The 288,358-nt window shown below is 37.1% G+C and overlaps 1 protein-coding gene across 2 annotated transcripts; it reads left to right on the forward strand.

The window, feature by feature from the left end:
* Window positions 1-31,639: 31,639 nt before the first annotated feature.
* On the forward strand, window positions 31,640-235,901 carry Prr16 (proline rich 16). 2 transcript variants are annotated; one of them, XM_006987472.4, is made up of 2 exons: window positions 31,640-32,073; window positions 218,874-235,901. In XM_006987472.4, the coding sequence occupies exons 1-2, from the start codon at window positions 31,915-31,917 to the stop codon at window positions 219,630-219,632; spliced, it is 918 nt and encodes a 305-aa protein (XP_006987534.1). In that variant the 5' UTR covers window positions 31,640-31,914; the 3' UTR covers window positions 219,633-235,901. The 2 variants fall into 2 exon arrangements, with proteins under 2 accessions (XP_006987534.1, XP_076411357.1); XM_076555242.1 differs by lacking the exon at window positions 31,640-32,073 and adding an exon at window positions 170,822-170,842.
* The last annotated feature ends 52,457 nt before the right edge of the window (window positions 235,902-288,358 follow it).

The raw sequence follows: 288,358 nt of genomic DNA on the forward strand, positions 1-288,358 counted from the left end.
GGAACCCAGTCAAAGGCTACAGTGGCAAATGTGGTTCAAGGATGAGCCTAAAAAACATAGAAAAACAATGGAGGATAAAGGAATACAAGCCTTCCAGGATCAGCTTATTGGAGAAGGCCAATATGCTTCAGTACAAACACAATGTTTATATGATGTCCAAACCCTAATTCTATGCTGAATGGCAGCCTTGAATGCATGGGACAGAGTTGAGGAACCAGGAAAAAAAAACTGAGTCATTTATAAAGGTTATACAAGGCCCAAAAGAATCTTTCACAAAGACTGGCTTCAGCAGTAAAGAGAATGGTCCTGGATTCAGAATCTAGTCAGGTAATAATCGAATCTTTGGCCTTTGAGAATTTAAATGCAGCATGCAAAAGAATAATCAGGCTGTTAAAGGCAAGATCTGCACCTTTGGAAGATTGGATTAGAGACATGGTTAATGTTGAGGCTCATGACCATGATAAGTGGGTAGGAGAAGCAATTTCAAAAGGTTTGAGCAATGTTAGATATTTTGGATGTGGAAAGCAAGGATATTTGAAAAGGGACTGTAAATATGTCATCCCTAGAAACAATGTTTCTTCAAGAAACAATGACAACAGAATGCCCCTTCCTTCTGGAGTATGCAGAAGGTGTGGTAAGGGAAAACAATGTAGATCAACAAGGGACAGGCAAGGTAATCCTTTGCCTCAGTCTTCGGGAAACTCCTAGAGGGGTCTCATGCAGGCCCCCATAGCTAATCCTGTTCAAGCCTTTCCTGCAATCATAGAAAACCCTACTCAGAGCAATTAAATAACCAAATGGCTATTGGAATAAATCATACTGGTCGGGACGATGAAACAGACAGAATAGAAAATTTAGGAGAAACCATAAAGAAAAAATTTTGGCAAACTTCTATTGATGAACAAAGACCAAAATTAGCAATAAAAATAAATGTTGTTTTGTTGTCTGGTCTGGTAGACACAGGTGTGGACGTTACCATAATTGCACCAGAATTTTGGCATCCAGCTTGGCCATTTCAGGAGTTAAAAGTTCAACTGTTAGGAATTGGGACATTATCTCAAGTGAAACACAGTGCAAGATGGCTCGAATGTATTGGTCCAGAAGGACAGAGAGGAAAATTAAAACCATATGTGGCTAAAATAGCAATGAACCTGTGGGGTCAAGACTTGTTGCAACAATGGAATACGCAGATTCCAATCTCAAAAACAAATCATAAACTAGCACATGTTTCTGAGAGAAATATTAGAAGATATTATTCTAATGAGTGGTCACCAGCCATCTATATTATACAAGAACAGGGCACAACAACTGATGATCTTCCAAAGACACCAACAGCTCTACCTTTAAAATGCTTAACAGACAATCCTGTATGGGGTCAGCAATGGCCTTTAACAACAGAGAAACTCCAGGCTTTAGAAGAGCTGGTAGAAGAACAGTTAAATGCTCAACATATTGAAGATTCAAACAGCCCTTGGAATTCTCCTATATTTGTTATTAAAAAGAAATCTGGTAAATGGAGAATGGTAACAGACATTAGAGCAATTAACAATGTAATTCAGCATATGGGCTCTCTACAATCTGGGATTCCTTTGTCTACTCTGTTACCAAAAGGATGGCCTCTCACAGGTATTGATTTAAAAGACTGTTTCTTTTCAATACTCTTACAAGAAAAAGACAGAGAAAAATTTGCTTTCACAGTGCCTACTTATAATAATTCTCAACTGGTTGAAAGATTTCAATGGAGGGTCCTCCCACAGGGAATGTTGAATAGCCCAACTCTGTGCCAATATTTTGTAAAACAGCCATTGGAAGTGATACATAAAAAATTTCCTAAATCTATAATTTATCATTATATGGATGATATTTTACTAGCTGACTCAAATGCAGATACTTTAGAAAGAATGTTTGAAGAAGTAAAGAAAATTTTGCCTTGCTGGGGATTACAAATTGCTCCTGAAAAGATACAAAGAGGAGATTCTATTAATTATTTAGGATATAAAATAGAGATACAAAAAATTAGACCACAAAAGGTGCAAATTAGGAGAGATAGACTACAAACTCTTAGTGACTTTCAAAGATTATTTGGAAACATTTCCCATCCAAACTGTTGTTGGGGTAAAAAATGATGAACTGAATAATTTGTTCAATACTTTAAAAGGTGACAAGGACTTAAATAGTCCAAGAGAATTATCACCCGAAGCTGAGAAAGAATTGTCCTTGGTAGAAAAGAAAGTACATGAAGAGCATGTGGATCGCATTGATCCAAAGCTGGTTTGCATTTTGGTTATTTTACTTTCTAGGCATTCTCCTACAGGAATATTAATGCAGAGGGAAGATATTATATCGGAATGGATATTTTTTACCAAATAAACCAAATAAAAAATTAAAAACTTTTGTGGAAAAAAGTTTCTGACTTGATTTGGAAAGGAAAATTGAGAGTTTGTCAATTAGCAGGAATAGACCCAGCAGAAATTGTCATACCTTTAACTAAGGAGGACATTGAAAAATTATGGACAGAAAGTGAACCTTGGCAAAGAACTTGCAGTAATTTTTTTGGAGAAATTAACAGCAAATATCCCAAAAGTGATAGAATTGTGCTTATAAAGAGAGATGATTAGATCTTACCTCGAATTGTACAGGAAAAACCCATATATGGAGTTTGTACCTTTTATACAGATGCCCACAAACAAGGAAAGGCAGGTTAAAAATCAGAAAATTTAAGTAAAGTGGTTCAAAGTCCGTATAATTCAGTTCAAAAATCAGAATTGTATGCTATTCTGTTGGTATTAATGGATTTTTCAGAACCTCTCAACATAGTAACTGACTTTCAGTATACTGAAAGAGTGGTATTACATATTGAGACTACAGAATTTATCCCTGATGCTTCAACATTAACTTCACTATTTATTCAATTACAAGATACAATCAGGAAAAGGAGTCATTCTTTATATATAACTCACATTCGATCCCATACTGGTCTGCCAGGCCCTCTAGCACAAGGCAATGATGAGGCTGATAAATTATTGATAGGAAATGTGCTGGAGGCCTCAGAGTTTCATAAAAAACATCATGTCAATAGTAAAGTTTTAAAAAAGGATTTTTCCATAACCTGGCAACAAGCCAAAGAAATAGTAAAGAAATGTCCAACTTGTTCCTTCTACAGTCAAATGCCATTACCAGCAGGATGTACCCAAAAGGGTACTTAGAGGAATAAAAGCTGGCAGATGGACGTGTCTGACTTTGCAGAATTTGGAAAATTGAAATATGTACACCATACCATCGATACTTATTCAGGATTTCAATGGGCAACTGCTTTGAGTTCTGAAAAAGCTGACTCTGTAATCATTCATTTGCTAGAAGTTATGGCCATCATGGGTATACCTGCAAAAATCAAAACTGACAATGCTCCATCATATGTCTTTGTTAAAATGAAACAGTTTTTTACTTATTACAATATAAAGCATATTACAGGCATACCACATAATCCTATAGGTCAAGCAGTTATAGAAAGATCAAACAGAACTCTAAAGGATATGCTACACAGAAAGGGGTAACAAAACCCCCCAGAAATAAACTGCATAATGCTCTAATAACTTTGAATTTTCTCAATGCCAATGAGAAAGGAACAACAGCTGCAGAGAGACATTGGATAATAGAAAAAAACTATGGAATTAAATCAGCCTATATACTTTAAGGATGTGCTGATCTCAGAATGAAATCCAGGATATGTGTTACATTGGGGACAAGGTTTTGCTTTTGTTTCTACAGAAGAAGATAAGCTGTGGGTACCATCAAAATTGATAAAGGTTCGATTTGAACAAGAGAGGCCTCTTATTTAAAGGAAGTGATAATTCACCAACCAGCATGAACATCCAATTTAAACTAACTTATACCAGTAACACATGCCTTTTCATTTAATCAGATAATAACTTGCCAAAAAGGAACATCCCCAAAATTAGTCTTGGGAAAAGGTTTTTGTTTTTGTCTTTTAGGAGAATGAAGGTTAAGGAATATGAAAACACTAGACAAATGAGACAACTGAAGAAAAGGGACAAATCATCTATCCCAGGAAACAGAGTGAAATGGCATATGAGTATATCAACTAAAAAATTTTATGTCTTCCTAAATGTTTGTTTCTGCTCTTCTCTAAAGTTTTAACACTATTGTCTTCTAATAGTCCCAGTTCAAATAAAATTTAAAGCTGACTTTGGCGTTGGAGAATGGATCTCTCCTTCTTTAAACTCAAGCATGTTGTTAAAAGGAAAATGCAAACTCCCTGTATCATGACAGAAAAAAAAGAGCCATCTTCTACTATGGGACAGGAGAAAAACCAAACTAATTAAGGGACTATTCAATTACTAATCTCAACTCTTTGATTCTATTCTGATTCTTTAAACTTTTCTTAAAGTATGAATTTTATATCAAAATTTACAAGATTATATATATATATATATACATATTAAACTTTGTTAAGATATGAATGGTCATATAGAGTACTAACTAATTCTAGAGAAAAGGCTTCAATTAGCTGCATATATATGACTTTGTGTTCGAGTCTCTTATCAGATTTTGCAGGAAATCACAGCCAGGCCTAACATCAACTGAAGTCTCCAGGAAGAAGATGGGGCCCCACAACAACAACAATTCCATGTGGACAATAATAATATCACTAAGCTGACAAATATCATCTACAGATCAGCTTTGAATTACAAAGTGCTCAGAGCAATTTTGAGAGGGCTAGCTGAGATGGTCCAGTCTCAAAGACTACTTGAATTAGGACTTGAGATAAACTCTGAACTTTGGCATTATACACAGACTGGATAACGAAGGATATAGTTACCTTTCCTAGAATCTGACAATTAACCTAAATTTTTCTTTTCAGGATAAAGATACATTTGCCTATACCCAGCAGGAAGCAATTTTAAGAATACGATGTCTACATTCTCCAAAACGTGGTGTGGGGCGGGTGTTTTTTTGGTCTTTTAATGGGTTTTGGGTCTGGGATAATTTTCATTGTTTGGGGGGTTGGTTACAAGTTGTTGTCAAGGTTAAGGAAAAGGGCTAAGCAATGGAGATTAGATTTAAGGTTTTTTTTAAAAAAAAGAAAGAAAAAGAAAATTACTAGTATTAAATTCTTTACATAAGATTGGATTGTTTTATATTATATACAAATTATATATATTGAAATTGATATTGTTAGAAAATGATATATGTATATTTCTCATTGTACTTATACCACTCATTTAACAAATAATGCAGTTTTCTGATCCTTGAATGTTATTATTGCCAACTATTAGGACAAAAAGAAATGAAAGTTAGTAGTTAAACATTACAATAGAACTTGTAGTCATATTAGGTATGTTTTCAAGATTGAGCAGATATGTTTTTACATAGACAGGTCATCTTCAAATCCTTCAGAGATCTACAGAATATGACATTTAAAATGTTTTAATAACTTAGAAAATTTTTCTTTTTGTTATGACTATGAGACGTGTTGGCTCCTGGCAGTACCAATCGACTTCAGAGAGAATATGAGCATTGAAGAAACTGCATATGGAGTTAACTTTCATTGTGGCAAAAGTTAGCCACTGGACAACAAAGTATCCTTGAATCAACTGCTGACAGACAGGACATGAAACAAAGGACTACCGATTCTTGCCAAAACAAGTGTTGTTATGGTTTTATCAAAAGGTAGCTTCTGAAGCCAGGACAATATGGTACCATCCCTGAAGTGGCCTTCACAATCCAGAAAAGGTACAGTGCCCTTTTCTTCGAAGGCAGCTGAACAGGCAGTGGGCCGATGGCTTCTGATGTGCAATGGAACCGCAGCTGAAACAGTTATTCTTGAAGAGTAACTAAGCTCATGCCTTTCAATAGTAGACTGGCATTTAATAAATAGAGGGATGTGGAGAAGAATGGGATGCTGAGATGAAGCCATATATACACAGCCAAGAAGAATGGACAGCTGAATTCAAAAACCGTCAACAATATCCAGAATTTAAAATCCTGAATCATGACATGACACTAGTAGAATTCAGGTGTTTCTGGTACATGGACTGCTCTCACCCAATGTAAGGTTGAACTGTTGACCTTATGTACATGCTACTTCACAAATGAGTCTGTCAGATACACTAAGCCTATAGGCTAAAGATGATGCCCCAACACTGTGGAGAAACCAACCTCAGGTGACTGTCCAGGCAGCTAGCTGTTTCTGTCAACTCACAAATTTTTTGGAAGTTGCTTGCATTCACTTCCTGTTTTTATTTTTTTAGGTAATATTATTTCCTTCTTGGGTCTCTGAGGAAGTTGAAGATTAGTTATTTAGAGTTGAAGATTAGTTAATTATAGTTGAACACTAGTTAGGATCAAAAGTGAAGGTACATTTTGGACTTACCAAAATAGGATAGATAATGGAATTATTTTCTCTGAATTTGTCAAATACAAATGGACTAGACATTGTTTAGGTATTTATTACTTGTGTATATTGTATATAGTTATTGTGCTTTTGTATATAGTTTTTCTTATGTTAGTTATAACCTTTTTCCTTTTTCCTTTTTACTAAAATAGAAAAGGGGAAATATGGCTATATTTATTTGTACTGAATTGTGATTTTATTTGTATGTTAATAAATAAAGTTGCCTGGGGGTCAGAGATAATAGTAAGTCATAGCAGAGCTGGGCATTCGTGGTGCATGCCTTTAATCCCAGCACTTGATAGGCAGAGCTAGGTAGGTCTCTGTGTGGTCAAGGATACAGCCAGCATTGGATACACACACTGTTAATCTCAATACCAACCATAGAATACTTGAAGGTCTGTACAGACAGGTAGTGACAAGGCAGTCATGTGGTTGGGTTTACAACCAATGAGAAGGCAGAACAGAAAGTCTATATAAAGACAAACACACAGGATGTAGGTCTCTCTTGGCTGAAGAGGCTAGCTGCAGCAGACAGGTAAGGCTCTTAGCTCTGATCTCTTGGCTTTCTTCTTTGCATTGGTTTTGTGTTTCTTATTTAATAAGACGTTGGTTACATCTACAACTATCCTGTGGTATAACTTGACAAAAGGAGAAAAAAATAAATAAAAGGTATATATTAAAAAAAACTAAAGTATCAAATGCAATATTTACAAATTAAATTGTTACCCATCCTACACAGAAGCAAATAGATAATTCCTAAACTGATGAAATTCAGGAAAAACAGTAGAAGCTGATTAATTATAAATGCAGAGACAAATATTATGAGCAAAACTAGGGAAATTGTGGCTGTTATCTTTAGCAAGTAAAACTAAACATTGAAAATATGACGGATTATTTTTTTTCTAAATGTAAGTCATTGAGAACTAGTTGTTCAATTGCTTTGTTTTACCTGTATATACTTTGAGGTAGGAAGAAGAAACCATAGGCATGCTCCGTGGAGCTGGGTGGTTGGACACCATTACAATGAGCAAATATATGGTGTGGTATGGGGGGGGGAGAGAGAGAGAGAGAGAGAGAGAGAGAGAGAGAGAGAGAGAGAGAGAGAGAGAGAGAGAGAGACAGAATAGTTCATGACCTGTGGAGAGAGGCTGATCTGAAGAGGTGAAGATGGTAAAGAATGAGTTAATGTGGGGGGCCTGTTTGCCACCTGGGGCCAATGTGAAGTCTAGACCTGTGGTACTGCCAAGGGACAGGGTCAGTGTTGATATCCATGGTGCTGTTACCATTGAAGGCAAAGTGGATGACCAGGATCTGGACCCTTACCTGGGGCCATGCTAGTGCCCAAGGGCCTGCAGCTGGAAAGATCCAATCTGATCGCCTATGCTGCCACCCAGGGCCATGGTAACATCCAGCCCTGGGATGCTGGCAAGGGCCATGTCTGAGTCCATGGTCCTACTGGGGACTGTGTTGATGTCTACTAAAGGCCACCCAGATGCCCAGGTATTGGGCCACCACCTGTAGCTGTGTTGGGGGCCAAGAGATGTGACACAGTTGGGACCGTGCTGATCTGAGTGGCCTGTCCTGCCACCAGTGGCTGTGGAGTTGACATGGCCCGATCAACCAGGGTCTACAGTCATGTCAGTGGCTCCTGTTACACTGAAGGTTGTGCAGATGCCCAGGGTATGGTCAACATCTGAGGCCATGTTGGAATCCAAGAGTCATGCTGCCACAGGTACCACACAGATCTGAGCGCCCAGTGCTGCTACCAGGGTTCAAGATGAAATCTATGCCAGATCTCTGGCTGGGAGGCATGTCTAGGTCTGTGGCCCTACTGTAGCCAGGGTCTATGTTGAGGTCAATGGCTCCTGTTACCATCAAAGATCATGCCCAGGATATGAACCAACACTAGGGGCCATGTTGGAGTCTGTGGACCACCCTGCTTATGTGAGAGGTTTATGCTGCCACCTGAGACCATGTGACATCTGGGCCCAATCTGCTGCTGCTGGCCATATCTGGGTCCATGGTCCTGCCATAGCTTGGGTCCGTGTTGACGTCTGTTACCTGTGTTACCACAGCAGCCCATGGGAACTATGTGTTGAACCTTGTGTTGAAAAATGTGTTGTACCACCTGTTGAGTACAAGGGTCATGCTGAGCTGGTCCCATCCATCACCACCAAGAAGAGCCTACCCCCTCCCACCGGAGGGCTGCCCCTGCCCCTTACTGGCCCTGGGATAATGGACCCTGATGACCCACACATGGGTGAGCTGATCCTCCCCAGAATAGGAGAGCCAGGCCCCCACTCTTGGGTAAGCTAGCCCCATGGGCAGTAGAGCTGATTCTGTCCCTTACCTGAGGAGGTATGATGCTAGTGGCCTGGACTGACCAACTTAGCTACCACCCAGACATACATCCAGGGCTTTGGGTTGGCACTCCCCAACACCTGCCCCATCTATGACCTGTTGGAGCTTTTGAAGGGTCTGGTTCTATGGAAGAGTAGCTATAGGATCTCTATGACACAGAGCAACAGGAGGATGTCTGAGAGGAGTTTTGGTGATGGTCCAGTTTTGATGGTGTATCAGAAGTCAGAGGCCTTGAGCCAGACCAACCACATGTTACACATTGAAAGCTGTTTGGACAAGCGGTTATCCCGCATGATACACAACAGCTCCCATGCCCCGAAGATGAATGAAGCAGTGACAAAGGCAGGAAAGACAGAAGAATGAAGTGTTTTTGTTGTTTCTTTTTCTAATTAATATTCTTATTTTTATTTTTATTTAAGTTTTATTATTTCTCTTTTAGTTTTCCTTTGTGGGCGAATGCTGCAAGAGTGAATGGTGGATAAGGAGGGGCTGGGAAATGGGTGGGACTGGGGTGCATGATGTGAAATTTAAAAAAAATCAAAAAAATATGTTTAATTTTTTTTTTAAAGAAAGAACTCCAGTACCAGGAATGAGTTACTTCTTTTTGAGTTGTTAGCCAATGGGGTCACATAGACCTTCATGCATTTCAGGTTATTGCCAATAATTTTGAGTACTCTGTACAATTTGATGCTATGATCCGGTTACTGAAGATACCCCATACTCAAATACTCAAGTCACAGAGCATTGAGAAATCAAGCAGGTAGAGTAAAATAGATGAAGATCTGCAGTTTTCATTCCTACTAGCAGACTTTCACAGTATTCATTGTTGCTAGGCATACTGTCACAGGAGAAACCTTTAATTTCATCAAGATATGAACCATATAAGCTACAATAATTACCATGCTGGCAAGATATGCCCATTTGTACAATTGTGGCATGAATAATAATAGTGATAATAATATCACTGTTGATAGTGATCAACCACTTTCTTATTGGATAGAAGGCTGGTTTGCATGAGATAGAACCCATACCTAGAACTGTTAGAGACACCAGAACCTGTGACTACATAGGTCATAGGTCCTGGGGGAGAAGCCAATACTATTGTTTTGCTGAATGGACATAATATTAAAATGACTCCTAATGACTTATTGCTATGCCAGTAGACCAGAGCATCTTTCATCCCTCATCAGAGAAGCTTCTCCTTATAGTAAATGGCACAGAGATCTTCAATTAATCAATGTGCAGAGAATGAGACTATGCTATGGTCAGCCCTAAATGGGACATACATATCATACCCTTCCCCACAAGACCCAGGATCTTATGAGAAGAGATGGGGAAAGGTTGTAAGAGCCAGAAGTGGTGGATAACATCAAGGGAATATTGTTTCTCCAGACACAACAGGACACCTGCACATATGAAATCATGGTGATCATGACAACATGTACAAAACCTGTTCAAGTTCCATCGAGGCAAATATCACAGCATAGAGTGGGAAGCTGGGCATACAGTCTTACCATTAACTGAAGATCTATTGATATTTGATAGCCACAGGGAGACTGAATCTATTTCTTTAGTGGTGTGACCCCTGCTAGGGAGACCACACATCAGGCAGGCCCCAACTCCAAGAGTAGCTGTGTAACACAAATTGGACTCAACATGGAAACAAAACAAAAAGAAGAAATCTCAAAGTTGGGTGGCAAGAGAGATGGTAGTGATGAGTAGACTTGGGAGAGGGGTGTGGATATGTTCAAAATGCATTGTATGAAATTCTCAAGGAATTAGTAAAAATGTTGTTAAAATGTTTATGCACTTGCTTGTTGCTCTTAAAGCCACTTCTATGGAATTACACTCTTGCTTGTTCATGCTTGTCATTTCCTGACATTTTCTTTCCAGAAATGGTTCTTCTTTAATGAGCTTTGATTTTATGTTAACAACACCACATCTCAGACATTTAGGTATCTTTTCTTTAAAGTGAATATAATGCTGCCTGGCTTTCAAAAATATACTCACAGAGTGATTCACGTATTTTTTAATGTGAAAGGCTTGTTTGTGAAGGCCTGCTGTTGTAATATTTAATCAAAGGTGATCAAACACACCCTATGCTTATGCATCTATAAAATATTTCCTGAATACCAGTTGGGTGTGCTGTTCGAAATTGTGGGAATTTTGACCAGACCAAAGATCTTGACAGACATATTTTCTGGCAATAGACATATATAAAAAGCAAATCAAATTGCAAAATAATGTCAGGAAATAATAAGCACTATTAAAAAGTAAATCAAATCAAGGCTAGAAAGTGATATTAGCTGTCACATGTAGAGTCCAACTATTCCATTTCCCCCCATCAAAACAGCAAGCTATTTAGCAGTCTCAAAATTTTAAAATTCAAATATTATATGTATTCAAATATAGAGGAAAAAAACCCTAGCAACTCATTTGGACCTTGTGTTGTCAAGGGTATATGTCCAAAGCAATGCTTAGATCTAATAATCTTTAAAGATTACTTCTCTGCTTTTAATCTCAAGAGTATCTGAATATGTGAGACAAACTAATAGACTCTTTGATTACTTCCATTTCTGTTTTTCTATGACATGATGATACACTCTCTATATATGAATGGTAATTAAGAGAAAGTGAGGAAAAGAATAAAGTTCTTACACATCTTAGCAATTTCTACTGGAGCTAAATTATTGTAGATGTCAGAATTTGTTATTTAAAAAGGGTGGAAAAATAAAATGTGACATAAATTACATAGAAGAACTAAATCCCAAGATGTTTTTATGCATTAATATCCCTAGAGGATAGATATTTGAATATTCACTGCAAATCACAACCAGCAAGAATCTATGAATTGCCTTACACTATCCATGAATGCAATTATAATTAAAGTATATACTCTAGACTCACAGAGTTTGCATCATGATAAAAAATAAATAAATAAAACTATGGAAATAACCATGGAACATTTGTGTCCCTTGACATCATTCTAGGGTTAGTGTTAGGATGAAGTTTACCCCATAGCTGCTCATTCAATTGCTTTTGTCCCAATTAAAATACTGTAGAAATTAAGAGGCAAGTATTGTTTCTTGGATGACGCCTACTACCTTATCTTGCTCCTGGTTGCTCTATCATCTCTAACAGAGCTCACAATCTGCTTCTCTAAGTGTGTGGCTGTGGGTGGAGTGAAGGAAATACTATCTCATGAAAGTATCTCATTGTCTTCGGCAGGAAGTTGGCTGTAGAGAAACTGTGAAAAAAGTTGGCCAAATGTGTTCACCAGGCTAAAAGTTGTCAGGCTTGAGTCAACGATCCAGCTCTCTCTGAGTACACAGTCTCCTCAAGGGTTCAGTCTATGTTGGCAAAGAATTATTAATTCATAATAGAATATGGGTCTGTGGCTTGGCTTTGCCTCACTGAAAAAACAAGACTGAGAATGAGCCAATGTAATTTCAGAGATAGTGTAGCTCTACATTACTTAAGAGGTGACATACAAGTGGAGGACATAGAGGAATTATTGTGTAGGGTATTGCCATGGTGTTTATATTAAATGAAAAAAAACAGAAATAGATCAAAGAATGAAGAATGGCAGACAAGAAGTAGATAAAGATGAAATAAATTATCATTATGAATAAAGAACACAACATCTCATAGTAAAAGTGACTAACAAACTTTCTGTAAGAATGGCAATGTCTTATATAATTTTCTAAAATAATAGCTATTATTATGATGATTTGGGTAGTTGAAACATGACTACAGAAACCAAGAAATTGAATTTTAAAACTTGTTAAGTTTTATCTAATTTTAATCTAACCACATTTATCCAATGGCTGTTGTGGATATTACCTTAACTAGGCAAAGATGTGTCACATTTGTTTATGCTGTATTTGTTTAATGATATAAAGATGTGTTGCTTTGCCTGCCTAAGGCACCTGGTTAGTCTAATGCAAAGTTGAACAGCCTATAGCTAGACAGTAGATGAAGAGACAGGGCTGGTGGGCAGAGAGAATAACTAGGAGGAGGAATCTAGGTTTTGGGGAGAAGAAAAGAGAAAAGAATGAGGGAGAAAAAGAGTGAGATGCCCTGAGACAGCCAGACAGACACAGAGTAGGACATACAGAATGAAAAAGGGGTGAAAAGCCTTAAGTTAAAACATAGATGAAGAGAAACAGGTTAATTTAAGTTATAAGAGCTGGTGGAACAAGCGAAAACTAAGGCTGAGCATTCATAACTAATAGGTCTCTGTGTCATGATTTGGGAGCTAGTTGGTGGCCCAAAAGAAAGCCTGCTCCAAATGAAATGGCTACCATCTTACACATTACTGTCCTACAGATTTGGGAAGACATAGATGGAAATCAGTGCATGGCTAAGCCTACAGCTGAAGTGCTCTGTAGGATAGCACTGGATGCCTTCCCACTTGCCTTTGTATCCTTCTCTTTATTATCTATACTACTTCTCTACAGGTCCAATAGGCCAAAGGCTGAACAGAGCTGGTTAGGCTTGCGAAGCAGGTATTGGACATGCCATTGGAATTTAGGTGCTTGTTAATTAAGTACTACTCATAAATATGTACCCTTTTTGTCTTTATAGGTATATGGTTTTCTGTCAGAGTGTCCTAAATAATTTTATATGGAACATCACTTCCACATATAGGGAACCTTCAGTGTTGCCAAGATTCTCGCAGATGATCTAGTAGGTAAAAAATACACATTCAAAACACATAATTAATATATTTGACTTTTCCCCCTATGCTGACATTGGCACCAATTTTATAGAAACACTCCTAATCTAAAGAGTGATAACACACTAAACAAATTTTAATTGGATTCTCCATTATCAAGCACTTAAGCTTTAAAAATATCCAATTTTATTGGAAAATATTTTAATGAGGCAATAAATTACTAATTTTATTGAAATTAAAATAGCACAATAATAACTATTCAAATGAAAACTAGATTTAATATAAAAATAATAGATAAGAAAACTAATTGTATTAAATCTCAATTGACACCACATTACTAAAGATGAAATTTTAGTTTTGATATCAATTTAAACTTTGAAAAGCCTATTTTTTTTCACAGTTAAAATATGAGTGATGGTTTGGCTAGAGACTACTTTACATTATGTAATGAAGTATATAAAATTTTGAAAGGTTGACAAAAGTCAATGAAAAATATTTCCCAAACAACTAAGGCCCAATGATTCATGAGTAAAATACCCAAACAGGTTCCTGGAGTTTAATGGCACACAGCAGTGCACGGCCTGATACAGCTCCAGAATGCACAGCACAGCTCACTTGCAAGAATCTGCAGCGTGTCAGAAATACTATTTTCAATTACATGAAAAGGTTATTGAAGTAATTTTCCCTTGTTCAATTGTAAATCTGTGTGAGGTGAAATTCCAAATGGCAGCAGGACAGCACGGCCGCGGCTGTAGTGCAGAGTGCATCAAGAAACCAATGGTGTTAAGATGTCAAAGAGATTTGAACAACTCTAAAGCAATACACTTTTCAAACTCTGCTTACTGGACTTTTCAATAGGCGTATCTTTCTGTAAAAACGGGTATTTTTTGTTGGCATGTAATTATTTCTGAATGAATGAATTAAATATTTTATAAGTTTGTGCCTTAGTTGATATTTGTATTATACATACCATATTATAATCCACACGAACAAAGGCTCTTAAATAACAAGTATCTCCTTCCATACAAGGCTAGAGGAAGATCACAGAAGAGGGGCCCGAGAGGCTCTAAGGGTCCAAGGTTTGGAAGTATGACTGGAAAATACTATCTTCTGGACATGATAGGGCCAGTGCACTCATGAACTCGCAGCAGCTGGGGGTGCCTGAACAAGACCAAGTTGGTAAATATTCCAGCATAGACAGAGGCTGAGCTCAGGAGGCCCTGCCTCTAGCTGAGGACCTATTGGCAGTTGCTGGCTATTGAAGGAGGAAGAATGGCTTTTCTTCTGGGGTCAAACCCATGGTAGGTTGCTCATGATTCATGGATGGCCTGACACTGCTGCTCATCTTAGCAACTTCAATTTAACTCAGTGAGTTCACTGGGTTAAAAAGAAAGAATAAGAGGGCACGAATTTGGGAGGAGGATATGTGTGGAGGTCTGAGAGGAGTTGGAAGGGCATAGAGAGACAATCATACTCTAAACACATTGTTTATGTGTATCAGATTATCACGAAATAAAAATGAATGAATTTTAATAGGAAAGAATGGTAGAAAGTGAAGGAAAGAAGAATATTAGCCATACTTTAAGAATACTTAAGAAGAAAAGCTAAAGTGAAAGGATTGGTCATAGATAAGTGAGACTGTATTTTCTTTTTTACAACATTGAGTGTATTAGTGTTGCTATAAACAACACAGATGAAATGAAAACTAAGAGATACAAAGCCATGGTCCAAATTTGGTCTGCCCAAAATTCATACTGAAATCCTAGCCCCAGGGTGATGAGGATATTGGGAAGTGATTAAGTCATGAGGACCCTATTTCATGAGTAGGATTAGTGTTCTTATAAAAGAGACCTAAGAGAGACTCCTGACTCCTTCCATCATGTAAGCTAGAATGTGCCATATGAAGCAGAAGTCAGCCTTCACTAAATCTGTCAGCACCGGATCTTTGACTCCTTGGAAATAAAATTCTATGGTTTATAAAGCATATATTTGTTTGGCCTAAATAGCTCCAGATGAGATATAGTATTAAAAGATGTAATCCTCCACCATTAAAGAGGAAACCTATAAGAGAGAGTGAAGAGAAGGGGAACTTGAGATCCCGGGCACCATAGTCCTTGGGCCCTGCAATGAAACAGAGACAAGTTGAAAGGCTTTGCTGTGTAGCAGTAAAGGAATGGCCATGGTTAGGTAGTTCAGAACATTATCAGCACTTCCCTGTACTTGTTCTGTCTTTCTCCATAATGTAGAACAGAGCAACTTGCTCAGACTGTCAACTTCAGAGCTAGCAGAAAGATAGTGAGCAGCTTTGGCACACAAGGGACTCTTGGGGGTACTGAGGGGGAGGTTTATTTGTTTGCTTTACTTGGCATATTTAATTGTCTAGTTAATATAAAGCAAATTACACTAATAACTTACTCTGGCAAATAATTGCTATGTGTTATAATCTTTGATGTCTGGCAAATGTCTAACTTAATTAAGCAACTTTACTAATTATAAGTGCAGACATAATTCTTTTATGAAGGACAAGGAGACCTTGGGGTAAAATATACCTTCTGCCCTAACCATAGAAAAAAGTCAAAGGTGGCATCATGGGACTCCTTTCATCAGCAGTTGTCCTTGTATCAGTTCTTTTTCTCACACTGCAGTGATAGATGCTTCACAAAACTAGCATATAGAAAGAAGGCTTCATTTTGGCTCTTGGTTTGAGTAGGTATGGTCCATAATGCTGAGGGGTCATGCTGGCTGTGGAGGCTTAGTCCACGGTGCCAGTTGGGTAGCAGAAATGAGAATGTCAATGCTCATTTTTCTATCTCCTTCTTCCTGGTTACTCACATCCATGGTGGAGCTCCCTCTTCTGTGACACCCTATTGGAAATGTCCTCAAAGACATGCCCAGGGGTGTTCATCTTATGTGATTCCATATCCAGTCAGATTAACAAAGAAAATTAGCTACCACAAGCCTCAAAGAGCATTGATGATGGCAGAAGAGTTAATGTAAAACCTCTTAATAAATTTGATGGTACAAAGGCATTGATGTATTTCTTTTGGTTTTCTGTTTTGTATTTTGCACGTCCAATTGTTTAGTTTGTGTGTGTGTGTGTGTGTGTGTGTGTGTGTGTGTGTGATTATGCATGGTGTGGTGGAGCATATCTATAATCCCACCCCTTGATAGACAGAGGCAGGAAGATAAGAAGTTAAAAAAACAAAAGGTTATTCTTAAGTTCTGGGCTATCTTAGGATACATGTAACCTTGTTTTATGAAATAATAATTTAAAAATGATAACTAAAGAGATGGTGTACCCCCACTACTGGAAGTTTCTAATTTATCTTCCAATGAGCCCTTGACTACTTCAATGAGTTTTCTTTGATTTCCCAAGACTTGTTGAATGCCTTTTCACTGTAATCCCATACCATGAACAATAGGGGGCACTTAAAAAGAGTTGTGGGGTGATCCCACCCATTACCAGTGTATCAGGAATCAGACTCAGATTGTCTGGTTAGGAAGCAAGAAAATGTACTATCTTAGTCAGCTATTCAGCCTCATTTTTTGCTTGTTTTAAAGTGAAGCTAATGCTTAATTTTCAGCTTGTTTCTCAAAATATTGTTGCCTCAGAGAATTCTAAGTGAGCATAAAATAGGGATACCTGCATCCATCTTTATTGCAGTACTATTTATAGCAACCGGGTCATGAAGTCAGACCAGATACCAATTAAAAAATGAATAGACAAAGAAAATATGCCATTAGGTATAAGTCATATCTTGTTGAGTCATTGGCCAAAGTGGTCCTATAGAACCCTCCAAGCAGCAAGGCTATTTTGCCAAGGCTATTTGTTACTATCTATAAATTAATCTATAACATTGATTTCTTAATGCTCTATCACTGAAGACATAACTTATTTATGTCATCAAATATGAAGAAATCGAGCTGGTCCTCATATAGGTACTTTCACCCTACTGACTCGCATTCATGGTGCTTGAAGGGACATTTCAGGCTACTGGATGAGCAAAGTAATCATTAATATCACCTAGGTAAAAATTCAATAACCTGCAATAGTGATTTATCTGCAAGACATACTGGTTAAAAAATAAGTGGGATAAACATTGTGGGAATAACCAACAACTTTTTGATTGTATTTAGAGCCCACTCCATGGGATGGAACTGTTACATGACTAAAGTGGCAAAGAACCCAAGATAGGGTAGGTAAGAGGCATAGAAAAATTCCTAGTACTATCAGTCTGCTAAAGGAACATAGCAATAACATTATTCCTAATGACATATTGCTATATCCATAGATCAGAGCATCATCCAACCCTATCAGAGCAGCTTCTTCTTGCAGGAGATGGGAATTAACAAAAGGATCCTCAACAGGACAATGTGCAGATGGTAGAGACCTGGGAACACTCAGCCCTTAGGGGGATGTCTTGGTCAAATCCATCATCTCAAGGCTCAAGGATCTATGCAGAAAAGTCAGAAAGACTGTAAGAGCCAGAGGTGCTGCAGGACTCCAAGGAAACTTCTCCAGAAAACAGAACTTATTCACAAATGAACTCATAGAGACTATGACAGCACACACAAGGCTTATACAGGTTTAAACACTGACAAAATTCCAGCACTGAGAAGGGGAAGCAGGCATAAGTCCCCATTTTTAACCAAAAAAGATATTTGCAAGTTATATCTGCTGGAAAAGGGATAAGGGAACATTTTCTCCAGTAGAATATCACTGAGGTACTCTAGAACAATCCCCTTGCCCCTAAGTAGTTGGCCACTAGAAAATGGACTATGTGGCTTGTTTTGTTTATTTGTTTTGAAATGGGATTTTTGTTTATTTTGATATTTTTGATCTTATAATAAATCTTATTGATTTTCTTTTTTAAAGTTTATTTTGATTTTGTTCCCCTTCTTGTTTTTCCTGTTTGGTTTGTTTGTTTATTTGCTTTTTGAGAGGCAGAAAGAACATGAAATTGGATGGACAGGGAAATAGGGTCTGTGAGTTGAGGTTAAAAAAAAATATGACCAAATATATTATAAGAAAAAATTAAACAAAAATTAAAGAAAGAAAACATTCCATTTATACACTGCATAGCTTTATTCAGTCATGAAGAAGAATGCAGTTTTGTCATGATCAGGAAAACAGATGGAACTGAAGCCCCGTCATCTTTTAACTGAACTGACTTAGACTCAGATACACAAATACTGTGTTTTCTCTCACACAGAGAACTAATTTTTAAAGAAAGGCTGCAATCAAGCACACTTTTTCACACATGCAGGACTAATTTTTTTAATGTTGCAATGAAACAAGTCATTTTATATAAGAAATGTGCAAATAATAGAAAAGAAGTAAAATTACATAATTTAGCAGTTGTGATTCTGAGTAACTGGAAACAGGATGTTAAAAGGATGTTTTCTTCCCTCATGTTCCTAAGCATGGTTTTAACTATAGCCCAACAGCAGAATGGAAAAACGTGACATATAAATATAGTAGAATATCATTTTTTAAAATTGCTGACCTGGCCTAGGAACTAGAGTGCTTGCCTAGAATGTACTAAGGCCAGGGTTTAAATTAACACTACTTCACAAATCTAGTTGGTGACATATGCTTATAGTCCCAGTACTCAGTAGATAGAGGCAAGAGGATCACAAGTTTACCAAAGGTCATCCTGGCTACATGGTAAGTCTGGGATACATGAGACTCAACTAATCTTCCAGTTAGCTGTTGACTCCTCCAGCGAGGTTTTCTTGATTTCTCAAAAGTTCCTGAATGCCTTTCTATTTTGGGCTCCATACCATGTTATGCCAAGAACTGCTTCAGAATATGTCAAAAGCGGGAGATATAAGTAATTACTTGTTTGCCTGCATTTCTTAGACAACAGTTTTTGGAAGATAAAGAAATGCATGTATATTTTTATTGTCATTTCCAGACACAGGACCTGGAATAAGCCATGCAACTAGTAAATGTTTCTGATGAAATTAAACACATGTACAAATAATAAACGAAACAGTGGTAGATTTAGTTTCAGACGGTTGTTCCATGTTGCATAAGGGGACAGACTGACACACAGTGGAAAGATCAAGGACTTACAGTTACAGTACAATCCAAGCAGCTCTTTACTATGTGGCACCAGGAGGTTTTGATATAAAGATTGTGGGACAGTTAAGAAATTTATGGTCCTTTATATCCTGTCACTCATAGCAAGCTCGTTGCTTAGATATATGAAATCTTTCATATCACCTTCATCATCACTAGGAAAATAAAAGCTTAGTAGCCCAAACATATATTGGGCCACAGTGAACTCTCATAAGTATTTCTTTGAATATTTTTTAAAATTATATTTAAAAATATGGACCTAATTCTATCTTAGAAACTTTCAGAGATTACAGCTAATTTGAAATGATGCTTTTGAATACAGAATACATTGAATAGATTCATTATTCAAAGATTATAAAAGAATTGCATAATAGAGGAATTCTCCATTATTTCCACATGACCCAGCAACAGAACTCTGCATGCTTATGGCAGGCACTGGAGGATCTTACAGATAATTTGTAAAATGAGAGCTTGACTTAAGTAGAGTGTATTTTCTGTTATCTGATCTCATGGCATTAGGTAATTTCTCCTTTATCGAATCGTACAGAGAATTTTTTTACATAATATATGTGTTGTAAACAAGAGTATAATTTCTAAAATGGGTGAAGAAAATGCATGAATCCTATGAGTACACCATTTTAACCTCAGAAAAAAAACTTTATACAAGGATGATATGTAGAGAAACGTTGATGCAAGAGAGTTAGACAACTGAGGTTTAGGTTACACACAATACTTATCCACTCTCTTTCTGTCAATGACTTTGTTCTACTAAAGGGAATGCCCGCTGGGTGTTGTTACATCCAAAGGAGAGAAATTAAAATCTTTTTATCTCAAAATAAGTATACTGTGTCAGTATTAAGTCCCTACATGCTCAAAAGAAATTCCCCACAAACTATGAGAATGAGTTTCTTCATATGTTCAGTAGTGAATAATGTGTGTCAGATCTACAGACTGAAGAGAAACATGATAAGCATTCTAGCATACAGTGTATGTCAGGCAACCACAAATGCAAAGTATAGAATGGCAAAAAAAAAAATGTTTGCTTTTCCATAATTGGGAAGCATTTATAATTTCTGGAATATAAAAATATATGATCATAATATATCCTTTGTTTCCTGATACCAACTTTGGGCCATCAGAGAAACATTCCAGACCCTTATTTATATAATTTTTTCATTGTTGAAGAGCTCAAGAGAAAAAGAAAGGAAAACTGTGTCAATTACATAAATATGGAGAGGTTCCAAAGTGTAAACTGTGTCGCTAGAATGAAAACATTATTTTTGAAGAGTTATTAACAGCAAAGAAAAATTGAAATATTGTGGTTTTATTTGCAATAATTGTGGTATGGATATCCAGGGAAGGAAGCAAAACAAAAACAAACACAGGCTTTGGTTTTTTTTTTCCTACTGGTGCAAACTCCTAAGAGAAAGTAATACCAAAAAAAAAATGTGAATGATTTGAATTTACCTTGCTCAGACTACTCTGTGGTGGACTTTAAAATTTCTGGATACTTGTTGCAAGTTCATTAAGTAAATGACTGGTGGAATATTTGGAGCATTATAGGTGGGAAGTTGCTTGGAAATTAAATAAATGGTGTTCAAGACATCGAGATCAAAAGAAGGGCATCACTTATCCCAGTTAGATACATGATATTCATCAAATAGATCACCCCACCCACCCACCCCCACACATACACCTTTCTTCAGAATAGTTAAGCTATTCTGGGCATAGTATTCTATCAGCATTGGGATTAATTTCAGAACTGTGCAACCAGGCACAAAATCATTTTGTTCCCTTTTCCTCTCTGTACTTAGAGATAAATGTAGCACCCAATTGAGAGGATGTTTGTAATTATGAAATGAAACAATGCTTATAAAATGCTGTCAAAAAAAAACAAACAAACAGTAACTTGAAGCTGGGCATGATGGCGCAAGCCTTTAATCCCAGCACTCAGAAGGTGGGGGCAGGTGGATCTCTGAGTTCAAGGCCAGCTTGGTCTTACAATGAGAGTTCCAGGACAGTCAGGGCCACAGAGATTTCAGGATAATGGCTCCTATCTCAGTCTTGAGCAATACTTCCTGATTTTTCCAACAAACACTAGTTAGTCATCTGAATTGGAGTTATGTTGTATTTGTGTGGGACCTAGAGGAGGAAACAGTACTCATTCCCATATTGTAGTGGTATTTTCCTCATGATTCATTGTGATGTCATTATACTGCCATGGTATCATTCCAAAATTCTTCCCTGAGAGTTTTCTTAGCCATAATAGTGACCCAGCATCAAACTGATGATTATAATTACTAATATGTTTAGATTAAAAAAAAAAATCTTATGAGCCGGGCGGTGGTGTTGCACGCCTTTAATCCCAGCACTCGGGAGGCAGAGCCAGGTCTACAGAGCGAGATCCAGGAAAGGCGCAAAGCTACACAGAGAAACCCTGTCTCAAAAAAAAACAAAAAAAAAAAAAATCTCATAACTGAGTCTTCACTCCATTTTGAATATACAGAGGTTCAAGAGGGACTGTGCTCCTTGGCCAGGCCCTTTCTCTGTTGAGATATGAAGAAGGCTGTTGGTGACCATTTTTTGACTATTAATAATCCAAAACGAGCACCAAAAGGCAGTGTTCATCTAAATACTTTGCACATAGCTGACATTCATGAATTACCACTGTGATGCACTGATTAAAAGTTACAACTCTGAAAAATGTCAGGTATGAATGTCCAGATGATCATGCTAAACATATCAAATGCTCATCAATGAATCAGCAACATGTGTACATATGATGAATAATATCAGTAGTTATCCGAAAGAGAGAGGTAGAGCAGAACTACATTATTATGAAGATGTTATTTGACTGGCATAATGAACTCTAAGGAAATAAGTCTTACAGCTATGAGCAAACAGTATTTTAGTTAGAGGCCATGAGGAACCACAAGAAGAAGAGGAGAGTAGGGCAGCCATCACCGATGCTGGCTGCTGAACTGTCTGTTTTAGAGGTGAGCAGGTTTCCAATTTGATGGCAGCTGCTTAGCATCATTAATACAGTGAAGAGAGAAATGGAGATGCTCCATAAAATTAACCATTGACTTAAAGTAAAAGAAAACTTGGGGTCCCCTTACAAGCTGTGTTTGTGGATTCTTCTCTGCTACAACTTGTAGTAAGCAAGGTGGTTTCTGAGAGGCAAGACTTATTGGCAAAGTGCTTCATATGAATGTTTGTGGGAGATTAAATCCATAGCCTTGCCAAGTATCTCATGCCAAACCAGAACCATATTAAAGGAAATATGCTAGGGCAAATAAATATTTCTCCTCGAGTCCTGGTTTCCTAAAGCAGTCTGGGAGCAGAGAAGCAAAAGAACTCACGGCGTTTGTAAAGTGAATTTTCTGTACACAGATCACTGCACATGATAGCAGACAGTGTGTATAGATTTATCGATTCAAATTTCTGTTCTGATGACTTTTCTACAATTTCTGTTCACCAACTCTTACTGGGTTCTTGCTGTCCTAGATGCAGAATGTGAAAACAGAATAAATTTCAGTAATAAGTTTCCCGAAATCCTTATTTTGGTCTTATAACTCTATTGTTATTTTACAATATTAACTGAAAAAAATTTAAATTATGTGTTATTTGGATGTCAAAATGATAACATTAGATTAATTTTATAATTTTCAACTTGTATTAGAGTTTGGTGAAATGCTACATATTACAATATTTCTTATGCTTAAAAACATTTATGTTTTCAGGCAAATAAGAGATAGCATATGTCATTACTAGAATTGGCAATGTATAACTTATTGATGTTAATCTAGTCACTATAACCAACATAGAATCAGGAGGAAATGGAAGCCCATGCCATATTACTAAGGGGTTTGTTCCAGTGTGCTTTTCATAGTGCCCTACTATCAGTTCCCTTGATCGAAAGTCACCAAGGTGACCTATGGAGGAGAAGCCCATGATTGGTGATATGCCAGTTTACTATAAACTGTGGTTCCTAGTCCTGTGATATTCTATGGAACAGTCCGGAAGTTTCAGGAAATCTGCCGACAAAGTGTCAAATGTGGCACAAAGTACATGATGAAAATCTTTCTCTTTTGTTTTCTTGATTGTATGAATGTATCAGAGTTTTTAAGCATCTCCAGATGGACATTTGAACAATGGCTTTTCATTCTTTCATAAAATATTGGCATGCCCCTATGGCAGGAAAACATTCACTGTCAAGTATGTCCTGTATAAAACCATCTCAAACCCTTGAGGCTCCAGACATGCTCTTCAGAAATCATGAAATAGCCGGCGTCTTTGAAATTTCTTGAATAGTTCTGAGTCTGAAGTTAAAAATGGGGAATTTTCTTTTATTTTCCTTTTATAATTCAGACCAGTTAGCAGCATCCCAGTGGTCTTTTCATGCTCCAAATATCCTCCAGAATTATAGATATAAGATCAGTTGCCAGGTAGCTAAAAGTAAATAAATTATATTGTTCGTGTTTGTAGTCTGAGGGAGAAGACACAACGTTTTGAAGCACTCAAAAAGTCAGGACTTTATGTGGTTATGCTGAGAAGAATCTGAGATGATGGTGTAACATTAGAAAATGATGTGGAAAATAGTAGGGATTTAAAAAAAAGAAACACAGCATGAATGAATGAATGAAGAACAGAATTTGATATACAAAAGTACTACAGAAATTGCTGTCTCTACCTCTAGGATAAAACCCTCCTAGGTTTGGTAATTTAAGCTTAAAGAATCAATCCTTTGAAAAAGCAAAACACAAGGAGGAACATGCAGAAGCAACTCTGGAATAGTCTTTACCAGGGTGCGCTTCAGGAAGGTTCTTAGAAAGTCCTCTTCATGATGAGTAAAAGAAAGAAAGGGAAAGAGATGGGAAGGAAGAAGGAAGCCACAAGACAAAGGAGGGACAAAGAGGAGGGGGGGCAGGGGGAGGAAGAGGAGAGAAGGAAGGAAACTGAAAAAGCATGAAGAGGATTCTACAGTCTAATAAAATAAGGTTAGAAACTAAAACTAAATAGATAAAAAATTTCAGACTTTATTTTCCTTGTATTTGAATTTATGATTACATGAGGATGGTGTGTAGGTTGTAGATTCCCCCCTCCTCCAAAAAAAATTGATCACTGAAATGGCTGAAATATACTTGGAAAAAAATGCTGCTATAGACTGATTCTTTTTAAAGAAGTTTTTTAAGAGATCAAACAATTCTGGAAGGTCACCAAATCCTGGAATAATACAGGTCCTTGGTTACAGAGAGCATCTATAAAAACAAATACAAAAACATATAATACTGGTGAGTATATATCCAATTATTCATAGGCTATAAAAATTTTCACAAAAATATCTCTTTTGATTCTCAATACACCTTTACAAAATAAGTATCACCTCTACATGCACAAATAAAGCCATAAATGCCGGTGGAGTTGAGGCTTTTAAGATCACATAATTAGTGGCAGAGTTTCCATTTCAACTGGGAAATTCTTCCACTCCACCTCTCCTGCTGATGTATCGTACATCGATCATAAGTGGAAAGGAAACTCTCTTTTAGTTTTTTAAAAATGAAAAAAATGAAGAAGAATTTTTCTTGGACAGATATGGCATATCTCCAATAGGATGTTTTGGTTTTCAAGGGAACAGAACCACTCTTTAGGGGGATTTTTAAATCTTGAGAATTTATGGCATGAAATGATGTTTATCAAGCCAGGGGTACTACATACCAACTGTTTGTGGGATAGGCTTATACTACTTTCAAATGTAATTTCAATTGACAGTTTAACAAGTGTTAAACATAGAGAAATTATGGTGTGGTAGGACTCTGTACAAGTATACACTCACTAAATTTTATAAAACTTTAACAAAATGCTCACTAAAGTAGGTGATAGTCATTTTGATAGGAATCTACTATGGTATACAGACATTGCCTTGCTGATCAGGTAAGCTTCCCTCCTCTTCATCTTGGTTCTTCACACAACTATATTGATTGTGAGTCACAAACTCCAGATGTCCCCATTTACATATACACCATATACTAGCTGACCTTCAAGCCTTACCTGTGACTTGGAGAGATGCCACCATTTTAATGTAATTCTAAACTTCTGGGGTGAGCCACATCTGATTTGGGTAGTTTCAGTTAACATAAAAAAAAAAAATAGATCGTTCACAGAGTATGTAGCTTTAAACACTATAAAGCTGTGTTTGTTTTCACAAATTGAGAGACTAGAACAATCAAGATCAAGGTGTCAACGATTTGGTTTATTACCTGCCTTAGGGACAGATGACTTATATCTGGTTAAAAGACTCTGATACTTAAGGAGAGGAACCTCCAGGTATTTGCTAAAATTATCCAGGTATTTTGAAGACTAAGTGAGATAAATGATTGTCTTGGCAAAGGAGGGTATACAAGAATTTGCTAAATTGTTATAGAATTCCTTGCTGAAGCTGAATCACTTTCCAGGAAGGGAGCTATCTGGGTGTTTAGAGCCACATCTGAGGAATACCACACAGGCTCCAATATGAGAGTGCTTGTGTACTGAAACTCCTAGGTGCAGCCATCACATATTCAAACAATTTGAGAGGTAAACTGATGAGCACTGAGAAGTCATGTGTATTTCCTATGGTTTCAGGATGAATGGGAAGTGCTGGAAATTTGAGTGAAAGGGAGTAATCAGGCAAGGCTGTGCTTGTGGGGAGGTCTTGATATCTTGATATCTCTGGACCCTACTCTGAGATTAAACAGGTAAGAGACTTGGAGGCATGAGCAAATAGAATGTCAAAACGAAGATGTTCAAAGTTAGCTTGGTGAAACTAACACACACACAAAGTCTTTAAAATGCCAATCCATAAGTGTGAGATGTGCCCTACAGGCTATCTGGTGAATACATACTGGGTTTGTTTTCTTGGTGATATGTTTCCTGCATAATGAATCGTTATACAACCTTAATGTTGCTTCTGATCCAAACAGGATGACCACTAATTCATGTGGTATCTTTCTCTGTGTGAAATTTGAAAACAGTGTTGCTTTTTAGAAACCTGTTACTTCATCTATCAGAAAATTAGTATATACAGACTTTAAAAAAAATTAAAAACTCATTTTACTGCCATCTACTGGAAAAGCATGTCATACAAATGAATGACGTGGCGAGAAATAGTCTTAGTAGCCCTAAGCTTTTTGGCTCTAATCCTACCTAAAGAAAATTTTCTCTCTTCTCCTCCCCTCTCCTCCCCTCCTATCTATTCTTCTCTTTCAGCATATGTGTGTGTGTGTGTGTGTGTGTGTGTGTGTGTGTGTGTGTGTATGTATGTATACACAGTTAGAAATGTGGGTATAAAGAAATAGTTGGGAGTGTGCGTGTGTCTGGATTGAACCCAGGGCCTTTTGCCTATGAAGTAAGTCCTCTTCCACTGAGCCATATATCTCCAGCCTGAAGAAAGTTTGATCTTCACCATTAATTTTTTTTAGCTGAGTAAAATTCAGTTTCTGTCCTATAAAATGTTGCCCCACTAACAAACACTAGGCATTATTATAGACTATTTTGCTATAACCAAATATAGTATTTTAAACAAAAAACTCTGGTTTTCACAATAATGAGGGCTGGAAATCAAAAATAAAGTTTCTGGAGGATGTGGTCTCTATTGAGGGTGTGCTTAAATGGGGTCTTGTAAAAGTAGCTTCAAATTATTGTGTGCGGTGCGGGATGCAGTGCTCTTGGGCACCTTTACAAATGTTCTAATGCCATTCATGAAGATTACTCCCTCCTCACCTGATCACTCTCAATGGCCCCATTTTCTAATACTATCTCCTTGTTGGCTAAGATTTCAACTAATGAGCTGGAGTGGTGTGGGGGCAAGAATACACAGACTCTAACAGAGATCCAATAAAATGACTTGACTGACCACTTAAGAAAGTGAGCAGGAAGAGATAGTTGGAGACATTTTCACTTTGTATTAGACTCATATATGAAATTATCTATTTGTTTCTATGGGAGCAGTTTCTTACCAAATGTAGTGAATGTTTGCTTCTCAGAATGGATTCTTGTCCAGAATAAAAATTTCGTTGAGTTGAATTAATTTTAAAGCACACAGAAAAACACCCTTACTTAGTCATTTCATTGTCAAACATTTATGCAGAAGCTACTTTTCAATAGTTCTGTTTACTGACTATAGTACATGGAATGCTTTCAAACTAATATAGCATAGCAATGCTTAGCCCCTGTGCCAAAACAATTGATAAATAAAAAGGAGCCATTAGTTGTGTATGCTGGCACACACCTTTAATCTCAGAACTAGGGAGGTACAGGAAGGTGTATCTATGTGAGTTTGAAGCCATATCTATATGAGTTCTGGGATACCCAGGGCTACACCCAAGAAGTATAAGTTTCAGGGATTTATATATACATATGAAAATTAGAGATACCCTTTAACCTACCCCTAAAGTTTTAGTTTTCTCACCTATAATATAAATAGATAAATTATAATTATAGCTGATCTATAAGACAGTGCAGTTAAAAGTAGCTTAAATTTTAATATTTCCAACAAAGGTTTCCAAAGTGTGGCCACCTACTGGCCTACAAGTATGTTCAAATGAAATTCCCAGACCTACCTCCAGAACGATTGAATCAGACACTGTGGGAATTAAGTTCACAAACCTGTGTCTATGGCAAATTGTTATGTACGTTAGAGTTTGATAATCACTGCTTGGAAATAAATAATGCATTTCATATCAATGTATTCATACATGTATCACCAATGTTGTTTTCTCTCTTAACTTCCACCTCCTCTAAAATTTCCTCCTCCCATCTCTTAATGAAAAGGATTTTGATGAAGATAAAACTTTTTTTTTATGCTTCATGTCTTCAGATATTCTTCATGGATACATGGGATCTTGCAAACAAAATAAGCTCATGCCAAGGAAATGGTTATCCATTTAGAGTAATTTTTAAGGTCTGTAGAGTTTTCTTAGTGGTTAGTGAGCTTGCTGTTTTTATGGAGGAGTTCAGTTTCTAGTATCACATAACCATGAGTAAATCCAGTTCCAGGGATCGGACACTGTTTTATGACCTCTATGGTCATTGTACACATGTGGTCCACTTACATGTAGACAAAACATCCGTACACATAAAATAGAAAAAACAATTTTTTTTTCCAAGACAGGGTTTCTCTGTGTAGCTTTGTGCCTTTCTTGGATCTCGCTCTGTAGACCAGGCTGGCCTAGAACTCACAGAGATCCACCTGCCTCTGCCTCCCAAGTGCTGGGATTAAAGGTGTATGGGCTGGAGAGATAGCTCAGCCTTTAAAGGCTAGGCTCACAACAAAAAAAAAATATTTTAAATAGTAATATTTGTGAATTTTTTTTGAGAATCATTGCATAGTAGAGTAGTAAATTAATAGCATCAATACAAGCTCACAGGTTAATAAGTAGGGGAAGCATTTTGCTGCCATTTTGTGCTTATTGTGAGTTAAAAGAAGTTGGTACAGGATTTTCTCCTAAAGGCTAATCTCTAGAGATCAGTTGTAATGGGTTAAAATGACAAACCCATGTTATAGATTTGTAACCTTAGAAACAAGCACCAGGTGATATCCCATATTTATCCTGTTCTTTTTGCTACAGATCATAAAAAAATGAGAAATTATATATATATATACACATACATGCATATATAATTCTGGGCACAAAGCGACTTCATCAACTGAGAGAGACTCCTATCTGGTTTTAAATTTGTTAGCCTCTCTAGGTTTATAATGTGGTCTGGGGTATGTTCTCATGTACAGTTAGCACTAGTTTGTAAGCACATTTATAGAAATATTAATCAGAAATCTTATGAGGTTTCACTTGTGCTTTTGGTTCAAACATCATGCACCCTTGCTGTCTGAGGGAACCTAAGATGAGTTAAAGCATGACATATTTCAACAAGGAGATCCAAATGGAGAACAAATGGATTTGATTATAGCTGTATGTTCTTCTTCTGTCTGTGCCCCCTAATATTTCAATTCCTTTTATAAAACTTCCTTCAGGAAAGCCGTTTTTGGACAGGCTTTTCGCAATCCTTAGTGACTGGGAGATTGAAGTAAATGTAGATACCACTCCCTCAGGAGTCCTTCCAGATCTCTCAACTCGGGTCTGGAAGCCAGTTCGGGCCTTTCATTTTCAGTTGCTGCATTTTATATCTTGATACAGACAGGGTCATTATTTGAGGAAAGATGTGATGGGGAATTCAAGGATGTGCTCCTGAGTGACAGTGATTTGATTCTGAGCTACAGCCGCTTGACTCAGCAATAGCAGTGGACGTGACTATGGCAGATTGGGGCTGTTCGCGTTCAGTCTCTAGGGAATGATCCCACATGGCCTAACATTTACATGTATTTTTGAGAGAAACATTTCATCATGAATAGAAAAATCACATCTTCTCCTATTCTCCACTATCCTTCTCTAAGGTCATTGTCTTTTGAGTTATTGGCCTTCCTGAGTCACTACCAAGACTCAAAAATTCAAGTCTAGTGGTCATTGCTTTCTCTTTTTTTCCTCACCTTAGTTTCTATCATCTCTAACATCTATTTTCTTCAGATATGAAATTGGAAGAACATGGGTGACTTGGACTTTCCAGGGGTAGTGTTTGTAAAACAGATGCAACTAGTTTTACTGTTAGGGCTTCCTAAAGAATCCAAAGAGACAAGAGAAGATGGGGGTGGGTGAACTCAGCTACATTCTCTCCCTAGGCAGCTCCCCAGGGTAGGTAACACCTCCAAATGCTCTCCCATCTCGTTTGCAAACTAGTTCTTTCCCTGTTCCATCATTTTGTTTCTGATACTGTTAAGTGCTTCCCACCTTTCTTTGGTGTCCTTTGTTTAATGATTTCCCATTGGTTTGATACCATTTGGTCATGTCTATGCTTTTATGTGTTCTCTTTTTCCTCCCATCACAGACAGCTATGCAGAGGAACTGTTCACCTGAAGACTGGTTATTAGGAGGAGCCCAGGAAGTGGGAAGAGGGGAGCTATCAGGTTTTCCTCATGCTTAGAGGCGCATGCATTCTGGTTCTGCATACCTGAAGTGTGAGAAGCAAAAGCTGGAGCCCTGGCTAAGGCAGGACCAAGATGAGAAGCCTGTAAAAGGAATGTTCCTGGAGGGGGTGTGAACTAGGAGAGGCAAACTAGAGCCAGCCTGCCAGGTCAGTAGCTAACAGTCCATGAGTTTGCTACTAAGGAAATTAAGATTGGAGCTAATGAGATGGCAGCCACCTCCTGAGAGGGAGCTGGAGGCGTCCTATTAATTCTCTTTTCCAGGTACCTTCGCCTAAACAATCTTAAAGTTGTTTCCTATTTGTTTAAAAAGCACAAGACCCAGAAGACAAAGGCATTTATAGAAGAGAAGTTGGAGGAAAACTCTTATTACACTCTCCCTGGAAATGTTCTTCACCAAAAACATATCCTAGGTCACGGAAAGAAGATAGAAGGGAAAAAAAAAAAAAGATTCTGCATAGATAAGAAATGCAGCCAAGATGACTCAGACAGTCTCAGGGGGAATTCTGGTGAGAGGGCATTGATAAATCTGCTATTGGCTCCGTAGACTCAGCATTGTTAGTCTACCTCTTACAAGCACATGAGTCGATTTTGAGAATTCCAGGTGTTGAGCAGTCCTAACTTGTGTCCATTTATCCCCCCACCTCCACCCCACCCCACCCCCTGCCCGGTTGCAGAAGTCTCTTCAACTCGCAGGTCATCAGGAGAGTGATTGGAAGTCTCTGGCTATAGCTTGGTCCTGGATAAACATGTAGGGTCACTTTATAGCCTGGGACTCCAGCTTCTAATTGCACTGTGGTCCCTTACGAACCGAGCCAGGTCTTTGCGGGAGGGCGAAGCTGAAGGAGCCTTGGCTGGCTTGGAAGAAGACAGGCAGCCTCTTCGCTGCAGGCTGCGGTGATAGGGACATTTCGGAATGAGGATGTGAGGGGTGGGACAGCTCGCGAACTTGTCCCCCGGCACCATGACGCCAAGGAGGTCTGGGAGAGACCCTAGTGGGATGTTCCCCCCGGGGCGGTGCAGCTGACATCCCCCGGCGGCGGCGCCGCGCGGCCCCTCTCTCCACCCGCGAGTGTGCGCGCGAGCGGCGGCAGGCGGCGGCGGGAGGAGGCGCAGGCGCGCTGCTCGCCCGTCTGCAGCCCCGCGCCGAGCGCCTCGTCTCGGGGAGTTGATGGCAGCACCACAGTGCGGCCGCCCGGCCGAGCGCACCGCGCAGCCACCCGCCGCTGCCCCCCGAGCGGCCGATATGTGGGGGGACTGGGGTGGGAGCGGCCGGAGCAGCGCCAGGGACCCGGGCGCGCAGCAGCCTCTGCTCGCTCGCCTGTCCTGACCTGACTCGCTAGTTCCCCCACCGAAGAATGTCAGCCAAGTCCAAGGGGAACCCCTCCTCGTCCTCTGCAGCCGAGGGACCTCCGGCAGCCTCCAAAACCAAGGTGAAGGAGCAGATCAAGATCATAGTGGAGGATCTGGAATTAGTCCTGGGCGACCTGAAGGACGTGGCCAAAGAACTTAAGGAGGTGAGAGGGGCTGGGGTGGGGAGGGAGTGGGGCGACCCGCGCCCTTCGGGTGGGTTCCGGTCCCCCTCTTCGCTTGGGACCGTGGCATTTCCAAACTCCTAGCAACTACAGAGGGATGCCTGCAGACCGACTTTCTTGGCTCTGGCTACTCGTGAGAAGAGTTGTGGCACTTTCCATCTCTCTCTTTTTTAATCAGACAGAAATCAACTAGTGTTTTAATCGATGGTCTCAGTAGGATGGTGGGAGGGATGGAGGCAAACTACTGTCTACACGGGACTGCGGGTGGTGTCAGGGGAAGGGGTTAACTGGGGGTGTGTCATCAGAGAAGACGTGAGCACCGGCTGGCCGGAGCCAGTATGATGCTCTTTGCCTGCCCGGCTGCTCCCCTTCGAGTCCTTTGGCAAGTCCCCTCCTGGCCTGGCAGCTTCTGGAAGCTGAGCTGAAGGGGGTGTCTTCTGGGCCCTGGGCCAGGCCAGGGAGGGCACTGGGAGGGGAAAGCTCAGCTCTGGCTCCCCTCTCCTCTTCCCAAGCCCCACCAAAAAGAAGGCGACCCTGGATGCTGCCAGGAGAATCCTGCTTTGGGGAAGGAGCTATGTCTGGGACTTTCTCACTTTCGCAATTCCTGAAGCATCTCCTGCCCCCTTTTCCAAAATGTTTCCAGCAACTCTGGGCCTTCGCGCGCCACCCCGGGTGTCGCCATTCTTCACTTCCTTCCTTTCATTCTGTCATCGCTTGGCATTGAACCTGAGCAGCAGGGCTTACAGAGGAGTGTGTATGTGTGTGTGCGGCGCGCGTGCCTTGTGGTCTCGCCACTTGCATCCTGGGGTTTTTAGAACTGGGATTGTTTTCCCCCTCCCCCGCCAGTATTCTACCCCCTCTATACTCCGCCCCTCCCTATCCGGGTGAACTGGATTGGAAGAGGTGAGGTGTCGGGTTGAGGCTGCGTAACTCAGGCAGCCTAAGCGGCCCAGGGCCCTAGTGAGGGCCAGTGGGCAGGAGGTGGGTCTCCTTGTCAACCTGGCTTCCTCTTGTGGCTGGGGGAGCTATTGGCGATGCCCACAGCGCTGTCGCACTACGGAGTGGGGCTGCTGGTGCAGTTCTTGGTGAGGGAGTCTAGCAGTTCGAGCTGCAACAAGACAAACTTCTTAGGTGGTGGTTGTGGTGGTCTCCATGGAAAGATAAGGGGAGGGGCAATCATAGCCTAAATCCGAAGTCTAATTCCGTTTCCGAAGCCGAGTAGGGGGAAATTGGGGGCTGTTTGGATGATTGGCCTCTGGAAATTATCCTCCTGTCTTTTCCAGCCCAAATGTGAAGAGTCTTCCAGGGATTGATTACCTCTATGAACAAAACCCCGAGTTTCTAACCAAATTCACAGCCTGTTGAGAGGATCCATTCCTGGCCAGAGTTTGTTTTGCCGATGATGAATTCATTCCTGTAGGTTTCTCTGCAAAAGGAACACAATCACTGCTAACAAGGTCCTGATAGTGGTGGTAGGCACTGACAGGTCAGGAAACTTGTTTGTGTTTGCAGGATTTTCCTAGGCTTGTTTCACAACTGGTTGGCAGCTGGAGAGGCTGTGCGCCGAAATCCAAGGCTGAAGATGTTTGTTTCTTTGTTATCCTTTTACTAGCCATGTTTGGCAGATTGTTTTCATTTACAGCATTATCGTGGTTTTAAAAATGAATAATTTAGAAGAGCTCCTCATGGCACACCCCTGCTTTGCATTTTTATTTTTTTAAAAAAAGGTAGTGGATGTAGAAAACCAATAGCGCTGAAGGGTATAGCTTGTTTTGTTTACAGGGAGAGACTACGAGGAAAGGTGGCCAGCTAACATTTTGCTTCTGTGGGTCATAGTAATGTGTCAGGACACTCACTCTTTTGGACAGAGTAAACCAGAAGCTACTACTCATGACCTTGGTTCTTTGCTTTATTATTATTATTATTATTATTATTATTATTATTATTATTATTAAGGCATTTGAAGGCCAAGATAATATACAGGAAAATGTTTAACCTCTCTCTGGTTTGTGGCTAGAATTAGAGATGTTGGTCTTCCCATGTATTCATTTTAAAAAGTATACATATTTAAAAGGACAAAAATCGGTACTTCACAAAGGGACAGAAATGCAGACCTGATACAGCTTGAGAAAATATCTTCATTTGATGCCTTGCAAGGTTTTATTCACTAAGCAAGGCCTAGTTGTGTAAATATCTCAGCACAAAGCTAAAATACATGAGCGATACATGATGTGATTGATTACCAGCTAACTTTGCTGTGGACAATCATCATCCTAGGCTTGAATGTGGGAGTGTATATGCTAAAGCTAAATATCAAAAGTGGCTATTTATAGAAGAAGAATGGGAGTATTTCCAGCACCAAATATTTATAGGGCATGTTTAACCTATGACATCTTGCGGTTGTTCAGCTTTGATCTGTCTGGATAATGCAGCATACATGACTAAGTATGTCTTTCATGAAGCTTTAAAGAAGCACATCACTGAAAACTTTGGTAAACTCTGCAAAGCTTATTTATACATATATACGTTATTATATAGTACACATAAATTATTATAGTATTATACTATTGCTATACATAATATAAATTATTATATTCAAAATTCAAATTCTTTTATGCATAACACTATGCTTTTAAACCATATTATATTTTGATATGAATTTACAGTGAACTTTTATTAACTTGGAATGGAAACTAAAGTAATAACATAATTTTGACTGAATCACTGTCAATTTCATTTTCATTACAACTTAAAGTTGAAGCATTCTGCCTTTTATCTTTGTACAAACCTCAGCAATAACACTGAATTTTGTTTGATTACTTTAATATTTTTGAAATTAAAGTATAATTACATCATTTTCCCCATTCCCTTTCTTCCCTCCAATCCTATTTGACCCCTCCTTTTCTCTCTTACAGATTCTCTCTTACAGATTGATTATTTTAATAGTAGCTTTTTGAATTCTGATAGGCAGGGTAGATTTGATCACCATACTAGCTGTTTGAAACACTTAATAATTAGTAAGAAAACTCCAGTGTGTTCACTAAGAGGAGTACTTGTTATATCTTTTTCTGATTTGTTGTTTAGTTATAATAATTTAATCAGTTATAATTGCATTGAGTGTTATAAAGAGACAGGATTTCTAGAAAACCCAGAGACTGTTTTATTCATTCTCAAAATTGAGTAAAACCTCAAAACAACTTTAGGATTTCAGAAATATTATGAATCATTTATCTTTCTGTGCTATAATAAAAAAACCCTAAAATATAGCTCTCTATATGTGTTCATTCAGCACCTACAGTAGAACTTTGATTGTTGCTAAAATGAATAACTTTTGTTCATGCTCAAAATTTTACTTATGATGTGTTTATTGTGTTATTAAACATCAGTACTCTTAAAAAGTCATTAATGCTTTTAACTGGCTGCTCTGACTGTTGCTGTAAAGTAGAAATTGAAGCTAAGAGTACTAATTAGTACATGTTCATTTATAAATCTGTACTGGTTATGTACTCAGTAGTATGGTATTCTGTTAGCAAAGAACATGAAATTTTTTTTTTTTTTTTTTTTTTTTGGTTTTTCGAGACAGGGTTTCTCTGTGTAGCTTTGCGCCTTTCCTGGAGCTCACTTGGTAGCCCAGGCTGGCCTCGAACTCACAGAGATCCGCCTGGCTCTGCCTCCCGAGTGCTGGGATTAAAGGCGTGCGCCACCAACGCCCGGCTAAGAACATGAAATTTAAGAAGAGAACAAGATAAGAACTTTAAGAAACTTATAGTTATCCAGGTTTTCATGGTGGACATAAATGGATTGGTTCACAAGAGATCACATATTCATATTGTAAGTACATATGTGAGACCTCCATGAAGAATAAAAGTTTTATAGAAATATAAACTCAAAATATGAATCTTCCTTTGCAATATGGATAAGATTTGAAGAGTTAAAAAAGAAAAGACATTAACAAAATTTATCGTTGGAATATGTGATTTAATCTATGTTGTGTTTTCTATAAATTGAAGAAAGTGTTTGTTAAACTCTAAGATTAAGGAATAAAATTAAGCACAACTGGTATAGCAGATGTTAGTGTTCAATTTTTTACTAAGAAATGTGGAAACAAATCCGCTTTTTAAAATATTTTTTAAATAATTCAAAATGCTGGTAATAATCTGAGTGTTCCTTTCTAAAGATGGGACTTGTGAAATACTTTACATTAAATGTTTGTTTGCTGGAATCTCCAATAAAGAGCCTTAACTGCTTTAGCTGAGTTATCTTTTTGTTCAGACTATTTATAGCCTTGAACTTTCCTTATAGCATCTCAGTACTTTAAATCTTGTCATAGTAGTATTTTATGAATGGAACAAACTTTAACATGCAATATATAAAACTTAGGTTTATAACAAGTAAGAGGGGCAGTTGTGAGTAGGTGTCATGGAGGCAAAATAAGATCCATTCTGTTAGTGAACTAGAATCACCTCATGGCTGGATTCCACAGGTAGGCAGGTGAATCTGTGAATGGAAAGTACCCATGAGTTTTCCTATAATTTCATAGACAAAAGAGAGGAACAACTTAAGTTAACCTTAGAAAACTTGGAAAGTCGACATTGATTAAAAACAGAATTAACAATTACTTGTTAGGTATTCTTGCCTTGTAATGTTTTCTGTTTTAAAAATTATTATGTTATTAATTTGAGTGTATGAGTGTTTTGCCTGTATGTACATGTGTGCACTATGGAGGCCAGCAGAGGGCATAACATCCCCTGGACCTGGAGTTAAAGAAGGTTGTGAGCTAACGTGGGTGCTGGGAATTGAAGCTTTTTAACTTTTTAACAGAGCCATCTCTGGACCCCTCTTAATGATCTATCCTACTGACTTATTCACTTGAAATTCTGTAGTTGATTGCTCTGAGAAATCCTACAGTATTTTTAGTTAATGAATCCATGCATATAAAATGCATTCTTAGAACAAATTATAGAGAATGATCTCTGTAGTATGTTCTAAGTTCTAAAATTATGAATGAATGGAAGTCAACAGTGCATCGCTCTATCTCTACTACTCTATAGCCTACCTTACCCAAACTGAGATGTATTTACTAAACATTAACATGCATTAATTACCTTTTCTCTTCTTAAATATGGTGCCTTAGAAGGCTACTGAGAAGGATGCTTCTGTGAGCATAAGATAACTAATATCCACCCCTACCCCTCATCCTCTCTCTTTTAATGAATTGAATCATTTAACACAAAGAATTAGCTGGTAAGAAACTCAAGCAGCCTTAAAGTAATAACGTGCTTCAGGCAGTAGTGACATGACAGATAATGAAATCAGTGTAATAGATTTCATTGTTACCTGGATAGTGTTCTTCCACCTTGCTGCTCTGAGGATTTCAGATTTTTGAGTCTAGGTGTTAGGAAAAGAGAAAGGAATATGAATCAGAGCGAAGCATATTTTCCCAAACAAAACAGATGACATGATCTGCTTATGGAGCTACTTACTGGCAACTTTTGAGAATTGATAAAAATCACAACAGACTGATGATTATATTCTGACAGAAAGCCTGGTAATTGATCAAGCTGCCAATGTAAAACTAATGCACAATTATGATACTACATTTTAAAGAACACTTTTTTTTCTGATTGCAGAAATTTATGTGATCTTATAAATCATCCGGAAAGATGCTTTAAATAAGAAAATAAAAAATAATATTAATAGAAATAGATAATGCTGGACATTTTGTTATATTTATCTTTAGTCTTTTGCTGTGGATATTTTGATGAGGCTGAAGTAAGAGAAATATGAATTATATACAATACTATTGTCTGTTTTCGTTGATAACACTAGAGTATAACTATTACATGATAGCTGTAGGATAAGTGATAATTCTGATAACGTTACATATACAACTTATTTCTAATGTTTTGTGGCCATTAAGTATCATTAGAAACCGCAAGTTTGGCAACAAACAAGGCTAAAGAAGAGTATTCTATTGCACCAGGTTGTCCTCTAAATACTCTTTAAAATTCTAACCCATCTAGTTCTCATAACCGTCATTTCTCATTTTACAGATAAGGAAACTAAGGTGATATGGGTCAAGTTCCTTGCTCAAAGCCATTTGTGCGAACACGAGGCTTAAAAATCATGTTTGTGTTGGGGACTAGACATTTCACTGTTCTGGCCTATGGTTTCATTTCAAATATTTTGACTTTGTATTTTTTTTTAGTTGAAAGTGGAAGTTTTGAAGTCTTCAGTTCATATTAAACTACCATCCAGAGATGCTTCTTTTTTTGTTTTATTTTTCATTTTGTTTTATTGCCAGCAGCAGAATATATACAGATGCTTTTTCAGATTCATAGTGATACTAATAAAGTACATAATCTTTAACTCTTGCTGTGTGGATTAATATCTTTTTGGTAACACTCCTTTTCTTTTTTTTCAAAGAGTGTGAAATGCATTTACATTTTGGTACCAGGATTGAAGCAACCATTAATAGTGAAGAAATTAGATTCTTCAGTTTTCATTTTTCAAATAAATAGGTGCTTCAGTAAATCATTAATGTTATGCAGCTTTTCAATATCAAGGCTTAGAAAGTAAGATGAAAAGTCAGTAAGAGTGATTCTAATGTCTCATGTTATGTATGAATTATACATATAATTATACATATATAAGCATAATTTGTATACAATATAAGACAATAGAAGAACTTTTATTGGCTTTTCCTTATATTTTCTAAGCAATAATATTGAAAAGCTGTATAAGATTCACTATACACACACGCAAACACACAAACACACACATTATTTTTCAGTGCTGGGTTTTGAACCCAGGGCTTATACTTGCTAGTTATGCACTATACCACTTTGCTACAGCCCCGGTCCTATACAGGTATTTCCAATGAAGAAAAAATAATTCAGGAAGTTATCATCTTTTGTTATCATATTGCATTCAAAGAAAGGGCCTATCATGATGATTGACATTTGACAATAATTTTGCTTTTTGCACTAATTGATAAGTTAGAGAATTTGTTGAATTCTTAGCCAGGTAAAAAAGCAGTAAACTGATTGATGCTGCCTTGTGTATTTTTATGTTCTTAGTCATGAGCCATTTCCTTTCCATGACATAAGAAACGTACAAGAAGTAGCCTTAAGTGTGTTTCCTTTCTGGTATGACATGAGCAAACTGTTTTCATCACATTGAAAGGTCATTAGGAAAAATTGCTCTAAATTAAGATTTCCTGTATAATCTAGAAGGCTCAAGTCAGCGATGTCATCTCTAAACAAGAGCCAGAAACTAATATTTACTGAAATGAAAACAATAAAGCCATGTCTAATTAATGCCCAAATCAGAAAACACTCACAAGATGGCCTGTCAACTTACAACAAATGTTGCCGAATATTGCATGAGTTAGTCTGTGTATTTATTTATTTATTGTCTGAAGATGGAAAGTTAGGAGATCTCAAAGTAATTAAACTCCCAGATTCCACTTTCAGCTAAGAAATAGGAATAATGGAAGCACAGAACATTTGCTTATGATCCTTGCCACTCCTCCTGAACTGTGCAAGTGTTACTCAGGTACTGTTTGAGTACTTTCTTATGTGTAGAATAATTGAAATGACTCAAGTTCTGTTATTATGGTGTTTTACACAGCATAAGTAGATTATCCACTATGGATAACATATGCTTATCAGAAACAAGCAAATTTGATGATTCCTAACAGGTTATTATTACTTTTTCTCTAACAAAATAACAAAGGTTAACAGATACACTGCTGTGTAAGCTTCCTTTTCCCCAACATTTTATCTTATCACAAGATTTAAAATCACATTGTATATAGCAGAAAAATGCCAGGTTCAAACACTGACCAAGTCGATTATCTTAAATGTCAGTGATTCTTAATCTTTGCTACATATAATACTATGAACAAATGTTTAAAATCGGGGATATTTTTCCTGGAGCAAAACTCACGCTATTGTAAGTGTGTGCACACATTCTGAGAGCTTTTGGTGAGTGAGGAGAACTCAAATAAAGGGACAAAACAGTCACTGACTGTACTCACACATTTCCAGTCTGTAATTTGAGCTCTGTCTCTCAAGTTTTCAATACTAAAAGTCTGTATCTATGGAAATGGAAAAAAAAAATCAACATACAAAATGGCTGAAGTCAGATGGTGTGCTGGTGAGCTTTTGTTAACTTGACACAAACTAGAGACAGATGGGAAAAGGGAACCTGGGCTGAGAACCTGTCACACCGGTCTCTGTCTGTGCCTGTGGGCATTTTCTTGATTTCCGATTGATGGAGGAAGTTCTAGCTCACTGTGGTTGGTGCCACCCCTGGGAAGGTGGTCCTGGGTTGTATAAATAGGTAGTGGAATGTGAACCTGGAAGCAAGCCAGTAAACAGCTTTCCTTCATGGCCTCTGCTTCAGTTCCTGCTCTGGGTTCCCGCTTTCAATTCCTGCCCTACCTTCCTCCAGTGACAGTTTATGACCCATGCGTTTTTAAGATGAAATAAACCCTTTCCTCCCCGAGTTGTTTTTGGCCTGTGTTTTATCAGAACAATTGGAATGCAGACTAGGACGGTTGGCTTTATTCCGCGGAGCACATTAGTAGTGGGTCAGAAATTCACTAATTTTAGAAGATTTTGTGTGTGTATGTGTGTAAAGCCACTGCTCTCCAAAATTGTCAAATTCACACTTGATTGATGTCTGGCTCATTTTTTTCTTACAAAGTATAACACAGCAGAGCATTTTACAACAAGATAAAATATTTTTAGACCTCATTTTTAAGAATAACCTTTTCTTAAAACTTTCCCCAGGGCAGCATCTATCTTTGTTGTTATTAGTTTTCTCCGCAATGTGTATCTGTGGATTATAAAACATATATTGAATCTCTGACATGTGTAAGGTTTTGTTCCGAAGGCCCTGAAAGATACATGCATGAGTAAACTCAAGGATGTACTCTTAGAGAATGTTACTTCTGGGAAGAAGAGCTTCAGTTCTTTAAAGTTAAAACAGGGGCCTATGCAGGGACACTTTGCTCAGCCTGGGAAGAGGGGACTGGACCTGCCTGGACTGAATCTACCAGGTTGAGCTGAATCCCCAGAGGAGTCCCTTGCCCTGGAGGAGATGGGAATGGGGGTGGGCTGGGGGGAGGGCGGGAGGAGGGAGGACAGAGGAATCCATGTCTGATATGTAATATTAAATTAAATAAAAAAAAAAACAGTAAAGAAAGTTCAAAGGCCATGCTAAATTATACAGTGACCACAAAACACGAGACAAATCCATCTTAGTCTTTTTATTGGTTTCTGTGTTAATGCATTTAAAACTTCTCTAAATAATATCTGCAGTAACTCTTGCATTATGTTGTGGTTTCTGACGTGAGGGTAAACTTTTGAAACTCGTAAACACAAATGTTCATGTGATATCTTAAATCATATTAGATTATGGTAAAATTTCTACCAGTTACTAACACTGGAACTTACTTTTATAAAACAATTCTCCCAATTAGAATTTCTGTTGTCAAGGAATGATTGCATTACAATAATCAATTATCATTAATCACATTATAAATAATTAGTTATTATTTATGTTTACACAGATTGGCATGGGCTTTCTTTAGATACATTGTATTTACATTTTTAGTTCTATTGTATAAGGCATGTAAACAATTTTAAGCAAATTACTGAAAAAATGAATTTTCTAATCATGATAATTCCTCAAGATACATAGAATGCAGAGTGTGCTGGATAAAAGATAGGATGGCATACAAAGAAGTGGTACATGTCGGGGGAAAACATGTGTCAGTCACTACTAGAACTGCATAAAATGACCATGAACAAAAATAATCCCATTTGGTACCAGTGTGAGCAGATAAAATCTACCAAAGAACTGAGCAAGCATCCTCTCTCTCTCTCTCTCTCTCTCTCTCTCTCTCTCTCTCTCTCTCTCTCTCTCTCTCTCTCTCTCTCTCTCTCTCTCTCTCTCTCTCTCTCTCTCTCTCTCTCTCCTGTGTAGCTTTGGAACCCTTCCTCAAACTCGGTAGACCAGGCTGGCCTCCAAATCAAAGACATCTACCTGCCTCTGCCTTCCCAGTGCTGAGTTTAAAGGCTGGTACTACCACCGCCTAGCATGCATTTTCTCATTTTTAATACAATGGTTTTTTTTTTTTTTTTGGAGGGGTGGAGGTGGGACACTTACTAAGCAGATCAAACACATCCTTGAACTCTATGTTCTTGTCTCTGCTTCCTAAAGGCTGGGATATAATGGGCATGGGTCACCACCATTCCTGGTTTAATGCACATCCAAAGTCTCACTCTTATTTGACAGGGAACTTGAGGAGCCAATATTAAAGAATATCTAGTAAAGATATTAAGGTCTAAAAGCCAATCATTCACTTGAGTGTTAGACTGTTCTTGCTAGTTTACTCAATGAAATTACTAATCTTCCCGTGTTTCTCTTATATCATCACACTGTTTTTTAACAGACTGCTAGAGGATTTCTCTCAAAATAAAACTGAAATAAAATATAATAAAGCTCTTTTTTATATAGTTCCATGAATACTGCCATACCATTTCTTAGCTTTCCTTTACAATAAACTTGAACCAGGGGGCTGTGCATGTTAACAGCTTTTTCTTCTTACTTTTTCTTAAACCCATTCCAACCAGGTCTCTTTCCATCACTCTAGCAAAGACATCTCTCCCTAGGTTGGCAATGGCCCAATTATTTAATCTAAAGTTCAATTTTCAGTGCTAGCATTCTGTAATCTATTAAGGGCTATTTTACATATTAGTAGCACTTGAAGTCTTTGTTAATATTTCTTCCGTGTGTTTGAAGAGTGCTGTATTTTTTTTTTTTTTTTTTTTTTTTTTGGTTTTTCGAGACAGGGTTTCTCTGTGTAGCTTTGCGCCTTTCCTGGAACTCACTTGGTAGCCCAGGCTGGCCTGGAACTCACAGAGATCCACCTGGCTCTGCCTCCCGAATGTTGGGATTAAAGGCATGAGCCACCACCGCCCGGCCGAGTGCTGTATTTTTTCAAGCTACTAAATTTCCCCCTTTCTGGTATCTACATTTACTCTTCCTTAGAGATGTCTGAACTTAAATTAATATATTTTGTTTGTAATTTGCATTTTTTCCTTGGCATTTTTATTTACTCTGTGAATAAATTCCATTGATAGATTCTCCAACTCTTAAATTTGTCTAACTAGTCCTTTCTTTCTTCCTTCCTTCCTTCCTTCCTTCCTTCCTTCCTTCCTTCCTTCTTTCCCTCCCTCCCTCCCTCCCTCACTCCCTCCTTTCTTTGTTTCTTTCTTTGTTTCTTTGTTTCTTTCTTTCTTTGTTTCTTTCTTTCTTTGTTTCTTTCTTTCTTTCTTTCTTTCTTCTAGATTTTACCTGCCTAGTCTGCTGATATTCTTCCTCCTCCTAGACATTAGCCCCTGTCACCTTTCTAATGCCAGTTGGAGTTGTCTTTCAACTGGATTTGGGGGGCATTATCAATTATCTCCAAGCCACATGAAATCATGATTGAATCTGTGTTCAAAGTTTGTCCAGGTCTTAACTTCTCCACTTCCTGCAGCCTGCACCTACCAACATACTGTCTCACTTGGGTTAGTACAATACTAACAATGCCCCTGCTCTCCTTTCCCTAACCATTTTTGTCCCCTATAACTTATCTAACCTCCTTTCTTACTAATTTCTTATTGGTTCTCTTTGCTTCAACAGCAGTAATCTTGCTATTTCTCGAGTGGATGTGATAGGCACATACAAGCTGTCTTCAACTGTTCTCTTTGAGAACCATTCTGTTGTTTTACTGTGTGTGTGTGTGTGTGTGTGTGTGTGTGTGTGTGTGTGTGTGTGCAGTCTTGTGTATACCTGTGGTTCTCAACCTGAGGGATATGTGAGAGGTCTGGAGGAAGGAAAGGAAAGGGAAAAATGTTGTAATTACATTATTATCTCAAAAAGTCATGTACAAATATCAACAAATACTTGAATTTATTTCTAACTCTAAATTTATCCTCCTAAACCTGTCCTCTTAAGGTTCAAAACCATCACCATTTACTTTCCACTACTGTGCTACACTTTCTGAGAATGAACATATATAATACACATATAATATAATATGTATATTATATTATATACAATATTATATATGCTTATATATAAAATATAATATTGTCTATCATATATAATAAATACATTTTGTAAGGATTCTTTGTTTTTCTTATCTATTACATGTAAGTTAGTTGAATGAGATCTTGTTTTCCCTTCTTTGATTTCACAATTGAGCAACATTTTATCCTTTGAAATGCTCAAAGGTTTTTTGGTAATGCTATCATGCTGAACAATGATTACATGCCAGAATTCTAAGTTAAACAAGTCAAAGCAAACAAAACCTTATCAAATCGTCACCCCTCTCATCCTTTCCCCTTTGGTTCTTAAGCTGTTCCTCCCATTTTGAAATTCTCAACACATTCTTTCTGTATAAACCATAAATTTGGTTTGGAATACCTTGGTTTCTCTGTCAGAAGAAAAAATTCTAGGTATGATTTGAGAAGGCTCATTTTCTTTGTAATACAGAGAAGTCACTTTATAAATTTAAAACATTTAGCAAGTTATCTCCAATCAATTATAACTCTATTTTTTCCTAGTAGAATATGTAAATTGAAATGGAGAGAGAGTATATTTACTTTTTGAATAAAATAACATTTACGTTTGTTTCCCGTCTTTGAATATTGTTCATCTTCTTTTCATTAACTTTGTCAAATTTTAAACTGACTGGAAAAAAACATTTAAAAAAAGACGTTGGATTTTGTTTAAATGAGTTTTAGCACTCCGTTTGAGAATCAAGCATAAACAACTTAGTGAGACCTAAAGCATGAGATACCAAGGGAGTACAGCAGGCCTAGGTTCAGCTTCCCATTTCTTTCTCTTCTACACTCCCTCTAGTGTTCAAAAATATGGACACTTACAATTAGTCTATTGTCATCATAGTACAAATGGTTATGTGGAAATAGTGTTTTCTTCCTAATAGTGTTTTGTTTTCCTAGGTAATGTTGCCCCGATCCTAACCTCTCAGAACTCACCGTCTCCCCTTCCCTAAGGCTGCTTGCCAACAGGTCTGGCTTTCCCATGCCCATGCTTACAATCTGTGCACTTCTGTCAGGGAACATGCCTGGGTTTCTGACTTTACATTTTCCCTCCATTAGTATACCTACAGTCAAGGTTTTAATTTTGCAACTTGAAAGGTCTCACTAAGTTGCTCATGCTTGATTCTCAAATGGAGTGTTAAAAAATGATTTAAGCAAGGCCCAATGATCAGTTAGTTATCTTTTTACTATTTGCTATATGAATTGAATATGGATATGAAAACATTAATGATGTAGTTTTGCTATAATATTATTGAAATGCCATTTAAATACATTCCTTTCAAACTCCCTTAAGAAACAATCTCTAGGAGAAGAAAGTTAAAAGGAAAAATGGATGGTTATTCAATATAAACCATTAATAATTACAAAACATGTCAAAGAGATTATTTTCAATCATGGAACTTAGCTGCTATTTGTTGATTTTTAAAAATTTGGGCCTAGTATTTAAATATGTTCTCTATATTAACTGGAAATATTACAGATATTTGTTTAATATCCTATAGTTTTTAAGCAATTTTAATGATTGCTATCATATTTTAATTTCTCATTATTAGATGAAGTTAAAACATATATGAAGAGAGCATTCAACACTTCTCCTCTCCTTCTGACATCTGGGCATGACATGACTTTTGTATTTTTAAGATCACAGCATCCATGATTACCCACATAAGGTCCCCAAGTCTGGGTCTGCCATACTCTGTCATGAAGCAGGAAAGAGCTCATGAGGTCTCATCCTTCCCTGAAGATTTGTAGGTACTTCATGTTTGCTGAGGGAAAGAGGGACATTTTTTTTTCAGTAGCATAGTTACTGCGAAAGTATCCATGATCCTGTAGAGAAATCCTCTTTGTACACCTGTAAGCAAACCTAAGGAAAATCATTTGGTTCATTAACGAAAACCAGAGAGACAGGGTTTCTCTGTGTAGCTTTGCGCCTTTCCTGGATCTCGCTCTGTAGACCTGGCTCTGCCTCCCGAGAGTGCTGGGATTAAAGGCATGTGCCACCACCGCTGGACCTGAAGGGAGGGTCTTTAGGGAAAGGATGAGGACCAGCTGGAATTGAAGGGGGTGAAGAAAGTGAAAAGAGGTGAATAAGATCAAATAACATTACATATGTGGACATTTGTCATAATAAGAAACCAAAGGGAGAAAATAGAATAAAATTATGTTCAGAGCTACTGCTTCAAATTTCTATTCACTGTTCAGTGTATTATAAAGATTGATACATTTTAAAATAGAACTCAGAACTCAACATGCACTCTTTAACAGTCTTCCAAATTTATTTTGGGTGCTTAATCCTTGTTCATAACGGGTTACACTGTGTACCCTTGCAGAAACAAATTTTTAATACTGAGAATAATGCAATGCAGTGTGTGCATTTTTTGATTGTTTCATGAGTCACAAATGCTTGAGAGTTTACCATCTGCTTCCTGAAGTTACTAATACTCACAAGTCAATAAATTATATTACCAACTGCCTCTTAGCTTACCTGAGCCATGTAGCTCACTGAAAGCTGACATCTTAGCATGTTCCTGGAGAGGTAGAAGGTTTTCAAGAAACTGCCCAAGTAAATCTTCATTCATAGCATGTTTCTTTTGCCAAGATACCAAGAAAGAAGTCCTAAGTTGTGCATAAACAATTTAGTATTACTTAATAGCATTAGCTTCAATAGTGTTCAATCTAGCTTTCAGAGATCTGAAATGTTTCTAGCTCTGCTAATGTTCTTATTGGATTATGATAATGTGTCTTATTTTTCCCTAAAGACTGGAGAAGAAAAAGATTTAATGTAAAAGTGCTGGCATCTGATCAGAGTTGCAGAGAGAAAAGAAAAACAGACCAAGCATTACCATTGAATGGCTGGGGAGAGAGAGAGAGAGAGAGAGAGAGAGAGAGAGAGAGAGAGAGAGAGAGAGAGAGAGAGAGAGAGAGACAGAGAGAGAGAGAGAGAGAGAGAGAGAGAGAGAGAGAGAGAGAAAGAGGGAGGGAGGGAGGGAGGGAGGGAGGGAGGGAGGAGGAGAGAGAGAGAGAGAGAGAGAGAGAGAGATTGATTCAACCCAGGGTTTCCTTGAACTCACTTTAAATCTTGTAATTCTAATCTGCCAAATGCTAGAATTACAGACGTTTGCTGCCATATCCCACAGCTAGTTTGTGCAATGTTTAGGCTAGAACTCAGGAATTAGGCCAGCACTCTGCCACTGAGTTTTATCCCCTGAATGGAGACTATATTAAAAAGCTTACTTTGTATGTAATATTATGACATTATTACTATAATAGTGAAACTGAAAGAAGTCCATTATCTACTAGATTAATATATGGGGATACTTTTCTTAAACGTTAAGAAAAAAAAATGAGCAGGGCGGTGGTGGCACACGCCTTTAATCCCAGCACTCGGGAGGCAGAGCCAGGCGGATCTCTGTGAGTTCGAGGCCAGCCTGGGCTACCAAGTGAGCTCCAGGAAAGGTGCAAAGCTACGCAGAGAAACCCTGTCTCGAAAAACCAAAAAAATAAAAATAAAAAATAAAGAAAAAATGAATCAATTCATTATTTCTTAGCCAGAATTCTTGATCTCCTTTGTAGTGATATTTTATGTCATCTTGTAGTAACAACAGATGTAAAAAGTTTGTAGATCCAAAAGCTATCCTTTAAAACACGTCGTCTAGTAACCGTCATGTCACCATTAATCCAAAATACTCTTATAATGATAAAATACACCACAGTACTTTGACTGATGTAGTTTTCTTTGATGTTTATTTTCAGATTAATTATACTGACCTAACCTACATTTTAAAGTGTATTATTATTATTGTATATCAGCTTCCAGTGGTGTGCATACTTTGGATGGTTTTGGATACTCTGGGAGACTGAACCTAGCTAGAGGAAGTAGGCCAGTGCAGACAGATTCTCTGGGGTATATTATCTCTCCCCCTCCCCCTGCTGATTTCATTGCTTCCTCTCTGGGAAACTGGGAGAATAGCCTTTACCACAGGCTCTGGCTGAGAAGAGTTTCTGCTCCAGGCTATGGAACAAGCCAGAACTGGGTGAAATGGTAGCTAAAAGGAATCCTGTTTCCTGAAGTTGTTTCTGTTGGAGATTCGTCGTCATCGCAATGAGAAAATTAACACATATACCACTGCAGATAACTGCTTCCTTGATGAGCAGGAAAGGGGTCTAGCACACACAGGGTATTGTGACTTCTAGAAGACCCTGCAAGAGCCTCTGATTTGAAAAGTAAAGAGAAAATAAAGATGAGTTACATTAAAAGTTACTGTAAATTACAGAAAGCATATTATAGTTACCAGTATAGGCAGAATGTCATACATCCACACAGGTAAAATAATTTTAAAATAAGTTGTTTCTGTGAATTTAAGACAAGTTTCCTATAACATGCTCTCTTTACAGTGTCATACAGAGAGAATTTAGTTAATGATAAAAAAGTTGATTTTAGCACTTATAAAACTGAGTGAAGTTTATTTAAAATTTCAAGAATAGTATCAGTTACAAAATATACAAAATTAATTTAAAAAACAGCTCAATGATTACAGTCAAATTGATTTCCATTCCTCAAGTGAACCAAGAAATGTCCAATCTGACTTACTATCTACCTAATCTATAATTCTGATAAAAAAAAAATGGCTCCTGGTCCTTTTATTGGGTTGTTGTTACTAAGACTACCATATTTTCATCTCTATACGCAAAGTTTGACATATACACATTGTTAGCATTCAGCCCCGCCCCTTGGGGACCCGCCCAGCATCCTGACAATGCCATCTTACTAAAGTCCTCTAAGAAAACCTCTCCCCCTTCTCTCTCTCTTCCTCCCTCTCTCTTGCCAGGAGAGCCTGTGCACCTCCTCTTTCTCTCTCTCTGTTTCTCTCTCTCTTCCCTTCTCCCTTCCCCCTTTAATAATAAAGCTTTTCATGTGAGCACTATTGCATGGTGTGAGTGACTTTCAGCCATGCCCCTCGGGTCCAAACCTGCCAAGGCCTCCGCTGTGCCCTTTTTAAAATACAGCACACATTTCATAGAAAAATGGAGACACTCACACTGGTTAAATGCTACCTTAGTTCCTTTTTTTTTGTTGCTGTGATAAAATAAAATAAACCGACAAAAGCAACTTGAGGGTGCGTGGGAGGTGTGTGTATTGTTTTGCTTTGCATTACAGTCCAGGTTATAGTCACTCGAAGCAGGGAAGTCACAGCTCCAAGAGCCCCAGACAGCTCGCCACATTGCAATCTGAGTCAACAGCAGAGGGAAGAATGCTTATTCGCAGCCTCTTCCTTATGCAGTTCAGGATCCCAGCACAGAGAATGGTCCCTCCCAGGGTATGCAGATCCCTTCACCTTGGTTAACCTAATTAAGAGATTCCCACACAGGCAAATCCAAAGGCCCATCCCTCTGGTGAAAGGACATCTCATCCATTTGACAATTCAGATTCATCATTTCAATATACATATCATCCTCTGGGCATTCTCTTCCTGTGATCAGCATGTTAGCTTACAGCATTGTATACCATGCAGGAGTGTTATAAAAAAGAGTCAATGAAGTTCTGTACACATAAAATTCAAAGTTTGTTTTTTGACAAGTATAATTAGCTGATATGGAGAGAATGAGGGATTTAAATATCTGAAATTTGTACTTAAAATCTTCTATCAGCCCCATTTCTACTACTTTCCTTATGTCGGGAATTCAACTATTGCCAGAGGGTGTGGTAATTAATGTCAACACTTGGGAGCCTGAGGCAGGAGGATCTCTGTGAGTTAGAGACCAGCCTGCCATTGTATAGACTGGCAGCATGGTGCAATATGCCATAATGATATAGTACCCTCAAATCTCTATTATCTAACTCAACAATAGTTCCTTTTGTCTGATATAAAAGCACTCTCCAAAGCCACTGGGTAAGGGGCTGTGCTCTAGTGGGTCATTCTGGGGCTCCTATTCTTCTTATATTGTCGTATCAATATAATGCTTTTGAGGGGTAAATTCAAAAACTAATATCCACATGAATGTTTTAACCTTCAAGGAAAATAGATTTCCTGTACACACAGAACTGTGTTCCATAGAGAAATATAAGGGACTGAAACTTTATTTATTTATTTTTTATTTTATAATTAATTTAATTTTACATATCAGCCATAGATTCTCCTGTCCTCCCTCCTCCCACCTCCCAGCCTTCCCACCCAATCCTCCCCCCCATTCCCACCTCCTCCAAGGCAAGGTCTCCCCGGGATTCAGTTCTGCCTGGTAGATTCAGTTGAGGCAGGTCCAGTCCCCTCCTCCCTACACCAAGGCTGAGTAAAATGTCTCAGCATAGGTCCTAGGTTCCAGAAAGCCAGCTCATGCACTAAGGACAGGTCCTGGTCCCACTGCCTGAGGTCCTCCCAAACAGTTCCAGCTAATCAACTGTCTCACTTATCCAGAGGGCCTGATCCAGTTCCATGGGGGCTCCTCAGCTATTGGTTCATAGTTCATGTGTTTCCTCTAGTTTGGCTATTTGTCCCTGTGCTTTTTCCAATCATGGTCTCAGTATCTCTTGCTCATATAATCCCTCCTCTCTCTCTCACTGATTGGACTCCTGGAGCACCACTTAGGGTTTGGCCGTGGATCTCTGCATCTGCTTCCATCAGTCATCAGTTGAGATTTCTAGCATGACAGTTAGGGTGTTCAGTCATCAAATCACCAGAGTAGGTCAGCTTGGGTTTTCTCTCGACCGTTGCCAGTAGTCTATTGTGGAGGTATCTTTGTGGATTTCTGGGGACCTCTCTAACACTCTGCTTCTTCCTATTTCCATGGGGTCTTCATTTATCATGGTATCTCTTTCCTTGTTCTCCCACTCTGTTTCTGATCCAGCTGGGACCTCCCGCTCCCTTAAGCTCTCTTTCCCCCAACCCTAGCCCTCCATTGCCCCACCCCCATGTCCAGGTTGCTCATGTAGATCTCATCTATTTCTCTGTCATTGGGTGATCCCTGTGTCTTTCTTAGGGTCCCCTTTACTAGGTAGCCTCCCTGGAGTTGTGAGTTGCAGTCTGGTTATCCTTTGCTTTACATAAGTGGGTCAGGATGGCCGAGCGGTCTAGGGACTGTAGCTTTATAAACCCACAATAGAAATGAAATCTGTTGAAACCTGAAGGCTCAGTAAGATCCTACCCACAACTTTACATGATTTTAGTTTTCAATTTAATGATAATGTGATATTAACTTTATAGGATTTCACATATAAGCATACAGATACATGTGTACTTGTGTACACATGCTGAGTTTCATACATACACAGAGAATATGAAAACTCAACATATTGGTATTATTTTCCAGATGCTTGAAGATATAAGTTCTGCTCTTTGGTGGTGGTGGTGGTGGGTGTTGGAGAGATGGTTCAACAGTTAAGAGCACTTCCTGTTATCCCAGAGGACCTGAGTTCAGTTTCTAGAACGCACATCAAGTGGTTCACAACCACCTGTAACTTCAGTTGCAAGGATCTGATGCTGTCTTCTGCCTTCCTCTTCTGGGCATCTGCACACAGGTGTCTATCGTTCACTCACACAGAGCATGCACACATACATATAAATAAACCTTTTGAAAGAGTCTGCTTTTTATTTCTGAGATTCTGAGTCAGAATTACTGATTTCATAAAACACTGTCCATGATCTTCCAAATTGAATGTGTGTCAGAATGTGTCAAAGACTCACTTTTAGTGGAATCTTTTGTCTACAGTAAATCAAGGATACATCAGTTTGACTGTACTTGTCAGCAAAACCATAAATAGAAAACATAATGTGCCCTTTACTTTACAATGGCCAACATTTCTGAATGCGTCAATGCCAGCATATAGCTCAGAACACAAAGTCAGAGGCAAAAGTAGACATCTACCACTCTCTAAGCAATTCTAATCCACTTGTGCAAGAATCACACACTAAAATTATTTCATGTTTTGAGCTCCAGCATGGTCTGAGCTGGCTCAGGACATTTCCAGTCTTCTTTGTCCACAGTAGGCTATAGACACTAAATCAGAATAGGCAGCAGGATGGCTACTTGTCTCTTCCTTGAGATTTGTACTCTGGCCTGAGTGTGAAACAGAAACAAACAAACAAACAAGCAATCTTATAATAACTTTCATGAAACAAGCAAGTCCCCAAACTGTGGGGGTCCCTGAAAGTATCTAGGCAGAAAAACAAACCACACAAAGAGATACGAATGAAAACTGACTTTGTCAACCTGGATCAGACTTTGGAGAGTTTAATAACAGGCGGTTTCATTGCACCAAGAAGCTAAATTACATTGAAACTCTATTCAGAGAATATGACATTTCCTCCAAGAAGGTGGGATCTAGAGATAGGCTACCTGTTCTAGCTTAAGGGCCTAAGGATCTGGCCTGGTTTTAGTCATACAGATAGCATAGAGGTCATTTGGGCTATTAGCCATCTTTGGTCCTGGTTGTGGGAGCTTTGGGAGTCTCTGACTATAAAGGTCATTTAGATTACTAGCTACCTCGGGTCATGGTCATAGGAGCTTGAAATAGCCTGACCCATGAGATAACACAAATCACCAGGCTATTAGTCACTTCCAGTTTTCAGCTTTCTGGATGGAAAAACAGGTTTTTCATCTTTCTCATTGGATAGATAATCCTATGTGCTTAACATAGGTTTCTCTGAAGATTTATGGGTACAAGGATCTTCCTGCTATGCTCTCAACAACAAACAGGGGTGGCTTTTTGTTTGTTTGTTTGTTTGAGATAGAGTTTCTGCTGACCTGGAACTCACTCTGTAAACTAGGCTGGCTGGCCTTGAATTCCTGAGTGCTGGGATTAAAGGTGTGCACCACCACCACTGGACAAGGGTGGCTTTTAATTAAAGAAATTCCCAGTTACTTCATTTATCCAAATGAAGACACATATTCTGCTTGAAGCATGAGAGTATGACTAAGGTATTATGACTGTCTGGGGAAACACTAGAAGTTCAAAGAAACTTCCATCCCCCAGAACTGTAAACATCAAAAACATAAGGCTTCAGAAAATATCCTCTTTCCACCAGAAGTTAGAACCCAATTGCAGAATGCTCTCTTAAATTTATAGAATGAAATCTGTGATCTTGATTTTAGTTTATTTTCTTCTTCCTAAAGTGATACAGTCAGTAGGAAGCACAGTACTTGATCCTGTAAGGGGTTCTGAATTGTACCCATTACATATATTTTGTATAATTTAACTTATTTGGTGTTCAATTTAAGTAGAATTCTAAAAATTTATATATTTTATTAGTTTTATTTTTTAGAGTCGATTTAAACATATTTTCCTATTTCTTGTATAATAACTGAAATTTTACAAAAAATATTTGGAGACTTTCTCAAATTATATAGAAAAAGTAAAAAGATAAGTTAAATACTGACTATCTTTGATTTTAGGAATAAAATTAGTACAAACATGTAAAAGGGCCATCATATAAACTTTTAGCACATACACGGGTGCTATTTAAATCACAGAAAGTGCCAACATTAGATAGCCATCATCATGGTCACCTCTGGGCTTTCAACATCTGTTTGTGCTTGTTGTGGATGTGGTGGGATTCTCTTAAATGGAAACAGCTACATAGCATGCAAATAGCTCATTATGACACTTCCAGATGTTGGCATGAATTATGTCCTAGATTTTCTTTCTCATGTTTCCTGGCTAACACATTGACTATCCCGAAGTGACTTTAAAAGTATGGAAAATGTTGATGTCCCATAATGAATTTTCTTGCCAATCTGTTAACATGGTATTGACAATGTGTTACTAATGCTACACATCAGTCACCATCTCTTCTGGTTCTGTATGAACTTAGACAGGAGGTAGAGCGGGTATACACACACTCTCTTAGTGTTATTTGTGTTTTGGAACTATCGTCTTTACAGAATAATATTTATTCTCTAGATCATCAAACCTTGATAACAAACTTCATTATGTGTATTTGATGAATCTGTGAATTTAAAATGAGATCATCCCAAGTACAAAGAGTGTTACAAAATTGTAACTGGATTTGATAAATTAGTATTTGGTTTCTTTGTTCCTTTTATTTGAATTCACATATAGGAGACATTGTACATCTTTAAAATTTTTGTAACTAAAGTTTCTTGATTATGTCTTTGAAGTTGAATTAAAACACAACAGAAAAGTAGTATTTGTTGTGAAAGACTATTTTATGCCAAAGATTACATTTTCTTTGTACTTAACCAGCCTTAATAAGTTGATACTATGTGCTTTTTAAATTTAGGCTCTAAATAACTCTGAATAAATAATTATTTTAGATTCACACACATGTGTAAAGAATATGTAGAGATTTCTTTGATCTTATCTAGCCTCTATGTGGAAATATCTTTCAAATCTGCAGCAAAATATCATAATGAGGATATTGACAATGATGAAGTCAGGCTACCAAAGGTTCTCACTGTCGGTCTTTTACAGCTATCCCAAATTCCCTACAACGTCCACTCAGGCACTAACCATTAGCAATCCTTTTCTGTAAATTTTCCTGTGTAAGATAGTTACAGCTATGAAATCAAATTATGTGTACTATTTTGAACTTTTTTCATAATTACACAATTATCTGGGGATTCATCAGCATATTGTGCATAGCAACAATTTATTTCTTTTTGCTTCTGACTAGTATGTCATGGTACAGATGCCCTACCCATTGTTGGACATTCACACATTGACATCGCAGTTTGGGGCAATGATGAAAAATTAGTTTTGATGGGTGAAAAAACAAAGAGAGGATATAAATTTGAGTAATAGGGAAGTAGCATTAACTGGGATTGTATGAATACAACACCAAAATACATAGAAGAACTCATTTAAAAAGGAAGTGATATACTTCAAAATACTTGGAGACGATTTTGATGGAATTACACAAGTTTCACTAGATGCTGACCATCTTCTTTGCCTAGGAAGACAAGCTGACTTGACAATGTTAAAATAGAGTCCCCTACTTGAAACTGAGTGTGAAAAGAAGAATAAATTTTTGGAAAGACTGTAGTTTATGACATGGTTATGAAAAACTCATCATTTACTATTTTTTTACCTTCTTCTGAGGATTTTTTTTATTAAAACACATCTCTTTATGATATAAAGAAGTGTTAAATGAAAATTCTGTTTCCATGTATTGACATACCTCCATTCACCTCCACGTTGAAGAATTGGATTTTATGTGATCCAGTGACTCATCACAAAGAGAAAGAAGTGATTAATTTATGTCCCTACTGTCACTGGAGCGGAGAGGATGAGCTCCAGTACTCTGGGAATGACATGTCTTAGTGACTCACTGTGAACCTATGCAGCAATACCACTGGAGGGAAACTTGTCAGTGTGTATCAGGAGCTTTCTCTATCCTTGGGGTCAGCAATTCTATTTCAAGGAGTTAGCCTAAAAGAATAGATAAGTACAGAACCACAGCAATATACTGCCAATTCTATAACATTCCTAAAATAATTTCATGTTCTACTCTTATTTCATTTTTAATTCTAATATTTCATTATATGATTTTTATATTAGAAAAAGGAATTGAGTCTCAATTGGTGAATAATTATAGCAGATATTATTCTCAAAAATGTATTTTTAAAAGGGAATTATTTTTCTCATTTTTATTAGTTCTTTCAGAATTTTTTATATTATATTTTGGTCATATTTACCCATTCCCTACTCCTCCCATATCCATTTCCTTTTCCCTACCCACCCAACTTTGTCTTCTCTCTTTTTTAAATCCATCAAATTCAGGTTGTACTGCCTGTAGATTCTTGGGTGTGTGGTCTTCACTGAAGCATTGTTAATATGGAAAGTTTTAGTTCACTTAAACCACATTTAATAAATAGTTCAGGGATAAATATTTGTATTGTCTCTGTTTCTCTTCAGGGGAAATACCTTTAACTCTTCCTGTGGCTATGACAGAAAAGTTTTCAGATATAGAAAACAGAAATTGTGATACAAGGACAAATAAGGAGGAAGAGGCTGTGCATGCTTAAAATACAGCCCAGCCTGGGTATGAACCTTTGTTTAGATCCAGCTCTGACACTAACCCTAAGTGAGTCTTGTTCCTTGTGGTAACAGTTTCCTTTTAAATATTTGGAGTAGGTGATGCTCCTTTTATTTTTTAGGTCACACAGTTCTACACCAGCAATTACAGATACATCCTAATAAAATAAGGAATAAACTTGAAGTTAATACAGCTGTGTTTAAAAGAACAAGTAGTTTGTCTGTTGCTTTATTTGCTGGTCTTAGGAACTGAAGGGATATCTCTGACCAATCTAAACTTTCTCATCTTTATCAGTGAGATCATTATATTGCAAACTGAGAACATGTTCATTCATTTAAGAAATAGTTTTGGGAGTTGAGAATCTTATGCTATACATTAAATCATATGGCATACTAGCTGGGGCATTGAGTTGAAAATATCGTTATCCCAGTTAATCTTGGCTACAAGACACTACATTTCACCATTGAGAGTTCTATGAGCCCATTAAGACATAAAGTATTGTATTACTTTTAGCCCAGAGTGCCTACATTTTATTTTGGATAAAAGGAAGAAAAAGAAGAGAAGATACAGAAAAACATTTCCTTAAATGTAACTTAGAAAGATTTCCTGTTTTAAAAATCATGTTTTAGACTTCAACTTGCATGAAATTCTGTCCTTTCACATGCTCTCACTTAAAGAGGGTTGGGCAAACGTGTTCTCTCCCAAAGTGTGTGGGGCCTAATTGAAAGGAATAGATGCAGAATCATCCCAGGGAAGGTCTGCAACCCAGTGGCTATCCCGATGTACATTAAGAGAGAAGTCAATGGCCTTTTAGAGCCCATTCCCGATGCCTTACTCAGCAGTGATGCAGTGGGGAGGAGCTTGGTCTGTCTCCAACTTGATAGGGCAATCTGTGTTGACTACCTAAGGGAGGCTTTACCCGCTATGAGGAGGGGATGGGGGTACGATGGGTAGTGGTATTGGGCAGAGAGGTTGTAGCTTCTCATGAGTCTGTTTTCCCTCCTCCCCCTTGCACTGTAATTGGATCAAATGATTTGTCATATCATCTCAAGTTCTCATCAGCTGTCACTGGAAGCATCTTATTCTACATTCAACTGTGGCAGAAATAAAGCCAAAGGCATGTAAGAACTTTGAATCTCTACCAGGTGCTCTTGAAGCATGGATGGAGTTAGTACATTTCTAAATAATCATGGAGGTCTATCTATGCTTACTCACTTACATTGGGGCTGCTTGCTTTGAAGAAGGCTGTCTTGCACTCTGATGATATATTTAAAAGAAATGGTTTATTCTGTTTTTTAGATGTATTTCCAATTTAAACGAAAGCAGTCTACCACCCTTCATAGGTTTGATATGGATAACAAACATTCAATTCAAAACAGGCAGAGCACATCATTTCTATGAGAAAATGTGCTTTGCCAGAGGATGCCAGGTGGGAATCAAAGGAGACAGCCAAGCCAGTCTTTACTACACAGATGACCAGCTCTCTTCAACAGCTATTTCCTCTGAAGCCAAGATCCCGAAGGGCCTGGCAGCACTGTAACACGTTCACACCCTGTGTTAATTGTTTAAGTGCCAGGGAATCACACACTCTGAGATAACCTGCACCATCAAAATAACAATTTCCAAGGCTAAATTCACAAATATATAGGTGGGCTGCGTGGTGGTGGCAGTGGCGCACACCTTTAATCCCAACACTTGGGAGGCAGAAGCAGGTGGACCTCTGTGAGTTTGAGACCAGCCTGGGCTACAGAGTGAGTCCTAGGACAGGCTCCAAAGCTACACAGAGAAACCTTGTCTCAAAAAACCAAAACAAAAATGACAAACCAAAACCAAACAAATAAAACAAATATATAGGCATAGAAATACTTGTGTCTTCAAGAACTCCCATAAGCATGTAAATAGGTGGAGAGTTCATAAGGCAGGAAGTTCATTGTACTCTCCTCTCCCTTGTTCTTGGGAATTTTGTGATTTTTTTTCCCCCTGAACAGTTTTGGAATGTAATCTGAAAATTAAGCTGTATGTCAATCATTTCAAAAGTAATACAAAGCAGTGATTGCACATGATTAATTTTGTTCTGTCCTTTCTCTTCATTTTCTTTTCCCTTTGTCCTTTCCTGACTACTCTAAGAGATTCAAGATTATATTAATTTAATGAGGCGTTCCCTAAGTATTTCAATGGAAAAGGTTGAAGTTCAACAGGATGCTAATAGAGTTTTTTTTTTTTTCATTAAAAAAATAACTACTGGAACTACAGCTGGTAAGGGGTAAGGGTGGTACCGAGATTGTGGGAGTGACCAACCGATGACTAGTCCAGCCTGAGACCCATGCCACGAGGCCCACCCCTGATACTACCTGTAGCACCAGGACCCAGAGGCTGGGTGGCCCAGAGACCTGGGATAGAACCAAACATGACTGGAGGGGAAAATGGCAATGTGATGATGCCTAATGATATTCTTCTAGACTCATAGCTTGGTGCCTGTCCCAGTTGTCATCAGAGAGGCTTCATCTAGCAGCTTTTAGAAACACGTGCAGAGACCCACAGTCAAGCATTAGGCTGAGCCCAGGTAGTAGGAGCCAGAGGGGTCAAGGATATCACAAGAAAACCCTCAGAGTCAACTGACCTGGGCTCTTAGGAACTCACAGAGTCTGAACAAAAAACCAGGGAGCCTTCATGGGACTGACCTAGGTCCTCTGCATACATGTGACAGTTATGCAGCTTGGTCTTTTTGTGGGACTCCTAACAGTGGGAGTAGGGGCTGTCTCTGACTCTTTTACTAGCTTTTGGAATCCTACTCCTCATACTGGATTTCCTTACCCAGCCTTAATGCAAGGGGAGGTGCTTAGTCTACTGTAACTGGATGTGCCATGTTCTCTTGATATCCATGGGAGGCCTGCCTTTTTCTGGATAGAAACAACGGAGGAGGGGGAGTGGATGGATGGGGCAAAGGGGAGGTGGGGGAAGGGCTGGAAAGAGAGGAGGGAGGGGAAACCGTGGTCTGGATGTAAAGTAAATACATTTTTAAAAAAGTAGACAAACAAACAAAAACCCCTACACCCTCTGCTGTGTGTGTGTGTGTGTGTGTGTGTGTGTGTGTGTGTGTGTGTGTGTGTGATATGTGTACCACACCATGGCATGCATGTGGTGGTTGGAGAACAATTTTGTTAGTTCCATTTTTTCCTTCCACTTTTTATGGGTTCCAGGAGTCGAACTCAGGTCCCCATTATTGTAAGGCAAGGACTTACAGGCTGAATCCTCTTGAGACCCCTCCTGATAGGGTTGTAATGAAGAAGCAGTCTCTCATCCAGTTGGTCACTGAAGTACTCTAGCACATACATTGACTATGTTGAACATAGTTTTTGCCTCTGATGTATGAGTAGACCCAGGTTTGAATAGACTTCCTAAATTGTACTCCTGTATTCCACAGGTCAGGTAAATATAATTTGGGTAGCTGAAGTTGAAACTCCATAACTGTAGTCTCAAAATGTAATTTGGGGATTGTTAGTATTGATTTCATACTATATATCACTGATTCACAAAGCCTCCATACATGTACATGTATCAATTATTTTAGTGGAAAAATGTTGTAATTTTTAACTTTTATTTTTTTTACAAGAGATTGATAAAAGTAGAGTTTGAAGTAGATTAAACTTTCTGCTGGATTTCTATTTTAGCTATTTCTCAGCAATCAAAAATATAATGACTCTGCATGAATTATTTGATATATGTACTTTAAATTTATAAAATAATCTATTCTTAAATGTACTAATTCTTTTTTGAAAGTATGTGAAGAAACGTTTGTATATACTTATGTATATATACACAATGTTTGTATATATATATATATTCATACATATGTACAAAGAGAAAATTTATGTATATATACCTCTTGCATGTAAAGTATATCTGGATTTTTCATGTTGACTTGTCTATCCACATCACATCACAAAGTACTGAATGTTGCTTGACTTGAAAACCTGTAGGTATCTATTTTCCAGATAGGATACTAAATGGATTATGCGCCCTGAGATTACCATGAGTCGTTGTGTTCCAGGAGTGACTATTTTGGCTTCAGAGTGAGGTACTTGAGATAGTTAATTTTTATTGCCAACTTGGCAGGATGTAGTGAAAGCATTTCTAGGAAAGTTAAGCAGAGAAGGGAAGACCCATCCTAAACATGGTGTTACCATATTGTGTGAGGAGAGTCCATACCAAATAGAAAGGAGAAAGGAGAAACTCTGGTGAGTGCCTGAATTCTCTTCTTCCATTTTCAGGTCCTTTTGATGTGAACAAGCAGTTTCACATTCCCATTGTCAAAGCCATGAGACACTTCTATTTTCATGTTTTCCCTGTCATGATGGGTCTGCATTAAGGAACAAGCTAAAATAAATAATACCTCTTAAGTTTGTCTCATTTCAATGACGAGAAAGCTTCCCAGCACATGTATTCTCAGACCATAGAATTTTAAAATAGACTTTCTATAGGCATTAATACCCTCCAGTATTAAACTTAAGGATTCAAAGTCTAGGCACTTTTATATGAGGGTGGAGGCCTGAGATCAATGTTGGAAACTTTCTCAATTGCTCTTCCATCTTATTTTTTGGAAGCAGGGTGACACCATCAAACCTAGATCTTAGGGATATGGTTAGTTTCAGACTGTTCAGGGGATTGTCTGTTTCTTCCTTTTGGGGCTGTAGTTAAAGGAGACCAACCACACTCTCTCAGCATTTTCAAGGTTCTGGAGATCCGAACTCCTCTTGTATGCCTAGCAAGTACTTTACTCCCCAGCCCCAGTTAATTCCTTTATAAGGTCGATCTGAAGTGTTTTGGAGATCATTGGGCCATTAATTACTATGTGATGAACGAATCCGTGTAAATTTTGTCAGAAACTTTGCAAACTGTGACGCATTGGGTTTGTTCACAGAAACAACTGGAGCTGAGAGCAGAGCAGTAGTAGACACTCCTAGCTAGTCATTATTTTTATTGCTTATTTCTCTCAGTTTTTGAGATGCTAATGTGCTTGTGAAATAGCTGTATTTCTCAGCTTCTCTTACTAAAGTACGGCATAATAAGGCCAGTCCTATCTCTGTAGGAGTCACTGGTGAAGCTTCTGCGAAGGGATTAAAGGGAGCTGACGGGGCTGCACATGCCTTTCTGGAAGGTCGAGCATGGAATCTGGTGGCATCTGGAATAGACATTCATTCCAGATTTCTCAGAGTTGTTACATCATCCCTGGGTGACTTAAATTTGGCTTCCTGTTATATAAAACCCTCTGTGCTGACAGCAGTGCTATTTGGTTTGTGTGTGTGTGTGTGTGTGTGTGTGTGTGTGTGTGTGTGTGGTTTGTACAACTGAACACATTTTTAACTGTTATAATGTAAAGGAGAATGTGAAGATCCCACCTCTTCACAGCAGTCTCTGTAGCATGATGCAGTCAGTATTTTTGAGCGTCCTTTGATATGTAACAAATCTAGACAATCTCAGTTGCTTTAGAACTTAGAGCAGAGAGGAAAGGCTTCAGGCTAGTGTGAAGCCTCTCTATGCGACTGGGCTCCATCATTTGTAGAGAGAAGGCATGCATCTTCAATATACCTGAAGTGAACTTCACAAATTTCTTCTGTGTTTGTCTAATAGAGCTTAATTTGAATCATATCGCCTAGCAAGCATTTTATGCTTGACACTTAGATGTATCCTTCTCCTGTATAGGGATCATTACACATTTTTAAAGTTTCATTTAAGGGAAGACTAATTATGCTGTAATCAACCCTTCAGTATGTTAAAAAATGTTGCCATAGACAGTAGAAGTTCTAAGATTATTCTTGTCTGGATATAACTGAACATTACTGGATGTGTTTTCTGTACAGATTTAGTTGGGTTTGGGGCATAACGATGACAATTTAGTAAGTTAATCAAAATTTGTTAAATTGAGGTTACCTAGAGATGGGGCCAGCTTTCTCTAAAACAGACTAGTTTACACTGTATAGTCCTGTCTAATGTGTGTCCTTGAGACATTAAATGGTGGACTTCCAATTAGCTGGGAAAATGCAGTAGCACAGTAAATCTTTGTGCTGCACATTCACACATGGTTTGTATTTCTTGCGTTCATCTTGTAAATACTTTTTCTCACACACTTTGTAAGTGACCACAGGCCTACAGTGCTGTAATCTGACATCTGTACACCAGGTTTCCCTGCTGGTTTCTGTTGAGTTATTTTCATCCATGTATAGCACCGTTACAACCTTCTGCTTTCGATGACGTGTAAGGATCAAATGACAGACTGAGACCACCAGAAGAAAGAGGGTTAGTCATCGCTGGCTACTAACATATCCCACTTGTGTGCAGTTGCATGGTAGGGAGTCTGTGATGCTGGCTAGGCTGTGTTGTTTTATATCCAAAGTGAGACAAGAAAGAGTGAGTAACAAGTGCTTCCTCGTTGAGGATTTCTCTACCCATGATTCCTCAGTGTTAAACACAGTGGCATTTAACATTACTTAGCCAGAAGGTTTCCATTTGGAAGAGCATATCATCCATTTTAGGCTACTGATGGCTGTTGCATTTTCACTGTCTTTTGGTGCTAGAGGCACCAGGGTTTTATGCTACAGTGCTCCAGGAATAGCAGGAGGAGATTAATGTGGGCTGCAGTTTGCCAGGTGAATACCAGGCTGCTCAGTTTGTATTGTATAAATTTAATCAGAAAATTTCACTAACACAGAGCAAGTAGTTTTTATTTTGTTTTTAAAATTACCCTACAAAGTATTAGGTATCCTGACATTTTAAATACTAATTTTTAAATAACTACCCCTACCCTTGTTCACCTCCTTACCTCCAACTGACACCTCTGATTTTTCTTCCTGCTTTTTTTTTTTTTTTTTTTTTTTTTTTTTTTTTTTTTTTTTTTTTTTTTTTTTTGGTTTTTCGAGACAGGGTTTCTCTGTGTAGCTTTGCGCCTTTCCTGGAGCTCACTTGGTAGACCAGGCTGGCCTCGAACTCACAGAGATTCGCCTGGCTCTGCCTCCCAAGTGCTGGGATTAAAGGCGTGCGCCACCACCGCCCGGCTCTTCCTGCTTTTGTATAACTGGGGTCCACTTTTCTTTATCTCTCCCTCTCTTGGTTCTTATCTAGTTCTTTGAGATTTTACTCATGTTTACACCATTTCTATGTATATGTGTAAACATTATAAACTTTGATCCATATGTGAGAGAGAGCATGAAGTTTAAATTGGAATTTTGGATGCTGATAAAATTGTCTTGAGTAACTTTTAATCCTTAGTGACCTATTAGGTTTTCAAGTCACTTCTCAGGAACAGTCTTTCAGATAGACATGTTGGGTTTCAAGCATGCATAACAGATGATTTATTACTTGTCCATCACACTGTTTACTACGTGCATCTGTTTAGAGTCATGCAGCAGGTAGGCCTAACAGCCTCAAAGACATTTCAAATGGAACTAAACTATAAATGTCAACCAGTCTTTATGGTTACACAGACAGACCTGGGAAAACACCAATCACATTGCAATTGGTCTTGTAAAGACCGACCTGACTTTTGTAATTAGCTTACTCTGACTTACTGTTAGTTTCTCACCTGCAAAGATGAGAGAATGATTTGCCTCTAAAGAGATGATATTTATGAGCAAAGTATTTGTGAATGGCAGAGCCCTGTGTTCTTAGAAAGCCATTTAAATAATAAATAATACCATTCAATGTGTTATTAGGAGCTTGCTAATATATGTTAGAATACAGTTCATAATGGAAATCTGATAAATAAATAGGTCTCAACAGTTGAAACTGCTCCCCAGTGGAAATTGCTAAAATGAAAAATTACTGTCTGGCATGCTTATCATTGTACAGCAGAGCCTGCTATCTGTGGAGGTTTATTTTGCACTTCCTATCATTTGTAGAAAAGGATGGTGATGTCCCCTGGAATGCCATCTGTATCCATATATTGGATGTGAGACATGATGCGATGTTACCATTTTTTAAGAAGCAGTTTTGCACAAAACAGATGAGAGAAACAGAATGCAGTAGGTGATGATAGCACAGCGAAGTATGAAAATAATATACTCAGATGAATGAATTCGACAGTACAGTCCCCAGACTGAACCACCCAAACAATCCCAGCTTACTGCAGGTCTCAACATTGAACCAGTCAATGGTGGGTTACACTTTTCAATGATGTGGTAAGGTTGTCATGGAGGGAATGGTGGACAAAGGAAGAGGAGGCTCAGATTTTGGTTCAGGCCTGCCACGTAATGACCACGTGACCTTGATCTTCCCATACAGGAAACCTGTGGATTATCTCTTTTTAATTGCCTTATACAATAGTTATCGTGTGGTTGGGAATGGAGGACAGTGTTATGTTTTATGGTCTTGTTTTCATTTTTACTATCTTAAAACTTGACCTCCTGCATATTAATACAGACCTGTCTTGAAACATCCCATGCACAAGCTCCCAGTAACATGATAATAAGAGGATAATGGTTAAGAGGATGTACAGCTGAATCGCAAGATCCAGCATTACTAAGATGGACGGATGCTTTGGGCTAGCTGTTTTTCCCCCTGAAGTTAAAGTACTTGGGAAACCCCAGTGTGATTAGAAGCTTGCATAGCTGGCACGGAATGTTCCAGTTAAATGATGTGCATTTTCTAGATGAGAATGTGTCCAAATAAAAGTATCCCTCTCGGTAGAAACAAAGAGATGATATTCACAGCCTACTTTTGATCCCAGTTTCTGAAAATGTTCATTTTCTGATACATTTGTATATTTCTGAAATGACAGGACTTATCTTTCTTTCTGACCTATATACAGTGACATTATAATTTAATTTTCAGAAGGAAAATTTTATCTCTTTTGTTTCTAAGTCACTGGCATTTTTTAAATATATCCTTCTCTTCACTTTACTGCATGTAATAGGTTAATTTCAATATTTACGGAGCTAAGATGCAGGGCAATTTCTACTCAATCTATTTATATTGGGACTTGATATTTTAGAGGCAATCAGACTTCTCAAATTTCAGTCTCATCCTGTGGTGGGGAAAATGCTTAATTCTTTTGAAAGCCACAGAAGTGAAATACCGTCTTTTTAAAACGTGTGTTCATATTTATTTATTTACTCCCCCCTTGAGTGTGTGTACCCATATATTCGCATGCATGCTCGGAAAATTGCTATGGTGTGCATACCAGAGGATATACTTTAGAAGTGGGTCCTGCGGATTGCACTCAGGTTCTTAGACTTTGCCACAATTACATTTACCATCTCCCAGGCATAGCATCTTCCTCATGTAGTGAAGTGACAAGATGCATTTACACAGCCTGAAACCTAAAGGATTGACTCTGGACATGTCTTTCCTGACAACTTATAAACTGAGGAAACTTTCCCTTTCTTGAGGAATTCTAGGAATGAAAAGTTGGTGTTTGGGTGTGAGCAGATCCTGTCTGAACCTTCGAACTTCATTGTGGATATGCTCAGGCTTATGACTCAGTCCAGCAGTTAGGTAATGTTTTATTCAAGTAGTTAGGAACAGCAAGGGTTTGGAAAGCAGTTAACAACATTTCCCAATCATCTTTACCACCGCTATGCTGACTGAGCACTACCTGAATTTCAGGCATCTGCTGACCAGATTTGCTGGCTTCCCTGTGGTTCATAGGAGCCTGTTTCTTTTACCACATTTCCCTTTAGCTACATGGATAGCATCCATCTTCCATCTACTGCCCTTAACTTGCTTATGAGGCATAACTTTCCATTTCCCCATAGCTTTAAGCATAAGGTTTTGAGGGCTGGCTCCTGCTGATTAAATACATAAAGGATCAGAGTGGCCTGGCTATGGTTCTGCTCCTAGCTAAAAAATGCCAGCAACTTTAGCAGAGAGAGAGGAATTATGTAAAGCCAATGTATCTCATACAGAACCTCTAGGAGGGAGTCTCTGGCTGTTGGAGATGCCCTTCTGACTAGTCTTCTGGGACATTTGTAAAAGAAACAAGATGTGAATGTTACCAGGAGTTGTTTTCTGTCTGCAGAAACAGACAAACAAATGAACAAACCAAGGCATAAACACAACTTAATCTGACTGCAGAATCAAATTCTTTTCTTGTGGCAGGGACATGGCACTTAGAATGCCTGTCTCAGTCAGAAGTGCCACCTCCCATTAAAATGTGTGCCACTTGGCTTTGCTCCAAGCCCTGTCTACAAACGCCCCTTTCAGATGTGGTCACTTAATTCTTTGCCTTGTATGTCTTCAAGGACTTTCTGATGACTAGATGTCTTGTGATGGCAATTTCTCATTGCTTGTCTTTCCAACTCTCCTTCCTTTATTAGTCTCTGGACACACCCACTCCCTTCAGTTTTTCCAAGATTTCACAGGCCCAGGCCTCAAAGCTCTGCTTGAGACTCTGTCCCCAAGACTTGTGCCCAGTGTCTTCATTTCCCACACTAACGTCTGCTTCTCTCACCAACTCTACCCACCACAACATTCACTATTTCCTTCCTGTGTTCTCACTTTTCATAGTGCCTGTCATCTTTTGGCTTAACCTGTTTATTCACAGTTTTACTTAATATTCCATTTGATAATTGTAAGTTCAGAGATCACATGTTTTATATTATCACATGTCTGTCACTTCTCACCATTTTTGGTATAAAGTCAGCACCAGGATAAGTTACTGATGAATGAATGATAATGGGTGAACCTAAGCTTCCTTTTCCCCCCCAGTGGATCCTCTTCCCTGTGCAATTGTAATGATCACCATCTGGGATATTTGCACATTAAGTAAACCAAAGTGATTCATTCAATGCTGTGTCAGTTTGGGACTCTTTCTAAATGTGTTGTAAAGGAATACTAATGTATTTTCTTTAGATGCTTAAAATTTATATATGTCATGTGTTTTCTTGTTTTAATTAACAGAACATATTAGATGTTCCTTCTCATTTTCCGTGGAGGTCCCTTTCTAAACTGATGCATTTTATAAATCACTAAACCTTTGATGATATGCCATAAATTTTGCTGAAATGTAAACTGATGGATAACATAGGCCATGAAAACCTTGCACATCACCTCCATTTATATCACTTTTTATTGTACGACTCTTCCTAAGGAAAACTGAATAACATTTTTATATGAATCTTTGATAGCATCTATACATATGAGATATTGATTTAAATAATAACCATAGCATATTTCTTATCATCAGTTTTAACTTATGTTATGGAATAGAAAGGTATAATATGTGTGTATCAACTAGTATTCAGTGCCAATATCATTTATGGTTTGTTAGATTGTGTAGCTTTTGTTTCAGCCAGCAGTCTCTTTCCTGAACATTGTTTGCAATATTTATTTCTCAGATTAACATCTGTTCTATTTTCTTTATGTCCAGAATTTGGGATGAGTAAGTTCCACTTTTCGAAAATTTCTTTGCGTGGGACAGCTTCTTCTCTAGAGTGTCCCCATGCTGTAAGTTAAAAATTCCTGTAAGAAATGAAAGTAACATTTTTGATACTATACTCACGAGAGAAGTACACATACATTAGCAATTATAAGGCATTTAAATTTTTATTAAAATCTTCTTCACAACTTTAATGCCTATAGAATATTAAGTCTGCAAGCTTTCTAGGCCCCACATGGATGTTTTTCTTTTTCACAGTCAAAGACTGATCAAAATGTAAATTGTCTACCAGCTGCAAATCTTGACAACTGTATTGGTGGGAATGAGTGGTATTCCAAGGATTGTGGGATGTTTTGCATCATAAACTAATGCTAACTCCTCTGTGGCAAGAGAAGCTGGTGGCTTGAGAACCTGCTGCTTTATTTCCTGTTTTAGCAATTTCCATATGGCTCCTGTGGTACCTACCAGTGGGCATTGCCAGGCAGGGCAACTGCATTGCCTGTGGCATTTGGAACATCCTGCTGTGTCTGTATCCCAACCAAGAACAATTTCTATTGTTAGCAAGCTCTGAGAGAAATACCCATAAGGTAAATACAGGCCAAAGAGGAGGCTACTCTGGGATTCCCCTGAATCAGAATTAAAAACTGGTGAAAAGAAATACTTGGCAATGTGAGCTCATACTGCTGTGTTGGAATCGTCAGGGGGGTGTGTGTGTGGGGGGGGGCAATGTAATGACGGAGAACCTAGTGGAGCATATTTGCTTGTCACAAATCCTTTTGAAAACCAAGTCTTCCTCATTGTAACATGAATTTTAATGTTTCGTTTGTTTTATTATGCAACCAGTACACAATGCAATGTATAACCCTTCCAAATATTATGGTCAGACAAATACATAACTGGCCTGACCGCACGCTAAACAGCAGGCCTCTGTCCTTTGCTGGCCCTCATCCCCACTCACTGTAACTTCAACTATGCTAAAGGCTTTTCCTGCATTCTTCCAGACACATCAAGAACCTACTTCAGGTACATAAGTGGATTCCCATAAAATATATAATTGCCTTTAAAAGAGGCATGAATAAAATAAAGTAAGATTTGGCAATAGAAAAAAATGTCTCCATACAAAATTCAGGATTAAAAAAAAATAGTTAGTCTTTCTATCAAAAACTTGCTAGGATATTCAGATTTCTGTCTCACAAGAAAAGTACTCCAGGAGGCCCACTGTTAACACTCCACTGAGTATTCCCAAGCAAATTGCTGCTTTCTGTCTCAGTCATTCTATACTAGTGTCTATAGAGAGAAACTTCTGTGGAAGCCTGACTGACTGGACTCTATTGAAAAGTGGGTGATTTGGATTTTAGTCTCAGTCATTGTTCTTGGTGTGACATTTCGACTTCCCTCTTCCAGGATAGCAACAAGGAATCCCTGGCCTCTAAAGCACTGAGATTGTGAACCATGTTTTAGTGTGCTTGCAAGTTGAAGGAATTTTTCTGGTTGGTAGAAAGTTATGTCTCATAATAGTGAGTGATGGATTTTCAGTTCAACTGCCTGACTTCAAAACACCTTTCAGGTATGTAAGGGCCATAAGAAGTTCTGTATCTTGTGTGCAGCAGCCTTATTTTTCAAGTTTTAAAATTTTATACAGAACAGGGGTGAGGATTCATATTTCATAGGCAGCTTAAGGGTTAAATGAGAATCTATTTATGAAGCATCCAGACAAGTAAATGGTTAGTGTATGGAAATTTTATTAAGTTTGAAGTTATATCATCATGCATGATTTTCATGACTGCAGTGATCTTAGTAAAATGGTGTGCTCAACTTTAATAATTATTTATTTAATTACAGAGTACATACGTATCATCAAAAATAGGATGACTGTAAGACTGTTGATTCATTAGAACTCTGGGGCCCTTGAAATAGAATTATTTGTACAGAAAGGAGACCATGATGGGTCTTCCATATGAGAGTCACAAACAGCATTGACACTGATTTTACTAAAAGGTATCTTGACCCCATCACTCTTAGAGAGCTCATTCGCTCTGTAGAGCAAGAGAACTGTGAACTAAAACCACTTCCTCATTATACTCTTTCTATACAGGTTGCTAGTTGGGTCTGGTGTTTGCCCAGACAAAATAAAACTTTTTTTTTCTTCCTGGAGAAGTGGCCTTTTGGTACATTTTGCATAAAAACTGAATTTCTAGTTTTTTTTCTTCAGTATAGCTTATGAAGTTTGTTAATTTTGCCTAGTGAGTATGAACAGAGGCAATGAGGACCATTTTTATATTATGTTATGAAATAATAAAAGTTACTTTGTCTTTTTATCTTATTTAATGGCTGGGTTGTAGATGAGATAGCTGTGTTAGAAGAGCCATCATGGAATATGAGGCAGAAGTCAATTATGGATGTTTCTGCAATGATCATGAAGAAGTAAGACTATCTGACACCAAGCAGTAGTATGTGTTATAGACCATTCATTTCTGGACTCTCATCCATTGTCGTGTTTAAGGAATTATGGTTATTGTTTGTTAGTTAAGTCTATGTATTCACTAATGCATAGTAGTACTTTTGCTGTTCATTTAAACTTTTATTGATTCTTTGTGGATTACACATCATGCATTCCAATCCCACATATCTCCCCTATGTCTTTGCATCTGCCTTGTGCCCTTATAACCCCTCGTCAAATTAAAACCAAATTTAAAAGAAAAATAAAAAACAAACAAACAAGAAGGAGGAGGGAGAGGAAGAAGAGGAGGAGGAGGGGGAGGAGGAATAGGAAGAAAAAGAGGAGGTGGAGGAGGAGAAGAAGGAAAAGAAAGAGGAGGAAGAGGAGGAGGAGAGAAGAAGAAGAAGAAGAAGAAGAAGAAGAAGAAGAAGAAGAAGAAGAAGAAGAAGAAGAAGAAGAAGAAGAAATAGAAGAAGAAGAAGAAGAAATAGAAGAAGAAAAATCTTGCCATAGAAGCTGTAGTATGGCCCATTGAGAAACACAGTTTATCCTTTAGTCCATTCATGTTTACTTTCAAGTACTCATTGCCACAAGTCGTGGTTCTGTCTCAAGGACTCTAGCTTCCAATAAGGGGCTGTCATTGAGGTGCCTCATGGATATCCTATTGTTCTGTGTCATGGAGAGCCTGCTGTTTTAGATCTGTAGGTTCATCCTCTTTACATGCTCCTGCAGTTCATAGATTGGGTAGTTATGGTAACTCAACTCAGAGCCCTGATTCTCAGCATGGGTGGTAGCTAAGTTGGTCAGTTCTCTAGCTTTCTCTCATCACTACCCAGATGAGCTTTCCAAAACTGCCTAAGCTAGGCTACCTTACCCAATGCAACCTATTGAAAAGAGTAGGTCAGATCTCCTGCTCTCTGGCCCTCAGATCTGGTCCCCCTCACTCATATTTCCAGGGCCAGTTCTACTGATTATTCTAAGCAAGGTGCAAGGCTCTCTTCCATTTGCTGTAGGGGAAATAAGAGGGAGGAACAGGGTCACATCTCATGGATGGCGACCTGCCACCCTGACAGCAGGCTCTGCTCTAGTGTGTTGCCCAGGAGGACTTCAGGGCCCACTCTCCTGTGTGCTATAGCAGTTTTAACTCCAAAGAGGGAATAGTCACTATTCATTCCCTCTCAGAATACAGGACATGGGGGATTTAGTGAGAATCTTGACCCCAGGACTTGAGGTCAAATAATAGGAGCATGCTCCTCAGGAGAAAGATTCATATTCATTCAATAAACTATTAAATTAGTATCTACTTGGTGAGAGAATGTTGCTTGTGGGATTGGGGAATATGGAAAGACTGTGTGGTATGTAGTAGAAGTACATAATCAGAAAGAGGATAACAGTTTCTTAGCAATGAATTGATTGGAACTTGTCATAAACAATAGCAGAGACATAGAGTATGAAAGAAGTGCCAATTTCATAATGTGTTAAATTGTTTCTTTTATGTACATTTGAATCATAGAATGAAGCTTGAAAAGTATTCCTGTTTTTTTTTTTTTTTCATTCAATCATGATTTCACAGGATGGGGTGGTAAAAAGACACCATTGTTTATTGTGACATTATCTCCAGTAAATGTTAATTATGTTTCTCTCATTGTTAACTTCGGTCTTTTAGAAACTTACCACAGTTCTCAAATAAAATATACCTTGCACTAGCAGGGAAATGGTAACAGTGTTCCAAACTCTGACATATATTTTCAGAGGGGAAAAATGTAAGATACTTTGCTGATTTCTTAAGATTTTAGGTTAAGAAAAACGCACACTAGTAAGAGCCCTCTCTGAAAAATAATAATTTGTACTGATTTTTTTTCTTGTTTTTAAACAGTTGGTTATGACACTTTCAGTTTTCTTTCCTATTTTGAAGGGGCTTAGCTTTTTAAATCTGTTCTTCCACACTTGCTAGTAAAGACATAGGGACAAAAGGGTTTGCTCCGTGACTCACTGTGTCACACTACAGCTTCCATGATAGACTTTTCCTTTTTCCTCTTAAATTTTATTTTATTTTTTTGGGTGGGGGGAATTGCAAGGGCAGAGAGCACATACCAAGGGACAGAGAAAAGAATGGGGATCAAGATGCATGATGTGAAAGACAAAGAATAAGTAAAAAGAAAGTTTAAAACAAATAAATTTGTTCTTCTATACATCTATCTTTGAATTAATTAAACAAACATTTAACTGTTCTTTTCTGAATCTTCTCTACTTACTATCGGTCCTGAAAATTATTGTTCTGAAAATTTTTATTAGAATTTCTCCCACAGAATTCAATTCCATTTCTGAAATGATAGATGAGTCAGTTCAAAGGGAAGCAAGGCAAAGGGACTTGCTGGGTAGATGCCTTCTTTACTTTAGAAGGGTCCAGGCTGGCACGCACATAACACCTGGAGCTCATGCTACTCTTGCCTGATGTAGCGCATCAACATCTCTTTGAGTTCAGATGAAGGTTTTGTCTTTGCATTTTATTCTTGTCAACTGAGGATCTTATTCGTTTTTCAAATATATGCCACAGTGAAAATCACATGCCTAGTATCAAAAACAGTCATGAAGATTGTCTGTTGAAAATTTTGAGGATCTTGTTCATGTGGACTTTTGGTTTTCCCTACCAAATATGTTAAATACAGTGTTCATCTGACACATTTAATTCTTTGATATTGAACCGTGGAAAACATTGCTTCGTCTTTCCTGTTACGGAAATTCTGTCACCGGTTCACTAGCCAATTGAGAGCAATGTTTTTGGGCCAAGAGGCAGGGTTTTCATTGGGAATGGACTTGACCAAGAGAAAAGGCAGAGTGAGGAATGTGTGGGCCTTCTGGAGCAAAGAAACAAGCATTGGTGAGTGTGGGCGGTGGCTTGTGATATGGCTCACGTCCCCCTTTTGTTCTTTAATATTCGTGCACAGGATTTTGCATTTTAATAAACCATAAAGGAATTTCTAACACTTTCCTTTGATTCTCATATCATCATGGTTCTTTTGTTTTTTCTTTTGAACATGGTAACTTGTTTACAAATGAATTTGACACTTGTGTGTCTTACAAGAATGGTGTTAAATCATTTAATGCTAAATAACATTTAATGCTACTATCAACAAATACGGTTTATTCTTATACTATTGTGATGATTTGACATGTAAATTCCAACAGTTTTCATTAAAATTCCTTAGCATATTGCAATTCTACTTTTATTTTCAACTAAAATATATTTTTCCCCAGGGCTTATAACTCCACTCTGGTTCTTACATTCAACGATTTTTTTCATGCTTGACTTTATACATTTGTTAAATTAGTAGAACATCTGTTTTCTGGTGGAAGTCACCTTCTGTCAATATTTTCAGAGCAACTGCATATATATATATACATATATATATACATTTTATACATATTGATTATACAATCATATTTATTTAGACTTATACATATTTAACTCAATCTGTACCACAAAAATTTTCTATAATGTCAAAGATACACTGTAATAAAAGTGGTGTGCAAAACAAAATTATATTTAACTATGTGGAAATAATAAGTGAAAACCAAGGGGAATAATATTAATATAGAGTAATACAAAAGTGGTGTGAAAATACAGGGCCTCATCATCTGTTTCAGCATATTAAATCATCTAGTCTTCAGCTTCACCATACTGTGTTCTCTTTTCAGCCTTAACAGTTAAGCTGTGCTGTGCATGCAGACCTTAGTACTTCAGTTCTATTGTGTCTAGTCACAACACTAATAAACTAAGTACAAATTACAACTCTAATGTTGTTTTGATTCTCTTCTTCCTCTTCTTCAATTTATGTCCTCTTTTCAAATTCTTCCTGGAACATGGCAGATTCTAAACAAGCCCAAGCATATATTAATTGTAAGTTTCATGTCAGGATGATAGCTTAAAGAACCACAATATATAGGTAATATTGACTTAATAGTATCAATCTCCTGTAGTGGCAACACTCATCCTGGTGGTTTTATAGCAGTAGGTAGGAAACTTTTGAAGTGTTGTAAAGGCCAGTGTCTTAGCAAATTCACTCCTAGAAATAATTATTGATTCCTGCATATGAGTCTATGCACACAAAGTTGTTATAGTACATGTCAATACTAGGAAGTCATGAATGCACTTTTTAACAGAAGACCATACTGAGAACTCACCAGTTCAAGTGGCCAAGTTGGTGCAATTAGATATTAAACATGTTTGTCTTTTTTAAATGAGGCAATGAAAGACTTACTAGGCAACGATGATCCTTGCCCTCTGATTCGACAATTTTAAGAATCATTTTTGGGGCAGGTATTTTCCTATTCAATAAAATAATAGAGGAAACTAGATTTGAAGTGAAATCTGATTCAGTCTATCCTTGGCTTGGAAAAGAAGCCTAGCAACAAGGATTTATGCAATATAAAAAAAAAAAAATGACTCCTGTCTTGTAGGGAAAGTCATCCCTAGCACAATGTGTGAAGGTTGTACTGTTATGTAACTCTCAGGGAGTTTGTGCTTCAGGTTAATAAAGGTCTCACTGCATGTTAACCCTCTTTTCATTGCTATGAGCCTTAGAGGCATTTTTTCCTATTCATTCACCAGGTCCCATCTGATCTATCCTTCCTGATGTGAATACAAACAGAAGATCCCTTTTCCTTCAACACTTTAAGATGTGTATATTTTGAAGAAACATTTGTATATTTAATTATAGCTGTGTACTATTTCCCCGTTCTTTGTGCCATTTTCATTCCATGTAACAAACCACCATAATAATACTCACTATTTCACTTCCATTGTCACTTATCAGTAATATGATATAATTACTATGTTCCTTTTTGTCCCTGCCTAATTGACAGTCAACCTAATCACTGCCACCTGTATCAACCTTGTTTTCTACTAGAGACTTATTATCATAAAATACAGATACAGTATCTGGAAGTGCAATTGTTGGTTAAACCTTAAAACTTTTGAACAAACAGTAATATTAACAATGTAACAAGTGAAAGAATATATATATAATTATTTATTATTTGCCAAAAGTTTCCAGGCAGTCACAATGTTTATTTATATTTTTGGTGAGTTTGTGGTAGCAGAATTACCTTAACTATTTTAGATCCTTGAAGAGATTCAATAAATTGTGATTTGATTGGCCACTTGGGACCATTTCTCACATAGCATTCTGCTCTAGATTGTTTCACAATGTGGGCTTGGGGGCTTTCGAATCACAGAAACATGAAATTGAAAGAAACACAGGCAACATCAGAGTAAAAGCAACAACCCTCCCAAAAATTACTAAGTGAAGTCAATGTCGCACGTGAGTTAACGGCTGAGGTGCTTGGAGTGTAGGTGTGCCTATTGTGAAAGTGAGACCTTTCTTGATGCATTCATTTATTTGTCTTATAATCAGTATAGATGATGCTTTGATAGATGTTTCCTCAGTTAAAGCCTATTTAAGCTAGTACCTAAGTAAAAGATGCAACAAACAATCACAGCTTCCATTCTAAACCGCCACCGACCCAGGCTCCTCTGAACCAGTTCTCTAATTTGAGATCTGAGAGTGACTCAGCCTGCTTTGGTCTTTGCCCGTGTATAGAGATCCATGCTGGACTTTGCAATTCAAACAAGATCACGGTACTAGAAGTTCCAATTAGCACTGGGACACAGCTATTGCTACAGTCCTAAATCCCCATGCCAGAAAGGCTACTTGTGCAATTCCCAATGGGAAATCAAAGAACAGGGTGAACTACAGTGAAGACTTGCTACAGTGAAGATGGAGACAGTTGAGTTCCAAGGAACACAGGCTGAACAGCAAGGGATACAGTGCATCATTGTGATTAAGATCAAGCTCACCTGTGCCAGGCACACACCAGTCTGCTTTTCCATCTTTTCAAAAGAGTGATGCCTTTCACACAGGGTGTTTGCAATGCATAAAAACCAATACCAAAAAAACGCATTCAGTGCCAGCAATGAATACTACTATTAATTTTAAAATGGCAACACCTATTTTAAAAAGAAAAAGAAGTTAAGGGAGTTACCATGTTTTGCATATAATCAATAGCACATAGAATAATATGGGAAAACATAATGTGAAACTCAGACTTCTTGCTCTCATTTAAATGCTGTGTAAATGTTCCTTTGTTCTTCATGATAGCTCATCTCAATCTGAGTAATCCCTTATTCCTTGGCTATTTTTGTTTTCTTTTATTATGATAAGCACCCCTGAATAACAAAGGCCACTAAATGGCACCCAATATGGGGCTGTCCTGACCACGGACCAGGTGGGACACAGAAAAACTTTAACAATAGCTAAACCTGTGTGTGTGTGTGTGTGTGTGTGTGTGTGTGTGTGTGTGTGTGTGTGCATGTACCTGTAAAAGCCAGAAATGTTTTTGTAGATAGGATTTCTTAGTGAACCTGGAGTTCACTGACAGCTATACTAGTTACCAAAGCTTCAGTCACACTTTGTCCTTCATGTGTCAAGTTAGCCTGCTTAAGTCCAAGAAATCCTTCTTTCCCCTCCTATCCCAGCACTGGGATTACAGACATGTATGGTAATGATGCTTTTTATATAGGTACTGGAATTGGATAAAGGATCTTACACATGTATATCATGCATTTTACTAACTGAATTATATCCCCAGCCTCCAAAACTTCATATAAAGTTCCATAGTAACTATTCTAGGATATAAGGGCTGGAAAGAGAATCAAGGATAAAATGCGGATACTTATATAACAATAACACATTTCCACACATTTTATTGATGAATTTAAAATAATGGCATTCAAGTTTTCACAAAACAAATGTACAGAAGAGACTAATTAAGAAGCGTGTTTTTGTTTATAGGATTGAAGAAGAGGGTAATTTTCTCCCTAATTGTGGCTCAAGTTAGTTTTACCTTTCATCAAATTGATTGCTAATGTTCTCTTCTGCAAATATTCTTAGTTTGCATGCTGAAGTCATTGCAGACCTGATTTGGTATGGGGCTGTATATCTCAGTAGACTCAAGGGAACTTTAGTCATGAAGGTAAATGCTTCACTGAAGCAGTATCTAACCATATTTGAGTGGGTGGATGATTTGAGACCATACTGTGGACCTCTAGTTTCTGAAGGAAGGCTCTAAAATTCATAATTAAGTTTCATTTGTCTTTTCAGACATTTCATGTTTACAAAGTGGTTAGGAAGGGTTGACAAATTCTTCTTATGGATGCATTTACAGATGGTAGCCATTTTAGCAGAAAGAAGAAAGCCAATTTAAGGCAGCAATGAAGGATACTTATCTAATCTCTACTCTTAGAAGAGAACATGGAAGAGAAATGGACAATTTGAAAGAAATTGACCCCTTGCTTTCTGTTTGTTGTATGAAAACACTGTGAAGAGGGGAAGCAAAATCCATAGACAGTCACACACGCCCTTGTGTAAATAATAAAGTTTGCAATGACATTCTTTAGTAAATATTGCTATGGATTAAGGTCAGCACGAACAGGTGTGCAGAAATCTCAGTAGTGTTAGGGTAGCTTACTTCTCCTGGCATGCCATGAAGGATGTTCTGTGAGCACCTAAAAGAGAAAGTGTGTCTTCCCTCCTGGTGCTGCTGCTGCTGCTGCTGCTGCTGCTGCTGCTGCTGCTGGAAATTCTAAATCCTGGATCAAAATGGGGGAGTTAATATAAAGAGAGAGAGAGAATCAAAATGAATCTTCATAGGAACAAAAATACTTGAAGGATATTTTTATTACATTTTTAAGTTGAGATTTTCTTAATTTTTATTTTATGTTTATGAGTGTTTTGCCTGAATGCACACCTACACATCCTGTGTTTGCAGTACTCATGTGGTCCAGAAGAGGGCACTGAATCATCTAGAACTGGATTTACAGATGGTTGTGAGCCATATGTTAGTGCTGGAAACTGAAGTTTGCTTCTCTGGAAGAATAGGTGCTCTTACCTGCTGAGCCATTTCTTCATCTCCCACTTGAAGTTCGTAGACTGAGCTGGTATCCTTAGAGGAAGGTAACAGAGAGAAACCATTGAAGAGTTAGTTCAAGCATAATAGACTCAACATTTGGATAAACTGATGGCTACACACTTGTAGAAATCAGGACACTGACCAGCTGTGTCAACTTTGCCTATTCAAGGGGAGAGATATGAAAAGAGGAGGATGAAGAAAAGTAGTACCTCAGGGGAATTACAGACCTGTAAGTCAGTTATGAAGTTGAGCTCAGAGAATCCATGAGAATTTTTAGCAGAACTCCAGACCTCGGTGCAGAATGGGTAAATATAGAAGCCTACTTGTAGAAAAAAGAAGAGATGACAGAGGCAGCAGATCCATAGGTGATGCAGAGATTGGTGTGAGCATAGGCTGGACCAAGTGCTTTCCACCGAAGTAGGAAAGTAAAAAAGATACTGGGAAGTAGGCTGAGGTGTTTCGGCTCTATTGCGTTCATTATACTGAATTCAGATTGGTATACTCATAAAGAGTACATGAGAAGGAGCAGTATAAGTTTCCCAAATTCCTAGAACATCTTAATATTGTTCACAGTGAAGCTAAAAAGATGAAGTCTGTGGAAAGAGACAAATTATTTGGTTGATACCAACATTAAAGAGAAAATAATGTGCTTTGCAGCACTTTTGACAGGTAAATTTTGGGGATTTAATTTTTCTTTCCTCTTTAGGAAATAAATTTCATTTCAACTCAACAAACTTCAATTCTTAGTGAATATTAAAGCAGTGCATGCCATTAATGAGCATCAAAGCAATCCATATTCATTATCATTGATTTTCTCTTTTAGTATATGCTGAGAACCCAGTAAGTGCTATGTAACTATGTTTTAAGAATGAACTTGACATGAATTCTTGAAAGAATGGTTGGAGGAGTTGTATTAATTACGGCATAATGGTTACTGCTAACAAAGAGGGAGATGAAATCACTGCAAAAACATAGAGAAGACTTTTGTTTTCCTTTATGAATGTGTAACAATGCTTTATTCACCACACAGGTTGCTCTTCAGACAACGTACCTAATAAAATGTATGATAGGGACTTACTTTTTAAAGTTGTCTATATCTAACCCCAAATTCAGTGTTTCATCTGTAAAGTCATGAGCACAATAAATAATCTTCTGGATTATATAAACCATTGCTGTGGCATTTGTCTGTTTGAATTAGGTACAGAATTTCCTGCTTGGGTTTTATGTATCACAGAATATATCAGATTTTAGCTCTATGGACTGCTCCCACTCAAATCAGTTTGATGAGGGGTAAAACAGGACAGAACATATACATTTCTTAAACATCATTGTGAATAATACAGAAAGGATTAGGTAAGGATAAATTTAGTGATTATGAATATCAGAATACCAGGAGAAGATATTTTAACCCCTTTGTATTGAATCTTACTAAAATAGAATAATTGTCAAAAGATCTAGTTACCATGGTGACACATCTTTTAAGAGCAGGTAACTAAAATCACTCAATTGTAATACCAGAAAATATTGAATACAATTTAACTGATTTTTCTTTTTTCTTTTATCATTAACCTTTTTTTAATTATATAAAAGTAGTATAAAATTAAGTTGTAGGTGCTAGAATGAAATTAGAGGGTAAGACTGCATTATGAACCATTCATTACAGTTTGAGAGAAGTGTTCTTTTATGTAAAATTATTGCTTTGTTATTGTATAAAATGCTAACGCAATCAGACTGTTTAAGAACTAACACAGTTACTATGGAAAAATGTTCCCTCTAAGCATGCTAATACAAACACACATATATACACATACTGATACAAATTCACATGTACACACACACAAACACATATTCACATATAAAAATGTATGCAGTCATGTATGCACACATACATACACACTACATAGAAATATACACATAAATACACACATACAGATAGTCACACAGACATATAAACACATATACACAGATGTATACATTCACACAGTGCACACATAGATATAAACACAGGTATACATGTGTATACTCACCCGTACTAATACACACATGTATACCAATACACACATAAACACACATATATAAACATATACATACAAACAAATATAAATATACACATATACATGCAGTTTCCACATATTTACACACAAACACTTATGCACACATACACTTATATACATATATACACATTCATTCACACATAGAAACACATCCACATACATACACACACAAATGTTACATACACAGTTATGCCTTCACAAAATCACACACATACATACAGAGGCACACAAGTACAATAATAAGAACATACATATATACAAACACATAAGTTCACACATATACACACTTACACATGCACACACATACATACTTATACATATAAATATACACTGACGCACACACAGTCTCACACACACACTGAAACACTGAATGTTTTTCTATATACAACTTGTTTTGTAACATCCTATGTTGGATCTTGCAGTGGTCTGAATGAGAAGGACCCTCATAGGCCTTCATGAATGCTTGGCCCCCAGTTGGTGGAACTATTCAGGAAAGATTAGGAGGTTTAATCTTGTTGCAGGAGGCATGTCACTGAGATGTGCTGTGAGGTTAAAGGGTTGTAGATTTAGGAAGGTCGAGAAGCACTGCTTTTGTAAGAGGTGGGGGTAGAGCTGGTAGAATCTTCTTTAGAACTATAGTCACATCCATTCATGAAGAACATTCCTTAGCACAGCAGAAGCGAGAAGCAGAAAGAAACACACATGTACTGAAAAGTAAAAGCTGTGCTCTGACAGCCTTCACTGTCCTCCAGATCTAACATTCTGTCCTTGATTCCTTTTCTCTGCACTCAATTGCATTGGCTAAGAACTACTGTGTAGACCAGTTGGCCTCAAACTCATAGAGATCCAACACCTCTACCTCCCAAGTACTGGGAGTATTCTTAGATTTTTAAGAGCACTTGAGAAAGCCTGATTGATGTATCAACTGTGGCATGACCATTAATGTCATCTTTGTTAAGCTCACTTTGGTGAGACTTTATGAGTGTAGATTCTGATGTTTCAAGGGGACACAACATCACAGCAAACTTCCTGATGATGCAAATATGAAGACATCTCTTCTCTCCACAGTAATACATATTTGGAACTTGTTTGTTTCAGAAAATTGTAGTTCTTTGAGGATTATTATTAACTTTCTTCATAGGTCATTAATGTCTGCTGGTATAGAGAGGATGTCAGTCTTACATAGGTAAATTAAGGAGAGTCATGCATATGGGAGATATGTAACAAAGTCATTCAGAATCAATCACAGGTATGGATGTGTGTGCATATACATGTGTGTAACTTGTATCTACCATGTATCTATATATACCATCTTTCTATCTGTGTATCTATGAGTGTGCCCTATATATATTATTTGATTTATTATTTGTGGTAAATCTGGGGCAGTGCAGATCAACATACAGGACTATGTGACTGTTATATGGAAGCCAGAATGTTTTCAGTGATTCTCCCACACTGTTTCATTTCTAGTTTTGAGGTTAGCATTTTCTTGAGAAATATAAACCAAATTACCCATTAGATTGTGCATCCCACCCATGAGAACTAATGACAAGCAATTAAATAGTATATTCTGCCATAGGAGCCTTGAGGTTGTAAATTATTGCTTAAGGGTGTTTTGACAACTTATTTGTTTCCTAGGATTCATGAACCAAGTTATTTTTTATATTCATGGTTCTTTCTAAAAACATTTAGCCTTTGGTTAAAATTGTGATTCCAGACATAGAGTGTATATTCCAGAATAACAGCACACAGCTAATGTTCCAGGCTAAGCTGCACTTCAGGGAATAAATGTGTTCATCAACTGAAAAGTTTTCCTCTGTGAAGTCCTGGACAATTCAATTTATACACACCTGATATTTATTTCCTTCTTTGTTTTTTCTTTATGAGTTTTTCTTTTTCTTTTTTAAAATTTTGGTGTTGCTAACTATTCCCAGCTCCTTGTACATGCTAGACAAACATGGTCCCACTGAGCTATGTTCTCCAGCCCTGTCTTGTTTTGTTTAGTTTGTTTTTAAAACAGGTCTCATTCTGTAATGCAGCTTGATTTTGCATGAACTCTAAGAAATCTACCTGTTGGCTTTCCCTTGATCTTCCTTGAACATGCAAGAAAGGGTACTTTCTCCCTTTTCTGAATGTTCTTTTTGATCACAGATTAAGAATACGTTCTATGACATCCTAGGACAACTGCTGGAATCATGCCATTGACCTTTCTTTACTAGTTTTCCTGTGTTTTTCTTTAATAGTGGAATAGTCCTTGGACATGGCAATGGCCACAAGTTAGCCTGTTTTAAGGCTTAAAAGTGATGTTACTTAGGTTAGAGAAGTTTTTGAAAGAAAAAAAGTAGATTTTTTTCTCCAAGTTAAATTGGTGTCATTTTTTTTAACAGTGAATTGATAGGGTATTCTCATGTCATCTATATCAACAGTTTCTTAATTATGTTAATAAACTCTTAATTTTGGAATAGCTCTATAGTTATAGAAAATTGACAAAGATACCGCAGAAAATTCATGTCTATGTAGTCACTACTACTGGGTTAGTGTTTTGGCATATTTCATTATTTGACACATTGGAAAATATTTAAAAAAATCATTAACAAAGTGACAACCAATGTCAATTGTTTAATATTTACTGAAATGAATGGTTCTTTGTACATGTGCCTGTTGCTCTGCCAATCTTCCTCTTCTGCTCTGTGATCCAATTTAAGAAGTGGCATTCAATTAGTCCCCAGATTTCCCATGCATGAACACAACAGAATAAAAACATGGAATGATAATGATTACCTGAAAGACTGTTGGAAGATGTCATTGAGAACATCACTGATGAGAAGAGGTACATAGTTCATATGCACCCACTGCAGTGTCTGCACCTACTGTTGAAAAGCCCTCTGTTTGGAGGTACATCCATCTTTGCTTATTCACATTATCTCTTGCCTTTGTGTAGATGGCAAGTCTGTTTATATCACTTGCACTTATTATTTATGGATTCAAGATTAGAGATAATTTAGATGATCGTAAGGAGTAATTATACAACCTCAAAGTTTAATTGCTGTGTTTTTACTTATAAATTATGCACTCATTCTTTTAAAAGGAGAGTAAAACTTTTCATAGCATTATTACCTTTTCTATCTATTAGCAATTACTCATTTGATTCTAATATATCTCAAACTTATTTTCATTAAAAATTTGTGGACTGAAATATAACCCACTTTTCTTTTAGCTGCATAGATTCACCTTGTTTGAAAGTCTTAAAAAATTGACTGTTTCCTATATAGCAAAAAAAATTCTGCTGGAAAAAAATTTAAATATGTCAATGCTATTAAAACTTGATCAAAATTACTCTAAGTATGTTTAAGATCTACTCTTACATTCAATGCTGTGTAGCACTGGTGACAGTCATAAGAAAACTATTCTTTTTCTGAATGAAAAAGTTTCATGAGTCTGCTGTTGACTTTTACTTAAGGACTGTTGGATCAAAGTACATCAGGAGCATGCTTCTCTTTCTGTTCACTTAGAAGTCATTCATTTACTCTCAAATATTGCCACGTGAACAGGATGTTTCTATGTTAGAGTTTACCTTTGTAGTAATCGATTTATAGCAGGATATATTCTTTCAGTTCAATATGCTTCTGGCAAGTGTTATCTATATTTACAAGATAAAATGTCAGCGAGAGTAGAGAAGTGATTAAAAGAACATTGTTTTTTTATCAACACTGTCTACAAGACAGAGTTTCCTGGCTTGAGTGTGGCTTTGCACTGAGTGGATTGTTTTGTGTTTTTTAGAATACATGACCAACAGCAACAATGCATGATTAAAAGGCTATCAGTATGAGGGTGAGCAGAACTGAATTCTACATTATGCTAACTGTGAGAATTTTAGCTTTACATGTGCTCTCTGTGGGTTTCAGTTGCCTTGAATGTGACATGAGAAGTTGAGTCAAGAACTTTTATTGGAGAGAGACTACAGAGTGTATTGCTTTACAGACTGATGACTTGGATTATTATTATTATTATTATTATCATCATTATTTGTCACTGTCATGTATAGTTTCTAGTCTGTGCCTGTCAAACTGTGAAGATATCTGGGATAATTAATTGATGGGTTTCTGTAATACTTTCTGGCTATTGTGGAAGCAAAGATCTAGATCATAGGTGACAGGTTCAGATGTCTGGAGTTTTGTGTCAACTACAGAAATGAGCGAAGAAAGAGAAACCTGGTGCCCCAGCCAGGATGTGCCCTTTTTGAGGAGACACCTGTTGACTCCACAGATAAATGTTAGATCTTCTGACCTTTAAGAGAAAGCTGTATAAACAGTTTTTTGTATGAACTCTCTAATCTTTAAATGTTAGCAACTAATACAATTTCAAGAAAGCCCCATTGTAGATTAAATTAAAGATTCAGTAGTTTGGAACTCATTCACTGGACACTGGTTTGGACTTCTGCTTCCTTTCAGTGGTTTTCAAATTTTTTTCCCTATAGCAGCAATAATAATGCATTCCACATCATAATCTTGTATGCCCATGCTTCTGTGTGTTTTTTTCTGTGAAACAACAATTTTCTAAGGCAGTGTATGTCATGCATCTAAGTTTCTATTTAATGCTATATAGAGGATTTTGTTGATGCCAAGCACAACTTCCATCTCAAAGGCAATAAGAAATAGTTTATTCTGACCCAAATGTGAGTGGCAACAATACAGCACCTGGATTCAGGTTACTCCAAATAACATGTTCTAATATGGAAGTAGCTTCATGAACGTTTTATAGTGATGTAACAAAAGGAAGTTGTAAACCAAGCATTTCCTAAATATGTCAGTGGGTCTACAGGTTACTAAGCTAGCATGAAATGGGAAAAAATCTACTACATATGTCTCAGACGCTACCTGCACTTAGTTTTTGAGTTAGTAGGAGTGATTGGTCTGCTAGGAATACATCCAAAAATGAATTTTACCTCATATGTCAGACACAGAGGTAGGCAATGAATGACTATGGGGACTAAAGATAGCCCAAGGTAATTTGATTCTGGATTTGCAACATGGGATTATTTCATTCTCTGTGTTCCATCAATTCATTTGATTATACAGCATTTCATCTCTTCTCATCACAAAGTTCTATTAGTCAGCTTTGCAAAATCTAACATAGATACAGTGTTTTGGGCACAGATCTGTTCATAGTTCCCCTGTTGGCCAAACGTCACATTTTGTACACACACGAGCTAAATATTTTAAGTTTGATGGTGCTGGAAAGGCTCATTCCTAGGGTCAGAGAAAGAGGAAGTTTGGGTAGGCAGAAAAGCATCTTTAGGAAAGAATAATAGTGTTAAAGGCATTAAGAAAGTCTCCCCAGATCCTATCCATATCTCTGGTCCAGTCTAGATGTGATGTTTTCTGTTTCTGCCCATGCATCTTGTTATAACATCTACACACTACTTACAGTAGGCACTATATCATAAGTTCAAATAATCAAGAATACATAATACTCTCAAAAGCAGATGAAGGAAACAGGCATTTTAACCCACAAAAATTACACTATTTAAGCAAACTAACTATATATAGTTTCTCCCTGTGTCTAGTTATTTATATTTTGTGAACTATTTTATTTGATGTTTGGTCTATGTGAGATGGTGTATTACTTGTTTTTCATACTTGAGTACTGAATGTATATTATTTTTGCCCTCCTTTATCCTTTCCAAATTCATGACCTCTTCTTTAATTACTATTCTGTCTGTCTTACACACACACACACACACGCACACACACACACACACACATATATATATATATATACCCACTGAGTCAATTAACCATTATTTTTATTCTAGGTAATTTTTTGACTACATTGATTTTATAACCATAACCCAATACAAGGTTTGGCTGGCTTTAAATTTAAAAAAGTTTGAACTTTTATGTCCAGATCACTGCTACTTAGTTTTATCTGGTATTTTTATTTGTCTTATTATTTGGATATTATACCAAATTACAGTATAGAGAAGGAAAAGGATAGCCACATTACAGAGAAAATCAGACAATGTAATATAGTGTTATTTAAAATAACAATACAGTGTTATTTAAAAATCCTTCCCTCCAAATTGTTCTCTCTCCACGATTCAAACAGTAGTGGCAGACACAGAATCAATAGGCCAAACTGATTAGAAGTTAGGTTTCCACAAATTTTGTGGGTGTAATAATAATCATAAAGAGAAATGGAATTGTGGAAGGAATGACTCCATGACGTTGTCATCTGCTTCTCATTGGTGAGGTTTGAGTGTTGTTTAGCAGTCTTCCCAATTCTGGCTAAATACAATAAAGGGCGCCTTAGACTGATTTTTAGGAGTTTTTAATTTTTATTGAAGATTTACTTTTGTCCATACTTATGTGTGTCTTTATAAGGCTATGTTCACATGAATGCAAACAGGAAGCAAAGAGAGATGTTCACCAGAATGCTGGGGTTCATCTTGCTTTCTCATTTTCATGCAGCCTGAGACCCCAGCCCCTGTAGTGGTGCCACACATATTCAGTGTGTCTTGTCACATCAAACCTAATCTGGATAATTCCTCACAGGCATGCCCAGAAGCTTGTCTCTTAGAGATTCATGATCCTGTCCATTTGATAAGCAATGCTAATCATCAAAATTGCACAAAATAATTTAGCTCTGTATTTTCAAGATCTCAGTCCCTTATAGTCATGAATTTCTAATTAGTCCAGCAGTCTCTTAGAATCCTTAGCAGATGTGTGGCCTTTTCTAAGAAAATTATCTATTCTATTCTGCATTATTTTGTATTTAATATTAAATTTCTTTCAAAAGTACTCATATAGTTATTAAATAATTTTACAGATCACCAGTGTATTATCCTGCTCATTACTCCTATGAAAAAAAACTAGATAGTAGTATTTTTGAACATGAATGGGACTGGGGATGTAATTATAATAATTTCAAAAATATAAATAATTATTATAAAATTACATATGAAACATGTTTGGGAATTTCTGCCTAGAAACCAGACTTCCAAAATATTTTACAGGCAACTTCTTCAGCTCAGAATCTTAAGGAACTTTTCATATATACTATGAACACATTGCTTGTTGAGTTGTGGGTAAAGTCTCTGCCTCTAGACCTGACCTGCCATCAGCCAGCAGAGTAGAGATGGTTTTGACCCTGTATCCATGACAACATAATAAGCAGAATAATACAGTGGTGGTTAGGCTTACAGTAATGGTAGCAGACTGCTGTTACTACTGCTTAATAGAAGAGAGGCAGTACCAGGCAATATTCATTTGAGAATCTGTCTATCTCTACTTTCCCCTGCCTTTCAACTCCACATGGTCTTGGAAGATAATGTTGTATAAAGGATGAGAGGGTTAATTAAAGTCAGGATATAATGATACACTTTCCATGAGGTCACTAGTAGGTAGGGTTTTTCAGTGACACAACTGTGGTTGGGTCACTGATGCTCCCATGACTATCCACTCACTCATGACCCTGCAATCAAGCACAACAAACTCATTTGCTTACCGAGGTGGACTTGTACAGAACCTATTTCTTTGACCTATCATTGGTACCCTATGTGAGTTAAGTGAACATTTACTCATATCTTCCCAGGAAGTAATAAATAAATACAATATATGGAATTGTGAATTCTATGTAATCCAGATAACCAGCAAGCTTAGAAGTCATAGTTCTAAGAGGGAACACAGAACTGAAGGAAAGACACAGGAAAGCATATGTATATGCATATGAGCATAAAACTGAGCATGACATTCCTTTTCAATAAAGGACATCCTTTTATTCCCTTTAGTCAGCACAAGCAGCTTGTGCAGGTGCTTATTCATAGGCTCTGTGGAGATAAGCATCCCAATTTCCAAGTTGTAAGTTGTTATCTGGCAAATAAATGTGGATTTATATTTTATCAGAAATTAAATGTGGAATTGATTAATGTTCTCTGCTCATTTTAAATGTTTCAAGCTCATTTTAAATGTTTCTTTCAGATTAATATATTTATTGTTGACAAGTCCGTGTATGGTGATAGCTTTCAAATGTCACAAAACCTCAAAGAGCCAACTCATGCAATGAGCACAGGACCCAGTACCACTGCCTAGATGCCTCCCAAACAGATCAAGCCAATCAACTGTCTCACCAATTCCGAGGGCCTGATCCAGTTGGGGGCCCCTCAGCCTTTGGTTCATAGTTTATGTGTTTCCATTCGTTTGGCTATTTGTCCCTGTGCTTTATCCAACCTTGGTTTCAACAATTCTTGCTCATATAAACCCTCCTCTTTCTCGCTAATTAGACTCCCAGAGCTCCACCCGGGGCCTAGCCGTGGATCTCTGCATCCAGATCCCTCAGTCCTTGGATGGGGTTTCTGGCACGACTATTAGGGTGTTTGGCCATCCCATCACCAGAGTAGGTCAGTTCCGGCTGTCTCTCGACCATTGCCAGCAGTCTATTGTGGGGGTATCTTTGTGGATTTCTGTGGGCCTCTCTAGCACTTTGTTTCTTCCTTTTCTCATGTGGTCTTCATTTACCATGGTCTCCTATTCCTTGTTCTCCCTCTCTGTTCTTGATCCAGCTGGGATCTCCCACTCCCACAGGTTCTCTTTCCCTCGACCCTCGCCCTTCAAACCTGGGGCTTATGCAGGGATGCTTGGCTCAGTCTGGGAGGAGGGGACTGGACCTGCCTAGACTGAGTCTACCAGGTTGATCTCAGTCCTTGGGGGAGGCTTTGTCCTGGATAAGGTGGGAGTGGGGGGTGGGCTGGGGGGAAGGGGAGAGGGGAGAACAAGGGAATCCGTGGCTGATATGTAGAACTGAAAGGTATTGTAAAATAAAATAAAAGGAAAAATAAATAAATAAATAAATAAATAAATAAATAAATAAATAAATAAATAAAGTGATTGCCATCCAAAAAAATTACATCTACTGTATAGCAATTCCAATACTGGGCATGTATCAAAAATAAATGAAATCAGTGTGTCAGGAACATCTCCCATGCTCACTGAGAACTATTCCTAATAGTGAAGATACAGGTTCAAACGATGGTATGTACAGCAACAAATGAATTGATAAAAAAAAATTGGTGTAGAATACTATTTTGCTTTTAAAATGAGGAAAATTCTGTCACTTGTAACAGCATGGATGAAAGGGGGCACACTGAGAGAAGTCAATCAGGCAGAGAAAGATAAATACTGCATGAAGTCATTGAAGTCATGTATATGTAGAACCTAAAATAAAAATGAAATAATAAAAGCAGGATGTTGGATGGTGTTTCTGGGGAGGTGAAGGTGGGGAAATGTGGAAATTTCAATCCAAGCACACAAAATTCTCTTAGAAGGAATGCATTAAAAGACGCCTTTACCAGCAAAAAAAAAAAAAAAAAAAAAAAAAAAAAAAAAAAAAAAAGACTTGAAAACCTCACATTAAACCTTTTATACTTCATGTACTTTACTCTTAGGTGAAAATAATGGCAAAGGAAAATTATTAAACTTTTGTAAGAAGAAAGATACCATTTACCATCCAAAATTGAATGTTTCATACAATGCTGCATGGTGTATTTTATAGTTTTATTGGTATACTTATAATAAGATCCTAATATTATATATTTTCTTAATGAGTTATTGAATACAAATACCATATTATTTGTGGTGGTATGAATAGGGATGGTTCCCACTGGCTTATATATCTGAATGCTTGGTCATTAGTGAGTATCTCAATTTGATAGGGATTAAGAGGTGTGGCCTTGTTGGAGTAGGTATGGTCTTGTTGAAAGGTTGTGATGTATGTCACTAGAGGTGGGCTTTGAGGTTTCAGACACTCAGGCCAGGCCCAGTGTCATTCTCTTTCTGCTGCCAGTGGATCCAGATGTAGCATTCTCAAGCTACTTCTCTAGCACCGTGTCTGCCTGCATACTGTTATGCTTCCTGACATGATGATAATGGACTAAACTTCTGGACTGTAAGCAAGCCCCAATCAAATGTTTTCCTTTATAAGAGTTTCTGCAGTCATGATGGTGTATCTTCACATCAGTAGAGCACTAAGACTAAGTATTTAACCGAAAACAAATCATTTGAATCCATTAAAAAATAGAGTTAGGAAGACACTGGCTAGCCACATATTTCACCTCACGTTTTATACCTGCTTTCAGATAAGCCTGTTTCCCAATTCTAACTCAAGTTGAAGGAATACACCAAAGTAAGCTATGGTCTTCCCAATTTCTTTTACATAAATTTACCATATACCTTTTGGCTCTAAATTTCTTTGATTTTGACTGTACAGTTAGATAAAGATATGGCCTTTAGTAGTAAAGTAGACATGTACCAGATTTATTGAGCCCTCACCATGCAAAATACTTTTCATATATTACTTTATTAATTCTCAGAGCACTTGTTTGAGAGTGTTTTATCATTTCCATTTTATGAGTGTAGAAGCTGGAGTTAATAACAATTTTGCACAGTTGGTGGTAGAGCCCATGCTTTAAACCACTGAGATATTATATCTCTGTATTTAGCTAAACTGACATTTACGTGCAAGCTAGTAATCAAATCATCAGAGTTCTTTGAGTATGGAGGGGTGCTTTTACATAAGAATTGGTTAATGTTCAGTTACTGCACATCAGTAAAGATGTATATCTTGTGCTGTGAAATAAGGAAATGTTTCTATGAAGTATAAAAGATGGTTGTTGGCCCAGACCACCCCACTACCAGCCACAATTTCTCATAAGACCATCAACGTGTTTTCTATGATTCATTAGCAAAATGATTATTGCCTTATACTTTGGGAATAGAGCTATTGGAACAATCTGTGATCAGTGAATAGGTTTGCATCATCCTTGAGCAGCAGATTTTAATTTTGATGCCTCATATTGTCTTGTGTGATGAGTCAAAAGCACTTAGGGAGGGTTTAGCTAGAGTTCTCTGTCCTTGAGAGAGGTAAGAATGGACTTTGGAAAGAAAATATCTCACTGAAAGGCCTTAGAGCATGCATGCATGCATGCACGTGCGCGCGCACGCACACACACACACACACACACACACACACACTCACACATACAAATACATAGTGTGAACCTGTGCTGTATGCACATGTGCAGATCAGAGAAAAAGTTGCAAGCATGGGTTCAGTCCTTCTGTCATGAACCCTTATTTGTTTCAAATCTATGTCCTTTGCTACTCCAAAGAGGAGGGGGAAGCAGAGACTCAGCGTGGTAAATCACCTAGTGAAGAGCGTGTCACACAAGCATGGGGACGTGGGTTCCATCCTCAGCACTCATGTAAGTAGCCAGTTGTCATGGCTTGCCTCTGTAACCCTAGGGTGGTGGATGTAGAGATAGAAGAATCCCCGGGCTCCTCTGACCAAACAGCTAAGATTTTGGTAAGTCCCACATCCCAGTGAAAGACTTTATCAGCATACAACAAAGTGAATGGTATGTGAGGATGAATGATACCCAAAGTTGTCCCCTGACCCACACACACACTTGGAGCAGCACACACATACACACACACACACACACACACACACACACACACACACACACACACACGAATAACACACAGATAAATAGAGTGAGAGGATAATCAATTTGTAGATTATTGTAAGTCTCAGTTGCAGGGTTAGGCAGAAAGCAGAAGAATCCTTCTTCAACACTATCTCTTCATGGGCTACCTAGAGGGAAGCAGTTTGAGATTCTCACCAAACCAAGTTTAGAGAGTTGGCCTGTCCATGGGGGAGAACCAGAAGATGTGGTGATTCTTCTGTCTGTGTGTGGTGTTCATCCTGGGTCCTTAACCGATGTTCCTAGACCCATGTTTCCTTAGGAAGACAATCTATCCTGACTATGCTGCAGTTTTTATTCTCATAATGAATGCTCTTGTGTCATTTTTCACAAGAACATAAAAGTTGAAAGTGTTGTATCTGTCACAGGATATTTGAAGAGTAGAATGACAGTCACTACAGTGAATAAAGTGAGTAATTTTTGCAATTTTAAAAAATTTCCTGCTCCAAATTTTACATCCTGTCATGCTGTTAAACTCACAAACATTCAAAAGAACTCACAGATCTATCTCTGGGTCTATACAGATACAATAATACATACTGCTTCAAAGTATATGCTTATATACATATGATTTTATATATCTATGTACTCACCAAGTGGTGAGTATGGTTTTTGTCTAATTTATAGGAACTTCAATAATTGACATGTTCGATAATGTTGATGAAAAACAAACGGAATTTTTATGAGTAGATATGATGAGTTGTGACTTAGTACTATTGATGTAACCAACCGTTTTATTAAATAAGAAACACAGAAATAATGCAAAAGAGAAAAGCCGAGAGGTCAGAGCTCGGAGCCAAAATCTCACCCTTCCGCCTGCGGTGTCCCAGCTTCCCGAAAGAGCTCTATTTCCTGTCTGTTAGTCTATTTAAAGAGACAGAACAAGCCACAGCTATCTCACCTCACCAGTTCCTCAGCTGGTCCTGTTTCCTCAGACTGGAAGCTTCTGTGTCCTCATCCCAATAGCTCTCAGCTGAACTGTGTTGCTCCAAAGCCTGAAAGCTTAACCAGCCAAATGCTTCTAGTTTCTGGTCCTCATGCCCTATATATCTTTTTGCTTTCTACCACCACTCCCTGGGATTAAAGGCTGGCTTTCTGGGATTAAAGGCGTGTGCCACCACCGCCACACTCTTGCTATGGCTCTAATAGCTCTGACCCCCAGGCAACTTTATTTATTAACATACAAACAAAATCACATTTCAGTACAATTAGAATACCACCACATAGTACCTCCTCAGCCTCTCTGTGGTAAGATAAAACTATTTAAAGAGATAAAGATAATGGGTGAGGGTGTTTTGTAAGTTGAGAACCCGATTTGAAAAAACAAAACCACAAAGAATCTGCATATAGGAACTCCCAGCAGCTGTGACTGCAGGCACAAGGTCCAAACCAGATCAATGCAGACTCAATCCCAGCATGTGAGGGAAAGGGTCCTGTAGCTGTGGAGCTGCTGGCATTGATGGTTGCTGGGGTGGGACAATCAGTTTTCCTCAGGGGTCCAGTGCCTTGGAGTCTACTCACGCTCCAGTAAGTAGGTGGACCTATTCCCTTTTCACATTGACATCACTGAGTAGACTTAGTCAGTTTAAAAAAAAAATAGGAAAAAAAAAAAACAATATGTGAAACTGGGAGGGAAGAGTGGGCAGTGGGGATAAGGAAAGATTGAAAGAAAGAGGATGGATGGGCATGAGTTGATCAAAACACATCATATGAATGCATGAAATTCTTTTTTTCATTTCTTTTATAAATTTCTTTCTTTCTCTTTCTTTTTTCTTTCTCTCTTTCTCTCTCTCCCTTCCTTCCTTCCTTCCTTCCTTCCTTCCTTCCTTCCTTCCTTCCTTCCTTCCTTCCTTCCTTTCTTTCTTTACTCACATACTTATTTTACATACTGGCTACAGTTTCTCCTCTCCTCTCTTCCCAGTCTCTTCCCCCAACCCCCTTCTGCACCCCTGAATCTACTCCTCCTCCATTTCTATTCAGAAAAGGGCAGACCTCCCATTGATATTGACAAAACATGGCATATCAAGTTACAGTAATACTAAGCACCTCCCCATATATTAAGGCTGGGCAAGGTGACCCAGTATGAGGAGTAGGGTCCCAAAAGTCAGTAAAAGAGTAGGAGACAGCCCCTGCTCCCACTATTAGGAGTCCTACAAGAGGACCAAGTTACACAATTGTAACATACATGCAGAGTGTCAGTCCCATGCAGGCTCCCTGGTTGTTGGTTCAGTCTCTGAGAGTCCCTAAGAGCCCAGGTTAGTTGATTCTGAGGATTTTCATATGGTGCCCTTGACCCTTCTGGCTCCTACAATCCTTTCTCCTCCTCATTGTTTTGCTGTGGGTCTGCATTAATTTCCATTAGTAACTGATGATAAGTGGGCTAGGTACCAAACTGGTCACAGGAGATGATGACCAGTTCAGGCTGTGTATCTGGCATTGGTAGGAGTCTTAGCTGGAATTGTCTTTATAGATTCCTGGAAGATTTCCTTGTGCTGAGTTTTTACCTGACCCTGAAATGCTCTGCCTTTCCAGTAGTCTTTTTTAAGACTCTCATCCTCTGTCTCCCCACCCCCAACATGATCACCCATATTCTCATCTCCTTCCCTCAGTCCACTCACAAAGTGTTCCCCTTCCCATGGAGATCTGGGTGTCCCTCCATGAACCCTCCTTGTTATCTAGCCTCTCTGGGGCTGTGGATTGTAGCAAGGTTATCCTTTATTTTATAGCTAATATCCACTTATGAGTGAGTACATACCATGTTTGTCTTTCTTGGTCTGGGTTCACAGTCTCTGTGAGCCCCTATGAGCCCAGATTAGTTGATTCTTTAAGTTTTCTTATGGTGTCTTTGAACCCTCTGGCTCCTACAATCCTTTCTCCTTCTCTTCTGCAGGATTCCCCAAGTTCTGTCTAATGTTTGGTTGTGGGTCTGTATCTATTTCTTTTAGTTGCTGGATGAAGCCTTTCTGATGACAACTGGGATAGGCACTCATCTATGAGTATAGTAGGATATCGTTAGGCATCATTACATTCACACATTTTTTTTCCCTCCAGTCCTGTTTGCTTCAATCCTAGGCCTTTGAGTCACCAGCCTGTGGGTCCTGGTGCTCCAGACAGTCCCAGGCATGGCTTACTCTTCTGGAATGGGTTTTAGATGAATGCATGAAATTCCTAAGGAATAAAAAAATATTACAAATAAAACTGTCATAACCAATGTTGCGATTCACCTTGTTTTCCAAGCTGTGCCATCTTGTAAGCAATCAATTCTGTATTACTTATCTGGTTCAACTGGTCAAGCGTTAACATTACTTTTCAGAGGTAAATAAATTGATATTTATGGTCATTTGTTTACATTGATATTATTCTTTCATAATTTCCTGCCCAAATTTCAAACTCCTTCTAATAATTTCACAATTGTTCAACCATAAAATAATGTTTTATAAATATTGTAAATTTACCTAAATATAAATACTGTCCATGATTTGTTACTGGAAAAGGAAAATGCTGTGCTCATTTGAATCAGGATTGTCACACATTTTTTTTTTTTCAAAGAAAAACTGGTCTCAGTACAGGACGAGAGCAGATCAATCATTTAAAAAAGTCTCAGCTTTTCCTACTTGACACAGTAACTTTACTTTGAAACATCAAAATGTTATAATTAACCGCCAACACTTGTTCCATTTCTCAGATGTTGTCCTAGAGTTACCATTTATCAGTGGCACTGGAAACAGGCTGGGGCTAGGGGTGTGCTCTCTTTCCATGGATTGACTGCAGTGCAACATCACGGTGGCCTCTGGCTTGCTACTGACCAAGAGGTGACAATGGAGTTAGGGACTGACAGTGATGTAAACGGTGCATGACTGCCATGCTCTCTGCTTTGGGCTGTTTAATGCACTGGACTGAGTTTGTCCCCCAACTCCTGACTGCTGTAGACCTGCAGATCTTTACCTGTTTGGTCTGAGAAGCATGATAGCCCATTTTGTCTCTTGTCTTACATGTACACCCTCTTGTTCTCTCTGTCTCTGTCTCTGTCTCTGTCTCTGTCTGTCTGTCTCTCTCTCTCTCTCTCTCATACACACACACACACACACACACACACACACACACACACACACACACACACACACGTTTCTTTCTTTTCTATAATAAAGCCCAGTTATCTTTCTTGAGAAATCACAATGGCTTGTTTTCTACGTACCTCTAAGTCTCCTAAACTCGCATATTCTCCCTTTTGAAAAGAGAAATGTATTAGAATTGTCTCCTACATGGTTCAAGATTAGAAGCAGTTCTTTGTAGTCTATCCCATCAGCTGAGATCACAGGGTGAGCGTTAGAACCATTATTCAGCTCTGACTTTCCTTTGTACGGAAACTTTCCACTGTATTTTCACCTCTACAGGAACCGAGCATGTCTCCTTTCCTTCCTTCACATTTGCTTTCCACAGTCCTCCAGCCTGGAGCCACGCCTCTTCTGCTTCAGTCCACATTCTGTATCTGTCCTGCCCTGGCACAGCACCTTCTCCCCTTCTGTGTCCTTGTGTGTGGACCCAAGCTCTGGCCCATAGTAAATTCTCTCTTTCTTCCTCTCTATCTAGTGCGGTTGGGTCCTTACATCTTCCCCTTGCTCTGAACATCTTAGTGCAATTGTTACATTAACTGTGCTCTGAGACATGGATCTACAGTTTGCATTTCTTATACATTTGAATGCTATCATGTGCAAGGAGATTTTCAGCATATACCTTTTGATTCCTTAGAAATGAACATTAGCATTGTTGGTCTTGAGAAAACTGACACATTGTCATACAGATATAAGATGGAGACAAGTCGGGGCTAGTGGACCTATGGTGGGACCCTGTAGCTGGAAGTTTCCCTGTGTCCTGCCTGGTCCTGCAGCTGCTCAGATGCAAGTAAACACATAAAAGTGTATATTAATTATAATTGCTCAGCCATTGGGTCAGGCTTATTATTGACTAGCTCTTACACCTAAACTCAGCCCATTTCTATTAATCTATATGTCACCACATATTCTGTGGCTTTACCTGTGTGCCATTACATGCTGCTCCATGGACGGCGGGTTGGCATCTTTCCCCTCTCTTCTTTCACTATCCCCCCTGGACTTTCCCACCTGGCTCCATCCTGCCCTGCCATAGGCCAATGCAGCTTTATTTTATCAACCAATCAGAGCAACACATATTCACAGCATACAGAAAGACATCCCACAGTAGGAGCACTGATTCAATTTAAGGGAATTTCATATCATGCCATGAACATGCTAGTGATGTGTCTATAATCCCAGCATTCACAAGACAGAATTAAGAGGATCTGAAGTTGGTGGTCAGCCTGGGCTACAGAGAAGATTGCCTATCAATTAATCACGAAAGAAATAATCCAGTAAAATTTATGATGGTTCATGGCCACAAATTGTGTGATTCTAACTCTAGGTGACTAACTTGTAAGTTAATTAATTCAACATATACTCATGAGGCAACTACAGTATACAGGATTGTTGCTAGGCAACTAAGAATATATCCTAAGTAGTGCCAGTCAGCTCCCTGCCTCTTAGAAGACTCCAGAGGACTAAAACCATATAATGACTCAATGAACTATATGAATGTCTCTGTCAAGAATGCAGTTAGGATGCATAAAGGGATTTATCTAGTCAGGAACACTTTAGTGAGAACAAACTTTACTCAGAGGAAAAAAATATGAGAGGATTGAAGTTAAGTAAATAACAAGAAGAGGGACATCTGTTAGGCAGAAAACATCGATGGCACATTATCAGGAAGAAGAAGGATTTCAGGAGATATTTTATCAGACCTATTCCCACTGTAACTGCAAGCATCTTGGGGCACATGTTCCTCTACTTTTGCTTAATAACAAGTCTAAGTATGTTCTTCAAGACATTTTATGTTTGTTTCTGAGAAATAACAGTCCTGTTCACTGAGTTTGAATAATTTGCCCTAATTTTTTAGAGACTGGCAGAGTAGAAATGATTTGACTCTGGTAAAAGATAAAACAGAGTTTTGAAGTATGAGAGAAAATATGAGTGAGATAAATTCACAAGCACGGGATCTAGGGACTTCTTGGGTTTGGTGATGAGGAGAAGTGCAATCAAGGCTCAGAAAGCAGGTGTGCATTCCTTCCTGTATGAGAGCAAGGGCATTTCTGCTGCCTCTTGTGTGGAGTAGGACTGAGGGAAGTCACAAGTGCGTCCCAGCGCAGGGAAGACAAGGGTGAGGAGGATGTGTTGTCTCTCAGTCAGACAAACCTTCAGGCCTCTCCTGGGGCTATTCCTAGGGTAACTTCTCCATCTGTGAAACAGAAACAATGTAGAAAGTTGAATTACTATTGGTGTAAGTCCTAAGCATTATACCTTGAAAACAGAAAATGTTTTATTCTCTCTCTCTCTTTATTGCATCCTTCCTCATCATTGACACATTTTAATGAAATTTAGCCAATATAGGGAAGGGTAAGGGCTCAGGAAGTGCCTGATAATTTTAATCTTTCTTACCTTTTAACCCCGCTCACCACTGTTCACTTTCTTTCTTTTTCAGTTAAGATACTTGTACAACACAAATTATATAGATTGAAGGTATAAAATGCACTGTTTCAATGTACGAATACATTGTGAAATAATTGCTCCAGTTTTACTAACCTATCCATTACTTTATGCGGTTTTCTATTTTTGATTGTTAGTCATCAGACCCAGATGGGACCCAGATCCTCCCATGCTACACAGGCAATGTCCAGTTGACTTATATCCTCAGCCATATTTTCCAATTTTAGTGTGAACAGAATATGTAAGAATCATTCTTTTCAACCCATTTCAAGGACAGAATACATTAATGCTACAAACTATAGTGGCTGCTCTGAGCTAAGTTTGTAGATCTTATACAAGTGTACGGCCAACATCTCACCTCTGCCTCCAGTCTTGGTTCTTGGTAGCCCGTCTCTTTCTGTGAATTTGGTATTTAAAAATCCCACATATGAGAGCACATAGCCCATTTTTGCCGCTATCTTCCTTTGTTAACTAATTGTGAAACTACAGTTTGCATACTTAGTTTTAGATTTAGATTAATTATCTATTAAGGATGGATAATAAGAGCTCCCTCATGAAACCACTGTTCTGCTGGCACAGTGCATGGCATGTAATCAGTGCATGATAAATCACGTTCATTTTCTCTTGAATATTGCAGAAAAGTCAAGTTTAAACTTCTGCTTCCTCAAATGTCATGGTGTTCAAATCCAAGTGTTTGCTAGCAAATGACAATGATTCCTTTGATGAACATGCAAGAGTAGTAAAAGGACATCATGTTGGAGGACTTGCAGTTGATGCAGAACCAATGAGTGAATGAGTGTGGAGGCATCATCAAAGGATGTGTTGGCTCACCACAGGAAAGACACTACTGGCTTCTCTGACTTGGTAGAATATCTTCTCATGTTGGCACCATATCTTATGCATTTAAAAATATGACTGATTATGTGAATGAGAATTTACCCAGGAGCCCATCCTAGGAAGTACAGAGCATGTGAGGACTTGCTTACTCATTTAGCACCACACAAAGGTTTCCTACTGACAGTTGGAGTCTTAAACAAATGCCAGTCTCACACAACCTTTCAGATTCACGAACTCCTAGGACCTTTTGGAGACAAAAGTAATTGTCATAGTAGTAGAGAGCTATTGAATGAGAAGGTTATGTTTGTTTATTTGAGACAAGATCTTGCTAGGTGGCCAAGGCTGGTCCTGTAACTAATCAATCTCTTGCCTCCCCAGGGGTAAGATTATAGATATGTTCCACTACTCGTAGTTCATAGCAGATTGTGGGCTTTGTTTATCCCATAAAGGATCTACCATTTTAGTACAGGCTTACATGGAGCCCAGGCTGGTATCAAACTCAGGATCTAACTACCCGAGTCTCCTGATTGCTAGGCCCACATAGGCATAGCATCATGCCCAGCTACAAGGATACAGGTTTGGTATGATTTAGTGAACCTATAAGGTTTCTACTGATTAAAAAATCACTTTTTGTCTCTCAAATGTTTCTAATGGTTTCTTTAAGATAGCATGTCTAGTGATATTGATATTAATAGTAAACACTTATTTGGTTTATTGTATTACCTCAAGTCATTGCATTAGGATCTAGAGCTTATCATTAATACTATATCAAAAAATTAATCATAAATATCATAACAGTAAGGTGAGCATTTTATTTCTGGAAAGGTGTTGAAGTATAGTATAAAATCAGAAATTGTAAAGCAGTTAATGAAACATAATATTTATTTATTCTTTTATAATTCAGAATTTATTCTATTTGTATTCTATTTAAGATAGAGTACAGATAAGAAATATATTTTCTGACTGTATGGATTATTCTTAACTTGATATAAAAATTAATGTAGGTTTTGGTATTTTTAGGTAAAAATAGTTTTGGAAAATTCTTGTCATTTTGAAAACCAGTATTTTTCATGAATTACCTATTTCATAATTTGGAACAATTACTATGGAATTAATTAATATGAAATTTCCTTCTTAACTATCTAATCTTAGACAAACCTTGTATTTGTCTTTTTTTATTTATATAAAATTGTATTTAGTATTATGAAAACTTTGCATATGAAATGTGTTTTCTTTCTCTATAGAATTTCATTCTTTCCGAAGTTTCTCAGAGCTTGTTTCTTGCTGTTTTTTCAAGATGTACAGGATGTTCAGCTAGTGACATAATAATCAGAATCTGCACTAGCAGACCAGACTTCTGAGCTCCCCCATGCAGCTAACCAGTTTCCTCATCATGACTACATGCTCTCAGCTCTCCACAATCACAGTTCAGAGAACAACCCAGAAAACGCAGATAACTTCTACCACTTGTAGAAGGCCCCGAAGATTTTACTAGCTTGTTCAAAACAAATTTATCTGAGCAATAGACCTATGACTCTAAGTGGTCTGACCTTGGCTACATTCCTGTTTTCATGCCAGAGAAATTGACACATACCACAGAGTATTGAATAGCAGGTCATATCTGCATGGTATAATCATAAATTAGCATGCATGTATGTAAAGAGGTGAGTGTTCTTACAAACTTTTGCATAAACCCATTATTATATCTAGTGCCAAAAAGAACAATGATGACCAGGATATAGTGTAGATTCTCTAGGAACAGCATAATCACTCTCATGTAATGTTTTCATTGGGTTCTAGGAATAATTACATCCTTTGTACCATACATTGATATTAGAGAGGCACCTTGAGTTACACAAAGAAACCATCTCTAAATTCAGGAAAAAAGGGTCTCCTTGGAATTTTTACTTGGTTTTCAAAAGTATGGTCATTCTAAAAATTATATAACAGGTGTGATGTCATGTGTGTGTGTGTGTGTGTGTAATGTTTAATCTTAACTGTCTAGTTGATTGGATTGAAAGATGCTCATATTACTAAAGCAGAGCTTCGAGTGTGATTACAAGGGCATTTCCAGAGAGGATCAGCTAAAGAAGGGAAGACTTACCATGGAGGGGATATTGGTGGCACAATCCCATAGCTATGGGCCTGGAAAGAATAAAAGGGGATATAGGAGAAAACCAAGCCATATGGGTTTCTCTCTCTCTCTGCTTCCTGGATATCTGCAATAATAAAGTGCACCACACACTCCCTTATATGATAGCGAAACCCGGAGATCCATGAGCCGGAATCAATCCTCTCTCCCTTCAACTGATGTTTTACACAGTATAGATAACAAAAAGATTCTTAGCTGTTGTCGTTGTTGTTGCTTCCTTTCCTCTAAATTGCTTTCTTTTGCCTTTTTAAAACTTATTTTCAAATTTGATTTATTGACTGTAGGTAAACATGAGATGCTTCACAATGTATTTATGGATCATTTGATTATCACAACCTTTATATTGAACTCTTACATAAAAAACTTAGATAGTAACTTCTGAATCCATGTGTAAAAAAATGGAACTCCCTTATCCTTCAAGATAAAACAAAGCCATTTACTCAGATATACATATAACCATTGTCTTTTTTTCTTCTGCACTCTGGTTAGTATTGTTTTAATTCTCTATTTCTAATCATGTTGAAAATAACATCCTCATTGGCGTTATATCTTGGTGTAATCACTATCTAAAAAACAAGCTTACTCCTATCACATCAGTGGATAGCTTTTCATTGAATGAGGTAGCATGCAAGTAACTCTCCATCAAACCAAACAGTCATAAATGCCCTATTTTACTTGAACCAGAACAGCTTATCTAGTCACATGCTGATATTTTGTTGTGTTCTTTTAACTCCTTGTTCTTCATTTGGTTAAGTCCATAAAATGAATATAAGCTATATTTATAAATGGTTCACAAGCAAGAGAGACTAGCAGATATATTGACTTTTAGAATTCAGTTTTGAAATCAGGCTTAATGCTTTGTTAGGAAGGATCAGGTGTATGTGCAGGAGTGAGGCAGAGGACTTCGTAGGCTGTCCTTATGTCTACCCACTGTAGAAGAGCTCATTCCAATAAACTCTGCACAAGTCTGCAAGGAAGTATCTATACATAGATATGTTTTCCTGTTAGTAGCAAGATCTTGATAGATCTTGTCATCACGGGTGGACATTATGACCAAATTTAATCAAAGGGTAATTAAATAATTCAGTTTGCAAATATAAGATAGGCAATGATTTTTAAGAAAATAAAACTGTGTATTTGAGAACCATACTACTTCATTAGAAATCAAGGCAAGAATAAATGAAGGAGAATACAGAAGTTCAGAGACAGGACGAAAGGGTGATAATAAAATTGAAATTGCAGTTATCCCCAAACTTAGCGGTATTTCTCTGTTGAATAAGGAAAATAGAAGAAAGCTGTAAATACAATGATGGACACTGATTAACTGCTAAGTCTGAAGCTCAGTATTGTTTCTTTTTCATATACTACGTCACTCAGTCTTCATGCTGTAGCAACACATGTGTAGCAACACAGCTACCTGTCGAAGTGGCTTTGAAATTGCAGAATGCAAGAGCAGTACCAGGCAGAGTGCAAACACCCTCATATCCCATTCTTCACATGCTGTCCCGAAGAATGTATGTCAAAGGTGCTCTGTGTCTGGGGGATTCTAACAGTGTGTGTGTGTGGGGGGGGGGCGAGTTCTTGTCCTGTAAAGACCCTTTTGTTACAAGAGTTGATTTTGTAGTGTGAGGGAATTGATACTAAGGATTTCTGTAATTAGTTCTAGAGCATTTTATAAACACATGTATGGGTACTTATTGACTGATGCTATTTTCATTGATGAGGACAGCTGCAGTATTTGTTCCCTCACTCAAAATGAGTTTTACTCATATTCTAATTCTAAGGAGCTTTTTAATTCCAGAAGTATCACATAAGGATTATATGCAAATGGATTAACTGTTGCTGAAAATGGTTTGAGCTCACTGTGGCTCGTGTATTTGCCAGCTAGGGGCCTTTGACAGCAGCCTCCAAACAGGGAGGTTTAAGCCATGGGAATTTATTTCTTATAGTCTTGAAACAATAGATTTAAAATAATGATACATGTTTTTTTTTCCTGGTTTACAAAAGTTTACCTACTGTTGAAAACAGAGCTCTGGTTGCTTCCCCTTCCTATAAAGACAAGAAAATAAGGGAGGTGGCTCAGTGGTTAAAGGTGCTGGCTGCCAAACAGGATTACCTTAGTTCAAGCCCCATTACCTACTGACTCTCTTAAGTTGTCCTCTGACCTCAGTATGCAAGCTGTTTGTGTGTGTTTGTGTGTGTTTGTGTGTGTGTGTGTGTGTGTACTTATACATTTAAAAACCTATTTATTATAGGATCACTCTTATTACTTTATCTGAGCCCAATTTCTTCCTCCATACCTTAGTGTCAACATAAGAATTTACAGAAGATGCAAACATTCATACAGAGCAGGGCATGTATAAAATAGATAGCAAGATAGATTTATAAATAGCAGACCCATTCTGCTATATAACACTCTAACCTTCTATTGGTCTGAGTTTCTCAATTAACTTTTTCTCTGAGTCTTAGCAGAGCATTGGTTTCAAAACCATGATTCCGATCATTGTCACATTTGTTATACACTTTAGCAAAAGAAGTAGTAGTATTTTAGAAATTGTAAGATTCTGTTTCTGTGAGTAGGGAACTGTGTGCCAGCCAAGTCCTAATCCTTTGAATATATTCATCAAATTCTCACCAACACCATTCTGAGGTGATACATATTATATTGATGGGAAAGTTTAAAAGACATAAAATAGAGTTCTAGCTTAACCTCCACTCTCATCAGCTCTACAAAGGCATACACATCTTTTGAAAGAGGATCTGCCATCAGTCACTGGCATATCTTCAGGCTACCAGTGAGAACTTTTGATTTTAATTATTCTAGAATCACTTTCATTCTTTGAATTTCACACTATCATGTCAAACTTCCTAGTGGGAAGTCCTTCACATTTATAATTTCTGTGATCAGATTCTTCCTACTCAGGGCCATTATTTCTATGATTTCCAGTGTACAGCTCTTGAACTGACCAGATGTATTTTAAGGATTAAATAATGAGAGATATTTCTTTAAAAAGAACCGGGTGTAGCGTAGATACTCTATAGACTACCACTGGCTATGCTGGAGTCCAAGGCTCCTTTACCTTTCACATGCACTGTCTTTTCCATAGTCTGTACGCTTTTGTTAAATTGAGGTAAGTGGACAGAATGTGAAAGTGCTCTTCCTCTTGGCTGGCCAGGAATTTGCATTATTTGTCATGGAAACTGGGGAGCTGGCTGCATTCGAATCTCATTAAACAGACTTAGTTGACTTTCTTTGGAGAAGAACTTATAAATCTTGCACAACACTTCTGCTTCCTTACTGGGCCCTACAAGTAGCATTAAGCAATTTTAAACTCCTCCTCATCTGAGAGTTCTCCAAAGAGCTAGCACATTCAATGACTACACAAAGAAAGTCTTCAAGGATGCATATTGTAAAAGATTTTCTAATTTTATAATAGATTATCAAGTTCTCTTTATAGAATCACATGCTACCCTGAGCTATTGGTATTACTATGACATTCAGCAATATGTATGTAAGTATATTAACATTTGAGAGCTATTGTCTCTAATGATGTTTTTAAAGTAAAGATCATAAAATTCTCTCAGCTCTTGGAATCAAGAAAAAAATTGACCCTTCTGAGTTACTGATTCACAATTTTTGAGTTGAAGAAACTGTTTATTAGAAAGAATTAATTATAAGTTTGAATTCTAAATGTAAAATTCCTTTTCCTTCCTTTACTTGAGAAGTCATGTAGTTTGGATAGGAAACTTTTCCCAAAGTCTTCTGTGTGTGAACACTCAGACATCAACACATAGTGTTCTATTGGGAGGTTATAGAACCCGTAGGCATGGACTGCTTGTTGGAGGGTTGACTTTATGTGTTAGGGTCCTCAGCTACATCTGTATACCTAAGTCTATGTGGTTATAGCTGTAGATATATGTATACATCAATAACATGTGAAGGCATGTCTATGTATATCTACATTGTCCTCCTCTCTTTATATTTTATTTCACATGTATGGAATTGAAAGGAATTATATCTTTGCTTACTTTGCAAATTACTTCAAATTGTCACTACTGATACAATTAACTAAATATGCATTTATGTGATGATAAGGTATATGGGCTGGATTTCAAGAAAGCTGGGTTCAAAGAATTGACTCAAATAATTGCCATTGGTAACCTTGTGAATTTGGGCAAACCTCTGGTGCTTAGTGTATTCATTTTTTCATACAAATGAAAAGTTTAATTACATGTGGACTAAAGAATTACTTAAGTGTGAACTAAAATATGTAATTTAATCCATTAAATATTTAAAGGAAGAAATACTAATCATGTGTAAAATACATAAATGAAAAATTGGAACTATTTAGCATATCTTAAAATAATTTTTTCAAAGTTCGATTTTCTATACATGGATATGTATTCTGAAGAACTTCTGTAACTTGCACTACTTAGAACATAAAAATGCTTAGAAATTGTTTCAAACTTTGGGAGGAGCTTCTGGTGATGACATTAGAATTTCCATTGGGAATTAGAAAGCATTTTAATATTCATATGCATACATAAATATCCTTCAGATATTTTAATTCCTGATTTTTTCAATTTTTAACATATATAAAATCAAGAATTAAGTAACTATGGCTTAAAATAATCTAATCATTCAATGAAAGAGTGAAGAAAACTGAGGAGTTCTGCATTTAAAAGCCATTTTAGATAGACCATGTCCTAAAACAAACAAAAAGTGTTCAAAGTTTAAAGAATATAAGGAAATAGACTCTTTTATATAAACAAGTTTCCAATCAAAAAGAGAAAAAGTAGATTTTGTGGGATGGTAAGATTAGCATGTAACTTGTTTTTTTACATAGGAAATTTTGAAATAAATGTGGATCTATGAATATGAATTTTGCAATATATTGCTTTAATTACAGGTTAATCACACTTGTATGTAAATTCAGAAATACTTTTAACACACATCTAAATTCTTTTACCAACAGTAAATTTCCAGTAACCAATATTTATAAGGACTTTTTTAAGTTTTAAATGCATGTGATATAGATTGCATTGTCAACTGTGACAGAGTAAAATATAAAACTTTGTTATGTTCTGGAAACATAAATACACCAGGTTAGCATAAAATCCTCTAATATCTTACGTCAATAATCCACTGTTGGAAAGATTTGAGCTGTAGAGTGGCATGATGGGAGGGAAGGATTCTTGAACAGTGTGAGGCTAATGAGCCATGTATACACCCATGTTTTAGCCTTGTGCTGAGGTGCTCAGTGATTTCATGTGTCGCAAGTTAACTAGAACAAGACAACATCTTAATGTTAGAAGCTTGGATAACCCTGTTTAAAAAGCAGAAACTACTATAAACAACTACTATTAAAAAAACCCTACTACATATAACTAGTGTACATATAAACTACTATAATTACATTGACATAAAATGGCACATTTTGCATGTAAAAACCAGGCTATCAAACTAGTTCAAGTGATTAACCTTGTATAAATCTGGAGAAACATGCAGACCTAGTAATGCCAAAAAGACTGGTCCTACCATGTTTGATTTCTAGCTCATTAAAACGCAATATGGGGAAATGAGATATTAGAAATAAAGTATTATCATTGGTTAACCTTGTCTTTTTAATACTAATTTAAAATATGGTTATATAATATACATATTTATACATATACATGTATATGTGTATAAAATTATGACTGGGAGGGTACTGGGAGGGACTTTAGTAGTGGTTCTCAACCTTTCTTATGTTGCAACCCTTTAATACAGTTCCTCATGTTGTGCTGACCCTCAATCATAAAATTATTTCATTGCTATTTTGTAACTGTAATTTTGCTACTGTAATGAATTGTAAAGTAAATAACTAGTGTGTTGAATATCTGATATGTGACCCCCAAAGGGCTTATCACCCAGAGGTTGAAAACCACTACTTTAGAGCCTGTCTTTCCCACTTGTTGGCTGGAAGATTTCTAGCCAAGATTTATTTTATATTTGAAGTAAAAGTTGTACTACAACTTAGTGTTCTCTGATGCAAGAAAAGTAGACTGTTTTCTATAAAATGGCTTTGTTAATTCCACAGCATATTTCAAGACCTAGTATTTATCTTCTCAAAGCCCAATCCTGCTAAAATCTCATTCTATTTTATTGTTTTGAGCATTGGGCTTATTATACGTGCAATTAACCTTACAATTATATCATGCATGGATTTCTTTCACAGTATTTTGACATTTCAATACATTTCAAATGGTTTTCCCCCTGAATTTTGACGAGGCTCAATTGCACATCACACATGGATCATAGAGCATTCTGTTGTGTGAGGACATAGTAAGGCTGACTAGGATGTATCCCCTATTACTCATCCCAGGATGTTATAAAAACATTTGATTGCCATGTTTTGGTAACTTTTATATATTGTTTTGGAGTTTGTTTTTTAAGAAAATTGTAGAACCTTTTAGCCTTACACTATTTAATAGTATTTTTAACAGAAGACTGTGACTCATGGATGGAAATGTTTTTGACACCAATTTCAGATACGGTTATATAAATGTATGTAAAAATAAGACTGGGAGAGGCCTGGGGCATAGTGCAATAGATAAGGCATTGGCTGTGCAAGCATGAGGTCCTATGTCTGGACTGCTAGCAGCCACGTAAACAACTGCACATTGCAGAGCATGCCTGCCGACTCAGTGACAGGAATCAGAGGTTGGTGATCCAAAGACTCAGTAACAATCAGTCTGGAACAAACTCTCAGTTCCAGGTTTAGTGAGAAACTCTGTCTCACAAAATGATGTGAAGGGCAATAGAGAACGACACTTGATGTGAGCCTCCGACTTCTACACGAGGCCTTAAATATGAGGGTGGTTGCAGACTCCTATACACATCCATAAATAACACACATCCTATACAGAAATAGAATCATCTATTTTTTTTTAACAGTGATTCATTTAAAATCGTGAGTACATGCATATACTTTAGAATTTAGAAATTTCAAAAGGGTATGAACTTTGTGCTACAACTTTTCCTTGTCGAGGATCGTGCTTTTCCTTCCCCTGGGAAGTAATGACTGCCAACAGTTTCCCTGCAGTCTAGAAGTAATTCTCTATGAATTCAATCAGTGAAGCACTTTACTCTCACCTAGTCGATGTTATGCTATTTTAAGTTTCACTCTAATCTTTGTTATAGTGCTCTCAAGTTGACAAAAAAGAGTTACTTTCCTACAGGTTCCTGAAATTTTCTCAACTATTTTTTTTTCATTTTTAAGACATACTCAATTCCTGTACAGCTTCAAAGTACACAGCTTCTCTGCAGTTGGCTTTGGCCTTTCTTGTTAACCAGACGTGCTGTGCTGTACTTTCATGGTTATCACATCTTATAACCAGATATAGAAGAATAAAACTATTGTCCTAAGTCCAGTATCTCACATGTACGATTCAACCCTGAAGTGACACTCACATATCTACTAATGAACAGTTTGTCAAACTTAGATAAAATAATACATGCCCTATCCATGGAGCTGGGTTTGTGCTCTTGCTTTTTTGACCTGGGGCACAGGCTACATGACTAGAGTCCTAACAACATACCCAGCTCTTAGGACTTGTTACCTAGGGGACTAGATCTTGCCATGGTTCTTCATTTTACTTTCTTGACTATCACAGAGCTTTAATCATCACCTCTACCTCTTTGAATTACAATGCTTGCCTGGGATTGAGTTCACAGAGGACAGGCTATCAGAAATGGATCACCTTCTAGGGATCAGCCTTGTGTAATAAATGAACGATCACTTTGGTGTAAGGTCATAGTCATTGATGTCCACTCGACTTCCAATTTGACCCTTTTTGGTCATGTCTGTGAATGAGGCTGCACTGGCAGGTATATGTTTTGGTATTTTATGATGAATGTTTGAATACAACTAAGTGGATATACTTGAACACTACATTGTTTCAGTAGTTATTAATTAGTAGCCTAAACAAGAAGAACAGATGATTAGGAAATGCACTGTGATGCAATTTCTTCTTTGCATATCCTTCATCATATTAGGTCTATAAAACCAGAAAAGCTGAGGCAGATGAGCAGGCAGAGTACAACAATAGCAGAGATTAAAAATGTCAAAACATTCTCCCACGAAACTATTTTTTGTTTGATTGATCATTTTATTTATTTATTTATTTATTTATTTATTTATTTATTTATTTATTTATTTATTTATCTATTTATTTAGAAATATATGTCTCCATGTGCCACGCAGAGTTTCTAGATCAACAGGGCTGAGACAGACCCTAAAATATGTATAGTACAATCCCCCTAGATAACTAAAGCTATGGAGCTGGTGAGGATTATCTGTGCCACAGGGCAAGGAGTGAACTTTCTTTGACTTGCTATGATGAAGGATTTGTATTATTTCTGGGAAACAGCATTCCTAAAAGGCACCAAAAGGAAACCATTAGGGGAAAATGGTATTTTATGGCTTTATACAAAAACAATATAAAGATTCTACTCGTCCTCAGTTTCCTTACATTCTCTACCACCTAATCAAAGAAAAACAATTGTAAGTAAAAAGTGTTGTTCAATATTTTTGATGTTTTGTCACTATTGAATTTTTATTATATGCAGTGAAAAGATAATACAAACTGGAGAACTACACATTCTTTTGTAATGATAGGTTTCATCCAGCCTGAAACATACTTTTTAAAACGTGATTTTGTTGCTGTGTAGCAGAGGAGTTTAGACATTAACTCTCTGTTAGATGAGATTAACTTGTCAGAACCGACCATCTCAGAAGAAATTTTGTAAAATGAACTCAGCACATTTTAGGAAGACTGTCAGATATTTTTGGAATGCTGTTGTTGCGAGTTCTTGGAAAATATGATAGACTATCAAACTATCTCTGCAAGATGTAATTCCCATTTGATGCCTCAACTGGCAGAATCTTATTTTTGGCTGTAGGAGGATCACTCATTTTATTCATAGACTTTCATTTCACTTCTCACTCACATCGGAATCTTTTTTTTTTTTTTTTTACTTTTTAGTTAATAAATATTTACAGACATTTTGTCAATTTAATTAAGTGTTTCTATTGCAAACTTATAAAATACTTTTCTTAAGGCAATGTTTTGCCATGACTTCACATTCTTTTCTTTCTTTCTTTCTTTTTTTTTAAGTCAGCCTCAGAGTAGCCAGTAGCTGAAATTACAGTCACCTGCCATTGTACTGATCCAGTCACCAAACACGTTTCAAAAATCAATTATAATTTTATCTTCCATTATCATTAAAGAAATTTACTTTAAAAACACTTCAGTTTGTAGTCTAGCAATTTGCATGCGTGTCAAGATTCACAAGAATGATGGACACACTGTGAGAACATCTGGGGAGACACCCTTGCTAGGTGAGAAACCACTAGTTTAGTTCTAACAGTGACTGAAACACAAGAGCTTTATATTCCACATAGAATTTTATGTCTTAGACACAGAAACTGGAATCAGAAATTTTCCCGCTCCGTGGCATGAGCACAGACACAGTGTGTTTAGTTAATAAGTATTAAGTTAAGCAGTAGCCTGGGAAGAAATAGCAAAATAAAATCAATGGTCTCTGAACGTCTACAGATTTTACAAGGGGACAAGCATAGTACAGAACACAAGAAATTATCCACTGAAATAGCAGTCTCAAAAGAATGACAATAGCAGACTATCACTGTACAAGGAGAAGCAGAAGAGAATGGTGGGGTCGTCAGGAAGAGATGGAAAACAGGCTTGCACTGGCAGTGTGGCTAGGCCTTGGCTTGACTGAGAGTAGAAGATGTCAGGGCAGTGGGAAAGGACCTGCCTCTGAGCAGCAGGGAAGGACAAACAAAAAGAAGCAATTGGAGATTAACCCTCGGTGGTGTTGTACCTTCTTTGAGACAAGTAACAGGAATCCCCGTTGAAGAAGAACATTAGTGTGGAGTATGAAAAAGCATGACTGCGTAAGTTTTCAGGGACAATCTGGTATGATTACGCCTCCCTGAGAATTCTTGGAAAATAATGAGTTGAGAGCCTACCTAGCAGTGCAATGAGATCCCATCTCAGAAAAAACACCCCAGGAGTTAAGACATGGATTCACCTTAAGGTCGAAGGCAGACCTGGATTTTGTGCTCCTCCTCCTTGACTTTGGATACTCAGGGATTAGTTCCTTCCTAGATTATAAACCTCATAATGTTCATTATCAACCCCAAAGAAAGAACGTTTTCTGTTGTAAAAATAAAACTCTTCCCTTCAGAAGCCAAGGCATATATGTCTAAAAGTGTTCCCTACATACCTCTCTCTGATTGGTCACTGTGGAAATAGAGGATGGAATTTGTGGGAATGTCTTTTGCCACACAGTTCTATTTCTATAACCACCTAGAGTGCTTAAAATGGAGATGGAGTAATATTATCAGGGAAAAATCTCAGAATTACAATAGAAGAAAGAGAGGACACATTTCAAAGGAAGCCATCAGTGTCTCCATTAATTCCCTACCCTAAAGGATCAGAAGCCCTGTTGAAAAAGAGGCTGAAAGATTATTAAGAGCCAGAGGGGGAAGGAGGACACCATGGAAAGAAGGCCTTCTAAGCACAGGAAGACTAATTTACATGTGAACTCACAGAAGCTGTGCCAGCATGCATAGGTCGGGGCCAGATGGGGTTCCAGCACTGATCAGAGAAGTGGACACAAGCCCCTATCTCGAACTCAGAAACTATCTCTAACTGAAAACCATTCACACAAAAAAGAATAATTTTCTCCAAGGTGCTGTGGGACGGTCTGTATGTCAAATTGCTCTGATTGGTCAATAAATAAAACACTGATTGGCCAGTGGCCAGGCAGGAAGTAGGTGGGACAAGGAGAGAGGAGAATTGTGGGAAGCAGAAGGCGGAGGCGGAGAGACACTGCAGCCGCCACCATGACCAGCAGCATGTGAAGACGCCGGTAAGCCACCAGCCACATGGCAAGGTATAGATTTATGGAAATGGTTAATTTAAGCTATAAGAACAGTTAGCAAGAAGCCTGCCACGGCCATACAGTTTGTAAGCAATATAAGTCTCTGTGTTTACTTGGTTGGGTCTGAGCGGCTGTGGGACTGGCGGGTGACAAAGATTTGTCCTGACTGTTGGCAAGGCAGAAAAACTAAAGCTACACCAAGGGAGTCTCACTGGGTATGTAAACCACTCTTAAGTCAAGACAAAATTAAGTCAATGGTATTTTTGGAGGGTTTATCTATTTATTTATGTCTCATAGTGCTGTGTCTGGGCATTTTTCTTTTTTTTCTATTTTTCTTTTATTGAAAATAGATTCTTTTTTCCTTTCCTCTTTATTATTAAAAGATTTTCTATTCATTTTACATACCAACCCCAACCAACCCCAACCACAGATTTCTCTCTCCTCCCTCCTTCCTCCTCCCGCCCTCAAGTCTTCCCTCACAACCCACCTCCCATTCCCACCTCCTCCAAGGCAAGGTCTCCCATGGGGAATCAGCGAAGCCTGATACATTCAGATGAGGCAGGTACAGGTCCCTCCTCCCTGCACCAAGGCTGCACAAAGTGTCCCACCATAGGCACTTGGCTCCAAAAAACCAGCTCATGCACCAGGGATGGGTCCTGATCCCACAGCCTGTAGGCCCCCTAAATAGTTCAAGCTAAACAGCTATCTTGCCCATCCAGAGGGCCTAGTCTAGTACTATGGGATCTCTTTAGGTATTGGTCCACAGTTCATGCGTTTCCACTAGTTTGGCTGGTCATCTCTGTACATTTTCCCATCATGATCTCTATGTCCCTTGTTCATAGAATCCCTCCTCTCTCTCATCGATTGGACTCCTGGAGCTCGGCCTGGCACCTGGCTGTGGATCTCTGCATCTGCTTCCTGGGCATTTTTCTTTTCTTACTCTACAGGTCTTTTGTTTAAATATTTCGGTTTTCATTTTGTTTTTTATGGAATTTCTATGTTTGCCAATGTGTGTGTGTGTGTGTGTGTGTGTGTGTGTGTGTGTCTGTATCTATATGTGTTCTCATGCTTCATTGAGTCTTTGTTTCTTTTGCTCTTATTCATGCCTACTTGTTTTCTAATGATAGAAAGTAAGAAAGGGTGTGGATTTGGGGATAGGTGGGCAGGATTAGAACATTAGAGAGGGCAGATATCATACAAGGTTATTGCTTCTTTTAAGGATCTAGATATTAACATACATAAGAGAACAATGCATTAGAAAGTTGAGATCAGAGGACTGATGCCATTTTAAAGGATTGACAGGACTCTTGAAAAAAACAGAGGGAAGTGTGGATTCAAGGGAATCAGAGTTTACTTAATTTGCTTTAAACTCAGCCAAAACCAGGGATAATAAACAGTGTCTTAAGAGAGGATGATTTTGATTGCAGTTACTTCTGTGTAGCTGTGACAAAACATCATGACCAAGACAACCTACAGAAGAAAGAACTTATTTCGCTTACAGTTATAGCAGCTTAGTGTCCATAATGGCTGGCAGAGTGCAGCAGAAGACATGGTAAGTAGGTGGCAAAAAACAAAAAGCTAAGAGCATATGTCTTGAACTGCAAGCACAAAGCAGAGAGAGAGAGAAAAAAAACTAGAATTATGTAAGATTTTTAATCACAGCCCCAAATGACAGACTTCCTCTGGCAAGGACACACCCTCTAAATCTTCCCAAGCACTTCCACCAACTGGGGACCAAGTGTTCAATGCACAAGATTGTGGAGCATATCTCATTCAAATCCTCTTAGTCTGATTTTCTACTTTATTGGGGGAAAAATCCCTAAGATTGGTATTTAAAACAGCTATTCTATAACGTACTGTACTTTGTATTTAAAAGACATGGGAAGTGCTCTCATGTGGATAGTTCTGCTTCATGAGCAGCTAGCTAACTGAGGTCATTTGAGGATGGTTTGTCTGGAATGTCTAAGGCACCTTTACACACATACTTATAGGAACATCAAGAAGACTAGGATTTATTGAGTCCTTTTTCTTCTATGTAGTCTCACAGCCTCTCTCATGGTTTATCTATCATGGTGTTCAGAGAATTTATACAAAGACTATGACTGCAAAAGCAAGTTCATAAAGGGCCAAAGTGTTACTTTCCAGTGTTTTAAGGACTTAATCCAAAAGCTAGGTGTACATCACTTCCATTGCTTTCCATTGATCATTTCCATTGCAGACTCTTCTCAGATGCCAGTCTTCAGTCTCTCTCTCTTTCTTCCCTTTCCTCTCCCATTCACTCCGCCCTCTCTCTTACTTTATTATAATGGTATAATATAGCCTTACTAATCTCTCTCTGAAATATGAAAGAAATACTAGTTTTCCATAGGCTATTTTGTTCTTAAATGAGGGAATGAACAAAAGGCAATGTCTGCATTCTCCATAGATCTTTAAGATGCTTTGGGAATAGCTCTTACCTCACTGTTTTGGTTTGTGGCGATATATTGTGTCCCCCAAATATATTGTGCACTCCAATAAACATATCTGGGGGTCAGAGAACAGAACAGCCACTCTATTAAACATAGAGTTTAGGCAGTGGTAGCACATGCCTTTAATCATAGTATTCAGATCTCTGTGAATTCAAGGCCACACTGGGAACAGAGCCAGGTGTGGTGGACACACCTTTAATCCCAGCATTTGAGATCTCATATCTTTGCTTGGGAAGGACACACACCATTAATCTCAGGAAGTAATATGGCAGGACACAGAAAGGTATATAAGGCGTGAGGAAACAGGAACTCATGCTCTTGAGGCTGAGGAACTAGAGGCTTTTGAGCAACAGTTCAGCTGAGATCCCTTCTAGGTGAGGACTCAGAGGCTTTTAGTCTAAGGAAACAGGATCAGCTGAGAAGTTGGTGAGGTGAGGTTGGCTGTGGTTTGTTCTGCTTCTCTGATTTTTCAGAATTCACTTCAATATCTGGCTCTGGGTTTTGTTTTGTTTGTTTTTTTTAAAGACCTTTCAAGATTCATGTTACATTGGTTGTTGTTTTTAATATATGCTGCTATCACTCATGAAGTCACTTTTTACTTTGCTACTATTCAATTAATTCACTCCCCCCATTTTCATGCTTTTGAATTTTATTTTGGATGAAATAAAATTACAGTGTTTTACATAATTGCAGAGTATTTTAAAGCTTTTTATTGTTGTTCAAAATCTGTAGGATATCCATGTAGCAATAGCATACAATGTTTTTATATTTTAAGAATATAGATACTAGAACTAGATGGAAATGGACAGAGTAAAGAAAACTCAGTCATAATACAGGTTTTATGGGAAAGAAGCTTATAACACTAGTAACAATAATGGTACTCAAATGTATCATATTTGTGTTTAGTTTTAGAAAAAGACATTCATGAGGATGATATGTGTAGATATAGTTGATTTAATAGCATATCATTTAGTTTTATTTCTGACACATAAGGATTTGCGTGTTTATAGATGAAGTATAATAGCCAATCCAGGGCTTAATAATCAAACCTAAGAAATTATCATTTTCATTTTCTTGGACACTCCTTCTTTCTTGTTGTTGGTAAAACTCATCATTTGATGGGAGAACTCTTCAACAATAAATAGCTATTTGCTGTGACTTGCTTAGGTTATGAGAAGTATCTAAACTCTCGATAAATTTTAATGATTATCTTATCGGTGTGGTTTATTAAATGGACATTTGTTTGAAAAACAAGAATCAAAGGCACTGGGACTTTTTTTTCTGAGCAACAAGAGAAGTATCACAGTGATTGTGTGCAATAGGGGACGTTGTGGGGAGGACGTTCAGTGGTTACATTTTGTCTGTAAAAACCCGAGTTGCTTGTTAGATACCCAAGCAGACAGGGAAGTAGCCTATGAGCTATATGAGTGGAAAGTTCAAGAAAGTCTCTGCAGAGAGCTATTTATTTATAGATACTATTTGAGTTAATGAAACTAGATGGATTTCACTTAGGGATGAGGGGAGAGGTATAATTACTGAGCCTCTGAGAAGTTCAAATGCTGGTGATTACAGAAATGAGAAGGAGCTAATAAAGGGACTTTAAAAAGTAGGTCATGAAATAGAATAAGGGGAACAGGACGTCCAGAAATCTAACGAAATATTTGAAGGAATGGGGACCATGTAATTGGCATATTCTGTGGATTGTTAGGTAAGAACTGATAATGGAATAGCCATTTGGGGCCTGGAACCCATTGACTTTTATAGGCACAACTATGCTTCAGTAGTTTAAAAAAGGAAGCCTATGGGAAGTGTTCTCACATGAAATATGAGGAGAACATATAGAGAGAGCCAGTGTGGACAAAGTCCATGATACACTTTCCACCTTACCAGCTATTTGCCAAAGTGAAATGCCACTCTTGTGCCTTGGCTACCTCTCCAAGTATAGTTAAATAGGAGGCTTTTTCTACACCATTAGCTTAGGTGCAACTGTTGAAGTGAATACCTGTGAATTAAAAAAAACTTATCAAACAAAAGAATTGTTTCTGGTCGATAATAAGAGATTTCAAACTTTTTGTTGTCTAAATTAACAATGAAGTTGTACAATTAGGAAAATAATTGGAATATACTATTAATTTGTCAGAATTCAAATTATCTTTTAAATACTTCTTAAAGAGTAGCAGAAAAATCTTTAATATTTCCTTTCTACATTTGTACATTAACTATGCTGGTTAAAATTGAAAATAAAAATATTCATGTTAGACAAAATATAATATTTTCAAGACTTTTTTATATAAAGTGTAATTTTGAAAATTATAATAATCCCTAACTGTACTGGAAAAGCTTTAATAAATTAAACTAGATGAAGCTGAACTGCTGCTTAATGAAAAATAATAGCATAATAGAACAAAGTACATAGAAGGAAATGTGTGTGATAGGTAGATCTCTGAGAGAGACAGAGCTTATTTCTAGACTATAATAATTTAAAATCAATGATAGCACCAACTGATAAAGATAAACCACGTCAAGTGTACAAATGATATGAATAGCCAAATCACAACAGAGGACACTCAGAGGGCCACAAAACACGAGAGGCTGCTCAAGTTCATTAGTCAAAGAAGTACACAAAATTAAAATCACTTTAAATTTTATTTTATTTCTTTTTCTTTTCCACTCTCTTCTGTTCTCTATTTTAGAAATTGCCACAATGTCTCTCAAGATGGCTTGAAATTTACTATGTAGGCCAGACATATAGCTGGCCTTTAACTCACATAATCTTCCTGCCCCAGTCTCATAAGTATTAGAATTACAGTCATCGTGAGCCATCACATCTGATTTTTACAGGATTTCTACATATTCCCCAGAATGATTACAACAGGAAAACAAGTGCTATGGAATACTAGTAAGGGTAAGGAATAATTAGAACTTTCATATACTAGTGGTGAAAATGTAAATTATTTAGGTACTTTGAAAAGTGTGTTTTAGCATCTACTGAAGCACAAGGAATGTGCTGATTAAGCCCTACCTGTAGGTGTATGCCTACAAAATATTTTGTTGTTGTAATTACTGTCTGTTGCTTGAGTATTTGTTTAGGCATGTAAACACAACTCTCATCACCCACATAGTGCACAAATGTCAGACAAAAAGAGCAATTCTACCCAAGTGTAGTTTGGGGGACCAGTGAACTTGTTGGGGTTATTTAGAAGGAGCATGGGTGACTGAAAGGCAACTCAAAGCCACCATAGCATGGATGAGAACTCATGAAAGCTGTATCAATGGAGCTGCCTCCCTGGCCAGCTTGAAGGCAGCTCCCTTGTGGTTTCTCTTTCCTTACTAACTGCTGCATCTCCAACTTCAGGCAGGGCCTTGTCAATTTTGTAATAGCCATGGTTTCTTAGCCTCGTAAATTTCATTAGTTTCCTGGTCGTACTAACCTCCCTCCTTCTTTTAGGAAGTGTTGTTTTAATTTGGAGGAAATAGCTGTGTGAAAGTATGCAAATGATCATTTACAGAAGGATTATTTAAAACAGTCCAAAATGGGGAGAAACCCAGAGTAATAGCAGAATGGAAAAGTGTGATGAAAGCAATACTTCATAGCAAAGGAATAAATTCGATGCCACAATAGGAATTAATCTTAATAGTTTGCTCACTTATCAAGCAAAATAAGTCAGATATGAAAGGTAAATCAATTCATGTAAAATTGAAAGCATGTTAATGAAGCAAAAGTAGTGTATATGTTAAATCATACCTCTAAGTGTAAACCACAGGATCTTGTTCATGTAATTGCCACCTGTTGAAAGTAAATTCCTGGTAATATTTCTAGGGAAATAGAAGCAGAGAGGCCTGTGGGGGGCCTCTAGAGTTTTGTTTATAGTCTGTTTCTTAAGCTTCCTGCTCCTTTTGTGGCTGACTTCACTTTGGAATCAATTGTAAGTGTTTTATGACCTTTTGTGTATTCCTGGTATACAACAATAACAAATACTGTTGAAGGTTACAAAAATTAAGGGAAATTAAGGAAGACTGTTTGTAGATGTAACCAACAGACTTATTAAATAAGAAACACAGAGCCAATACAGAGATGAAAGACAAGAGGTCAGAGCGATAGCTAAGAGCTAAAAACCTTACCCTTCACGGTCGCTGTACCTCTCCAAAAGAGACCTACTTCCTGAGTGTCTGTCTTTTTATAGTGTTTCTGTTCTGCCTTCTCATTGGTTGTAAACCCAACCACATGACCTTCTAGTCACTGCCTGTCTGTACAGACCTCCAGGTCTTCTATGGTTGGTATTGAGATTAAAGGCGTGTGTCTCCATGCTGGCTGTATCCTTGAAGACACAGAGATCCACTTAGCTCTGCCTCCCAAGAGCTGGGATTAAAGGCGTGCACCACCATTGCCCAGCTTCTGCTAAGGCTTACTATTAGCTCTGACCCCTAGGCAACTTTATTTATTAACATACAAATCACATTTTAGTACAAATAAAATACCACCATAACTGTTTGAGACTAATATATGCCCACACTAGCTTTTCCTAGAGAAAAGATGAGTTTCTTAAATAATAAAGCCCTTTCTAGTGCTTAAGGAAAAAAAGTCCACTCTTATACACTGTTCTGTGTCAGGCCATTTATTACCCTACAAGGAGCTTTAATCATACTACTGCCTTATTTTTTCATTTTTATATGGAAAACATAAAATTATGAATGTAAAAAATAATGATAAAATAAATATTTAAAATCATTTTTTCTTATTAAGGATTTACTAAAACTTTTTTGGTAGGTACTGTGACACTTCCATATCAATTTTGCCTAGTCATACTTACTGATTAGAATAACGCATTTGCATTTTCCTCAAGGGATTTCCTTTTTTCTTCATTTATATTCTTCCATTTACTTTTTCCTTTGCTCTGGAACCACCACACTATATCATATCATGAGAAGCAAATACTTCCTTGATATTTAAGTTTGTGGGTTTGATATATAAAAGTTAAATATAAATATTGTATTTAGATAGTTAGGCATTGGTATAACAAATTTCAAATATGTTCTATTTTGTTATCATTTAGTAATCAAGGGAGGTATTTAAAAAATGTTTATTTTGTTCTGTAACCCTACACTCACATAAATAAGCAGGTCTTCTTTGAGTCCTGTTTCCAAAGATGGATTCATGGGGGCAGATAGCTGTAAAGATGGGCTTGTATCAGGTGTTTGTATTAGGAAGTTTAAAACTTACCAGAACAATTACAGTGTTAACTTGAACCACACTTCTCAGCAAGCTGCCTCTTTCCTGTCTCCTGCATCCAGGAGTGTCCTTCTGTCTGTGTTCCTTTTCCATTTAACCACCAAGACCAAATCATTACATAATGCTCACTGCCCTTTGCTGTAAGTTCCCAATAACAACCTGCTTGTGCATATGCTTGTACTTACAAAAGCAAGGTTTTGTGGAACCTAGGAAAAATGTTATTATTTTTTTTTCTCTAAGCCCCTCAATGTCACAAAGATAAGAAAAAAATACCTAAGCTACTTATATGTATCACATATAATACTACTTAAGTAGTTATAATTGGATTGGACCAATGTAGTTCTTCACTTCACCTCTGTTAAATAACTATGAATTTTTATATATTAGGTACCCTCTTAATAGCTTGATTACTTAGTTTACAAAGAAAAAATGGAATATAGTATTTTAGATTTTTTGTTATCTTATTTTATTTTTAAATATCTACTGTTCATAAAAAATTACCTTGTACATATTAATTGAGAGCTATAATATGCACTGTGTGAGGCTTAAATAAAGTATAATATTTTTTAATCTCCTTAAATGTTTATCTTTTTTTTCTGGCAAAGCTTTCAAAGTCCTTTCTTGTAGCATTTTAAAATGTAGAGTTCATTCTTATTTTTCAGAGTCATCATGTTTGATAGTAATAATCCAGAGTCTCTTGCTTCTTTTCAATATTCTGTAGAACTCATTGATTGCACAGTTCCATTTTTCCCAAGGTACTTTTTCCACCTCTTACCAACTGTTACCCTCAATTTCTTTAAAAGCAATTCTTTTTGAATTTTACATTTCAGTGAGATCACACAGAAATTATCCTCTGTGCCTAGCTTATTTAGTTAAAGAAAATGTGCAGTGTAGTGGGTAGCCATTTCAGCTTTGATCTGGAAGTTCCAACCCCTACTGAGGCTTCTGTAACTGTCACGCCTACATGGCGGGGTTGAAAGAGAACCCTGAAGACCCTAGATCCACATGCAGGGCTCTCTTGGTTCCTGGACCTTGGATGCTGGAGGTAGACTGAGCAGAGTTCTCCAGAGAACACCGCTAGACTGTGCTACACTTTTCCCAGACCCTGTAATCAATCCCTTCACTTGTAAGTTACCCCACAAAATAAACCTCCCTTTTAACTACGTGGAGTGGCCTTAATTTCACCCATAGTGTGGTTCTACCTATGTTTCTATAAATTATAGGGTTCCATGTGTTTCTATCACTGAGATCACTGAGGAGGATTGCCTGTGTATATATACCAGCTTACCTGCACATCAGTTGATGAACACTTGCACTGTTTCCATTTCTTGGCTCTTTTAAAGAGTGTTGTAATATGAACACAGGACTGAGAATTTCTCTTTAACATAATGATGTCATTTCCTTGGGTACATGCTCAGGAGTGGGATTGTTGAATGGTGAGGTAGTTCTAATTTTAATTTCTGAGATGCCTCCATATCATTCTGCATAGTGGCTTTGGTAATTTACAATCCCACCAACAGAATGTAAAACTACACTTTTCAACACATCTTTTGCATTAATTGCTGACTTTAGGCTTTTAGTTAGCTCTTCTTCAATCTCATTTGGAGTTCAACTTGCTTTTCCCTGGTTTGTGATACTGCAGTTTTTATCCTGTGATTACTGTCTCCACTGTGAAATGTCTCTATTTACATCTATTGACCACATTTAAATTAGTTTATATGCTTTCAAGTTTTGTAACTTCCTTTATATCCTGGGTATCAAATCATTGGCTGATACACACACTGCAAATATCTTCTAGTACACGGGCTGCCTTTGCATTTTTTCCTTGGCTGTGCAGAAATGTTTTCTTTTAAAGTAATCCCATTGTTCTCTTTTGACTTTACTTTCCTGTGCTTTTCAGAAGCAAAACAAATTTCAGGATCTATTGTTCCACTCTAATCTGCACAGGAGTGATCATCAGAATACGTTAATGTTCTTATGAAAATTACACATTTTCTGTAGGCTGTGCCCAAAGGTAATATGCTTTCCACTTGGCATAGTATGCATTAGCGGCAAGCTATGACTCTTTTGCACTTATGTTTAAGTACTTGACTATAACACCGTGATGTCATATTCAGTGTGGCAGTGTGACAGGGTTATGGGGTGTCTAGATACAAATACTGTCTTGAGTGTGTTTATGAGACTGTTTTGTGTGAGATTGAACAGTTGAGCTGGTAGACTGAGTAAAGCATATTGCCCATCCTAATTTCCAGGCTTTCCCTCTTTATGTTAAAATCCTTAACAGAAGAAAATGTGCGAGCTCAGGTGAGCAGGAGTGAAGGCCTGCCTGACTGTCCCACAGGACCTTTCTTTTCCTGCCGTTAGAATCAAAGGGAAACAACAGCTATTCCTGAGTCTAACGCTGTTTTATCTATTATTTATTTATTTTGTTGGAATCCAATGTTATTAATTTTCCTGGTTTTCAAGTCTTCAGAGTCGGTAGACTCACACCACCACATCTATTGTGTGCGTATGAACACAGATACATAAATATATGTGCATGCTGATAAGTTTTCACATTTCTTTTTTCTCCTAGAATTCTTATAAACCACTTTAAAAAAATACATATGTTTTTTATGTTGAGAGACTTACTTTCAGGAAATGGTTAAATGAGGGTAAATGATTACCTAATCTTGTGAGTTCACCTTAAATATGATTCACATGAAACTCACAAAACGTTTTCCAAGGATGTTCTTTGAAATTTTAACAGGGATATTGAAGCATAAAGAGTTTTGTATTTTTATCTAAATGTTGTGTTTGAAGTCTTGCTATGCCCATGTTAAGAAATCACTAACATGAAGTCTCAGTAAGGGCTATAAACTCTTTGGGAAAGAAATTTGGGATTTGGGAAAGAAAAGAAAAAGTCCTAGCGAGAGAGGGAGAGTGGTCATGGTGAGTTAGCAGTCCACTGAGGTCTAGAAGGGGAGCTGGGCAAGCTTTCATTCTCATAGGATGTAAATTGGTAGCAGGGTAGTTAGTTCAGTTTTCAGAAAATAAAATAGCAAAGAAATAATACCAATATCTTCTTCAAGCTAGATTTCACTTCCACAGGTTTCTGTGCTGTGATTATTTATTTTTTAGATTTTATAAACTTATATGAAAAGTCTTGCAAAAGCATCACACATCAAAATCAAGCAAACCCCAAATTCACATGACTCAGTGAACTTCTATACAAGTAGAATGGTAATTTGGAACAGACACTGTGGAACTTCACATTTTTAAGTTTCACATTTTTCAGTATCTAATATACCTTATACACTTATCTTTCGAGAAGCAGATATTTTTCTGATATTTGGGGAAACCCCAAGTTATGAATGCTGCTTTCCTGCAGAGCACTCTTAAAAACCTTTCACATCCGTCAGTGAAGTCTGAAAGGCTGCACAGATGTGTGCTTTGGTTAGGTAATGTGTGCTGTGCCTTCTGTCTCTGTTTACAGTGGGTCACGTGAGAAGTGGGAGATGACAAAGCACCTGTACTTTTATTACATGTGGGCTACAGGTCAGGTGTAATAGGAAGACCTTTATTTCTGTGAACTCACTTGATTTTCCTGAGAATCGGAGTTGGAGATGACATCATTATGCGAGTATTACAGACTGGAACTACGTTTACACTGTTAGAAAATGATTGAAATATCATGTAAAGCCAGTCATTTTGGACTATTTAGACCAAATCTTAATTAATGTGGTAACTTACAAGAGGAAGAAACAAAAGAGAGAAGGGATGAAGAAAACCAGAGGAGAGAATTAAGTTAACAAGTGCTTAGTATGAGGAGAGACATTGCACTAAAATACTCTGAAAAATAGCAAAAAGGTAAAAGAAAAAGAAAGTTAGTTATAACCTTTAAATCTAAAGACCCCTTCATTTTCCCTCTGTTACTATGCAGCTCATACATTCATTTTATTATAAAGCTATCCTCAGGAATTTTCTGGTACCATGATTCAGTGTAAATAATCTACTATTGTACAAAATTATACTGAGTAATTGAGTTATAATTATAGTAACATTATCTTCATTACTGGCATGTGCCTGTCATTGTGATATACAGAACAGATGGGGACACCAGTGGAGTATTTTTCTAAAATTTGGGGCAATCTTTCTCCTCTAAGTATCTATTTTACATGAAACTTGGTATTGTTTCTTCACAGTATGTGAAGAGGTGACTCGGTTCAATATTTGTCTGGTATGCTCTGGCCTCAGCTGCCAATATTACAAAACAAACAAAAAGTAGTTATAACTGTTCACCCTTTACATTACAATTCACCTCTTAAAAAGTTACCTATCCTTGTGGTGTGGTTGAGCATCCCTTGGGTATATATGCAAGAGTGGTATAGCTGGGTCTTGAGGGAGGTTGATTCCCAATTTTCTAAGAAAACGCCATATTGATTTCCAAAGTGGCTGTATAAGTTTGCCTTCCCACCAACAGTGTAGGAGTGTTCCTCTTGTTCCACATCCTCTCCAACATAAGCTGTCTTCAGTGTTTTTGATCTTAGCCATTCTCATGGGTGTAAGATGGTATCTCAGAGTCATTTTTCATTTCCCTAATGATTAAGGATGATGAGCAATTCCTTAAATGCCTTTCAGCCACCTGAGCTTCTTCTGTTAAGAATTCTCTGTTTAGCTCTATAGCCCATTTTTTAATTGGACTGTTGATTATTTTGATGTCTAATTTCTTGAGTTCTTTATATATTCTGGAGATTAGCCCTCTGTCAGATGTGGGGTTGGTGAAGATCTTTCCCCATTCTGTAGGCTGTCGATTTGTCTTATTGACCATGTCCTTTGCCCTACTGACCAGTTAGTTTCTCAGTTTCAAGAGGTCCCATTTATTGTTTCTCTCAGTGTCTGTGCTACTGGTGTTATATTTAGGAAGTGATCTCCAATGCCAATGCATTCAAGACTACTTCCTGCTTTCTCTTCTATCAGGTACAGAGTAACTGGATTTATGTTGAGGTCTTTGATCCACTTGGACTTAAGTTTTATTATTTGTAATAACCAGAACCTAAAAAAAAACCTAGATGCCCTTCAGCTGAAGAATGGAAAATAAAATGTGGTACATATACACAATGGAGTACTACTCAGCAGAGAAAAACGATGACATCATGAGGTTTGTGGGCAAATGGATGGAACTAGAAAATATCATCCTGAGTGAGGTAACCCAGACTCAGAAAGACAAACATGGTATGTACTCACTCATAAGTGGATACTAGATATAAGCAAAGGATAACCAGACTGCAACTCACAACTCCAGGGAGGCTACCTAGTAAAGAGGACCCTAAGAAAGACACAGGGATCGCCCAGCTACAGAGAAATAGATGAGATCTACATAAGCAAACTGGGGGTGAGGGGAGTAATGGAGGGCAAGAGTCGGGGAAAAGTGAGCTTAGGGGAGCAAGAGGTCCCAGCTGGATCAGGAACAGAGTGGGAGAACAAGGGAAAAGATACCATGATAAATGAAGACCCCATAGGAATAGGAAGAAGCAGAGTGTTAGAGAGGTCCCAAGGAATCCACAAAGATACCTCCACTATAGACTACTGGCAATAGTTGAGAGAGTGCCTGAGCAGACTTGGTCTGGTGATTGGATGGCCTAACACCCTGATTGTCATTATAGAACTCTCATCTAGTGTCTGATGGAAGCAAATGCAGAGATCCATGGCCAAATCCTAAGTAGAGCTCCAGGAGTCCAACTGGTGAGAGAGAGGAGAGATTGTATAAGCGAGAGATATGGAGACCATGATTGGAAAAAGCACAGGGACAAATAGCCAAACTAGCGGAAACACATGAACTGTGAACCAAAAGCTGAGGAGCCCCCATGGAACTGGACCAGGCCCTCTGGATAAGTGAGACAGTTGATTAGCTTGAACTATTTAGCAGCCCCCCAGGCAGTGGGACCAGGACCTGTCCTTGATGCATAAGCTGGCTTTTTGGAACCTAGGGCCTATGCTGAGACACTTTGCTCAGCCTTGGTGCAGGGAGGAGGGGACTGGATCTGCCTCAATTGAATCTGCCAGGCTGAACTGAATCCCGGGGAGACCTTGCCTTGGAGAAGATGGGAATGGGGGATGAATTGGGAGGAAGGCTGGGGGTGGGGGGGTGGGAGGAGGGAGGACAGGGGAATCTGTGGCTGATATGTAAAATTAAATTAATTTTAAAATAAAAATATTTATTAAAAAAAGTTTCCTGTCATTGACTTTTAAGACAAAATATCTCTATGTGATTTACTGGAGGACTGTATCGTACTAGGAGCTCAGATTACTGGGATCACTCTTTTCTTTAGCCACAGTGCGTACATTTGCCAAGTTGTTTTTCTTTTTCTTTCTTCACACTCTCCCCTGTCATTTCAAGAATGTCCTGTAATGATACTCATTAGAACCATTCTGACAGAGATTAACTTTTCACAAAGTAAGCATTATGTTTATGAACCTTTCATTTTGTATAATATCGTCACCTGCAGATTACCAAGGCTTCCATTATCCCCTCCCTTCCTGCAAATCCTCTCACGCAACTGGGTGTTAAGATCATCATCGATCTTGGCCCTCTGGAGAACAGAGACTGACAAAAGTTGCTTTGTTTTTATTCTTTCAACACCTTGAGAGGAGCTGGAGGCTGCACTTCTCTCAGGGAGGAGTTTGTTCAATGAGCTTCTGGCAGATGAAGTTCTGGTTCAGGAAATCACTTTTCCAGTTAAGCTGTTATCGCATGACCTTTCAGTTTTCCATACATTTCATCAGGATACGTTCTGTACAGGTGCTGGGAACCCATCACTTTTCCTTGCTTGATCATAAATCACAGTCATTTCTTGAATTTAATTATCTCCTTTTGCCCTTCAAATTAATCATTTACAAGTTTGTGTTCTCAATTTATCTGTGCATAATCATATATAATTGGCATTAGGTGACTGGGCACAGTGGTATGGTAGAATAAGGGACCATTTAGAGATCATCTTTACTACTTACCTTTACAATTGTAGATTTAATTCAATTTATATTATAGAGACAGTTCAGTTGATATTTTTCTTTCATTACCATGGCAACCTTACTAACAAGGTACAATTATTCCCTTTAGAGACAGTAGAACTCAAACATAGATTAAAATATAAATTCTAGCCTGGAAAGGGAGTTGAATTATATTGGCTTCAGGAGTACACTATTTGGTGGACTGGAATGGCATGTTCCAAGAAGGCTTGTGGAATGTCTGTGGACATATTTGTTGGTGAGTAGATAGATTCTGTGGATGTTAAGATGAGCCATTGGGCCTGTGTGGTGGAGCATTTGCATAGCACTCATACATCCATAGGTTCTAGGTTCAATGCTCAGCACTTAGATAAAAGAAAAAAAAAACAAGGAAGGTAGTGATAAGCTACAGGTTTAAAGAGAGATTCAAAAAGAATTATAGAGTGAGGGAACAAAACTGCATTTCAAAGAGATGAGTTCCTAACTCAAAGTATTTGAATGGAATTGAGTTTGGGTTTTATAGACCAGTGCATTTTTTAACCAAAAATAATTTACATTTCATTAAAAAGAAAAAAGAAAAACGTAAACTAAAATGAAATAACAAAACAGCAGTACCTGTGCACTACCAAATCCTGCCAGAGAGAAATAGCTGAAGACGTAAAAAAAAAATATTGCAGAAAACTTCAGAGATAACCTGGATGATTTCAACAGCAGGAATGTAAAATATTCTTTTTCAGATTATTTCACAATCTTCCATGATGGTAATATTAGCTGTAGAAATGTGAAATGAAAAGTTGATATTTTCTGCCAATAAAAAAGCATTCATAAGGTATAGGACACCTCAGACTTCTTTAATTCTAGTTGTAAATTGATGTTCCAAAGTCCAAGCAGACTTCCAGATCCATACTGGTTGTCTATTGATACCTAAAAAGTTATCCTGTAATCTGTTGGTTTAAACATAACAACAATAATCTCTTATTTCTATTATTATCATGATTTCTAGAAACTCAAATGTTAAGGGTTTAAAATTATCTGTGTTCTTATTCCATCACAAAATTGCAAGGTCTGATGTGGATCTTGGTTGAAATATCTGTGTGGAGCATCTGCAGGTAGCTTGTGCTTACCTATAATTTGATAGCTGGATTATAATAACAAGTGCCTTAAAAGAGTGAGCCGTGAAAAATCACTTGACCTTTTTACATTCTAATATCAGACTCTACTCAGCATCACTTCCTCTGCATTTTTTCTTTTTTTTTTTTTAGTAGAGACAGCTACAAAGTTCTACCCATGTGTCTTAGTGATTCTATTGCTGTGAGTAGACACCATAACCACTCTGCATCCCCAGGTCTGATGTCAAAGCCATCTCCAGCTCTCCAACTCCTATCAGCCTTTTGACCGCAATACACTTTCTTTCTCTTGGGCTGGTTCCACTGCCTGTTAGCAGCTTTCCTCAGCAGATATCCCACAACTCTGCATCTCCAACACCTTGGGTTCTCCAAGGCAATGTAGGTTTAACCTTCACCTCTCTCTAGGCCTCCATACACCACACCAAGTTTCAGGAGAAAAGACCTATGGAGCTCACTTTTCACTGTAGGATTTCTAAATGCTACATTTTAATAGGAACACTGAAGGTGAGATGCCTGGCATAAGACTCTGTGTGTGTGTGTGTGTGTGTGTGTGTGGCCTGTGTCACCATTTTTGGAAAATACAATCTGTCATTCCATCTGAGAGTTCTAAAAATTACCAAGACCTGGCCACAAGGTAGGAAGCAATGAGTCACATTAACCTCCTGGAGGTATTTTATTAAGCACATCAGGGGTTCCCACAAGGGGAGACATTATCCTGTCTCTCTTATACTGGTGAATATTTGTACTGCAAAACCTCAGGAAATTCTGATGGGTTAGATTGCCAAGTCTAAGCTTAGTTGCCTGATGCAAGAGCAGCTTCCCTAGTTAATGCATGTATCAAAATACTAGCTCCTGAGTGCTGACTACCCAGGCTGTAGGCTGTCTTTAGTTGTGTGATGCTATGAAGGCTCTCAGACACAATAGCTGTCATCATTCAGGTGACTGACCCAGGCTGCCTCAGGGATTCCCGAGATTTTCAGTCATTGCAAAGATGCCCTGACTTTTATTGATTTGTTTAATACTTACTAAATACTTGTTATGGGTCAATCACTGTGTCTTCTGATCAAAATGTAAAGATCAGCAATGATTTAGGAATCTATCTTCTAAGGAAAATAGAGGTGTACACAAGTCATTTTGTGATGCAATCGGAAATAGAAAAAAAATTAGGTACCTTTTAATGTCTCCCCCAAATAATGACATTATATTGCGAATCCATGAAAGGATTAGTCCAATGATTAGGCTAGAGTCTTCAGGATCTGATCAATTCCCAAAAAACCATAGACTGGCAACCAAACCTTACCATCCAAGTCTTTTGGGGAGATATTTCATGTCTGAATCATGCCAGAAAATTCCAGAAAATGAAAAATCAGTTGGCCTTAAAATTATTTGCTGTTCTAAAACATGAAAAATTTTTGCTCCTTCCCATTCATCTCCACCCTATGTAGGAATTATCTTTGTCCAGGGATTCCACATTGTTTAGGCTATCAGTCCTATTGTCATTTATTAGCCCTTTTGGCTATCAGATTTTCATTCATGGTATTTGTGGTAGTTTGAATGAAAACACCCCCCATGGGCTCATATATTTGATTGCCTGATTACCAGGGAATGGGTCTATTGGGAGGTGTGGCCTTGTTGGAGGAAGTGTGTCACTGAGGGTAGGCCTTCAGGTTTCAAATGCTCAAGCCAGGCCTAATGTCTCTCTTTCCACTTAACTGCTGATCTGGATATAGAACTGTCAGCAACCTCTCCAGCACCATGTCTGCCTGTATGCCTCCAGGCTTCCCACTATGATGACAATGTACTAAACCTCTGAACCTGTAAGCAAGCCCCAATTAAATGCTTTTCTTTTTACAAGAGTTGGCATGGTCGTGGTGGTTCATCACAATAATAGCAACCCTAAATAAGACAGTATTGCAAAGCTGTATTCAAGTAACCTTAATTTTACTTAATAATGGCTCCAAAGCACAAGAGTAGTCATGCTGGCAATTTTGAAATGCCAAAGGAAAAGATGTAAAATTCTTTAATTAAGTGAGCAGATGGAAGTTTTTAATTTAATAAAAAAAAGACATTACATATTCAAAGTGGTAAAAGCATACAAAAAGCATGGAAATTGCATTCATGGAATTATGAAAAGGAAAGAAAGCCATGTGCTTCTTTTACTTTTGCATCCTCAGCTGCAAAAGTTTCAGCCACAGCAAGTGATAAGCAATCAGTAAAGATAACATTACATTATTGAGTGTGTTACTATCCGTGGTATCATGAATTCCTTGTAGGTCTTGGGACCCACCCTGTAATTAGAAGCTTGGAGGTAATGTAGCATCTAGGACATAGAGGAATAGCTTATTGTTTATTCTTTAAAAGTGATACCTGAACTAAATAGAAAACTCAATGGCTTCATTTTCCTGAGTTCTGGTTTAGAGTCTGACTAAGCAAATTTTACAAGAAGACATTAACATTTATAAAACTTATGAATAGGAAAGAATTTTAGAGGTCAGGTCATTGTTATACAACCCTAGTTAAGTATGGGCTAATAAACTGGTTTATGAAGTAAAAGTATCTATACTTGAGCAACAGACTGAAGTTAATTGCTATTTTTCCTGCCTTTATTCTTGAATTCTAAAATATTTTTATGAATGCTGTTTGAATTTATTATACTGCATTTATTGCATTTTTTACATACTAGACAATACGAAATTTGATGCTTAAGCAAAGTTTTTAAATATACACCGAGCAGATTGTCTCCATTTTATAGTGGACTCTGTGGGTTTTAGGTGGCCTTTGGGTAGCGCACTGATGGAACATTTAGCAATTTCTGAAACCAGAAATATTTTTTCCTGGCTTGTGATTTCAAATATAATGTTTAAGATCAAGAAAACGGCTTGTAAAATAGTAGTATTCTGTGTCTGTCACTTGTATCGCATTCAGGGGGATCCTTTAAAGCCCAGCTTCTTAAATTGTATAGGTCAGCGCCTCACAGGGAGTCCTTAACTGGACGTGAAGGCCATGAAGAACTTGGCAATGGTAAAAAGTTCCTGGCTGCAGAGTGACCAAAAATCAATTGAGGATCAAAGGCACAATGAATTTCTGGAAGCCTGTGACTGTGTTGCATCACACAACTTCACAATAACGTTAGTTCTGAACACAGATTACATGCTCAGCTTTAAATGTGCTGCCATGCCAAGCGACATGAACTCTGCCTGAAACATCTCAACTCTGAGTATTTACTAATTGCCAAGTTCAAATAAGGTTTTCTCACATCTGCCTACTGTAATTCCTCAGCATGTAATGAATTAGTAAAACCTTTGGCTACATTATTTTAGAATATTTGATTTTTAAAGTTACTTTTTCAGTTCCTGACTCAAATTTCATAAATTATTAAATGAATTTGTTAAGGTTTAGGACAAAATTCCCAGCAATATCTCAAAAGCCCCAAACATGACTCTGCCTTTTGCCATATATATATATATATATATATACATATATATATATATATGTTTATTTTTATATGTGGTAGTTCTTTGAGAGTTTCATACAACATGTTTTGGTCATATGTACCCCTTCCCCCATCTCTTCCCAGATCTATCTCCCTCCCCACTCACCCAACTTTGTGTCTCTTTTTCTTTTCTTCTCATCAAGTCAAATTTGTGCCACCCAAATATTCTTGGATGTGTGGTCTTCTACTGGAGCATGATTGATTTACCAGGGTCTATGTTCTTATAGGAAATAGTTTCTCAGGCAACAATTGCCAGTAGCATGCCAGTTAGGAATGGGATTTTGTGCCCAACTCCCATCAGCATGCTGGAGTTTGGTCTGGCTTAGGCTTGCATAGGTTTTGTCCATACAGATGAAACCATGTGTATGTTCGTATGTGCGATTCCCAGCTGTGTCCCAAAGACACCATTTTTTTAATAGTCATCCACCACTTCTAGCTCTTCTGCTCAGTCTGTCCCCTCTTTTACAGTGATTCCTGAGCCTTGGGAGGAAGAGGTGAGACACAGACATTCCATTCAGAGCTGAGCATTCTGCAGTCTCTTATTCTCTACAACTTGACCAGTTCTTGGTCTCTGTTTTGATCACTCTCTGCTGAAAATAGAAGTTTCTCAATTGAGGGCTGAGGGCTGCATTGATCTATGGTTAAGTCAATAGGAGGCAGTTTACTACTATGGTTCTTTAGCAAAATTATAGTAGTTAAGTTCTTCACTATGGCCTACACACTGTCTAGCCAGTGGAGTCTCATCACTGGTTAATATAAAATAAAAAAAAATTGACAAACTTTGAAAACTAAATAGGTAGTCAAGATTTAATTCTTTTGTAAAATAAATAAGAACATCCATCAAATAGGCATGCAGATTTGCTTTCATCTGTTAAAATTATAAAGTTATATCAACACTAAAGAATTACTTTACATAATTTCCATATAATTTGCTATAAACAAATGCTTAATTTGTCTCTATTTTTTAAATATATATGTAGGCTTTGGTGGTTTGAATGAGAATATCTCTCATAGGTGTATATATTTGAATACTTGGTCCCCAGTTCCTGGAACTGTTTGGACAGAATTACAAGGTGTGGCCTTGCTGGAGGAGGTGTGTCACTGTGGATGTGCTTTGAGTTTCAAAAGCCCACACTCTTCATAGTTAGATCTCTTTGTTTCTGGGGTGTGTTTCAAGGTGTAAGCTCTCAACATTTGCTTCAGAACCATGCCTGCCTTCCTCTGCCATGATCCCTGCTGTAATGGTCATGGACTCTAACCTTCTGAAAATGAAGCACCCCCAAAGGCTTTCTTTTTTAGTCTTGGTGTTTTATCAGAGCGATAGAGAAATAACTGATACATAGGCTTATATAAGATTCTCTCAGACCAAAAGGGTTGCAAGCGGGAAAAGCTTACAGAGTCATTGCTGTGTGCTGTCCTGTGTCTTCTTCCCAGCCCTCCTGTGAGATGGCTGGTGCAAGGGAACAGCCAAAACTGTAGACACAGCGTGATAGCCATTCCACCCAGCAGTGACACTTTCTAACTGGACCGACTCAGCAGTTGTTTTCAGACTCTCAGAAGGACTTTTTCTCAGAAGAGTAGCTAGGAGGAGATGGAGGGCGAACTGGAAAAGCGATGCAATTCTATTTCAGTGAAAAAAAAAGTGAAAAGTCTAAAAATATATTGAAATTAAGAGTGAAAAAGATCATTTCTCACAAAAACAGCAAAGAAATTTCCCCTTCTCCATGTGCAAGGAAAGGCCCAATTGCTTAAAACCATATAAAAGGTCAACAGGCTTTGAAATACTACAGGGAAATAAAACAGATATGGGAGTCTAGCACAGCGCATGCCTTCTCTTATGAAAATGGGCACACTGCAGACCATTAAGTTTAAAGTGAGTGGAACAACAGCATTCGCCTACACCTAGCATAAGAGAATTTCATAAGAGAATTTCACTGATGTGACCAGTGAAAGAAAGTGTATCCCTGTTTGGTTAAGATTATTTAAAGTTCTAGTCTGTTTCCTTGCTCTTCCCTGTTCCTTATAGGTACATACTGTAGATTAATTTATTGTCTCCTATATTATGTATTGGATTATGAACTTCATCTATAGGAATAAATATTTGAAGTTAATATTTCAAGATAACTGTGAGTTTCAGATGCATGTAAGCACTGTACATTGATTTTTTTTTAGGATTCCTGCTGCCACCTGGCTTACTCTGTAGACAAATAATGTACAAAATACTTTTAATTGACTTATAAAATTATTTTAGTTTTAAAAATAATATGCCTAACTATTGTAAGAAATAATAGACTAGGTACTTCTGCCTTAAGAAGAATAGGTAATCTAGCCGGGCAGTGGTGGCGCACGCCTTTAATCCCAGCACTCGGGAGGCAGAGCCAGGCGGATCTCTGTGAGTTCGAGGCCAGCCTGGGCTACCAAGTGAGTTCCAGGAAAGGCGCAAAGCTACACAGAGAAACCCTGTCTCGAAAAACCAAAAAAAAAAAAAAAAAAAAAAAAAAAGAAGAATAGGTAATCAATCTATTAAGAGGAAATAGATTATAGTATAATCCTTGTTTAAACTCTAATACTAAATACCTATCTAAAATTATATTGAAATACTATATGTCTCAATTATATATTTTTGATTGTGAATTTCGGTAATTTGTACTTAAAATTCAGACAATGTACTCATCTGTTTTTCAGTCATCCTGATTTAACCCTTCCTGTTTCTTTACTTAAAATAGTAGACCAATGTCAGACATGGTGGCCTACAACTTTAATGCTAGTCCTCAGGAAGTTGAGGTAGCAAGCTGAAAAGGTCAGTGCTAACCTGGGCTACACCATGACACCCTATCTCAAACAAAACACAAAAAAACTGGGCAGAAGTAAAATTGTAATACAACCAGCATTTTTATTTTCCTCTATCTAAAATAGGATTCAAACTACTTGTATTAAAACCCAATGCTAATAAGCTTCTTTTCAATGGAGAAGAGTTCACTTCCTGGCTTAGAATATTTGTCTTCAATTTCCTCTCTCTAATGTAACTTTAAACTCCTTAACTGCTCTGATTCAGTTTTACTAGTGTGAAATAGATATAATAATAAGACCCATTTTATAGGTTTAAACGAGTAAGCATATTTTAGTAGACATTAAAAGTTAAGATCATTGACCTGATTCAAGGCTTTTTAGTATCTAATTTGGAGTTACTCTCTGAAATATATTTTCTGCCTTAAAAAAATGTGTCCTCACATTGGCAAGGAAGAGTGCCGAGTTTCTGAGAGATTCCTATTTGTAGCACAAATCCTAATTGGTCTTAATTAAAAACCTGGAGTAAATGCTGAAAGATCAGAGAAGCAGAGCAGTCAACCACTAGAGGTCTTGTCTCTACTGAATCCTCAGCCTGAAAGAGACTGAGCTCCTTTCTCCTCTCACTTTGTATTCCTTTCTCTGCCCAGTCATATCACTTCCTGTCTCAACCTCCCTAGTGCTGGGATTAAAGGTGTGAGATCCCAAGGGCTGGGATCGAATTTGTGTGCCACCACTGCCTGGCTTTGTTTCTCTTTTAGACTGGACCAATCTTGTGTATCCAAAGGTGGCCTTGAACTCACAGAGATTTGTCTGCCTCTGCTTCCAGACTGCTGGGATTAAAGGTGTGTGCCACCACTGCCTGGCCTCTATGGCTAACTAGTGGCTTAGCTCTATATTCTGATCTTCAGGCAAGTTTTATTTGTAAGATCACAAACAAAATATCACCACATTTATTGGCTCCAAACTTCTTACTTTCTCCAATGCCACTACAATTCCATACAATGCTTTCTATTTAATTTTCAGTTATCATCATCCATTTATATATTCTGTAACCCACTTCAGCCACAGGATAACCAAGGATAGGCAACACGATGCAAGTTGTGTTGTCTTCTCACAGGCATTGTCTGCAGCTGATGGAAAAGCAAATTCTCGTCTCAAGAAGATAACAAGAATAGTTTCCCATATATTTTTATAACAATATCATCCGTGCCATTTTTCTCTATTCGAAAGCATATGATTGATTTTTTAAAAAAATTTATTCCATATTTTGAGGGAGTTCCTTTTGAGTAGTGTTTGTTTTCTAGGAGGGCATTTCCATATGTTAGACTGTCTCAAGTTTCTATAACTGAGGCTAGCGTCAGTATCTATAACTGGAGAGATGGCTCAGTAATGAAGAGCACTGGCTGTGCTTCCAGAGGGCCTTGGTTTGATTCCCAGTACTCGTGTGGTGGCTCACAGCCATCTGTTACTTCAGGGGATCTGATATCCTCTTTTGGCCTCCAGGAGCACACATGATGTGCAGACATGCATGCAGCCCAAGCACCCACACAAGAATAAAAATAAACAAATAAAATGTTATTTTAAAATAAGAAATGAGACTAGAAAGTGAAGAAGGTCAAAGCAAAAAGCCAATTCCTGGCTCATGAGAGAATTCACCAAAAATTTGCTGTTATTAGTATTAATAATATTAGTATTGATATGACTATATGTATCAATTATGATTATCCATCACAGTTCTGGAATATAGTTCTGCAAAATGAAGAAAAAGCCTTGTTCTTTGTTACATGTTGTATTATTTAGATTCAATCAGCTTTCTAGACTCTTCTGATACCATTAAATAACAATACTGTTTTATAGTTTTTATAGTAACTCCTTGAATTGCAAGAATTTTCTGCAAAAAAAGTATTTACACCAACACATGTACACACACATACATACGTCCATAGATACATATATCCATACACACACATATAGCTCTTTGTGCTCTCATGCCACAGTCATTGCTTTAAGGATATACAAAGGATGTGGAAATGCTCAGTAAATTTCTTATGATAGAACAACAAATATTTGAATTTGGCTTCCCAGCACTTCCATGAAAAGCCAGGCATAGACAGTCACATATGAATGCAATGCTTGGAAGAGGGAGACAGGCTAGCTCTTGTTTAGTGCTCAGATTGTCCAACCACTTGACAAGCTTCAAATTTAGTGAAACAGTGTGTCTTAAAAATATGAACAATCACAAACAAACAAATAAGACAAACAGAAACAAAACACAGAGAGATACTAAAGTAGACACGGAATGTCAACCTCTGGTCTCTAAACACAAGCACACACAATTGCACGCACACCACATGCAGGCACACATATTTATGTGCACCTACATATGCCACACAGAAACACCCCTGCTAGCCAAAAAAGACTATAAGTAATTTTTTATAAATGCATGTACCCAAATTAAATTATGATGGAATTCCTTGAACTCTTGGTATTGTAAATGATCTGTACTGTTTTTTTCTTTTTTTTAATTATTTTTTATTAAGGAATTTTTAAAATTCATTTTACATACCAATCAAAGATCTCCCCCCTTTACCTCCTCCTGCTGCTCCCACTCCCCCACCAAACCCACCCTCATTCCCTCCTCCAACAAGGTAAGGTCTCCCATGGGGAGAAGAGCCTGATACATTCAGTTGAGGCAGGTCCAAGCCCACTCCCCTTTCATCAAGGCTGTGCAAGGTGTCCCACCATAGGTAGTGGGCTCCAAAAAAACCAGCTAATGCACCAGGGATGGATCCTGATCCTACTGCCAGAGGGTCCCTTAAGCAGATCAAGCTACTCAATTGTCTCACTTATGCAGAGGGCCTAGTCCAGTGCCATGGAACTCCACAGATGTTGGTCTATAGTTCATGAGTTCCCACTAGTTACTAATTTACAGGCAAATGGATGTAACCAGAAAATATCATCTTGAGTGAGATAACCTAGACTCAGAAGGACAAGCATGGTATGTACTCACTCATAAGAGGATACTAGTTGTAAAGCAAAGAACAACCAGGCTACAACCCATAGCTCCAGAGAAGCTAGCTAACAAAGAGGACCCTAAGAGGAATGCATGGATTGCCCTGGGAATGGGAAATATATGAGTCTCCATGAGTAAACTGGGGATGGGGGGGCGGGCAATGGAGGTTAGGGAATGGGGCATGAGAACATGACCTGTACATTATAAAGTCAAATATGAACTGGATATTTTATTCAGTTGATTTAGTAAATTCAAAAAGTTGTTCTGTCAGTTATTCTTTTGTTTTATGAGTTGCATGTGTAAAAACTTCACATTTTCCATAGTAGCATGCATTGTCAAAACATCTAGGGTATGTAAATAGCACTGATGGATGCAATTTTCACAATCATGGAAACTGTTGGATAATATCATGTTAAGAATAATTTCAAGATAGCAAACTCAGAGGTTAACAGTTTAACTAACATATGTAAAGAACTCAGGATTCCTTATTTTGAGTTGCATATATACACATTAAAATGTTTTGATTCTCTTCTGAAACTCGCTAAAACCGCAGCTTTGTTGGAGTAATTTATGCATTCACTTGCTGCAGATGAGAAGAAAGGGCAAACATTGTTGCCATAGCCTTTATTTCTCATGCAATCCAACAGCTTGAACGTTTATGCGGCATTTTGGCTGTCTATCACTTTAATCATCAAATCGTCAGAAAAGATAAACTCGCATAACCAGACATTTTATGCTGTTATAATTTTGTCATAGATGATAATGAAGGTGTCATCTCATCTCATCTTCCCATAAATTTTGCTAACAAAGTCACTTGGTTGAAGTCACTATACATTTCCACAGCATTCTCTTTCAAGTATACATTTCTGAAGGAAAAAGATTATTCTTAATGTTGTGTATAAGTACTTGTGGGTTTGGAGAACAAAATTCAAAGTATGCTTCAAGGTGAATTATTCTGATCACTGGGTTTATAAGTAAAGGCTCTTATTTGAATTGATGGAAGACTCAGCTTAGTTGTAAAGTACTGGGGGCCCAGGTAATTTCTTTCTGTTCTGCTTTCAAAGAAAAGGCATCATTTAACCCAACACCTTTCTAGAACTGTGTGAATCTTAGTAAATCAGTTTTCTTTTCATTGTGATTTTAAGAACATAGACAGAGGCAGGAAACAGTTACAGCTTCATTTTTTTTTAAATGTGTAGAATGTAGATGCTTTTTAAGTGTGTGAAAATAGAAAGAGGACTATTTGGGACAAACAAGGGAAATGGGAAATGGGGGAAAAGGGAAGATGGAACAAGAAAGGAAATGGGAAAGTAAATAACATCAAAATATATTATAAACATGTGTGAAAATATCTCAGTGGGACCTACTGATTTATAACTTAGTACATCCTAGTAACAAAATGATTTTTAAAAAGGGTTAATGGTGCTTACTGATCCTTCTTCAGAGGATCAGAGTTTTGTTCCCAGCACCCATATCTGGAGGCTCACAATGTGTGATGATTAACCTTTTTAGTGGATCCAATACCTTCTTTGGTCTCTGTGCATTCCCACAGGTAAATGCACATACACACACAAACATATGCACACACACACACACACACACACACACACACACATACACATCAATAAATAATAAATACATAAAACAACAGCATAAAGAGCAAAGATTTGGAGCCATTGGTAGAACTACACTCTTTTGCAGTAGTTTCAGAAATAATTAAAATACAACTTTTCAACACTTTTTTCCCCTCTTTTCTTTCATCACCACACTTTCTGTGGCCAGTCCTTAGAAGGATTATGCTTCAAACTTCAGTGGAAAAAATTTTGTTTCCTTATCTTACCTAATCATCCTGGTTCTCACAAACCCTTTTATTATTGAATAGGACATGTGGAAGTATTTTATTATACTGTGAAATTTTTATTATATCTCCATGTCTTACATTAATGTCTTACTTTCTTTGAAATTTTACTTTATCTTTTCTTAAGTATTCTTTTAGTCTATTTCCTTATATTTTAGTGTCAACTTTAAATTCTAACTATTCAGGCAATGTCCTATTTTTTTTTATATAAGTTGTGTGTTCTTTGAAAATTGTATACATGTTTGTAATGTCTTGTGATTGCTTTTCTCCTAATCTCTCTCACATTGCACCCATCTCTATCAACCTTCCTTTCTTCCTTCACGTTTTTTGTTTGTTTGTTTGTTTTGTTTTGTTTTGTTACTCATTGAATTTAACTAAGTCTGTCTGCACGAACAGCATTGGAGACATTGATCAGAGGCTCGTGGGCTCACCAGTATGTAGACAACTGAAGGCATGGACGCCCTTCTCAGCACCTATCAGTAGCCAATGATTCAGCAGTGCCAGTGGGGGTAGGGTTCCACAGCTCCTCTCCAACCATGTCTGAATGTTGACATTCTCTGGCAGACTCAATACATCCATCTTCCACTGCTTTGAGTTCCTGATCAGTAGAAATGAGAGGTCCTAGCAGGCCCACAGCAGGGCTAGCAATGCTACTGACATGAAAGCAGGAGGTACATACTGTTCTGAACTAACAGAAACTCGCAGGACTAGACCCTCTCCTAAGGGTCTGAGTCAGACTAAGTGAGTGTCCTGTGTTCCTCTGAGCCAGCAGCTGTCAGACGTCAGAGCAGTGGTTCTCAACCCTCCTAATCCTCCTAATGCTGTGACCCTTTAATACAGCTCCTCATGTTGTGGTGACCCCCAACCATAACATTATTATCATTGCTATTTCCTAACTGTAATTTTGCTACTGTTATGAATTGTAAATACTTTCGGAGACAGAGGTTTGTAAAGAGGGTCACCCCCCCACACACCTGTTGAGAACCACTACCTCAGAGTATCTTAGGAGCTGACCTCCCAGTCAGTCACCTGAGAATAACTGCAGTTGACAGTAAGGTATATGAGACTCTATTTCAAATAAAAAGGAAAGAAAGTTCCAGAGCAAAACAAACAAGTGGACAACGTGGGTAAAGCTCTGGTTTTAAACTGCCAGTTTCTGGGCTATGAACCAACTAACCACGAGGTGAGAGAAATAGATGGTGTGAATGGGAAAAGTTCACCAAAAAGAGCTCACATAACGATGACTATGGTGAAGAAGTCTAACGCTAATGTAGACAACAGAATCAACAACTGTCGCTAAAAAGGACACAAGAGTGGTTTTGAACATTGTGATTAAAAAAAAAAAAAACCTTAAAATATTCTTGTATTTAAAGAGATCAAGAAAGCACACTGTCTTTAGAAAGGAGTAAGAGATTGTTATAGAAAAATAAAATGTATGTGGTTAGAGAGATAGCTGAGCGGGAGAGCAGTGTTATTGTAGAAGCTTAGGGACCAGAGTTCAAGTCCCCAACATCCAAGTAAAAAGCCAAGTGTGACACTAGGCACCTGAAGCACCAGTGGGATGAGGGGACAAAGGCAGAAGGATCACTGGGGTTTCCTGGCCACGACTCTATCCGCAGGCGCAGGGAGAGACCTTGTCTCAAGGGAATCAGGGGAAGAGTGATGAAGTCACACCTTGTGTGTCCTTTTCTGGACTACATGCACATGTATATACACCATAAACATACATCGGATACTCATACAAATCATAAAACAAAAATACAATTTAGAGTGCTCTGTGTGTTTCATCCAAGCTTGGGACCAAACCCGGGAGGTGGGAGCCCCAGCATTAAGCTATTGGATTTCCAAATTCTCCAGCCCCAAGAGTTCTCATGTTTTCTGTCTTAGAATAAATCACTGGGTAATTTAAGGTGCATTAAAGAAATGAGTATTTCACCGATGCTGTTTAAGATTTAAAGGCCTGTGTTATATATAGTAACGGGGAAAGCCCAGAGGCTTGATTTTGGCAAGGGGGGTGTGCTCTGTGCTTCCCTTGTTTTGTAGCTGCTGTAATGTCAATCTTGATTTATTTTTCCTTAGGACTAGAGAGGTATTATTTTTTCTTTTAAAAATTGTTTAATAAAGTATAATGACATCATTCCTCCCCTTTCTTCTGCCTTACCCTTCTGTGTATGACACCACCCCCACCACTCCCAGCACTCACGGTCTCTTCTGCTCATCCATTGTGACATATATACATTCAGAAACACATAAATACAACCAGCTGAGTCTTTTCAGTGTTGGACCTTTTTGATAGTCTCATGTGCAAAGAGAACCATTTCATACCCACATTTACCCACTCCCCTGGCCTGTTAAGAAAAAAATTTTTTGTAGGGTTTTTCTTGCAGTGGTTTTGTCCTGGTCATTATTACCAATGAGCCTGTATGTATATTCAGTTAAATGAACTTTAGATAAAATAAGGTATGTTACAAACTGGGCTTCTCTTACATGTCCCAAAGGTCTTGTGTTTCTCTTTTTGTTGCCTGGAAACGTGCAGTGTTTCATGTTTGCAGAATTTGCCAAGACAAATGCCAAGGTTTCTCATAGCCAAAGAGGAGAATACTATTTAATATTCCCTACATGATCACCTAGTTTTCCTCATTGTTAGCTCCTCCAAAAGAACCTATGTTAGAGTAAATGTATTGTTCTTATGCAAAACAGGTTTCTTGACAGGATCCCTGGCCTACCTTTGCACTTAGACCAGATGCCTCTTACCAGTGAAAGTAGCACTGGGTTGGAATCTGTGATAAATTAATATTCAACATAGAAGGCAGAGATGAAGAATCGTTAATGAAAAATATCCAACTTATGCAAAAGACAAAACAAAACACGATGCAGTTCTGCTTCCAAAGTGACTGCTAATTGTGGAAGAGTCCAAATTTCATAATCATTTTGCATACATTTTTTAAAAAAATTACTACTTAATGATCAAATATTCAGCATTAAGTCTGGTTAATTAATTTAATTATGTCTGTTGTGCTAAGTTTTACTGACAACTCTTCTGTTATAATCTGGGTTGCTTTCAAATGAAGGTTTTGATGATTATGGGTCTCTGAACCCCTAGAGAGTCTTTCGTATCTTCTTTCCTTCTTGTCATAATGCAGGATCTGTTTTCTAGTTGACTGGTTAGCTGGGAGTGACCTACTTATTGTACTTTCTTGAGTGTAGAGTAGGCCCTTCATTCCTATTCTATTTCTCCAGAATCAAAAAGGTATTTAAAGGATGGTTTCTGCTGCTGATCTCAGCATCCTGTGAAGAAAATTAGTCCTAGAAACTCTCCATATGTGAAACAGAACTGACTTCATCCAGGAAAGATCAGGTCTTTACATAAGATTTTTTTTTTTCCATAAGGAAGGATATTCTGTCTTAAAAATTCCCCGGTTGAGATATGTTCTATTTGTTTTTCTCCTGCAGTTACAGAACACTAACCAAAATCAACATGAAGGGAGAGGGTTTATTTGGTTTATACTTCCAGGTCAAAAGTTAAGGGAAGTCAGGGCAGGAACTCAAGGCAGGAATTTAGAGACAAGAATCATGGAGAAGGACTGGAGAGATGCCCAATGTCTGAGAACACTCAGCGCTCTTTCTAAGACAGCTTTGGTTTCTGGCACTTCTATTCGGTGGCTTACAATCACTTAGAACACTAGTTGCAGGGAAACTGACACCCTCTTCTGGACGCCATGGGAAGCCACAGCCACATTAGTGTGTGTGTGTGTGTGTGTGTGTGTGTGTGTGTGTGTGTGTGTGTGTAGACTATGAAGGAATGCTTACTCTCTCTCAGACTCACTCTCACCTAGCTTCCTTGTACAGCCCAGGAGCACATGCCTAGGGATGGCAACACCCTCAGTGACTTTGTCCCTTTTGTGCCAATCAGCAACCAATACAGCTCCTTGGAGACATGGCCACAGGCAAATCTGAGCCAGGAGATCCTTGAATTGACATTGCCTCAACTGACTCATGTTGACAGCTGAAGGTACTAGGAGGAGGTATATGTGTTTCCTGCAAATTTATACAAATCAGTGGGTTGTGTATATGAAACAATTAACTTTTCAAATGTGGTTAAATAAATACGTGTAAATAAAACTTTCACTTTATCACTTCAAGTGCACAGATTAGGAATATTAATTACATTCACAGTATTGTGCAGTTGACATTAGTATTTGTTTTCACATTTTTTCATTACCCCAAATAGAAACTCTGTGGTCATTAACTAGCAAGCCTTATTCTCCATTGATTTCCTGGTAACCTCTAATCCACTTTCTTAAAAACAGAATACAGATATTCTTTATCAGATTGATTCTCTTGGCTTCCTGTTTCAAATATTAAGGATGTTTGCCAATTTTTTTTTTTTTTTTTTTTTTTTTTGGTGTTTCGAGACAGGGTTTCTCTGTGTAGCTTTGTGCCTTTCCTGGAACTCACTTGGTAGCCCAGGCTGGCCTTGAACTCACAAAAATCCACCTGCCTCTGCCTCCCGAGTGCTGGGATTAAAGGCGTGTGCCACCACCGCCCGGCGAATGTTTGCCAAATATTGAATGATAATCTCAGAAGGAAGATCTAATTCAGACAAGGCAAGACAATGAAAACTTTTATATTAGTAACCGTATCCCCCCCCCCAAAAAAAAAAAATCCCACAAAAGCTTGAGATAGTTGAGCAGTTAAGAGTATTTCCTGGGCAAGCCTGAGGCCTGTACTTGGATCCCAGCACCCATATAGTAAACTGGGCATCAAGCAGGGAGCTGACAGAAGGAATGTTAGGGCCCCAGGCTTCCAGCATGGCCAGGAAATATGAGTCCCAGGTTAGGAGAGGGAGTCTATCTCAAAAACTAGACGAAGACTGATAGAGAAAGACATCTGACCTCTTCTGGCAGAACTCGGATACCTATGCATCACCTTTGCTCACACACACATATACACACAAACACATTTACCCACACACAGATACACACAAATCCTCACAGACGTACACACACACACACACATGTTCATTGACATCCCATCCATATCTCACAAGCATGGGAGTAGACTAATGTAATTGATGTCAAGTTGTTTCCTCTCTTTTTTGCTGTATTTTATTTTATTTTGTTTTAGAGAAATTACGTATGTGTGAACATGGTGTATGTATATTCTGTAATTCCTCATGGAATTAAATGAATGGGGTACAAAATTTAAAATGATGATTTCATTAGCTGAGAAACTTTCCTCCAGCTTCCTTTCTATCACCTGAAAAAGCAATGGTTCACATTTTGTGAAAAGTCTGCACAGTGTCCATTCTGTTCCCATGGCTGCTGTTACTCTCTCACACTGTGCTCAGCTTTCCACACTCCCTGGCCTCCCTGAGATGCCCTCTGCTATGAGCCTTTGCTTTGCTCTTCTTGCCTGACATGGACAGGGACATTTAACTCCGGCAGACTGAGCAGTCCAACCCTGGTGTGGGAGGCTCCCTTCACGGGCCTGCTTTAGCACTCTGGATCACTGTGTTTCAAAGACAGGTGGAAAACTGGTTCCTTAGCACTTAATGTACTTTGGGGTAGGAAAGTTTCCTCCATTTCTATCTAGTTGATACTGATCATTGAATAAACTCTCTGACAGGTTGAGATGGCTTGGAAGTGTTCTATATGAAAGCCCCTCTCTACCTAAACACTGTGTACTTAATATGGCAGCATGAGATTTCAATTTTCAGGTAATATTACAATTAAATATACTTTAAATAATTTTCTTCAATATATATTATTATTTCATCACATTTAAAATGTGTTTTTTTAATGCTAACAAAAGCAGTTATTTAATTGCACTATTGAGTGAAGTAGGTATGTGGTATTACTTCCACAAATCCATTATTGATTATGAATGGATATTTTCCTTCACAATTGAGCTCAGAAAGGATGTAATCAGATTTTGATCCTGAAGACCCACTATGTGCATTTTACTGATGGGATCAAGTACTTAAGAAGCCACTGCAGCTGTAGTACTGTTTTTTGCAACTCTGAATCTTGTTGGGCATTGTGTATACTTCACGAAGGTCACAGGTAAGGCTTGCGCCCTCTGTTACAATTACACAACACTCTAACACAATTATGTGCCCATGCACACTTGGAGCGTGGTGAAAGTATGTCTTGCCCCCAAAGTGAAGGAAACCTAGTAAAAAAGCATTACATTTTAAAGCAATGACTATTTTTGTATTTGATCACTGGTATTCTGAACAATCATGGAATGCACAATTAAAATGGTGTCAGCCTTTTTAATGAGGAATGTGCTTTATGGTCAGACTGTACATGCCATTTGGTCATACTTAAACTGAAATTAGTTTAAAATTACACTTTACATCTTATTTTTTTCCGTTTCTTAAATAATGAATGTTAACATTTTTGTTCTTTAGTAGGGAGTGCTTTTTATTTTTAAAAATAATTTTATGTATGTTACTAAAATTCATGACTAAAATTCCATGAAAGCATTAATATAACTTGCATGTAGGTTTCTATTTTGGACAAAATAAGAAAAGCATAATCCAAGATTTCAATATGGGACTTATTTCACATTATTTCTTTATGTATATGATTTGTTTAGTCAAATTAAGTTTAAAATGACATTTATTTTGTAGCTTCCTGAGGTCGATTGATATTTCAGGGTTGATGATCGATAAATATATTTTCTTTTTCAAGTTTGGCTTGTTCATTGATGTCATCCTCCTTTGACTCAGAAATAGAAAGGGAGAAATGTTGTAATTAAATTCTAATCTCAAAAAAAATCATTTTCTTTAAGACAGTAATGACTTTTAGATGGTGGCCACTGAAAATGGTACTGAACTACTTTTTAAGTGTTTCAGGTGCATGGCTTGCTGAAGCCACTGGGCTGAGATTCCCAGAGTGCTCTGCTGATTTGCCTAATTGCATTTTAATTAAGTGTGCTTTGCCAGTAAACAGACCTCTTTTCATTCTCAGAGGTCTGTGCTATGTGGATGAGTAAGAGGTTATCTCTTTGAAGGAACAGTTCCTCCTGCCAGTGGGATACTGATTAGCATTTGAAAACAGCTTTCCTTAGCAAACATTTCCACACACATGGATTCAATTGACGGGTGTTTGTAGCTTGTGGGTTATGGGCATGTGTTTGATTCCTAGACAAATCTGATGGCTTAATACTGAGACATTGTTTTCTATAGCACAACTGTGACCCCTGAGCATGTGATGCATTTTAAACTTGTGTCATTGATCATAGAGAGACAGAATAGTGTAGTAAGCTCCATGTGGAACTTAGAGTGAGTCCTGAGAAATCCACTCAACATTCAGTCCTCACACTTCAGAATTTTCGCATCTTGCCTTTGGAAAGAAAAAGCAAACTTACTCTGGGTGGAGTTATCAAAACAGACTGTGATGTTGATTCATTCTGCAACAGCCAAAAAACGTGAATGCAAGCTTGTTAGGAATTTAGGTTGGTATTCTCCCTCCAACAAATTCAGGTTCCCTTGTTTCTGAATAACCAAGGCCAAGCATGAGTTTAGCAGACACTAGACCTCCAATAACTAGAATGCAGTCTAGTTATTCACTTGAAACCTTTTCCATCTTAGTTTGGTTGGCTTTGTCTAAGTCCTTCTAAGACATGTTCAGAGAAAGAAGGAAGGGATTGTTCAGCTTGCAGTTGGCAGGAGAGTGCTAGTGCTGAATAAGATCGCAAGTGATGGCTGAAATGGTTTGGTGGTAGTTTTTTCCACTGCACAAAGCCAGATGCCTCAGCCAAGCAGCTGAACAGAATACACAGTGTCAAAATGGAGACAAAGGAGTGGTGGTAATTATGAAGCTGGGGGATTCTGTCCATGTGCTTAAATTTTGCCCCCTGTGCTTTGTTGTGAGGAGGACCTTATGGTCACCAACTACTTCAGCCTGTTCTGCTGCTACACTCTATGCAGAGTTCTTTGTCCAGCCTTGAGTGTTGAGTTCAGAGCTTTACACTCAGGACTTTCAGAACCTCGATCAACACAGGTTCTCACGTGCACCGTCCTTCCCTGATCTTCCAACTCTACCATAGAAACAAAAGCCCTTGTTTTGGCCTCTCACACGTTCAAGCCTCTCCTGTATTAGCTCATTTTGTTTTCACTGTGACCCTGTGAAGCCAGTTCTTCCTTAGACTGACTCTTCCTGTTCCTTACTGGACCACCCACCCCTCACCACTGTATTTTTGTAAAGAATGAGAGTAACATTCCTGATCAAGAGAAGAATCCATATTCTTCTCCAGTTCCATAGACCCTTAGGACTTTATGGTTAATCTTATTTTCAAATAACTATTTTAAGGGAGAGAAGAGCAAAAGTACGCAAATTCCTTCTAACATATTAATGACAGGTTATAACGTTTTAAAAATTAATTGCTTTGTATTAGATCGTGGGTCTGTCCCCTTAAGACACCATTCATTCTAAAAGGCCAGACCCCATAGCCTGAAGAAATCAGACCACACCCCTCTATAGATGTCTCTCTAGGATGCAGAGTTAAGAAACTATGCTGTGTGGTGGCCTAACAGCTCCTGACTTATGGTAACTGGCTGTCCTAGTTAGCTTTAATTGTTCATTTGACACAGCCTAGAATCACGTAAAAAGTCAGTCTCAATTGTGGGATTGCTTGGGTTAGATTGGCCTATAGGCATGCCTGTGGGGCATTGTCTTGATTACTAACAGCTGTAGAAGGGTCCAAACCATGTGGGTAGTACCATTCGTGAGTGGATGGTGGTTCTGGGCTGTACAAGAAAGCTAGGCAGGAACATGTGAGCCAGCAAGTGGCATTCCTCCATAGTTTTTGCCCTCAAGTTCCTGCCTTGAGTTCCTGCCCTGGCTTCCCTCAATGATAGTCTGTGACCTAGAAGTGTAAGCCAAATAAATCCTCTTCTCCCCTAAGTTGCTTTTGGTCAGATTGTTTTATTATGGCAAGAGAATGAAACTAGAACACTGACTAGTTTATTGTACCTGGCTCCTCCATGCTCTTCCTTGTGTATGCTCTTTTGAACTAAATCATGGAGTGTGGAAGTTCCCATCATTTTCTGGAAGGATGCAAGAGTTAGATGTTTTCTTTAGTTGGAGTATTTCTCCAGAAGGCTCTCCTCAATCCTCTACCCCCACCACATCACTCTGTGTATGGTGGTTGTCCATCTGGTACTTTCTGTTCCAGCTACAACCAATTCTTTTTTTTTTTTTTTTTTTTGGTTTTTCGAGACAGGGTTTCTCTGCGTAGCTTTGCGCCTTTTCCTGGAGCTCACTTGGTAGCCCAGGCTGGCCTCGAACTCACAGAGATCCGCCTGGCTCTGCCTCCCGAGTGCTGGGATTAAAGGCGTGCGCCACCACCGCCCGGCCTCCAGCTACAACCAATTCTTATAATTAGTTATTAACAGATATTTCCTATAACCCCTGGGCACACAATAAATCACTAGGAGGGACTGTATGTATTTTATTTATTCCCATATTCTGTACAAGTAAAAATATTAGCACGTAGCACTAAACGAACATTTACTGACTGTACTAACAAATGGATGAAAAATGAAGTTAAAGCATTGAGGTTATTCAAATGCAAAATTTTGCTGTGCTCTACTAAATATTCAAGGATATTTTTAGTTAAATGAAATAAGTAACAACACAGGAAGTGTCAATAAGATGTGAAAATCTTTCCCTTTTTCAAGCTCCATCTCATGTTAGCTCCATTTGAGCTCCTTGAAGGTGGGGTTTGTCATAACTGTTTTGCCTTCTCAGTGCAGACCCATCATAAAGCTCCATGAGTAGTTAATGAATGAATGAGTGAATAATCAAAAATGATTTAAGTTCTTTTCCACTTTTTTCATAGCTAGCCTGAATAATTCTGTTTTTAATTAAGAAAAAAATTATTCACTTTATATAACCAATCAAAGATTCCCCCTCTTCCCTCCTCCTGCCCCTCCAGCCTCCCCCTCCCAACCTACCTCCCATTCCCTTCTACAAGAAGTTAAGGCCTCCTGTGGGGAGGTACATTTAGTAGAGGTAGGTCCAAGCCCCTCCCCCTGCCTCAAGGCTGTGTGAGATGTCCCATCATAGGTAATAGGCTCCAAAAAGCCTACTCATGCACCAGGGATTGATTCTGATCTTACTGCCAGGGGGCGCCTTATGCAGATCAAGCTACACAACTGTCTTGAGCCTGCATGGGACTGAATAATTCCTAAGTGCAACAGCTATAGCATTTGGAAAACTAAAGTGTTACCTAAGGTGTAGGGTAAGGATGAGGGTCTGTTTCCTCTATGGTCAGCAATCTGGATTGAGTACAACCTCACAGGACATGACTTCCAACAGCCCTTGGGGACTTGGAATCTTCAAAGTGTCCTCAACCAAAAGTTCACCTAGCCTCTGCTTCAATATTTAATTATTCAGATTTAGTAGTCTTTGATTCATTTGAACTGAGTGTATGATCAGCCCATTGGAACCTGAGATACCAAGTGTGAGTGTCTGAGAAATGACATTTCTATACTTTTTGAATATTGCTGCCTCCTGTTCAGAGGCCTTTGCATACCACCATGCTGAATGGAGTGTTAGTATCTTCATCATGTTTGACTGCCTGTTCTGCCTCTTCTGCTCTGGATTACTATACCTAGTGCTAGTCCTAATTTTTCTATGGGAATAATAATGGCTCAGTGTTAATTGTAAGAAAGTTTACAATGCTGGCTATAATATAGAGTAATACTTGATTGAATGATCCACACCCAGGGTTCTTATGTTTTCACTCACAGTATATGACACATGGCATTTATTTCCTTCATAGACTTGTTCCGACCTAGAAATGTGTCCCTTTTCCCCAATGTATAAATTTTCTTCCATATACCTATGCTTCATACCTACTAGACACATAACTTGATCATCATCTTCTTCTTTATATGATTTGGAAACTCTTAAGTAAATATCAATTTTTTTATAGAGTTATCTCATTTTCTTAACAGAATCTCCATAATCAACTCCCAACCCCACTCTCCATATTACCAAACAGAGAAGCAGTGCCACATGTGGGTATGATACCAGGACACCAGGAAATGCCTGGAAAGCTCTGTCCTACCTTTGACATACTTTTGGAGTTTAAATACTCCACAGCAGCATTTCCAAGAATATACAAATACAACATAACATTTCCTGCTTGCCATATATACAAAAGGTACTACTAACAAGATCTCTTTGAATATTAAAACTACTATGGAACATGAATATTATAATTAACAATCATACTAACTACCATCATGTAAGTCACTGTATATTTTGGTCTTTTTATTGTTTATATTCTATGGGAGGAGCTAACTATAATATCATGAATTTCATCAATATTTACTTAAATATTGGTCATTAAAATTGAGTGCTCATTTATACTTAAATATTGATTTGTGAAACACAGAACTTATCCTTATCAGGGCATGGTCTTTGATGCACCACATGCCATCTTTATCTTGAACAGCTGTGAGTTCCTTATGAACTGAAAGCATACACAGTCAAGGTCAACAACATTCTTTTGCTGAGGTTTTCTGTTTTCTCATCACAAGGAAGCCACTGGTGAGTATTTTTATTGGTTTCAGTATTGTCCTGTGTAAAAAAGAGTATAGACCTATTAATAAAACACTGATGCTTCTGATGCAATAATTTGAGATTGTGCTTATTGTGTGTGTTAAAATCCCTGTCTTAGTAAAATATAAAAGATGCCATGATCAGTCAGGATTTGAAGAGCAAATTTATTAGATCTAAAAGACAAATAAAAGATGTCTGGGCAATGTCAAGCATTGTAAATACGTGGGCAGATTTGCAACGACTATAACCAGTTACAGGTTTTGTCCTGCATTGTACAGCATTGATGTGGATTGAATTCCTATGAGTAATAATTTTCAGTTGGGTTTCTTTTAGACAACTTCTCTGTATTAGTGTATAATAAATATGAGAATGTAATTGATAAATGATTTTCATTTGTGAGATGATAGTAATTACACTTCAAATTTTCTTATTTATTATTAATGTGCATGTTACGTGAGTGTAAGCTTGAGCACATGTGTGCAGTAGTAGTACACATGAAGCAAGAGGACAATTCTGAGGCGTTGATCCTCTCCATCCACCAAAGGTTTCCAGCATCAAACTCTGGTCATCAGGGTTACATTGTAAGCCCTTTGACCCACAGAGCCAGCTTGGCTGCTCATTATTTGCCCTTTCTAACAGTTAGTTAGAGCTGTGTTATGAATCTAACCTTCATCTTAACATGTTCTAGTAAGTGGTAATAAGAAGAGATGCTACTTGGAATTTATCTATACTGATAGTCTTCTTTGGTGGTAAGTACAAAAAGACTTTAAAGACCAGGTAAAATAAAAATTGTATAATGATAATATGTCAAATCCTAAACATCCTAAACAAGAGAAAAGGTACAGTTAGATCTCTATCTGTATGTATTATTATTGTTAAGCAAGACCCGTGGAAACACGTTTCAAAATCAATAGTATGAATTCACCATGAAGTTTCACAACACAGCTGGTAGTAAGTTATGTCTTGAAGAGAATATGAGCAAAACTTAAGATTTTTGAATTACAAATTTTAGCACTAAAATTAATTTGCCAGTTAATATTTGGCACATCACTTGTTCAATTCAAAACCCCAAGGCCTGTTTAAACTGAGTTCTAAAAATCTGTAGGTGACTTAATGAACCCAAAAGTTTAAGACACCATTTCCATGTTGTGTTGCTTTTTTTTTTTTTCAACTTGACATAAACAATGGTCATCTGTGAAGAGGGAATCACAACAGAGAAAATGTCTCAATAAGATTGGCCTGCAGGCAAGCTTTTGAGACATTTTTCTTGATTAATGATCAATGTGGGAAGTTCCAGCCCACTGTAAGTGGTGCCATGCTTAGGCATCAGGTCCTGGGGGTTGTAAGGAAGCATTGTAGTAGGTAGCCATTCCAGCTTTGGTCTGGAAGTTCCAAACCCCATTGAGGCTTCGGTAACTATCACGCCTACAAGGTGGGGTTAAGGGAGGGCCCTGAAGACCTAAGATCAGGATGTACTGCGCTCTTTTCCTTCTTGGGACGGTGGACACTAGAGGTAGACCTAGGAGAGTTCTCCAGAGAACACCGCTGGACTGTGCTGCATCTTTCACAGAACCCACAACCTACCTATCCCTTCACTTGTAAGTTACGCCATTAAATAAATCTCCCTATTAACTATGTGGAGTGGCCTTAATAATTTCACCAATAAAGCAGGCTAAGCCAGCTATGGGGAGCAAGCCAGTAAGCAGTATTTCTCTATGGCCCCTGCTGCAGTTCCTGATTCCAACTTCCTGCCTTGGGTTCCTGTCCTGACTTCCCTTCATGATAGACTGTAAACTATAAGATGAAATGAACCCTTTTATCCTCCAGTGATTTTTGCTCATAATGTTTAGCAACAGAAAGCAAACTAGGGTATGCATATGTCTTGTCAGTTTCAAATGGCTTTTACAGAACAAACAGAACTCCCCCCCCCCAAAAAAAAGGTTGACACTTACCTTTTTCTACTGTAGTGAAGTCTTATTATCTACCATAGGACAATGTTTTTTTGTTTTTTCACACAGAAGATATTTGATTGAAGTAGGTAATATTTGAGAATGAAAAGTTGGTACCACACTGGTAAATATATTTAGAAATGACCTCAAGTAGATGGACCTACAAAAAAAAAGGTATTCAAACTCAGCATTTTGTGCAGTTTAAAGGGCCCATGTCCTTATTAAATAATAAAACAAGCCTTGAACTCAATCATGATTTTATAGTAAAAGATTCAGAACTAAATATTTAACTTTAAATTAATACAAAAGATAGATTTACTGATGACATGAAGTTGACTAGCAATATTTAACTGAATTAGAACTTGGTTAGAATTAGTGCCAACAAAATAGTACCATGTCCATTCATACTTATAGGGACTATCAATTTTGTTAAAATATATGAAATATTTGCTTTGTTGAGCCAAAGAGGGAAATCGTTGTGTAATATAGTATTAATTTTAATAATGTTGGTAGTTCCAGATGATCAAAAAAAAATCCACAGTTAAATTGAATAGCAATTATCACTCAAAATGGTTTGTTCTGCTAAGATACTAGTGAAAGTGATATAGGACTCTTCAAAGGCTTTAAAAAGCAAACAAACAAAAACCTTCAAGGGACTGATTGAATCTTTGAGACAGAAAGAATTTTCCAAGTGTCCAGTTCAAAGTACATTGTATTCTGATGTTTTAACCATGTTTTGTTAAACTAAAATTGAATAGTTTCAGCAAATCCCAAAGATGCTATAATTCTTTTATTTCATACTTAATAAATATCTACTAGGCTCTATGCTAGACATGATAAGCAAGGGTTAAGAAGACATGCTCAGTCAGATGAAGAGTATGAAAGGAAAGAGTAAGTAATTGTTTATATATAGATTTGTTCTGTTTGAGTCTGAAGCAAATCAGAGAAAAGTTGAAAGTAAATAGACTGTGTTTTATAAAATAAGAATGTCAGATAATATTACAGGGGAGCTAAACTTATTTTGGGTCAAAACTGAAATAAGTAATACTGAATGACTATCTGACTATCAAAAGGAAGGCTCAAAGAACTGGTGAACTTGGTAAATAGTGTGCTTTAGTGAAGTAAAAAGTGTGTGAGAAATGGATGCCAGAAATTTGAAATATTGCGCAATTCCACAATAAAACAGCAAATGAAATTTATCTTAAATGCATTTGTCACCAACAGTGACCTTGAATATGATAACAGTGACGAATTATGAGCTTGCTGACAGCAAGGCCAGCGGCTGCAGCAGCTAAGCAAGCAGATCAGCGCTGCGATTATGTTGCTGTTCCCGCAGATGCACAGAGTGATTGATCACCTGCAGAAAATGTGCTTATGAGGCGGGGTTGCTTAGTTTTGTTGTCAAGTCAAAACAACTATGGGAGTTACTTCAGAGAATTATTGCTCACAGCCCCCTTAATCAGCAAGCAAGGCTCCATGGTACAGGCCAGTGAATCAGCTACAATCCTTGAGGCCTAACTCACCATCCACATTTTTATTAATTTTTGCTGAATCCTGCTTGTGTCTTCTCATCCTTTAAATATAAGGGGCCCTACCCTTGTTAGTCTTCCTCTCAGGCTCCTCTTTTCTATTGCTATACTTTTACCCCACTCCTTGCTAACCTAATTTGGTGTCTTAGCTTCAGATATATGTAACAGTCTCCTAAATATCTATCTTTAGTCCCAGCCTCTGCTCTGAGCTCCTCCATGCTCACCATTAATGTTTAATGGACATCTCAAGCACATCAAAAGTAGACATTTGTGTGGACGCAGCAGCCTGTATGCCAGCACTGAAAATCTGAGGCAGCAGCATTATCACTTGAGCTGAGGAGTCGGAAGTAGCCCAGGAAACAAGTCAGATGCTCACCGAGCACCAGTTAAACAAGGAGAACTACAAGATCAATATCTTGGGCCATGGCTGCTTTCATCTTCAGACTTAAATCTCAATCATTCCATTGTCTTAAAAGCAGCTTCATCCAAAGTTCTGCATGTTCTTTTTGCTTCATCCCATTTACCTGTTCTTCACATCTCACTCTTTTACGAAGTTTTGTGACATTTGCTTTGAACTGTGCTCTGCCTTCTCCTTGTCACCACACTTATTACCCCACTCTAGACATCACATCTTCCAATTAGACTGCCTTGATGGGACTCCAGAGATATATTCTACATCCTTTCCTGCCTCTCCATGAGTGATTTTCCTAACACAAAGTGTCACTGGTGATGACTGAAATATAAAAGAATCCATGCCATGCTACCTAGGGGACGTTGATGATTCCTCTCTCTCACGAGAGCTCTGCCAGTCTCCTGACCTTGACTTATCTACATTGTGACTGCTCCACTGTGAATCTCTCTACCCACAGAAAGCACCTAGTATTTGGCTGCGCTGCTTCTGCCTAACACCCTACAACTATGCAGAACTGGCTAAGTTTCTCAAGCTCATTCCCACTGTCTAACCTTGGACTCACTGTGTACATGGCTCATTATGTGTAATCTTCAAGTCCTGTTTCAGGTGACACTTCATTCAAGAATCCTGTACTGACCACCTTATCCTAATTTCTGTAGTCGATTTGTCTCTCCTCCCATACAGAGATGCCTGGTGTAACACTACCCGAAATACTGTCTGTAACTTCTCCTTGATACTTACCTCCCTGCCAGGGAACCTTTTGACCAGATGTTTGCCTACTTCTTTGTTGTCTGTCTCCTAACAAATGCAAGCTCTGAATGAGCCCAGGCCTCATCAGTCCTTGCCATGCCTGAGACTTCAAGGTCTGTAAAAGTAAGAGTGTGGTGAGTGTGTATGAAGGGAATGAAGCAGACTCTGTAGCTTTAGATTTTCTCTTTATTCCACCTTGAGAAACTTTAGTTTAGTTACCTGGAGACAGAAAGGCTAACAACAACAACAAAAAAACCAAATATCTCATTAGTCATTCTGATATTGTCTTCTGAGAGAGAAGCATGACAAGAGAGCAATGTTTTTTTTTTAAGTCAGCACTCCATATGTTAGCAACTTCTCACTATTTAAATGTACTTTTTGCATGATTTCTTTTTTGTTCCTTAAAGCCGAGTGTCAGAATAGAATTTGATTTGCAGAAACTTAATGGTAATGCTTCTGAAGAATACAGTGTGAAGAAAACAATAAAAAAATTGGATACTGTTCACTTACTGACACAGCATACTTTGTATCTTGGGGTTAATGTGTGAATAATCCTTCATATAAAAAAGAAAGATAGTATGAGACAGTGCTGTGACTGCATAAATACTCTGCTATTTTCACCTATTTACGGATTATACCAGAATATGAAAATGTGCTGTCACTGTGTTTTTTTTTGGGGGGGGGGGGTGCAGCGAGAGGGGAAAAGGTAAAGAAACAATCACCATACTCCATGATGGAGAAAAAAAGAGGCATGAGCAGCACAAAGGTTGAGAATAGGAAGTGTCAGAACTAACAAGAACTGGTGAGGCCACTAAACTGTATCTACTGCTCCAAGATTTTTCTTTTGTAGTTTTACGGAATTGTTACCTGTGTTCCAGCCCGTTCATGTTATAGAGTCTATGTGTGCCACGATCTGATTTCCTGGGATACTGGAAACAATTTGCTGCAATATAGATTCTGTGTTGACAGTGCTTACGTTCAGAACCTAGCTTTACCTCTCATTTTCTGCATGCTTTGGGCACACCACCCAGTTTATTCTTCTGTTAACATGGATCTTGTGCTAATGTAAGAATCAAGTAAGATAATTGGGCTAACTATATTCTGTTTATTATCAGTTTTATATTTACATCTGCTTTTGTATATGATTACTTGTTATTTTTCTCATACCCCCCCCAAATATTAGCTTAGAATATGACTGTAGAGGGAAGATTAGTATAAATTGTATTTATTAATTTGTTGTAGGTTTAACAGTTATCTAGGATGGGAAAAGGTAATGGTTTGTGTGCAGAACAAACTGATCATGCTTCTACTTGCTTTATAGGAATATTTTATTTCCATTTCCAGCAGCTATTTCTACTTTGACTAAATAAGATGACAGCATGCTGTGACATTCTAAGACAGGAAGTCAGGCTGCCAGGTTTGCAGCCCAGCTCTGCTCTTAGTGACTGAGTAATGTTGGTCAAGTTACTCAGTGCCTCTGTGCCTCAGTTCCCTCGTGTGAAGGTAGAGATAGTAGATTTGACTCCATGGGAGCAATAAGAAGATTAAAGGAGTCAACTAGTTTTTAAGAATCATCCCTGGTGCATGAGCAGGCTTTTTGGAGCCCATTACCTATGATGGGACACCTCACACAGCCTTGAGGCAGGGGAAGGGGCTTGGACCTGCCTCTGCTAAATGTACCTCCTCATGAGAGGCCTTACCTTCTTGTAGGAGGGAATGGAGGGTGGGTTGGGAGGGGGAGGCTAGAGGGGCAGGAGGAGGGAAGAGGGGGATCTTTGGTATGTAAAATGAATAAAAAAATTTCTTAATAAAAGAAGAATTAAGAATATCTTCTGGTTTATAGTGCATAGTCTATACTTGTTAAGTTTATCATGTTGAAAACACATCATAGTACTTTTTCAATTTATTTTTATTTCACTTCTTCCATTGTGTGTTTAATGTCACATTCTCATGAGTATCCGATGGTAGAAATTTAATTATCATTTGTCTGTAGGGCCAATAAAATCCTGTCTTTAGGAGTCTCTTTGAGTTTCCACTCCACTAGAGGCTTCATGGTCGTAACCAGACTGGAAAGTAAACATTTTGCTCTTTCATATAAAAGTACAAGCTGCTTAAAAGCATGCGGTATCCATCAAAAAGGAATTTGCATATGCGAGTGGGAAAACAGACTCAGAAATCCAAGGGTTGTGTTCATTAGCAATACTACTCACTTCTCTCCACCATGAACTGGTACGTGACATAACAGTCACATCCTGAGACTACTGTGTTACATATGGTTTACATAATTTAACCCTCATGTCAAGCTTCTCGGGCAGTCACTGCCATTGTCTCTGCTCTACAGTAGAAGAAATCAGATAAGTTAATAGCTTGCCCAACTCAATAAAAGCCATGTTGAGTGCCCAAGGAGCACAACTTCAACCCGTATTGACTGGTCTTCAAGTCTCTCTTCTACTGGGAATTGCAGAACAGCAACAGAGCACCTAGAAAATCTAGCTTTATGTTTGCAGTGTACTGCTTCAAGCTAATCACCCTTATCCAAAATGTGTGGGAACATAAGTATTTCCAGTTTTTCAGATTTTAGAATATCTGCATAAACCTTAATAACCCAGTATTCCTAGTTCTAAAATATGAGAAAGAGATTTCACCAGAATCAAGTTTATTGAGCATTATATTGGCTCCAAAAGTTTTCAGAGTTCCAGACTAGGGATGTCCAACTTGGATCAGTTGTCTCCAGACTATAGACATGTATATATCTAAAAATCTTGGTTTTAAGTTTTCCTTAGCAGAATTATTCATCATGCCTGAAAACTGAAACAATCTAACTATCCAAAAACTGATTGTATGATTGTATGATTAAAAGGACTATAATGTATCAGTACAGTGGAAAATTATTTATTGCTACAAAGAACCAAATACTGACAGATGGAACCTAAAAATATATAAGCTAATAAAAGAAGGCAAACAAAAAGACCATATAACATTGTTATATCATTCCATCTCTGTAAAATATCCAGAAAGTAAATCTATGACATCAGAATTTATATTGTCAGTGTTTAAGACTAGAAGTTACAATGTGGTGACCATGAGAAGCCTTTTGAGGCGACATCAGCTTTCTAAAGCTGTCAATGGCTTCACCACATCCACAGACATTAGAAGTTATTTACTAGAAAAAAATTGTACATGTTTGAGTGACTTTTACCACATATATATTGTGCCTAAATAATCCTGTTAAAAGAGGCAACAAACAAACAAGCAAAACCTAGACAGGAGATTTGCTAGATTGTAAGAATGAGGATAAAGCAGATGAAAATTAAATCCAAACATTTGTACTCCACCATAAGTTTTAGACTTATCTGTCTTTTCTCTATAATTATCATTTCAAAAGGTAAAGGGCTACTTTGGGACATCTAACATAAAAATACATTAATGATGAAATAGGAAATTTTGTGCTGATGCTCTTTCCTTGGGAAACAATACCATGAATACTGAATTTTGAAAATAAATATCGGAATATCATTCAGTTTGTCTCTGTAAGTAAAATGTTTAACTGGCAAATACACTGTGTTATTAGATTCATGGACAGAAGGCCTGCATGGTATATATATATATAAATCCTAGTCTGTACCCTGAGGAAATAATTAATGCATTTCTTTAAACTCAATAACTCAATTCCATTAGGTTCTGTTCTTGATTTTCCACATAATTCTACATAGGGCAATTTATTATTTCCTTCATTTACAGACCAGGCAACAGAGATTCATGGGAATTAAGCCTAAATCATGTAGTTTTACATACTTGAGATACAGCCAGTACTTAGTTTTTCTTAACACTAGTCATATATGATTCCTCTTTGCAAGCAATTAGTTCAAGCAATAGCCATGTGCCAAGCATTACTTAATTCTGTCAGTCTGTGGGAGATATCATAGCTGTGTTCCAAAGCACTTACACTGATACCATCTTATGAGGCTCTTTTACTATCCTAAGTTGGAACTGTAAACATTTTCAAATAGGACTCAAGGTTGATGCATCCTGATAAATCTTTGATGTGCACTATCAGGCATTTTCAGCAGACTGATGGAGAAAAGGATGATCTCCCACCCATTATACCTGCTTGAAATAATGTTCCCCAATGCACTACTGTTCATTCCTTGGCTTCAAACTTTATTAAAAACAGTTAGGAGAGAATGATAGATCATGTAACCATCACACTGCCTGGCCACAGATGAAAGCTCAGGGAGCCTTATTGCTGCTTTTGTTCAGAAGGTGTCACTGGCTGCTGCTCCAGTGTGCTGTCCCAGGACGCTCTTCCCAGGAATATTATGAATCATATTGAGGCTTAAAAGTCTTAGATCCCAGGGCATTTCTTACAGGCACAAATCACTGTTCAAAAAATGAGAGATGAACCAAATCAAAGACTCACAACTTTTTAATGAAAGGAATATCACCATTTGTTTCATGTAAACCAATATATTTTACCTTTCACTTCATGATGGCTTTCTTTTTTGAATTAGAAATCAATATACTGAAGGCAAGGGAACAAAGATGGGTATCTGTTTCTAAAAGGGGTGTGCACAGGAACTGTGTAAACATTTTCCTGGTTATATTTCTTTTGTTTTTGAGACAGTTGTCTTTTAGATGTGAGGCTGGGCTGGGCAGACTTAATGTAAAGCACATGTACTGGCTAGCCTGCAGACACGTGGTAGACTTCTCACAACCCGTGCTTAACAATAGATTCTGTTTGGGTTGTGGTTCTCTGCCAAAGCTCTGCAGAGTGCTTTCAAAAGTCTGGGAAGCAATCATTTTTGGGGGTATTACTTTTCCCTCCTAAGGCTGTGAAAGGAAACAATAAAAGATTTGAACAAGAGAGATTAGATTTCCCTCTAATAAAGCAGATATTTATCCTTCATATTGCTAATGAATTTGGATGTCTTCCAAACCCTCCCTTCATAACCCTGAAGGTAAGATGTCTTCCATTTTCATACTCAGGTTCCCTTAACTTGTTTGAAGTAAACACTCGTTTACCTCCAGAATCATTCACCTGGAGAAAGTCTCAAGGGATTTCTGCAAATACATATTTCAAAGTTTCAAATCTAACTTTTTTTTTTTCAGTGTTTCTACAGGCCCTGACCAGGAAAGATCACTAGAGTGTTTCATTCTGCCCTCTGTTGTGCTGTCTTAGACTTGTTTGGGTTTGTGTGTCATAAAGTAGTCATCGAAACTATTATTGTTTTGTACTAGGGATACTTATTTAGATTTAGGGCCATGCTGTACAGTTCCTTTGCTGACCTTTCCTCCCCACGGTCTCATAGCTCGACTTCTATACTCTTAATGCACCTCTCTAGGATTATTCTGCTTGTTTTGTTTTCAGGTAGGATAAGCTAGCCGAAGGTTCCCCTTGCTGTTGTTTCAGATATATTTATATCTTCAAGTCTAGGAAGTGATTTACTACTGGGCAGAGGAAGGCAAGCAGTTGTTTCCTCTCAGCACTTCTGGTATTAATCCATTACTTTCTGGGTCCTGTCGTTCTTTTTGAGTGGCCTGATAGCAGCTGCCAACATAAATCTATCCTTTAGCAAGTCATCAGACTTTGTTCTGAAGATTTTTTTTTTCTTTTTTCTTTTCGGTCATTGGCTATTATGACTATTCAAGCTATGAGTTTTCTTTTTCTAATTCACAAGTCATTTTTTATTTTTAATCTCTAAAGATTGTCATTTTGTCTGGAATACTCTCAGCTTCCTTTCTTTAGATATGAGTTCCCATTTTCCTTCTTTTCTTTTTTTTTTAAATTTTTTTCCTTATTTTCATTTTCCCTCTCTTGTTTTCCCTCTTCCGACTTCTACGAAATGTCGTTACTTATCATTAGACTATGTGCACCTCTGTCAGGTTTAGATAGTTATCTCCTAAGACCCACATGCTAGGCTGTGGCTACTGAGAGGGTTCCTGTGTCACTGAGAGGATGAAGAATCTTTAAGAGGTGGGGCCTAGAGGAAGAAAGACGGGTCAATAGGGGTGTTTCTGAATGGGCTATTGGGACCACGGTCTCCTTATTTATTTTTGGTTACTACAAAGTGAGCAGCTTCCCCTACTTCCCCAGAGACCCCAACACAATGGAACGACAGTGCATGGACTCAAACTCCGAAAGCTGTAGATGGAAGTGAACTGCTTCCTTTTCACGTCGATGGTCCAGGCGCTTGTTATGGACTCAGAAATATGGGCAGCACAGTCCCCTAACTACCTTCCCATACTTCCCCCATCTCTGTGTTTTCCTGCTGTGTCTCCTCTTACTGGGTTCATGGTTTTCTCTTCAGATATACACCTCGGTTTATATTTAATTTGCTTGCTTTTAATTTAAATTTATGTGTAATAGCTTATTCTTTTGAAAATTAATTCTTTAGTCACTTTTAGCATGCTAATTTTGCCATTTATCTACCTGATTACCTTAATTTCTATAATAATTATTTACCCTCTGTGTGAACTCGCGGGCTCGTTAATTTATTTCCTCATGAATTTGGATCACGTTTAATGTAAAGCTTCCTTACACTTTGAATGTTTTAAATTTTCTCACTTTGCCAGGTGCTCCCACACTGTCCAACAGCTCAGTGCTACTCAAGTTGATGGTTTTCTGGTTTACACTTGCTAAGAGGTATAGGCTTTGTAATTAGAATCTTGAACTTTTTCTTAGATTAAAAAAAAAAAGATGTTACATTTACCCCACCCCACCCCATCACAGCCAGAGTACCAGAAACCTTCCCTATATACCTCTTTTCTTTCTCTTGCCTCCCATTCCCAGGGCGCAGCTGGTGCAGTCTCAGTCTTCCACGCAGGTGTCTCCACCTCCTCAGTCTCTGTACCATCTGTTTCCTTTCCGAACAAACCTAGAAACACATCTTGAAAGAGCTTTCATCTTATCTAATCTGTCTAGTCTGGTAAACATTAAGAGTCAGAAGTTTCTCATGCCCCATAGTTGTTTAGATGTTTTCTCTAAATATTCAGCACCTACCCGGTAATAAACAGATTTCCAACATTTATAATTGATTCACAACATGGACCAAGTGACAATAAAATGAGCAGAAAATAATGATGTCTCAAAGACACAAAGCTTCGGAGAGTATTTGCCAACTTTAAAAACAGACAACATCATCGTTATAGCAGTAAAATCAAATGTGTTGATAATTTAAAGCTGGTGATTTGAGGATATAGTCAGAACACTAGTTATGATTGCAACTATACAACATAGCTTAGAATAGTCCATTTCTTCAGAGATTAGCGGGAAATAGGTTGGAAAGAACATCTCTTAGCATTTGAGTATTGCTTCCTTTCTCTTCTGCTGCATCTACTTCCTCTGAGTCACTGCTGTCTTCCTAGATTTTTCTGCTTTTCAACCCATTCTGCTGCACACTTTTCAAAAGGACTCTCTTAAAAAGGGGCCCTGAGTTGGCAGTTTCATTGTTGGTTTGCTTTGAAAGATGTGTTTCTTGTCCTTGTTTGCAAAGTACCACATAAAAGCAGAGAAACTTGTTAATGTTCAGCGTGCAGTGCCAACATCTTGGTGGGAAGTTTACTGGTTTTGGTGGACACCAGAGTAACCTTTACACGTATATGGATCATTTCACCAGCATTATTAATGGGATTGACAATAGTGTGGGATTTTAAAATGCAAGATATTCTCCCAGAGGTCTCTAAGCAATGTGTGTAGGCCATTATTATTTAGAATATGTGTAACACTAATAAAATTAATAGTATTCTGAACCAGGTACTGCTTTGAATCTTCTGTGTATTTACTTACTTAACTAAAAGACATCCCTGAGATTCAATCATAGTCCACCTTATACTAAGTTTTATGAGAAGCTTCATTCCTTCTCAATGTCACCCTGAAATTTACAGCCAGGCTCTTTGTAGTATGGCTCCAAAGTCCATCTGACCATTTTTCTCTGTTTCTAACTTCTCTTCCCTTCTTTCTCCCTGACTCTCTGACTCTGATTCACCCCCTACTCTCTTTATTACATGCACACAAACTTATACATTCATGAAGACATACCCTATGTATATACACACCTCAGCATGCACACACCAATATATGCCCCAACATACACATGTGACCTTAGATGTAGCATTTATCTTAGAAATATTTTTGCACATATTTTCCTTTCTTTTTATCTGTAAAGAAGAAGAGTCAAACACTGCCATTCAGTTTATAGTAGTGGTTTGAATATAATGGATTATCTGACCAGTCTCACTCCTCAGGAAATATGTGATTTGAGAGTTTTAGAGGCTCATAGATCATAGATGAAAATAAAGTTAGGTCCCAACTATGTCATTAACTTCTAGGAGTTCTGAAATTGCTACTTTATAGTTTCTATTATCAGAAAACAACAGTTTTCACTTGAACTCCAGTATTTAGTGGTTTAATTGAGCATCTGTGCTTTTTTACTAACTCAGAACAAGGAAATAAATTTCCCATTTTTAAGCAAATTAGTTTTGGGTCTTTAGCCAAATTATACATAATGACTACTTATTAATTAATATTATGTATTTAATGATAATTTTGGATTTAAGTAATGCATTTTTATTGTCTAATATTTGCCTTTTATTTATTATAGACTTCTAAAACTCTAATTTTTGGAAAGAAATAAGAGCTTAGTTATAGTCAATTTACTAGCAAGAGGGTTAGGGAAGATGAAAATATTCCAGTAAATAGGAAACATTTCATTTCGCTTTCATGATGTTTTCATCTGTTTTATGTTTTCGGTAATTTAGCTGATTAGATGAGGCAGAGGTAACAGTCTATAGAAATCACTTATATCTACTCAAAAACTAAAGCCCCCCAAAAGATTGAGGCTTCTCAGTTTCTTTCTTGCCTTAAGACCTTCCCATCACCCTTTTACACCAGTACCACTGCATTCACTTATTTTATTTATTTATTTATTTATTTAGAGATAGGGTTTCTCTGTGTAGCCATGGCTGTCCTGGAACTCACTTTGTAGACCGCCTCCTGAGTGCTGGGATTATGCACCATCACCGCCCAGTTGCATTTACATCTTTAAACTCTATGAGGGTTTTTATGTTATGGGCATGAGTGTACTTGGAGCATGTACAGACAAGCTATATACAGAGAACTTTGACAGACACCTGTGAATGTTTCACACAGAAAACCATCCTCTATGAGTGAAACTCTAGGTAATGGAATCAAAATTAGAACATAAATTCACTGCTATTTTGTTCACAGGATATTTTCCCAATTCTTTCAAGCTTAAGTGAGGATGGATGAGTTTCTTAATCTCAAAATTAAAAAAGAAAGAAAAAGTATAGCTAACTTGCTCAGCTGCCATTATAAGGAATAGGCTATGGCAATAAAAAGGCCAGAAGGGCAAGGAAAGAGAAGAGCTCAGCAAATGAGACAGGATTAGGTCAATGGACAAAGCAAAACTTCATCTCGTTTAGGATTAGGCAAAGCCAATATCATCAGCTCTCTGGACACACATGGCATGAGGATGAGTTTATCAATTCATACAGTCGGCACTTTAGGCAATGTGAAATTCCAACTATTCAGAAACTATTCTACCTGATATGGTGGCTATAAACAACAAATGACTAAGAAACATAAATAAAAAAATAAGAGATAACAAGCTGTTAGATAAGCATCAGCAACAACTCAGACACATAGTATTATGTAGTTTCTTTAAAAATGAGAGAACAGGGGGAAAGGAACAAATGAGTTTTTTTCCCTCATTTTTCTTTAAGGTATCCATCTAGAGTAGATTAAAATTTAGCATCCTGGTAGCATAGTGACATCATCATAGGAGAGCTGAGGCAAGAAGGAACCTTAGATAGACGTTGCTATCCAAGTCTGCAAAGAAGATAACGAATATCCATTTAACTTACTCTGGATTATGTAGAACACTCTGAGCTTTCTTCTGTTTTGTCTCACATTCATTCCTTCAAAGGAAAACATCTAGTATAAGACACTGACTTTGTTTGCTTAAAGTAACATGCCTGGAACAAATTACTCATGTGAAGCTGCCCTCTATGATGCTGGAGAAATGTCATGATGAAGGTACAGGTTAGATTTTAGTCCCAGCCTCAATGTTGACATCCTTTCTGTATTGACTACATGCATTTGGGTGCCCCCGGAATTTTAATCCCAGTGCCAAAACCTTAGGCTATTTGCTCCTCAATGCTTTTCACTGTCTCCAACCTAGCACAGTTTATCTAACAGTATGGTGTACATTACATTGTCCACCTGATTCCTCAAGTCAGAAAGACAAGAGGCACCCTAACCTCCCTGGCCTCCCAAATAGAACACATAAGTATTACCAGGTCCTATCCATCTTGTTCTCTAACTTGTCTACTGTGGTGGTATTGTGTTCCCCAAAATATTGTATACTCTAATAAATTTATCTGGGGTCAGAGAACAGACAGCCACTAGATACAAAGGCTAGAAAATGGTGGCACTCACACCTTTAATCCTAGCATTCCAGAGATAGAAATCCCTCTGGATCTCTGTGAGTTCAAGGCCACATTGGAAATAGCCAAGCATGGTGACACATGCCTTTAATCCCAGAAAGCCAGCCTTTAATCCCAGGGAGCGGTGGTAGAAAGCAGAAAGATATATAAGGCATGAGGACCAGAAACTAGAAGCATTTGGCTGGTTAAGCATTTGGCTGGTTAAGCTTTCAGGCTTTGGAGCAACACAGTTCAGCTGAGATTCATTCTGGATGAGGACCCAGAGGCTTCCAGTCTGAGGAAACAGGACCAGCTGAGGAATTGGCAAGGTGAGATAGCTGTGGCTTGTTCTGTCTCTCTGATCTACCAGCATTGACCCCAATAACTGGCCTCGGGTTTGATTTTATTAATAAGAACTTTTAAGATTCCTGCTACAGTCTACTATATCTTCACTCTTTTATTCTTTATTATCTTCAAGATGCCATTATTTATCACCTGCATGATGGGGTTACAGGCCTTACAGATCATTGTCAGCCCCATCACAGAAAAAGGAGGCTTTTAAACATTTCCACCTGTGAATTTGATCCCCTCATTTCCCTATTAAAAGTTGCTAAAGGACTCCCTAGTTTTCATAATAGTGTTTTTACTAACTTAATTAATAATTCGTTTATTTTACGTTTGTGGTGTTAAGGATTTAATTTTGGGCCTCTCTCATGCAGAGCCATCTCTAGTACCCTCCCCTCTCTGCCCCAGTACTTTCATTTTGTTTAGGACAGTGCTGTGCTAAGTTGACCAGGCTGGGCTTGAACTTTGTAAGCAATCGTCCTGCCTCAACCTCCTGAAGTAGCTGGTCTCATCGCTTTCTGTGACCAGGTCTAGTTAGTGACCCCAGTGATTTTAAACTTGTTTTATGTGGAAGGAAATCTCCCACAAATGTTATTTTATGTACCATCTCAACTACACGGAGTTGACTAGAGTTGAAAAGAAGGGTTTTGTTTGTATGCCGACCAGAATGTAGGTTTTATGTGCATAAAATACAAGACCTGTAAGCCTAGGGGCTGACTGATTGGAACAACTTCCCTGTGTAGCAGTGGGCTAGTAATAAAGTCCTTTTTGGCTTGAAGAGTACCTCTGTGGTGGTCTCTTGATGGCCTTATCTTGCAGCAATACTTCACACTGCAGACATATGGGGTAGTTGCTACTTTACAACCCCCTCTCTGAGACCTACCCTAGCCAAGTCTGAACATTCATCTAGACTGGAGCCGTGAGAGTGGCAACCGATTAGCTTCTCATTGCTGAAGCCCTGGCAATATCATCTGTACTTGCCAGGTGAAGTGCTGTAGTCCTTGTCCACTGCAGGTTTCCTTCTCTGCACACTATCACTGTGTTTCTACCTTAACTTGTGGTGCATGTTGTTTTACAAATCAGTTTGAACATCCTTTTCTCTAAGATACTGACTGTAGTCAGCCATCATGCTTTCATTTTAATTTCTCCATACCTGGTGCAGTCATCCTGCCTATAGTGAGTCATTAGGAAATATTTGTCATACAAATACATGAATAGCTTACACTTATAATTAATTATTAAATTTAGAGTGAAATTCATTTCATAGATAGCCATAACATTTAAAATGTTTTATAGCATGGTATTTTTTCTTAATCACATAAGAATTCAAACATTTAGTTTATTGATAATAAAAAGATTGAAAGCAAGAAGATACATATTTTTTAAGTTTAAAATTGTCAGCTTCAAACAGCTTGAAGTCCATCATTTGAACGTATAATTTACCATTGTTTTTTTTAGCTAATTGTTAGTAAATCTGAGCTATTTGAAATGAACAAGCTGAATCTTGAGTCAACTCACAGTTTATATTCCATATAAGAGTGTACTGTGATCACCTCAACTAAACCCACAATCACCTTACCTTCAGGAAGCCATCAAGTAGCAGTACTAGGAATTAAAAATACAGAAAAAATATAAGTATGGTTAAAAAAATGAAATGCTCTGGTGGTACGGGTTTTACATAGTGCTCCTAAGTGCATGCTCATGGGGGGTGATGCCAAGATTGTGATAAATATTATAAAAAATGACTCTTCCTCTTGGTTAGGTCACAATATAACTCTTTAGGAAAGAGAATCATAGAGTATGACCTGAGTCACTATTCTTTGAGTACAAAAATTATTAAAGTTAATGCCAAATGCATGGGTAAACCTGGTAAATGCCACTGGGTATGGCATGCAAGTCTCAGATGAACTGATTATCTTTTCTATAAGAGACATCTAATGTCTTTGCCAAATAGGGCTTCAGTAAACATGAGGAACTTGGGGGTTGAGGTTTGCCTTGGAGCTAATAGATATTAAAAGATACTGAAGAGCTCCCTGGGTAGATCTAAGCCCGAGGTACTGAACATGTTTATAATCACACACACTGAGCCGGTACTTAGGTTAGCTGCTGAACTTTAATAGCCAATTTCAGGGAGGATGACTGTCATTCTTCATAAGCAAAACTAACGCAGATAGTGCCTATGAATTACTAGCTTAATTTTCAGAACAAGTTAAACAAACAATAAATATCAGTCAATATTACTATTATTTTATTTCAATGGAGAGAATATGAGCTTTATAACAAAAAATATTTGACATGATAACAGGACTACCAAGGGGGGGATAAACACAATGAAGTGGCCATGGGTGATGAAAACAAAACAAAAAAAATACAGAAATTTCAAGCATTTTTATGAAATAAATGTTCAATTTCTTTCATATACTAAATAAAAGTTCCAGTGAGATTTAATGACATACTTGATAGAAAGATGGTATAGTTTGATACAGGGAATGAAAGTAGGGTTTTTCAGACTGTCTAATAGCTAGCCATTGTCTTTCTGCCTAAGTCGACGAAAAGTCAAACCTGTTTTTCTTTCTTTCAACCTTGCCTTTTGACTAAATAGATTTCATTATCTCTTGAGATGAAGGTTGACACCCTTATCATTATTTTTAAAAAATGTACAGTCTTGTTTCTTCATTTGAACTAGCACTTAGAAAAGTATTTCCTTTCATAGAGGAATGGATGGTGCTTGCATTTCTCAGATAGAGCATTGACAGAGTGTATTTTGTACATTGAACTAATGTTGCTGCTGTATGTAGAACAGGTAGTTTATACAACAAGGTCACAAATCTCATGGTAATTTAAATAATGGGAAGTGAGAATGTTGACGGAAGACATTCTTACCCAATTTTCATTTTCAGTAGAACGATTTATATGTGCAACAACTTTCTTCATCCAGAGCCAAATGCTGAGTCAATCAAATATGTAGTCTCATTTTCATCTCAGTGAGGAGTTAGATATTTTACAGTGTCTCTGATATCTATAGTTTCTTCATTCTCAAAACTGCAGATTGCTTCTATCTAGGCAGCAGTACAGAGACAATCACAAATCCCATATTTATTACATCATTAACAATTAGCAATATGAAGTCAATTCCTTCCTTGTTTCTCTATGTCATCTTAAATGCTCAACTTTTGGATTACAGTCTCATAAGGGAAATAATTCCAACAGCAGGGGCTTTAAGCCCATTTACAACCATATTATAAATATGATAGAGACAATACTATTTTGTTTCAAGTATAAATTCAATTTTGATTTTTCCTAACTACTATTTCTTGAACATCTAGTATGAACAAAACTCATTTCAGATACTATGGAAAGAACAAATAGGGAAAAGACCTATCCTTCACCTTAGCAGTGTTTACAATTATGGCAGGAATTAAGTATCACATTTCCTGTAAGTTAGTGATTTCAGCACAAATGAACAAATTAATGCCATTTGTTTAATAAGTACTTTAGCAATATGTATGTGGCTTCTATGGATTAGTTTTCCAGCATTGTGTTATGGTTGGGTTTTGTATGCTTCCTCTAGTAACTAATTACCCATAGTACTTATAAACATGACATAGTAAATGTCAGTGACAACAGGAAAGTAAATATATATGGCATAATCATGTAGTTATGTTTCTTAATATGAAGGACAATTTACCCTGGGAACAGCACAGCTATCTTCCCTATATGTCTCATTACCCAGTGTATGTACCATAATAAATAAGACTGGTTACATGAGAAGCGATTGAGATAGAGTGCTAATCTACAATCCATGAAATGTAAAGCTGAATCAGGCTACATGTGTCTATATATTTATATATTATTATGATTATATACACACCAAAGTTTGAAAATATTATCGACCTACTAATATTGAAATATCCAAATGTTATATTTAATGATGAGAAATATAACTTTAGTCTCTTTAACCAAAGAGACTATGGATTGATGAAGAATATGTGAAAAAAGTTGTATATATTTTCCACATTACATCTAACTTCTCCATCTTAACAGTCCTCATAATTTCAAGCAATTATTTTTTTAGCTGTTGCCATTATGCTGAACTCTCACAAGCTCAGACATAGTGAGCATCTCATTCATTTATGTATCCTCTTTGTTAAAAAAAATCTAAGAATGATTGAAGAGCCTTGTAAGTTTGCAGAATCTTCACAAGAGTAGGGCATTCCATATACAGGAGTACCAATAGCAAAGTCATCTCAGGAAATCTTAGATACTTTCCTGGATGATAGGGCAAGTGTAGAAAAAAGGATTAGTATTGGGATAAGGGAACATCAGGTGAAATCTTTGTGCCAGTAATTAAGTAGAACTGAATATTGAATGTTTCAGATTGAATGGCAATATCATAAGAATACTGTTCTACTAAGAACTGCTTTATTAGTGTGTCAGAGACACTACAAGGGAAAGAACTGGCCAAAGTCTGTGTCAGCAGTTGAAAACATTATCGTGATTCAGGATTAGCCAAGGAACACAACTTGAATAAATCAATCATTACAAATATTATTGATGAGAATTATGATAACATATATAAAAATCTATTTTTTTGTGTATACATGTGAACAACTTATATGCAAATTACTTAAACATAAGTAGGAGAGGAAGGAGTAGCAACTTGAGGACTCAAAGAAACAGGATAACAGGATTGTAGGTATTAGTAGCTAGCATTAAATTCTGATTTACATTTTTCAGGAATATGGTATGTAGAGGCCATGTTGAATTAAGAAAATGCCATGGTTTTTCCAGGTGGGTAAATAATTTCAGAGCCCAGTGTCATAAAGTGGAATACTTTGTGTTGTGAATGTTATAGAATGGATAGAAGCAGTAATTAAAGTTGTATTAAGTTTTTTCTGAAATGACCTAATCATAAATAACCTTTCACCACCTCAAAAGGAATCTGAGATTAAGGAAAAAAACAGAGTAAGTACATGGCAAAAAAAAAAAAATGAGAAATTGATTGTACTAGACTTCACTGGCACATTTTACCAAGTAATTATCTAGGTGTTTCCTGATATGTGTCTTAGCTTTACTGTGTGTTTATAGACCAGAAACGTACTTTATGATGTCATAAAATTTTCCATCTTTTTTCAAGTAAAAGATAAGATATTTTAGATACAGATAAATAAGCTTAATTTTGAAGACTATTTCAAGAAGAGGAATTTTATAGAGTTACTTTGTGTTTGTTCGTATAATATAGGGATCATCAGGGAAATACTAACAACTACTTACCTAGGAATGCTTCAGAGATAGAGAGTAAATGACCTATTACATTGTATTTTGAATTTTAAACTATAATTACATCATTTCCCCCACTCCCATCCTTTCTCCAATGCCTCCTATACCGCTCCCCTTGATCTTGATCTCTTTCCATATTCATCTCCTCTCTGTCACTCAAATTGATGGTCTCTTTGTATTACACACACACACACACACACACACACACACACACACACACACACATACACACACAATATATATAAATACAACCTACTGAGCTCTTATATTGTGGCTTGTATGTATATCATTTCAGGGCTGACCACTTTGTATTGGATAATCAATTAGGGGGTTCATCCCTGGGAGAAGTATTCCCCTAACTCAGAAGTCATTAATTGTCTGTACTTCTCCATCTAGGAGAGGGACCCCATGAAATTTTCCTCTTCTGTATTAGCATGTCTTGTATAGGCAGCAATATTGTTGAGTTGTCAGGGGCTCCTGGGAATACCTTATCCTCTGGCCCTTAAGATCTTTCCACCCCATCTTCTACAATATTCCCTGAGCATTAGGCACAGGAGTTGTGCTGTAAGCATGCCCACTGGAGCTGGGATCCCCATGATCTGTTAATTTTTATATTATGGCCTGCTGTGGTTTTCTGTAATGGTTTCTGTTTATTGTAAAAAGATGATGTAAAAGGATGAGGGGTGGGTGCTATACTTATCTTCAAATCTTACAATTTTTTTTGCAGTGATGGAAATTTAACACAAGGTTCTAAATGCGTTCAGTAAACTCCCTACCATTGAGTTTAATCTACAGCCTCTATACTATTGGTCATTGAAGAGAAATGAGTTATTCATTGGCTGAAATTGGAACATCAAAGAAAATATGACTTTTAAGGATAAATGCTAAGTATATTTATTTAGCTTTCTCATATGATGAATTTTTGAGAGCTCAAGCATGTTAATACTGAATGCAAATATACACGTAGAGCTAAGAAAAGATTGATAAGCACTGAACTCGTTAGGAGGTTTTTCATTCATAATTCTGTTTTCATATAGTGTCATATTGAAAATCCAGCTATATGCTATATAAATAACAGTTGATAATTATTTACCAGCAGTTTCATGTTTGTTATCTCACTTACTCTTTGTAAAAATGCCTTTCTTTCTCATTTCTTTTATAATTCAAAGGATTATATTATTATCAAGAATTTTGTATATCTTCAGTATTTTTGATCTTAGCCATTCTGACAGGTGTGATGTGTTATCTCAGAGTCATTTTGATTTGCATTTCCCTTATGATTAAGGATTTTGAGCAATTCCTTAAATGTCTTTCAGCCATTTGAGCTTCTTCTGTTGAGAATTGTCTGTTTAGCTCCATAACCCATTTTTAAAAATTGGACTGTTGGTTATTTTGAGGTCAAATTTCTTGAGTTCTTTATTCTGGATATTCGCCCTCTGTCAGAAGTGGAGTTAGTGAAGATCTGTTCCCATTCTGTAGGCTGTCATTTTCTCTTGTTGACTGTGACCTTTGCCCTATAAAAGTTTCTCAGTTTCAAGAGGTCCCATTTATTAATTGTTTCTTTCAGTGTCTGTGCTACTGGTGTTATATTTAGGAAGTGACCTCCAGTGCCAATGCATTCAAGACTACTTCCTACTTTCTCTTCTATCAGGTACAGAGTAACTGGATTTATGTTGAGGTCTTCGATCCACTTGGACTTAAGTTTTGTGCATGGTGACAGATATGGATCTATTTGCAGCCTACTACATGTTGGCATGCAGTTATGCCAGCACCGTTTGTTGAAGATGCTTTCTTTTTTCCATTTAGAGTTATGCTGGTTGTGGTGGTGCACGTGGGTAGGATTTGCTGAAGGAGGCAGGAGGATCATGGATTTTGTATATCTATACACTAAAATGTGACCATATCTACCCCCATTTCCTCTTCCAACTCCCCCCCCATAATCTTCATAACACATTTCCTTTTCAGCTTCTTATCCTGCTCCTCCTCCTCTTCCTCCTCCTCCTCAACTTCTCCTCCTCTTTTATTTTTCTTCTCCTAACACTAAATCCTATTAGTGCTTCTCTCATACAGGAGTGAGTGTCAGGCCATCCACTGGAACATGGAAAATCTACCAGTGGCTCTATCCTTGCAAAAAGAATCACTTTCTCTCTCTTAGTAGCTACCAACTGCCAATAGATCTTCTCAAGTGGATGAAGCCTAGATGGCACCTTTCTCATTTCAGTAGAATTTTACTAACTTCATTTTGTATAGTGTCTGTTCAAGTAACCACAGTTGCCATGAACTCATGAGCGTGACAGCCATGGCATTTCCAGAAGGCAGAATCTCACAGCAGTTCTCATTCTATGATTCTTAAATTCCCTCTGTTACCCATTTCCACAATGTTCCCAGAGACTTGGCAGTATCCTAACAAAAATGTCCCATTTCAGGCTGAGAACCATTTAGGACTGCACACTCAGTCCCTTATTCTAGTGTTTTACAAGCTACGTGTCTATCCATTGACTACTGTTCAATGTTAAAAGAAGTTTCTCTGGCTGAATTAGAGAGCAGCCTACGTGTATGGGTATAGAAATAAATATTTACAAGGCAGTTTGATAACATGAGCATTCACCAGGTTTGACTGTGGGACCTATGATCTCCCCATTCCTGGACTTCTCACTGGGATAACAGTGCCAGGCATAAAACTTTTTCCTGTGGAACAGGCACCAACTCCAATCATAAAGTGGTTAGTTACTCCTCCACAGTCATTTCAGTTTTGTATCTAGCAGGTCATAAGTGTGATATGCAGGGTCCATCCCTGAGTAAGAGCACCAATGCCTCAAAGCAACTCTGTAGTATGGGATGTGACCACTTAAAATGTAATAATAATTCAAGTTTTCAATGGGATTTATTTCTAGTCTAGAAAGCAGCATAATCAAGATTAAACTCAAATTACTCTAGCATGACTATGTTCTTGTTTTTTCTATTACATTCAGAAGTTGTTCTGTGTAATCTAGAAGTGTTCCTTATGGAAGATAGTTGTTTCACAATCAATCATTGGGTATTAATTAACAAGGTGGCAGTTAATATGGCATTGGTCACTGGTAAATGTCTAAGAGCTGACTTTTAGAATAGTACTAATAGGAAGGTAGAGCCCTAGCTTACAATATTTGCCTATTTTCATGGTGCAAATACTTTCTGCAGGACTAATTTCAAGCCATTGGCTTTTGTCACCCAATGTAAATTTGAAGGAGATGTCCAAGACCTCAATACTAACACTATCAAAAATTTTATCGTAAGTTTTAGGTATGTCATCGGCAGCTTAAATAAAGTAAGGAATTAAGAAATGATGAGTCGCCGGGCGTGGTGGCGCACGCCTTTAATCCCAGCACTTGGGAGGCAGAGGCAGGCGGATCTTTGTGAGTTCGAGGCCAGCCTGGGCTACCAAGTGAGCTCCAGGAAAGGCGCAAAGCTACACAGAGAAACCCTGTCTCGTAAAAACCAAAAAAAAAAAAAAAAAAAAAAAAAAAAATTTTGCCGGGCGTTGGTGGCGCACGCCTTTAATCCCAGCACTCGGGAGGCAGAGCCAGGCGGATCTCTGTGAGTTCGAGGCCAGCCTGGGCTACCAAGTGAGCTCCAGGAAAGGCGCAAAGCTACACAGAGAAACCCTGTCTCGAAAAACCAAAAAAAAAAAAAAAAAAAAAAAAAAAAAAGAAATGATGAGTCATCTAGCCTTGTCAATGGGCAAATTGCTAAAGAGGGTAAGGCAGAATGGTTAAAAGCTCCAATCCAGCCTGGGCCACACATCACTGGTCATTGTTTTTCTGGCCTATATTCCCACAACACAGGAGGGGGAAGGCAGGAGGACTGCTGTGGATTTGAGGCCAGTGTGGGACACATGCTCAGCTCCTTTGAAATTAAAAGAAAGAAAGATATGAATTTTAAATGTTGATTAACAATTTTAGTAGGAGCAATTATGTTTGTAGAATTTAATTTTTAATAGCAGCTATAGTATTAATATCGAATTGTCAATTCCAGAAAGTTTAACCACTTGTTCCTGAGATCTAGTATGAAGGGTTTCCAGCACATGACTGGATTGGAATCAAAGATATAATTTAAGTCACCCAGGAAAAAAATTATGAAGGGAGCATTTAACACAGTTTCAGTACAGAGCTCCTCCTCTCTCAACAGTGTTAGTCTGTGCTTTAAGGTAATGGAACTTTAGCAGTATGGGGTTTTCTACAAAGGCTGCACCTCGATTCTTGTTGATTTACATTTTCCTCCAGACTTGTGGTGTATGACAGTCAGAGCAGCCTGTGTGATTCATCCTTGGCATAAAGATCAAGAGTCTTGTTGCTCCAGGGATGAATGAAGATAACAGAATATGCTTCTGATGATGACTATCATTTCCACGGCTACCGCCTGCAGAGAATTTATGAGTTAGCTAGCTTCTCATGTTTACTACAGTTCACACTAATGGAAGGCAACTCATTTTACGCATAAAGTTAACATGCTAACCATTGTCTGTGGTCATTTAGAAGGTGGTATATAACACTGAATGGCCTTGGAAAATGAGAGTGGGCTTTATATTTAAAATGTAATATATTGAAAGTATAGGATATTTCTGTTTTGCTGTCTTTAAAAATACTTTACAAAATGAATGAAAGTGATTAAGTCATATTTCATTCATTTTACACACTGGACATAGAAACATTTATTTTTTTATGAGTTAAAATAATAGTATTGACTCTCCTTTTTAAAAGGTACTATACAACACATTAAGTGATATAATCTGTTTAACTCTATGAGACAAGATGTTGTCAACCTTCCTTATTTGAGATATCACTCTTTGTATTACATCATATATGTTGGTGGATATAGTCTTGGGAAACTTGGATTGTAGACTTTGATATACTAGTTGCTGTGGGATGTTCTGTATGCTGTGAATGTGTTGCTTTGATTTGTTGATAAATCAAAAGCTGACTGGCCAGTAACCAGGCAGGAAGTATAGGAGGGGTAAATGGACAAGGAGAATTCTGGGAATAGCAGACACCAGCCGCCACCATAAGAACAACATGCCAGCAGAGCAGTAAGCCACAGTCACGTGGCAACTTATATAGATTTATAGAAATGGGTTAATTTAAGATATAAGAATTAGCTAGCAAGAGGCCTGCCATGGCCATAATTTAAAAATAATATAAGCCTGTGTGTGTTTATTTGGGTCCAAGCAGCTGCAGGACTGGTGGGTAAGAGAGATTTTCCTGACCACGAGGCAGCAGGAGCTGGGCAGGACCAAGAAAACTTAGCTATAGCTAGTGAAAAAAAAGAATTAAACCATCCAAACTCGGGCTAATCCACATTCTAACTAAGTTTTATACTTGAATTATTTCATTCTTTTTAGATTTTTTTCACTTTACTTTGTGTGGGCACAGTGTGCAACTATTTGCATGCATGTAAGTTGATAGAAATGCCAGTTTAACCAGCTGACAGCCAATTTACATCGTTTTTTTAAAAAGTCAATTTATAGTGATGTCTGTTTTCTGAATTTGCATTTTATGTGTAGATATATAATGTAATTATGACATTCTACTTTGGGGTAATATAAGCTTGCTGTTTTCCAATATCTACTACTTTCTTCTAATATTTTTATAGCAAAAAACGGGGAAATTGTATAATTTGACATTGAAGAAGCTAAGTACCAAAAGGTGGGTGAATACAGATTACCAAACATAAACCAAATTGATAATAAGTATTTTTGATATGTGTTGAGAATATTTTACCTCTATGATCTTTTCTATATAATTTTTCCTTAGTACATCTATGAGAAAAACAACTCTCAGTTGAATGACATCACATAGAATACCAGCTCTGTAATACTCAATACTCTCAAGGTTATGAAAAGCAAGAGATGTCTGAGAAATTTTAACAGCCAAGAAAATCCCTGGACACTGAAAAGTGAATACACACACACACACACACACACACACACACACACACACACACACTCACACAAACACTTTGTTATTTTGTTTTAATATATAGGTTCCTGGAGTAAAACAGAGATATTAAGGTAAAAATGAGGAAATACCTCATTTTTGTGATAACTCATAATGTAAAAAAAGTACATTAACAATACTACATAATATTGGCCCATTAATTTCATGAATGAACCATTATTATTATGAGATAGATGTGAACATCAGGAATACACAAGCTGAGAAGTATGTGATTACTTTCTACTCTTTTCTAAATAATTCAGTTAATATTAAAACATGTTATAGAATCCAATGTTTATTGGAGGACAAAAAACTATATAGACAATGAAGTAGAGATATTAGTATAAAGTGATGATTAAACATACCCGAGAAGGTCAAGTAATATATAATCCCAAAGAGTTAAGTAGAGAAATATAAGAAAATAACAACTCAACAGTGAAATGACAGGAATAAACATTATTCATTATTAACTCTCAACATTAAGAGCTTCAGTTCCTCTCTAAAAGGACACAGATTAACAGATTGAATTAGAAAACAAAATCCAACTTTCTGCTTTCTTCAAGAAACTCACCTCATAATCAAGCACAGATACCACCTTAGGGTAAAAGGAAAAAGTTATTCCAAGTAAATTCAGCAATAAAAAAAACAGGCATATCTATTCCAGAATTTGATAAAATAGACTTCAAACCAAGACAAGTCAGATTTGGAAGGGCATTTCAAATGTGTTAAAGGAAAAACACCCATCAAGAGGATACTACAATTCTAAAAATTTATAGGCTAAACACAGGGACACCTCGTTTATAAAACAAACAATATTAGATTTAAAAATCAGATTGAACCCAAGAGAGTTGTAGTAGATGATTTAAGTACTCCATTCTTACCAATAGACATGCCATAGAGACAAAAACAAAATAGAGAAACTCTTGAGCTAAATGATATAATAAATCCAATGGGCCTAATAGGCACCTACAGAACAGTCAAAACAAGCACTGAAAACTAAACTAGCATCCTTTGGAACTTTCTCTGAAATCAAATGTGTATTAGTACACAAAGTAAGTCTCAACAAGTTTGGAGAAATTTAAATAACCTCTCACATACTATCCAACTATAAATGATTAAGCTGGAGATGAGTAAGAGCAGATGACAGGATTTGTATATTTTCCTGGAAGTTACACAACACAATATCAAAGGAAAATTGGGTCAAAGGAGAAATAGAGAAAGAAATTAAAAATTCCTAGAATGGAACTGTACAAACTTTTAGCAACACTGGTGCTGAGTCTCTCTCTCATTCCTCATGAACATTCTTAACAAGTCCTTCTCACAGTAATGTGCTGCTGCTTGCTTAAGGCACATCTCCACATACTTTCCCCTCTCCTCCCTTCAGCAACAATAGCCTTTCTAAATTAAAGACATTCCAGGGTGTAAATCCTTTCTTTGATCCTTATACACTGGACAAATCAAAACTCCTACTTGAGACTATGAAGAAACATATTAAGATTCTCTTCCCTTGTCAATAAAAGAACACTGGGGTGTTACCCGGGTAACAAGCTCTTAATGATAGGTATGACATATGACTTGGGCCAAATCAATGGTAAAATGTTCTGTGTACAACTTGCAGATATGTTGGAAATGTTTTTAACCTGTCTTGTAGGACTAAGACATGAGGGAATAAGGAGATATCTGGGACAACAAACTATCAGAGCACACCCTGAACCTGCTCTGGATTCTTAATTTTGATGAACAGAAATTATGCTTCTTACTTGTTTAAGCTCCTCTTATTCTGACCACTGAATCTAACCCCATAGTTTCATTTTCATCCCCACTCAGGTCTTGGTTCTTGCATGTGAACCCAGGCAATGGACTCACTGGGTGAATAAAGCTTACTAGTGTGTTTTTACCACCTGTGTCATATGACTAACTACTTGAAATATAATAGTTGACCTAGAAATTGTTTATTAACTTGACTTATCATAACTATTACCTCAGGCAAAAAGGGAAGTTTGGAGGTATATCTTAAAGATAAAGATTACCAATATTCCATTTTCATCATTCAGCAGGGGAAACGTGGTTAGCACATGCCTTTAATCCCAGCATTTGGGAGTCAGAAGGCAGACTCAGGCAGATCTCTAAGTCTGAGGTCTGCTGGATATACACGGCAATTTCTAGGCCATCCAAGGCTGCAAAATGAGACACTGTCTCCAAAAATTATAATAACAACAATGTTATATTCAACCAAGTACATCTATTACTGAATTCCCAGGTAGTAGTAAAAGAAAGAAAGAAAGAAAGAAAGAAAGGAAGGAAGGAAGGAAGGAAGGAAGGAAGGAAGGAAGGAAGGAAGGAAAGAAGGAAGGAAGGAAGAAAGAAAAAAGTGGAGGAGAGGCATTTATTAATAACAATAACATAAATCTCAATACAAAACAAATGACTTTAAATATATAGATTTTGAAGAACACATGTGTTTCTTATCCTGTGAATATCAATCATAATATTTATCATATAATACCTGCCAGAATATTAGCCATTGGAGGGGAAAAATAATAGATAAAACTTCTGAACTCCAGCTTCCTCCCATTATATTCCTTTCTTACTATATTACCTTTGACCTGTGTAATCATGATGAGTAAATAAGGCTTAATAACAATAAATGCTGCCTTTCTATTGATTCATTGGCATTAAGTACTTATACATCACATCAAATGAGAGAGACAGACACATACACACGAGAGAGAGAGAGAGAGAGAGAGAGAGAGAGAGAGAGAGAGAGAGAGAGAGAGAGAGGAAGAGAGAGGAAGAGGGAGAAAAAGAGAGACAGAGATTGATTTATTCTGTTCACCAGGGATGGTGCTGTATACCTCTAATACCCATGTGTGGGAAGAGAAAGCAGATGAAGCAAAAACTCAATGCCATTCTTGGCTACATAATGCATGTTTGGAGGACTGAGACCAGTAATTGGTTTTCAATCTAAATCAGTCTTAGACTTTCAAATGAACATGGTTGAATGAGAAATGCAGTCATGGAAAGAAGAATGTGAATCTTTTTAAAGAGATATTCAGGTAGAGAAAATATTCTCAAAGTCCTGGTATTGATCAGTCCTAACTCCTTGTATAGATATAGCAAAACTGGTTCAGATTAATCAGAAAAGTCAATGAATCAGTACCACTCTGCCGAGGCTCCAACTAGTGCCAGGATCCCGTGTTTGCCATCTGTTTTAAAGCAGAACTGATGGGTGCCACCAGGTGTCCCACATTTCAGCTGGCACTTGGAACACAAGGCCAGACCCATAAACTTCAAATACCCTAACTGCATGGGCTTATTTTATTTTATTGTATTACTGTATGTATACAAATGACGCTTGGACCCATGATCTCGTGGTGGCAAAATACTTGACAAAAGCAGCGGAAGGAAGGAAGGAAAGAAGGAAGGAAGGAAGGAAAGAAGGAAGGAAGGAAGGAAGGAAGGAAGGAAGGAAGGAAGGAAGGAAGGAAGGAAGGAAGGGATCTTAGTTACTTTCCATGTATCTGTGATAAAATACCCCGATAAAGGCAACTTAGGTGAGAAAGGGTTTATGTTGTTGGCTCAAGGCTACTTTCCAACATGGTTGGGGTACTCCTGGTGGCAGGAGCTTGAAGGAGCTGGTCACAGTACATTAATAGTCAGGAGGCAGAGAATGTTGATCACTGGTGCTCAGATGGCCTTAAAATTTCTACTCTAACAGCCAAGCCCATTGAATTGTGCTACCCAATTTGCCATCTCAATTAGCCCAATCAAGACAACTCTTCATAACCACTCATATGTAGGCCCAGAGTTTTGGGTCCTAGCTGATTCTTTATCTTCCCAAGATGACAAGCAATATTTTTATGGATTAAATAAATTAATGGTAATTCCAAGTCACCAACAATGCATTCATATCACAATAATGAAAGAATTAAAAGCACTTTCCTTGGAAGTCATTTATACAAGAGCAAGTCCAAGTTTGAATTCTCTGCTTCATGCTCTTTGTCTTTCATCCTCTGTCTGTTGTGTGTCTGCACCTTTCCCTACTTGAAGGATCCTGTCTTGTGAATCTATCCCAGTGTCTGTAAGTGTATGTGCTCTTGTATGTCTGTCTGTTGTGTGACTATGTGTCTCTCTATGCCTGTCTGTTTGTCTGCCTGCCTTTCTCTCTCTCTCTCTCTCTCTCTCTCTCTCTCTCTCTCTCTCTCTCTCTCTCTCTCTCTCTCTCTCTCTCTCTCTCTCTGTGTATGTGTGTGTGTGTGTGTGTGTGTGTGTGTGTGTGTGTGTGTCTATATCTGTTCCTCACAAAGGGCTCTCCATATTGAACACCACAGACAGCATTACACAAGAAAGGAATGGGATACTGTCTAGAAGTCTTTGACTGTGTTTTATCAGGGATTATGTCACTGGCTCCAGCTGATCCCAACTGACCGAGACGAGAAACAGTATAACAAACGTCATTGTTTATCAGCCAATATCCAAATGTTGTTGCAGTCGGCATTTATGATGGATGCTTGTTTTACAAGATTTGTTTCAACCACTATATATGTGCTGCTTTCAGCACATGATGCACATGCATTGTACTGAGGACATAATTTAAGATTACAGTTATGCGTTAGCTTAGGCTCTAAAAGTTGATTACATAGGACACCCAGTGCAAGTCAGGCTGATGGTTACATTGCTTCTAAAAATAAGTTTAAGCAAACAGGCTGAGTGCACAGTAGGACATCAGGCCTCAGTGTTAAGTGACTTCAAGTTGTATTATAAACTCTGGCTTTAAGGTCTAGCAAAAGTAGCAGTCTCTCATAACATAAGAGATGTTTTTATCACAAGGCACAACAATATTAACCATTTTAGGAGGTTTTATTTATCTATTCATATTTATTTTCGGTCCATGGTCCATTTGAACATATAATCTGTTATGGTGGGAATGGCATGGCAACATGAACAGGAGGCAGCTGGTCACATTGCATCCACAATCAGAAAGCAAAGAGAGATGAATGGTGTGCTCAGCACGCTGTCTCCTTTTTCATCAGTCAGGAATCCCAAACCATGGAATGGCATTACTTTCATTTATGGTGGACCTTTCTACTTAAACTAATCCAATCTAGAAACTTTGTCCAGACTTGTCCAAAATTTGTCTCTTAGGTGATTCTAGGTCTTGTCAAGTTGACTGTATTGACCCTTGCAGACTCTGTTTACCACATTTTAACAAGGTTTTGTAGTGCTTTAATTTGTGCTATCCGAAATCCTGCAATTATACTACTACCAGGGATCATGGAGGAAAAAGTCAATAGAACAGCCTTATTGTGTCAGTCATTTAAATTTGTGTCTTTGCTTTCTTTGGTTTACTTGACTATCCACTTAGTGCTACAATTATCTATAGATGTAAGAAAGAAACTAACCAGTTTGTGAAACCGTTTTCTCCATCATCTCTCATGTCACATTTTAGTTTCAAAGAAGATAACTTTCTTTTAGAAAAAAATAAGGTGTAAATTGAAATACAATTGATTCTTTTTTCCTTCTTTTTTTTTTTCCTCTAGTCCTTCCCAGGTATCCTCTTTCATACCCCTCCCATGTCTCCTTCACTTAAGTCATTAACCTCTTCCCCCCCTCCTTTAGTTATTGTTCCTGTGTGTGTGTGTGTGTATGTGTGTGTGTGTGTGTGTGTGTGTGTGTGTGTGCACAAGTATATAAATACAACATACTGTCAGTGTGTAGATGGTTTTACATTATATTGGATACCAATAAAAGTACTCATCCCTGGGAAAGGCTAATTCTCCTTCATCCAGCAGTTATTAGTTGCCTGTGGTTCTTTGTTTAGAGTGGAACCCTACAAAAGATTTCGCCTTCATGTTAATAAGCCCATGAATGGGGCCATAGTTCCAGTCTTGTTTATGCAGCCATCAAAATACAAACTTTCTAGTGGTACCCATCATTTTGCAGGAAAAAAATATTAATTATATGTCAAATCCTATCATAACAAGGGGAATCATTGTAGTTATAAATAACATTTGAAACCCAGTATAATTATATGTGACTATAAATAAGCTTTACAAATGATACATTTCATTTGCCTAATTTACATATGCCTTATCAAAGCAGCTTCCTGCTAATTTTAAAATAATTTCTATATTTTTGTGTTCATAGTAAACACATATAACCAATTTAAATAGCTAGTGATTGTCCTATTATCATATGTAACTGACATTTTGTGCTAAGTTTTTTTTTTCTATGTAAAACTTTTGGGAAATTAATTCCCTTCAACCTGCATTTATTATGAGATTACTATCTATTTATAGTCCTTCTTTTTGAAGCCTTCAAGGAGAAAATGCATTCAAATGCTCTTGGTACAAATACTCGAGGTTAATAAATAATTTAACCATTTTGTTTAGCAAAGCTTTTGACTGAGAAATGCCTGCATTTATCTTTAAAGTAGCCAAATTATTTTTTTGGGACCTAGATTGTTTGACTGGAAACTGTAGAATGTGACATATTGTGCATGTAGAAATATCTTCATACAGCCACTAAATTAAGCTTTATCACTTTCCTTTCCTTAGTCTTTAGGAGGTTTAGTTACTGTTCTAATCACGGAATTGTAGATAAAAACTCAAGTGGTCCACTTATACTTAGATATTTGATGAAGAAAAATAATTAACCCCCCTCTCTTTGGGATGTGACATAAAAACTATTAAAAATAAACATCTGAGTAAGCAAACTGAATTAAGGTAGCATTGAAGTTTCTAATAAAAGACAGGTTGAGCAATAAACCTCCTTTGCCACTGAGCTGGTTCAGAGGCTGTGTGAGGTGATGGTTCAGATTGTTCCAACTTGGTGTTCAGTGACATCATCTTGTTGGTGCTGTAAACTCTTCCATGGTGGGAGTAATTATACCATGAAAATTGATAAATGACACAGTCAGAGACTTTGTTCCCTAGGGAGCTGGTTGCTGAGCATAACACAATAGCACTGTGAGAAACTAACTATTGGCTCCCAGGGTTGCATATTCATTTCTACCAAGTGAATGCTGGAGGACTCATTCCTTGAACTTGGAACTGAGCAAGTATCTTATTCACGGAAAAGGGGGGAAAACAGCAAGACCTTAAGTGGAGCTCTTCTGAAATTTTACTGAATGGTTTTCATGCAGAGAAGTGAGAGTAAAAATGTATGGTGGGACTTTGAAGCAATCAATAATAATGAGAATTATTTTTCTGTAATCATTGTCTCCACCTTTTACTTTGTGTTCTTTTGCCCACTGCATTTAATTATTGAGAACTGGATATCATTAAGGGTATAATATTTTCCCGCTGTATGGGAAAGAAATTAACATTCCATTGGATGGCCTCTCTCTCCCTACATGAAGCTGGGCATAATGGTATTCAATGATGTTTCTAGAAAGCTTTACTGCCTAGACCAATTATGTAGGTGGAGTTTTCCTGTCCCAGGAGCCACTTCCAAATTACCACACAGAGGCTTATATTAATTACAAATGCTCAGCCTATAGCTCAAGATTATTACTAATTAGCCCTTGCAACTGAATTTAACCCATTAAACTACATTTTGCCACATAGCTTGTGGCTTTAGCTGTCTTCTAGCATGTCCTGCTCCCTCTGCTGCTGGCTGGTGTCTCTCTGACTCCGCCCTTCTTCTTCTTCTTCTCATCATTCCCAGTTAGGCTTCCTGCTAAACTTCCTGCCCAGCTACCTGCCTGTCAGCTTTTTATTGACCAATAAAAGAATACATGTTCACAGTGTACAGAATTATTCCTCAGTACAACTATATGAAAACTGAATGCTGATATATTTAATTCCAACATTCTGTCTATAGTTTCAGCTCCAAGATTTACTTGTGCGTGTTTTCCCTGTAATAACATATGATTTTACAATGCAAAGGGTATTTTTCTGAGAGACCCTTGGCTGTGTATATGCATATCTCCAACAAGATACATGTGTGTCTCTTTGTCTGTCTCTGTGTGTCTCTGTGAGTAGTACATAACAACTTAAGCTGTAATTAGGCTAATATAACTTAAGCATTTCTGTAGTTGTGTATCAGCTTCCCATGAGCTTTCAAAGATCTACACCATCATGTCTCTTTTTCCACCAAGCCAATGCGTGTACAATTACTGATTGTACAAGAGGAAAAGGAAACAAATAGGAAATATACCTGAGAGATCAATTCCACTATGCCCAGAATGCAGAGGAAAATATTCAAAACAATACAGTGGTTAAATGAATTCTAATGGCTATATATATTCCAGAATGAAAATTTATATCTATACTCTTTCACATCTCACATTTATAATTAAATTGTCTAAAGGAAACTTACAAATTCAGTCAACATGAAAAAAATAAGACACTTTACTATCATACATGCACATAGAAATACAATATGCAATGATGCAAAATGATTATTACAATAGCAAATGGAACCAGTAATGTATACCACATTTATACATACATCTTCTATTTTCTAATTATTTGATAATAAGGTGACTACTTGAAAATTAGATTTTTCTTTTATTTGAGTGAAATAGTCCTGTTCATTTTTATACTAAAATTTTTTAAAAGATTTTGAAGAACATGAATTATTCTCTTTTATTTAAAATCTTGAAATGTCTGTAATCAAATAATTCCCCATATTAATCTAAAAGGGTGAATAAATTGTGATACTTGCCAGTGTCTTACATTCCTTTTTCTGATCATAATAAGTGACATAGCTCATTAATTCTTACCTTTTTCTAATAATCTCCCCTACCTCTCTTTTCTCCCTTTCATTCTGTTTTTCACTCTCGTTTTTTTTTTGTTTGTTTTGTTTTTTCTTTTTCTTTTCTTTTTTTTTTTTTTTGGTTTTTCGAGACAGGGTTTCTCTGTGTAGCTTTCCTGGAGCTCATTTGGTAGCCCAGGCTGGCCTCGAACTCACAGAGATCCGCCTGGCTCTGCCTCCCGAGTGCTGGGATTAAAGGCGTGTGCCACCAACGCCCGGCCTTTTCACTCTCTTTCTTATTCTCTCCCCCTCTCCCCTCCTCTTTCTTTCTCTTCTGTCTCACTTAAGTGAGAAGTTCTTTTACAGTTTTAGGATTTCTATTAGTTTAGTACAAAATCTTTCATGAATCATAATTTTTTAAGATACCAAAGAATTAATTGTACACATGCACACACACAGAGGAGGGACAGGGAAATAGATAGATAGATAGATAGATAGATAGATAGATAGATAGATAGATAGATAGATAGATAGAATACTCCCTCGTTACAGAAAATCAAAATCTGTAAGTGAGCCAACAGTGTGATTCCAGGACTTGATAGATTAGTTCTTCAATACCAGTGATTGTTTGATTTTATTGTCTTCATAAGTTAAATTTTACTATCTAGTAGGTTATTTTAAATAATATTTAATGGATATTAGACTGGGTTTTCTTGGTTATTTGAAGATTTCTCTCACTTGTTTCTATAGCTCATAGATAAAGGGCAATACTGAAATGTCCTAGTAATATATGTTATTTGGCAGAATATGTAGCCCATCCCACACAATATCAGTCTAAACTTTGAAGCACTGTTTTCCTTTCATCATATGGTTTGTGAATTCTAATGCTTCTTATAGACTTGGACAAGAAACTGACTTGTCTCTTATGTTCATACTCAAAACAGCAGCTTGATTGGTATACTAGTTCCTTTCCTATACTTGTGACCTAATACCTGGTGTGAAACAACAAATGGGAAGATTTATTTTGGCTCATAATTCAAGGTGCTCAAGTCCTTCATGTTATAGAAAACCTGGCAACAAGGATAAGCTTGGTGCCAGACAGAAGGAGGTTTCTTTACATCTCACAGAATCAAGAAGTACAAATGGGACACAAAGCTCATGCAAGCTACAAATTTCAAAACTCCCCTGGATATCCAGCCAGACCCAGTTGCTCAAAGGTCACACCAAAAACTGGGGACCAAGTGTTCAAATACTTCAGCTTATGGTAAAATTTTACATCAAGACCAAAGGAGACATCTATATCATATCTTCTCTACACATGGCTCAGGGGGGCAGAGAGTTGTAACAATTAGAATTTGTGGGGGACTACTAAAAAGCAGTGTCTTCTGGACATGATGGGGTCATTAAACTCCTGAACACATAGTGGCTGTAGGTATACAAAACTACACAAGATCGAGCCAGTCAAAAATCTAACGGAGATGGGAGAGGTCCTCACAAAAACCCAGCCCTAACTGAAGAGCATTGGCAATTGATGTCTTCTGCATAAGGCAACTCATTTTTCATTAAGGAAGTAGCCCTTGATAGGTTAATCCAGTGCATGATCCTACACCCTAACACTGCAAGGACTCAGTGGACTCTGAAAAGATGACATGAAATTGGGAGTGTGAAGTAGCTGGAGTTTTCCTGTAGTCCACCCAGCTCCTGCAGCCTCTAGAAACAACACAGAGATTTATATTACTTATAAACTGTATGGCCTCAACAGTCTTCTTGCTATCTAGTTCTTATATCTTAAATTAACCTATATCTATTGATCTATAAGTTGCCATGTGGCTTGTGGCTTACCAGTACTTTTACATCTTGCTTCCTCTGTGTCTGACTGGTGACTCCTGACTCTGCCTTCCTGTTCCCAGAGTTCTCCTCTATCTTTGTTCCACCTATTCTTCCTGCCTGGCTACTGACCAATCAGCACTTTATTTTTTAACCAATCAGAGCAACACATTTACAGCATATAGAGCGATATCCACAGCAGTGTGATGTGGCAGATAAAAAAAGTTTGAATAGAGTTAGATCGAGAATGGGAAGTTGATATAATCAAAATACATTGTCTGTGTGTTTGAAATTCTTAAACAAATATCTATATCTATATCTATCTATCTATATCTATATCTATATCTATCTATATCTATCTATCTATCTATCTATCTATCTATATCTATATATATATATATATATATATATATATATATAGAGAGAGAGAGAGAGAGAGAGAGAGAAACAAATGGGAAATGGGTTGGCATTCATAGGTCAAATGAGATAATGATAATAGAGGGAAGGATGTTTGAGAGTAGGCCACTGATACAGGTAACTTGATCTTTATTGGTTTATTGAGAGAGGTTCTTACTGGGTAACACAGGCTTCCTCAAACTCATGGTACTCTTGTCTCTGCCTCCTATGATAGGACTATAGATGGGTATAGCCATACCTTCCTCATTTTTTTTAAGAGATAGCAGACATCTATTTCCTCCAAACAGAGCCTCAGGGCTTCTTTCTGCATATAGGCTACCTCTAGCATTCTTATATGCTCTCCTTGTCTTAGTTTGCTTCCTCAGATTTAATGAAGCCTTGGACACAGATGGCTGTTTCATTACTAAACTCATTCTAAATTTATGAAGCTAGCATAAGGACAGTATAAATGCATTCATGTTTTACATAAAACAAGCATTTTATTAAATATATAGATGTTCCATTTCTGGTCCCCAAACAAAATTATTATAGTTATTCTTACATTTGAAATTGTGTTTCTTATAAACAGTTTGTGTTATTATCAAGATATTTCAAATAAAGTGATATCAATGGCAACACAATTTTTAACATGATTTCTGTTTCTTTGTTAGACATCACTGTGAAGAACTTTGGACCATGGTGCCCTTTCTATTTGTTTCCTTAATAGAGAAGCTTCATTTGAATAACTTCACACATTGCACACTTAAAATGTTCAAAAGTTTTACATTGTCAAGAGAGCAAATACATTCTATAGGCTTTGTTTTTTAAACATATTTAATTGTGAATGTTTTAAGCCTATAGAATTTCACAGAAAATAAAAGAGGCACGTGGTACCAGTGATCCACATTTAGCTATGTTCTCATTCAACACATTTGCCTAAGGACTTTCCTTTCCCAATTAAGTCATGCAAATTAAGCTAAGCTCTTCATCTCTTGGACCTCAGCCTGATCTCTAACTCTTTCAGTTGTTTCTCACCTCCCGCTCAATTGCTTTGAACTTTACCATTAAGATGTTCATGAAAACATACTTGCTTTTGGAGTTTGTATAATCACCATAATGTCTGAATTTATTTTAAATTATGATGTTACATTTCATTGATTAAAGGAAAATGGATTGGAAATCCTTTTCCATGTTTAATATGATCCAATACCACCCAAACATATTGTCAAGTAATTTCTCTTTCTTTTTTTTTTTTTTTTTTTTTTTTCGAGACAGGGTTTCTCTGTGTAGCTTTGCGCCTTTCCTGGAGCTCACTTGGTAGCCCAGGCTGGCCTCGAACTCACAGAGATCCGCCTGCCTCCGCCTCCCGAGTGCTGGGATTAAAGGCGTGCGCCACCAACGCCCGGCTGTAATTTCTCTTTCTTTGTGTCCTTGTCTAGAGAAATGCTCAAAAGGTTTTGTACTCTGCATGCTTTCTGTCCCTTGAGAGTGTTAGTCATCTCCGTACTTGAAGGAAGCATCAGTGTTAAAATTGTCTGAAACAATGCACCATCCAAATAATGTGTATACTTAGATTCGAATATTTCTCTCATCATAGCTTTTCCTTTCATCTTCTGGGTAAATTTAGAACTTGTTCTTTTCTTAGAACTTGCATCTCCAACATTGCTATCTCTTTTGTTTTCATACTTCATAGCATTGTTGCTGAACAGGATGTCCTTGGGTCACACTTTCTCTCAGAACTTTGTATTCACTGTTGTTTGTCCTTTGTTTTTTGATGTTGCCCTGGGAAAGGCTGAAAGGAGCCTCAGTTTTCTGTCTCATGCTTACCTCTTTCTGCTTTGATGTCTATCCTTGAAGTGTATGGTATTTCTGTGTGTCAATCATGCCCTAACAAATTTTGTTGAAGCACAATTTGTAATTTAAAGAGCCAACTGCAAGGGATTCCTTCTTTTAGAGAAATTCACTTCTTGAATGCATTTTATCCCACAGCAGTGAAATATACGCCATAAACCATAGCATATGCTTTCATGATATTATTCTGCCTAGTTTCTGTAATTTATACTAACGTTAAACCTAAGCAAGAAGTCTGCTTTGGGCATTGTGCTGAAGATTGCCTTGTATTGCCCCTTCTATTTGCAGTGTGAAGCCAAGTGGCTATGGCTATCTTGAAAGTTATTCTCCCTTGAGAGCATACTACTACAATTGAGATCCTGAATTCCCCAACCACTGATTTCAAGCATATTTCCAAGTCTTGTAGTGAACTTTTGGTATAAATTTAATTTCTCTAAACATACTGAACTGGAGCTGGAAAGATGACTCAGCAATTAGGAGCAGTAGCTTTTCTGTCAGAGGGCTCAGGTTCAATCCCCAGCACCCACATGGGGTCTTACAAACCATCTGTAACTCCAACTCCTGGTGGAATAAGATGCCTTCTTCTGGTTACTATGGGCAAGGCATACACATGGTACACAGATAGTACATACAAGCAAAATCCCACACATAAGAAAATCGATCAAATCCTGGGAGAATTGTGTTAAGTCTATGAAATGACTAACAGATGCTTGCAGAAAACATAGACAGAGCTTGAAAGGACACATGTATATTTGAATCTTTCATATTGTAGTACAGAGGTAGAGTGAGAGATAAAGGTGATGAGTAGTGGCTGAGACTTGGTGGCTAAGATTTGGTCTTTGTTCATTGACACATTCTGACATGGATTGTTGAGATGTCCACAAATTCTATGCTCAAAACTTGTGCTACATGACTTTTTTTTTTTAAATCAAGCTGTATTTTCAGGCAAGACATAGAAAATGAAGACACTTTAAATTAGCATATTAGCTTAAAATGTACTGAAAACTTCAAATGTGTCATTTACTAGGAGCCTGGGCTCTGAAAGTGTTAAGGGCAGGCATTTCTAAAATCTCTGGTTTTCCTTCTGTGGTCACAGTGATTATATCCAGCCTCCCTTTTATGTCCGTACTTGAATTTCAGATTGTGTCTATTATCTATTCTTCTGCTGGCATTTTATTTGTTAGTTTTGAAATTGGGGAATTTTTAGATTCTCTCTCTTTCTATGACTCCTCAATCCCTTTTCTGTTTTCCTTTCTTCTTGCCTTTTATATGTTATTAATATTTCTCTAGCACAAACCCCTTCAGGAATGTTTTTGCTTTTTCTTCCAAACTGAACTCTTCATCCACCCAATGCACTCTTTTCTTCATTCCTTTTCTTTTTCACTTGCTACATTCGTAGTGATTCAGTTATCTTCCCAATTGTTTTCATCCTCTATGTCTGTAAGGTGAACAGCTCTGCTATGAATGTATGGGAGCTACAGGAGTAGCTTTTATTTAGCATGTTCCTGATATATGTAAGACTGTATTCAAGGTGAAGCCAATATGAAAAGAACCTTGTTCCACATATTGCCACACTTCTATAACTTAAAAGCTTGGGGTGTGGCAGGTGGTGGAAGCATCCTTGGTAAATCAGGGAAGTGTGGTCTTCCATGTCTTACTTCAACTACACAAGGAATATAATGGACTGTGTGGTGCTATGGCTCTGTGCAGGACCCAGAAATGGTGTTTGCTACTCTACATTGTACTCTTTCACCATTGTCTCTTTTCCAGTCTACTCATTTACAGTTCATATTTCATTGTTCATACTCAACAATTTTCATGATAAATGCTCAGGCTTTGCTTTCTCACTAATGCATGCTGAAACACCCAAGAATCATTTAGTATCTGAACTGAACTGAGATAAACCTATTTTTCCTTGATAAGTTGCGATGGGATAATTGTCTTGTACACTGTAAAGGTTTGTCACTCAAATTGGTTTAATAAAACACTGTTTGGCTAGGAAGTTTAGGCAGGGTGACCAGACTATGAAGATTCTGGGAAGTGAAAGGGCAGAGTCAGGAGTCACCAGCCAGACACAGAGGAATGAATATGGGAATATTGCACTGAGAAAAGGTACCAAGCCATGTGGCTAAACATAGATAAAAATTGTGGGTTAATTTAAGTGTAAGAGCTAGTCAGTAATAAGCCTGAGCTACTTGCCAGGCATTTATAAGTAATATTAAGTCTCTGAGTCAATATTTAGGAAGTGGCTGCAGGGTATTTGGGAACAGGCAGGCAGGAGAAAAACTCCTGCCTACAATAAATGTTTTAAATCTGAGATATCCAGTAGTACTTATTTTATCTTTCTACTTCTCATATTAAAGGTAGGTCCTATTTGTGATTTTGTTTATAAGAAAAAAAATCTAGTGTACTCCATCACCCATTTCCTAAAATTTTCAACATGGCATCATCTCTTACCAGTGGAAATAATTCACGAATGTCATTGTAAAGATGGAAAGGTTAAACAGGTACAGGTTAAAAGACAAAAATAATGCCTTTGCCAGTCCCCTCCAGGGCACACTTCCTCCCATGACTTCTAGTTCTGATGGCCTGGAGAACTGTCTTTTATCATGGGCCTGAGGGATTCTAGTCCTCATCATGCTCTTTTAAATGGAGTTTGTTCTTTGGCTAGCTCTCATGCCCAAACACTTGAAGCCAAGGAAACACAGGCTGAGGAAAAGAAACTTTGATTAGAAAATCAGGCCTTCTGGCTCTTCACCATTTAACTTGACTTCTCCCTTCCAACTCTCCTGCCTCAGATGTATACATTCCTTTTGCTGCCAAAAATGCCTTCAGCCTATGTTGTTGAGGACTGGATTATTCTCTTGCTTTTAACAGTTGAGTCTGAGCTATCTCTCAGCATCTTCTCACTCTGTGCTAGGAAATTCCCTTAAACAATTATAATGGTGTCTCTCAAAAATTTACTTTTGTACTCTGTTCCAATCATGGTGATGGGCAGAAAGCTAATTTTTTGTTTACTAATGGTAATAATTAAAACAAGTTAGTTTACTTCTGAAAATGAATAATTATGTCAATTTTATCATTTATCGTATTGTTGCTTATTAAATGATTGAAAGTAATTATGCTCAGTGGTATACACTCAATGGTTTGTAAAACAGAAATGTGTCAAGAATTATACAAATTCTTAACTATCATAAATCACTCATGCCACAAGGCTGAGAAAATAGCTGCTGAGTACATCCTCCTGCATATGATGATCATGAGAGGATAAGAGAACTCTTAGAAGATAAAGTGGATGTGGCAGCCTACTTGTAATTCAAGCCCCAGAAAGCAGAGCTAGATCACCAGAGCAGGCTAGCCATATCAGGTTTGATTGAGAGACCCTGTCTCAGTGAGTAGTGTGGAGGAGTAATTGAGGATGTTGTCATCAATCTCAGACCATCACATACATAAATAAATATGCACTAAGCATGCATGTGTACATTCATGTATATGTTAGCTCACACATGTGCAAAAGTACAAATACACACATTCTCACAGCATACACACTCATTAAAAAAATAAGGAAAAGAGACACATTGGCAGTTGCCACTCACTGGATTAACTTACTGCTTGGGGGAAGACTCAGGATGAAGGGGGTATTTTGATTTTGAGTTGTAGTCAAGTATGTTTTAATGTACCAGAAGAGGACAATTCTGTGGTGACTTCACATCATGAGTCTTGTCCATTAAGCCATAGATGTCAACATGGTAGTCCCCTTGATTTACTCCCGCATGCAACTTAGTTCCGCCTGTCCTGTCACATCGTCTAAGTGTGTAGTTGTATGAAAAGTTAAACTTCAAAATAAACCTCTCTCCCTTCTCTTAAAAATCTTCCCAAAAGGACATGAAATGACCTCATCTCATGTTCTCACTGTCCAGCTGAATGCTGGGCTATCCCATCACTTCCTCACACTATATTCACACACCTCCACCTTCTATGTTTGTCAGGTCTGCTTTCTGAAGTATTAGAAAATGCTTTAGCAACTTTATACTAATTCCATGATGATAGATAGATAGATAGATAGATAGATAGATAGATAGATAGATAGATGATAGATAGATAGAGATATTGTGTAAATATTTAACTTAAGCATTCTAGAAAAAAATGCTGTTGAGTAGATATTAGCACTAATGTTTACTGTTTAACCACATTATATAATTCTCTCATGTGCACTAAGAACCATGTATCTAACTGTCCATATATTACATTTTGAAATTTAAAACATTCCCACCACTTACAATTTTGCAATATTGCATATTTTTATGATTTCCATTGCATTAATGATATTATCTTAAAAGCCATACCTGTGTATTTTCTTTCAAAGTAGACCTTATTGTTGATTTTTGAAGTGAGCCTTGTTTGAAAAGATAAAACAATATTCTTGTACTGTATGTTCACAGCATGATCATATGTTAACTAATTTAAGGAATAAATACTTTGGTAGAGCACAGTAGGTTATTTACATTGTTAGACTCTAGGGGGCTTTGACTTTTATAAATAATTGAAAGTGTGATTATAAAAAGAAGCATTTAAACAGCTGTTGAAAGTGAAAAACTGAGGACCTTCAGCAGCATTATCCTTCATAAAATGCACCGCATATATACTGCGTTGATGTCATTTGTGTGTGACGGTGGTGCTTTCTACTTTAATATATGGAAAGGGATGTGTAATGTGTTTTTAAAAATAAGGTATACTTTAGAATTTTTGGTATATTAGCTTTTCAGAAAAAGTTACAAAGCATATTTTACATTTCTCTTCCTTCATCACTTTATGTAGACCATGTGCATTTATAACCCTTTCCAACGCAGTTTTGTTAAAGCAAACCAAGGGTAGGTTGTACTATAAAAACTATGCTCTCAGGGAAAAGACGATGCATGCTGAAGCCTTTCAGGGATTTAGCCACAGAATAATAGTCATGAAAGATTAATTTTCAAAACCCTTGAGCAGATTTAAATGGCTCTTTGCTCCCTGTGATGGAGACGTTCATTGTTTTTCAAATTATGTTTAATTTATTTTTATAAACTGTATCTAGAGTCCCCTGACAGTGAAGACAGATGCCTGGAAAGCCTACTTTATGAGAGTTCACATTTGAAACTTCCTCTTTCTTTTTCATCTCATATATTCTGGTTCATTAAATTCAGCATGAAGTTATATTTTAAAATGAAACTTCCAAGTCTCCATTAAGAATGGTAGAACTTAAGCACAGAAAGAGATGTCACAATGCCTGCATGTCCTTATTAATCAAGGATAATGTTCCCAAATGCCTTCCCACTAAGCACACTTCCATCATATTCTAGTGAAAGGTATTTTCAAGTTGAGAAAGACATTCTAAAGATAAATTCTAGAGGTTCTCAAATGTTTTCACTAATGCAAGAAAAAATACAATGCACCATTCCTGATTACATCATTTTCCATTATTTTCATTGTGTTTGCTTATCCTATTTTTAATGACTAGCTTCATGGAAACCTCCAGATTCTGCAAAATACTAAGTGATCACATCACTTGTGCATACACCTTTAGTGTCATCCTGTTTATGTCTGGCAAAGGCCAGACCCTTTAGGGTGGTTTGAAGATCTTGCTAACCTCTGTGTGCTGTTATCAGCTGGTCTCTATCTTTTTGTCTTTATATGGTTCTTCATTTTCCTTCATGTTTCCTTTTATTAACTAAACATCCTCCAATATGAACATGCACATCCACACCATTCCATTCCAACTACACTCTACCACATTAGGTGAGTTTCTACTTCTGGAACTCTCATTTTCTCCTGCAAATTGTCTTCTCTCTCTCTCTCTCTCTCTCTCTCTCTCTCTCTCTCTCTCTCTCTCTCTCTCTCTCTCTCTCTCTCTCTGAGTGTGTGTGTGTAAGGAGTACATTTTAAGAAATTTCTAGTGCAAAAGGAACAGATTGAATGCAAATAGGAGTTGATTAGATCCAGAAGTTTCTTTATTGTTGATGTTTGCAGAACTCCCCCCCCGGGGGGTAATACTGATATTGATTGGCAAAATAGTGGCAACTTAGTTCATTTTTCCATTTTCACATTTATAAATGCAAAATGATAGAGACTGGTGACTGCAAGATGATGTTTACAAGTTACAGGTCCATTATGCCAAGTTATAACCTACCCTTGAACGTGATTGAAATGAGTATACACTCAGAAGAAGCAAATAGATGAATAATTTGCATTTGTCAGGCTGCTGAAGTAAAAGGATATTTCTTTTCCCACACTTTACATGAAGCAGCAGGAGAAGCTTGCTACTCATTAAAATAGCAAGAAATATTATGAAAACAGAAATGAGTTAGCTAGGGCATTTTAGATGTCAAGATCTGTGGCTGATATTTGTTGAAAAGAAAAGTAAAATGGAAATGCTTCCCTTATTAAAGACAAGTAAATATCAAACTTACATGATTACATCTTGTAGTACACTTTATCTCTGGGAGTCAGCTGCAGATTTAACTAGATGCAATGTCTCTACATCACTGAACTTCTGTATAGTTATAGTAGCCATTCAGTATGAAAGCTATGGAGATTCATGTTTGACTTTACATTTTCATTATCAATATATTTTAATGCATTTATGCACTACCAAAAATGAAAATTCCTTGACAGAGTTACAACCCTCTTAGATTATTCTGTTAAATGTGTACAGAAAAGGTAGACAGAAAAAAATATAACCTTAATATTTCTTATAAGTCAGTATCAGTGAACTTGTAGTAAACCAATCCTTTGCTATAAAAATATATTAAGCAAAGTTTTATATGTAGACTAAGCTGTGTTTTCATGTAATTTTTTCTTTAGTACTGCTTATATGTTGCCTCATACTGAATAGAAAGCTGCTTGGCATAAGCCAAATAGAAACCATGTTAATCATACAAACCATGTTTGTACCACCCGTGTTAATTATCACCATTAACATGAGTAATAATAAAGGAAAGTTCTATCATATTTACAAGCAACTCAAAAATGTTTCTAATTATATTCCAAAATCCTTAGACCAGCTCTTCAGATTACATTCCAAGATGGAGTCAGAAGGAACAGACGATTTGAGACATATCTGGTACCTCTTATAAGTAAAAAAAAAAAAAAATTATCCTTAGAGTGTCCTTTCAAGGTACTGAATCTCACTATTGGAGGGATGAGATTCAGTCTCACTACACTGGCTTAACTGAGGCATGTTCTAAGCTGGAGTGTCCCCCAAGAATAGATTATCTCTGAACTTAAAGAGGTAAAAACAAGTTTGACTCGGACCCAACCCCATGCAGTTTCTGAGAGCTAGTAGCTAACTGCAATTGGCGGCTACAGATTGCATGTGAGGGAAAGGAGAACTCAGTATTCTGGAGAAACTGAAAACCTGGTACCATAGAACTCTCAGATCAGGAAGGAAAACTGAAAACTCCAAAACTCCTAGCCATACAACCTACTCTCTCGAGCTCTAACAGAAGGAGAGAGTAATGAGGGGTCCTCACAATATGTTTATGCTCACCTTAGATGAGCAGTTGTCTTCGTGCCTCATGTTAAGATTGAGAGTAGCTCCTAAAAGGGAGAACATAGACTTTTCCTCTTCAAAGAAACAAAAGGAACTCCTTAGCTCACAGGACTGCTTGGCTGAACACCATAAGCACTGGAGTGAAGAGCTGGCTCCATACACAGAAGTGTATGGACACTGCAAATTGGATTCAATGGATTATTATTAAAAAATTTTAAAAAGAAAACACAAAGTGTAGGAGGTAGTGAGATGGGAATGGACTGGAAGAAGTTAGTGGGAAGAGTAGGGAATAAGATGAAAAAACACTGAATGAAGCATGATGTAGTGGTGCATGACTTTACTCTGGAAACTGAGGCAGATGGATCTCTGTGAGTTTAAGGCCACCCTAGTTTATACAGTGAGTTCTGGACAAGCTGAGATTATATCGTGATAAATATATATATCTTTATATATATATATATATATATATATATATATATATATAAAAAGTGGTTTCCATTGTCTATATAATGTGCTGTGTCAAATATAGGAAATAAGGAAGAGGATAAATAAGAATTATGTAACATAATTTTATTACTATAAAATTTAGGATGTTTTACACTGTGAAAGAGACAAACTCTGTTAGTGTGACCAGTAAAGACATATCTCAGTGGAAATAGCTTAGTGACTGACTGGCCTATATAAATAACAATAGAATTGTGAGAGAAATACTTGTTGCTCTAAAAATCTGAAGATAGCTCTGTGTTCCAAGGCTAGCCTAGTTGTCTTTCCTTGCTTGTAACTGAGCTTCTTTTTCAGAGACTGAGAGAGAGAGGCCCAAGTCAATCTTGCCTTTTTAATGTCTTACAGATCCTTTCACATAAATAAATTTAAAAGCTAGACAAAATTGTGGAATAAATTAAATGTTTCCATTTGCTACAGTTTTCTAAGATAAGTACAATTTAGTGTAATTTGACGAGTCACACTATAATTACAGGGTTTGTTCATGCATACAAATCCACATGCCCTTCTCAAACATGCTGTCATCTGGCAGCAGAATACAAAATTGTGATGAAGAACTATTTACTTTAATCCCCACAGTAGATCATTTGGGCAAATAGATAGAAACGGAGCATGTGAGTTATGACTATAAATGGAAGGCAGATTAGCTCTCCTTTTTAGTGATGGAGCACACTCAAGGCTGCCTCCATCTTGCTTCTTCCTTTTCATCTTTACATTCCATCTGTCACAGGTTGAACAAAGTGTTCTGTCAGCCATCATTTGCGTTCAGCTACTGAGTGTGAACCAATAGTAATGGAAATTAGTATTATCTATGCTTCTTTTAGTATTACTTCCTTTGACAGTTATTCATTTTTCCTTTTAGATTTTGACCACAGACATCGACAGTTTAAGATAGATGTGTTCATAGATCATTCCTAAATATTTCAGAATCAATCAATCTTCTGATAAAAGTCTCAATGGGAGACAAACTCCTCTTTTTTCTTTATGAATTTTGTAGTCAAAATTCTTGTGGCTGAGAATTGTTGATGACTGACCCCAGAGAAAGATTCATGCAAATTAAAAATTTAAGATTATTGGCCTCCACGTTGCATTACTTTAGTTGACTAAGATGAGTAGCATGTAGGAAAAAATCTGGATATATTTAGAGTTATATTTAAAGTCTTTCAGTAGTTGGAAGAATTTTTATCAGAAGATTGGGGGTCAAATCTGTGCTTCAGTGAAAAGGAAGAGAGTCCTCCTTGTCTCATCAAATCTTCACTTGTCTTCTCGTCCCTTCCTATTCCACATCTGTCTTTCTGAGCCATAAGGATTAGTGGGTTTGATGGCCTTAAAAATGAGACACAAACCCTGAAGTGAAGACACAGATAGAAATAAAGGCAAGGAGTCACTTAAGTTTGAGTCTCTATTCCATTGCTTCACTAGGTAAATTGTCATTTAATACATCAGTTCGAAGTCACTGCACTGTGCTATGAACAGCAGAAAGTTAGCCTGAAGGGAGCACAGAGAGTTCCAGTGCATGAGCCAACCACTCAGTGCAGGGATGGGACACAATGGTAAGAAAGGAATCCCTGAATTTTGTATTTTTACTGGATTGTACTTCAGTGACATACATTAAAGGTCTTGTTTTGGTCCTAGCAATTTAATAGTTGTACAAATAATATATACATAGTATCTTTCCCTTTTTATTGATCTGTTATACCTGGTCATATATATCATAAAGATGATTTCTTTGTACTGTATCATGGACTTTGGGCATATTGATCCCCCACATCCTCCCATTCCTTCATCTATCCCTTACTCTCTCATTAACATCTGAGCTTCTCTTGGCCCCCTTAATTACTTTATATCATTCATATACATACTTATATATGATCTGTGCACATTCAAATATCCACAAACGAAGTGAAAGACACAGTTGTCTTTGTGAATCTGACTTGTTTTGCTTACAATGGTGATGCCCTCTCACAAACTATTTTTAGCAAAGGGCACGATGTTGTTTCCATCATGACTGAATAAGGCTCCATTTTGAATATACAGCTCATTTTCTTTACCCATTCTGTTGGTGGGCATCGAGGCTGACCTTAGAACTGAATTTTTGCAAAGAGCCCTGTGAAAGCATGGCTATGTAATATCTCTGTAGCATGTTGACTCAAAGTCCTATGGAAATTCACCCAGAAGTGGTATGACTGCAGCATATGGTAGATCTATATTTAATTTTTAACTCCATACTGATTTGCATAGTGACTAGACCACTTTTTTTTGTTCTCCCAAGGAGTTTATGAAAGCTCCCTTTGTCCACAACCTCACTGACATCTCTTGTTTTCTTAATGATAGCCATTCTGATTCTAGTGAAATAAATCTGAATCTATTTTTAATTTGTATATTTTCCCCATCTTATTCCTAATTTCAGTGGAAATGCTTTGAGGCTTTATTCTAGTAGTACAATGCTGAGTGTGGGTTTCCCATTTATAGCTTCATTATTTTAGCAATATACTTCTGTTCCTAGTTTCTTCAGAGCTTTTATCACAAAGGATGCCTTTTTGCTGTCTGTTGAGATTATCAAGAGGCCTGAAATCTATGAATGTGATACATTATTTCTTCATTTCTAGTTTAATTTTGATATGACTTATTGGTCTATAACTATATCACTTCCTTCTAAATTTTACAACTTAGAGTATAGATTTTCCACATATACCTTAATGATTCTTTGAATCTCACTGATGTCTGTTGTATGTCCACCTTTTCACTTCCAATGCTATTAATTTGAATCTTCTCTCTTTGTCTTGTGGTTAATTTGCCTAAAGATTTCTCAGTCTTTGCTGTTTTTTCTAAGAGCCATCACTTTACTTTATTGATCCTAAGTATTATTCATTTGTCTCCATTTTATTAATCCTTCTTATTATATTGTTTCCCTAAGGTGTTGAAGAATGTTATATCATTATTTGTTTCAGATTTATTTTTAAAATACAGACTTTCCAGTTATAAAATTTCCCTTTAGAACTATTTTTGTTATACTACACAGTTTTTAATATGTTGTGTTTTCATTTTTCATTCAATTCTAAAATTTTTCCATTTTCTCTTCTGTATTTTTTAGTAACCCATTCATCATCTAGTAGTGTGTTGATCCATCTCCTTGATATGAGTACTTTCATATAGTATTTTGAAGTCAGTGCCTATTTCAATGATCTGCAGGGAACTGGACTTTACCTGTCTCAATCAGCAGGGAGTGAAGGAAGGAGAGACACATGTAGCAGAAAAGCTGGGATTAGATGGACTGTGTGCTCTGGTGGAGACTCACTAGTGTCACAGACAGTTTATTATACACCACTGAGTAAAGAGGAGAACTAATTGTATACAACTCAACTGGGAGGCAGGTTTATTGCATATAGCTGAATGAGAAGGAAACAGCTAGCCAATCTCTATAGAGAACCAGTTTCACATTTCAGTCAACAGGAGGTAGACTCTGTAGTTGATAGTTACTGTGCACTAGTTTTATTTAAAGAGCAATCCTTCCTAACATCTGTAGTTGGACCAGAGAAAAACTTTGCCATTCATCTATTTGTTTGTTGGTTGGGAGTTTTAAACAATACCACTCTGAGTGAGATGGAGTTTCAGTGTAGTTTTTATTTTGATTTTCATAATGACAAAAGATGCTCAGTACCTTTTTGTGTTTATAGTCCATTTGTGCTTCTTTGAGATGTGTCTTTTCTGATCATTTTTCTGCCTTTGGTTGGATTTCTTGATCTTATTATTTCTTTTTCTTTTTATATTGTGCATATCAATTCTCTGAATGACTGGTCAATATTTCTCCCATTCTTTATGGTGGCTCTGCACTTTGTTCAGTGTTAGTATCATTTTATTTTGTTATACAGACATTTTGTAAACAGGTTACAATCTCATATCAATTATTAATTTAATTTCCTGAGCTATTAGAAACTTATTAGGAAGTCATTGCTTGTACTAATATTGATGTATTTCCCTTGTGTTTATCACTACAATTTTCAGAGTTTCTGAAACTATTATACTCGTTAATGTATTTTGAGTTGATTTTTTTTATAGATGGTGGATAAAGGTCTACTTTTAATCTTCTACATATGAATATTCAGTTTTCTTAGGATCAATTTGTTGATGTAACCAACCGTCTTATTAAATAAGAAACACAGAAACAATGTAAAAGAGAAAGCCGAGAGGTCAGAGCTCAGAGCTAAAATCTCACCCTTCCTCCTGCTGTCCCAGCTTCGCGAAAAGAGACCTACTTCCTGTCGGTTCGTATTTTTAAAGTATGTTGTTCTGCCTTCTCATTGGTTGTAAACCCAAACACATGACTGCCTCGTCACTGTCTGAATGTACAGCCCCCTAGGTCTTAAAGGCATATGTCTCCAATGCTGGCTGTATCCCTGAACACACAGAGATCTTATGGGATTAAAGGCGTGTGCCACCACCGCCACACTCTTGCTATGGCTCTAATAGCTCTGACCCTGAACACACAGATATCTATGGGATTAAAGGCGTGTGCCACCACCGCCACACTCTTGCTATGGCTCTAATAGCTCTGACCCCCAGACAACTTTATTTATTAACATACAATCAAATTAATATTTCAGTACAAATCAAAATAATATTTCAATACAATTAGATTACCACCACATTTCCCCTTTTCTATTTTAATAAAAAGAAAAAAAGCAAAAGGTTATGACTAACAAAAGAAAAACTATATACAAAAGTACAATAACTATATACAATATATACAAGTAATAAATACCTAAACAGGTATTTGACGAATCAGAGAAAATAATTCCATTATCTATCCTATTTTGATAATTCCAAGATGTATCTAATGTACTTTCTATCCTAATTAATTTTCAACTATAACTAACTAATCTTCAACCATAACTAACTAATCTTCAACTGGTATTTGACGAATCAGAGAAAATAATTCCATTATCTATCCTATTTTGATAATTCCAAGATGTATCTAATGTACTTTCTATCCTAATTAATTTTCAACTATAACTAACTAATCTTCAACCATAACTAACTAATCTTCAACTCCCTCAGAGACCCAAGAAGGGAATAATATTAGCTAACAAAAATAAAAACAGGAAGTGCATGCAAGCAACTTCCAAAAAAATTTTGTGAGTTGACAGAAACAGCCAGCTGCCTGGGCAGTCACCTGAGGTTTCTCCGCAGTATTGGGGCATCATCTTCAGCCTATAGGCTTAGTGTATCTGACAGACTCATTTGTGAAGTAGGATATACACAAGGTCAACAGTTCAACCTCACATTGGGTGAGAGCAGTCCACGTACCAGAAACACCTGAATTCCACTAGTGTCCTGTCATGATTCAGGATTTTAAATTCTGGAAATTGTTGACAGTTTTTTAATTCAGCTGTCCATTCTTCTTGGCTGTGTATATATGGCTTCATCTCAGCATCCCCTTCTTCTCCACATCCCTCTATTAAATGCCAGTCTACTTTTGAGAGGCATGAGCTTTCAGCTGCTGTTCCATTGTACAACAGAATCCATCGGCCCTCTGCCTGTTAAGCTGCCTTCGAAGAAAAGGGCACCGTACCTTTTCCGGATGCGAAGGCCACTTCAGGGATGGGGCCATATTGTCCTGGCCTCAGAAGATGCCTTTTGATAAAGCCATAACCACACTTGTTTTGGCAAGAATCAGTAGTCCCTTGTTTCGTGATCTGTCTGTCCATTTTGTCCTGTTGATTCGAGGATACTTTGTTGTCCAGTGGCTAACTTTTGCCAGAATGAAAGTTGACTCCATATGCAGTTTCTTCAATGCCCATATTTTCTCTAAAGTAGATTGGTACTGCCAGGAGCCGACATGTCTCAAAAAAGAAAAATTTTCTAAGTTATTAAAACATTTTAAATGCCATATTCTGTAGATCTCTGAAGGGTTTGAAGATGACCTGTCTAAAACATCTCTGCTCAATTTTTAAAACATATCCAATATGACTACAAGTTCTATGATAATGTCTAACTACTAGCTTTCATTTCTTTATATCCTAATAGTTGATAATAATAACATTCAAGGATCAGAAATTTGCATTACATTGTTAAATGGATGGAATAAATACAATTAGAAATATACATATAGCATTTTCTAACAATATCAGTTTCAAATTTGTGTACAATATAAAACAATTCAATCCAATGTAAAGTATTTAAAACTAGTAATTGTCTTTCTCTTTTCTTTCTTTCTTTCTTTCTTTCTTTCCTTCCTTCCTTCTTTCTTTCTTTCTTTCTTTTTTTTTTTTAAACAAGAACCTTAAATCTAATCTCCTTTGCTTAGCCTTTTTCCTAACCCTTGACAATAACTTGTAACCAACCCCCCTAAATACTGAAAATTATCCCAGACCCAAAACCCATTAAAAAGACCAAAAAACCACCCGCCCCACACCACCTCTTTGGGAATGTGGGCGTCGTATTCTTAAAAAATTGCTTCCTGCTGGGTATGGGCGAAGTTTTCTTTATCCTGAAAGAAAAATTTTAGGTTAATTGTCAAATTCTAGGAGAGGTAACTATATCCTTCATTATCCAGTCTGTGTATAATGCCAAAGTTGAGGGTTTATCTCAAGTCCTTATTCAAGTAGTCTTTGAGACTGGATCATCTCAGCTAGTCATCTCAAATTTGCTCTGAGCACCTTGTAGTTCAAAGCTGATCTGTGGATGATGTTTGTCAGCTTAATGATATTATTATTGTCCACGTGGAATTGTTGTTGTTGTGGGGCCCCATCTTCTTTCTGGAGACTTCAGTTGATGTTAGGCCAGGCCGTGATTTCCTGCAGAAAACTGATAAGAGACTCGAACACAAAAACATATATATGCAGCTAGCCTTTTTTCTAGAATTAGTTAGTACTCTATGTGACCATTCATATCTTAACAAAGTTTAAAATGTATATATATATATTAATCTTGTAAATTTTGATATAAAATTTATACTTTGAGAAAAGTTTAAAGAATCAGAATAGAATCAAAGAGTTGAGATTAGTAATAGAATAGTCCCTTAATTAATTTTGCTTTTGTCCTGTACCATAGCAGAAGATGGCTCTTATTCTGGCATGATACAGGGAGTTTGCATTTTCCTTTTAACAACATGCTTGATTTTAAAGAAGGAGAGAGCCATTCTCCAACTCCAAAGTCAGCTTTAAATTTTAATTGAACTGGGACTGTTAGAAGACCAATAGTGTTAAATCTTTAGAGAAAAGCAGAAACAAACATTTAGGAAGACATAAAATTTTTTTTAGATAATATATACCCATACACCGTTTCACTCTGTTTCTTGGGATAGATGATTTGTCCCTTTTCTTCAGTTGTCTCATTTGTCCAGTGTTCTTCAGATTCCTTAACCTTCATTCTCCTAAAAGACAAAAACAAAAACCTTTCCCCAAGACTAATTTTGGGGATGTTCCTTTTTGGCAAGTTATTATCTGATGAAATGAAAAGGCATGTTTTATTGATACAAGTTAGTTTAAATTGGATGTTCATGCTGGTTGATGAACTATCACCTCCTCTAATTAAGAGGTCTCTCTTGTTCAAATCGAACCTTTATCAATTTTGATGGTACCCACAGCTTATCTTCTCCTGTAGAAACAAAAGCAAAACCACGTCCCCAATGTAATACATACCCTGGTTTCCATTCTGAGGTCAGCACATCCTTAAAGTATATAGGCTGATTTAATTCTGTAGTTTTTTCTATTATCCAATGTCTCTCTGCAGCTGTTGTTCCTTTCTCATTGGCATTCAGAAAATTCAAAGTTAGAAGAGCATTATGCAGTCTATTTCTGGGGGTTTTTGTTACCCATTTCTGTTTATTTAGCATATCCTTTAGAGTTCTGTTTGATCTTTCTATAACTGCTTGACCTGTAGGATTATGTGGTATGCCTGTAATATGCTTTATATTGTAATAAGCAAAAAACTGTTTCATTTTAACAGAGACATATGATGGAGCATTGTCAGTTTTGATTTGTGCAGGTATACCCATGATGGCCATAACTTCTAGCAAATGAGTGATTACAGAATCAGCTTTTTCAGAACTCAAAGCAGTTGCCCATTGAAATCCTGAATAAGTATCGATAGTGTGGTGTACATATTTCAATTTTCCAAATTCTGCAAAGTGAAACACGTCCATCTGCCAGATTTCATTTCTCTGAGTACCCTTTGGGTTACATCCTGCTGGTAATGGCGTCTGATTGTAGAAGGAACAAGTAGGACATTTCTTTATTATTTCTTTGGCTTGTTGCCAGGTTATGGAAAAATCCTTTTTTAAACCTTTACTATTAACGTGATGTTTTTTATGAAATTCTGAGGCCTCCAGCACATTTCCTATCAATAATTTATCAATCTCTTCATTGCCTTGTGCTAGAGGGCCTGGCAGACCAGTATGGGATCGAATGTGAGTTATATATAAAGGATGATTCCTTTTCCTGATTGTATCTTGTAATTGAATAAATAGTGAAGTTAATTCTGAAGCATCAGGGATAAATTCTGCAGTCTCAATATGTAACACCACTCTTTCAGCATACTGAGAGTCAGTTACTATGTTGAGAGGTTCTGAAAAATCCATTAATACCAACAGAATAGCATACAATTCTGATTTTTGCACTGAATTATACGGACTTTGAACCACTTTACTTAAATTTTCTGATTTGTAACCTGCCTTTCCTTCTTTGTTGGCATCTGTATAAAATGTACAAACTCCAGATATGGGTTTTTGCCGTACAATTCGAGGCAAGATCCATTCAGCTCTCTTTATAAGATCAATTCTATTGCTTTTGGGATATTTGCTGTTAATTTCTCCCAAAAAATTACTGCAAGCTCTTTGCCAAGGTTCACTTTCTGTCCATAATTTTTCAATGTCTTTCTTAGTTAATGGTACGACAATTTCTGCTGGGTCTATGCCTGCTAATTGACGAAGTCTCATTTTTCCTTTGTAAATCAAGTCAGAGATTTTTTCCACATAAGTTTTTAATTTTTTATTTGGTTTATTTGGTAAAAATATCCATTCCAATATAATATCTTCCCTCTGCATTAATATTCCAGTAGGAGAACGCCTAGAAGGTAAGATAACCAAAATGCAATCCAGCTTTGGATCAATACGATTCACGTGTCCTTCATGCACTTTCTTTTCTACCAAGGCTAATTCTTTCTCAGCTTCAGGTGATAATTCTCTTGGACTATTTAAGTCCTTGTCACCTTCTAAGGTTTTGAACAAATTAGTCAGTTCATCATTTTTTACCCCAACAATAGTTCGTAGATGAGAAATTTCTCCAAATAATCTTTGAAAGTCATTAAGAGTCTGTAGTCTATCTCTCCTAATTTGCACCTTTTGGGGTCTAATTTTTTGTAGCTCTATTTTATATTCTAAATAATTAATAGAATCTCCTCTTTGTATCTTTTCAGGAGCAATTTGTAATCCCCAGCGAGGCAAAATTTTCTTTACTTCTTCAAACATTATTTCTAAAGTATCTGCATTTGAGTCAGCTAGTAAAATATCGTCCATATAATGATAAATTATAGATTTAGGAAATTTTTTACGTATCACTTCCAATGGCTGTTGTACAAAATATTGGCACAGAGTTGGGCTATTCAACATTCCCTGTGGGAGGACCCTCCATTGAAATCTTTTAACCGGTTGAGAATTATTATAAGTAGGCACTGTAAAAGCAAATCTTTCTCTGTCTTTTTCTTGTAAGGGTATTGAAAAGAAACAGTCTTTTAAATCAATAACTATGAGAGGCCATCCTTTTGGTAACAGAGTAGGCAAAGGCATCCCAGATTGTAGAGAACCCATTGGCTGAATTACTTTGTTAATTGCCCTAAGGTCTGTTACCATTCTCCATTTACCAGATTTCTTTTTAATAACAAATACAGGAGAATTCCAAGGGCTGGTTGATTCTTCAATATGCTGAGCATTTAACTGTTCTTCTACCAGCTCTTCTAAAGCCTGGAGTTTCTCTGTTGTTAAAGGCCATTGCTGGACCCATACAGGCTTGTCTGTTAACCATTTTAAAGGTAGAGCTGTTGGTGTCTTTGGAAGATCATCAGTTATTGTGCCCTGTTCTTGTATAATATGGATGGCTGGTGACCACTCATTAGAACAATATCTTCTAATATTTCTCTCAGTAACATGTGCTAGTTTATGATTTGTTTCTGAGATTGGAGGGATGTTAATCTGAGTATTCCATTGTTGCAACAAGTCTCGACCCCACAGGTTCATAGTTATGTTAGCCACATATGGTTTTAATTTTCCTCTCTGTCCTTCTGGACCTATACATTCAAGCCATCTTGCACTCTGTTTCACCTGAGATAATGTCCCAATTCCTAACAGTTGAACGTTTACCTCCTGAAGAGGCCAAGTTGGATGCCAAAATTCTGGTGCAATTATGGTAACGTCCGCACCTGTGTCTACCAGACCAGACAACAAAACACCATTTATTTTTATCGTTAATTTTGGTCTTTGTTCATTAATAGAAGTTTGCCAAAAAATTTTCTTTATGTTTTCTCCTGAATTTTCTATTCTCTCTGTTTCATCATTCTGACCAGCATGATTTATTCCAATAGGCATTTGGTTATTTAATCGCTCTCCAGAGCAGGCATTTCCTCTATGGCTGCCGGAAAGGTTTGAACTGGATTTGCACTGGGGGCCTGCCTGAGGCCCCTCTGGGAGTTTCCCGAAGACTGAGGCAAAGGATTACCCTGTCTGTCCTTTGTTGATCTACATTCGTTGGTCCAGTGTTTTCCCTTACCACACCTTCTGCATACTCCAGAAGGAAGGGGCATTCTGTTGCCATTGTTCCTTGAAGAAACATTGTTTCTGGAAATGACCTGTCTACAGTCCCTTTTCAAATGTCCTTGCTTTCCACATCCAAAACATCTAACACTCCTCAAACCTTTTGAAATTACTTCTCCTACCCATGTATCATCATGCTCATCAGCTTCAACATTAATTGTTTCTCTAATCCAATCTTCCATAGGTGCAGATCTTGCCCTTAATGGCCTGATTATTCTTTTGCATGCTGCATTCGCATTCCCAAAGATTCAATTATTGCCTTACCAGCTTCTGAATCCGAGACCGTTCTCTTTACTGCTGAAGCCAGTCTTTGTAAAAAATCTGTAAAAGACTCTTTTGGGCCTTGCTTCACCTTTGTAAATGACTCAGATTTTTTTCCTGGTTCCTCAACTTTGTCCCATGCATTCAAGGCTGCCGTTCGACATAAAATTAGGGTTTGGACATCATATAAACATTGTGCTTGTGCTGAAGCATATTGGCCTTCGCCCATAAGCTGATCCTGGCAAACTTGTACTCCTTTATCCCTCCATTGTTTTTCTATGTTTTTAGCCTCCTCCTTAAACCAAGTCAGATCAATTTGATGAAAAAGTTGTATTTATTCAAGGTATATTTTGATATCTTTTAAAATATATTATTATTATTATTGTTGTTGTTGTTATTGTTGTTACATCCTGACTGAAGTTCCCCCTCCCTCCTCTCCTCTCAGTCATTTCCACCTACCTTCTCCTCTGCCCCTCACTATCCACTCTGTTCCTATTCAGCAAAAGGCAGGTCTCCCATGGATGTCAACCAAACTTGGCAAGTCAAATTGCAGTAAAACTAGGCACCTCCCCTTGTGTGAAAATTGGACAAGACAACGAAGTATGAGGCATAGGGTCCCAAAAGCTGGTAAAAGAGTCAGAGATAGCTCCCTACTCCTACTGTTAGGAGTCCCAAGCAGCACTAATTTTGACTTCTTCTTTTCCAATTTGTATCACCCTCATCTCCCTTAGTTGTCTTATTTCTCTATCTAGAACTTCAAGTACTATATTGAATAGATATGGAGAGAGTGGACAGCCTTGTCTTGTTCCTGGTTTTAGTGGACTTGCTTTGACTTTCTCTCCATTTAATTTGATGTTGGCTATTGGCTTGCTGTATTTTTGTCTTTATTATGTTTAAATATGTCTCTTGTATCCCTGATCGCTTCAAGACTTTTATCATGAAGGCATGTTGGATACTGTCAAAGAATTTTTTCAGCGTCTACTGAGATGGTCATGTGGTTTTTCTTTCAGGTTGTTTATATGATGGATTACATTGACAGATTTTTTTTTGTATTTTGAACCATCCCTGATTCTCTGGGAAGCCTACTTTATCATGGTAGATGATCTTTTTGATTTGTTCTTGGATTCAGTTTGCTGAATCAGTATTTATTTGTTTATTTTTATTGATTTATCTCCCAATTGCAATTTTACCTCCCTCCTCTTCTCCCATTTTTCCTTTCCTTTCCCAATCCCCTGTTCCTCTGTTTCTGTTTAGAGAGTAACCAGCCTCCCATGGATATCAACAAAGCATGGCATACCCATGTGCAGTAAGACTAAGTAGCTCCCCTTATATTAAGGTTTTGCAAGGCAATCCAGTATGAGGAATAAGTTCCCAGGAGCCAGCCAAAGCATTAAGAACAGCCCCTGCTGCCATTGTTAGGAGGTTTGCTAGTATTCTACTGAGTATTTTTTCATCAATGTTCATGAGGGATATTGGTCTGTAATTCTTTCTTTGCTGAGTGTTTGTGTGGTTTGGGTATTAGGGTCACTGGGGCCTCATAAAGTGAATTTGTCAATTTTCCTTCTGTTTCTGTTTTGTGAAATAATTTGAAAAGTATTGATATTAGCTCTTCATTAAAAGTCTGGTATAATTCTTCACTAACACTGTCTGGGCTTTTTTTGGTTGGGAGATTTCTAATGACTGTTACTATTTCCTTAAGGGTTATTTAAAGGTCTCTTTAATTGTTATCTGATTTTGATTTAACTTTGGTTAGTGGTATCTATCAAGAAATGTTTCCTTCCTCCAATCTCTTTCATTTCTTTCTTACCTTTCCCTTGTTTCACACACAAGTGTGTTTACAACCAGTTGAGTTCATATCGTGTCGCTGTGTATATATTGTTTTGGGTAATGACTACTTAGAATTGGATAACCATTTATCAATGGTGGGGCCCAATGATTTTTTTTAGTTTAAAAATACATATTTATTATATGTATTATATTTATAATATTTCATATTATATTAAATCTGTATATACATGTGTATGCTGTGAATATTGCTCTATATAAATAAAACACTGATGGCCAGTGACCAGGCAGTAAGTATAGGCGGGACAAGGAGAGAGGAGAATTGGGGAAACAGGAAGAAGGGGGAGAGACACTGCAGCCACCGCCAGGAGAAGCAGCATGTAAAGACGCCGGTAAGCCACCAGCCACATGACAAGGTATAGATTTATAGAAATGGGTTAATTTAAGATATAAGAACAGTTAGCAAGAAGCCTGCCACAGCCATACAGTTTATAAGTAATATAAGCGTCTGAGTGATTATTTTATACGTGGATTGTGGGAATGAAGGGCTTGGTGGAACCTGGAGAGAAGCCCTCCAACAACATGTGTACATCTATGTCCTCATGAAAATATAATTTTTTTAAAATATACAATTAAAAATAATTTAATTTTTTAGTTAAGATATGTGACAAGCTACAAAATTACTGATTCTGAAGGTCAGGATTAAGGTTTCAATTATCTTTTTGTTGTTATTGTTTTCACCTTTTATTGAAAATAGATTGTTTTCTCATATAACATATCCTGACTACAGTTTCACTTCCTTATATTCTTCCTAGTTTCTCTCACTGTCACATGTAATTATATTTTAACTAAATTTTTTTCTTTGAAAAATAAAAACAAATAAAAAATAAGTAGGTCTATAAAAGAATTCCCCCCCCCTTTTTTTAGATTTCCAACTTTGAGGACTATAGGTTTTTGAAATATGACCTAATGAGCCATTGTACTTCCTCGATGTCTGTTATTATGTCTTCCTTTTGTTTCTGATTTTGTTAATTTTATTATTCTTTTCCTGCCTTTCAGTTAGTTTGAATACAGGTTTGTCTATCTCATTGAATTATCAAAGAACCAACTCTTTGTTTCATTGAGTGTTTGTATTGTTCTCTTTGTTTCTGTTTTACTGATTTCAGCCCTCAGTTTAACTATTTCCTGCCATCTACTCCTCTTGGGTCTGTTCGAATCTTTTTGCTACAGAGCTTTCTGGTGTGCTGTTAAGTTGCTAGTGTGAGATCTCTACAAATTCTTTATGTAGGTACTTAGTACTCTGAACTTTCTTCTTAGCACCATGTTCATAGTATCCCATAAGTTTGGGAATGTTTTGCATTCATTTACATTGAATTCTAGGAAGTCTTTAATTTCCTTCTTTATTTCTCCTTTGGCCCTGCAGTCTTTCAGTATAGAGTTGTACATTGTATATAGTGAGTCTGTAGGCTCTCTGTTGTTTCTGTTGTTGCTGAAATCCAGTTTTAATCTGTGGTGGTTTGATAGGATGCATGAAGTTATTTCAATTTTCTTATATCTGTTGAGATGTGCTTTGTGACTTAGTATGTGGTCAGTTTTGGAGAAGGTACCATGAGGTGCTGAGAAGAAGGTATATGCTTTTGTGTTTGGATGAAATGTTCTGTAGGTAACTGTTAAGTTCATTTGGTTAATAATGACTGTTAACTCCACTATTTCTCTTTTTAGTTTATGTCTGGGTGACTTGTTCATAGGTGAGAGTGGGGTAGTGAAGGCTCCTACTATTAATGTGTGAGGGTTGATGTGTGATTTAAGCTTTAGTAATGTTTCTTTTAAAATTTGGGTGCCCTTGCGTTTGGGGCATAGATGTTGAGAACTGAAACTTCATCTTGGTAGATTTTTTTTTTCCTTTGATGAGTATGAAGTGTTCTTTCCCATCTCTTTTTACTAAATTTGATTTGAAGTCTATTTTGATAGATATTAGAATAGCTAAACCAGCTTGCTTCTTAGGTCCATTTGCTTGGAAAATCTTTGGTCAACTTTTTACTCTGAGGTAATGTCTATCTTTGATGTTGAGGTGTGTTTCTTATGGATCTTGTTTTCTTATCGATTCTGTTAGTCTGTGTCTTTTTTTTTTTTTTTTTCTGTGACAGGGTTTCTCTGTGTAACATCTCTGGCTGTTCTAGAAATTGCTTTGTACACTAGGGTGGCCTCTAACTCATGGAGATCTGCCTGCCTTTGCCTCTTGAGTGCTGGAATTAAAGGTGTGCGTCACCACCACCCAGCAGCCTATGTCTTTTAATTTTGGAATCGAGTCCATTGATTTCAAAAGATATCAATGACCAATGATTTTTAATTCCTGTTACTTTGTTGTAGTTAGTGGTGGTGGTAGTGTGTGTGTGTGTGTGTGTGTGTGTGTGTGTGTGTGTGTGTGTGTTTTCCTTCTTTCAGACATGCTGATGTGAGATTATTTATTGCCTGTGTTTTCATGAGTCTACTTAACTTTCTTGGGTTGTAGTTTTCTTTCTAGTACCTTCTTTAGGGCTCTGTTTGTGGATAGATATTGTTTAAATGTGATTTCATTATGGAATATCTTGTTTTCTCCATCTACAGTGATTAAAAATTTTGCTGGATATAGTAGTCTGGACTAATGTCTGTATTCTCTTAGCGTCTGCAGCACACCTGTGACTTTTAGAATCTCCATTGAGAAATAAGGTGTAATTCTAATAGGTCTGTATTTATATGTTACTTGGCCATTTTCTTTTTTAGCTTTTAATATTCCTTGTTCTCTATGTTTAGTGTTTTGATTATTATGTGGTGTGGGAACTTTCTTTTCTGGTCCAAACTATTTGGTGTTCTTTAAGATTCTTGTACCTTTCTAGGCATCTCCTTCTTTAGTTTAGGAACTTTTTCTTCTATAATTTTGTTAAAAATGTTTTCTGGGCCTTTGAGTTTGGAATCTTCTTTTTCTTCTCTTCCTATTATTCTTAGTTTTGGTCTTCTATTCCTGTTATTTTTGTTTGTTTGTTTGTTTCACAGTGTCACAGATTTCTTTTTGTGTCAGGAATTTTTTAGATTTAACATTTTCTTTGACTGCTATATCAATTTCCTCTATTGTTTCTTCAATGCCTGAGATTTTTCTCTTCCATCTCTTGTATTCTGTTGGTGATGCTTCTGTAGTTCCTCTTCCCTTACCTAGATTTTCCATTTCCAGATTTCCCCCGGTATGTATTTTCTTTATTGCTTCTATTACCATTATTATGTCTTTAGCAGTTTTGTTTCCTTCAACTGTTTTTTCTTGGCTTTCTTTACATTCTTTAAACAATTCATTGATTTCCTCCAATTTTTTTGATTGTCTTTTCCTAGATTTCTTTAAGGGATTTATTCATTTCCTCTTTAAGGGTCTTTATCATCTTCATAAATTTGGTTTTAAGGTCATTTTCTTATGCTTCAGCTGTGGTAGAATATTCAAGGCTTGCTGTAGTAGGATTGCTGGGATTTGGTGGTGACTTATTTTCCTGGCTGTTTTTGATTGTGTTCTGTTTAGGTATCTGGATTTGGGCTGATTTTATGTCACGGTGCCATTCTCTGGGTTTGACTTTTTTGGATGGATGTTTTGTTCCGTGGTTTCCATTTCCTTTCTGGTCTTCGGGCTGGAGTGGCCTGTGGTTGAGCAGAGGGACTCTGCCAGGGTTGAGGACTGGACTTCTGATGGCCTGCATGGCCTCTGGTCCAGCAGCTAGTTGCCACCCAAGTGCCAGACTGGAGTTCTGGTGATGTGCATGGTCTCTGATCTTGCCAGCCTTCCTCTGGGGTTCAACATTCTGACCTGGCTTCCAGTAGAATATGAGTCTCTTGCTTGATTTTCAGGGAACAGGTCTAGTCCCTAGGGTACAGGATGCTGGTCTGGCTTCTGTTTGAGTAGGAGGTTTCTGCCAAAGGTTTGGGCCATGATACAGTAAAAAGGAGAGGTGGGTGGTTAGGTTTATCCTGGGAAGGCATGGTCAAGTTGGTAGGGTGGTCTTACCTGGGTTTAAAGATGCCGGTCTGGTCTCTGGTAGGATAGGAGGCTTCTGGCAGAATTGTGGGCTTGGATACAGTGATGAGGAAAAGAGAGGCAGTTGGAGTTATGATGGATGAGTGTAGGTGTGGTTGGTGTAGTGGTGGTGGCTTACCTAGTTTCCATGGACCTGACCTGACCTATGGTGTGGTTGGAGGGGCTTCAGCTGGTTTTCAGGAAGCTGACCTGACTTCTGGTAGGGTTGGAGGCTTGTTTATGGTATTTTTGGTGAAGAACAAATTTACAGATTTGTTTTCTGGCTATTTAATCCCATTCCACTTCTCTCTGTGTCTGTTTTGGAGCAATATGGTATTGTGTGCTTTGCCACACCTCTGCAGCGCACTTTGAAATAATGTGGGTTTTGTGAGGCCAACATTGTTGCTTTTGTTCAACATTGCTTTGGATAATCATAGATATCTGAGTTTTCATAGGGATTGTGGGATTTTGTTCCTAGATGTGTGAAGAGTGTCACTGGTAATGAGATGAGGCATTGCTTTCAATCTGTGGGCTGTCTTTCTGTAGTGTTACTATCCTAATGGCATTATTTGTCTTGGTGCTAAGTCATGCTACTTCAGGCTACCTTCGGGATTCTCAACACTGTTTAGGTTTTCCCATCACTTGTGTGTCAGTGTGTGATTACATGTGCACAAATGTATGCACATGTGTGGGTGTTTTTATTTGTGTGGAGGCCACAGGTCAATGTCAGGTGTCTCCTCGATCACTCTCCATCTTATTTCTTGAGTTAGTGTCTCTCACATAATTGAGCTAGACTGCATGGCCAGAGTTTTATATGTGGGTAGGTTTCTGAGGGACTGAACTCAGAACATGATGCTTGTGTAGGACGCACCCCACCAGCTGAGCTATCCCCTCAGCATGTCTCTATTGCTTCCCAGAGGCCAATCTCTCTTTCTTAGAACATGGTGTTTTCTTTGTTGCCCTGGGTCTTCACAGTGTCTTACAGAGAGAAATTATTTTCTGCAATCTTCTTGCTTCCCTTAGTGAATCCATTTATTCTACTCTATATTTACTAAATCAATCACTTGCTAATAGATACTTAGGTTATCACTAGTTTTTTTTTCATTTATATTTATTTGCTTATGTACATATTTTGAACTATAACAAATTAAAAGAAACAAATAAAAATCTGGTGAAGAAAACTGTTATAGGATTCCATGTCTATAAATATGTTAGTTTTCCTGGAGTAGGATGGAATTTGTTCTTAAAAGAGCTGTACCAACGATCTATACCTTACCTCATTTGTCAGATATTGACAATCTTGTAAGTTAAGCTTATATCTGTATTACTAATGTATAAATTTCTCACTTACTCAAATCACAACTAACAATTTACATTTAAAAACAACAACAACACTGTATTCTGGTGCCGTGCCTGCCCCTCATCAGCTGCAGGACTCAGGAGAATGGCACTTACAACTCTCCAGGGCAGCACAGTAGAACTGGCCCTGAAGGTGCAGGTGTGGGAGAAGGACCCTGAGGAATGGAAAGCCAGAGAACTGATCCCACCCCTTGCTCATCTCCTCATGGCTTAAAGGAGTGAGCTAGCCTGGACAGTGCTTGAGAGCTCCCCTGGTGGAGAGGATAGGGAAGAGCTGGTGGGCTGACCAACTCCGCAACTACCCAAGCCCAGAACCAGGTTATATGTTGGCCCACCCCAACATCCACCCCATTTGGGATCTGCTGGAGTAAGGGGGTTTGGGGTGGGGAGCTGGGTCAGTCCTGTAGACTCAGGGCTGCAGGGTCCCCATGACACGGGGCAGCAATGGGATGTCCAGGAAGAGTCCCAGTGAGGGCCCAGCATCAATGGTGCAGCAGAGACAAAGATCCTTGAATCAGACCAATCACTCTTTGTGATAAATGCCTGCGTGTAAAAATGTATGGGTTTACTGTGAGACTCACTGTTTCACACCAGAGCTTCCATGATGAGATTTTCCCCTTCTTCCTTACCCCCTTTTGTTTCCCTTAAATTTTATCTTGTTTTATTTTTGGGGAGTAGAGACAGGTGGGATCGGGAGGCATGATGTGAAAGACAGACACAAGGAACAAATAAATAAATAAATAAATAAATAAATAAATAAATAAATAAATGTTAAACATGAACAAAAAATTGTATTCTCTCTCTGACAAAGCAATTGGCATTAAATTCTACATCATTTTTAATTAATGTATATTTTTTCAATTTCTGTTACGATTGAGAGCTTTTATATTCTTAATTATTTATGTGTGCATCTTATGTAAATTACTTGCTCATAAGCGCCCCTTGCCCGATTTTCTTATGTATGTGGGTGTTCTTATATGGATAGGATCTTTGAATTGTTTCATTTATTTAGTTACCTAAGTTCGTATTGAGACCATGATGTTTCTTTCTTTATGAAAGACTTGAGTATGCTGTTAGTATAAATCACCAGCCTTAGCTTATCAGTGAAATCTCCTACTCTTCAGTAAAGGAAAACATCCACTTCTCTCAGTTTAACATAAAATTAAACTATAATAAAATTCCAATTGTTTTCATCCAATATGACATGAATTTGTAAATTATCTTGAAGTATTTATAATTTGTATAAGTATCTGATGTTTACCAATTTTGGGGGTTTTTTAATTTATTAATTTTAGTATGCAAAGTAATAAGTTTCATCATTATATTTTCAAACATACTCCATTGTATTTTTCCTATAATTACTCTTTATTATCATTTCTTATTCCCTTCTTCTCTCTTACTGAGTCCCCTGCTCCCCACAAATAGCCCTTTCGTGCTATATGGGCCTAATTTTTGATGGTCTATAATACTTGATTTCTGAACTTTTTTGTTGCTCCAAATGTTTTATAACTCTTTTTCTGTGTCCTGTATTTTCCGTTGTGGTATGTTAAGAAATGATTTATATTCTTCTGTTTGAAACTCCATGTAATATTTAGCTAGAATGTACACTCTCAAGAACTTCACAATGAAGTAAGAAAGACAAATCACAAAAAGGACAAAATGTTTTCTGTGAGCTTATGATTTTATGCTGGGCCTCATTTGGCTGTTCTCAACATGTTTGGGGGGCTGTCTTAGTTTTGGTTCCTACTGCTGTGAAGAGACACCATGACCATGGCAGCTCTTATAAAGAAACATGTAATTTGGTCTGGCTTACAGTTCAGAGGTTTAATCCATTATCATCATGGTAGGAAACATGGTGGCACTCAGGCAAACATGGCTCTTGAGAGGTAGCAGAGAGTCCTACATTCTAATCTGCAGGTACTGAAGAGGAAGAGACATTGGGCCTGGCTTGAGCATCTGAGACCTCAAGGCCACCCCCAGTGACACACTTCCTCCAGTAAATACATACGTATTTCAACAAAGTCACGCCTCCTAATAGTTCTACTCCTTATGGGCTTATGGGGCCATTTTCATTCAAACCACAGGGTCTAAGAAAGGACAGTCATCGTATTAAATGCCCAGCCATTATCCAGAATGTTGAGATCATTTTTCAGCATAGAAGTAATGCTCTGTAGCTTTCTAAATGCTAACCAGACGTGAAGTTTCAACTTTTTCATTGTTAAATATTGGTCATATTTTTTGTAACTGAATTCTACCTTTGGTGGTGGTAGCAGAATCATGAAGAAAAATAACCTATTAGGTTCTAGGCTTATGAGATTTTTTTTTTATGTCGAACAGTTGCTACCTTGTGTGATGGTCACTATCTCTAAATTTATTGACTAAAATGTTCAGGTAGCATTGATGTTACCAGTTCAAGATCAGTCAGGGCTTGGGTAAAGCAATCAAAGCTGGCCAGAAAAGAATAGTCCTGTGTGTGTTTTGCTTCCAGTTGCTCTTCAACACAATTACCTTGTCGTTTCCACCAGGTGGTTGACCAGATTGATACCCTGACTTCTGACCTACAGCTGGAGGATGAGATGACTGACAGCTCCAAGACAGACACGCTCAACAGCAGCTCCAGCGGCACAACGGCGTCCAGCATAGAGAAGATCAAAGTGCAGGCCAATGCCCCCCTCATTAAACCTCCAGCACACCCATCTGCTATCCTCACGGTTCTGAGAAAGCCAAACCCTCCACCACCTCCTCCAAGGCTGACACCTGTCAGGTGTGAAGAGCCTCCGAGAGCGGCGCCGACTGTCAATCCTGTAAAGACCAACGGCACCCTTCTACGGAACGGAGGCTTACCCGGTAGACCCAACAAAATTCCAAATGGAGACATCTGTTGCATACCCAATAGTAACTTGGACAAGGCCCCAGTGCAGTCTCTGATGCCCAGACCTGAAAAGGACAGAAGTCCCCAAGTAGGGCCTCCTCGGGAACGAGTACGGTTCAATGAAAAAGTACAATACCATGGCTATTGTCCTGACTGTGAGACCCGGTATAACGTAAAGAATAGGGAGGTCCAAATGCACAGTGAACCAGTCCATCCGCCTGGAAAGATCCCTCACCAAGGGCCTCCCTTCCCTCCTCCACCTCATCTCCCCACTTTCCCATTAGAAAATGGGGGACTGGGAATAAGCCACAGTAACAGCTTCCCCCCTCCCACACCTGCACCTGTGCCTCCTCCCACTGCACCAAAACCACAGAAGACTATCTTGAGAAAATCCACCACTACCACAGTGTGATGTCTGCCCTTTAAGAAAACGTTTTGTTTGTTTTAAATTTTCTATATGATAAACATAAAATGATAAGTAACGAGCACTTTCTACTCAAGCAATAAAAAGCCCAAATATATTAATCTGCATTCGACAAAGTGGCATAAAAATCACCTGGTAAGTATGCAGCGTGATGCTTCTGTCCTGGATGTACATTGTTTTCCATGTTCCATCATCAGAAACTGCCGAATAATGAGAAAGTATGAATGCATTTTATTTTTTGCAATTGACCTATGACAAACTGTGACCTTCAGATTCCAAGTATTTTGATTTATTATAAGGGATGGGATATCAAATATTTTGATTTGTTGATAAAGCCAGGGCAATTCATTTCATTCATGCCTAGCTCATCTATGCATTGATGATGTCATAATTCTCCCTTTGATCTAATGTTTTTTAATAAGAATTTTAATACCGAAGGACTATTTTATTATTTTTCTAAAGATGTTTGTCAATAATTTTGCATCATGAAATGCTGAGGACAATACCAAAAAGTTTATTTTCTATACTATACAATTATGAACAATGTGTTCAAATATATGTGTAATAAAATATTTTGAGCTTTGGAAACATGTCAATAAATAATAGTAAATAATGAGAAGGCCTAATGTTCCTGAGGATTAAAATGAAGTAGGGGTTCCTTTAACCCCATGTTATCTTCACTGAAATGGGAAGAAAGTCCCAAGAGTTTGGACAAGATGGTACTGATTGGATATCAGAATTTCTAGACTAACTATCATAACTCATTTGGTAAGTACATCCTTCCAACAGTTTCATATTCTACACCTCCATTATGGTACTTCTAGAACCATCTGCTGAAAGCCTTGGATGTTGTCAAGCCTTTATTCAGGACACATTGTAGATAAGAACATTGAAAGATTGGAATTGTTGCCTTCTGCCCATCTGAGCTAGCTCAATGTTCCCAAAAAGACACACTTATAGGAGGGACTGTGGAGGTGTCTCTGGTCACAGGGTGTGTTCAGCAATGGCCTGTCCCCCTTTCTCTTCTGAGTTAAGGATGTCAGGGGTTTTTATGTCCCATATAAGAATATTTTCCTTCTACCATCAAACACAAGTCTTTCTCCTCAGGAGTATTTGCCAACTCAAGAAACTTACAAACCAATGTGTCATCAGTTCCCAGGTGCACTGATTTTGAGTGATGTGATGCTTTGCTTTGGAGCTAAAACTTAGTTATCTCTCCTAAAATCATTGTGAGGGAATGTGCCAAGGGGGTGGGGGAAGGTGTTTTAAGAGGTAACAGTGGCAAGCAACATGTTGATGGGAATTATTACATTGTGTGATCTGGAAAGTCGAGTGACTTTTTCAAATATTTGCCTTTTAATTTTAAAACTTTAACTTTTGCTGCTACAGGGGGGCAGCTTTATGACTTAGAATACCCCTTCAAAGAGCTTTCTATTGAAATATGACAATATATTTTTGGGAAGAATATAGAAAGAAAATAGCCTTTATTATTGAAATGATTGAATGAATAAATGAACAAAATAAATGAGAAACAGAGAATGTCCTGTTACAAGTTTGCTAAAATGCTATTTTATCTTTTTGTGTTGTATATGAGGGTTATGTAAGCTTAGTAATCCAATATTTCAGAAAGATATGAAACAAAAATGAAGAAAGACAATGATCTGATATTTATTAACTGTATGATCAGTGTATTTAAGAGATACCACCCAGGTAAATAAATAATTGAGTTGTTTAATACCAAATAATGTGTTTTTAGCTTTTTACTCTATGCATTGTCTTGAAATAAAAATTATTGTAGTTATATCACAATTTTATATCTAATATATTATTGTCTTTTACACTCCAAACTAGTGTTAGATCCTGAACTTTATTTTCTTCCTTTAGTCCATCTTTCTTTTTCAACCAGTTACTAAGATCTAAGAATCACCATATGGATTCAGATTTTGACCCATGTCGATGTCTAGGAACCATGTTATATCTCAAGGTATCACAAATAATTCACAGAGCAGAAAAAAATTCTTGTAGTAAAGCAAATTGAATAAGCTGAATCACTGAAATTATTTGAATAAGGATGTTGGCTTATATCCATAGGAAGAAATATTAGAGATCTGTAACATGAATTACTCAACATCCTTCTTAATAATAATAATAATAATAATAATAATAATAATAATAATAATAATAAACCAACCCAGAGCCAGATATCAGGGCAAAAGCTGAAAGATCAGTGAACCAGAGCAACCAGCCACTAGTTTTTACCTCTACGAAATCCTCAGCCTAAGGCGAGTGAGTTCCTGTCTCCTCATGCCTTTTATACCTTTCTCTGCCCAGACATCACTTCCTGGGATTAAAGGCATGTGTGCTTCCCAGTACTGGGATTAAAGGCGTGTGCCACCACTATTGGTGAAATTATTAAGGCCACTCTGGAATGGCTACCCACTACACACCACTGCCTGCTCCGTTTCCATTGTGGCCTTGAACTCACAGTGATCTAGATGGATCTCTGCCTCCCCAGTGATAGGATTAAGGCTGTGTGCCACCATTGTCTGGCCTCTATGTCTGATTTAGTGGCTGGCTCTGTCCTTTAATTCCCAAGCAAGTTTACTAAGGTACACAATATATCACTATAGAGATCCAAATCTATCTCTCTTCTTAAAAATATAGGCAAAATTTCCCCATAAAAAAAATCTCTTTCTGTCTAATTGGTGACTACATCTGTTTCTAAGTCAAAGTATTTATAGCAAAATATTTACCTAGAAAGCTGAGTAAAATTTCAACTAAAAATATCATGTTCATTGATTTATAATATAGATATATAGAATATATTATGTATTTTATACATATACATAATACATATAATTTTATGTAAATAATTTATTAGCCAACATAAACAATACAGTACAAACCATCAAGACTTTAAGTGTATTTTAAATCCATTTTTTTTTCAATTTTCTTTAACATAGAATATACTGTACCAATGTGATTTTTACCGAAATGATAATTTTACCACACTTACTGGAATCTGTACTTTGAACCTATAGAAACCTGTAAACCATGTAACAAAATGAACATAGAGCATCAAAATATTTCTCTGGAGACATATAATTAAAACATCTCTAATGGCAGAACAGTTTTGGTAACCAGCCACCATTGCTCGCAAAAAGTGAAAAGTTGAAGTGCATACTCTGCTTGCTATGGAGCAGAGCATTAGGAAATATAATAATCATTCCTCTTTCTAAAAAGAAACATGTAGACGGAAACACTTTATTTTCTTAAAAGCAGCTACTCGTTAGGACATGCATTTGTGAACTATTAGTTACATTGAGTTTACCATAGAGTTCATGCCCATGCTCCTTGAAGGTGTGATTCCTGCTGAGTGTGAGATGGCAGACACTGCCCATGACAACATCCCTTCGTGGTGTAGTGCCGAAACATATTTCCATAGACATTGTAGCTGTTAATTAAAGAAGAGTGAGAATTGTATGCTTTTTCAGTATAGACACATATTTTCAAAATTTAAAGGCTATTATATTTCTATTTAATAATAACAAGAAATTAGAAAAAAATTTACCTCCCAATATATTTAACAATTTTATAAAGGACTCAGTCTATGATTTTTAGATTTTTTTTCTTTCTTTTTACATAACCAGATTTCACTGTGTAGCTTTGGCTGTCCTAGAACTCGCTCTGTAGACCAGGCTGGCCTCGAACTCACAGAGATGCCTCTGCCTGCCTCTGCCTCCCAAGTGCTGCGATTAAAGTCATGCACCACCATGCCCAGCTAGATAATTCTTAAGCTAAGTGAAATATTTTCAGAAAAATACAAAAATTTACAAAACTGCAGAATTCTCCCCTCCCCAATTTGTTATCATTTTCATATGTTTCCTCACTAATTTACTCATGCTGAGAAGAAAAGCATTTGTTTCCTAAGGTGCCTTAACTGACCTAAGAAAAGCACTTAGATTTGAAACATAACTTCTCTGCTATTGTTCATAGAATAAAGCAACAAGACATTTTTTTTTATGGTTTTCTATCACTATTTGCTCTTACACGATCAAGGCATCACCTACAGAGAATATGACAGTATTCAGAACCTTTGATCTGTAGAGTTCAATTACGTCTCTTTTTTTCTGGTGTTCTGTGAGAAAATTCTGAGTAGTTACATTTTTAATTGCATGTAATCAAGTCAGGAGCCATTTCTTGCCTGGATATATTTCTGGACTATATATGGCTGAGACTCATAATGATCCTGAAATTTCTGGGTTTTTTTTCCCCTCTCTTTATTTTTTTCTGGGTAACGTATTTTCCTGTAATGTACAATTAAAACTGGAGCAAAAGATTGTGCTGCAATTTACTTCACTAAAATACTGATGATTTCTAAGTGAGGAAATGATTTGTGAGCAACGGAGTTTTTAAAAAGTCATATCACATAATTATGTAAAGTGCTTGGGCTATGACAATTACCAGGCATTATCATAAAATCACATGGCATTTTCTGGGTCAATGTGTAGCTGTGGCACTATAATTAAGTTTTCAGAGTAAACATTTCAGAATTTTAGAGTCATCCAACTTTGATGATTCTGAAATAATGGCAGGCATGATGGAACTGTTAAGGCACATGGCTGTGTGGAACATACATTCCAGTTAGCTTCACTTTCATGAAACAGTGATTATGTGGGTGGTGTTCCATTTGGAGCACTTAAAATTATCTTTCCTGTCTCTTATGAAAGGAGCATATTTTTTTTCTGTGCATTCATATGTTGGCATGACTCCCCATGCCTTTTTCATCCCCAAACATCAACATTTAATTGTGTTCTTCACAGCCCTGAACTCTGCACAACTTTTCTTTATTCTGAATAGTTATTTTGATGCTCAGAAATAGTTACCTAATGTTGTTTTGACATTCTTAATGTGTTTGAGCTTTACAGGATATAAAAGGGGATTTCAGACAATTTAGCCACCATCTAAATGGAATGAGTCCCTGAATAATGCAAGCCTCATTTTCTCATGTATAATAACATCAGCATCACCTGCCAATTCTCTCCCTAAATTCAAACAGTTATTATAAGTCTTTCTTCCAAGAAGGTCTGATTCCATAGCATTCATGCTCTTGACCCTAGGTGTGTCAATTTATTCACTAGTGTTTCCTTTGTGAATTTCATCTATTTAACACTGACCCCCCGAGAACTAAAATAGCGCTGGTTTACAATGGGACCTTTAAGGAACCAGTGGGATACAACCTCTCTAATGAGAGCTGACATTCTTTTGTTATTAAACAATGGATGCAATTTCCTTCAATCTTAAAAATATAGCTGTCAATTCTCATAACATCAAAGGGGGCTTTGGACCAGATAAATTAAATGGTGTGTGTTTAGAGTGGGGGTACAAGTTCATGACAGCAAGACATGTGATATCAAACACTTTAAGGAGGCTTACTTTCTCCTGAAATACTCTTCAAAATGCTTTGCATGTATTATTTTTCATTTATAACATCATTTTTTTTCTCCATAACATCTTGAAACTTTAGACATTTTTATAATCTAAATTTTACAAATTAGCAAAGTGTGATATTGGAAACCAGGTACTTGAGATCTTAGAGTCTTTCATGGCAAAATGATAAAATTGAAAGGCAAGCATATGTCCTCCACAACTCACTTTCATTACTATCTCTAAAAGTAAAACATTGACCAAGCATTATTTACAAATAATCTGCTGAAACCAAATTAATTATTCTCTAGCATTTGCATGAAAAGTTGTTTCTTGATATAAGTGAGAAAAACAGTGTGTTTCTGCATTAGTTAAGAGTACCTACGTCTCCATTCTACCAGAACAAATAACTCTAGTGTCTTTGCTTTCCTAAGCCCATAGAACCCATTTAAAAAATAACCTGTAAAGATCCAAATTCAACTTCTAGGACAGACAACAGCCAAAGTAGGTGGAACTGAAGACACTCTGTCAGGCTTGCATGCATCATTAGTAACACTAGTCATGTGAACCCATCATGCTTACTACCATGTTCAAAGATTGATGGGTTTGTAGTGTCTATGACCTCATCATTTTAACAATGGTCAAAGATCCCCCTCCTTTTTATATTATGTCATGTTGCTTTCATTTCAACACAATTAAGATGTTTTGTTATTTTAATAATAGATAAGAGAAAACAAATATACCTGACAAGAGTCATAAAAGAGCCATATTAAAAATTCATTAAGGGAAATGGACATTTTGTGTGTGTGTGTGTGTGTGTGTCAGAGAGAGAAAAGGAGAGAGAGAGAGAGAGAGAGAGAGAGAGAGAGAGAGAGAGAGAGAGAGAGAGAGAGGAGATATTTGTATTTTATTTTAACCTCTAAGTACATTATAAGTCTGTCTGAGGCTACTCATCACCCTATAATATTTTATGTAAACATTTCAAAATTGCTTACTGAATTTTTCTTGAACAAAATTTCTTTGAAAGGGCATTAATCTTTTTATCTCAGAAACCTAGCACTTACTGGATAGCGTAGATTGACCTAGAACTTATATCAGTCCTCCTGCTTCAGCCTCTTGAGTGTTGGGATAATATAAGCAGCTTAAAATGTATACATAAAGAATTGTTGAGTTCATTAGGTTACTATATGCATAACTTTATTCCAAAAGATGCATAAACCTGGTTTGACCACAGGTACTCATAAAATAGTCAGAGAAACATTTAATCCTACTCCAGAAATATGTTTCTAGACATACACATTGTGACATTTGTATGTTTAATATGATTCAGAAGGTGAATGTATTGTTATAAAACATCAAATTGAAACCAGATTGTCAAGATTTTAGTCACATCTTTTCTCAACACCTAAGAGTGTTTTAGATCAAATCATTTAACCAGATCTGAGGCCTGCTCTTAAATGAAGGCATACAAGGTTGGGGATATAGCTCATTGGTGCTTTCCCACCACACATAGGACCCATGGCTCAATCCTGAGTAATAAATCCCCAGGAAAACACATAAATAAATAAAATGAAAACCATGGTGCTACTTTTGATTCTTGACCTGGCGTATCCGTCTAATCCTGTATTATAAGGCAAAGAGAGTGATGGCCTCAGACGGAAGCTGTAATTGCATCAACACACGCTAAGGTGCAAGCTTCAGCAATTTCATTGGCATTGGTGATGAAATGAAAAATTGATGAAGCAGCTTCAAGGTTGAGCAAGGCTGGAAACTTCAGGGCTGCTGAATACATAGAATCACCAAATTACTCTTTCTCTGCATATGTGAAAAACATCTCCTTAACTGTTTTGTTTGTTTATTTGTTTGTTTTCTGAAGGAATGGGTTTTGAAAAGAGTCTTATAAATGGGTTTTGAAAGAAGTCTTAAGCATGCTAAAGGCTTCTAACCCTGAGTGACACCCCTGTCACATCCCAAGCTTTAATAGCATCCTCTAGATTAGAGCTAACTAGACTATGGATGTCATCATAGCTAACCACTATCTACTTCAATGCTGCAGGTTTTCAAACAGTGCTATGTCAAGTTGCATGAAATGAAAGCCTTTGTCCTCGTAGAAATGAGATGCACGCACCACTCACCTCAGACACACCTTTTATTTTATTTACCTGAACAGCCCATTCTTTTCCAGCTTACGTCTCTCTTGTGGTCACAGCACAGAAGCAATCAATGTCTATTCCCTTGCTTTACATATCCCTCCCCAACACCTTGGCTCTGCACTTGCTCCCTGTGTTATATACTTTCTTAATTTCATTTCTTAGATTATAATTACTTAAAAATCATTCATCCTTTACCACTACTTTATGACTTAGCAATTTCCCGTGTATTCTTCATCTGAATGTGCCACCTGCTAGCATGTTGATATTAGGCCCTAATTATTCAATGTGTATAAAAGCACTTTAGCAGGTGTAAAACAACAAATAAAACCTAAGCCTTGTCATTAATCTCGTGATACTTGTCAAATTACTCATGTTCCTTGCTAATCTAGTAAATGTATTTGTATTTACTAAGGTAAATGCTAATGACATTTTATCTCATTTATGAAATGATTATTTTACTGAAATACTTTTCTAGTTGCCATTATTACTAAGTAACCCTAATTAGTTTCTTCAAACACTGACAGATCATATATACAGGTCTAATTTTTACTTTATTACATTTTGTGAATTAGCAAGTCAGAAAACAAATATGATAGAAATATGAGGAGAATGCAACAATAACACAAATTTAACAAGAGTGCCTTGGTTTTTATTGCTTATGATAATATGCAATATAAGCATTAGTTAACCCATTTAGTATAGAACTTTCAAAGTATCTAAATCCTAATGCCAGAAAGCACCTACATATCTTCTGAAAATGTTTGTTCAAATAAGAGGTTAAACCATAGAATGGTTGTTTAGAAGAAACAATCTATGTTTGTGTTAAAAGAATTATTTATTGGTGACATATATAATTTTGACATTAATTTGTTTATTTGGTCAGAATTCCTAATAAAAGTGAACAAATATTCCAGTGACATACATTTCATAATGCATGGGAACAGTGCCAAAATAGACCACAATGTTATCTCATACTGTGATCATCTACTAGGATTATTTCCTCCTAATTTAAATCACCCTTAATGAAAAAGATAGAGTATTTTCAACTTCAACTTATGTTGCAGTTTTTAAACTTTAGATTTGTATCACATGATGGCTTTATTTTGCTTAATATCTAAAATACACAAAAGAAGTCCCTTTGTGACTTGATGCAGTCATTCACTCTGTAAACCAGGCTGGCCTCTAGCTTGCAGCTCTCCAAATCTCTTCTTCCCCAGTCCTAAGATAACAGGTATACCCCAACCAGCATGCCTGCCCTAAAAGGTCTACAGTTCTAGCATATTTCTTTTCATGGCTTCTTAATAAATTAACTGATCATCCCCATTGCACATTTAAGCTCCATTTGGCCTCTCCATCCTCCTCATTCCATGTATCTAAGTCATTTTCATTCTTGCTGAGTTTTCTATTGTAAAGTCACAATATAACTGACTAAGATGACTACTTTAATCCTTTCCCTTCTGACCATTACCTTTGCCACCTGCCTGCTCACTGACCTCTTGCCCCTGTGTTTGCTTCATTCTGTCAACCCTGGTGAGATATTTTTTTCTTTCATCATTTAATCATAATACTGAAATGTTTATGGGTTTAGGATTATCTGAGCTTTGAAATTCTTCACTGAGATTGCTAGCTCTAACAAAATATTTTCCAGGGCAATATTTTGTTTGTTTGAGAATTTCACATTTGCATATAATGTGCTTTAGTGAAGTCTACCCATCATTTCTTCACTTCCAATTTCTTCCCCATCCCCAATTGCATGTGCTCTTAAAAAACAAACAAACAAACAAACGAAAACAAAAACCACAATCCAAAACCAAACCAAAACAAAATCCTCAATGAATCTACTTAAAGATGCAAGTTTATGTATGGGTGACATACATGGGGAGCCTCTCTGGGGCCATATCCTTGAAAACAGCTGATTCTCACTGTCCCAGCAGTCACCAATTGTCAATAGTTCCTAAGGTAGGGTTAGGACTTCCTGTCCATCTCTGATCTCCATGCTGGCATTTTTTGGCTTGATTTATACATGCTTTGAATTTGCTGTCACAACTTCTGTGAGTTACCATGTGTATCTTCACTGTTGCATCCTGAAAACATTGTTTGCTGCATTCAACCACTGCCTCTTGTTCTTGTAATATTTCCACCCCTCTTCCATACTGATCCTGGAGCTTCGGAGAGGGAGAGGAGTCCAATCTAGATGTCTGCTTAGGGCTGAAAACCCTGCAGTCTCTTCATGCAGGTTCTCTAATCACCAAATTCTGTGAAAAGAAACCTCTGTGATGATTGCAGGGAGATGCCTGTATATGTGAGTATAATGATTAGCCATCAGGAGTCAGTTTAATAGTATGTCCACTTAGCAAAATAATTGTAGTAGGCTTTTCCTTGAAGGTCTTATCTGCCTGGCCACAGATTCTTGGCCCTGTTCACAGTGTCAAGTCTTGTGGAGCAGGCCTTAAATCCAATCCAAAAGTGGTTGTTTATTTCCATAATGCTCATGGCACTGCTGCACCAGTGGACATACATATCTTGCTAGGCCAGACATTACTTTAATTGGAAGGGTTCATACCTTGGTAAGATTGATGATGACTTTTCTCCTCTGGTAGTGTACATAGCACCATTCACAACTATGAAAGCCAACTGACAGGGGTGTTCCTGATCAGAAACAACTTGATTTCTCTACATGCTAAGACTCAAGTATATGGTTTCTTCATCAAGGTCTTTAACCAGGTTCTGGAAAGCAAGTGAGAACAATAGCAACAGCCTGTAATATTTGAGTAGAGTCTGGGAACCCAATGATGAACAACTCCAAAAAAGTAACCTTTTCCTGGCATTGGGCTTTCTGTTTGATACCTTGTGATGTTTAAGAGGGATAATATTCCCTTAAATTTCTATTACACTCTTTTTTTGTATATACATGTATTTCTTTAAAGCTCTGTATTGATATGATTCATATGGCTTTTCCAAAGGTCTTTAATGTAATTTAGTCCTCTCATACACAGTATGGAGGCTCCCTAAAAGTCTATAAACAGATCTATTACATGACCCAGTTATATCACTTTGGGGCAAATCCTCAAAGTAGGATACACACTACAAGAGAGATACTTGCATATACACATTTATGGCTGCTCTGTTCACAATAGTGAGGAATTGTAAACAGCCTACATTTCCATCAAATGATGACTCAGTAATGAAAATGTGGTACATTTACACAACTGAATATTATTCAGCTGTTAAAAAAAACAAAATTATAAAATCTGTGGCTAAGTGGATGGGACTAGGAATAGTTATTACTGAGTGAGGTGACCCAGACTCAGTAAAACAAATGTCAAATGTTGTACATTCTCCCTCATATGTGTATGCTAGCTTTGAATCCTTACATATGTATATCTAAATAGGAGTGCCATAGAAGTCAGGAAACCAGTAAAAAATCATGGATAGGGGAGGCTATCAAGAAAAGGCTTATGCAACCCGATTGATATGAAAAGGGAACTGTGACATATTGGAACAAAAGGGCATAAGTGCAGTGAGTGATACTGATATTGTTCCACTGGGGAGGTTAATTCCTTTCTCCTTTGTCGTACCTTACTCATTTCCCATTGTGGCATCTTCCTTTGCCATGTGACCCCAGCAAAAAATGATGCTCTTAATCTATAGATCCTTCTCTGTGTAATTTCAACACTGATCTTAATATTTTACTCACTTAAAAACAACAGAAAAGCAATGGTTATAGAAATGAATATGTAAAAGGTAAAATTTCACACACAGCAGAAAAGTAAACATAAAAATATTTATAGGAAGGGGGCTGGATAGATGGCTCAGGAGTTAAGAGCACAGGCTGCTCTTGCAGAGGACCATGATTCAATTCCCAGCAACCACATGGTGGCTCACTGACATCTGTGACTTCAGTACCAAGAGATTAGTGCCCTGTTCTGGCCTCCATCTGTAGCACCCACGCACATGGTATACGACACATGCAGGCAAAACACTCATGTTCATAAAATAAAAAATAAATTAATATATTTTAAAAATATCTATGAAAAAATGTTTGTTTAGAATTTTTTCTTCATCTGGCAAGATGGTGTACTAGTTTTCTTCTCTGTTGTCATGATAAATAATCTGACAAAATCACTGGTAGGAGATAAAAGTTTATGTTAGCTCACAATTCCAGGTTAGAGTCCATCATAGCTGAGAAGGCATAGTGGCAGGAGATTGGGATCGCTAGTCATGTTACATTCATAGTCAGGGCAGTGAAAACTAAATTAACATTTGCATGCATGCATGCATGCTCTTGATCAGCTCAACTTCTACATTTGAAAAATTATTATTTGGTCATTTCATACATGTATACCATGTGTTTATATCATGTATTTCCTGTCCTGAGAATGATGCCATCCACAGTGGGTAAGTCTTCTCACCTTGATTAACATAATCAAGATAATCCCATAATATATGTCATAGGGCAACCAGTTGTATGCAATTCCTCCTTTAGACCCTTTCCCTAGTTGATTCTAAGTTATGTCAAGCCAACAAAACTAACCATCACAATAGGCAAAGATGCTTGCCTCCAAGCCAGAGGACTTTCCATAGCTTTCCCAGGACCACAATATTGAAAACAAAACAAAGCAAACACAAAACCTGACTCTCTCAAATTGTCCTCTGACTACCATATGAGTGCCATGACCAACACATGTGATGAGTTTGTGGATACAAATGCAGGCATATGCTTGCATACACACAAACAAACACACACCAATAACTAAAGATTTTAAAAATATTCCTTCTCTTGCTAGTGATATTAATAAAGACCATATCTATTACAAAGAGTTAGAGTTCTGGGAAGAATGATTAGATCTAATACTTACAGTTAATAGGTTGTAATTTGACCTTTGTGTAGGCTAAATAAACTTGTACAAATTTGTGTTCTAAAATGTTACATTTCTTATTTGATATGAAACATAACTCCTTAAACTTAAAATCAGTAGCACAGATAGCATAATTGCTACAGACTGATGAGTTAGAAACAAAATGTTTACTGAAGAAAGAAAAAACAAAATTTGAGTTAATAATGTACAGTGTACTCATATATACAGAAAGTGTTTAACAATACGGAGAACACTTATAATAATCATTTAAAAATGAAATGTCAGGAAAAATGTAAAAATTGTGTGGGATCAGGCATATAGGAAATAGTTACAATTAGCCATTCTTTACACAATGCATATCTATCCCAAAATACATTAGATACAGCTGTCAACTTAAAAGATAAATAAAAGCTGCCAAGATGGCTTAGCAGTCAAAGGTGCATAATGATCTTATAGAGAACCACATTCCTTTCCCAGCACCCATGCAGGTTAACTCACAACTGCCTCTCACTCCTACTCCAGAGGATCTGACAACCTTGTAGCAGGAATCTTAAAAGTTCTTATTGATAAAATCAAACTCGAGGCCAGTTATTGGGGTCAATGCTGGAAGGTCAGAGAGACAGAACAAGCCACAGCTATCTCACCTCGCCGGATCCTCAGCTGGTCTTGTCTCCTCAGACTGGAGGCCTCTTGAGTCCTCATCCGGAATGGGTCTCAGCTGAATTATTGCTCTAAAGCCTGAATGCTTAACCAGCCAAAATCTTCTAGTTTCTGGTCCTCACGCCTTATATATCTTTCTGTTTTCTACCACCACTCCCTGGGATTAAAGGCTGGCTTTCTAGGATTAAAGGTGTGTGTCACCATGCTTGGCTATTTCCAATGTGGCCTTGAACTCACAGAGATCCAGAGGGATTTCTATCTCTGGAATGCTAGGATTAAAGGTGTGAGTGCCACCATTTTCTAGCCTTTGTATCTAGTGGCTGTCTGTTCTCTGACCCCAGATAAATTTATTAGAATACACAATATTTTGGGGAACACAATACCACCACACAACCTCTTCTAGCCTTCAGAGGTTCCTTCATGCCCAGGTGCCTACCTCCACACAGACACATACATAAATATGAAGGTACATCTTTTTAAGTACCAAAACGTATTTTAATAAATAATCACTGAAATTATACACAATTAAGTGACAATGGACTGAGAAAGTTGTATTTATATATTTAGGCATAAATACGTCATAATAAGTAAAGAACAAGGGGCCATGAATGTGAAAGGAAGCAAAGCAGGTATATGGAAGGAGTAGAGGGAGAAAAGGGAAGGGGGAGATGATGTAACAAAAGTTTGATTAAAAATATATTTTGACATTGAAAAATGTACTAAAAGTTGTCCTTAACACGATGTTAAAAAAAGGAAGATGTTGACTCTAAGTCTGGGGGTTGACCGACCATGTGTTTATCCACTGAGATTTACATTAAAAACATTCTTCATTCCTTTTAAAATATTGAGAATTTTTTTTTTTTACTCTACTTTGACTGAACTAATGTAGATCTCCAAGGAATGAGTTTAGCTGATAGGAAAGATTATTGAGAGACAGTCTGCTACATAAATAAAGCTTTCAGTTAGGGTTATATTTATCAATTTTCATTGCATGCATTTGAGACCTGTCTCAGCCTCAGCTCCATCTAAATCTCTATGGTAATGATGATGGAATCAGAAGCAATACTCTCAGTGTCAGATTCAAGCATAATATAAAATATGTAAATACAATTTAAAACTGGAATTGTACCAATGGTATTCTTAAATCACATTAAATACATCCACTTACTGGAATAAACCACACAAAACTATATGAGTTTTCTCCTTTCTGAGAAAAAAAAATGTGTTGCTTTTGCACAGTTATAATTAGCATTTTTATCATGTTCAGCTTCTAAACCTAGTGACCTGAAGCCTTATGTTTTGTTTCCTATACTGTGCAAATCATGTTCTCCAGGGGACTGAATCCAGGACCTTCTTTCTCTTATTATTTTCAATGAATCACATTGACGAGGATTTAGCAACTACTTTGATGTATATATTTGTTGACTGAATTCATAGAATGGGCAATCAGGTGTAAAGTGATTTACTGACTGCCATTTCCTGTTCTCATGTCTTTTCCTTTGCTTTGCTTAATGTATTGTTCCTTGCAATGTTTAAGGAGACTAAGTATAATTTTGAAAGACTTTTGTATCTTAGACTTCTTGCATGAAAGCTTTCCTATTAATAGTTTAGAGGTGTGACATTTATCTAGCTTGAAGTTATAAAGGTTAGTTCTCTTACATTTCCTAATCCATGCAATAAAAGGGAAGTTTGTTTTGGATTTCTGGTAAGCCAAGGTAGATACAAATAGTGGCTGATGGCTTGATACACAGTAATCCTTTAAAGAACAGGGAGATGGGATTGGATTTTGTGATACTACCTACAGCTATTTGAGGGCTTTTCTAAAATGAGTTGGGTCTCCTTGATGCAGCAGAGCTTAGGGAAGCAAATAGAAGTGTGTGTGTTTTTCTTTATCAGCTGTCATAATTCAAACACAGAAACCAACTCATATGTAAAGCATTTCTCTTAAGAGGACACAGGGTCCTAGAGTCCTTTCTGTACTCCAGAGAGAATACAGCTTCATACAGAAACAAAATAAGAATTGAAGGCAGTGGGAAAATATAAGGCCATTGTTTGATTCAGCAGGTATTGCTGTGGGGAGTGGAATTCCTCATCAATGTTGGATATTAGAAATACACAGTAATGGAAGACCTTAGGGCTTCTGGGTGTAGGGAAACAGACACCATTAGTCATTTGAAAGATAGAGGGCTTGTACGAAAATTATGCTAATTGGATAAAAAAGAACATGATTTTATTTTCCATATAAAAACATCTGCAAAACAGAAAAATATGAAAATTCTGCACTCTATATTCAAGAATAGTTCATCTCTCCTATTTACCTCATTTCTTTTCCTAAAATATCAGTGTGGTTCTCATTCATGCCTAAACATATGATTGGCTTAGCCCCATTACAAACCAATTAAATCATATTATCTTTAATTGGGCCTGGGCATCAATATGTCTAAAATTCATCAGATGCTATTAGTATGTGAAAAGCTTATGGTGCAATACACAGAGATTAGTGACTATGATATGATTCTATCCTAATTGTTATAGCATAAAACCAACATACAGAAAAACTGTTGGTACGTCATTTCATTTCATGTACAAGATACAAAAATGACTTAGGAATCTATGTTTTCAAATGTTGAAGTGTTGACTAAATCCTTTTTTACTTAATGCCAAATAAATTCCCAAGTTAAAAAAATAATAACTTCTAAGTATGACTTTAATACTCTGATTTTTGGTTCCATTTTGATTCCCAAAATCAGAAAATAAAATTTAATATTAAGTAATTATCAAAAGCAAAAGTTGAATTTTGTGCTTTTAAGAAATATTGTCTAGGTCTTAACAATATACTATGACATTTCTAATTCTAAACAATTTTGTTCTAATTGTATGAAAATCCATGTACATTTATGGTTTTGATTTTGTTTTTGTTTTTGTTTTTTAAGAAAGATGCCCTTCTGCATCCCTGACTAACCTGGGACTTGTCAGGTAGACCAGGATAGCCAGGAACTTGTAGTCATCTTCTTGCCTATGCCTCTAAGCGTGAGAATCACAGGTGTGTACCACCCACCTTGTAGCTGGAAGTTTCCTGTGTCCTGCCTGGCCCACGGTCAGGACAAATCTCTCCCATTCATGTCCTCCAAGTAATCAGAGGCTTATATTAATTACAACTGTATGACCATTAGCTCAGGCTTATTACTGACTAGTTCTTACACTTAAATTAACGCATAATTCTTATCTATGTTTAGCCAAGTGGCTTGATACCTTTTCTCAGTTCTGCCTTGTCATCTTGCTTCCTTTGTGTGTATCTGGTGACTTCTGACTCAGCCTTCCTCTTCCCAGAATTCTCCTTGTCTGTTTATGTTACCTATACTTCCTGCCTGGCTACTGACCAATCAGCATTTTATTTATTAACCAATCAGAGCAACACACATTCACAGTTTAGAGAATGACATTCCATAGCACTTCTCCTTTTCTGTCTAATAAAAAAGGCAGGTTTTAACTTTAATATAGAACAACATTCCACAGCAATACCTGTCATTGTTAATGGCTTTACTAACTTTTACTAATGCTGTAGCTAAAATATCAAATGTAATATCTTGACATTGTTATAGATCTGACTGTAGATGTAACCAACCGTCTTATTAAAATAAGAAACACAGAACCAATGTAAAAGAGAAAGCTGAGAGGTCAGAGCTCAGAGCTAAAATCTTACCTCCTGCAGTGCTCCTAGCTTCCCCGAGAGAGCTACTTCCTGTGTGTCTGTCTTTACATAGTCTTTCTGTTCTGCCTTCTCATTGGTTGTAAACTCAAACACATGACTGCCTCGTCACTGCCTGTAAGTACCGCCCTCCAGGTCTTAAAGGCGTATGTCTCCAATGCTGGCTGTATCCCTGAACACACAGAAATCTACCTAGCTCTTCTAACCACCACGCTCTTGCTATGGCTCTAATAGCTCTGACCCCAGGGCAACTTTATTTATTAACATACAATTAAAATCACATTTCAGTACAAATAAAATACCACCATATCTGACATTCTGCATGACTTTCTGAGATGAAATAGTCCTTCAGCAGTGGTGATTATTTATGGTAAGTTTATATATCTTAGTGTGTTTTTATGTGCCTAAAAAATGAACTATCTCCTCATCTTTTTTATTTTTCACACTAAGGTAGATGGATTTTCTTTTTCTGTATAGGAAAAGTATTACATTCTTTTTTGGCATTTTCTAAATGACTAATTTTCTACTAATTATGCTCTTTTGTGATTGCTTGATTTTCCACACTGCCATTAACAAACTTCAAACTTTTCCTTATTCTTTAATTTTTATGCTCTAAGGCAGTCAAGGTTACATTTTGATAATCATGAAAAAGAAACCACTAAGAACATGATGATCATTTAGAATATTCAAATTATATATTAAACACTAAAGATAACTATATACTGTGAACAATTCACAATGCTCTCTTCTGACACTGTGATAATTATTTTCCTGACTTGCTTTTCCATTGCTGAAGGTGGAATCCAGCTTATTCCAGATAAGTATCTAGCATCCTACTATTTCCTTAGCATATAATTAATCTCCTTGTTGCCAAAGAGATACTTCCAGATAGAAAATGTGTTGCAGCTGGGACAGGATAATGTGGATTGAGAAAGCAACATAGCACATCATCATTTAAAAACATATTTTCCAAAAGATGCCTGTGCCCCATGGATTACTTACTGCACAACAGAAAGTGTCACCTTAGGACAAGGCTCCTCAGATGAAATTTACATTTTCCTTTCACCACTCTCCTTTAGCACTTATGGAGAAAAATTCAGAGAAATATACTCTAATTAAAATGGGCATAAAAACACAGCCAACTGCCCTTACAAAGGATCCCAGCAAGAATAAAAAGGGAAGACGTTACTTTTATATCCATGATATGGAAAGGACACTCCCTTGCATTTTATCCTTTTGTACTCAGAGACCCACGTGTCCTGGGATTTTGGGTTAAACTACAGAGTACACTTAGGCTACAATGAGGTGTAAGATTTTACATTCGATGCTTTCAGGGAATGGCATTTCCATGCCTCCTGATGTGATGACCTTCAGAGAGTCTTACTTCACGATTTCATTGGTTTCAGGAGGAAATCTGCAGTTTTGCTTTGGGGACACAGTCTGTGTACTGTCTGTGCAGGGTATGTGCTGGTGACTGTGCACTGAAGACTGTGGACTTCAGGAGTCTGCCTAGGATGTGCCTGTTAAAGTCCCAGCACTGCTACTGAGTGGTGTGTGGACCACTCAAGATAGCTCAACAGGTACCAGAAGCAGAATTTGCTATACTGTTCCTTGCTTCTGTCTGTCCTTAAAACATATAACCAAACAATAAGAAAACTTTAAAGGATTTTATAAAATGCCACAGCAGACCACAGTACCTGATCATTGAAAAGAGACACTCAGCATCATTAGGGCTGGGAATGCAGAAAAGAAGTGTGTGCTTTGAAAGGGCACTGAAGAAACGGTCAGTTTTCCTAAGAAATCAGTGTATGATGAGCTGAGTATTTGCTATGTTAACACTACTGTTCATGGCAACCTTTCTCAAGGAATACTTTGAACTGCCTGAAGGAGACTTTATGTGTGTTTAAGGCATAGGGAAATATTATTTCAGTAATGAAGAAAGATTAAACTCATCTCTGCTGAAGTAAAAGGCCAGAGGCTTCTGAACTTCTAGGCAAGCTGGTAGAAAGGATCCTGGGAAAAGTCAATCATTATGCTTAGGCCATCTTTGTTTACTAACTGCTTAGTAGTATTTAGGCTCCTAAGTTACATAGAAACTGAGGAATGAGCACTGATTCTTAATTATTGCATTTGGGAAAAAAAACAACAGGAAAAAAATAAACAAAAAACACTGTTCCCTAAGGTGAGAAAGAAAATATGCATCCAAGGAACAGAAATTTACAACTGAAGTTTGCGAAAATGCACAACAAAGGTGGATCTCGGCCAAATGTGGAAGAAGTTCATGTAATATGTAAGAGTTGAAAGGAACATTAATGTCCTGTTGATCACCCTAATGTAGACTGTCATTCCTTTTACTACTTCCTAAGTAGCTTAGCCTAGACCATTTAAGGTAGCTTTCCCTACTTTTTCCAGCAATGGAAGGGTAGAGTCAGAATTTAAATTCTTATATGGTGCAAAGCCCATGCCTTTCCCACTGAAATTCAGTTTTAAAAAAAATCCCAAACTAGAATAGATTGGTGGTCCATCCAATAAAGATTGCCCAAGTGAGCTCAGAAGGCTTTTCCTGATGCCATCAACTCTTTTGAGAAGAGAAGATTCCTGTTGTGCATACATTCTGCCCAGGTCAGTCATTTTTTTTTTTTTTAATTCTGACACTGGACATCCTGAGAATAGAACTGGGTCCTCTGGAACATCAGTCAGTGCTCTTAAATGCTCTTTCACAGGCCAGACATCTTAACGTCTTAAAAGCAGATAAAACTTTAGGACAGAAAGAATCATTTAAGTTGCCTGTTTATTCATTTTCTTATTTGTATTAAAGGTTTATTAAGAGTATATAAAAGGCCTGGAGAGATGGTTCAGCAGTTCAGAACACTTGCTGCTTTTACAGGGATCTCAAGTTAGGTTCCCTGCACCCACATAGCTCACCATTGTCTCTCAGTTCAGTTCTAGGAGATCAGGTGTCTTCTAACCTGACCACCCAGACATGAATGCGGTATACATACATACATGTGGGCAAAACACACATACTCATGAAATAAAAATAAGTCCTTTTAAAAAAGAGAAATACCAAAGTTTATCTTAGGATTTTTGTGAACTAGCTTTATGGTATTTGTGTGAGGGAGAAGGACAGGAAAATAATGACTAGAAAAGACAGTTCCTTCTTTATTTAAGCTGGAAGGGAAATAAGGTATAAAAAAGCTGCCTGGGAATCTAAAGGACATGGAGGTTGTATTGACTATGAAGATTGTATTGACTACAGAGGGTAGATTCGTGACCATTATGATAGATTTGATCTGTCTCAGGTCCCAGAGGGAGGCTGTGAGGAGTGGCTTAGGAGCCTGGCACAGAATCAGTGGCGATCAGACATTTAACCCCCCCCCCTTTTTTTTAATAGCTTCTTGAGTTCTCACTAACCAAATAACTATCATTCATTTCTTGATGTTTTCGATGACAGTAAAGATGCGATAGAACTCATGGAAATTTTTTTTTTAAGTTAGTAACAACTTTGTCCATAGCTTCAACTTTCCCATTCCACCTTCTACTATAAATTATTCTAATGTAATCAGTCTTATTCATCATTTCTTGCCTCTGATCTTAGAATGCATGAAAGACAAAAACAGACAAACAACAAACAAAAAAAGCCCTGAGCCTCTGGTTTTCATAAGGAACTCATCCAAAGCTTAGAGAATTCCAATCAAGCGCTTTAGCTACAGCTATCAGTTATTTATCTCAGCTTTTCAAAAGAATGCTTTTGTTTACCTTTCTGACTGAAGAGGTTACTCCCTTTAGAACAGTTGTAACACAGTGAGCTCTTAGTTGGATTTTCATTGTCAGCAAACAGTTTCCTTGGGATAGTTAACAGGAAATTATCACAAAGTATCATTGCTTTAAAATGTTAATGCTCTAGTAAACTTCAGTCAGAAAAAGCTGAAAATGTCCTTAGTATTGAGGGAATAAAACGGAAATGCAGTGGAGGTATCTTTGATGTAATGAGGAGAGAGGATCTAGTACTGTGGGCAATATAGGAAATGTAGTTGTTTGCATTAAATTAAACATACCTGTTTCAGAGCTCTACCCTAGACGGAAAATAAAGGTTAGAATTAAACTAAATGTGCATGACAAATGTTAAGTTTTTAAGAAGCTGAGGAAATAGAAGAAGAAGAAGGTGGCTGAATATTAGTGACCACACTTGGTTTAAATTAGCATTTAATTAAAATGCAACCCCCATACACACAAACACACACCATTCTCAGTGGACCATCTGTCAGTCATTCCAGGACTTCCACAGAGGTTTTCAAGAGCAGCAACTTATCTTTGCCTGGTCATACCTCCTAAATTGACTTTTATTTTTTTGTTACTTAAAAAAAATCCTTAAAGTTGCATGTCATCTTATGTGTAATGATTTCTTGCCAGGAGAAGTATAGTAACAAGAAATCAATCATTTGTTAAAACATTAAAAAAAATGAGAAATCTCTGATATTAGTGTGTTTTTTTTTTCAAAACCAAAGGCTTCAAATAAATAGTGGTAAATAGTGATGTGTGTGTGTGTGTGTGTGTGTGTGTGTGTGTGTGTGTGTGTGTAAGGTCTGCTTTTAAATATCAGGATTCTGTTACATATTTAGGTATATAAGGGCTTTCACTCATAAAGTATTTGAACTTTTAGATACAGTTCCACCTCAATATAGAGCATCTGTCTTGAATGCAGTTTCTCCTAAGGCTCCGAGCCTACAGTGCAGCTCTTCCAGACCTAGTGCCATAGACTCTGTGGTCTTCCAGCCCAAGTTCTTTCGATTTCTGTCTTGAAAATAAGGCTTCCAATTGAACTTCCCTATTCAGTATCACTCTCACCTTCATTGATCCTTCTTATTTGACATAGAGAAGAATGTGAATATATTTTCATACTCTGTATTAAAAGGAATTGGTTTGTAGTTGAACTTTTAGACAAGATTTTACTCTTTTTTTTTAGAATAAGGACACATCACTATTTTATTAGAATCTTTTAAAATGTGGACCCTCTTGAAAATTACCTCTTTCATTTACATAGATACTGAAAATCCCTTAGATCCCTAAAGATAAAGTGCTTTTCTGTCTCTTACTGGTTTTTATATTAACTTGAATGGCCACATTGGAAGAAATCTCTACCAAATACTAAAATTTGCAAAACCTTCATCCTCATGCTTATTCCTTAAATGCTGAAAATTAGTTAAAATGTATGAAATCATCTCAGATTTCAGAGAAAATTTTGCTTATGTAATATGTTTATGGATATTAACTATTTCCTAATATTTGAAGACATTCCTCAAGACATTTAGATATAGCCTGCCCTGACTTAAGATGTTTCCATCTTGGGGACAGCAGACATTGAAAGTAAGACACAGCCCCAAATCTATGGCAAATACCTTGTTCAGTATGTTAGGTGTATTTGATGAATTTTACATCTACATACTTTCTATTTGTGATTTCTTTTCTTAAACCAAGAAGCATCTGCATTCCCAAACAACTTTGCATAACTTTTTTTCCCTGATAAAAGGGAAAGAAAAATGCATTTCCAAAAACAGAGCCTTTTATTTTTTACAAGAACTCTGAACCAGGTTAGACAGGAAATGCCACAGTAAATTATTTATTTATAATATCTTGTTATTAGTGGATTAATGTAGGTCAACAATGAGTTAGGAGTCTAACATCAATGCAATTCTTTGAAACTTTAGAACTTTATTTCTTTTGTTACTGATTTATTTTTTATTTTATTGAAAATAGATTTTTAAAAAATATAATATAGGCTGATTACATTTTACCCTTCCTCTAGTCCTGGTGGCTCCTCCCCACCTCCCCTCTCATCTAGATAATTTCTGTTCTCATTAGAAAGCAAATAAGATTTTAATAAATAATGATAAAGTAAAAAGATAAAACAATAACAAGAACACGAAAATAGGACAAAACAAAGTGAAGGGAAAAAGCAAGAAAAGTTACAAGAAATAAATATAGACACAAAGTTCCACTTATTTGCACATGCATGAATCCCCCCCCCCCAAAAAAAAACACTAAACTGGAAGCCATAATATATATGTGTAAAGAACCTGAGGAATAAAAATAAAAGAGAAATAAATAATTTTAAAAAGATAAAATTAAAAAAAAAAAAAAAAAGAAAAAGTCCTGATCTGGCATTATACACAGAGAACCTCCAAAGCATGTGGCCTTCCCTTAAGAGTAGTCTGTTTTCCCAGTGAGACATTCTTGGAGGAAGCTCATTTTCATTTGCAAGTGGTTATCAACTGGAGATAGCTTCTGGCTTAGGGATCAGGACATGTGTGCTCTTTTTTTCAGCCTAGGAACCCATCTGGTGTAGATCAGGGAAGGCCCTGCACATGGTGCCAAAGTCTCTTTGAGTTCATGAGTACATCAATCATGTTGATTTAGAGGGCCTTGTTTCTGCAGTGTCCTCCAACTACTCTGATGTTTTTTTTTTGTTTTTTTTTTTTACTTTTTATTCTTTGAGCTTTTTGCTCTTTTTGGGGTCCTGCCACCCAGCTCCCAAATAAATCACACATGGAGGCTTATTATTAATTATGAATGCCTGGCCTTAGATTGGCTCATTTTAGCCAGGTTTTTTAAATTTAAATTAGCCTGTCTATTGTTTGCCTCTGGGTTTTTAGCTTTCTCTATTCCTGTACACCTTTGTTTACTTCTTACTCTGTGGCTGGACATGTGGCTGGACCCTAGCATCCTTGTCTCCTTGTTCTCTTGTTCTTCTTTCTTTTCCTCCTAGATTTCTCCTTCTATTTATTCTCTCTGCCTGCCAGCCGTGTCTATTCTTTCTGCTGCCTCACTGTTGGTCATTCAGCTCTTTATTAGACCGTCAGGTACTTTAGACAGGAAAAGTAACACAGCTTCACAGAGTTAAACAAATGTAACATAACAGAATGCAGCGCATCTTTGCATCGTTAAACAAGTGTTCCAAAGCATAAACAAATATAAGACATCTTAAAATAATATTCTACAATACTCTGACTCATACACTCTTTCTGTCTTCTTTTCTGCAGAATTTCCTGGGTCCTGAGGAGAAAGATTTTTTGGAGAGATTCCCATTTAGGGCTGAGTGTTCCAAGGTCTCTAACTCTTCATGTTTTCTGACTGTGGGAACAAACTATATTTGTTCCCATCTATTGCAGGAGGAAGCTTCTCTGATGATAGCAGAAAAAGGAACTGATGTATGAATATAGCAGAATGTCATTAGTAGTCATTTATTGCTACATCCCTTCAGTAGAACATTAGTATTTGGTTTACCCTAGGTCCTCAGGCTGTGCAGTCTCCAGTTCTTGGTCATCCAAGCAGTGTCATGTATGAGTTCCATCATGTGGAACGTCCGTCAAATCAGATATCAGTTGGTTTCTCCCACAAGCTTTGGACAATACTTTAAATTTGTTTACCTAAAACAAAGTAGTTGAATTGACAGTTGTATATAGCTTTATAAATTTGCATACTCTGTAAGTAGAAATGAACAGGATTTTTTTTTTGCAATGGACAACATTGTATTTTATGTGACTATTAAATTAAGATGAAGTGAATAATGATATACTTTATAAGCATATCCCTGCACAACTCATTGAACATGGAAACACTGAGCTCCTACATGGAGCCCTCATGCCTGTGTTCTAGTTTCTTTGGTGAGGGAAGATTCTCTGCAGGCTACCTGAAGGAAATGTGGACACCAACCCAGCCAAAAAAATGTTTGACCTACAATCTTTGCTACCTGAAAAAATATGCTAGGGCAATGGTAGCATAGAATTTGTGAGAGTAGCTAACTAATGCCTGATTTGACCTAAGACCTACTCTATGTGAAGGAAATTATACTTAACATTTCTTGAGTGATCAAGAACCAGAGACTAGATAGTCCAGAGACCTAGGGTAAAATCAAACACTACTGGTATAAAATAAGAATATATCAGTTAAATGATTCCTAATGATATTCTGCTATCCTCCTAGATCAATGCCTTATTCAGTCATCATCAGAGAGGCTTCCTCCAGCAGCAGATGGGAAAAGAGGCAAAGACCCACAGTCAGATATTATGTGGAGCAAGTCTAAAATTAAAGGTCTCCATCAAATTCCTCCTCTCAGGGCTCAGGGAATAACAGGTAAGAGGAGATTGAAAGATTCTAAGAGTCAGGATGTAATAGAGGACATTACAAATATAAGGCCCTCTGAATCAACCAAGCAAGGTGCATATGAGCTCACAGAGCCTGAAGTGGCAAACAAAGGTCTGCACCAGGTCCTCTGCATATAATAGTTATTAGCTTAGGATATTTATGGGACTCCTGACTGTGAGAATGAGTGGGTCTCTGACTTGTGCCTGCCCTTGGGACCCTTTTCCTCCTGTTAGGTTGCCATGTCCAACATTAATATGATAGTTTTTGCTTCATCTTATTATATATTTTATTTTGTCGAGTTTGGTTGTTATTTTTTCTAGTGAGAGACAGAAAAGTAATGGATCATGAGGGGAAGGGAGGGGAGTGGTGGAGAGGGGAGGAGATGGCAGAGGAGGGGATAAGTTATTGGGAGGAACTAGAAGGAGTAGAGGGAAAGGAAACTATAATTATGATATATTGTATGAGAAAATAATCTATTTTCAATAAAAATAAAGCAGTAATGTAAAAAAAATAAAATTTCTTCTTATTATTACATTTGGTTTGCATTTATATCTCTATGTAACATGTACATGCCTAGTGCCCACAGAAACCAGAAAAGTGGGTCAGATCCCTTAGAACTAAATTACAAAAGGCTGTGAGCTGCCATGTGGGTTCTGGGAATTGAACCAGGGTCCTCTGGAAGAGCAACAAGTGCTCTTAACTATTGAGCCGTCTCTCCATCTTGTAAGCATTTTATTGAGTATAATCATTTTGTAAAAAAAAAAAAAAAGTTTTCAAAATGTGTTGGCTGACAAGCAAGGAAGGGAATCTCTGTATTACCATTGATTACTGACTAATCTAGTGTAATGATTCTGCCAAAAATACTCAGTGTAAAGTGTAGTGATAATGAAGCATGTGGACATCAGATGATATGAGTCACCTAAAAGCAGTAGGATTAAAAATGTTAAAACTCCCAGACACATTTCCTAAACTGTGTGACTGGTAGTTCACCATGGTTATGGCAAACACATCACATCCTATTAGAAACATTTGTCTTCATAAGGTTTATCACTACTGTAATCTACTGCTGCCATTGCAAGTTTTTCAAAGTTAATGGCATGGAGCAACCTGAACACGTTACCTTAGAGCTGTAGCACACAGGAGTCTAAAATGTCTAACCACCCTATAACCAGGGAGTGTAGAGGCTTCAGATGGCAACCCGCTCCCTTGCTTTCTTCCAGCATCTAAAGGCAGACAAATTACCTAGGCTCTTGGCTACTTCCTTCATTCGAAGTCAACACCACCCAAGAGAGTCTATGTATATTGCATCAACCTCAATTTGGCTTTTCTCCCTCCCTGTCAATATCAAATGGATCCTTGTGATCACAATGGGTATACATGGATAATCCCAAAACAGTTTATATACTTCCAAATAGGTAGTTAGCATTGCTTTTATGTCCACAAAATAAATTCCTACTTACTATATGAAAGCTCATTGACAGCTTCTGAGAATAAGGATGTGAACAGTTTTGAAAAGCCATGATTCTGTCTATCAAAACTACAAATAATTTTTTGACTTATTTTTGTATAGCTAAATAAAGGACCACAACTGTGTCTATCTTTTTTATTTGTTATTGAAGAACTACTGGTGTGATGAGAGCTAAATACATGAGCTTGTATCTAAAATGCTGTTTAGTATGGCTTTCAGTTCCCAGTTATATACTCCTCTATATTGATTATGTCAAGAACAATTTAAACCTCATGCAAAAGTCAAATGAAAGGATATCAGTATGCTAGCCCAAGGGAGGTGGGGCTAGGTAGAAATTGAAATTGTGTCCAGAAGAAGATACAGCACACTAGGATACCAGGTATGAAAGGTATGAAGCAATCTGAAGTAGGAAACAGCTGGCCCAAATTGCTTATTATTAGATACATACATGCATACACACACACACACACACTCACACACACACACATGCACACACACACACACACTCACACATATACACACCCACACATATGAGCTTAATGTCTGAAATACATTAACATATCACAAAATCCCATAAATTAAATAAAAAACCCCATAAGTGTCCAAATTTAAAATTAGTAGATATTTTTTAAAGATAACATAAAATGAGAAAAATTCAAAATATTCAGAATAACCAGCTATCGTTAAATTAGCAAAAATGCAAATGAAAACTTCAGAGAACTATAACTTCACACCTGCTAGGTTGTTGTTGTCAGGACATCAGCTGATAAATGTCGGTAAGGGCACAGAGAAAATGCGCCCTTGCACAGTGTTGAAGGGGATGTAAATTGGTAGAGATATTCTGGGAAGCAGTACAGTTGTTCTAGGAAAGTTAAAAATAGTGTGACAGGTACATCCCACCTCATTCTACCATGAGTTCAGACACGACATTAGCCTGCATTGGGTGAGGGGGTATATACATCATCAAGTATAGAACACATTCACATGTGTATGCCCAAAATCAGGGGGAAGAGGAGAGAAAAAGAGTATTCACTTTAAAATATATTATTCTCCAGCATGAGTGGAATTGGAGAACACTGCAGGAGTTGAAATAATCTTGATACAGAAACAACAACAACACTCAGTGATTGTTTAGTTTCACACTCTATTTTAAGACTCTTTAGAATTTATTTTTGCAACCTTGTTAAGTCAATGCAGCATACAATAGCTGCATTCACTATATACCCAAGACTTAACATTTTCCAAAGACTAGAAAGAGAAAATGTGCTCACTAATCTAGAAAAGTTTTCCAATACATGGGAATTTATTTTTCTGACATAAATAAGAAATATTTAAAAAATAAAATAATAGTATTATTTTAATGACCTTAGTACTCACATTTTAAAAAAGGTAAAACTCAGTCCTCTGTGTGAAAAATATAAATTAAATATCTTAGATAGTTTCTTGAAGATTTGATATTAACAATGTGTAATTAAACCATTAATATTATAATTGAGCGATCTGAGTACAAGATGGTAAATAGCTTGTCTGAGAGCCCATAGCTCTGAAGTAGCTCAGAGTCAGAACCTGAGACTCCACTCAGTAGTTTGATCCCTTCACTATTGCTGTGCCTTTTTGCATCTTTTCTTTATATGTTATAATTTTGAAAGTGATTATTAAATTGATAGACCTATGAAAATGCAGTGTTTTCATGTTTAAATGATATGATAAATACAGATGAATGACTTTATGAGAAGATCTGAGTATACTTGACTTAATAACAAATCTTTTCACAGCATTTCTCCATTACAAAAGCCCAGGTTATATGAGTAACCTATTCTCTGAACATGGTTTTGATACATTACAAAACAGGGTCTTCCTAGTGAGCCCATGTCCACACAAAAGGGTATTCTATGTTTAGACAACAATTATAAATAAAAATTCTATCACTTGTCTTAATATTTTTTCTTTATTTTAGTAAAGAATTTCTTCCTTGTGCTCTGGATAGGATTTGTATTAGAAACAAATATAGTTTGCCAGTGGTGGTACCTGCCCATAATCCCAGCACTTGAGAGGCAAAGGAAGGAAGATCTCTGAGTTTGAGGCCAGCCTGGTCTACAGAGTGAGTTCCAGGACAGCCAGGGATACACAGAGAAACACTGTCTTGAAAAAAAAATCAAATATAGAAGTACATTATGTAAAATATATGACTGTACTCTAAGAATGTTTTCAAAATTATTTTTATTAGAAGTGAATTAAAACTAAAACTGCACTTGCTTTTGTCTATAATTGTGTGTGTGTGTGTATGTGTGTGTGTATGTGTGTGTGTGTGTGTGTAGGTGCATATGTGTATGTGGATGCACTTGTGTGTAAATGTTTGTGGAGGTTGGGGGACAACATTGGTGGCTCTCGTTGCAAAGGTGCTATCTGCCTTTTTTTTTTTTGGAGACATGGTCTCTCACTGGTCTGGAACAGACTGATTTAGTCAGACTGGCTGGCCACTGATGCCCATCTATTCTCATGTTTCCACCTTTTAAAAGAAGCAATGATAAGAACCATAGCATGGCTTTTTCTTATGGGTTCTGGGGAATCACACTTGTATCCTCAAGCTCATGAGGCAAGCACTTATAAATAGAGCTATCACAGCTGCCTTGTCTTTGTCCATATTATATGCAACAGCTTTGTTATATTTTGAAGTCTTCACATAATGTTTTATGTCTAGAACCTATAACATATGGCAATGGCACCATGAAGAAGGCATAGAAACTGTTTTTTGGTCAGTGTTTTACATCTGTATTGATTTCCACTACATAAAATAAAGGAACATTCATACATAGGCAAGCTATTCATGGTATAATTAGATGCCATGTAAACTGTAAACAGATATTTCTCCGATGCAATCAAAAACTTAAATTAAACTAGAATATATTTATTCATGCTATTTCCTGATACAATGTGTTAATGTTACACTTTGGAAACTGTGTGCTCATGAATCTCTTATCAACCTGAACTGCAGGTTCGTGTCTAACCTAATACCAAGGCATTTGCCCTAATCATGCTAAGAGCTCATCCAAGAGAAGCAGGAGTGACAGTAGTGATGTGTATGAAGTCAAATAAGTAAGTGCCTGACGGGTTTCCTTTTGTTACTCTGTGTTTGAAAAATCTCAGCAAACACGTTGCCATTTGAAGGTTGGCTCCTGTGCCCCCTCTAATCCTTTGCAGCAAGAGGAACACAGGAAGTTGTTTAAAAGGCTGCCAATTCATCTGTGCAGGTCTTCTCTCTAGGGAGTAGAATCTGAGGTCATCTCCTGTGTTTGCTTCCAGATGGCTGTGCACCATAATTTCTTCTCCTGCATTGGACTATGACTGGATTTTAGGATATAATAGCAGCAAGAAGAGGTTTAGCTACAATATGCCCACTTGTGTGTTCATCACAAATTTAAAATAAATCCACATAGTCTCTTTAAAAGCATCTGTAAAAATATTCAAACAAGAGAAAAAGGTAGTTGTAAAAAAGAAAAGCTAGCTTTATTGTCCAGGTCCTCTTTTGCCTTTGATGCATCAAAAGTGTCTTTCTTTGTTCGGCCCTTTCTCAAATCCTTCATCTTCCTTGATTTTGTGACAAATAGAGTTCTGTCTTCTCACCTGCGTGACTATTTTCCCTATAGTGTCGATGATTTCTTCCTTTAAAAAAAATCAGTCAATTCCAACTGTCTTTCTTTAATTCTCTTTATTTTCAGTCTATTTCCCGTGGAATCATGCCATTGTGTTTATCAATTCAACCACCATTAGATGTCTGTAGAACATCTGGACTTCATCATCCTAAATGTGTGCTTTTCTTCCTTCCTCATATCACAAACTGATTCGCCAGGATATGCTCCTGCAGTTACAATTTCACCTTCTTCCTTCTGCCCTATCAGTGGCTAGCATAATCCTTGAATGGGTGAAAATTTAATAAGCAGTAGAATGAGTAAGCAGACTTCACAAATGAGTGAAAAAAAATATAATTTCTGAGCATTCACTCTAGAAGGCAGTGCAGACAGCTGATGGAAAGGATGACAGAAACGCATAATTTACTCATAATTTTCATTCTAACAACAATTGCAATAACCATATTACCCAATATTTGATGATTATTTCAAGTGGAAAGGTTGTATTATAATGTGATGAACATGCTACTTAAAAGAGTTTCCTATACTAATAATTGAGAATGGCAGTCCAGACATAGAATTAATGATTCAAAAGGCTTCAATGATTTATTTGTTACTTCACATTTATTATAAATTCAGGAGCTGTAACTAGTGACAGCTACACACACACACACACACACACACACACACACACTTATATATCCATTGGAAAATGTCATTACACATATCTTATTTCTGTTGAAGACAGTATTTCTAATTTTTCCTGGTTATCCATATTTATTTTGAAAACTGCTGAGGAAACTCATAAACATTCCCTTAAAGATGATGGTTGATTTAATAAATGCTCAGGAGAAATTACATAGAAATCAAAAAACTATCTCTTAAATGTGTTTATTTTTAATTTTCTGCTTTTCTACTAGCCACAAACAAAATGTCAAGGCTACCTGTCACATACATACGCTCTGTCTTCCATCCTGCTAACAATCAAAAGAGATGATGACATTTGACTTACAAAGAAAGTGGATTGATGGGAACATTGGAATATTTTTCCTGTAATGAGATCAGTATGAAGTCCACCTGGTGCCTTCAATGACTCTGTTCTTTATAAACCAATGTTCAGAAATGAACCACAGTGGTTGGAACCAAGAGTATTAATTAAATCTTGATATCAGAAATGATCTCTATGGGCAACTTTGAGGCTGTATCATTTAATATCCAAATCAAAAGGCTGGCATTAGGTTTGCTTTGTGTATCAAACTGTGCCTTCCATTCAGTAGTTCGAGGTAAAAATAACAGTGGGATACTATGCCTTTGCTCCTTCTCATCTGGAAAGACATGCTTCATTAAACAAAGCATAAATCATTTGTAGAATCGATTCATTATCCTTATAATACATTTCACTTCTTTGAGTTTTGATTATTGGACATTTACTTTGCAGATTCTATTTTCATTTCCTACAATGTGTTTTCCTGGTATATAAGATGATGTATTTACCAAATATTCCTGCATGATATTCACATTCTACAGTGAAACTCAATTTTATTATTCATTTAATGTACTTGAAGTGTAGCTTGATATAGTATTAAAAACCTGTTATTTAGGATACCTATGACTTCAGACAACCGAAAACCCTAACAAATTAGACTTAATTATAAAGGAATTGATCATCATTCATACCCTCAAAGGTAGAGGGCTTCAGAAAGTAATTCAGGGAAGAACACAGCTTCTCTTTCTATGCTTATTATCTCTAGGAAATCTCCCACATGGTTGCAGAATTTTTGTCACACTTGTGGGTCCATTAATGGGGACTCCAAAGTCTTGAAGGGAGGAGAGTGATCATCCCTTCCTGACTCTTATTTTCTAAGGCTTAATAGGCATCTCCAGTCATCACCCTAAAGGCTTCCTCTGGTTTTTCCTTATGCACTGGTGTATCTAACACTTATGTCTAAGCCAAATGTGTGAACAGAAAGAAATGGTGATATAGTTATAACCCAGGTTTGGTCTGGACCAAGAGAAAAGCCTCTTTTTCCAGGCTTGCATGGTATATGGGTGAGGGGTTGATTCTCTATTAAGTAATTGCATATGTACAGCTTTTGCTAGGCAGCAAGTGTTATCTAAAAAAAAATAAAACACAACTTTGAATGATTTTATAGTATGATATGGAAATAGATAAGACAATAAAGGATCATAAATTGTAGCTGAAGTTTTCCTGTGCCCCACCTGGTCCTCAGCTGCTTGGACCCAAGTAAACACACAGAGGTTTGTAGTAATTAAAACTGCTTGGCTTGGTAAAGCTCAGGCTTGCCACTGACTAGCTCTTACACTTAAACTCAGCTCACTTCTGTTAATCTATATGTTGCCACATGTTCCATGTGTGCCATTACATGCTGCTCCCAGGACAGCAGGCTGGCATCTCCTGACTCAGCCTTCCTCTTCCCAGAATTCTCCTCGTCTCCTTGTCCCACCTATACCTCCTGCCTGGCCAATCAGTGTTTTATTTATCAACCAATCAGAGCCACATATATTCACAGCATACAGAACATCCCACAGCAGTAAATAGTATTAAAATGTGTAACATTAGCTGGGTGGTGGTGGGGCACACCTTTAATCCCAGCACTTGGCAGGCAGAGCCAGGCAGATCTCTATAAGTTCAAGGCCAGCCTAGTCAACAGAGTGAGATCCAGGACAGGCACCAAAACTACACAGAGAAACCCTGTCTCGAAAAAACAGAAACAAAAACAAAATGTGTAGCACTAATGGACGTGTATTTAGGGTTGTTCCTGGTATCCTGACAGTAAGCCCTAGGAAGGAGAATCAGATTTGAGATGAAAGGTACCAATCAGAGACACTGGAGATAGAGAGAAGGTAAGAAAGCAAATATTATTATATATGATTATGATTGCTATTTAGAAAATTTGTCCTTTCAATTGTGATAAAACTAAATAGGACATCATAAATTAACCTGATTTAATTTTTGAAGTGACATGCCATTGTCATTATCTCTGTTTAGGATATATTTTAAAGAAAGCTAAAATTCTAAAGGTCCAAAATGGTAATTTTAGAATTAATAAGTTTGATATATCAGAATTATGACATTGACAGACAAATGCCTCCATGCTGTTCACTTGACTGTTGTTGATGTTACACTTTAGCATATGTTTCACTCTGAGCCTTTGTACCAAAATACCACAATTATTTGTGAAATTAACTCCATCAAGGTAATTTTCAGTTATATTGTCAGAAAATAAGTTGTCAATTTCATTTTTCTGTTTTAATCATAAAAGAAGAGAGGCATTTTGAATTTCCAGCTGATAGGAACATTTTCATGCTCATTAAATCCATTCTTAAGGTTTGAGTCATATTTCATAAGTATCACATAAAGTCAGATTTTCTTCTGTGAAATATGTGATCCAATCTAAGGTGAAGCTAAGGAAGTAGCATGGCATATATAAGAGAAGAAATTTCAATGGTTACATTTGTAAAAATATTCTGGTGATGGGCAGGAGAAATAGCTTAGTAGTTAAGAGTACTTGTTTTTTTTTCGGAGGAACTGGGTTTGATTCCCAGCACCCACACAGCTTCTCACAATTCTCCATATCTCAACTTCCAGGGTATCCGATGCCTTTTCTGACCTCCAGAGCACCAGGCATGTATACAATGAACAGACACACAAGTAAGCAAAACACTCATGCACATAAAATAAAAGTTAAAAAACACTAAAAAATAAGAATAAGCATGAACAATTAAAAATAAGAAATATCCTAGAAATGAACTAATAATGCAGCTTTTATGAATCTTGCCCTCGGGATACATTCAGTTAAATTCATTTAAAACTTACGTTAATTAATCTTCCATGGAAGACAAGATGTCCTATATGTCAAAGTGAAAACACCATAATGCTCTATAATTGAATTTAAATGACTGTAAATTCACTTATAGTAAAAGATTTGCTAAGTTTGCTTTTTATTTGGAGGAAATTTTAAAGTAAAGAGATGTCTATAATACCCTGCATTTAGTAGGAAATTTTTTTTTATCAATTATTTGCTTTAGAGATACAAATTGGGAGAAACATTTGTCATATATTTCATTTTATATTAATGGTATTGCATTTGTCAATGGTTTCAAAAAATAATTATCCATTGCCTTAAAAATAAGACCCTGTAGCAAGTTTTCTGTTCCTCAGGCTTTCAGCAGGAACTTACAGTCTAAGGTTTCCATACTAGTCTCAGGACTCAGCATGTCCTCCTGCAGCATTTCTCTCCAGTTTTTCATGTTCTTCCTTCTCTTTAGTTTCCTGACTATTTTTCTTTTCTTTATCTTTATTCTACATCTATCTTGCTGATACACACACACACACACACACACACAAATTAAATTTCGTTGATCTGTTGCCTTTGCTTATTCCACATGAATGCATACATGTCTTCCTTCTACACACATAGGAAATTAACACCTTCTCAAGCCTGTTTTATTATTTATTCATGGTAGAGAAATTTTCATCTTATACCTAGACAGACTAGAAATCGTTTCCAGTCTATGACAAATTATCTTATAGATTCAACCATCTACAACAGAAATATTTTTGAGTGCTCTTGTTATCTTTCCTCATTTATATAATTTATGTTTGGTTGGGGAATATCAAACAATAGAAACTAAGAACAAAAAATTTGAAATAATTTACTTCAAATGATAAAACTGCATATTGCAGAATTTTATCATATTTAATGTTTGTTCTTTCACATTAAATACAAGTGTTTTCTCAAGTAATGCTTAGAACAACTCTGTGATAGATTTAGAATGTTTTTGCCATATTCCTTTTTATTTAAATGAAATATAGGTAGCGTTTTATTATATAAAAATATGAAACAGTCAAATACCTTGTTCTTTAAACATTATCATCTTCCACGTCTGAAAGAAAAACAGTAATCTTATCTAAAACTGAAGTAACCACTGTAATGTGGAAACATTTGGTCTGAATACTATGCCATATATATCAACTCCTTGTCTATGATAGATATGTAAAGTGGTTTCCAGTAAATATTAGAGCAATTAGAAAGTTCAGAATTATGTTTCCACTCACTTATTAAATGTGACTTGACTGAATGACTTTGGTGAATGGCAGTTTTTGAGACAGTAAAGGATATAGCAATGAACACACAGAGATTGATAACCTTGATGATTATTTTCATCTCAGAGGGGCAACTGATGTAATTATATAGTAAGTATAATAATTATGCTTCATATTGTAAGAAAACATGTATGGAGATATAGCTCTAACACTAATGAGCCCATATCTTCAATTACAAGTACCACAATGAAAAGATGATAAATGGGTAAAGAAGATGTATCCAACATAAGTCAAATCTAGAATAGCACACAAAGAAGAAGGAAGATCTGGTTTGTAATTTTACAGAGAGCTGACAGGTTTAACCTCAGCAGGAGGATGTTTTGAAGTTAAAATGCAAACACAGATGATAAACTAAGTCATGATGTCATGTACATTATGAGCTTTTGTATTAAAGGGCAAAGGAACAAGGATTTCTGAAGTAAAAGCCCTCTTGAGCCTTGAGGAAGAAACAGCTCAGGAAGACTGAAGTCAGAGACTCAAGGAGTGCCAATCAACCTGATGATATGGGAGTTTCTCAGTTTTCGTGAACAGAGGACTGTCATAGATTGACTTGTGTTTTATAGTAATTGCTTGTGGAGGCTGACAAAGGTTTCCCACAATTGCCCTCACTAATGTGTTCAGAACGTGCTGTACAGAATAAGAACATAAGCTGGAAGAGCAGTTGGATGGTTGTTATTGTGGCTCAGAGAAAAAAAATCAGTAGCCTGTAGATCAAGTGATAGTTTTGAAGGAGATGCAGAATATTAGTATTTTTGTAGAGTCAAGAATCCTAGGTTCTAAAAATAAAAGTCTCAGCTAAGACTTTTTTTATAGGAAATGTAAGTGTTTGTTGTTGTTGTTGTTGTTGTTTTCAGCAAAATTGAGGTTTAAAGTGTGCCAAGCTTGTAGCAAGGTATGTTACATTAGATTTCTTGGTTTGCTCATAGAAAAAACAAACAAACAAACAACAACAACAACAACAAAAAAAACCTTTAACAGGCTATGCGGTGGTGGTGCATGCTTTTAATCCAAGCTCTTGGGAGGCAGAGGCAGGTGGATCTCTGTGAGTTCAAGGCTAGCCTGGGCTACAGAGTTAGTTCCAAGAAAGGCACAAAAAGCTGCACAAAGAAACCCTGTCTCGAAAAACCAAAACAACAACAACAAAAAAACCCCCAAAAACCCAAAACAAACAAACAAACAACAACAAAAACCTTCAACAGGCTGGGCAGTGGTGGCACACACCTTTAATCCCAGCACTTGGGAGGCAGAAGCAGGTGGATCTCAGTGAATTTGAAGCCAGACTGGTCTAGGACAGCCAGGACTGTCACATAGAGAAACCCTGACTCAAAAAACCACAAACTAAACCAAAACAAAAACCTTTTAATAATTTCATACAAGTGTGTCATTGATGTTAATTCTGTTCTTCACACTCATGCATTCTCTCACTCCCCCTCTTTTTGAAACTTTTTCTCTCCAATAATTTCTCATCCTATTTTCATGAATTTTTTTTTATGTGTGACCCCCTGAGTTAAGTTAGAGTTGCTTGCCTAATACTAGGCAGAAGGCTACTCACTTAAGAGAAGGAAACTTATCTGTAATCATACCAATGAACAAAGCAGCATTCCTTCCTAAGTGACCATTGACTGACAACGGTTCCTCAGTGAAGGATGGGGCCTCTTGAGCTCCCTTTCATTCCGTAATGAATTGCTGACTGGCCTGATCTTGTGTGGGTCATGGGAAAATAACCACACTTAGAGTGAGTTCATGAGTGTTATAGTCGTGTCATGTGGCCAATGTCATGTGATATAGACTGTTAGACTAAGGTGAGAAGACGGAGACAAGAAGATCAAGAGTTCAAGACCAGTTTTGGCTACATTGGCTTCTAATGAGAGATGGTTTAGTGTAAAACACTCAGTAACCACAGAGACAGTGAATATACTGAAGTCCAAGATTTATAAGAAATAACCTTTAGGTTATTTAAAGTATTTGATGATTCCACTTAAAAAGTACAATCCAATAAAGAATTATACCAAGGTAAATGAAATTCATAAGATTCTTGTAAATGAGCTAAAGAAATGTCCATATATCAAGATTGCTTAGACATATCAAATGCTTATTGTTTTGTGGAAGCATTTTAGCTTGGTTAATATCATTTACTCTATGTAAAAGCTCATCTTACTACACTAGTCTGTACCACACTGCCAGAACCTGAATAAGTATTGCATGAAACTATACCTGCACAGATGTGAACAAATGACCACTCACCCCAGATAGAGAAATAAGTAAGTCAATAAGTAAGGATACCACCAAAGTCCAACTTGGTGACTCACCGGTGAGTTTTATTGGGGCTACTTACAGGAGCAGGGGTGAAGGTTTCTTACAACAGCAGAAATGACTCAATGACAGCTGCATCACAAAAGATGTGAATGACCGCTTGTGAAATCTAGATACCTGGATAGCTAAATGAACAGCCAACCAGCAGGTTAACAAGTTGGACAGTGCACTTTCCAAGTAGCTCAATTGGTCTAAGTTTTTCCTAGGCAGCTCAGATTGTCTGCAAGTGCCTCTTAGAAGCCTTTGGTGCTTACACACAATTGGGGAAGGTGGAGCCTGGTGAATCTGGCCAGTTCCAGGGACCTCTTAAATCCTTTGAGTTGTTTGCTTCCTTAGGTTGATGAGTTTTTCTGCAGGGTGGAACATTTCACTTTCCCTTAGAATATCATGTTGTTTTACCTCCCTGCAAACATCCTATCTTATACCACCCAGTTGTGCTGTTTTTTTTTTTCATTCATATCTTTATCTTAATGGGCTTCAGTAAGAGGTGGAAGGTTTTCATCTCAGAGGAAACTACTATCCAAGAATTAATTACATGGTCACTCCTTCTGTTCTCCTTTTCTTGTCCACAGATAATAGGTACTAGCAGTACATACAATTTCAAATTTTTCATTTTTCAATGGCTATTTCAATAAATATAGACATTCTAAGAAAGAGTATGTATAGCTGTTTTTCCATATATTCAACTATGTATATATCTAGTGATGTATGTATTTATATGTTCATACATATATTCTCTCTAAATTTGTGTATACATACATATATTATATATTCATAGTGATACATTCATGTGCATACAAAGCGTGTATAGCCAAACAATTATTTCACTAAAAGAAAAGCCTATATATGTGTTATGTATGTTTGCCTGTATCACTGAGAATAGTACCTGGCATACAACACTGATAGCCTTTTCCAGCTATAAAAATTTTACTAAAACTGATATTAAACAACATTAAAATAATGAGATTTAATTTAATATTTTACCTAAAACCCTTGCATTGCCATTTTATTGTTGAAACTGTACCATCATTTTCGTTCACTCTACAAATATTCACATAGAGAAACAACTAAGGTTATGCATCTCGAATGATCTGTAGTATTTAATGAAATGGGACATTTAACATAAGAGTCCAAGAATTTTAGTCTCTGGTAATATGTAGTACACATCTCAATTTTCTGGAACATGGTAGATACTAGATTTTTCTTGTTTTCCTCTGAGTAACCTTGTTACACATTTATATGCAATGTGATATCAGTGAATCAGTTTATAAAGTATAAATCAGAGATTCATTTCTATCTCTTATTACTTGCACAGCAAATAAAAAATGGAGAAAATTGATGTATTCTCTAAGTGATTTCATAAGTGAGTTAATACAGTGCAAATTATTTTAAATAATGTAATTTCAAAATTAAATATTTTGGTAACATTAATAGCATAATTACTAAGAATCATGTACTGATTGCAAATTGTATTATATATACAGCATAGAAAACACAACAGTACTTGTATCAGTCATTATAAGTCATTTATACTAATACAAATGTCAGAAGAAATAAGATTCTTGATTTGAACTGAGCCTTGGAACTCATATTCATTGTTAAATGCGCTATTAGTGAGATTAGTTTCTAAATTGGGATCAGGCTTTAAAATCTATCTGCAGGTGATACAAGATGAAAATAAAGATATAAATGAAAGAGGAATCTGACAAGAGATTTATAAGCACAGATACACTAATAGAACTTTGTAGATTGTGACTACAGAGAGAAAGGAGACCTTTGGCACCTGGTTTCCTGCTAAAGAACTCTATGACTGTGTGGCTAGTCCTTGACAAGGACATCAGAGGAAGGAGATGTAATTCCATGTGTTTGGAATAATGTAATATATTGCTAGTTTCTTGTGTATCTGGTAAAACAAGTTAAAATAACACATAGTAAAAGAACTTGTAGTACATTATGCTGCCATCCATGGCCCACTGTACAATAACTTACATATAAGATGCTTCATTAAATATCTGTTTAGGATTTTATATGTCAGCTCATTATATTAAATACACTAATAAGTATAAAGACCAGGAGGGAAAATTCAGTCCGTGGGATTAAACACATAGTTATAATGAAATGTCTTTGCACACCAACATGAATAGAATTGATGGTTGTCTTTGTTATTTTGTCTGTGAGACAAGATAATACCAAAGTCCCCAAGTTTACTCAAAGATTATTGTTCCAGCAAATGGAAAGTCTTTTAAAAATGAATTGAGTCATTATATATTAAGAAAGTAAAGTCAAAATTCTAATGTAGTGCTATATATTTTTAAATACATGTCAAAGGACTAATGTTTTTATGTGGCTGTAGAGGGTGATTTTGCTCAGCAGCTCCTAAAAACACATCACTTGATTCCCTAGGCTTCCTTGATATCTATAATGAGCATTTTGTCGCACTTATGCTGACTGGTTTGTTAAGTAAATCTCTCCCACTTGTGCCAAATGCCTCCCTTCTGGGAAATTTGTCTTAACTTCTAGGTAATCTCACCAACATTATGATGTTATGGTGTTCTGTGTCTACAGCTTTCGAAAGAAAATGAGGAGTTGTGCAATTAAAATTGTCAATGCCATCCTTTTTATTAGCACCACGTACCTGGTGTGTATATATTACACCTCATTCCTGAAGACATAATATTTAGATATTTGTCCTCTATCATTTAACGAAAGCAATTATACAGTATGCAGGAAAGTAATTATATGTACAAACACTGGGCATTTAATTGCCCGAAACTTACAGTCATTCTATCTATCCCATGAGTTTTAACTCAGGAATTAATTAGATTAGCTTAAAATCTACCTACTTCATACATTGTAATATTAAATTCACATTTAATATCAACTTATTTTGTTTTTCTTTCCTTGTCTTCTTCATATAATTATAAGTGTAAATGATGGAATGTGAACTGTTATTCTTCATCAATCTGTAGAATGTCAGCTGCTGCAATTTGTGGCTTTAGGGAAAGTTTTTTTTTAATGTTTCATCATTTGACTTGATTTTTATCTTAATGACAGAAAGGTATATTGCTGTGGGCTGTCTTTCTGTACACTGTGAATATATTTTGTTCCCATTGGTTAGTAAATAAGCTGCTTTGGCCTATGGCAAGGCAGTTTAGAGGTAGGAAGGAAATCCAAGCAGAGATAGAGGAATAAGATAGGCAGAAATGAGAGATGCCAGCCTGCCACCCAAGGAGCAACATGCCAGCAGATTGGTAACACCACAGCCACATGGCAATATATAGATTAACAGAAATTGGTTGATTTAAGATGAAAGAGCTAGCTAGCAAGATGCCTGAGCCATAGGTCATGCAGTTTGTAATTAATATAAGCCTCTGATTTTTATTTTACAAGTGCCTACAGGACTCTGGGTAGCAAAGATTCATCCAGACTGTGGGGCTAGGCGGGACAGAGAAACTTCTGTCTACAGTATATGGTTAATTCAAAAATATTCCATGACATTAGGTGAAAGAATAATATGTCCATGGTGACCCTCAGCCTGCAGCATGGCCTCTCTTCAGTACTCTTGTGAACCCATTCTATGCCACACACACTGAGCACCAGCACTCTGGGTAGCAGCACTTCAGTTCTTGGCTCTGACATTCACAGGCTGCTGTTAACCTCAACCATTGCCATACTTTTCCCTTCAGCATTGTGAACACCTTCAATGCAGAGATTTCTTCTTTTTTTTTTTTTAAAGGCTTGAGGTCTTCAGAAATAAACACTGGATATCATTGATTTTCAATGTTTTTTCTTGAATTGCTATTATGATTACAATGCAGAGAAATCCTTATAATCTGTGGGAGGAAGTCAATAAACTCTACCTGGAGCACATCCTTAAACCATCTTCTTGGAGACACCCTCTATTGATAAGATTTAGTAATGCCAACATTTTGGGACTGTCTTGAGAGAAGGAGATCATTGTGCTGAACATTCCTTTGTACTTAGTAGTAAATTTGTTCAATGCATGCAATTAAAGTTTGTACAATTCAGGATTAAGTGCAATCAATAAGAAAATGCAATGAGTTTAGAGTGACTTGGGTAGTTCTGCTAATGTTTGAATATAAAACACAAGGAAAGCACAGATGTAAGTAAGTTGTTGTTGTTTTTCTAAACAAAAGAAAAGTAGAACAAAGGATTATCGTGTTCAGATTCAAAGAATGGCCATGGTAATTATATGTGGATGTGAGAAGTCATCATAGTACTTTTTATTTCTAACCCTTCAGCAAGAGTGCAGCTGGAACTCACTATCAGGGTTGCACTGGTTAAAGGTTGTCCATCTGGGATGGGTGAAGAAGGAGATACCTACATGAATTTCCTGGGTGCCTTACAATGTGTTTTCTTTTGCAAAGCAAATATAGATGAATCATATGTTAAGAAACTGCATACTGCTCAAAACCACAATGATCCCACTGCTTCCTCCCAGCTCTTGGCAAACAGAAACAGCATGCAAATTGGGAAAGGCAGCTGCCATCATTGCAATGTACCTTACTGGTTTCATGTTGTTGGTTTTTTTTTTTTTTTTGTATCTCTTAGTTTGATTTTTTGAGTAGCTCATCATTTAAAACATCTGATCGTTGGCAGTGCCTTGTGGGGAGAATAACACAAGACAACTTGGTTGTATCCATTTGGAATGACAGGTTGTAGTTTTGCTTTTTCTGATGGTGAATCGCTTGTGATGGGGTAAGAACAGTCTGTGTCAAGCTCCCGTGTACTTAATCTGAACCCAGGACTATAGATATTGAAGAGGTCAATTTAGGGTCTCTAAGAATGGCCTGAGCTCCATTCACCTAGTCAGGAGATTGGTATCTATAGTCTACAAGAGGACAGGCAAGCATCTTTCCCACTTGCTACATTCGTCCTCTCAATCATTTATTCCCATTACATCAGGCAGATATCCTTCAACCCACTCAAGTTTCCCTTGAGCCTGGGAATATCATCAAAACGTCCCTTAACCAAGATCCCAATAGCAACCATATTACCAAATGATTGATGTCCTATCACTCAAATTGCCTTCTTTCTTGATTTCCAACTTTCCACTCAAATTTTCTTTTATCTGTTTTCCTTTGTTCTTTTGGGCGTTCTTTCTTCTTCTTGCCAAATGCATCCATCCTGCCAGAACCCAGTGCATGCGGCCTTTCCTTCACAGGCTGAGAACTTTCCTGGCGAGATTTCTTTCAGTTCCATGATCTCAAATCCATTTGTACCTGACAACTCTAAAGCCAGTGTTATCAAAATGCATTTGACTCCAACTTCCAGATCTGTGCATTCAGCCTACCTATCATGCAAGTCCATTTTTTTCCACAGGCAGTCTGTATAAACTCAGTGCACTCAGAAGAGAAGTCATTCTTCCTTCCACAAAACTATCCTCTTCTATTGAGATGTCTGGTCCTGCAGCACCCTTATTAAATTCTAGAATAATACTTTTCAAATGGTGGGTCCTTAGTTGTCTGTGAAATGAACATGAATAATACCTGTAATAAATATTTAATAATAAAATTGCTGTCAAGCATTGGATTTTAAAAAATACACTAATTTGAAAAACATGATTGTTACCTCTTTTTCAGATCTACATAAAACTAGGACACCACACACTTGTTAATATGAAGATATGAAAATGAGGAAAGGTTTATTTTCCCTTTGAGCATCCTCTGTAAGCTTATTTTTATAATGTTGAAGAAAATCTTAAAATATGTAACATGCTAGGGGTCTCTTTAAAATCAGGGAAACAAAATTTATAATATATTAGAAATTTTAAAGTTAATATATAATTATCTAGAAGCAAGATGGAATAATTACATGACATTAATTGAACAGAATATTGGCTATTAAAATGAGTCAAAAATAATAAAATGTACATGAAAAAATTATGATACAGAATTATATGTATGGCAGATTAAATTATTTAAAACAAAAAAATCATAAATATATAATTCAAGAATATAACTTTTTCAATATTTGTTTTTAAAATTTACAATATCACATTACACCATTAAAGCAATATTTTCTTCCCCAAAATACTATCAAAAATTTTAAACACACATAATAAATTGATATAGTAACACAAATTTTATTCTTTGATAAACAAAAGTTTTATTTAGTATCTTGAAATCATTTTGCATAAGAGAATAAATAAATACCCTAAACTCAAAACAAAACGCAAAGATGCATTTGTCCTCTACTTTCCAGCAATGGGATAATTTTTAATTTATTAAATTTAATGAAATTAGAAATAATTTTGAGTTACTTCTCTTCTGATATCAAACCATGCCCATCTAAATCATGCTAAATTCCCTCTTATCTTTCTTAGTTTTGTTATAAGATGAAGCAACTGATTTGGAATCCAAATTATTAGCTGAGCTGTGATTTTTTTCTTTTTTTTGGTCCTGGGGATTTATGTTGGTAGCTTCAAGGAGGGCATTTATTTGAACTCTATGGAGAAATGATTTTTCTGTCTGTCAGAAGAAATGCAGTGTTTTCTGCAGCTGGGCAGCCACGACCTGCAGTCCCAGTTCTCCAATATCCAGAGTTTGATGTTATTTACTTTATTCATTCTCACTATATCCTTGTAACCACCATGTATTCCTATGAAGGCATGTGTTAGTGATTATATCTGAAGCTCACATCTATCATTTGAGACTCTTATTGTAAAGCTGGAAGCATTTTCAAAATGCACACCTGAAGCCTTAATTTGGTGCTTATACAGAAACAAAGGACTTCAACACCAGGTACTCTGGGAATCATTTAAGCTCTCCCCAACCTTCTTTTGCCATTTCATTCTAACACATGCTGTTGGATACCATTCCTTCCTGTTTCTCATATCAGCAGAAACCTGATAGTATGTTTTTCAGATTCACTACTCCTCATTGAGTCCTGTGAGTTTTAGGTACATGTAAAATTTTCCTCAAAGCTTGCTAGAGTTTAGTTGAATCAAGTTAGACTAAGAAATTTAACTAAGTGAATTGAATTCAGATCCATTCCACTTCTTCCTCCGATCTCATGAGAGCTGAGATTACTGGTATGTGCCACCATGCCAAGGCTCCAAAAAGCAAAAAGTTTTGTTTTTTTTTTAGCTCAATGTAATAACATCATAAGCAAAAGTGGCTGATTTTGGAAACTCAAAGTTCTCATTTGTATTCAAGTTATACTCATTAGTAAGGTCACAGGTAAATTTTCTCTTGACCTTTGTCTCCTTGGACACAAAGAAAGCAGACTGGCATTGTTTATCTCTTACCATAGTTTTATGAATTAAAATGAGCAAATTTTATGCTCAGATCGAGGGGACCTCTCAAAGACAACCACCGAGACATCTAATATGTATGCAAAAGCAAAGAACCTTTATTTCAAGCTCAAGCTTGGACTCTCCATCTGTCAGACTCAGTGGTGAGAGCAGGGAGCTCCAAGACCAGGAAGAGTAAGGTTTTTATCATGGCAAAGGTTGGGGTGAGGGGATTTCCATAATTCAGGACCTGATTGGCTGACATTTGTCCAGGGGTATCTTGGTGAAAGGGAAATAGGTGTGTGTTGGGCTCAGGCTCTGGTGAGTTTACTTAATCTTATCTAATGGTTGAAATGTTTGGGATGTTAGGTATTTCCTCTTAGATGCTAGCCCAACTTGGAGGATCACCTTACATAAACATATTATGTTAATAACAATAACAATCTTTTAGGGTGGAAGAATGATTGGCCACTTTCAGCAGACAATTCTGGGAGCTCCCTGAAGTATTTATACTTGGGATTAAGATAAGAATACGTTCTGCTCTTCTAGAGGATCCGACTTTAATTCCCAGGACCCGCAACAGTAGGCTCGCAACCGCCTATAAGCTCAGGTCCAGGGACTCCAACTCCCTTTTCTGGTATTTGCCACTGCCTGTACTTAGACACACAAACCCAACACACACACACACACACACACACACACACACACACACACACACACACACAATTTAAAAGAAATAGAAATGATTTTTTAAGAAACTTAATCTTGGTACAATTGATATGGAAATCACAAAGGACACAAATCAATCTTAGTCTGAAGATATACAGTCATTTTACATCAAAACTGAACTTCCATAACAACATGAAGAGCTTCTAGCAGTTGGTGTCCACATTAGTTATTCCCTTGTTGCTACAATGAAATACCAACCATGAAGCAACTTACAGGAGGGTTTATTTAGGGTTACAATTCAAGGGCATACTGTTCACCATAGTGGTCAGAGCTCAAGGCTGTGGGTCACAAATGATCTGCAGTCAGAAAGAAGAAAATGAGGAATTCTGGCTCTCAGTTGGCTCTTTCATTTCATTTAGTCCGAGATTTCAAACACATGAAATGGTATTGAACACATTTAGGGTGGGTCTTCCTATCTTAACTAACTTAATCTAGAAACTCACACAGGTGTGCCCAGAGGCTAATTTCCATAGTGATTCTAAATCTCATTAGTTTACAACAATAATTAACCATCAGGCTGTTGTTCTTGTTCTTCTTCTTCTTCTTTTTTTTTTTTTTTTTTGGTTTTTCGAGACAAGGGTTCTCTGTGTAGTTTTGGAGCCTGTCCTGGATCTCTGTCTATAGACCAGGCTGACCTCGAACTCACAGAGATCCACCTGCCTCTGCCTCCTGAGTGCTGGGGTTAAAGGCATGCACCACCACTTCCCGGCTAAAACTTCTATAAATAAATCTGGAGCTTGAAGAAATTTCTGAGTTGAAGTAATGGGTTTGTGTATTAAATTCAAAGAGGCCAAACTATAAATATTGGATTAAATTTAACAAGTGAAGTTTTACTACAAGATCTCTAGACCAAAGACCCTTGAAAATCACTGGGTTTTGAAAGACCAGCATCGTATAAGAAACCCTGGAAGGTGATAAAGAAAATAAGTCAAAGAAAATTAGGATAGTTTAGGAACTAGGGACCTTAATAAAGGATGGGCATATTGAGGTTAAGAAGAGCTGTGGGGGACCTAGTGAGATGGCTCATCAGGTAAAGACACTTGTCACCAAGACTGACAACCCAAGTCTGATCCCTGGGACTAACATTTGGAAGGAGTGCATTGACTCCCATAAATTGTACTCTGACCTTGACACATACATTTTGATATATATGTACACATAACACACAAACACACACACACACACACACACACACACACACACACACACACACATACACACACACATACACACCATTGAATGCCATAAAACATTTACAAAAGAAGGGAGGAGGAAAGGTATAAAATATACTCTATTGTATTTATGTAATACAGTCAAAATTACAGTTCATAAAACAAGAAATAAGAATACTATTTCCAGTGCTACCACACAACTTAAGTGGGACTTCCTTTCCTGTTTAGCTGAGGATGCTTGGCTGTTTTTATTGCCTCCAGACTTACTTAGCCATGCCTTACTCAGTCTGAAAATTGTTCACATGAGGATTACAGTTAATGTTTATATTTTTAGTATGGGCTTGGAAACACGATTAAAGAATAAATTATATACAAAACAGTGTGACCTTGAATATTGGAAATTTGACTGTATATTTAACATGTTTCATAGCATTTGCAAGAAAGTTGAGCTAAAATACACACTGTAAATCTGCAGGCATCTGAACATAACAGGAAATCATGGTTTTGAACTTGATGGAATATTTCCCTTCAAAATATTGAGATGTCAGCTAGATATAGTGGTATATGTCTGTAACCTCAGAACTGATGATATGAAGGCAGGAGACCTGAGGGTCCAAGGCCAGTCTGGATCCTGTCAGAGAGATAAGAAAGAAGGGAGGGAAGAAGAGAGGAAAGGAGGGAATGATGAAGGGGGAGAGAAAATATATGCAGTTTTTAAAACACTAAAGTTATTTAAAAGCTTTCAGTATGTGTCTAAAAATCTGTAGGTGACTAAGCTATGTTATACATTCTGAAATATAGTGGACAGTATGGTGTGTCAGTGATTTTCATGGTTGTCCTTCTAAAGATTCTATGCAGCAGAAGAGAGCCTGCAAATGGCTGGGGCTCATTTCAATTACAATAGTATTTAGCAAAAAGATGGGAATATCCAAAACTTTCTGGGTTAAAGATGTATTTATGACCTTCATTTTGGTGCTGGTTTCATGTCAGTATTAGCATGTCAACTTGTTATATTGTATATTAAATATATGCATTGATTATATTCCAATTCAATGGAAATAATAAAAAATGAAAAACCGAATTTATTATCTGATAGTGTTCTAGCACTGTGCAGGATCCTGTTGAATCAGCTCACAAGCTAATCCATGCAATTTTACTCAACCCCACATTCAGTGTGTTCATGTGTCTTGCGATCAGTTGTGGTGGGAATATTTCAAACACAAAATCTATCAAGGGCTACAAATCTTTTTGTTTGTGTGTGTGTTTGTCATTTTTCCTCTTTCACAGTTAGTTGTTAACACACCAGCGCAGTCCTGGAGTTGCAACACTGGCAACAGAGCCAGGCAAGAGCAAACTGAATTTATCTGCTAGTTTGTATGCGTCTCTGTACCCTGGTGCACTCAGACACACCACAGTCTTCATCTCCATGATAAGGAAAGGCTGGGGATGAAGACACATCAGAGTGTAGGTAGTTGGAACCCACTCTACTCTGGTAGCCTCCTTCATAAGCACTGAACACTATCAACCTAGACAGTTCACAGTTAACTTTGCTTCAACTCTTCTATGTACTCTCCTTTTACATTATAAGCTATGCTAAACACCTACCTGGACTGCTGAAAATTGCTGAAATCTTTCATGCAGCAGCTGGAGAAGGTTGTAATCATGAACATTAGCCCTGCGAACAGCTCACTCCCAATTATCTCCTTGGGAATGTTGTTATTGTGCAACTGAGATGCATATGAGCTTTCAAACTATAATCACCCACAGAACCCTTCCAACCAGGCCAGTTGCCCAGCAATCCCAGTTTGCCTCAGCTACCTAAAAGGAGCTCTGTGAAGTAAATTTTTCTATACCCCTTTCTTCATTTTTTTTCACTTTTCATGGATTTTAATATATTTCCTATAAAGGAGTTATAGAACATTTTTTCATATAAAACATTTTCTAAACTTATATTAACCATTATCTACCCTTAGTTTGTGTAAAAAGAAAAGACTGCAATAATTTATGAATAAACCTGAATGTCTGAAGTCCACTCATCTTAATTTTTCATGTTCTTTGTATTTGGTGCATTTTTATGTGGGCCTCAGATCTGTGTAGCCTTAAACTATCTTTACTCTAAATATTACTTCAAATAACTTATTTTCTTTCCTCAAATTTATCTTTAAAATTAATAGTTATATTGCATGAATTTATTGCACATAACAATGTTTTGGAGTATATTAACAAATTATACCTCAGTTTTCCCATTTATAAATTGTGAACAATGGCAATAACTTTATGCTGATTATTTGTGAAGGTTAAATGAATTGTATGCCCCATACTGTGTATGTCGAGAATCACACAGCTATTTTCTATAGTAATTACTACATAAGTTTTTGAAAATGAGATAATTAAATGTTTGAAAAGTAAATGTGAAGGCTCTAGATGTTTAAAAGCACGACAATAACGTCTTCAACACTCACGATTACTTATAAACAACAGTAAGATGGAGTTCAATAGATTCCATACAGATGCCACCTCTTTATTTGAGGGAATTTTAAAAAACATAGTTATTTTATGTAGGGATTGGAGATGTAGATTAGATGTAGGAAAATATTTGTTTAATACATACAAGACCCTGGGTTCAATTTTCAACATCACACTAGATACACAAAGGCAAAGAACACCTTTGGAGGAGTTAGTTTTACCTTAATCCATTCCTCTTCCTCTTCCTTCTTCCCTTCCCTTCTTTTCCATTCCCTTTCCTTCTTCCCTCTTCTCTTCTCTTCTCTTCTCTTCTCTTCTCTTCTCTTCTCTTCTCTTCTCTTCTCTTCTCTTCTCTTCTCTCCTCTCCTCTCCTCTCCTCTCCTCTCCTCTCCTCTCCTCTCCTCTCCTCTCCTCTCCTCTCCTCTCCTCTCCTCTCCTCTCTTCTTCTCTCCTCTCCTCTCTTCTCTTCTCCTCTCTTCTCTTCTCATCTTCCATCCCCTTTCCTTAGTCTCTCTCTCCCATCATTTCATTACCATAATGTTTTAACTACTCTGTCTTTCTCTCCTTTATCTCAGTACCATAATGTTTTAACTATTAAACTTTGTAATATGCATTTAAAGCAAGAAATATGAGAGTTCTGATTTTATTCTTCTATTTTAAAGATTATTTGAGCTAATTGATTTTTTTGAGACCGAATGTCAAACTTCAGACTTTCTCCTAAAAAGAATGCCACTGGAATTTGACCTTGAGAGCCATTGTATTAAACCTGTGTTTATTTAGATGCTAAAGACATATTAATAGTCATTTGTAGGGATGGAGCGATGACTCTGCAGTTAAGAACACTGGCTTGCCTTCCAGAGGACCTGGGTTCAATTCCTAGTACCCAGGAACTCACAACCCTCTGTGACGCCAGCTCCAGAGGATCCTCGCACCTCTTCTGACCTCTGTTGGCATTGCATGCATTTGATATACAAACATGCATTCAGGCAAAACATTAATACATATAAAACCTAATGCATTAAATACAATTATTTCAGTATACAATCACATTTTTGAGAGAAGATGAGCTGGCATAGCAGTAGATGTCTATAATCGCAGCATTTGGTAAAAAAAAAAAAAAAAATGAGGGAGGACCAGGAGCTTGAGGTACATGACTCTGTGCTTTAAAATAAAAATAAAAGCTAAAAAGGATGAACTTGTGATCTTAGTCTCTGTGATTTGCAGGGCAGATATAGCAGCCTTACCACATTTCAGAAACAGCTTTCTTAGACATAATTGACTCTCTTCCAGTCATAATGATGATGTCAAACTTATCAAGTGACTAAACCATGGGGTAGTTGTGCAGGTTTTAAGACCCAGAGCAAAAGGGTGATTTTGTACATATTACAGGGTTATTTCAAACTAGCTGTGACCTGTTATAACTGACTATAAACCAAAGCTCCTTAAAATATACAGGGTCACGGCTGATTTCACCTTTCATGTCTTAAGCACAGAGCTCAATATGTGGTATATGCTTTTAGTAACTCCATCTGTGCCCTGGCTTGATTTGATCTCATCAGAGAATGACTGAGTGATCTGTGTTCAGTGTCTGTAATTATAGATTTGAACAGACACTTCCTTTTGCAGTTGGCTCCTCAGCAAATAGCAGTTACTAAGAGGCAGGGCCACCTACTGAGATGAGCTAAGATCAAGCAAAAGGCCTGCACTGGGTCAAACACTACATTGTCCTCCAAAGGAATCTGTTTCCCTAGAATATTTAATTTTACTTATTCTTACACAGTGCCGTTATTTATGTACTAGACTGAATGTACTCTTCTGTCACTGGCAAAAGGGAGAAAATGAACAAACAATAAAAATAGAAATAAATAGAGGTAAGAAATAGCTAATAGTATGATGAGGCAAACGTGACTTTGGAGGGTCTCCCTCACAGAAAAGTTAGCAAAAGATAAAGTAAACTAAGGTTCCTAAATTGATCATGCAGAAGAGCAATATTTCACAAGAATTGTTATCTAAACTATACTTCCTATGTCATGTTACATTATGCAACTTTTAAAAAAAGTATTGTATTAAAATGTAATTAAAAATTGAATCTCACAAAGTGGTGTATATACTTAGACACAGATTGTTAACTAATATGTAGAATTTTCAATATTGACTAAAAAGAAAATTAAGAAAAATATGTGTATGGTATACTAGGACAGGCAAGAAGTTCATAAGTTTAAGGCCTACTTGGGCTGCATTGTGCCTTCCAAGCTATTCTGTGCTATCCAACAAAACTCTGAACATTAAAAAAAAAAACAGAATTAACATATGGTCCAGCCATCCTTCTACTGCTTTTGCAGCCAAATTAATTGAACTATGTATAACGAAGAAATATCTGCATTCCCATGTCAGTTGCAGCACTATTCACAATAGTTAAGAACTGCAGTTAATGTAATCATTCCTCAATGGTGCAAAGATTTCTTTAAAAGCATTGTAGATATAAAGAAAGAATTAGTACTCAGGCACAAAGAACGAGCCTGTGTCATTTGCTGTAACATGGATGGAATTAGAAGACTTTATGAAAAGTGAAAATGGCACAGGAAGAAAAATATCCCATTCCTTCAATCACACAGGAGTTAAAAAGTTGCAAAACACTGGTTACTAGAGTCTGGGAAAGGAATGGTGGTTATGGGCAGACAGGAGTAATACATGAGTACAGTTGGATAGGAAGAATAACTGGAAACTTTCCAAAGTACCATAGATTACCTATGGTTGGCAATAATTGAGTATTCAAAATATCTGGAGTAAACATTCCCTAAGCAAAGAAATGATATATGCCATATCTGGCCATTGTACATTGCAGACATGTATTCAAATGTATATCACATGGTATCCCATATATATGTACAATTACTATGTAGGAAATAATTTATTTTAAAAAGACTATTGCTACACATGAGAGGGGGGAGAGGGGGATTAGAATAATACATTGAGTAGTAAAGTTAGAGACAAATGAAATTAACAAGTAACTATTCAATTATTTAAATTATTTTGCCACAAACCTCTATTATATATATATATATATATATATATATATATGTATACACACACACATATATATATATATGTATACACACACACACATATATATATATATATATAAATGACACCAATAACTATAATCTTAGACTTACCAATACAACTACTTTCTAAGAAGAAATCTTTTATTAACTTCTGCTTGACTATAGGAGTTTTATTGTTTCTCTTCTTATGAGAAAAAAAATGTATTCATTATGGGTGTTTCCAGCCTAAGAAGTTAATAGTTTCTTAAAATATGTGAAGAGTCATTGGATGTTTTAGTTCATGGCCTTTTGGATTTTTTGTGAGTTTGAGGGTAATATGGTACTTTTCAGTAAGACTCAAATCAATATTTTACTAGGAGAAATGAAATAGATTTTAAAAATCTGTATGAAGATTGAATTCATTTGAGAATGGAAGACTCTGTATAATGAAACTCTTTGGCAAGTCTGTTCACATGTTAAATGACTATATTATTTCATTAGGACTCTACGATATTAGTTAATATTTGAAGCTCCAGCTGTCTGGTCCATAGCTTAATGCTTAGTAGTTTGCTGTGTAAAAAAGGCAACTTCTAAGAGAAAATTATGAGTGAATCCCTATAGACTTTCTGGACATTTATAAAAAAGTTCATTTAATTTTGACAATTTCATACATGTATGCTATGTATTATGAACATATTTTTCCCACTACCTTCTAATACTCCTCCCTAATTCTGCCTATCTCTTTATATTATATTATGTGTGTGAATGGTTTGCTTGCACTATGTATGTGCCCCACGTGAGTGCAATGACATGGAGGCCATAAGATGCCATTGAGGCCCCTAGAAGTTTTTGAGCCACCATGAAGTTGCTGGGAACTAGAGTCAGGTCCTCTGTCAGAGAAGCAAGTGCTTTTAGCCTGTGAATTATCTTTATACCCCTTGTCTTCTTTCTAAACCATCTTGCTCATATTTTCACATTTATTTAGCTGCAGCTACTGAATGTCTGTGATTTCATCAGGTATCTTAAAGCTAGAAAATAACATTTCATAGCCTTCCTGTTCATCTTCTAGTTCTGACAGTCTTTCTGCCTTTTCCAGGATGTTCCTGGCCTGTAGAGGAGGTAAAAGAAATGTCCTGTTTAGGTATGAGCAGTTCTTAACCTCTTATTCTCTGCATGTCGACCAGTTATGAGTCACTTTCTTAACTGTTGTCTCCTGAAAAAGCAAGCTTTTCTGATCAGAGCTGGGAGCATTACTATCTAAGAGTAGGAACAATAATTTGAAGGCAGTTTTGCTACAAGTGCACATAGCATAATAATAGTAGTAAGTTCTTCTGTCAGTCCTGTCACACTTACAACCACAACATTTTTGCCTAGATTTACAATACCAGTTATGTATACCTTCCCAGAAAATGATTGGTTGCCTCCCAAACAGTCATGTCATTATTAAACCAGTGGGAACATATTGCTTGGCAGTTTAGTATTGTAGTATTCTGGGTCCATATCTGGGTCAGACCATGTTTTAGTTAGAGTTTCTATTGCTGCAATGAAACACCATGACCACAAATCAAATTGAGGAGGAAAGGGTTTATTTAGCTTACACTTCTACTTTACTGTTCATCACTGGAGGAAGTCAAGGACAGGAACTCAAACAGGATGCTGGAGGCAGGAGCTGATGCAGAGGCCATGGAGATTAAGGCTTGCTTCTCCTGGCTTGCTCAGCCCACCTTCTCATAGAACCCAGGGACAGCAACTGAGGAATGGCACCACCCACTATGGGCTGGGCCCTCCACCATTGATCACTGAATAAGAAAATGCCTTACAGCTGGATCTCATAGAGGCATTTCGTCAGCTGAGGCTCCTTCCTCTGTTGATGCTAGCTTGTGTCAAGCTGACACACAAAACCAGCCAGGAAGGACCATTGATATCTTTTCTCCCATTACAGCTTACATAGATCCTGCCCGCACTGTGCATGTTAGCCAATGGAAAGCAACATTCCACCTCAGTTCCAGCCTGTTTTACCTGTGTGCTATAAATTAAGGATGAGGTATCTTCAGCAAAAGTCTTATCATCTAACACTGGTGGGTGACCAAGAGCAATGAAAGTATTTTTCCCGTTTTCGGAGCCTCTGAGAGCCAACAGCTGAAGGGGCATCCCACACTTAGCATTGAGATTGTTCCTGAAAATCCTATGGCTTCTGGGAGCAGCATTATCTATACATTTATGATAGCTCAATTCAAAGTAAAAACCAAAATAGTGAAAACTTTTAGTAAGCTTCTGAAGTAGGTTTCCATATGCCCTTTTTCGTTTTGACCCTGCCCCATCCCTGTTTAAACTTTCCCAGACCTCTTCTATCACATCACATGTGCTTACTGTGACGTCTCTGTAACTCGTACTTCTGCACTGCCCCCAAGTCATGATCAATAATCATGTCTGCATCTGCATTGTACTTAATGACATCTATTTTCCAAAGAAAGTTCTGGAAAATAATGTACTTATACGGCTTTCTAGTTATATGAATTTCCTGTTCCTTTCCTGCTTCATATATATGTATATGTATTTGTATGTGTATATAAACATATGTGTGTGGTGTGGTTTGTGTGTGTGTGTGTGTGTGTGTGTGTGAGAGAGAGAGAGAGAGAGAGAGAGAGAGAGAGAGAGAGAGAGAGAGAGAGAGAGAGAGAGAGCTAGAGAGCACATTTATTTGTGTGAATGCCAGCACTCAAGTATCATGGAGTTTGTATGAAGGTCAGAGTCAAGCTCATGTGTCAATCCTCACCTTTCACCTTGATTGAAATAGTGTCTCTTTCGTTGTTTATCCACTGTACTCTGGGCTAGCTAAGCCATGACCTGCCAGTTTCCTATCTCAGCTTCCCTCCTCCCAGTTAAAGTGCTTGGTCACAGATTTTTCTCTCTATGCCTTTGACTTTTATGTCGGTTCTTGTCATCCAAACTCTGGTCCGCATTTTCTTAAGGAGGGTGCTGTTACCTGCTGAGTCAAATCCCAGCTTCTGTGTTAGTTTCTTGATTCAGCTTTAATAAATTAACCATAAATTTAGAGGTTTAAAACTATGTAGATTTATTGTGCTAGGACTCTTACCTCTATAATTTCACAGTTTCTTTGACCTAACTTCAAACTGACCAAGACTTGTTCTGTCTTTACCTTAGAAGATATTCTACTGCCCCAGAGTTTGTGGCTTCTACAGATTGCCTGCAATTTAGGCGCACAGATCAATGCATTCTTTCAACTTTTACCTCCACTACTCCTGCTCCTATCAGCTTTTGTCAAACTATTGTCCAGATGATTAGAATGAATCCATCTCTGAAACTCTGTTTGGGTCAGAACCCTTATATCATCTCATGTGCAAGGTCCCCATTCTGCCTAGTGTCTAGCAATAAAACACATTCACAGGTCCAAGGATTAGAACCTTTGATGCCATTACTCTACCTGCCACATTCAGCCCCTCTTTCTCTTCCTTTCTCATTGTGGTTTATTTTTAGACATTTGCTCCCTATAATCCTATTCTCTAACTAATCCATTTTATTCATATTTAAGTAAATCTAGAGATTTGAATGTATCTTGATTAGTGCAGCAACTCTATTTTGGAAAGGTTTTGCCAATTATTTTCCCCAAGTACACCTCCCTGGAGCACTGTTTCTCATGTTTGTTTATGAGGAAGTTCAGTGTATTGGTTGTTATGTTTTTATGTGTGAGGATGAGTTAAATCTCATTTTGCAAATGTCTGTTTAGTTGTATTAATAACCATGCCAGGTCAAAACACACTTTCCCTCCAGACTCTCATGTTATTGCATTAATGACTTCTACATCCCAATATTGTAATAGAGTTTCTCTGAAGACAGCCTGACATTTTCCCAAACCTCATTTCTGAACTTTAATTACTTATTTGAAATATTTCATTGCTGAATACTTCACATGCATTCATGCTTATTGTCATCATTGTCTTATATTTCTGAAAGTGTTCTTCATGTCTCTAAGAACACATAAGTTCCACTCCTTGTATTTATTTTTTCAGGGACTCGGATTATCCATAGTTTGGTCCACTTTTTTCAACTCCCACACTCATTTTCCTTGTGTAGTTTTAACACTATGTTTTCTTCTTTGCCCTTCCTTTAAAGATACTGTTCTTTTTATTTATCAAAAACTCATTTCTTACTGGTCTATCCCCATCACATGTGGTTACTAATTCACGAACAGTAGAATATTGGGTCTGGATTTGATTCTTCAGTGTTAAATTTCCTTCCTCATTTTTAGCTGTTGCCTTCTGATTTCATCTTTAAAATATAGCTGTATTAGAATAATGACTTAAATATAAATTACATATTCATTTTTTTTGCAAAAATAAAAGGTAATGATGACTTCTTCCTGGACTATACTTTATATGGACAAGGTAGCTCAAACTTCCTATGTCAATCACTATTATTTACTTAACTTTAGCATACATGCTTGTTTTCTCCCATAATGTGGCATATGCATGTGTTTTCCTTCAAAGCTTCAGCATGACTCTAGGTATCATTTCCATGTGTTTGAATGGAGATAGCCAGTGGGGAATAGGGTAGGGATCAGTTGGGAGTAAGCATAAGCCCAGGCATAAAATATGATTTTTCTTTTACTTACTAATATCCCATGAATAAACATTCATCCTAATCCATTCCAAAATATTCTGAGGCTACAGATATCATGTATGATTTGAATGAGTCTTTAGGGTCTAGGTATTCATCATTAAACATTTCTCCTTTTCTGAACTGTTTGAATCTTAAAATACTTTGATCTGCACGTATGCTCTCACATCCTTGTATTTTTAACCAAGCGATTTTAGTTTGAAAGTTTCAAAATATCTCTATAATCATGTCTCTCCCCACATGCTTATAATTGATCTATTAGGAATTGTATGGAAATAAATTGCAGCATGTAAGGTTTTTCCTTATTAGCTTTGTTTTGTTCTTAACTGATTTCCATGTATGTGCAGGCAGTAGAAATTGAAATTTTGACACAGCTGTGTTATCTTTGAAGATTTCTGTGTGTGTATATGTATAATATATAATCAATTATATATATCACATATATATATAAAACATTTTTATTCCAAAACACTTCTTTTCCAGTTTGTCTGAAAGTATATTAAGTATATTTGTTTATCTATGACAATTTTCATAATGTGATTGATATAGAAATATGTTAATGTGTGTGATCTTCATAGACCTGGTATGACAAAACCTTAGCCAAACCTGAGAGAGAGGAAGAGAGAGGGAGAGAGAGAGAGAGAGAGAGAGCACTCAAATTACACAGAATTAGATATGATAAAAGAGACATTATGATGAAATTGAGAAAATAATTAGGACATATTTTTAAAACTAAAGTTCCCCAAATTGGAATTTCTACAAGAAATAGATGAATTTATAAATGCATATAACCTAACAAAATTAAAGCAAGATGATCTAATTACAATGAATTATTAGATTGAAGCAGTAATAAAAAGATAGCTCCCAAATGAAACAAGTCTAAGCCTAGATCAAATCACTGTTGAATTCTGATGAACCTTTAAAGAATCATCACAATGTTCCTCAAAGCAGTCCATAAATAAAAAGTAAGGAACACTGTTAATTCCTTCTGTGAAGCACATATTCCCAGGTACTAATGATGAAAGACACAACAACAAAAGTATAGACCAATCTCTCTGATGTACATAAGTACAAAAATTCTTAGTAAAACACCTTCAAAAAGAATTCATTAAAATATCAAAGCCAGGATTGGGGTTGGGGATTTAGCTCAGTGGTAGAGCTCTTGCCTAGCAAGCGCAAGGCCCTGGGTTCGGTCCTCAGCTCTGAAAAAAACAAACAAACAAACAAACAAACAAACAAACAAACAAAGTAACAAAATATCAAACCCAGCATTTACCATGATCAACTCAGATTCATTCTAGAGAGGGAAGGATGATTCAATAGGTGCTGTCAGTAGATGTAATTTGAGAATGTGTAGCTTTCCTTGACTTTGGTGAGGCAAAGGGATCTATTTCCAGTTTCTGGACCTGTGCGTTGTTGAAGGATAACCCTTATTTGGGATTCAGACATCCTCCAAAGTGACAATGGCTTTCTAGAATATATTTTCTCATCTGAAATAAATAACAAGAACTTCACTAGTACAATATATTTATGTGTATTTAATAGGATAAATTCTTGATAAATTGAGAATTACAACTAGAATGGTCACAATTTTTTAACTCTATTGTTGTGCTTATTCTTGATTTTTTTTTGAAAACATTAGTTTTCAGCCTTCATTGTGATTTATAATTTCTTGTCAATATTAAATGCAATAGTTGACTATCTCACTGATCCAGAAATTTATTGAGAATATTAATTTAAGATGTGTTACATTCATTTATGCCTGCAATATTTTCTTTTGTCTTTTTTTTTTTTTTTTTTTTTTGGTTTTTTGAGACAGGGTTTCTCTGTGTAGCTTTGGTGCATGTCTGTCTGTCCCAGATCTCGCTTTGTAGACCAGTCTGGCCTCAAACTCACAGAGATCCTCCTGGCTCTGCCTCTCGAGTGCTAGGATTAAAGGCGTGTGCCACCACTTCCTGGCTTTAGGAATATTTTCTTAATGATGCAGATTTGTATTGCATTCTTTTATGGTACATTTGTTTAACTCTGTGAAGTTGTGTTACTTTACCTGCCTAAAACACCTGTTTGGTCTAACCCTGAGGGAGGAGAAAGGATAGGTGGGGCTGATAGACAGAGAGAATAAATAGAAGGAGAAAAAAAGGAAGAGGGAGAGGAGAGGAGAGGAGAGGAAGACACCAGAGGCCAGCCACTCAACTCCACGGCAAGACATGGAGTAAGAAGTAAAGAAATATATATAGAAAGGTAAAAGCCTAGAGATAAAAGACTGATGGGATAATTTAAGCTCAGAAAAGGTGGCTAGAAATAAGTCAAGCTAAGGCTGGGCATCAATGAATAAGAATAACACTTTGTGTATTTATTTAGGAGCTGGGTGGTGGGCCTCCCAAAGAATAAAAGAGTAGAAAAATTCAACTACAGAAATTTGCTTTGTGATTTGTATAGGAGTTTCTCTGAGAGTGCTGACTCTAATAGCTCTTGTTTATCATGCAGCTAAGTTAAAAAAAACACCATAACAACAACAACAACAACAAAAACAAACAAGCAAACAAAAAAAAAAACTGAGCAAGAGGAATGACCATTTTCAGGAGAAGTAGCTGGGCAACTTTGACTCAACACCTAAACAGAAATTGAAACTTGCATTAAAATGTGTGAAAAATGTTATTAGACAAATGATATATGAAAACAAAATTAGAAAAAATAAATAGTGAGCACAAGTACCTAGAATGCATTGTGAGGAAAGTTGTATTCATTTATTCATTACAATCTTGTCTTAACACCGAAAGACCAACACAAATTCAAGATAGGTTTGCAAAGTCTCTCTGAATTCCTTGTAGTAACGGTACCAGGTACATAACTGAATATATGGTCTACAAGCTGATCAATAACTGGTTGGACTGTTTGAAATTGCCTTCAAATGTGTGATATGGAAGTGTGTGTGGGGGGGGGTGGGTATTGATTTAAAGAATACCACAGGGGAAAATTCAAAGTGGAAGATGAAAGCTGGAAGGAAAGAACACAGCTCAATTTAAGACCAACACACTATGGAACTATCCAGCCATGAAATAGAAGACCTTGGGAGGCCACAGACTCCCCAGGGTGGTTGTCTGAGCAGTATGGATTTGCCCTTTTCATGAAATGATGGAGAGTGCAGCATGGATATCAGTTGTTTTTCTTTTTCTTTTTTTCTTTTTTTGCCCTACTACCATCCGTTTGTTCGTGTATTTTTCACAGGAGCTTTGTTTTGAGAAATTAGTCTAGCTGCACTGGTTAAAGTCCATGAGGGCAGTTAATGCAATCTCCTCTCAGGGCCAAGTTGGAAACTGTGTTCAAATTAATCAGAATCTCATTTTCAGGAAATTGAGCTGCAGAAGGTGGGAAGTCATTCATTCCTGGAGAGACAAACCCAATCCAGAAGGAGGCCAGTTTCTGCAGCTGGAATTCAAAGTTGCTTTAGTTTGTGATCTCATTAGAGTGTGGAGTTTCCGTGCTTACCCTAAGACACGCTCTTTTTTTTTTCTAATTAGTTCATTGATTCGTAATACTATGTAACTAATCAGATAGAATTTCTGATATTTAAAACCTTTGGAGTGTGATCGATACAGACATGCCAACCTGTATGTAGGTGATGAAACTGATTCACTGTGGGAATAAACACCAGATGGTCTGTGGAGTTTTATCTAGAAAGATTTTTGCCATTTTTTTTTCCTTTTTGAGAAAGGGTTTCATTGTGTATCCCCGGCTATCCTGGACCTCACCATCCCCCTGTTTTAGCCCCTAGACTGCCACCTCTCCATCTTCCCACCTCTATTTAAACTTTCTTTTCTTTGTCGTTTGTTTATTTTATTTTGTGCATGGCAGGGTGCCTTGGCATATTTATGGAGGTTAAAGCACAACTAATAGCTGTTCTCTCCTCCTACCATGTGGGTCCTGGGCATCAAACTCAGATCAGCAGGATGGCTGGCACATGACTTTACCCATTGAGTCATGACCCGCCTCTCCTCTTGCACCTTTAAAAATAGGTAAATAAGGCAGGCAAATAAGAGAGCTGCAATTTTTGTGCACTATAAAAGGTTGTTATACTTTTTCTGACTGTAAGAGTTTATATAGAATTAGTCACGGTTTGTCTGCTACCCAGGTTATTGAGCTTTGGACCCAGCTGCACCTTCCTGTTTCATTCTGGCTGCTTTGGTTGGTCAGGATTAGGTCTGTGACACTGTGATCTCTAGAAATGATCAAATCATCTAAGAGAGCCATTTGATGAAATCTGACTTTACCAGTACCAACATTCACTTCAGGGAATAAGTAGTCGGGATTGAGCTAGCAGTCACTGGACAAGCATTACTCAAGGAAAACAAGTGAAGCTTACATCCTCACCTCTTTGAAGAGGCTGAATTGCTTCCCCAGACCATATAGCAAAAGTAAAGAGTTTTAAAGCTTGCAAGCTCTCACCTTTTTGGGCAATGTGTTTTCTCCATGTGTTTCAATATGCCATCCTGGTGATTGTTGGACATATACAAATATCATGAAGTGCACAAAGAATTTAGTATTTTCTTTCTGTCCCCATTTACTCATACATCCTGCTTATTCTCTAAGATAAGCTCCATGGAGAGTGTTGGCAATAATTTCAGATCTTCAGTAATCTAACCTCACTTATCTAGATCACTGCTATTTGTCTCGATCTTCTTCTTTCCATCAATTCTCTATGTAATTGATGACCTGGCTGAGTTCTCTATAATGTTAGAACAATAATGGTCTTCCTGATTTTCTTATGTTAATTGAATTATGCCAGTTTCTACACATTATGTAGTGAATTTCAATTTTTTGGAGTATATGAATGTATGTTGTTATTATCATGTACAAATACTGTCTATTTCCTGAGAGTTTTAAGTTCATTGTTGAGGACACTTATAGCTTAATCTTTCATAAATATGAAGATAATTCCCTTTAGTATTCTAGGTCTGAATTTTCTGTCTTACACATATACATTTGGGAATACCCCTATGTTTTATTAGAATTTACAAAGAAGCAATAATTGGACTCTGATCTCCCCTGTTCTCCCTTCCCCCACCGTGTGTGTGTGTGTGTGTGTGTGTGTGTGTGTGTGTGTGTGTGTGTAAGAGATAGAGATAGAGATAGAGATAGAGATAGAGATAGAGATAGAGAGAGAGAGAGAGAGAGAGAGAGAGAGAGAGAGAGAGAGAGAGAGAGAGAGGAAATTTATCAATTTCATTATCTGGAATGCTTTGTTTAATTCTCATTTTAGGTTTCTTATAATTTATTTAGCTTCCTTTATAATGAGTTTTCGTTCCATTATTTTTGTTCTTTAGATTAAAGACACCTGCGACCACAGTTGTTCATGCAGTCTCCATCACTGTAAGTTCATATGTGCTAGGACCTTGTCATGGTCAGCAAATATTATTTTACTGCAGATGCTTTTATAACCATTCTGCCACCTCTTCCACACTGATCCTGAGCCTTGGACCTGGGATGTGATACAAATGTTCCATTAGATGCTAGGGACTCAAATCTCAATATATATATATATGATAGGACTGATGAGCTGGCTCAGCAATTGAAAGTGTTTGTTGCTTGTGTAGAGAACCTGGGTTCAGTTCCTAGAAACAACATGGTAACTCAAAACCATCTGCAACTCTGTTTCAGGGGGTCCATAACCCTCTTATGATGTCAACTAACACCAAGCCTGCATGTGGTATACATGTATACAAACCAGCAAAACACACACACACACACACACACACACACACACACACACCACGTATACACACACAGTTTATATGTGTGTGTGTGTGTGTGTGTGTGTGTGTGTGTGTGTCCCAAAAGTACTCCACATTTTTTATTGTCTTTGTACCAGTTGGAGGTCTCTGTATTAAATGTTTGTACTGCCAAAAGAAACTTCTCTAATGAGGGTTGAGAAGGACCCTACTCTATCTGCATGAAGATAAGAATTTAAGAGACAGTTTAAGACTACAATTACTTAGTAGCATTAAAATATTAGGTTCTCCTCTAGGGTTTAGGAACTAGCCAGCTACAGGATTTGACCCAGTTAACAATATCAGTACCAGGCATGAGTTCTGTCTTTAAAACCATTGGTTGGCCATTGCCACAACATTAATACCACTATGGCACCAGTGGACATGTCTAGCTAGAAAAGCAATTAATTTTGCTCACAGGATACAACAATTGAATAAGACTATTGATTATTTTTCTCCCCAGGATAGCATGCATAGAACCATTCAGCATTATGAAAGATAGCCAACAGGGAGCAGGATTCCATATTGTTACCAGATTGAATTCTTCAGGTCCTTTGACTCAAGCACATAGTATTTTTCACTATCGTGTCTAATCATCAAGTTTTAAGGGTAATGAAAACCAGTGGCAACAGTTTGTAATGTTTGGCATGTCTATGGGGCCTCACTGACCAACAATTTAAGAAAAGGTAGCCCATACCTGACACTGGACTTTTTATGTTATAGCCCATGGATATCTGGGAGAGGCATTGCTTATACACTCTCATTATAGAGTAGTATCATTTAAACTCCTTTTAATTATGATGTACATGTTTTAGAACGGTTCTTCAATAGTAGGTTTTTATATGTGTTTTTAAAGGTCTTTTTTATTATATGCTTTTATTATTTAAAGCAATTTTTAAATTTAAATATATTCATAGTTCTCTAATATTAGTTATGCCTTCTCATTATCCCTCCTCTATCCTGCCCACATCTTCCACCTCATTTAAACAGTCCTGTTCTTTTATCCAGCTTCCTCATTCTTACCACTTACATTCTATTATCCTACCTTAAACTCTTCCATGGCACTTTCTTATTTTATGACTTATCATGGTACTCCAATTTAAGAACACTAATCTAAATATTCAATATTCAATGTATGAGAGAGAATATGTGGCATTTTTCTTTCTGGGTCTGGGTCACCTCAATCAGAATGATTATTTCCAGGTCTGTTTATCTACTTGCAAATTTCATTCATTTTCCTTTTTTAAACTTCATGTGAAGCTGGATAATAATAATGATGATGATAATATAATAAACATTCTATTATAAAAATATACCACATTTTCATTATCCTTTCACCAGTTGTGGACATTTAGGCTCTTTCTATTTCCTGGCTACTGTGACTAGAGAAGCAATGAACATGGCTGATGGAGTACATTTGTAGTAGGATATAGAATTCTTTGGGAACATGGCCAGAAATGCTATAGCTGGATCATAGGATATCTATTTCTAGCTTTCTGATGAACTGCCACACTGATTTCCATAGTAGTTCATGAGTTTACACTCCCACAAATAACGAATAGCTGTTTCCATTTCCCCATATCCATGCCAGCATTTATTGTCAGTTCATTTTCAATATTAGCCATTCTGACTGGTGTAAGAAAAATCTCACAGCAGTTTTGAATTACATTTCCCTGATGGCCAAGAATAACATTTAAAATAACATTAAAGGTAACATAAAAATGAAAACAAAAAAGAAAAACAAATGTTTTAGCTTTCTACTTAGTTTCTCACCCAATTTTTAGTTGAGTTGCTTGTTTCCTTGGTGTTTAGGTTTTGGAATTTTGCACATTTGGACTAGTTGGGGTTCCTGTTGCTGTGATAAAACACCATGACCAAATGCAACTTGGGAAGGAAAGGAATTATTTCAGGTCTTCCTTCATCACTGAGAGATGCCAGGGAGCTGGCTGTCAGTAAATGGAGTAAAGGCCATGGCAGAGTGCTGCTGACTGGCTGGCTTGTTTTGCATTGCTTGCTCAGGCACTTGCTCACTTTGATACAATCTGGAACAACTGCCCAGGTTTGCCACTACACACAATGATCTTGGCCCTCTCACATCATCATTAATTAAAAATCCAGGGCTGGAAAGATGGCTGAGTAATTAAGTGCACTGGATGCTCTTCCAGAGGGCCTAGGTTCAATTCCCAGCATCCACAAGGCTGCTAAAAACCATCTGTTAGTCCAGTCTGAGAGGATCCAATACCCTGTTCTTGTCTCTAACGGTACTGTATGAACATGGTTCATAAATATACATTCAGGAAAAATATCTATATGCATAATAATAATTATTGATGATGATAAAATCTTTAAAAAAAAAAAGAAAATTTCCTATGGACTTACATAGTGGCAATCCGGAAGGAGACATTCCATCAATTAAGATCACTTCTTCCAAGATATGTATGGGTTTATGTCACATCGATAAAAACTTACCAGGACAATATTCTAGATAGTAAACCTCTGTGAGATGGATAGCTGGTAGGAGGTTGTTTTTCTTATTAAGTAGGCTGCTTCTTCACTTGAATGAATGATGGTGTCTTTTGCTGTACAGAACTTTCTAGTTTCAAGAGATTCCCTTTAGACAATTATTTGGCTTAATAATTGTTCTTCTGGACTCTAGTTCAGAAAACCATTTCCTGTGCCAATAATTTCAGGTGTATTGCCTCCTTTCTTCTGTAACAGACTTAAGGTCCTTGGTCCATTTGGAATTCATTTTTACGCGAAGGGAGAGCTGAGACTCTGATCTAATTCTTCTATATGTAGCTAACCAGTCAGACCAGCAGCATTTGTTAATGATGTTTTCTTTTCTCCAATGTGTACTTTGTCTCTTTTTCCTAAACATCAGGTATGTGTTTGACGTGTGTATGCACAGGCATGCCGCAGTATGCCCGTGGAAGACAGAGGATAACTTGTAAAGTGGTTCAATTCTTCCACCACGTGGAGACTGGCAATGAAACTGTGGTCATCAGGCTCAGCTAGCAACACACCATTGCTCACTGAGCCATCTCATTGGTCCTGGTTTTACATTTTAAAATTGATTTTCATACTGGCATATTTCCAGAAAGTTTGCTTCTTCTAAGAATCCACACAGGGATGAAATTTAAATAGCGCATGTTCACTTAAGACACAAACATGCTATTTCTTTATCACTTTTTAATTTCATGGAGACATTTTTTAGAAACAACCAGATAGCATATGGGTAGCAGTGTATTGGTCTGTTTTGTTAATGCAAATTCATATTTTTAGTTTACTCACATAGTAAGTTTATAATTCCTGTTACCCTGCCTTGGGTGGGTAACTCAAGTATTTCCCCTTCATCTTCTAAATAACAGTAACAAGAGAACAACCATTTTTGAAGAATCTCACAGCATTTTATTGTGCTTCTTTAAACACATATGGATATGAATGACAGTTCTATGACATTATAGGATAGTATTCATTATTGTAGTCATTTATCATTTGGAAGTCTGTTATCACAGGAAGAATGCTAAAATATTCCAAAGGGGGAATGGATCATTTTTATGAACAATTGCCCATTCCGAGGGGAAACACATTGCAAACTTTTTTGTTTTTTCTGTTACATAACATAAGGCCCATTTGAAGTTAGCTATAAATACGCTAATTCCAGATTCAATCTGGAGAGATGAGATGGGATATGGAACAGATGGCAATGGAGATAATAACCTCTGATCAAAGACTGGAAATCCCAAAATGGAAGGAAATCTGGCTTTATAACCTAACTTACTATTGATGGAGCACCAGGAGGTTGTTAACATTTGTATGTCTGGGAAAAATGTAGATTAAGATATCCTGAAAACTTCCTACAGGAAGTGGTACCTATTTATGAATCCAGCAGTTAACAAGTTCTAGATGGCCAGAATCTGCTTCAAATAAGTTAGAGCTAAGTGAGCTGCCTAGTGGTGTGACGGGTGCCATTACGGCATCCAGTCCGAAAGGTTAATAAGTAGTGCTCCCTTACAAGCTTCTGCTCATTTGTGACTTGGGGGTAAATGAATTCCTCATAATGAAAGTAGTCATTATATAAATACTAAGCCTAGCTTGAAATTGTCAGTTGGGACCAGTAAACAAAGAAGAGAGGAAAAGTAAAATGCAAGTTCCCACTACTAGGGGAGATTTTTCTTTCAAGAGAAAACAAATAAAATGTTGGTACAAAGAGCAGGCCATGTGAAACTAATGTCTTTCCTTCCAAACTTATTACAATGATAAAGGAAGATGAGGTTCTTGCAAAAGTAGAATGATAGACCTTGGCCTTTAAAAAATTCTTCCCTATGAATAAATAAAGAAGTACTAACAGCTTTCAGATGAGGAGTAATTTGTTAAAGGTACAGTCCTAGGAGTTCAGTCTTCAGCATAAGGTAGATTTGAAAGGGATAAAAACCCAAGAAGTTTAAGGGGGAAAAAATGTCAGTGGAATGAAATGTTTTGAAGTGAGTTAGACGCACAGGGAATAAGAAACGACCTTTCAACTGGCATTAATCACTCAGCCATGAAAATATAATTTCTATATGTTTATATTTGGAAATAAGTCTTTATGAGGTTGAAATTTTCCCTCTTAATCTTGAAGTGATACATTAACATTAAGTTAAGGGTAAGGTTCTAAGTCACGAACAGAATGAAAATGTCCTCATGTATTGAGGTAAATCAGAAGGACATTGGTTTTTCTTAAATATAGCTGCTTAATTAAGCAGTGGGGGTTTAAATAGTGAGTAAAGATTGCTGGGCAGTGTTTTAAACACACACACAGATACACACACACAATAAACAATAATAATAAAGTAATAACAAATAAAACAACACCCACTTTTTCTGGACTCTTGAGTAGATGGTACACAGCACTGCTGATGGCAATAAATGAAAACTAGAAAACACCCTTGCTTTCAAGTGGGCCAGTCATTGGGCCGAGGACATTCACATGAACTACCTACCTTGTTTGATTCTCAATCTACCACCTGAGGGGTATTTTATTACTGTTCTCATTTTACAAGTTTTGTAGGAAAGTTAGTCATATCCATTATATATAATCATATAGTAGGAAATTTGTGTTCATTTGGAAGCCAATTATCCACTGTAAGCCTGTGTCTCTTTCTCCTAACTTTGGAAGCTAAAAGAAGTAATGTATCCTAAAAATAATTAGGCAGCTTTTTTTTTTATATCATCACTTGAATTTCAATTTCCTCACAGTTAATTACACTTGAAGTAAAAATGAATAAAATCGGCTGTTAGGTGAAAACTAGATTTTTGCTAGTTTATTTTTTTAATTTTTTTTCTGCTTTTTTCTGAATAGTAAAAAAAAATGGTGCTGAAATCAACAACTTATTTATTTTGTTGGTTATTCTTGTGAAAAAACACATAACTCACTTTAATAGGAATATTATTATCATATAATGCCATGATATTTCTAATTTAAGATTAAATAATGAAATAATAAATATAAAATAATGACTGAAATAAACCCTTTTCTCTCCAAGTTGTTTTTGGCCAATGTTTCATTACAGGGACAGAAAGGAGCAAGGACATAACTAAACTTAAAATGAGAAGCTGTATCTTTTACACATTAACTTATTTTGTATGTAGTGACTGAGGACTTTACTCATTCATAAGCCCAAGTCATGTTCCTTTTACCATGAGGGTTCTGAGGTTCCAAGTCTGCTCATTAGGCATGGCAGCATGCTACTTTCCTTGTGGAGACCTCCCACAAGCACCATGAAAATATTTTAATATGGCCACACTGTTAGTAACTTTATCATTAATGGAAACTTCACTGATATTTTACTCTAGTCACTTTTTTTTACTATAGGTGTTTGTAATTGTTTGTATTGGTACTTATTATAAAATGTAAAGTACAATATTCTGTAAACTCAAATCATACTGTTTTATCACAAATATTTCTTTCAGTAATAAACTAAAATAATAATTATTATTTATCAAAGCTTAGTACAGGTAGGCTTCATGCCACAGGCTTCATCTACGATAGCTCTTTGCTATCATTTAATTTTTATCAGCTTTTACTTAAACCTCTTTGAAAACTCAGAATGTTACTTCTCTTATCCAAATCCTATAGCCACAATCTAGTCGTGAGACACAAACTTGATGA

This window comes from Peromyscus maniculatus, chromosome 19 (assembly GCF_049852395.1).
Source record: "Peromyscus maniculatus bairdii isolate BWxNUB_F1_BW_parent chromosome 19, HU_Pman_BW_mat_3.1, whole genome shotgun sequence".
Classification (NCBI taxonomy): domain Eukaryota; kingdom Metazoa; phylum Chordata; class Mammalia; order Rodentia; family Cricetidae; genus Peromyscus; species Peromyscus maniculatus.

Bases quoted from the DNA above. Each gene is read 5' to 3' on its own strand.
- Prr16 (XM_006987472.4), top strand. From the start codon at position 31,915: ATGTCAGCCAAGTCCAAGGGGAACCCCTCCTCGTCCTCTGCAGCCGAG. The intron at 32,074-218,873 runs GTGAGAGGGGCT...CGTTTCCACCAG, and splicing joins TGGCCAAAGAACTTAAGGAG to GTGGTTGACCAGATTGATAC.